The sequence below is a fragment of the Gopherus evgoodei genome, chromosome 2 (genome assembly GCF_007399415.2).
Source record: "Gopherus evgoodei ecotype Sinaloan lineage chromosome 2, rGopEvg1_v1.p, whole genome shotgun sequence".
In the NCBI taxonomy this organism is placed as follows: Eukaryota; Metazoa; Chordata; order Testudines; family Testudinidae; genus Gopherus; species Gopherus evgoodei.
In genome coordinates this window covers 115,769,404-116,013,196 of record NC_044323.1, presented here as the reverse complement: position 1 = coordinate 116,013,196, position 243,793 = coordinate 115,769,404, and the positions used below count along the sequence as shown (strand labels likewise).

The window sequence follows — 243,793 nt, the reverse complement described above, 5'->3', positions numbered from 1 at the left end:
CATTGATTAAACAGGTACAAACAGAAATGAATGACATACAGTCATTAAACCATATCGTGGTAGCAGTAGTTATGAAGTATGTTAAAGTGGTAACGCCAACTTAAAACCTAGTCAATTAAAAAAGTTAAAAATAGTTTCCAGGTATTACAGCTGCCCTTGTTTCCCTGGGCCAATTTCCTATTTAAATGTTACTGTTCCACCTGTTATGTGAAAGTTGCAAACAAATAATCTGTTTCACCCGATGTCAGTTAAAGTGTTGACAAATACAAAAAATTAACTGAAAAAAGAACTTTTTTCTCTATTGAAGTAGTATTAGAGATTACATGTAGTGACTAGATAAACAAATAGAATTCTTATATTGTTTCACTTTCTAAAGAGAGTTAATGTTTTTCTCAGCTTTTGCACAACAAAATGTCTTTCCCATAAATTTTGTAATTTAGGAACATAAAACAAATTCTTTACGTGTTTATAAACAGCTACCTGCATAAGTTCTACACAAGGTGGTCTTCGGCAAATACAGTGTACTTTAGTTAGCTTCTTTGCACTGATAAAGGCTAAAATTCTAAAAGACAACTATGAAAACTTGCCATATTTGATCTTAAAAAAACGTTAAGCTAGAGTAGGATTTTCAAAAGTTTTGTCTCTGTTCTCATGAAGTCAATGGTAAAACTCAGTGGTTGTTTCAATGTGAGCTGTTAGGTTGCCAGTAAGTGCTTTCAAAACTCTTACCCATAAATTTTTCCTGTTCATATTTTTTAGAGATTTAAGTAGTAAAAATTTTTGCATTACATATTAGAACCAGAGACCAGACAATTTACATTCTTTATGTTTTAAAAAAAGAATTAAAATTGAAAGAGAACAAATGCTGAAGACACATATATAAAAGTTTTTATGGTTAAGAAACAAAACAGAATTGAGATAAACATTTTTAATAATTACAAGATGGAGTAAAAAGGTCATTCTAGAAATTAAACAGTTTTGAAGTGTATCCAAGACTGGAGTTTGAAATAAAGCTTTTGAACAGGTGCACTGTAAACATTCTTGATATTTACAAATCAAGTTTTTGAAACAATACTAGATCACCTGAGTTTCTTAAACCAAATTGAGTCAATCTTTATACATGGAACAAAAAGTACGTGGGGTGTGGTGAAGAATGTGGTTTTCGGTGGTAACAAGGAACATATCATAGAGACTAGACAGTTGTGGAACAGTAACAGAATGTCAAAAGCAGTCTGCAAGTTTCTTTCTTTCTTCAAATTGTTTGTCCACTACAAGTGAAAGAGCCTGAAGAAACACTGCCATTGTAACGTTAGGACACTGGAAGCAAAAAAAAAAAAAATCTTTGTCAAATGTCTCAAAGAACAGTAGGTGGCATAATGCTCTACAGACAAATACACCTGAGAGGAGAAAAAAAATTAGCTCCACATTTATTAGCATTTTCCAAATGATGTACAACAGCTATGGAATTCTGCACCAGTTAGCACAGGGAAATCTAAGCCAACCTGAGCAAATTCTTGAGGTTTAATCAATATCATGACTGTAAATTCACCTCACCAAAATCCAACAAGCAACATTACTGTAAAAAAATGTGACAGACCGCATCAAAACGTACAGAACAACTAAAGGAAAATAAGTGACAAAGAAGCAAAAATGATGTTGTGTCATGATATAGGAGTTACTGGCCACATCAATCCTGCCTTCGTCATTGCAAAATATGCAAATATGTAGTTTCTCTTAACCTCTTTTTAAATAATGAGGTAGCACAAAATGGTTGCAGTCCAGCCAGGAGCAGACCCAATGCAATTCAAATTAAAGGTGGTTTCTTTTTTCAAGAAAAAAAAAAAAAGGTACACTCAGGAGCTTCCACCGAAGTGACTTCCCAACACACCTAAATAAAAAGCAGAATAAAATAAACTTACTTGAATATAAAGTGCATGTGCTAGAAAAGGAAGTTTCCTCAGGACACGGCCACTAAGTCCTTCACTTTTCCTACAATGAAGCAGAGATGTGTGTACTATTATTTTGCTAAATACTAGATCTCCCTTCCAGAAATTAAGAGATTTGCTTTCTGTGGTTCTGCCAAGAATCTCTCTACAGAGAAACTCACATTATTGCTAGTTAGCACTATGTAGCACTGGGAGAGAAAATACAAATATTTCATCCATTCTTTACCTGTTATGTCTAACAAACCTACAAAATATTTTACTTTCATGAGTATTACTTTTACAAATAAATAAATACACACACACACACACACACAGGGAGCTATTAAAAAATGCCCAATTGACATACACCAATAGGCTGTCATTTGTTAATGCTAATTTCAGTTACTGTGCCTATCATTTTATGGAATAACCCAGACAAGTCTACTGTGTTCTGAACACCATAGTTCACTGTTTGAAAGGGCACTATTAATTATATACTGGATATACTGTTGCCTTAAGGAAGACTTTTCTGACCCTTCTGCAAGAGTACAGTTTCAAATTCTTTTACTGCTCTGATATTTTGTTTGAGCTCTGTTAAGACCCCCACAAAAATTAGAAAAAAATTACTTAGTGAAAACACCAATAATCTGCTTTTTATTACTCCACAGATTTTCACATTGTGGTGAAATCTGTCCCATTAGTCCTCTTAGCAAAAAAACAAATAAAAATCAAACCAAAGTAAATGCAAAAAACTATTCATAATCCTCCTCTCCCACACCTCTGCCCATTTCTTAACTTGTGCTTCCAAAAGGTGACTTCCTAGTGAACTACTGAGATCTCTCAGCATCCTCAGATGGGATGAAGGCCAGAGCTGTTTACGCTGAACTGTGGCCACTACAGCCTTAGGCACCTCACTAGCCCAGGGACAGATTTGATGGGAACTTAAAAGAGCAAAGTAGGAGGTAGGGATGGCATAGGATCATGCAGATTTTTGATACATTTTGAGATCCAGGAGGATAGAAGCAGATGGTGCTCGCAAAAAAATTCCCATGTTCACTGGTGAACACTGAAAAATTTTACAATTGACCAAATTTGAGAATTTGCAACAATTAAGAAACTGGGAAGTTTCAGAACTCTAGCTGTTGCTAATATATCCAACTCCTTTAGAAATAGTTCCACAAATTACTTTTACACACATACATGAGCAGAGTTGCTCATTTTGTACATAAAATGGATGAATCAATAAATCTTAAAATCTTACCTTGCAATTTCTTTTAATACGAGACTCAGCCGTGACACATTATTTTCTACATAACCAATCATCTCTAACTCTCTGAGTGTCAGCAGCTGCTGTCGAGGATATATTATCTGACGCTAATAAAAAGAAAAATGATATTTGAAAGGACCAACTGCAGTTCTATTCTGAAATGAGACTATGAAAATGGCAACTTCTTAACTCAACAGTTCTGCTCTTTGTATGTTTTAAGAATAACTACTGACTCCAGTGACAAATACTGTGTGTTTTACACTGCTAAGAGAAGGACACATCAAACAACTTTCCCTAACTAATCCTAGCACAACCCTTAATTTTAAAAGCAGCAAAGAATCATGTGGCACCTTATAGACTAACAGATATTTTGGAGCATGAGCTTTCGTGGGTGAAAGCTTTCGTCAGATGCACGAAGTGGGTATTCACCCACAAAAGCTCATGCTCCAAAACGTCTGTTAGTCTATAAGGTGCCACAGGATTCTTTGCCGCTTTTACAGATCCAGACTAACCCGGCTACCCCTCTGACACTTGACGCTTTAATTTTAAATGATTTATGAACTGCTTACAGATTTCAGCAGTAACATAGAAGCAGAAAAGCAGAGTGTGTTACGGTTCATTTACCACACTTGCTGGCAGACACAGATTGAGGAACTATTATGGGGGCCAAGGGTGGCATTTATACCTGTGGTCAGTGCAATGGGTCTGTATGTGCCCCCTGGTCTATAAATACAGCTTTAAAAAGTTGTGTGGCTGTGTGGACTACAGAGTGGCTCAGAAGAGGCAGTTTCAAGAAGGAGAAATAGGATAACATTTGTGTACTATTATCGTTAGCATTTATGCAATTATTAAAATAGGACATCTATGTTAAGAATCTTACTTGCAAAATTTTACCTTCATCAGTTCTTCCAAGCACGAAAAATATATTCGGAATACTGCTGCAGCAGATGGAGGTCCAATATATTGCTTTATATCAGCCCTGTCTACAAAGGCCGTGTCAATTTTCTCTGTAATATTTGAAGTAGTCAAAATTACAACATTGGGATACCTTTAAAACACAGAAAAAAGAGACATCATTTCTATCACTTACACATAAGAATCATCCCTCAGGGCATGGCAAAGTGACTGTTTCTCTTCTATGTCATGACTGTAAATTTGGTCCAGATCAGAAGTGGCCAACTTGTTACTGTTGGATAGATGTTAAGTGAAATGATCTGGAGGTGTCAATTTACAATGAACATATTCCACACAAAAGCACTTTTGTCAGCAATTTTTCTACAGATCCCCTGAAGACTGAACTGTATGTTAGCCTGGAAAGGAACCTCTTTCAAAATAGCATTGAGGTATAATCAGGTGGGATGAAGTTTGGACTACTGCTGCCCATATTGTCTTGCGCTTGAGGGACAGGACTTTCGTTTCCAGTACTATTGAATCAAGCCGATTTTTATAAATATTAATTTCACTTGAAAACAAATCAAGTCTTTTTAATTTGCACTTTTTGTCTAGCATATATTCTGTTTTAGTCCAACGGTAATTACCCTATTTTGCCTCCACACTGAATAATGAACTTTAAAAATTTAGAATTATGTAATATTTTAGTTAAAAATTTTACCACAAAGAATTCCCACTTTCAGTGAATTTCTTAATAAAAATGTATTTAGACTTTTTTTTTTTTTGTTTTTAATTTGTTGGGTAAGAAAGACAGTTGCTTCCAAGCACCATGCTCCTTCCACAGCCCAGCCAGAACTGCTAAAGCACAGGTAGGCTGAGGAAATATGGACCAGATATCTCTACCTTTACACAATTCTCAGCGTATTAATCTAAAGCCCACTGACTAAATTATTTAAGTTAATAGTGAAATAAGAAAACTAGCTACTGCATATTTTGTCTTTCTTTCTCATGAATTAGTGCAGATACCCCCAAAAACACTTTGCATTTTTTAAGAATTTAAAGTAATTAATAATAATTTAAAGTAATTAAGCACCTCCTGAGCATGTTTTAAGGCGCCTTGCACATGTAAGACAGCGTAAGACAATAAGAAAAATGGATTATAATAGGCACTATATTATAATAATTAAAATTACTCAACTTCTCATGAATGCACACAAACGTAGAATTTGTGTTTTAAAATTTTGCATGTCTGTTTTTATTAAACCCAAGTAAAACATAATATTGAAGTACTTCACTTGGCTAACACACAATACAAACTCCCAAGATGTTCCGCATTTCCATTGATTTTTTCCTTCAAATTTATTTATAAGCCCAAGGAAACAACAAATCTAAATGGGTAAGGTCAGAATTATTTAAATTAATGACCCTACAAAAGGAAAGACTCTCCTTCCACTCAAGCCACTGTGAGAAAAATCCTGCAGGTATTGATAGGACTTGTTCCTTGACCTGAAGCTCAAAGTTGGACTGTGGTGGACCTAGGTAGAGGCCCCCCCGCAACTAAGATTCAGTAGCAAATCAATTTACCCTATTCCCAGATATACATCTAGGGACTGTCAGCATCCCAGGTTTTGAATCAGAGTGTGGATAAGAATCAAATCTCTACAACAGCAGAACCCAAACCATAAAGGAATGTGAACCAACCCTGAGAACTAACTGAAAGCCAGTGCAGTCGAAGAGTACTGGTGCAATATGCTCTAGATGGGACATGCTGCTAAATAAGCAGGCACTAGCAGACCTGCGAGTGGTCTCAAAAGCAATCTCAAAGAGACTGCATTGCAATAAACCAATCTATAGATGGCAAAGGCAAGGATAAGTGGGGCAAAGCCTACACCAATCAGAAAGGTCAACATCTCTTTGTCTTGCCAAAGAAATATTGAAAAAACATTATTGGCTATGGCTGTTTTTTAGATTTACAACCAGAAACGGCTATGGATCCCAAAATATGACCCAATGACTAAGTCTCAGAGCAAGAAAAAAAGTACTTTTCCTCAGTTAAAGCAGCAGTTGTCACCATCATCAAACAGAAGTTATTTCTCTTAACTTTAAAGTGTGGGTAGCTAGTTAACTCCCATGACTCACTTAGGTATGTCCATCACAACTCCTCTTCTCAGTAGGCATGGCTAGTTTAAAATTCAGCACAATTTAACCAGTCAAAGATTTCTGGATTAAGGTTCTAAATGAGAACTGCGTAAAGCCAGATATTGGAATCTGTAATCATTTATCTACATATGTTCAACATTTTTGAAATTAGACCCCAACTTGGTAATTCCTAGTGGTGTTTTGCTGTGGTAATACGGCTACTATGAATGTTACCTTTTAATTTGATCTATTTGTGTCAATACAGCATTCACCACACGGATAGCATCTGAAGGCTCTGTGCCTGCTCGGAAAGCACTACGAGCTGCTGTGAGACTTTCAACCTGCCCAAAAAACACCAACCAAACAAAAAAGTTTAGCGTTAGAGAGCTGGTATAATGCACTTTGGGGATAAGGTGGTGGTGAAATGATCCAGGCAATAAATTTTCAAATTGCTGGGAATCTACTCAGACATCAGGAGTAGTTTCTCTGAAATTTTCTTTGTGGATAGGAACTTGCGCAGAGGGAGGATGATTGCTGACAGGGAGGTCTGGGTAGAATGTGGGAAAGGAGGCTGCAGAGATCGCTGCTTTCAGGGAGTGTAGTGTAGTGTAGTGCTCGATGTACATCTATGAATATGACTGTCAATAAACCTATTAATTTTGAGATGCTTGCTGTACATTTATGATTATTACACTGTTTGTCACTGATCCTGTGAGTTGTGTCACATTGTACGGTAACAAGTAGGCGGGTGCTTTCTGAACTGTTGGGCACTCTGCAGTGTATGTTGTGAACTAATAGATGAATTATTTTCCAAATAAAATTTTGTTCAATCAAAACCAGTGCAAAGAAATAGTTGTGCAATTTAAAAACAAATATATTAAAAACTTAAGTTCTGTTCCATTTATATATTAAGGGGAAAGAACATTCACGCCCATTTTACCTAACATACAGCCAGGGCCGGCTCTAGGTTTTTGCCACCCCAAGCAAAAAACTTTTTGGCTGCCCCCCACCCCAGCCCTGGGTTCCCCCCTGCACTCCTCTGCTGCCCTAGCGCTGGACTCCCTCCTTTCCCCCTCACCAATGCCCTGCACTCCCCTGCGGCCCCAGTCCTGGCCTTTCCCCCGCAACCTGCATCCTCCTGCTGTCCCAGCCCTGGGTCACTGGTAACTCGCTCCCAGGGCGAGTGATTCAGCAGAAATTTTGGATGTGCACAGAACACAGACAGGATTGGTTCCCATATGGTTACAGAACTGCAGTAAAGTGGAACAATTTTCAGCTTGTGTGATTGGAGGATATCTGGATGCATATTATAAGACTGTCCTACATAACCGAGGAAAAGTTGAGATGCCTTTATTATTCTTTTGTTCCACTCTTTGTTTCTATGAGGAATTTGCCAATGCAATATCACTGTCTTGCTTTTAAACAGATAAAACTTAAAAAGGGCAATAGCTGTTGAAAATAGCAATTCCAGTCCTAAAAACCACTGGGAAGCATTTCTTGCTTCTTCATTTCTTATCCCACTTTTTCTACAGCAAGTTACAATGGATCAGTATATTTGATTTGGGAGAAATGAAGCAACAGCTGCCCAAATTGAGCTTGAGCACTCCTGAATTTTGAGGGTGTTCAAATCTGGAAGGCAGGTGCTAGATTCCCTTTCTGAATATTAGCTAAATCTGGAAAGGAAAAGTCAATTTCTGCTTCCATGGCTCAGAAGTGGAAATCCTCCTACATGCCTGGTACTGTATCTAAAGCTGCCGAAGTCCCCAGGCAGAGCCTCCCCTTCCTTACTTTTCATTTTAAATTCCAGTGGGATCCACGTACCTCCCTTGCTAGGCTTCAGATAGAGAGGTACACTGTTCATTTAGTCCACCCAATACCTTCTTTGTGGGCTGCAAGGTGAGGTCACACCAGTATCCCTAATGCAGTCTGGGGAAGTCTTCTAAAGGCGAAATCTGGGGCAAAGCCTTCTACTCCTTGGGCACACTTGTTTCCCATTCACAGTGCCACCTCTTTCAACTCGCAGCATGGCTCAGCTACCTCACTCCCTACCCCTCCCCCTTTCCTGTTGATAGCTGCCAAGGGATTGCTGGGAAATGTAGTTCTTTCCCTGCTCCAGGGCTGGCTCTATAGCCAGGGAGCAAGGCAAGGAACTACAGCTCCCAGGGTCTCATGGGTTCTCAGCTCCCATGCCGGATCCCCAGCTGCTCCATGGCTCTGCTTCTGCAGGGCTGTGAGAATGGAGGAAGTGAGTTTAAAAAAAAAAAAAAAAATAGGATGGCCAGAATGCTGCCCCCTAGAAATGTGCCGCCCCAAGCACCTGCTTGTTTTGCTGGTGCCTAGAGTCAGCCCTGCATACAGCAACTGTGGCTTTCACACATCAGTGTATGTGAAACTGTGGTTATCCTTAATGTCCCACAGCATGGAGTGGCAGAAGCAGGGATGAGGCCCCAGATACAACAAGAAATGTTGTTGTGTGTAGGGAGATGCTGTAATGTCGCTCTCTATGAACTACAAAGGGAGACGAGCCTGTAGGTCCACAAGAGTCTGCAGCATTTGTGTTCGCTGCTGGAGAAGCCCCATTATGCCCTGGTGTGTATCCCTCCTTTTCCTGTTGGGACTCTCTCGTTTGCTCTTTCCTTCTCCACACAGTCTGTAATAGTCATCCTCGAAGCCCTCTGTTCATGGTCTGATGCAGCAACAATGGCTTGCAGGATCTCACTGAACATGTCTCCCTAGTCTTCAGCTTTCTGTTCTTTATCTGTCTCAGGTGCCCTTAAGGCCACAAAGACAGCAAAAAACACAGATACCACTGCCAGTGTAGTCATAACAGAAAGCAAAAGTTAAGATTCAGAATTCCCTTGCCTTGCTCCCCTAAAGTTTTAAACAAGACCTGCTTATTGACACTTCTGCTTGGGAGTGATCAAGCACAGCGCCACTCACAGCCCCAGCCATGGTTAGTGTGGCCCACTAGGGGTGAGGGAAATGAGGAGGGAATTGCTTGGTTGCATGAAACTGAGTATAGGGCAATAGCAATGAATATTGGCACCACTTTCCACAAGCGGCAGTGATCTTAGCTGATATGTTACTCCTGACAAAGGCTCAGAGACGACAGCTACTGCAAGAGTACCAAAGCTGCCTATAGCATGCTAGCCTGTGTACTGGAATGGAGTCTGCTGAAGCTATCACCAACTGGCACAGGAAAGTGTCCTATTGCAGAGGAAGCAATAAGTCCGCTATCCCTAGAAGCCTCCATGAGAGGACAGCCAAATACCTCCATGAAAGTTTCATCGAGATCTCAGGAGGATTCAAGGCACATTCCTGTTTACATTAACGAATTGCTCCACATGGCTGTCCCACCTAACTCCACAGGGGAATGAAAAGCAGATCAAGCTCTCTCTCTTTGTTGTACTACTACCTCTCCTAGTAAAAGAAAATCCTACAACAGGCTTGCCCATGCTCAACTGCTGGGACTGACTAGACTGCAGTGGAGTCTCAAACAAATCCTATCTGGTGGCAGAGCTGGACCCCCTCTCCATCTCATATCCCTCCTCCTCCTCACTGTTCATGCCAGGGACCTATGACTCAGGCCCCTCACAGGTATCCCCAATAGTCTACAGGGTGGTAGCGAGGGTCTCAGGAAAAGGCATTTCAAGAATTCATGAGGTTTTAAGGGGGTGAGCTTCTGGTATACGTGGTTCTTTGGAAGTGGAGTTCATAATTGTGACCACAGTGGTCAGTGTCGGGCATGGTAGAACAGCTGCTGGAGGACTGTTAGGAACAACATAGGTAACAGTATCTATACTCACGCTACATCGACTCTGCTTGGAGAGGTGGTGTTGGCATAACAGAGAATTTATATCAGCATGAAACAAATTTAAGTGTGGACACATGCAAAGCAGCTTATACCTAACTCTGTAGTGTAGACCAGGCCTGAGACAGTCTTATCAGTTCCACAGAGAAAACTTTTTTTTTTTCTTTAGAAAGTGATGATTCTGAGTATCAGACTAATCAGTAAATTGAACAGATAAGCAAACATTCTTTAGGAATGCGACTTCAACAGTATAAAGTTCTAATAAGGTGCAAACTCTTAAGTCGCCCGTATAAGATGTCTATCAAAAGATCATCTAGGTAGTGAGCTAAATCTAATAGTGAAACCAGATTAAGAGACCACATTAAATCCACAATTTCTGAGCTCTATTACTAAATTCTTCTCTTACTGGTAAAACAAAACTAGGGCTCGAAGTCTAGAAAATGCTACAATATGTACACATAAAAGTGTGCAGGGAGGAAGCCAGGAAAAGCAGAGCCCTATACAGGAAGCTGAACTTTCCTTTCCATTCCTTCTGCAGCTGGAAATTTTTGTCTGAGAATTCAGACTACATTTCTCTCATTTTGCTGTAATGATGCAATTCAAATATCTTCTACCACTCTTACACAAACAGTTAAATATAATTAATTACTCACAGCAGAGGCACATAGGGCATGGCTACATTTGCAGATGTAGTGTGCCGGGAGTTAAACTACCCTTCGGAGACTGCAGCAGGGAAAACACTGCCATGTGTTTACACTGCGAGCTGAAAGCACAGTGGCATGGCCACATTAGCAGCTCTTGTAACGCAACAGAGAGCAGAGCATAATGGTAACTATCCCAGTGTGCAAGTGGCTGCAGCGTGCTTTTCCAAATGGGGGTAGGGGAGAGGAATGTGACAGGGAGTGTGTTGTGTGTATGTGGGGGGAGAGACAGTGTGTTTTGGGAAGCAGAGAGTGTGCCAGCATGCTGTTTCCTAAGTTCAGACACAAGCAGGGGGAAACCCTGACATCAGTCCCCAAACCCCTCCACACACCTGCCTCGGCAGCAGCAGTATTCCACAGTAAAGGTTTGCTTTGCTGGGAGCAGGTAAGCATGCTGGCTGTTAGAAATGGAGCTTTGAAAGGGGATATTCACATGTCTGCAGCCAAGTTCAAAACAATGACAAGAGTGGTCACTTGACTTCAAGGGATTATGGGACTTTTCCGGATCCCATCACAGCGCAGTAATACAACATGTCCTCCACACTGACACCTGGGCATTTCAGTCAGGGTGCAGCAAGCTCAATGCTTCTTGCGAAGGTGGATTACCACGAGCATGCCAGCTGCAGAGTCCAGGCGCTCTAAGTGCCTTGTCAGCATTAACACCTCAGGCATTAAAGCACCCAGGGCTGATTGAATGCGCTCTAACTTGCAAGTGTAGCCAAGGCCATAATATGCTTCTATATTTTCTCTAAAAATGTAAGTGATCATCTTTTATTCCAGTTTACTTTCCCATAAAGTAAAGGAATTGCACATCTTAATGTCATTGAAATCATACCTCATCAATCAGTACAAATACAAGAGCATCTTTATCATCAATTAACTCTTGAATCTTCTGGAACATCTTGGTTACAAGTTTGCCACTCTGAAAAGAAAATACAAATATATTAAGCTATTTTTACACAGTTTTCCCCAGAACTGATATACCTATTGTAGAGCATAGTAAATTTTGTTTATCTGTACCACAAAGCTAAAATTGTATAATGAGTTAGATAACACATACCTCAGAAAACCACTTAGAGAAAAGGCTATGACTGTTTATCTCAATTAACTGTCCATACCTGTACCTAAAATATGGGAGAAATCATCAGCAATTATATTGTAAAATTAATTCTACTGTTGATTGCAAAGGAATCAATAACTACAGCTTACATCCTCAATATTTAAAAAAATAATTTTGTGAACTTTGGCATCATAGCATAACAGTCAGAATTCTCACAACACTAGTGCTTTGTAATTACTAAAACAAGTATCTGAATATAAAATGTAACTATTGCAAACTAAATTTCAATCTCAGTTTTATGTCAGCATATGATTGCTCTTAATGTTCTCATTTTTTTTTTGTCAAAGAAATTTAAGATTTGACACTATTTAGGCACAATTCAGGTATAGACTACCATGCCAGGAACCTCATTCTTATTTTCTGGTAATTGCTTACAGTTCAAAGTAATACAAGTATCAAGCTAATTCTCATCAGTTCTTAAGATATTGCCAGGAATGCTAAATTATGTATGGCTGACTCTAGAATTAAATATGTTAATATTTCAGTGTAAGAGTATATAATCCACGTCTATTACACATTTATGTGAGAAAAACTACATTACTTGGAGTAATAATGATTTATAATTGAACAATATTTATAAAATAGTAAGTTACCTAGTTACTAAGATTTGCAGTGTTAAACTGAACGTTATTACTTGTCTGTCTGAATATAAAAGATGAGTAAGGGAGGATGTGTTGATCTATAAGACAAACAACACAAAACCAATATATGTCTGGCTCTAAAAGCTGTTTGTTTAATTATTAAAGATGTGGGCTATTTTGTATGCAAACAAAACAGTGGGCCTGATTCAGCCTGGCTCTTCACCTTCTGTAGTAGTTTACGAGTGTGCAAAGCAGGCATAATACACTATCATTCTAAATGTGTAGTGTCTTATATCCACTGGTGTAAGTAGCTGCTTACAATAAAAGGCATTGGTGAATCGGGCCCAGTGTCTTCAGTATAAGATGACAAATGTGAGCATTTGCCATTCAACAAGTCAAGGATGCTACATAAGGAACAACACTCAGCACCAAATCTATGCCTGAAAGAAAACCTGCCATACTTGGTGGCAGATTTTAGCCACTCTTAATGGGTACAGATGTTTAACAAAGTAAACTGTATTTTAAACCAAAATATTAACAAAAATTACCTGTATGAAAGTCTAATGGTCAACTTCTGAGCCAATGCTTTGCAGAGTGAAGTTTTACCAGTTCCTGGAGGACCTATATTCAAACCACATCCATATAATAATTTACATATGAACACATACTAGATAAAATGGCCTGACATCTCCTTAGCTACTGAATTCCAAAAACAGCACTAATTACATTTGACAGTATAAAATAACACTACACTACCATAGCTGCCAATTTGAACAGTTATACAGATTGTTCACTGTGTCCAAATCTTCATTAGTGCTAGAATTGCACCCTGTCTACACTGCATCTTTTAACGGAGATTGTAACCAGTTACTTGCACAGTTTCCTCTAACCATGGTCTGCACACAGACAGATGGTTAAACTCTCAGTAACCATGGCATCTAACAGAATTTCTCCCTGTGCACTAGCATTATTTTTGAAATCTATCAGAACTGCATTACCACTGATGCAGCTCCACTAACTGTAACAGTAGAAGTACTATTATATACTGGGAGTAGATGTTTTATTACTATGCCATCTAACCCTGCTTGGAGCACATCCAGACAACATGGTGATTAAAATGCCTGCACACTCCCTCGTACGCAAGCATTCCCACTAGTGAGACAGCCCAAGTGGTGTGGGGTTTTTTTTGGTAAATAATGTAGATTGTTAGCTTAAGACAGCATATTGTTGTCTTCCTGCACCTGATTCAGCATATTTGTTTTCTACTGTATAGACAGAAATGCTAAACATGCCTGCATTTGGCCAGTCCCTTCCTCCGTCCTTCCGCCAATCTGTACATTAAGACATCACAGGGCACCCTGCCCAATGTGCAACTGATGACACACTGTGGGTTTGCCCTTCGGGCACTCCACCCCCTCCAGGATAGCTGCCCAGATTTTCTAGGAATGGACCAATACAAACATGCTTAACTAGCCTGGGAAGTGTGAATATGCAAAGACTGTCAAAAAAGTTCATATGTGGACACGAACTTAACTGTGTTATTGGTAACCAGCTAAGATGACAGTGCTTCCAATGGGTCACAAAGTCAATGTTGTAGTTGTAATGTGGCTACATTAAAAACAAAACAAAACAAAAAACCTGCACCTTCAGATTCTGATATTCTTAGCTTTTTTCCTATTCTAACATATATATTTAAACAAATCCATTATGACAAGTATTCCAGCGATATAAAGGATCCAATTCTCCCTTCAAAATCATTGTGCATCTTTCAACTACGTTTTATATTTAGATCTATAAATAAACCAAGAGAAGAGAGCTCTCTGTTAATTTGCTCTATTTATTATAAAATCTCATGGTAGCTCTACTAAGGTTAAGTGAATGTCCACTAATTAGCATTTCCATTAAGAACATCTGTAGGTCACAGAAGCTCATTCTGGACTGCCACTTGATACATAATGGTTCAGTTGAAGTCATAATCCTGTTTATGGCATAATTCCTTCGAAAGCAACTGAGGCCATGTCTACATCTAAAATTTTGCAGCGCTGGTAGTTACAGCTGTATTAGTACAGCTGTATAGGGCCAGCGCTGCAGAGTGGCCACACTTACAGCAACCAGCGCTGCAAGTGGTGTTAGATGTGGCCACACTGCAGCGCTGTTGGGCGGCTTCAAGGGGGGTTCGGGAAACGCGAGAGCAAACCGGGGAAGGAGACCAGCTTCGCCGCGGTTTGCTCTCGCGTTCCCCGAACCCCCCTGCAAACCGCAGGGAAGGAGACCAGCTTGCTCGGGGTTCCGTGAACGAGAGAGCAAACCGGGAAAGGAGACCCGCTTCGCCGCGGTTTGCTCTCGCGTTCCCGAACCCCCTGCAAACCGCAGGGAAGGAGACCTGCTTGCTCGGGGAACGGGAGAGCAAACCGCGGCGAAGCTGGTCTCCTTTCCCGGTTTGCTCTCGCGTTCCCGGAGCCACCCAGCAAACCGCAGGGAAGGAGACCTGCTTGCTCGGGGTTCCGGGAACGAGAGAGCAAACCGGGAAAGGAGACCAGCTTCGCCGCGGTTTGCTCTCGCGTTCCCCGAACCCCCCTGCAAACCGCAGGGAAGGAGACCAGCTTGCTCGGGGTTCGGGGAACGAGAGAGCAAACCGGGAAAGGAGACCCGCTTCGCCGCGGTTTGCTCTCGCGTTCCCGAACCCCCTGCAAACCGCAGGGAAGGAGACCTGCTTGCTCGGGGAACGGGAGAGCAAACCGCGGCGAAGCTGGTCTCCTTTCCCGGTTTGCTCTCGCGTTCCCGGAGCCACCCAGCAAACCGCAGGGAAGGAGACCTGCTTGCTCGGGGCTCCGGGAACTAGAGAGCAAACCGGGAAAGGAGACCCGCTTCGCCGCGGTTTGCTCTCTCGTTCCCGGAGCCACCCTGCAAACCGCAGGGAAGGAGACCTGCTTGCTCGGGGTTCCGGGAACGAGAGAGCAAACCGCGGCGAAGCTGGTCTCCTTTCCCGGTTTGCTCTCTCGTTCCCCGAACCACCGAGCAAGCGGTTCTCCTTCCCTGCGGTTTGCAGGGTGGCTCCGGGAACGAGAGAGCAAACCGCGGCAAAGCTGGTCTCCTTTCCCGGTTTGCTCTCTCGTTCCCGGAACCCCGAGCAAGCAGGTATGGAGAACCGCTTGCTCGGCGGTTCGGGGAACGAGAGAGCAAACCGGGAAAGGAGACCAGCTTCGCCGCGGTTTGCTCTCTCGTTCCCGGAACCCCGAGCAAGCAGGTCTCCTTCCCTGCGGTTTGCAGGGTGGCTCCGGGAACGCGAGAGCAAACCGCGGCGAAGCGGGTCTCCTTTCCCGGTTTGCTCTCTAGTTCCCGGAGCCCCGAGCAAGCAGGTCTCCTTCCCTGCGGTTTGCAGGGTGGCTCCGGGAACGCGAGAGCAAACCGCGGCAAAGCTGGTCTCCTTTCCCGGTTTGCTCTCTCGTTCCCCGAACCGCCGAGCAAGCGGTTCTCCTTACCTGCTTGCTCGGGGTTCCGGGAACGAGAGAGCAAACCGGGAAAGGAGATCAGCTTGATTACCAGAGGCTTCCTCCTTCCACGGAGGTCAAGAAAAGCGCTGGTAAGTGTTTACATTGGATTACCAGCGCTGGATCACCAGCGCTGGATCCTCTACACCCGAGACAAAACGGGAGTACGGCCAGCGCTGCAAACAGGGAGTTGCAGCGCTGGTGATGCCCTGCAGATGTGTACACCTTCAAAGTTGCAGCGCTGTAACTCCCTCACCAGCGCTGCAACTTTCTGATGTAGACAAGCCCTGAGTGACAGTCCAAAAACCATCTTGTATGTTATACCAGAAACACCACAATAAGTATTCACTTAACAATTGAAAATATAATGGTTACCATTGTATCTGGGGGTAATTATACAGCTTAGTTTATTAAACAATCAATTTAATCTGTTTAATATTAGTTATCACTTGGTTATTGAAAGGTTTCTCTGCTCCCTCAAGTTCCACTGTATTCTTGCCAAAGACGACTAGATACAGCTCCTAGAGAAGCCCTGTCAATGCTGTTCCCTAATCATCCAAAGGGATCATTGTTCAATGACAAAGCATTTCCTGTCATTGGGGGATTGCTTCCATTATTGGTAATTTGGGGAGAGAACCAGTGGGAAAAGGAACCCACATTCTACCACACAGAAGTGCAGTACAGCTCAGTCAAGAGAATGGCTTCATTATCAATACATTTATTCTTTATTTAGAAGTTGTAATCTTTACCGTGCAGCAAGACAACTCTGTTCCAGGATATCAGGTTGCTGTCAACATTTTTGTCAGAAAACAGTAAAGTTGTCATCACATAGTCAAGTAGCTAGTTCAAGAAGAGGAAGGAAAGAACCGTTAACACACATACTATAACAGGATTACTAATGAGAGAACATAACACATCATCATCACTACTATGAAAGAAGTACATAGAGCAAGGCAAATGTTTAGGCCCCATCGAAGCTGCATTTTTGACCACCTCTACTTATCTTAGTACTATTTATTTTCCTTTTTTCTTCTTTTATATATTTTTTCTCTCTTTGATACCAACCATTGTTAAATGAGGTCTGAAAATATATTTTTAAATTAAATTCTGGTCTGCTTTTGTTTCTCAGACTGACATTTACTTTTAGTGCCTTTACTCTAGATATAATAAGCATAGTTCCCTCTGAAAATATTTTTACCAATATTATTGGAAATGGCATAGACTACAGATATAGGAAATGGATTCCCAATTAGCAAAAGGTCTCGTAAGATATGCAATTGAACCTGTGTTTAATTGGTGGTATTGTTCTATACTGTCAAATTTGATATAAACACTCTCTCTTTTTTAAAAAACTACTTGCATCATACACTCTGAAAATGGGTTGCTGTCCAATCTGTTTTAGATGAAAACTTGTCATGGCTCTTTTTGTATTTATGATTTAATTTTTGACATGGAAAACTGGATTTTGTTGCTGGTCTGGAATAATGACAGAGCTGCTTCAATCACATCCATATTATATTTACTTTCAGATGTTCTAGAAGACGTATATTTTTCTTAGTCATAATGCCTGATGCTATTTGACGTTTAACCATATGCTGTATCTTCTGATATATACTGATACCCCATCATATATAAATATTTCCAGTCAAATTTTCTTTACTTCCTATGGAACTGTTTATTTGCTACTGTAAGCAATTGGTAAATTGCTTTACCCAGGACAAATGTAAACAGTAGGAATTCTCCAGACAAAAGAATGTTTGCTTCCAAAAAGAATACTGTCCTCAGTTTTTAGTTTCCTGCCTGAAAGATAAGAAGCTTGACTCTATACTGACTTCATCTATAATTAGAATAGGAATACTCAATAGTATATTTTAATTTCTATTGATATATCTCAATTTTTTGTTTATGTTAAATTTCCACTGAGAAGTCAATGTAACATTCCTGCAATATTGCATGCCATAAGTCCTGTAGGTACAGTCATTATACAGAACAAAAAAAGTTTTATGATGTACCAAAACTGTTTTTAAAAAAAATCTATGAGAACTTGAAAATGTTCTTAACACATATTACATATTAATTCTTGAGATGTCTTTTCACTCTTGATTACATCCTCAATATTGTTAGGGTGACCAGATGTCCCAATTTTATAGAGAGAGTCCCGATTTTTGGATCTTTTTCTTATATAGGCTCCTATTATCTCCCATCCCCATCCCGATTTTTCACCCTTGCTGTCTGGTCACCCTAAATATTGTTATTCCACAACAGTTCTCTCAGAGACTCCTTTTCTAAAATTGGAATGCGTGTGGGGACAGGAATATCTTTATGAATTTCTGTAACTACACAGTAGTACTGTTCGTATTTTCCAGCTTTTCAAAGTGTTTTAGTTTTGCAATACTGAGAAGAAGTTTCAATTAATCTATCCATAGTTTAAATAGGCATGTAAAGGCAAAGAAATCTTTTTCTAGATGTTAAGTTCAGTTTGATGGTTATTTAGTTTCTCTCTTCTTACCAATAATAATGTAGTATTTATTTTTCAATGCAGTGTTTGGTCCATGTGCCTATTGTTATTTTCAGTATATCAGTTTACAGTTCACCTACTATGCAACAGGCAATTTTTAAAATAGATTAAAAGTATTGTCATTTCAGGAGTGAATAGCTGTCACCAACAGAAAGTGCATGCAGCAGAAAAAACCCCAGGAGGTGTAGCCTGAATTGGGTCAAGGAGAAACTATAAGATTTTGGAATTATTTTCACTCTGGATAAGGGGAACAATCAACTGATGACCCAATAGTAGAGAGAAGGGACATTACCGAGAGTGAAGAAGCCCCCAGAAGACAATTCTAAAAGACAAATACTTTTAATATGTTTATTGACGCTGTGTAGTTTCTAAATGAAACTGCATCAGGTCTTAAAAAAACATTTCCACTTTTGCTCAGGAACTAAGATAATTTGAAATGTTATTAACATGCTGTTTTGTTACCCATGGACTGGCTCACTTAATTGTGAAAATATTTAAGTTTTTCTTTTTGAAAAGTATTAATAATAAGCATTTTTTTAAAAAAGTGATTAACTTAGTGCCAATAATTCTATAGTTAAATATCTAATTGTTACCACTGTCCCGATGAGCATGCTCTGTAGCTCAAGATTTTGTTGTTTTACAAGCGTCTGAGGAAGCTCAGGACCTTCATCAAGGGGCAACTGCTTGTGTGTAGATCTGCTATTCTAAGCACCTCTCTCAGGTACGGGGAGGCCATCAAAAGATAGGGGTGTATTACCAAGGGACACATTTAGAATTATTTAGGTGAACACTAATGGTGTGACTTACTGGACAACCCCCTCACAGCAACCAGACGTTTGTTACACACAGCACCAGCCTCAATAATGGACGTTTACTGGAATTTTCAACTCCTCCCTAAAGCAGTTTTTTCATGAGATGAGATGAGGAACCAAGAGGTTGAAAACTGCACTCAAAGTCTCTTGTTACTAAGCCAGCCTATGAGTCTGTCAAATTTCCACTGTTTTTCCAGTTCACCCTCTAGAAAAACAGGAAAAATTAGTCACACATAAGATAAGTTGCAAACCTTTCAGTGGTCTAGAGGGCATTAATAGCTTTATATGAAATTAAATTTTCAACCCCTTTCTAACCCAGTCTTGCCCCACGTTGCTTTTCATTAGTATGGACTGCCCTGAACAGGGCAAGTAGAGGGAGAAGATTTAAAGTCCCCTGAAAAGTGGAGTTATGAGCTATGTTACCAAAGCAGCCCTCGCATCTGCTAAAATCACTATTTTGTTTGAGAGCAATGCAATAAGGAAAGTTCATCAGACGACTTGTTCTGAGCTGAGTTTATGGGAAAGCAGGGGTGGTGTTTTATTATAGGGGAAAGAGTTAAGAAGCAAGCAGACTAGGCAGTTAGGTATAATGCCCTATGGCTGACTTGGAGACACAGGCTCTCCTAATCTGGACTCATCAGTACAATGGCCAGCAGCCTTCCCTACCCTCTCACCCCAGCTGAAGATTTCTTCTAAATAGCATAGCTACTAGAGCTATCAAGTGATTAAATAAAAACCAATCGTGATTAAAAAAAAAAGATCGCATTGTTAAACAATAATAGAATACCATTTATTTAAATATTTTTGTATGTTTTCTACATTTTCAAATATATTGATTTCAATTACAACAGAACAAAGCGTACAGTGCTTTCTACTTTTAATAGAAGTATTTACACTGTAAAAAACAAAAGAAATAGTATTTTTCAATTCGCCTAATACAAGTATTGGAGTAGCAATCTCTATCATGAAAGTTGAACTTACAAATGGAGAATTATGTACAAAACAAAACGGATTCAAAAATAAAATGTAAAATTTTAAAGCCTGCAAGTCCACTCAGTCCTACTTCTTGTTCAGCCAATCACTCAGACAAACAAGTTTGTTTACAATTGCAGGAGATAATGCTGCCTGCTTCTTGCTTACAATGTCACCTGAAAGTGAGAACAGGAATTCACATGACACTGTGACAGCCGGGGTTGCAAGATATTTGTGTGCCAGATGAGCTAAAGATTCATATGTCCCTTCATGCTTCAACCAGCAATCCAGTGGACATGTGTCCATTCTCATGATGGGTTCTGCTTGATAACAATCCAAAGCAGTGTGGACCGATGCATGTTCATTTTCTGAGCTAGATGTCAGCAGCAAAAGGTTGATTTTCTTTTTCTTGATGATTTGGGTTCTGTAGTTTCCACATCAGAGTGTTGCTCTTTTAAGACTTCTGAAAGCATGCTCCACACCTCTTCCCTCTCATATTTTGGAAGGCACTTCAGATTCTAAAGCCTTGGGTCGAGTGCTGTATCTATCCTTAGAAATCTCACATTGGTACCTTCTTTGCATTTTGTCAAATGAACAACGTATGCCAATCATCATCCAAGATTGCTATAACATGAAATATATGGCAGAATGCTGGTAAAACAGAATAGGAGACATACAATTCTCCCCCAAGCAGTTCAGTTGCAAATTTAATTAACACATTCTTGTTTTAACAAGCGTCATCAACATGGAATCATGTCCTCTGCAATGGTGGCTGAAGCACGAAGGGGCATACAAATGTTTCGCATATCAGGCATGTAAGTATCTTGAAATGCCAGCTACAAAAGTGCCATGCAAATGTCTGTTCTCACTTTCTGGTGACACTATAAATAAGAAGTCATTATCTTCTGTAAATGTAAACAAGCTTGTTTGTCTTAGCAACTGGATGAACAAGAAGTAGGACTGAGTGGACTTGTGGCCTCTAAAGTTTTACATTCTTTTGGTTTTGAGTACAGATATGTAATAAAAAAAATCTATATTTTTAAGACATTGCACTACAATACTTGTATGAAGTAAACTGAAAAATACTATTTCTTTTGTTTATCATTTTTACAGTGCAAATCTTTGTAATCAAAAATAATACACACTTTGAATTCAATTACCACAACGAATAGAATATATATGAAAATGTAGAAAAACATCCAAAATATTTAATGTCAATTGGAACCTATTGTTTAACAGTGCGATTAAAACTGCGATTAAGTTTTTTTTTGAGTTAATCGCATGAGTTAACTAACATTAATCGATAGCCCTAACAGCTACTAACTCTGCTCTAAGAGCTTCTCCTTTATAAGATATTTTATTTCATTACTGGAGATGTTGCTGCTCCAGCTGACTTCAGTTCCTACAACAGACACTCACAGTCGGGGGACCATTAATGAAGAAATGCATTAGAGAATAGACACATAGATGTCTTAATCCTAGCCTACACTTAAAATTTAGGTCGCACTATTGATAGCCCTTGAGCGATGTCATTAATTTCACACCTTTTGCAACACTTAGGTTGACCTAACTCCCACTGTAAACACAATGGAAGAATTCAGAGTTTCTTGAGGCTGTGTTGTTTCAGCTAGAGGAGTTCACAAAATATGACTGTCAAACATTTTTTAAAAAGTCTGAGCTTTAAATAGTTAATATGACAGTGTATCATCATTATGAAATGTTATGGAAAATTCAGCTGAGCTATATAATTTCTGTAATATTTATATGATAATATCATTAAACTTTGCAGACTAAATTCAAATTACAAATGGTAAAATTAATGAGTTTTAATCTGCTTTCACCCAAGATATGAATACAATTCCAACAATGAAGCCAAACAATGGAGCTGTTACTACAGTCCACAATACAGCTTCCAAGAATATGCTAAGTCACAATACCTCAGGATCTCCTTTTATTCACATAAAATGTAAAAAAAAAAAGTTTTATTTTTTATGAAGTATTATGGCCAAAATTTGAGTTTGAGTATCTGGAAATAAAGTAATTTATGCTGGGTGCCTATTTTTCAGAAGTTTAGAGTACTGTACCTATCACTTTTGCAGAAGTCAATGCAAGATGAAAGTGCGCAGGGCTGCTAAAAAACAACTCTTATTTAGTTGCATCATTTAATATACCCATTTTGATCTATTTTTATCCAGAGATTACCAGAAAGTTTTGTTGAGTAAAATATAGTTAGAAAACTGAAAAAAAAATTTCTCATTTTGCAAAGTTCTGTCTTCATTTTAGCTGACTAGAAATATACTAACAAGGTAATTAAAAAGCATACTTTTCCTCAAACACAAAAATTTAATAAGGCTTATAAAATTCCATGTAAAATAAGTTTCATTTCTGAAGACTGAAGCTGCAGCACTTTCTACAGGCTACCTGTCAAGACCTCCTTGTCGACAGAGGGGTTATTCATTCAACTTACATGCGATTTTACTTCAATGTCATACACAAGGCTCTCCCAAAGACCATGGAATTCAACTGAAAAACAATATTATAGCCATTATGTATGATCCTATTTCATTAATAACTAAGAACTCTCACTTAAATGCAAAGATCTGTTATCTAAACAGTGCATTATAATACTGACAGATTTTCTGCAATAAGAAAAATGCTCAACCATAATTAAAGATATGGAACAAACAGCAGACAATTTTGAACAATAAAAATTAACCTAGGTTAATTTTGTTGCCCTGAAAGGAAAGTTCTTTACTCATTAGTGAATCAGAGAGTTTTACAACTTCTATGGCATACTACTATTTGGTCAACAACTGTAAGTATGGGTTAAATTATTTACTGGTTTCAACTTTCAGTAACATTTACCTATAGGTAGGAAAAAATTAATTGAATAGAATTTGTTCCCAATCATTTTATTTTCCATGCTAAAAATGTGAAAGTGAGATGCCAAGTTTGCTAAGAGTAAAATCTATTGAAAGCCAGGATGTTTATTAAAAAGGCCAGTTTTATAATTCAATTTTTTTTACAAGACTATTGTTGGCATGTAAGAAAGCAAGGCAGAAAAAACAAGGAGTTTTAGAAAATAAGTGAAAATCAACTGCTTGATTTTGGTTAGTATTTATGTGGTTTTTTTTAAATAGGAAAATTAAAATCTTATAAATAAGTTTCAGAGCTTTCAGAAAGGAAACTAAAAAGGTTTTAAAAGCAGGGTTTCCTCATAATCATAGCAGTAGCTTTCCATAGGTAGGAACTGAAAGCTGAGAAGGTGGCTGGGGAAGAACCACCCTAATATATTATCTCACATGTCAAAATTATGTCAAAATGAACAGCCACCTTCCTACCCATAACCCTTCCCAAGAAGTGGAGCTCAAACTATGTGGTGTACTCAGGTTTTCTATAGGATTGGTCAAAGGGAGAGAATGCCATGGAACTGCTGTTTCCCTCCCTTCCACCTAAGAGTGCCCAGTCTGGTTCCCCCGAAGACATGGTAGTAACAGAGAGGATCAGGCCCTATTTCAATACATCCGGGGCAAATCTTATTCCTATTTTGGGAACAAGGCCCCTACACTCCTCTCCTCCTCCCAGTTTTGTTTTTTTCTCTTTCTTAAATGAATGACTTGACAAGATGGGATAATGCCCATCTGATCCAATTACTGGCTCTGATCCTCACTTTTCCAGAGTTAGAATTCAATGCATTACTCATTTTCAGTCATTTGGATGCCTGTCAGAATTCTCCAACAGATCTTAACATATGCTATATTTTCATTAAGCCTCCCATCCTGAGAGCCCTTAATTACACCGCCATTTAATATTGCCTATGTCCACTATATACAGTGAGAGAAGAATGCACACACACAGGATATTAAGTGTATGAGCAAGAATAGGTGCCCAAAAGTTCATTAGAATGTACTACAAATACCATAGAAGACTTTTAGTCTGTGAAATGTTCTTGTAAAAATAAACATTTAGACCATGCATTTTCATTTCCATTCATTTACACTATGACTGCAAAAACACTTACTTCCTCCACCTCCTAGTCCTTCAGAATTGTGTGTCATATCCCAGAATCTTTTGCATTGCTTCAGTCAAAACAGAGATGACTAACAAATTTTTTTTTATCAATTCATTGCTTCCTCACACCTGTTGGGAACTAAGCTTCATCCCATATAGAGATTACCTTTAAGAAGCAGCCTTATAGCTACAGTCAAACAACAATGTCCCCTCCCATTCACAGATTTTCCTCTGGACCTCCCACTAACCACCCCAGCTGGCTACCAAAAGAAGAGTACCTGTAGGCAGCACCCAGTGGTTGGCTGCAACAATATTCTCATTCTCTTCCTCTAGATTTTCAGTGCTTGGTCCTTCGTCATTCAGATGAAAAATATGAATCGAGAGATTGCATTTGCTCAAGTTAATGGGCTACAATGGATAGAAAAAAGCCAGCTTTAATAAGTAAGTTGATAAGTCAGTCAAATAACTCTTTTTTGGTAGCTTGTAATTAGCTCTCTTTTTAGAAAAGGAAAAGAATTGGGTTAAAAAACAGAAGCAATCTGAGGTTTTTGGGTAAAGATCTGCATATTTTTAGAACCAGTGATTGAATTTTAGTCTCATTATTTCTCCCCCCTGCTCATCCCCAATAAACCATACTAAGAATGAGATGGTATTTACGCACTTTCTGTGCATCTTACATTATTTCAATTCATTCAGTGGTTTTGATTGTGGTAGATGGGAGACTGAACATTCCACATTTCTACTATTTATCAGAGTAACTAGAAACTACAGAGCTCTATGGAACAAAGATCTTAGAATGTCTATTGCTCACGAAATTCTTCTAAATATTCATTCAGCTCTTCAATGAAATCATCAAGAAGTGGCCTATCTGAAGAAAACAATTACTTTCAACCTGAATTCTGAAGTTTACTTTTGGGGGATTTATGTGGTTGGGCATTTTACTGGTCTAAAAATCACTGGCCAATTGACCAATCAAATGTTGATGAAATATGGTCAAAGTCAAAAATAGTCAAATATTTATCAAAGCGCTAATTTATTAGAACAATAGTAACAAAAAAAAGACAGGCAACAATGGGCTTACCCTTAGATAGATACTTACGCCCAATTACAAAAAAATTACTTGATTCAGTTATTTTAACTAAGAAAAATGTGAAAATTAATGAAGTTTGATAATGAAAAAATAATTACCTTTTTTATAAACGTTAGGTTAGCATTTAAATGTGAACTTTATTCAAGACTTAACTGTTAAAAGCAAAAAATGAAATTCAAAAGAAAAACTCAAAAAAGTTATTCTTAAACTTACGTTAGGTAGGCAGCATCTCGCTTTACATTATCTTTTTCTTTATCAGCTTCCACTGCTTAATCTATATCTTTGTCATCATCAAATTTATCAGTATCTTCCTCTTCCTCTTAATCTGACGAATACTGACTGAATTTTTCACCTGTAATTTTCTTCTCTAATCTTAGTGACAATCACTAGCTTCCCAGCAGTGGACGTCTTCAGTCTATTCCTGATTTTTGAATGGACCATTCCCCAAGCTGACCAATTTTATTTAGTGCACAGAAGTGATGTAAATGTTGCCATTGTAACTACAGTGCAAGGACACAACTCTTTTCATCATGATAAAGCAAGCAGTTTTGATTCAACAGCTGGTATTGTACTCTACATTGTTTTATGACTGAACATGTTGCTTCATGCTTTATGATTTGCTGCCTCTGTCAGATTTGTTCATTTGTATATCCTTTAAAATTTGCAATAGCCACTATGAGGTCACAAGCCGAATCAAATTAGTTATCAGAAGGGTCCAGGCTCAAGCACGTAGGCAGCATTGATGTGTGCAAGTGATCACTTGATTTTTTCCATGGTATTATTTTGTCCATTATCTTTCACTTCGGCTTTTGCAAATGGACTGTGCTCAGCCTTTTCACAAATGTTTTAGTATTTAGGAACTCATTCTTGGCATCAGACAATGCAGAACTATCACTTTCCACATTCTGAAAGGACTGAACTACAGTTTCAAGTAGTGAAATGAATTCTGCACCCAAAGACAGCCATCAAGAATATCAGGGAAGATTACTCAAGGGCAACACCCAACCACCGCTTCTTCAACAGCATCTGCTTGACAAGCCTTGTTGCATATCTGAAGATATTTGCATATCTTTAAAGATCTCTGAAGATATTTAATAGAAGATGCCCATCAAGTACAATGAGGCTTTCTCAGTGTGGATGAAACCGAGTGCTGTACCAAATGATGGTGGAAAATTGTTGCTGGGACTTTTCTTTGTTTTTGAAAAACTTGAGAATGCTTTTCATTTTTCACATGATGAGAAAGTTGTCAGGTCTCTGCCATCACCAATAAAAAGCTGCATTGTATGGGCAGCATATCCATATACAGACGGGGTGCCTATTTGTTCATCTGCAAAGACCAAGCAGCTTTCATATTAGCTGCACTGTTAGTCAACCAAAATAATCCTCCCAGGACCCAATTCATTGATTACATTTTTAAGCAGGCCAGCAAAATATTGGGCTTTGTGGTGATGCTAAATTGTGCATTGGAATAAGTAAAACACTAGTTGTAGAGTTGTTCCCATGACATTGATAACACCCTCATTATGAGTATTGCTCCATCCATCAGACAGTAGAGACACATAAGGAGTTTACAGAATAAAAACACCAACACACCAACTCTCTTTCATGGAATCTGCTTCAGCATTCAAAAGACTTCCTGCGAGTGGTTTCCTATTTAGCCCTTTGTAAATTGGCCAAGATTTATGAAAAACTTCTAGTATATATGGATTTTTAATTATATGAAATAATGTACTGCTAGCATAAATATTGCTAGTAAATGTATGGTCAAGTTTGTTTTTCTGACCATGATATTCTATCCTCTTTCATCTATTGAATTTGATTAACATCTGAAGACTTTCAGGAAGTAGGAGTTTGCAATGCTGATGCAGATGGAGTACCAAAATTGTTATTAGAAGGTGAAGAAATGTAATTAGTGAGATGAATGGCAGCAAAAGTAAAACTATCTTCATCAAAAGATTCCATGCTTCTTGATGATGTTGCTAAAGAAAGTAGAATTCAGGGAAAAAAATTTTTTTGAAGCAGACCAGTTTTCCCTTTCCTGCTGTTTGACTGCAATAATCTATCTTTGCCAGTAGCTGGACATCACATGCATTTCTCCATTTTATCTACATGTCACATACTCAAAAGAAAAGAATTTGCACTTAGCTTCAACAGTTTTTCCACATTCGTATATAGTAAAAAATTTCCAAAAAAGTGATTTTAGCTTTCCCCAACTCTGTATAATTTATTATGGTCCCTTTTATTAATGGATTACTACTTATGAAATGCTCTGTAGGTTATGAAGTATCTCTTGTATTTCAATCAACCAGTGGTCATTCAGTTCTATTTTTAACTGCTGCCGTTCAAGAAGATTCCAGCCAATCAAAATATTTTTGGACAGGCTGCCTTCTTCCTCCCAGGACCCATACAGACTCCCAAGGCTCACAGATGGGGAAGGGCTTTGGCAGGTAAACAAAATGGCCCAGCCCAACCCAGCCGCACCCAACCTTGACACAGCACAAGGGGTGGGGATCTGGAGGAAGCAGGTCTGGGTGCTGGGGGCTCCAGATGCAGGGTGGATTCTCTGCAGCTTGAGGTCTTCAAACCACAATTTGAAGACTTCAATAACTCGGACATAGGTTAGGGGTTTGTTATAGAAGTGGATGGGTAGGGTTCTGTGGCCTGCTTTGTGCAGGAGGTCAGACTAGAAGATCACATTCGTCCCTTCTGACCCTAAAGTCTATGGGTTGAGGTTCAATGGGGTGGGGTTCAGGTATGGAGGACTAGGGAGATTCTGGGTGTACGGGGTGAGACTTGGCGGGATGTCTGGGTATGGGAGGTCTGGATGCACGGGGGCTGGGCAGATGGGGGAGCAGCTCCCTGTACAGTGACCCCTCCCCTCCGCAGCTGAGGAGCAATAGGGCAGGAAGCAGGGGAGGAGGCTGAGGCTCCTAGAAGCAGGCCCTTGGTGGAGGGGTCAGGGGGCTCTGTGCAGGTGCTTTCTGCCCACAGGTGCCACCCCCACAGCTCCAATTAGCCACGGTTCCCGGCCAATGGGAGCTGCGGGGCCAGCACTGGGGGTGGGGGTAGCGCATGGCGCTTCCCTGATCGCCCCTGCTCCTAGGGGCCACAAGGACAAGCTGGTCGCTTCCAGGAGCTGCGCAGAACCGATTGGACTTTTAATAGCTAGGCAACACCAGCTTCCCCCCACAGAGGGACGAGCCGCCAATCGTGGCTCCAGCACCACAGGGGGACAAGGCTTAGGGCTTCTGGCTCACAGCACAGAGATTTGCCGTGGGCCGGATTACATGAAGCAGCAGACCAGATCGGGCCCAAGGGCTGTAGGGTCCCCACTCCTGACTTAAATATTAACTTTACACAGATGACATTTTAAAATGACTAAAAAGTGTTAAATAGAGGAGACTCCTTAAGCAGAGTGGTTGTCTCATATGCTCCAGCAGGATGGGTTAGATTCCTCGAAACATTTACACTACCTATTGAAATCATGAATAGTCTTGTTCATATACAGGTCTACTCTTTTGAATCCTCATCATATTTTAGCCTCAACAACATCCTATGACAATAAGTTATACAGGTTAAATATCTATTGCATAAAAAGTATTTCCATTTATCAGTTTTAAATTTGGCAGCCTTTTAATTGTTAGTGTTCCATTGTTCTAACGTTATGTGACAGGGTAAATATAGTTTTGCCTATTGAAATCAGACACATTTTGTGTGTCACCTGAAGAATCATACTACTTTTCTGGTCAATTCATGAAAGAATCAGACACACAGAATTAAATTTGGAAAACAGGTTGTGAGTACTACATTTTTTACTACACCATTATTTTTACTACACCATATTTTCCTCATCTTTTTGCTCTAACAAAACAGTATTACATAGCAAAAGGGATAAATTTGTTTAACTGAAAATATGACAGCTTGATACTGCATCACCAGAAGACGAACTAAAATTTGTTGTTTTCTGCTAGTATATCCCAATGCCTGTTTTTTGCCTTTTGATACACACCTCCTTTGTAAAAACTGCATACACACTTGTTTGCCTCATGGGGGAGAAGAAAATAAATAATTCTGGGAAATTTGTATCCATCTTTTGCGGTGCAGTGATTGCTGCTGTACTTGTTCCTGACTGAGATTTTACACATGCAAAACTACGATCATTTTGAAAGAAATAAAAATTAAACATACAATATCAGAAATAATTGACTCTGAGAATACAGGAGACTAAAGCTAAGAGCAATCTTAATTAAACGGATTACTATAATTTAATCTGATTTAATAGCAAGTTGATAACATTTTTCTATAAAAAGCGTATCCTTTTTATATTTACAAAAATGTGATTACCTGTCTTTCTTTCAGTTTTAGTTCCGTGTCCACAACAGACACAGACTGCACATTGTTGTTCAGAAAACTGTCATCAAACTCAGTCCATGTGTAATCACCAAAAACGATGTTATGTCTGTTTAGCAGCTTTAAGACACTCAGCCTGATATCTTCTTTCTTTGAGGTGCTAATAAGAGAGAAACAACATTATTTGTTAAACACCAGTGATATGCCTGGCAGCATGCAAGATTAATATACCTACAAAGAGCTTTTTAAAAAAGGTCTTTCCTCCAAAGGGCTTAGAAACAGAACATGGAAAATACTGACTTTTTCTAGAAGAAAAAGTGTTCTAATTAGGGCTGTCAATTAATCTCAGTTAACTCACAAAATTAATCGTGATTAATTGTACTGTTAAACAATAGAATGTCAATCGAAATTTATTAAATATTTTCAGATGTTTTTCTACCTTTTCCAAATGTATTGATTTCTATTACAACAGAGAATACCAAGTGTACACTCCTCACTCTATATTATTATTTTTATTACAAATATTTGCACTGTAAAAATGATAAAAGTAGTATTTTTCAGTTCACCTCATACAAATACTGTAGTGCAATCTCTTCATCATGAAAGTGCAACTTACAACTGTAGCTTTTTTCTGTTACATGACTGCTCTCAAAAACAAAACAATGTAAAACTTTAGAGCCTATAAGTCCATTCAGTCCTACTTCTTGTTCAGCCAATCACTAAAAAAAACAAGTTTGTTTACATTTATAGGAGATAATGTTGCCGGCTTCTTATTTACTACGTCACCTGAAAGTGAGAACAGGCATTCACATGGCATTTTTGTAGCCGGCATTGCAAGGTATTTACGTGCCAGATTGCTGAACATTCGTATGCCCCTTCATGCTTCGGCCACCATTCCAGAGGATATGCTTCCATGCTGAGGGCACTCATTAAAAAAAAAATGAATTAATTAAATTTGTGACTGAACTCCTTTGGGCAGAGCTGTATATCTTTGACTCTGTTTTATCCACATTCTGCTATAAATTTCATGTTATAGCAGTCTTGGATGATGACTCAGCACATTTGTTTAAGAACGCTTTCACAGCAGATTTGACAAAACACAAAAGATACCAATGTGAGATTTCTAAAAATAGTTACAACATTCGATTCAAGGTTTAAAAATCAGAAGTGCCTTCCTTCCAAAATCTGAGAGGGATGAGGTGTGGAGCATGCTTTCAGATGTCTTAAAAGAGCAACACTCCAATGCAGAAACTACGGAATCCGAACCACTAAAAAAGAAAATCAACCTTCTGCTGGTGGCATCGGATTCAGACAATGAAAATGAACATGTGTTGATTCACTCCGCTTTGGATCGTTATCGAGCAGAACCCATCTTCAGCATGGATGCATGTCTTCTGGAATGGCCGTTGATGATGAAGGGACACATGAATTTTTAGCATCTCTGGCACATAAATATCTTTCAATGCTGGCTACAATGGTGCCATGCAAACGCCTGTTCTCACTTTCAGGAGACATCATAAACAAGAAGCAGGCAGCATTATCTCCTGCAAATTGTAACCAAGTTTGTTTGTCTGAGTGGACTTGTAGGCTCTAAAATTTTACATTGTTTTATTTTTTAATGTAGTTTTTTTTGTATATAATTCTACATTTGTAACTTCAATTTTCATGATAAAGAGATTGCACTACAGTACTTGTATTAGGTGAATCGAAAAATACTATTTCTTTTGTTTTTTACAGGGCAAATATTTGTAATCCAAAATAAATATAAAGAGAGCACTGTACACTTTGTATTCTGTGTTGTAATTGAAATCAATATATTTGAAAATGTAGAAAACAGCCAAAAATGTTTAATTGAGCAATTAATCACACAATTTTTTTGTATCAATCAATTAATTTTTGTAATTGCTTGACAGCGCTAGTTCTAATACTTGCCAAAAATTAAGTTGTCAAAAAGTACTAGCAGAAGCTGCACTGTAACAGCTCGACATAAGAGTTACTCTTGGGGGAATTCTGTGCCAAAAAATTAAAAATTCTGCATATTTTGTCAAAATAACACTATATAATCATGCCAGTTTACATTATTTTGGCAATTTATTTCAAAATACCTTTCAGCAACTATGTTTGTAACAGTACAGACATAAAAAAAATTCCTCCAGGAGTAGAGAGCTAAGTAAACCCTTATGACAACCCAGTTCCTGTTTCTCTGCCCCCACCTCCCAGAACCCCAGCAGGAGGCCAGGCCCACACTCCCTCTCCCCAAAACCCAGCTGCAGGGCATCCCCAGCCCAGACACTCACCATTCCCTCCCCCAGCTGTGCCTCCCCAGACCCCAGCTGTGCCCCCCTGCCCAGACACTTGCCCTCCCCCCCCAGACTCCAGCTGTGCCCACCAGCCCAGACACTTGCCCTCCTCCTTACACCCAAGCTGTGCCCCCTCCACCCCAACCCAGACACTTGATATCCTCGTCCCCCATCCAGCCCTGGAATCCACAGGGAGCAACAGCCTGAAGTTGGGTCCTGGGCTTGTATGGAGATTCCTGCATGCCACCTACTTCCTTCAAGGTGTACTAAAATACTGCAGCTGCCAAGGACCCTCTAGCTCCCCTCTCCCCCCGGTCAGTGTCTTCTCTTTGCAAGCTGTGCTCTGCCGGGTCCAGTGGTCCCTTATCAGTACCCAATGGGGAACCTCATGAGTTCTCTGCTGCCTCCTGCTGCTTCACAATGGTATAAAGGCCAGAGCACGTGCCCTCCTCCCCACAGTTCCTTCTTACTAGACAGACTCCAATATAGAGGGGAAGGAGGGTGGGTCATGGAATGGTCATACACAACACAACACATCTCAAAAAACATCAGCTACAGGTTAGTAACCATGTTTTCTTCTTCCAGTGAGTGCACACATCCATTTCACTTCAGGTGAGTCATATGCAGTTTAGTCCAAAAGGTGGGATCACAGTTTACCCAAATAATGATGGAAGGACTACACACACATCAAAAACTGGCACTTTCTCTAGACTGTTAAAAAAAATTGCACCATGACATTCAAAAATATGTACTGATGACCAAGTATAAGTTCTACAAATGTCCACTATAGGTACTTTAGCTAGAAAAGCAGCAGAGGCTGCATGCGATCTTGTTGAATATCCTAGCTCCCTGCTTGTCAGAATTACACAGCCTACTGTAGCAAAAACACATACAGGAGGAAGTGCACAACAAAGTTCTTTAGGATGAGACTGGAAGGCCCTACATCCTGTGCACAGTTGCTACGAACAGTTGTGAAGATGACCTAAATGGGTTTAGTCTTATGCAAGTAAAATACAAATACTCCCCTAACATCTGTGTGGCATCTCTCTTCATCATTATAAGTAAGAGGGATAGGAAAGAAGTTGATAAATACATTGCCTGATTGATGTGGAAATGAGAAGCCACTTTGGATGAAGGTGTAAGTGTACCCTGTGCTTGTAAGAGGCTGTATATGATGGATCAGACACCAGGGGTCTCAATTCTCCTACTCTCCTTGCTAAGGTAATTGCCACCAAAAAGGTTACCCTTCCTGAAAGATGCAGCAAAAAAACAGATAGCCAGAGGTTCAAAGGATGGATCCATTAGCTTTGTTAATACCATATTTAAGTTTCTCTACTTGGGAATATAAACTTGGCCCAGACCTTTCAAAAACCTGAGTGAGGTAGGATTGGAGAAAAATGGACAAGTATCAAATGGAAGGTGGAAAGCAGAGTGAGTGGCCAGGTACACCCTGATAGACCAACTGGAACACTTTGTTGTTTCAGATATAACAAATAGCCCAGCACATGTTATACTGGAGCCTGGACCAGACAAATACTTTTTTGTTGAGACCACAAAGAAAATAAATTTCCACTTCACAGGTAAGTATATCTAGAAGAATGTTTTCTGCTATTCAAGAAAATATCCCTTGAACAGACCTCCTCCAAAAGTATTAATGATGGAGGATCTTCACTGTATGGCTAAAAGCACACTGGTTGTGATGAACGAGGGGCCCATTGTCTCATGAGATCAAGTCTGGTTCTGGAGCCCTGCCTGAGAGAATCAGCAGAGTGGAAAATCAATGGTGGTGAGGCCATGCCAGTGCTATGAGGATCATGCAAGCATGACCCTGTTTGCTTTTTAACAACACTCTGGGTAGGAGCAGAACCAGAGAGGATGCATACATGAGATTATCTTCCCAGGACAAAAGGAAAGCATCTGCCAGAGACCCTGACTATGACCTGCACACGAAAAATTGAGGACAATTCCTGTTGTGTCGAGTTGCAAACAGGTTTAGGTGGTGAACCCCACAGGCTTGAAAAATAAGTCATACATTAATTCTTCAACATTGAATAGAAAAATTCTTCAAAAACCAGTGCAAAGAGACTAAGATAATGTATTGCTTGTACATACAAACGACTGATTTCATGTCCTTTATAAACATACTAAGGTGATGTCTCCCTTGTAGACAGTACATTTTCACTGATTTAAAAAAAAAATTACAAAAATTCAGAACTATTACGGGAATACGGATGTCTGTTTCCAGAAATTATCTTGCCCAACACTTCTTACTCCTTTAACTTAATAATCTAATGACTCATTCAACCCATTTTATTTAAAATGAAAATAACCTTAATTTGCCTATTTAAGAAAAAATGAAAGTTGTAAAAATTGGAATACCAAAGCCCAAACACTTGGTTTCAAAAAACATTCAAAGTTATTAAGCAACAATGTTCTGTCACATAACTTTTAAGTCCAAAGAACTTAAAAGCTAGGAAACTAATAGTTATACACTGCATAAATCTTGTATGAACCATACATATTATTTGGCAACATAGTTCTATTTCAACATAATAAAACTAACTCTGACCCAAAATAAATAGACAATCATATCTAATCTAAAAAAATAAACAACCTTCTTCCAGAAAAAAGCCATCAAATTATATATGAACACTTTAAGACATTGAGCCTCATATGTAAGTTTACATATATGCAATTTTACCAATCTGACATCATGATTTTTGTTATTAGATATGTATATTATTCTGAAGAAAAAAGTTACATCCTTAATAGTTGATATTTAGCAGTTGATCGCAATAATGTCAATATTCAAATAGTAATATTAAGATAAAAATATATTAAAAAAATCCAAGGTCAAAGTTAAGTTTGTGGAATGCACATTTCTTGAAAAGAATAAGAAGTTTAGTATATGGGTAGTGCAAGTTCTTTTTTTTCTCTGTAGTGAATTAGTTTCCTTGGTGGTGGGATAGGTAAGCACATTTATTTAACCACCTTTACTAGTTTTTGAAATGAAGCTTGTGTTTTGGAAAACCTACTAAGTTCTTGTGACGTATGTTAGGCTTCATTCATATACCTCTGAAATGGTCACAATATAAAACAAACCTGTTTGATTTCTGATGAACTTCTACATGTATCTGCACAGAATCACAGACATTTGGAAGTGCCTGTTTTAAATCACCAGCTGCCTCATCCATTTTATTCATTCCTAAAAAGAAAATATACAATAGTGTTTACTAAAAAAGTGCCTCTAATGGCCTTGACTTTGAAGAGTTGTTAAAATATCAGAATGATAAAGCATTTGTCCCATTCTAATAATAATTAGGCCAAGTTAATATTTATAGAATGTTCGTGGGAATGTGGATCTGTGGCTATTATACTTTCTAGAGGAAAGGGCTGTTTATCATAAATTGAAAAAAAGTGATGGAAAGATTAAAATAACACAGAGGTTTGGTAACATAACAGTTCAAGCAGTTTTCAGAGGGGTAACAGTTCAAGCAGCAATACTCAAATACAAGCAAACATCTACAAACTTCTATACCACAGTCCACAACTCTACATGATTTACATTAGCTTTCAGCAATTTACATCTACAAACTGCTCTATAAACTCATTCTGCTGCATTAATTTAGATGAAATATATGGGTTAAAGATATTAGCACAACCCAGTCACTGTCCAACATTAAACAGTGTTAAACAGGGTTCAGGAAACAGACACCTCAGCCTGCTCAGTACCATGGCAAACACACCGTTAACATTCTTTTAACCTTTTATTAAAGAAAGAAAAAAACAGTTAAAGCATTTGAAATGTAAAATATTAAGTGAGGGTTTCATATTTAACAATATTTTTTTTCTCTTTCCCTTTATTTGGAGGGGAATTTTAGAAGGAAAACTACCATTGTTCGAGAGTCTTGTATGCTGGTATTAAAAAAAATGGTAACAACTGTCCTATTAGGGAAGAGAAAAGAAGTCAATTGAGATGGGCTGGAGCTTTTGTTAAAGTCTGATTGTGTTTCATCTCTGGTGGTGTTTGGGATTCAGTTGGAATCAGCACAGATTGACGTCATCTGGTTTCTCTCTTTGGCCCAGTCTAGCCAGGACATTTCTCAGGATTAGAATGAAGGTCTGGGGTCCCAGGAGATGGTGGGTATGCAGCCATAGACGCCAACTTCCCCTCTTTGCTGCCGCCCCATTCCCCCAGCTCTGGCTCTTCCCTGCCCCCATTCCAATCCCTTCCCCAAATCCCTGACCCAGCCCCACCTTCTCCCCTGAGCGTGCCACATTCCCACTCCTCTTCCTCCCTCCCATTGCATGCTAACACCGCCAAACAGCTGTTTGCCAGCTGCCGGGCAGGAAAGGCTGGGAGGTAGGTGGAGGAGCGGGGGTGCGGTGCACTCAGGGAAGGGGAAGGAGGTGGGAAAGGGGGGTGAGGGGAGCTTGGCTGCCGGTGGGTGCAGAGCACTCACTAATTTTTCCCCATGGGTGCTCCAGCCCTGGAGCACCCACGGAGTCGGCGCCTATGGATGCAGCCAAGATGGTGAAGCTTGCTAACGTAGCCTGTCTCTCCTCCCCCCGAAGTCTCTTTCTTTAAGGACCCAAAAAGAGAGTGGTGGGTGAAACAGTCCATCCTCTCATTATTTTGTCCACCAATTAGACCTAGTTCACCCAGCAGTTGTGGCTGAAGCATACAATGACTGTGCTTCTACTGAGAGAATCACAACATGTCCCTGCCTAGTCCAGCTATGGCATCTGGCAAGAGGACACCTGAGAACAGTACTGAGAATACATCTACACTGCTGTTTAAAACTCGCAGCAGTGAACGTCAGAGCCCAAGTCTACAGCCTGTAGACTTGTGCTCAGGCTAAAAACAGCAGTGTAGATATTCAGGCTCTGACCGGAGTTTGGCTTCCTTGGTCTATACCTGTAGATGTGCTGCGGAAGGTTTTAAAATGCAGTATAGACTCACCCAGTGAGACTGAATCAATGCAGGGGTCGACTCTTCTGTGCTTCACAAATGAGACACTAGGTCAGGGGTGGGCAAACTTTTTGGGCCAAGGGCCACATCTGGGTGCAGAAATTGTATGCAGGGCCGGGGCAGAGGGTTTGGGTGCAGGAGGGAGTGCGGGGTGTGGGAGGGGGTGCGGTGTGCAGGAAGGGGCGCAGGGCAAGGTATTGGGGCAGAGGAGGGATGCAGGGTGTATAAGGGGGCTTGGAAGGGGGTTGGGGTGCAGGAGGGGTGCAGAGTGCAGGAGGGAGCTTAGGGCAGGGGGTTGGGGTGCAGAAGGAGCGTGGGGTGTGGTAGGGGGCTGGTGTATACAGGGGTGTAGGGTGCAGCAGGGGGCTCAAAGCAGGGGGTTGGGGTTTACAAGGGGGCTCAAGGAAGGGATTCGGGGTGCAGGAGGGGTGCAAGGTGTAGGGAGGGGGCTCAGGACAGGGAGTTAAGGGGCAGAAGGGGTTTAGGCTCCAGCCCAGCACTGCTTACCTAAAGCGGCTCTGGAGTGGCAGTGGCACCTGCATGCTGGCCCTGTCCCCAGCCCTGCTCCAGGAAGCACTGTGGCCCCTGGGACCGGAGGGGGGGAAGGGAGCACTCCACATGTGCTGTCCTTGCCACACCTCCAGGTACCTCCCCTGAAGCTCCCATTGGCCTTGGGGCAGCATGGATGTGGTGCCAGCTGCTCCTGAGAGTGGCACGGGGGCCATGGTGCCACTGGGCCAGGGCCAGCATAACCACTAGGCGAACTAGGCAGCCATCTACAGCACTCTGAACCCCAGACTGGCAGAAGCCTCAGCGGCAGCCGGGACCCACAGCCTGCCATTAAAAAAAAAATCAGCACGCGTGCTGTAGGTTGAGGACCCCTGTTCTAGTGTATACTGTATGTTCTGTAGTTTATGGTCATTTTCACTATGTGATTTTCCTCTTACACACTGATCTTAGAACCTAACCCCAAGATGTAACTCCACTGTATTCATTTATGAAAGTTTATAATAAGCGATGCTCTGTGCCAGAGGATGGGGGAAAGGTGGAAGTTTCGTCTAGGGCACAAAATATCCTTGCACTGGCCCTGCACAGGGGGCAAGCCCGTGGGCTGGATCCAAATCCCTGAGGGGCTGGATCTGGCTCATGGGCCATAGTTTGCCCATCCCCTACTTTATAGCCCTAGACACAGTCATCTATTATTTAATCGCGTTAGCTTCTCTGTCGGACCTTCAGGCCAAGGCGGTTAGGCCCCTACCCGGCAGGGAACCTCGGGCTGACCCGACCGCGGGCACCACCGCGTGCGAACACGATGTTCTGTCTACACCCGGCCGCCCCAGGGCCTGCGCGGATGCGGCTCGGGTGCAGAGGGCACGGGCGGACCCCGGAGACACCGCACGGGCCGCTGCAGGGACGGGCCGGGCTGCGCTGCGCTGCCAGGGGGGCTCCGGGCCGCTCGGCTCCAGGGAGCCCGTCTGAGCCCCAGCGCGGATCGTGCCCCTCAGCCCATCCCGCGCCGCACGCTCCCCCAGTGTAGCGTGACGTAACGTACCGCTCCGCGCGCCGCGGGAAGGAGAGGGGGCTGGGCTGGGCTCGCGCACGGAAAGTAGCTCCCGTCGCTACTTTGGAAAAACGCGGGGAAAGGAACCCCGCCTCCTGCCCCGGAAGTTCATGCTCCAGGTCGACCCCTTACCCGGAAGTGCATCTCCCGACTCGCTCCCGGTGGGGCTCGAGGTGACGGCGGCTGTTTCCGGCCGCGGCGGGGCCGCCATGGGCAAGAAGCACAAGAAGCACAAGACGGAGAAGGCGGAATGGCGCTCGGCCGCCGCGCCCCCCACCTACAGCGGTGAGTGCCGGCGGTAGGGAGCGCGGGGCCCTTCGCTGCCTGCTCAGCCCACGGGCGGCGCCGCTCGCTCGGCGCATTCGGCCCCGGTTGTAGCTGCCAGCGGGGGACTCGCGGCGCCTGTTTTATAGCGGGGGGCGCTGAGACCCGGGGGGGCGCCCCCGCCTTGCTGCCCTCCCGGGAGCGCTGGTGTCGCTGCCGCGGGCTGAGCGGAGTGTGTTGCTGTCGCGCTCCCCGCGCTGCGCGGAGGCTGGGCCTGCTCGCCGGGCCGGTTCCCATCTGAAAATAGATGGGCAGGAATCGGCCAAATGAAGAGCAGCAACTAACGTGCGGGGCTGGAGACCCCAGTGCTAGTACCGAGCCCAGCTCACGCGTCAGGCTGCGGAGTGTCGCCTTGACCCCTAATACTGTATCTTCCCAGTGCGCTAGGGAGAGCCCCGCAAGGCCCTGTGGAGTCAGCGGGGCTCTGCTAGGGACCCTGGCAGAGCCTAGCACCACATTCACGCACTCCTTGGAGACGGGTTTCGGAGCGGGAGCCCTGTTAGTCTGTATGAGCAAGTGTCCCTGCCATCTCTCCTCACCTGCCATCTCTCCTCACCTGCCTTCTCTTTCTAACATCCTGGGTTCAGCACAAACGCTGCTAAGTGTCAAAGTTAGACTCAGGACTCAGTTTGTCAGACCACTCTGTTTTATTAACACAGCGCTCTGCTAATGACACCCGGATAATGTGAGCACCATGCAAGAGACAAACTATCTTATTTATACAGCTAAAAGGGCGAGCACGTAACAAGATAACAAAGGAAGCAGAATCTGAAAAGTTTACCTGGGCTAGGCATGCATATCTTATTTCCTTACTAACTATTACTGATCTTCTGTTAATGTTTCGCCATTAGCACCTTTGTTTATGCCTAATGTTTCTTTTCCTGGCACCTGTATTTCAACATTTCTTATTTCTGCTTAAAGGTACGTACAACATTTCTTTAATCCATTCTTATTTTTACAATATAATTCATTCTACTTTCACAGAAGTAAAGTCTTCGGGTATGGCTACATTTGGAATTTGGGCAGCGCTTTGAAGTGTGAGTGTAGTCAGAGCGGCAGCGCTGGGAGAGAGCTCTCCCAGCGCTGCATGTAAACCACATCCCTTACGGGTGTAGGGTGTAGCGTGCAGCGCTGGGAGCCGCGCTCCCAGCGCTGCTGCCCTGATTACACTGACGCTTTACAGTGCTGTATCTTGCAGCGCTCAGGGGGGTGTTTTTTCACACCCCAGTTGCAGCGCTGTAAAGTGTGAGTGTAGCCAAGGCCTGAGTGTATTCAGGTGCTATCACAGTTTCCTTCTATGTTCACTGCACATACGTAACTGTTCAGGGAGCTGATGAGTTAGGTGCATCTGTCAAAGAAAGTTTCCCATACAATATTTGAACCGTTGTATTTAAAAAAACAGATGCACTAATTGCTGATAGAGCCTGAAGAAAAAAAAAGAGAGCTTGATTTAAATCAGAGCAGTTTAAATCACCGATTTTGATCATAGTTTAAATCAGCAAGCAGGAAACCTTGGTTTACATCATCTGTCTTAACTGTGTTATTGCATTTTAACTTTAGTTGTTTTTCTGAAGAAATGTTGATTCTCATGGGTTGGTAATAATTAAAACGTTGATTTACAGCTAAAGATAGCTCTGTGCTAAAATTGGTACTTCATTTTGCTAGCCCAGACAGCATGCTACATCTGTACATATTTAAGCAATTATATAGGTTAACATACATTTAATCTGATTCTTATTTTTTTTCATTTTTTCAATTAAAAAATGATGAATTGCATTTATTTACTAAATTAATTTTGTACTTGTGATTTGTGATGAGCTGTACTGGGATGTATATTGGAATTAATTTTAAAATGCGCAAAAAAGCAGCATCTTATTTTTTTAATTTAAAAATTGTCTTCAGTGTGCTGATTGTTTCAGACTTTTTTTATTAAAGCATGTTTTGCATTTAAGACTGATTTATTAAACAAAGGAAGTAATTAGTAAATTGAGCTGATTGTGTCTGGTCACTGTGTTCTTCAAGATTTTAGAAGTAAGACCTGGTCTACAGTAAAAAATTAGGTCGGTTTGACTACATCAGTCCAAGGGTGTGAAAAATCTACATGTAGACAGAAAGTCTCCATGTAGACTGTGCTAGGGAATGCAATAATTCTTCTTTCAGAGTAGCAGCCATGTTAGTCTGTATCTGCAAAAAGAACAAGAGTACTTGTGGCACCTTAGAGACTAACAAATATTTCATGCTGAAATAAATTTGTTAGTCTCTAAGGTGCCACAAGTACTCCTCCTGTTCTTTTTGCGAATAATTCTTCTGTCAACCTAGCTACCTCCTCTTGGGGAGGTGGATTACCTACATTGATAGTAGAACCCTCCCATCTGCGTAGGTAGTGTCTATTTAAATGCTACAGTGGCACAGCAGCATTTTAAGTGTAGACCAGCCCTAGTAGTTCTTATCACACTGAGGACTTGTCTACGCTACCGCATTTTGTTGACAAAACTTACGTGGACACCTAAAAGTCAACAAAACAAAAATTTCCAAAGGGTGTTCACACTTGTTCCCTCTGTCGACAGATCATGTCCACATCGAGGACACCATCATCAACAGGGTGAGCAATGCACTGTGGGTATGTATCCCACAGTGCAGCGTTGTGGGAAGGAAGAGCTGATCACTGCGCATCTTGGGATTCTCTCCAAGTTCTCCCACAGCCCCCTCAGCTGCCAAGAGCAGTAGCATGAGTAGCTCTGTGAGCTCTCCATGTTAAGGAATGGCAAAGCAGCACAGCAGTCTGTCCCCCTCCTGCTGCAGCAGCATCTGCCTGCTGCTGTGTTCCTAGTGCAGGGCAGAACAGGATAATTCCCCAAGGGTTGAAAGGGAGGTGGGGAGGGAGATGCCTGCAGGGCAGCAGAGATCAAAACACTGAGCAGAGCAATCAGGGCGGGCATTGTGGGATACTGGCGGAAGCCAGTTCTGTTGACAAACAATCAGCAATATCTACACTGCCTCTTAGTCCACAATAAAAGGAAGGGAAAAGACAAAAGTCTCTCCTGGGGTGGTAGTTTTTTGTTGCCAAAACTGGGTGTTTTTCGTGACAGAATTCCCATTGTTGTGTGTACGCTCTTGCTGTTTTGTCACCAAAAGGCAATTTTTGGTGACAAAACTTGGTAGCTAGACAAGACCTTAGCTTTTTTTCATAGATTGGAGGAAGAAAACAAGCTTTCCTCCTTTTTCAGTTCCCAACTAGTTTCTCAAGTTTGAGTGAACTAGTCATTTAACTGAACTAGTTGAATAAACTGAAAGAAAAATATTCTCTTGGCACCTGCAAAAAAAGATATTTGCTGTCAAAAGCTGGTTTAGCACCTCAGCAAACTCTGGTTCTAGGTACTTAGCTAATCACTTTCAGCAGTTCAGGGTACGTCTACACTATAGTATAATTTCGAATTAACTTAAACCGGTTTTATAAAACAGATATTATAAGGTCAATTTTATGCGTCCACACTAGGCACATTAATTCGGCGGTGTGCGTCCATGGTCTAGGCTACCATCGATTTCCGGAACGTTGCACTGTGGGTAGCTATCCTGTAGCTATCCCATAGTTCCCGCAGTCTTCCGTGACCCTTGGAATTCTGGGTTACTACTCCAGTGCCTGATGGGGCAAAAATCATTGTCGCGGGTGGTTCCGGGTACAGCCTCACCCCTCCCTTCCTGAAAGCAGCAGACAGCCATTTTGCGCCTTTTTTACTGGGTGAACTGAGCAAACACCATAGCACAGCAAGCATGGACCCTGCTCAGCTCAGTAGCGCGATCGTGGACATTGTAAACACCTCACGCATTCTCGTGCTGTCTATGGTGAACCATGAACTGCAAACGCAGGAGAGGAGGAGGCAGCTATGGCAGCGCGGCAACGAGAGTGATGAGGACATGGACACTGATTTCTCCCTAACCGCTGGCCCCCGCGCTTTGGAGCTCCTGATGGTAATGGGGGAGGTTCTACCCATTGAACGCTGATTTTGGGCCCGGGAAACAAGCACAGACTGGTGGGACCGCATAGTTTTGCAGGTGTGGGATGATTTGCAGTGGCTGCGGAACTTTCGCATGTGTAAGAGCACTTTATTTGAACTTTGTGACTTGCTTCCCCCTGCCCTGAAACGCCATAATACCAGGATGAGAGCAGCCCTCACAGTGGAGAAGCGAGTGGCAATAGCCCTCTGGAAACTTGCAACGCCAGACAGCTACCAGTCAGTCGAGAATCAGTTTGGAGTGGGAAAATCTGCTGTAGGGACTGCTGTGTTGCAAGTAGCCAAAGCAATCATTAAGCTGCTGCTACGAAGGTTGTGACTCTGGGAAACGTGCAGGTCATAGTGGATGGCTTTGCTGCAATAGGATTCCCTAACTGGGGGGGGGCGATAGATGGAACCCATATCCCTATCTTGGCACCGGAGCACCAGGGCACCCAATACATAAACCGCAAGGGTTACTTTTCAATGGTGCTGCAAGCACTGGTGGATCACAAGGGACGTTTCACTCAACATCCACGTGGGATGGCCAGGAAGGGTTCATGACGCTCGCGTCTTCAGAAGCACTGCTCTGTTTAAACAGCTGCAGCAAGGTACTTACTTCCCAGACCAGAAAATAACAGTTGGGGATGTTGAAATGCCTGTAGTTATCCTGGGGGACCCAGCCTACCCCTTGATGCCATGGCTCATGAAGCCATACACAGGCAGCCTGGACAGTGGTCAGGAGCTGTTCAACTACAGGCTGAGCAAGTGCAGAATGGTGGTAGAATGTGCATTTGGCTGTTTAAAAGCCCGCTGGAGAACGTTACTCACTCGCTTAGACCTCAGCCAAACCAATGTCCCCTTTGTTATCGCTGCTTGCTGTGTGCTCCACAATCTCTGTGAAAGTAAGGGGGAGACCTTTATGGCGGGGTGGGAGGCTGAGGCAAATCACCTGGACGCTGATTACGCGCAGCCAGACACCAGGGCAATTAGAAGAGCTCAGCAGGAAGCGGTGCACATCAAAGAAGCCTTGAAAACGAGTTTCATCACGGGTCAGGGTACGGTGTGACTGTTGTGTTTGTTTCCCCTTCATGAACCTCCCCCCCTTTATTGACTCCTCCTGTGAGCAACCCACCCTCCCCCTTTGATTACAGCTTGCTTATGGAAATAAAGTTACTATCGTTTAAGAAGCATGTAATTATAAAAAGAGGCAGAGAATTAACAGGGTATCCCGGGTGTGGTTTGGGAGGAGGATAGGAGGGAAGAGGCCATTAAGGACATTTCAATGTAATGACAGCCCTTTGGTTGGACTGTCCACGGTGGTGGAGTGGGCAGGTGCAGAAAGCCTTCCCCCACACGTTCTTAAACGTCTGGGTGTGGAAGATATGGAACATGGTGAGTACTGAGGGTGGTTAAACATGGGCTGGAGCGGCACTCTGTGACCCCGCTGCTCTTCCTGAAGATCCACCAGACGTCGGAGGACGTCAGTTTGATCACGCAGCAGCTCCAGCGTTGCATCCCGTCACCGCTGATCTTCCTGCCGCCACCTCTCATCTCGAGCGTCTCTCCTATCCTCACGTTCGTCCCTCCTATCCTCACGTTGGTCCCTCCTGTCCTCACGTTCACTGGCATCTTTCCTGTACTTTGCTACCACGTCCTTCCACTCCCCCAGATGAGCTCTTTCGTTGCGGGTTACTGCCATGATTTCTGTGAACATTTCATCTCGTGTCCTCTTCTTCCTCTGCCTTATCTGAGCTAGCCTTCGGGATGGAGTAGAGAGGCTTGAAAAATTTGCAGCTGCATGAGTGGGGGAAAGTAGTGATAGAAGGATTATAAAAGATACATTTCACAGAACAATGGTTATACTCTTTCACAGTGAACAACACTATTCACTTTACATAGCACATGTGATTTCACTACAAGGTCGCATTTGGATTCTTTTAGTATTGAGTGCCTGCGGCTGTGGTGTAACAGATCAACACAGACGCAGGTCCGGGCATCACAATTCAGCTTGCATGCGGTCATGGTAAGGCATACAGCTTCTCCCTGTTCTGCTGCTTTTGCAGGAGCAGCAGACGCCAAACCCTAACCCTAACACTGGAATTGCTTTACCCCTCCCCCCACCGCATGGCTGGTATAATGGCAGATCACTGCTAATCACCTCCCCTTTCTCCTCCCTCCCTTCCCCCCACCACGTGGCTGGTAGCTGGGAAGATTCCTGCTGGCCAAACGCTAAAAAGCTCAGCGCCATTAACCCCCTTCCCCTCCCCCCGCTTGGCTACCTGCAAGGAAGGATTTCTTTTAAGCAACAGGCAAGCAGCCCAGTAGGAATGGCCAGCTCTGTCCCCTTAATAAAATTCCTTAATTTCAACCAGGTTACCATGAACGATACCACTCTGCTGAGGATAACAGAGCGAGATAAAGAACGGATGTTTCTTGAATGCCAGCAATCACCGGGACCATACGCAGCTAGGCTTTGTCATGCAGTGATACCAGATTACTTGCTACATGCATGGCGTGGTAAAGTGTCCTACCATGGTGGACGGAACAAGGCTGCCTTGCCCAGTAACCTTCTGCAAAGGCTTTTGGAGTACCTCCAGGAGCGCTTCATGGAGATGTCCCTGGAGGATTTCCGTTCCATCCCCAGACATGTTAACAAACTGTTCCAGTAACTTTAATGCCTGCTAATGCATGCCAAACACTAATGGCAAATCAATCATTAAAAAACGCTTGCTTTTAAACTATGTTTTATATTTACAAAGGTACACTCACCAGAGGTCGCTTCCATGGCTTCACTGTCTGGGCTAGTGGCTTGGGAGGGCAGGGACGGTAATTCCATCTGGGTCACAAAAAGCTCCTGGCTGTTGGGGAGAATGGAGTGCTGTGTGCTCTCTGCAAGTTCTTCCTCCTCGTCATCTTCCCCCTCCGCTGAATTCTCATCCATGGTTGAGATTATAACCCCCACCTCGGAATCCACGGACCGGGGGGGGTAGTGGAGGCGCAGCCCCCTAAAATTGTGTGCAGCTCAGCGTAGAAGCGGCATGTTTTTGGCCCTGATCCGGATCTGCCGTTTGCTGCTTTGGTTTTCTGGTAGGCTTGTCTGAGCTACTTCACTTTCACTCTGCACTGCACTGAGTCCCTGGTGTGGCCTCTCTCCCTCATGGTATTGGAAATTTTTTCAAAAGTTTTTTCATTTCATCTTTTGGACCGCAGTTCAGATAGCACTGAATGCTCTCCCCATATAGCAATAAGATCCAGTACCTCTCATGCGGTCCATGCGGGTGCTCTTTTTCTATTCTCAGGAGACTGCATTGTTACCTGTGCTGATGAGCTCTGCATGGTCACCTGTGCTGATGATAGCTCCACGCTGGCCAAACAGGAAATGCAATTCAAAAGTTCGCGGGGCTTTTCCTGTATACCTGGCCAGTGCATTAGAGTTCAGTTACCTGTCCAGAGCGGCCACTGGTGCACTGTGGGATACCCCCTGGAGGCCAATAACTTCGATTTGCAGCCATACTAACCCTTAATCGATATGCTAATATCGATTTTAGCGTTACTCTCGTTGGGGAGGAGTACAGAAATCGATTTTAAGAGCCCTTTAAATCGATTTAAAGTGCATTGTAGTGTGGACGGGTACAGCGTTAAATCGATTTAACGCTGTTAAAATCGATTTAACTGCGTAGTGTGGACCAGGCCTCAGTAGTTTGACTTTCTTTAAAACTTTGACAGCAAACATGTACTGCCTAATATTGTATTTAATTGTAAATTAATACAAGATAGTAAGTTTAGGCCCTAATATACATAATCATAGTTTCAAATTTAATTTTAAATAAGTTTATTTTAAAAACAAAAAAAGTTTTTTTATTTTTAAATCATTGATTTCAAGTAATTCAAAACAAAAAACTTCATAAATGTTAAAGTTATGATTATGTGCGATTCAAGAGAAGATGTACCATTGAACGCAGCCATAAAAACACTGCAGTGCACAAGCTAAGGATATATAAACTATTCTGATGCCAGTCTTCTTTATCCCGTTCTCTCTCGTGTTATTAACGGAATCATTTTCATTTCTGCTGTCCTGAGTCACTTTAAATAAGATGGCGAATTGAATTAATCTGACAAAGAATCAAATAACTTCAGTTTACAGTCTTGGTTCTTTAAAAATGTTTTCAATTCTTTTGGCCTGACCTGAACATAGTTTATTTGTTAGAAAGTTATAATCTATGGGACAGGCGTCACTAGCAGAAAAAGGAATAATGAAATGTTGGCTCCTTAATGGTTCAAGAGGAAATTACTTAAGCAAATAGTTGAAATGCTGATTTAAAAAAAAGTCTGTAAATAGTTGACACAATATTTGTTTTTAATATAAAGATTGATTTAATTTCTTGTCAGACAATCAATTGTTAAGATTCTTTCTTTAGAAACTTAAATTCCTGGATGCTGCAAACATTTATAACTATACTTTACCTTACTCGAGTGAGTAAAGCTAAGCATGTGTGAATATGTTTTCAGGATTGGTACCCAATTACACAATTTTTCTGATGTTTTCTAAAACATAGCAAATTATGATTTTTTATGAATCCTTATTATACAAGAAAATAAAGTTAAATGTAAGGAAACCAACATTTTTGTTTAGGACAGTTGTTTCCTACCTCAGATCTGTCAATTAAGGATTTTTTCTTTTAAAACTCCTTCATGTACATTTCACAGTAATTACACTATACGCTAGTTTGTAAATGGAATTTTTGGTAGAATGATACTGTCTGATAACTATTATTGTTTACTTCGTAACTTTTTTTGTGTTTATGATTTTTTTATTTTTTTTTTTACTGTGCTTTAATTTAGATTATGTGGATAAGCCCCTGGAAAAGCCCTTGAAGCTAGTGCTTAAAGTTGGAGGAAGTGAGGTCACTGAACTCTCAGGATCAGGGCACGATTCAAGTTATTACGATGACAGGTCAGACCATGAGCGAGAGCGACACAAAGAAAAGAAGAAGAAAAAGAAAAAAAAGTCTGAGAAAGAAAAAGAAAAGCATCTTGATGACGAAGAAAGAAGGAAGAGAAAGGTAAACAATGACTCGCAGGGGGACAAATTATTTTCACATTTGCTTGTCATATCTGAGAGGTGTCTCTTGCATGAAAGTGCACATTTCAGTTTAAGATGCAGTTGACTGAGAGGAATAACTAAAACATAACAGTTTTATTTCTTCCTTTCCACCATTTCTAATCCAATGAGGGTCCTTTTTGTATATTTTCATCTCACTCTTTAAAAAAAAAAAAATTCTGTTTTTGTCCAAATTTTCTGTCTTCTTAAAAAACAAAAGTGAGGGCTGTATTTCACCAAATTAATTACATTTAGAAGTTGGAGTAGGACTAAATTTTATAATCCCTCAATCTCTACTTACGCACGTCTTTTTAAACTTATTCCTATGAGTAGCCCCATTGAAGTCCTCTACAACTGGTTGTAACTATTTTTCGGTTTCTTCACTTGCCATAGTCATCTGTGCCTTTGTCACTCCATGTCGGATGAGTTAACATTTTGTATGTGGGACTATCTCTAAAGACCACTTCAGTTGGTGCACAGAAAGACAACCTTCTTGCTTAGCACAGTGTTGTGCAGGATTTGTGTTAAACCACTACTTCAGATACTGTATTGACTCTCTGTTAACATCTAAGGGCAGTTCAAGATGTTTACTGATCTACAAAGCCCTATACTTGGGCTTGGCAGAATTCAATATGTTTTATAGATTTGACAGATATCAATGTTAATTTTTTTCAGCATGTTTTCAATGTTTATCCATTTCAATGTTCACACTTATAGGAAATTATGGGAGGAGTCAGACAATAACTATTTAATGACAGTAGACACTGAGATTCAGAAAGTTAAAACTTGATAAACCGTTTAAACATAAGTAACAAGGAGTACTTGTGGCACCTTAGAGACTAACAAATTTATTTGGGCATAATTTTTTTTGGGCTAAAACCCAAGATGAAGTGGGTTTTAGCCCACGAAAGCTTATACCAAAATAAATTTGTTAGTCTCTGAGGTGCCACAAGTACTCTTCGTTCTTTTTGCTGATACAGACTAACACAGCTACCACTCTGAAACCTGCTAAAACATAAATTGTCAACATCACATGTCAAAATATACAAAGAAAATATCCTTATTAGAGTTTAAGTCCTCTCAGGCTGCTTATTTCTTTTTGTTTGCAAATTTCAGTTATTTTTATGGACTTTGTTGTTGTTGGTTTGTTTGTGTATGATGAAAGCAACATGTACAAATACTTACCAATTAAAAATCTCATCCTTCCAAGTCTACCTGTGTGGTTTGGGTCCTAGTCACTGCTGTTCTCTCTGTTCTCAGCCAAAATATGTAATGTGGTCAGCTAACAGTCCTTAGATTTAATTTCCCTTTCAGAGGCCCCCAGTATCTTAATGTTCCCTGAGACAACAGGAAGGGGTGTGCTCTTACAACTTGTGAAACATCTGTGTGCTCCTCACATATGTGGAAGGTATTCATACGATAATTTGCAGAACAATGTAATAAATTATTTTATTATAAATCTTTTACTGTATTACCCACTAATCAGTCTTCATGACAGCTTGTCTACAATTGAAAACGTTGCCTTTTTAAAATCTGATATGTTGCATCTCATTGGAGTTAAAAACAGGTGCTTTATTACATTGAGAAGAGGAGAGTCCCAGCTTCTGACTGAACCCAGCACGTGATTCTTGTCCTGGAAGTTCCTGACATGTCAGACTTCAAAACTAACATCATTAGGTATAGAAGATCTATTTCAGATTATGTTTAAAGGCTTCTGTGGCTCCCTTTGAGACCTGCACAGATACCCTTGATAACTAAGCTGCCTGGCTTTACCAAAAGGAGAGGGATTTAAAAAAAAAAAAAAAGTATAACATTTTGTAAAATGCCCTAAAGCATTCCTAAATAGCTGTTTTATAATATACATAAAGTCCATGTAAAAGCAGCAAAGAATCCTGTGACGCCTTATAGACTAACAGACATTTTGGAGCATGAGCTTTCGTGGGTGAATACCCACTTCGTCAGATGCATGTAGTGGAAATTTCCAGGGGCAGGTATATATATGCAGGCAAGCTAGAGATAATGAGGTAGTTCAATCAGGGAGGATGAGGCCCTGTTCTAGCAGTTGAGGTGTGAAAACCAAGGGAGGAGAAACTGGTTTTGTAATTGGCAAGCCATTCACAGTCTTTGTTTAATCCTGAGCTGATGGTGTCAGATTTGAGATGAACTGAAGCTCAGCAGTTTCTCTTTGAAGTCTGGTCCTGAAGTTTTTTTTGCTGCAGGATGGCCACCTTAAGGTCTGCTATAGTGTGACCAGGGAGGTTGAAGTGTTCTCCTACAGGTTTTTGTATATTGCCATTCCTAATCTCTGATTTGTGTCCGTTTATCCTTTTCCGTAGCGACTGTCCAGTTTGGCCAGTGTACATAGCAGAGGGGCATTGCTGGCATATAATGGCGTATATTACGTTGGTGGACGTGCAGGTGAATGAACCGGTGATGGTGTGGCTGATCTGGTTAGGTCCTGTGATGGTGTTGCTGGTGTAGATATGTGGGCAGAGTTGGCATCGAGGTTTGTTGCATGGATTGGTTCTTGAGCTAGAGTTACTATTGTGTGGTGTGCAGTTACTGGTGAGAATATGTTTCAGGTTGGCAGGTTGCCTGTGGGCGAGGACTGGCCTGCCACCCAAGGCCTGTGAAAGTGTGGGATCATTGTCCAGGATGGGTTGTAGATCCCTGATGATGCGTTGGAGGGGTTTTAGCTGGGGACTGTATGTGATGGCCAGTGGAGTCCTGTTGGTTTCTTTCTTGGGTTTGTCTTGCAGCAGGAGGCTTCTGGGTACACGTCTGGCTCTGTTGATCTGTTTCCTTATTTCCTCGTGCGGGTACTGTAGTTTTGAGAATGGTTGGTGGAGATTTTGTAGGTGTTGGTCTCTGTCTGAGGGGTTAGAGCAGATGCGGTTGTAAGGGGTTGCTCTAACCCCTCAGAATGGGAAGAAAAGTGTTTTGCTGTGTCCTGTGATGATTTTTATTTTACTTTTCTAAGTTACGATTTTCAAACCTTCATAATTAGCAGATGTGCAGTAGTCTAAAATTATAGAACCTTTTAACAGTAATATATTCAAATGTTGTAAATGACAGGGCAGCGGTGAGCATGCATCAGTAAGCACTGTAGTAAAAAATAGAGTGAGGCCGCCTAATTCAATGAAAGATTGTTCACATGCTATGGAGGCTTACAGGAGAAGGTCCGTCAGATATCTCCAATCTTGCAAAGCGTTTGTAGTTGCTCTACTGTGGAGTTTGAGTTTCAGTGTACTTACTCCACCCAGTGCAGACTGTCTTCTGTTTACTGCACCACTGTAAATGTGTAGTGAACAAAGTAAAGCTATGTGCTTCTTACTTCATTCATAGTAACTATAAGATGAAGCATCACAGCTGACCAGTCAAGACTTACAGAACTTTACAGTTAACTGTGCTCTTTCATTGTGCAATTATTTGTATACATTTTAATGCCATTTTTTCTAGCAACTGTCAACCAAAAAAAGTAGCTGAATAGATACAGAAATGGAAATGATTTGCAAACAGTTACTGTAAGTAACAGAAAGCATTTTAAAGAAAGTACGTATAAGGTTGTGCTTTAGATCATAATTGTCCATCTTACAGTTCAACACTAGGAGTCTGGCTTTTTTCCCCCAGGGATTTGATGAAAGTGTATATTTGTCTTTAAATTTCTTGACTTTCATTGGTATCACTTGGATACTAAAGTATTATTTTAATAAAAGGTTTTTGTATGAGAATATTTTATTGGAACCTGAACTGCCCTTTGTGAATATCTTCTTTTAACTATCTCCTATCCTTCCTATATTAGGAAGAAAAGAAGAGAAAGAGGGAGAAAGAACAGTGTGACACTGAGGGAGAAACAGATGACTTTGATCCTGGGAAAAAAGTGGAAGTTGAGCCACCTCCAGATCGCCCAGTCAGAGCTTGCAGAACTCAGCCAGGTAAGTGACCAAGACTAGGTGGGAAACCAGGAAAATTTAAATTTCCTAGTATGTTCTTTAAAATTTTTCATAGCTAAGTGTTAAAATAATACTTCTGATAATATACCAAGGTATTAAGCTTTCCAGCAGAATGTAGAGATTTCTGGTGAAATACCTGGATATCAGCAGACTTTTTCAGGTTGGAAAGATACTGCATAAAAAGCAGTTATTCCTCTTAGCAGCTTTGGGGCTTGATGGGGACAGAGAGCACCGGTGCCCGCAGCTCTGGAGTTCTCTGTCCCCGGCAGGTGCGGTGCCGCAGCTCCTCTTGAAGCCGGAGAGAAGCCGTGGCCTCACACCTGCTGGGAACAGATGACACCGGCGCCTGCAGCATCGGAGTTCTCTGTCCCCGGCAGGTGCGGGGCCGCGGCTTCTCTCCCCTGCTGGGCACTAGGCACTAGGTGGCGCAAATCAATGCACCGCATTCGGGACCACTGACTTAAACTGACTGGCTTGAAATCCCACTATACCGCGACCCCGCATTTATCGCGATGGAATTTTTTGGACCCCAAACATTGCGTTATAGCGGGGTTTCACTGTATAAAAAAGGATATTTAAGTATCATTCCAGTATTGCTGTTTGCAGTATGTGCACCAGAATAAGGTAAACTGCAGCTACATGTAATTATTTTGATTGAACATATAAAGGACACCTATGCATTTCTCTAACTTCCTGACATGACATTAAAATATAACCTACAATAATAAAATGCAGAAACAAGCAAAAGAGTCACAGATCCCACCCCAAAGCAGGGATTCAGCAGAAAACATAACAAAATCCCTGTCTGTAAGCTTTCCCCAAGTCCCTCTTCCACCTCTACACCATACCCTTCCCTCAGTGTCCTGTGCAAAAATTGGTCTTTGCAGTATGCCCTAATTGTCAGAAAATTCACACTATTTTGAACCAGTGCAAGAGCAAATCCACAGGCAAGGGAGAATGCCTCACCAGCAGCAAGCTTTCTTTTCTAATTTGTCAAGCTTCAGCTCAATCACCTACCTGATATTATTTGTGGAGTGCTCTCAGTTACACAGGTCCTGACTCATTGTTTTGTTAATTTTGGCTATAACACCGTAAAACCTTTTCAGGTGCCAATGGGCAGCTAGTGCATGTACCTATAATGTGAGTGTTTATCCCTTCTTACTATACAAATTCCATTAGATCCTGGAGCCAGTGCTCAATATTAAATTTAGGTAATTTTTATAAGCCATTTTTTTTTAATTCCTTCAGACTTCTAAATTCTTTGAAATCCTTTACTAACAAAAAATATTCAGAGCAAAGGAATCTCACTCCTGAGTGCCATGTTAACTTTGCTTAGGCCGCTTCCTTGAAAGATACGTCAGTAAATGTCTAACAGAAATCTGGACTTATATGAAAATTAGCAGGCTTCATTTCAATCTTCATAAGATTAGAACGTTGCTTGTTGACAGGGCAAATCAAAGACGGGAACTATACTTACCAACTGAGCAAATCAATCTTGAGGAATTTGCAGGTTATGGGTGCTCCCTAAATGGAGGGTGTGAGCCCACTGTCAGAATGGGCCATAATCCTACAGGTCATTCACAGCCTCTAAACACACTTTGGCATTGAAAACCTGGCAAATTTGAAATAGATGACTGTGAAATGTGTCCTGTAGGCTGCATTTCATAGATTCATCTGTGCAGTAATTAAAATATACTTGTCTTTCTAGCATCTGTGTTTGTTCTTTGTCTTTATTTTTAAAAAATTAACCCAAAATCTTAGGAAAACTAATGCAAACATTTTTGTAAATGGAACACTAAGGTTGCACTGATAAAATGAAGTCAGGAAATGCAGAAATCAGCACGTCTGCAGCAATACCTGCAGAGTCAGGTGTCACATATGCAGGGGCAGCTCCAGGTCCCAGGACACCAAGCGCATGCTTGGGGCGGCATGCAGCGAGGGGCGCTATGCCAGCCGCCGAGAAGGCGGCAGGCAGCTCTGGTGGACCTCCTGCAGGCATGCCTGAGGAGGGTCCGCTGATCCCGCAACTCCAGTAGACCTGCCGCAGGTGTGCCTGCAGGAGGTCCACCAAAGCCGCGGGTCCAGCGGACTGCAGGATCAGTGGATGCTCCGCAGGCACGCCTACGGGAGGTCCTCCGGAGCCGCCTGCCGCCCTCTCGGCGGGCTGGCATAGCGCCCCCTGTGGCATGCCGCCGTGCCTGGGGCAGCGAAATGTCTAGAGCCGCCCCTGCACATATGAAATCATTTTCTTGTTAAACAGATGCCTGAATATATTACTGCTTGTTAAATGCTTGCCATAAAATATGCAGGTTGTGTATCGTGGATGATTATGTTGCTGTAGACACCATAGCTTATGTATTTCTTTTACTTCTATGCTGCATGAACATTTCTCCTTTAATATAATTAAATAACTAACATATAAGGAAATAAAGCTTTATTGCATATCAGGAATAGGTTTATTGTATGTGCTTTTGCTGCCCTTGTAATACAAGGCTTATTGGCTTCTGGAGCGAGTTCGAGCCGCAGGGCTATCTATTAAAGACTCAGGTATAAAACATGAACTTTGTTCAGAAGTAAATACTGTCATTTGACTGAACTTTATAAATATTTTTCACTCTCTCAAATTGCAGCTGAAAATGAGAGCACACCCATCCAACAATTATTAGAGCATTTCCTTCGTCAGTTGCAAAGGTAGGTCTGCATATTATATAGACAGCTGTGTAGATGGTAACTGATGCTTATTAATATGCTGCTTTAGAACCTTCTAATTTGGTCTTCATTTTGGGATGAATCGTTTCAAACTGGTTTATAATTTGGTTTACCACCATTGCTACCTTATTGGACCCAGTAAGAGAAACTATTCAAGATTAATTGCATTTATAAAAGTAGGAATTAAAAGTTTCTGCTATCATTAGTAATTTTATTTTTGCTCTATGGGCCCTTTATGTACATTAATTACTTATTTTAGGGATTGGAAACCAGCTGCATACTTTTGTTCCATAAAATGGAATAATCTCTGGTAAAATCTTATGATTTATTCTCTATCTGTCTGATTCAAATAGAAGTTCATAATTAATTAGCTGTTAACTCACTGGTTGGGAGAGGTTTTTTCATTTTATAATTTTTTGTAAGATATCAGCTGCGTATAGTCCAAGTCTTTGAAAAATCACTAGTAGATTTCTCCCTTTGTAATAAAACTATAAATTTAATTTGAGACTATTAATCAGCTATTAATTCTAAAACTAGTTAATCAGGAGCACCACTCTTAATTAACTGCTTTAGTAAAAACGAAGAAAAACCCTAATCAAAAAGATGAAAACAAGAGTTAATCCTGCAAGATGTTCAGTGACCACAATGTCTACTGATCTTTTGTTGTTTAAGGGAAACTAATACAAGTATAAATGCAAAATGTATATCAGTAAATCAATAAATAAGTAAACAATAAACAAATAATTTCAAGCACTGTCTTATAAATAAAAATTAGGGCTGTCAAGCGATTTAAAAAATTAATTACAATTAACCACACTGTTAAACAATAATAGAATACCATTTATTTAAATAGTTTTGGATATTTTCTTCATTTTCAAATATATTGATTTCAGTTACAACACAGAATACAAAGTGTACTATGCTCACTTTATATTTTTGTTTACAAATATTTGCACTGTAAAAAAAAAAAATCAAATTTTTCAATTCACCTCATACAAGTACTATAGTGTATTCTCTTTATCATGAAAGTTGAACTTACAAATGTAGAATTATGGACAAAAAAACTATATTCAGAAGCAAAACAATGTAAAACTTTAGAGCCTACAAATCCACTTAGGCCTACTTCTTGTTCAGCCAACTGCTAAGAGAAACGAGTTTGTTTACATTAATGGGAGATAATGCTTCCTGCTTCTTATTTACAATGTCACCTGAAAGTGAGAACAGACATTCACATAGCACTACTGTAGCCGTCATTGCAAGATATTTATGGGCCAAATGCACTAAAGATTCATATGTCCCTTCATGCTTCAACCACCATTCCAGAGAACATGCATTCATGCTGATAACGTGTTCTACTCGATAACCATCCAAAGCAGTGTGGACCGACGCATGTTCATTTTCATCATCTCAGTCAGATGCCGACAGCAGAAAGGTTGATTTTAAATTTTGGTAGTTCGGGTTCTGTCATTTCTGCATTGGAGTGTTGCTCTTAAGATTTCTGAAAGCATGCTCCACATTCCAATCAGATTTTGGAAGGTACTTCAGATTCTAAAACCTTGGGTCAAGTGCTGTAGCTATCTTTAGAAATCTCACTTTGGTACCTTCTTTGTGTTTTGTCAAATATGCAGTTAAAAGCGTTCTTAAAACGAACAACATGTGCTGGGTCACCATCCAAGACGGCTATAACATGAAATGTATGGCAGAATGCAGGTAAAACAGAATAGGAGACATACAGTTCTCCCCCAAGGCGTTCAGTTACAAATTTAATTAATGCATTATTTTTTTTAATAAGCGTTTTCAGCATGGAAGCATGTCCTCTGGAGTGGTGGCTGAAGAATGAAGGAGCATATGAATGTTCAGCATAACTGGCAAATAAATACCTTGCAATGCCGGATACAAAAATGCCATGCGAACGCCTGTTCTCACTTTCAGGTGACATTGTAAATCAGAAGCGGGCATCATTATCTCCCGTAAATGTAAACAAGCTTGTTTCTCTTAGGCTAGATCTACACTGAGAGTGGAGGAGGTCAACCTAAGATACGCAACTTCAGCTATGCAAATAACGTAGCTGAAGTCAGCGTATCTTAGGTCAATTTACCTGGCTGTGAGGAGGGCAGCGAGTCAACCGTTGCTGCTCCTCCATCAACTCCGCTTCCACCTCTCGCTGCTATGGAGTTCCAGAGTTGACAGCAGAGTGATCAGGGATTGATTTTATCGCATCTACACTAGTCGCGATAAATCGATCCCCGATAGATCGATCACTACCCGCCAATCTGGCAGGTAGTGTAGACGTACCCTCAGTGGTTGGCTGAACAGGAAGTAGGACTGAGTGGAATTGTAGGCTTCAAAGTTCTGCAAGGCTTTGTTTTTGAGTGCGGTTATGTAACAAATAAAAATCTACATTTGTAAGTTTCACTTACACAATAAAGAGATTGCACTACAGTCCTTGTATGAGGTGAATTGAAAAATACTGTTTCTTTTGTTTGCCATTTTTACAGTGCAAATATGTGTAATCAAAAATAATATAAATATGTGTAATCAAAAATAATATAAAGTGAGCACTGTCAACTTTGTATACTGTGTTGTAATTCAAATCAATATATTTAAAAATGTAGAAAAACATCCAAAAATATTTAATACATTTCAATTGGTATTCTATTGTTTAACAGTGCGATTAAAACTGCGATTAATTGCTATACATTTTTTTAATTGTTAATATTTTTGAGTTATCGCTTGAGTTAACTGCAGTTAATCGACAGTCTTAATAAAAATATTCCCAAACAGGCTAAATAATCTTAAATTCTCTCTCCCATATCAGCAGATACTTTTTTTTTTGTTTGTTTTAAAGCAACAACTGGTGTTAATGACATAAAATGATATGTTATAAGGAGTAGTGATCATTTTGTTTCCTAGCATAATTATACATATTTTTTATTCCATTTTTAGGAAAGATCCTCATGGGTTTTTTGCTTTTCCAGTCACAGATGCCATTGCACCTGGATATTCCATGATAATAAAACATCCCATGGATTTTGGCACCATGAAGGACAAAATAGCAGCAAATGAGTACAAATCAGTCACCGAATTCAAGGTGAAGTGATAAGGATGTGGTTATTTCAAAACATTTTCAATAAAAAACTTTAATTTGAGTCAGATTTTTAGGTAAAATTAGTTCGTCAGTCAGGCTTCCAACATGTAACTCACTTATAAATAATTCATCACACTTTCACTTTCTGTTGGTAGGAGTGGGATTATACTCTGTATATATCTGTCCTGCTGTCCTAGGGCAACTGCTAAGATTATTGCAGACAAAGAATGTATACTACTGATAAACTTACTGTGGTATCAAGTATCAGTGGGGTAGCCGTGTTAGTCTAGATCTGTAAAAGCAGCAAAGAATCCTGTGGCCTCTTATAGACTAACAGATGTTTTGGAGCATGAGCTTTTGTGGGTGAATACCCACTTCGTTGGATGCATGCATCCGACGAAGTGGGTATTCACCCACGAAAGGTCATGCTCCAAAACATCTGTTAGTCTATAAGGTGCCACAGGATTCTTTGCTGCTTTTACTGTGGTATGCATTTCAGTGCTCCAAGGTGATAACAGTCAGAAAAACAGGCTGAGAAGAACTCGTTGTTTTAGAGAACTCTAGATGATTTGTTTAAATCTAGATTAGTTCATTAATGACCAAAAGGTGATGGTGCCCTTTGGAGGCTCTTTGACTTACGTTAAATGATCGTGATGTTCTATGACATAAATGAAATAATATGTGCCGTTTGTAGAAATTTCAGCTCTGCTTTAACTAGAGAGCTGCTATTAGCGTCTCCATAATTCTTTGGCAGATACTTTGTATTAGGGCAGGTCTACACTAGAAGCGCTACATCGGTGTAGCTTGCTGCTGTAGCATGTCTGGTGAAGACGCTCTGTGCCGACGGGAGAGCACTCTCCTGTTGGCATAATTACTCCACCCCTGCGAGAGGAGAAGCTATGCTGGGGGAAAGCAACTCCTGCCAACACAGCGCCAGTGTGGACAGTGCTTAGGGTGCTGTAACTTGTGTTGCTCAGGGGACTGACCTATTTTTTTTTTAAGCTAAATCGATTTAAGCAGTAGTGTAGACCTGCCCTCTGATAAAGAATAATTCTAATTTTAGTTTGTATTATCTTTTTGTACAGTTAGTGTTTCATTCTTTGATTATTGCCTTTTCCAATGATTTACAGTTTGAAATTGCCGGCTAGTATTGGACCAGCGTTTTGGCTATTGAAGACTTGTTTTAGGGGATTTGAGGAAATGGCCTGTTCCACTCCGATTGGGTGTATTTTGGTTCTAGTTACCAGGAACTACATTGGTGCTATTGCTTGCTCCATTGGTGATGGATGAAAACAAGATGTTCATAGTGATTCTTTTAGATCAGTTAGCTGCCTTGAATATCATTGTTCATAAGGTGATATTGATGCATCTTTAGAACTTAACAGAGGTTGGCAGTGTTGCTGTTGAGTGGTTCTGTTCCTTTCTTTGAGAGGTCCCACAGGGTGGTACTGGGCAAACAATTACTTGTCTCTCCCAAAGGTGCTCTCATTCGGGATTGTGCAATTATTGTCTCTTGTTCAGTGAAGTATGAGGCCATTATGCGAGTTGGTAAGAAAGGTCTGGGTTGCAGTGTCTTCAGTGTACTAACACTCAGCTTTTGTTTCTCTCTCTTCCAACTCCACTGCTTGATTGGAATGAGCTATTCAGCATCTTAACAGCAAGGCGTGGGTGAGAGTTGGAAGGCTGAGTTTCAACACAGGCAAGACTGAGATAGTGGTTGTAGGCAGAGGGGAGGCCACCCTAGAACTTACGACAATTATATCATCACCCCCTGTTAGCAGGGTTGTCTGTCATTTGTTTCCAAAGTCTTCACCTGGGTTTCTTTTTGTAGCTCCAGTTTCTACTTAATACTCTGGGAGTAGAGGTTGCCAAGTGTTTCATCTCCTGTACTCGACAAAGAGTTTGCATCCTTTTCTTTCAGATGTGGGTTTCATCATTGTGGTTCATACTTTGTCATCTCAGGTTGCTTGCTATATTTCTTATGGGCATAGTCTCACATGGAAATTGTAGCTGGTGCAAAATGTGATGGTTCCCTTATTAAGTGTCCAGAAAGCACATTACACCAGTATTCCATGATAAGCCCTGACTGGTACACTGCTGCCTCGATATAACACCACCTGATATAACACGGTGCTCCGGGGGGGGGGGGGCTGTGCACGCCGTGGATCAAAGCAAGTTCAATATAACGTGGTTTCACCTATAACGCAGTACGATTTTTTTTGGCTCCCAAGGACTGCGTTATATCGAGGTAGAGGTGTATTTGATTTTGAGATGAAGTTTAAGCTGTTGGGTTTTACCTATAAAGCCATAAATGTTCATTCTAGTTCTGTTTACAGGAGTGAACTCTTAACGGCGGCTACATCAGTAATGACTATCAGAGGTACTTGACCTGAATAAATATTTCCGTGTAAGAGAAGAGTCATTCAGAAACATACACATCAACTAAGGAAAGAGATTGAGTGAGGGGAGCTGCCAAGGAGTGGAGCTTATTCCAAGGCCAGTAGCTTAGGAAAAGACTCCGTACAGCTCTTCAGGAGTCACCTCACCTCACCTCACGTTCAGTCCCCCATTTCTGTCCCTCAAGTTGTCTCTTTAATCAGAGAGGCTAGAGGCAAATCACTTATCCTCAAGTAGTCACAGCAGCTGTTACTGTGCCCTTCTACTTCTTTAGCATTGTATTGATGGCTTCTGCCCTAGGTACCAGAGCAGCACTTTCCCAATCCCTGCTTTGAACCAGGAAATTTAAGAAAAAAAAGATTTATTCTAATTTAAAGAGTTTTTCTTCTGAGATCAGAATCTGGTTAGGAATTTAGGTCCAGATTTTCAAAGGTCTTTAGGTGCTTAAAGATGCAGTTAGGTACTTAATAGGGTTTTCAAAAGCACCTAAGTGCCTAACTCCAATGATAGGCACCTAGGAGCTTTTTAAAATCCCATAAGGCTCCAATCTGTGTTTTAAAATGCCTAAACACCTATGAAAATCTGGCCCTGAGTCTCTAAACTCCAAAGGCTTGTTTTTCAAAAAGGCACATAATTTCCTGCACAAAAATGCAACCACAGATAGGGTATGTTCATGCACAAATGACCAAGAAATTATGATTTGCATGAGTAGGTATCTGATTTGTGTGCAGAGAATCATTCAGATCAAGTTGTTTGAACAGCCACCTTTCAATATTTAAAGTGTTGGTGGGAGTTACAGCCACCTTTGGGAACTAGTGCTGTCAAGCTAGCACTAATTTAACATGCCCTAATCTAATTTAATGAGGGCCAAGGGACTTGAGTGTTTGCTTTGATTCTTGCTTTGCAATCTTCTGAAACTTTCATATCCATTTCAAGCCTACAGAAGAATTTTTTTAAATAGTTCATGGATATCATGTAAAACTGCTAATAATACTTTCCATTGGGTTATTGTGGGACAGTAATAATGAATAGTGTTCTTTTTTAATGTGCATGGAAAGGAGGTGCACACTTAAAAGGCTTATACAGTTTACATCAGAATATACCTCTGTTACTCATCCCTTTAGAGAAGTCCAGTCGTAAGAAGTAGCAGATTTTAAAAGTGACATGGAAAGCAAAAGAAGAAAAAATGTGTTTATACCTTTTCTACTTTTTTATGTTTAAAGGATGTCTGAAAGGTAGTTTCAAAAATGCTTTTACTTCAGAAATTCTGTTCTTTTGTACCCTGTTTCTCTTGAAAGACACTATAGAACTGGAATAGTAACATCAGAGATGTCATGTAATTAAACCAGATTAAGAGAACTGATTTTTATTCAGGCTGTTTTAAAATTCCTTCTCCTGTGCTTCTGTTTACGTTGTTTTAATTTAAATTGGAATAAATGATTGGGAGGGGGAAAATGTCTTTCCTAAAGATTCAGTGACCCAAAAACCTTCAGTTAAGGAGTGAGAGAGCTCTCAATACAGATCTGTGACTACTCCATCCCCCCTCCCCAGTGAGCCCTCCTAGAAAATCAAGGAAAACCTGACTTTATATTCCAGCTGCTTCTGAGTTTAAAAAACAAACAAGGAAAAAGTTGTGTGTGCATAAAATAAATAAAATTTAACCTTTCAGGACTTTATTGAACATCATAAGGAAGCAAAAAAGGTGCAATCCTTTGCAAGTCACTTTCACACTTTTGACTCCTATTCACTTAATGTCTTTGAACACTTTTTGGTGGTCTCTAAATGCCTTTGCACTTAATGTGGCTGTCTTCACAGGAGGTTATCTGGAGCTCTTTTTTATGTTCAGTTATTGAAGGAGATATGAAGTTTTAGCAACTTTTGTGTTTTGTATTTTTCAGGCAGATTTTAAACTGATGTGTGATAATGCAATGACGTACAACAGACCAGATACTGTGTACTACAAGCTAGCCAAGAAGATACTCCACACAGGCTTTAAGATGATGAGCAAAGTAAGAGATCTATTAAAAACAAAAAGCAGAAAAGATTTGTTAAACTGACAAGGACTATAATCAGTCATAGTGATAAACATTATTTCATCCATCTGTCATTAATTATAGCAGTGCCCACCCGTGCTGCTATATTTAATGGCTTGTCGGCATTTCCATTATAAACCCCCTTTCTCTTAGGTCTTGATTATGCACCATTGAAATCAGTGATAGCTTTGCCACTAACCTTAATGGGAGCAGAAACAGGGCCTAAATCTATATAACCCACCTACAAAAATTTGTTTCCGGAGTGAAACTTTGTGTCCAAAGTTTCAGTCTGAAACAAATTTAATGTACCCTATCGATTTTCAATGAGCTGAGCTCTTTTAAAAAGTTTTTTATGACTGTAAAAAGATTTGAGGGTTTTTTCCCATGTCTGTTTCTGTAAAATTAGTTGTTAATGTGGACTAGTGTTTATAGGCTGCCTTGCATGTGTGTTGCAGTTCAATTACGGTAAGTCTATATGTAAAATAAGCAGCTGTATCTACTTATATAGTTCTTACTTGTTTTTTGATAGTCAGGCTGCAGAATTTCTGGTGTCATGCTACCATGACCAAATCATGTTGCATCACCATTGGAAGTTAAACAATAGGAGCAAAATAAGGACATGGCCATTCCCATCCCATCCCATTATCATAGCATCTTGGCTATGAGGGAAAGGTAAAGTCCCTGCCGCTCTGTCCTTTCTGATTCTAGGAACGGCTGTTAGCTTTGAAGCGCAGCATGTCGTTTATGCAGGACATGGATTTTTCTCAGCAGGCAGCTCTTTTGGGTGATGAAGACACAGCTGTTGAGGAACCTGTTCCTGAAGTCGTTCCTGTACAAGTAGAGACTGCCAAGAAATCCAAAAAGCCGAGTAAAGAAGTTATTAGGTAAAGGTCTTATTGGAAATGCATACTGCTTTGTGGCAGCTATTGTACTCTCGATCAATGCAGCAGGCCAGGCTTGGGTAAGGAGTAGGGAGCAACTCTTTGCAGTTTTGTGTTTGATACTTTAAGTAATACAATGTTAACATGAAATTTGATCATGCAGTAGTCTCACAGGTTGATGATTCCAAATCTATAACCACGTTGCTTCTAAGGCTGAATATACCTCCCTCTACAAACTAACCTGACTTGACTGTTGATGAATAGATAAATATTTTCTCCTCTTTTATATGCTCTAAAATTAAGATCTGTCTTTATTTTAATGGTGGCTGAAAGCCTCTTTCACCTCCAAGTGTCTGTCACCTTTTCTCATCACATTTCCCAAAAGTTCTTGAAGTTACAGAAATAGTTCCTGTGAGTAATGTCAAGCCTACTGAGAAATTATGAACTTCAAGTTTTAAAGGGTGACTATTTTGACACCAAAGTTATGAAATAGATGTTGCCAAAAAAAAAGTTCAACATTAGTAAATAATACTGGGTTTTTTAAAAACTGATGGTTTGTGTATCAGGATGCAAATCCTTTAAACAAGTTTTATGAGTTTTTTTTCTTTTCCCCTCTTGTTGTTTATAAGGGTCTTTTTATCAAAGGAAACAGTAAAACTAGCAATTTTGTCAAATGAACAGAGTAAACACACTGGAAAAAATAGTAAACTTTTTTGCAAACATTTTTCAGTTAAGGTAATCTTACTTATTGTAATTAGTAACTATATTAGGTCCAAAATTTCTAGTCAATTATTGCTTTTTTCCACGCTTATGCTGTCCTTTTAAATATAAAAAAAATGTAGAATACAATCTGCCACTGAGCTTTTTGGAACAGCGCTGGTGATTGACAGCTCTGGTAATCATCTTTAGTGGCTAATGGAAGAAACAGGAGATTAGTTTAGCAGTTCTCTGTGTGTGTGTGTGTGTGTGTGTGTGTGTGTGTGTGTGTGTGTGTGTGTGTGTGTGTGTGTGTGTGTGTGTGTGTGAGAGAGAGAGAGACAGAGGTGTGGGGTTAAAAATAGAACTCTTCAAATGTTTGCGTGTTTGCATTGACTGGAATTATTATACAGTAGAACCTCAAAGTTATGAGCATCTGAGTTACGAACTGACCGGTCAACCACACACCTCTGTTGGAACCAGAAGTATGCAATCAGGCAGCAGCCAATACCAAAAAGAAGCAAATTTCAGTGCTGTAACAGTACTGTGTAAAATGTAAATGACTAAAAAATGAAGAAAAAGTTTTAAAAAAAGATTTGACACGGTAAGGAAACAGTTCTGTGCTTGTTTCATTTAAATTAAGGTGATTAAAAGCAGCATTTTTCTTCTGTATAGTAAAGTTTCAAAGCTGTATTAAGTCAATGTTCAGTTGTAAACTTCTAAAAGAACTACCATAACATTTTGTTCAGAATTATGAAAACTTCATAGTTACGAACAACCTCCATTCCTGAGGTGTTTGTAACTCTGAGGTTCTACTGTAGTGGAAGAGAGTTGTACAACAGTGTAAGTGCTAGTGCTTTCATTAATAAAACTGTGGTTTATTTTTCATGGGCTACTTGATGGAATTGAGGAGAGTAAACCGGAAGTAGGATTCTGTTAATGGGAATACAGACTCAACATCATTTACATACACAATAAGGAGGATCACCTTCATTTAGGTTTGTACAATGCCCAGCATAGTAGGGCCCCAATTCTGATTAATTCTTACAGCCCCCGTTACCATAGTAACTGAGGACCTCACAGTCTTTAATGTACTTATTCTCAAAACACAGATAGTCTGTGGCAGAGCAGGGCATTGAGTCTCCTGGGTCCCAGGCTAATACCTTGTCTACTGGACCATCCTTCCTCTTGGTGCTCTACCAAAGTATAAACTCAAATAACTGAATTACTGGTCTCCAATTCCATCCAAGAGATCAAATTCTGAAGTGATCTCAATGTGGTTTGCACCTTCTCCTGGCCCCCCTCAATGTTTATAGAAGTCCCTTGGGCTTCATTACTTAGATTCACACCCATTTAGCAACTTACATCTTGCACAATCTGAAGGGCTTGATTGTGTACAATTGTAGTCAGCAGGAGTTCTTTTGCAATGGGAGCACAACTAGAACATAAAGGTACATGTTTGTACATTAGATTCATGATAAAAAGGGGAAGAGGCTTTTTTCCAGTAGAATGCTGTGAAGTAAAATTTTCAAAAAAAATTTTTCCGTTTTTCAAACCTAATTTAAGCATTTAGAATCCTAAGTGCCCAAGTCACTTTTGAAAATGTCACCCCTGGTCTTTATAACTTACTGATCAAGTTTCCTGAACAGAAGTGTAGAAATTTGACTCTGTCCAATGTGGAGTGTATCAGAGAGACCTAAGCTTGTAATGTTTTTAAACTATTAGTTAATGGCATATAATATTATCATTAGGGCTATCAAGTGATTAAAAAGATCAATCATTCGATTAAGCAATAATAGAATAATATTTATATAAATATTTTTAGATGTTTTCCATTTTTTCAAATATATCGATTTCAATTACAACACAGAATACAAAGTGTACTGTGCTCACTTTATATTTATTTTTTATTAATATTTGCACTATAAAAGTAAAAAAGTGTTTTTCAGTTCGCTCAGTACAAGTACTGTCGTGCAATCTCTTCATCATGACATTTGAACCTACAAATGTAGAATTATGTACCAAAAAAACCTGCATTCAAAAATAAAACAATGTAAAACTATAGCGCCTTCAAATCCACTCAGTCCTCCTTCTCGTTCAGCCAACTGCTCAGACAAACAAGTTTGTTTATGTTTGCAGGGGATAATGCTGCCTGCTTCTTGTTTACAATGTCACCTGAAAGTGAGAACAGGCATTTGCATGGCACGGTTGTAGCCGGCATTGCAAGATATTTACGTGCCAGATGCGCTAAAGATTCATATGTCCCTTCATGCTTCAGTCACCATTCCAGAGGACATGCGTCTATGCTGATGATGGGTTCTGCTCGATAGCGATCCAAAGCAGTACAGACCAATCCATGTTCATTTTCATCATCTGAGTTAGATGCCACCAGCAGAAGGTTGATTTTTTTGGTGGTTTGGCTTCTGTGTTGGAGTGTTCCTCTTTTAAGACTTCTGAAAGCATGCTTCACACCCCGATGTAACTTGCATGCTGAGTGATTGGAAGGATCACAGAAGGGAAAAAAGATTGGTGTAAGTAGGCTGAAATGAATATTAGTGTAAGGAAATCTAACGGTGGATTTGATTTAAATCATTAGTCAGACTCGATTTAATCATGGATTTCTACATAAAAGTGCATTCTTGTTGGCTCTTTTAACCTTAATACATATTCTTCACAACTCAGAGATAGATGTAGGTTTCATTTTTAGAAAGTACATATTATACATATTTAAAATGATTTATTTTGAAAACTTTTCAGATTAGTTTTACAGATATATCAGAAAATGAATGATTGGTTATTTCATTTACTAAAAGTAATTGAAGGAGATACTTATGAAGTCATTGGGAGGTGAACTATCTCCAATTCAACAGTTTAATCATTAATATTTGGAGAATTTTCTTGCCATGCTGTATTAGGAGGAGAACATCACCAAACAGACATTTAAATTGTTTTATTTAACTAAAACAACGACGTTATGTATTCTGGATTTTTTTCTTCAAAAGCAAACATAATATTTTAACAAAACAAGCATGAGATTTTTTTGAATATAGTTAAACATTCAAGTTTTTTAAATTCAAACTTGTTTTTGTTAATTGTTAACTAAAATAGTTAAAAGAAATATTTGAAAAAAAATTTAAATCGACTGTCTGCCAGGTCAACATGAGAAATTTAAAATATTGGCTTCTGAAGCTAACTCAATTGTCTTCACCTTCATTTTCTTGTTTGTTCATAATCTGGAAAAGAAAAAGAAGCTTTCCTACTTTTTCACTTCGCAAACGATTTCTCAGTTGGGAATGGATTAGTCCAAAGGAAGAAAATATTCTTTCTACACCTGAAGTTTATTATAGTTGGACATCTAGCAATCATCCCTCCATAATGCCATGTCATAGCTAACTCCTCCTTTTCAGCAGTTAAGGTTTGACCCTGGTACCGAGTATTGAGAATATTTGCAAGAAAATGAGCTGGAGATGGTGCTTGTTCCATTTGGTTTTTTTAAAGCTTGTAATTTAACTCTGTTGTTGCATATTTCTCTTTTTAAGATCTCACTCAGTTCCTTCCAAATTTCAACAGTGTCATCAATAAAACAGCTATTTCCCTGCATTTTGTTCAGGCTACAGAAGTAGGCTTCAGGGTACTCAGCATGTGTTCAACATTTCTCTTAAGCCCAATGTTGGGAACTTTGGCTGTGACAGTGCCATCTATTTTTTCACGATTTTGTTCACAAACTGTCATCAGATTAGGCCAGTTCTTGCTATAGTACTCAAAACAGTGCACTGCTGAGTTCCATCGCGCGTCTTGTGGGAGAGTTCGCTTGGTTCCTCCCACTTTTTTCAGAGCAGCTGCTGCAAAGTGGTTGTTATGGAAGTATTTTGCAGTTTCAACATTAGCCTTTATTTCTGGAACACTGAAGTCTTCGGCTAGGAGGTGCATTAAATGAGCTCTGCAACCGTATGTTATTAGCTTGGGACTGTCTTCTAAATTCTTCTCATCTTGGATACATTTGCAGCATTGTCTATGACCAAGCTGCATACTAGACCTTTGAAAAAAAAAATTTTCCGGTTTGTTATAGCTTTTACTGCTACTTCTCATAAATATTGTGCTGTGTGTGCATTTCCTGATGTATCAGTTTTCTGTAAGGAAGACATTCCCTTCTGTTGTCACACAAGCACATACAATAGGATCACTGTGGACATTGCTCCACCCATCAAGACTCACATTAACAATTTTATCCTCTAGACCTTTTGCACACTGCTCAATTTCTCTTTCATACACTTTATCCAGCAATTTGCCTGCGACATCTGCTCTGTTGGGTGGACAGTATCCTGGTCTTAATGACTGAACCATGTTAATGAAGTGTGGACTCTGCCATATGGAAAGGAGAGTTTGTTGCATAAACAAAGCAGGCAATTTTTACGTCATTTACTACTTTTTGTAATCTGCTGGTTCTTATGATAAACTTATTGTTTCTGGATGATGGAGGTTTTTTTTCTTTTTGCTACACGTAATAGACTGTGGCTATGTGACACACATGATGTGACTGAAACACTATAATTGGCAGATAACTGAAACTATAGAAAATGGTGGTGATCTTGAAGGTGGATAGTCTTCAGAATCCTATATGTTGAGGATGGTTTCTCTAAAACAAAATAAGTCAATGCAGTTATTTAATTATTATTACCATACTGCTCATTTAGTATTACTCATTGCATTCGCTGACACTCAGTACTACACCTCTACCCTGCTATAATGCGACCTGATATAACACGGGTTTGCATGTAGCAGTGGGGGCTCCAGCAGCACTTTAAAAGGTCTGGGGCTCCGGCTGCTGGGAGGAGCCTAGGGCCCCTCAAATCACCACTGGAGCCCTGCCACTGCTACCCCGGGGCTGCGGCAGCGGGGCTTGCCAGCGATTTAAAGGGCCTGGGCTCCCCAAAGGGGCCAGAGCCCAGGACTCTTTAAATCACCACTGGAGCCCTGCTGCCCCTACATCAATATAACAGGGTTTCAGCTATAACGCAGTAGGGATTTTTGGCTCCCCACGACCACGTTATAGCGGTGTAAAGGTGTACTTTAAAGGTGAAATTGTAAAAGGAAGATCTGCCTATTTCAGCTATTTATTTTTTATCACAACTGCATCTAAAATGATAGTACTATAGAATAACTACTATTTTTTTTCTCAAACACGAGAATTCAAGAATAGTCCAGAAGGAAGACAGGCAGTCCTTAAGAAAGAAGTATGAAATCGAAGAGTTTACCAATCTGAAGATTCTGCCTGTTCAGTCATGTTCCTTTCGTCATCTTCAGCGCAGCTTCCTCCTAAGAAAGAACATGTCTCATGATGTTGTTTCATTTAGGCATACAGGCCTTGCATTTCTTTGTTACGCTGTTTTCGCTTTCCACACATGCCTGTCTTATCCAGAGGTAGAGGAACTTCATTAAAATATTCCCAAACTGGGTCTCTTTAACGGCCTGCTGCCACTATAGGTTTTCCTTTCTAGTGAGAGAATGGTATGGTAGATCTCAAATCAATGAAGGCTGCACTCAGAAAGACCTCAAGACTTCTGGAATATGCTGCTCAAACAGTTTCACTTTTGTTTCTACTGCTTGTCCCTCCCTTCTCACCTTTATCTCCAGACTTCTTCTTGTCCAGATCTATTCTGCCCCCAACAATCTTGTATTCATTCAGCTTTTTGAAACATTGCACTTTTAGAGAGAGGTAAGAGACTGACTGTGTGTACACAAATTTGCAGAGGGACAATAGAGTTGAGGGCTATTATTTCTCACCTCTATTTATTTATTTTATTTAAAAACATTAACAAGCATGTTATCTCTGGAGACACAAACCCACAGTGTGAGAACTGCAAAACTAAGCATCTCTGATGGTATCTTCCAGACTTAGCACTGAGTCCGATTGGGTAGACAGAAAGATTAACCTACATAATCTATACAGAAGCCCCTGGAACCCAATAAGATTGGGTCCCTAATCCATGAACTACTGGAACTAATTTACAAAACTTTTCTTAAACATTACATGAATATATTGTCTCATACTATAGAATTAGAATTTATAAGCCCTATTCCATGATGAGATATCTTTGCGCTATAATGTATGATAATTAAAACTATCTTTAGATAGGTTTTTTCCCTTGAAAAGCAGTTTATCAAAAAACTTATTTATTTATTTATTTATTTTTACTTACTGACTTTTATCCATCCTGAAATCTAATTTACACAGCATCTTACATACCACCTGAGAAATGGCTCATGGTACCGTAGTGACCTCATAATTCATAAGCCTCTTAGACCCAAAATTATTCTTTTAAAATTTATATAATACAGAGATGATGCATTCTGTCTGTTCTTCCACAACATTCCCTTTCTACACTTCGTTACATTTATATATGAAGTAGCTCAAACTGTGTCCTCTGTTCCATTAATGTATGGTTCGTGGTTCTTCCATTTGTATTTGGCTGTTGGTAGCTATTTTAGTTAAAAGGGTTCAACTGAAAAGTAAACTTTAAAATTCACACTTGCCTTCAGAAACAAGAATGTGTTGGATGTTGATTAATATGAAACAGATGTTTCACTTGTTTATAGTAATATAGAAATGACTAAAATCGTGAAGGAAGTTGTTTTTTTGTCTACTCAGTTGTTTCAGTACTTCAAAGTTATGATAGGACTTTTATCACATGCGAGATTTAAACATATAGACAAATTGACCCTATGAAGAAGACTGAATTTTTAAAAATGTTGGCACTACTTAGCTAGTAGTCACAAAACTCAGTTTGCTATTGTTTTTGAAAATGGGTTTGGTTCCATTTTTAATTGAACAATTTGTACTCTGTTTTAGTTGCATATTTGAACCTGAAGGAAATGCATGCAGTCTAACAGACAGCACTGCTGAAGAACATGTCCTGGCCTTGGTGGAGCATGCAGCAGATGAAGCTCGAGACAGGATCAACAGATATCTACCAAACAGCAAGGTCTACAACATGGTCAAGTCTACCATTTTACATAGTGTCTGACTTGTAAATATTTGTCACATCACAAGAAATAAGTTCTATGAATATTATTTACATTTCCGGAGTGTCATGAAGTCTGTGGCAGGTGAAATTCACCTTTTATGGAAGACCAGCAAAAGGATGTATCACTTACATCCCATTTAAGCCATTTAATTATGGTTTCAGTGGCTCTTACGTGGCATGTAGGTCTCATGTCAGTTCCCTGCGGAATTTCACCTGGAGAAAATAGATAGGTTAGCTGCTTTGGAGTCCTTACCCTTAGAGATGACTGTAACATAGTGGCAGGATTCTCTTCTTGTCTACCACATTAACAGGTAGCCGGAGGTAAATTAGTGTTAGTATGTATTTGAGGGTTATTAGGAATTCTTTTCCCCTTTGGAGTTCATCTTTACATTTTCCTAACTTCCTACTTTAGGTAGAGATCCCAGTGCCCCTCCCTCCCAAACTCTTTTTGGTTCTCTAGTTGCTGACTGCTGCTCACCACACGCAACACATTCTTGAGTGACGCTACATGAAGAACATACCCTGCCATCTGCACCTGGCTGTGTTGATGAGCCTGGGGTACTAACAGCAGGCTAAACTGTCTTGAACCTGGCTCCAGAGATTAGGGGGGTTCAATTATAACATAGATGGGCATATGTAGGTACGCTTACAGGCTGCATAGTTGTCAACTACATCATTTAGGGGGTCTTTTTCATTAGCTGCCACTAAGCCCAACATAAATGCTGAGCCTAGCTTTGTGACTTTGACAAGTTTGCCCAGCCATCGATGGTGGGGTAGGTGTGACAAGCTGTTTTTGTGGGGTAGGTGGGGCAGGGGGTGCTATTCAAGGTTGTACTGTGAGTTGTGTGGGTGCTGTAGGAAATAGCAACTTGGGAAATTTTGAAGACTGCGGGACTCTCTGCTTATATCAGAGTCCTGAGTAGCTCCAGTCCTCCATTGAGTCAGACATTGAGGTTTACAGCAACTGTTTAATTTTATCATGTGCAGACTTAACATTGTAGTGAAGCTTCAATTTCATTTTCCATTCCACACCCCCATCTCTCCTGTGTCATAGGATGACAGGAGTTCCTAGAGATGGCTTTAGTTGAAAAGGCCCAGGGTGCATGTGCATCCCCGTCCCAGTCTATCTTGCTTCTCTGCATTTGATGGTCGTTGCAAGGGAAAGGTTTGCTGCAGAACTTGGATGATAGGGATGAGGGCATAGTTGGTAACTTGAACTTTACTTACTTTCCTGCATCTTATCTCCCTGACTGTTAGGAGGAATTGCAGTAAGCAAAGTTATTCAGCAAGGGGGAAAGAGGAGAGAAGTTATAGTTTCCAACTGGACCGTCTGCTTCATTGTGTCATTAGAAGGGCATACTGGGAATTGAGGCTCTTTGGAAGCCTCCAGATAGACCTTTGAAAGCCACATGCAGCAGCAGTCCTGTGTGAAACAGCCAGTTGGTAAACTCTTTGAAGAGGGCTAGTTGAATGTAACCAGCTCACAAGAAGAGGGGATGAGCATGTGGAGAAGGAGTAAGTTGCTCCATATGTGCAGCTTTTAAGGCCCAGGCTTTAATACAGGCTAGTACAGACCCAGTGGCTGCAGCCAATGCTATCCCTCCCTCAAACCCTTTCTTGGTGTAGATTGCTGCTCTTTCGTGACATGGAGGTATCATTGTTGTTCATTCCCCCTTCCAAGTGTGCATCACCCATTTCATTATGTGTAATATAGAGTTTATTAAACTATTTAGAAATAATTTTCTTTGTGGCACTTCTTAGAGACGTTTCAAGTACTTTAAGAAAGAAAATCATGAGCTAGAAAGAGAGGGATATTTAATTGGAGATTTAAAGTAATAGCAGCAGGTAAGTTCCAAGTAGAAGAATGAAAGAGCACCCATCCCTCAGATATGGGCAAGAGGCAGCTTTTTGGCCTTTGGCTCAGATCAAGCATAGTAATATTTCTACTTTACTCTGTCATCAACATGTGATTGTGTCTCTGTAAATCCTGTTTATCAGTCCTCTTCCTGATCATAGCTTGTGTTTAGACAGTCAGACATATGTGCTCAAGTAGTCCTGATCCTCTGATTATAGTTTTTTCCCCTAAGGGCTTGATTCAGCACCAGTTGAAGTAATTGAAAGTGTGCTGTTTCCTTTAACCAGAGGAGAACTGAAGTCCTAAATTTACAGGGCGGGTAGACTTAGAGACAGAAAGATGAATTAGCTCATCTGATTCCTGTGATTCTGTAGCAGTTGGGTGTAGTGAGTGGCAAGGGAGCAGGAAGATATTATGTCCCAGACACAGGATGGAGCAAGTGTTGGAGAGATGTGAAAACAAGCAGTTCACACTGGATTTGGAAATGGATATGTTGGAGGATGGGCACGATGGTTGCATTTACTGGAACAAAGAGCAGTCTAGCCTTGGCAGCGTGGACACCTGTGGTGAAATCTTGGCTCCCATGGAGTCATTAGTGAAACGCCCATCAACTTCAGTGGGGCCAGGATTTCACTCTTACAAGTTTTAGGTCTGAGTTAAGAGTTAGTCAGATAAGGGACAAAGTATCATTTGTTCCAAAGGATGTCTTCAATCTTTGAAGGATTCATTAAAAGGAAGTTACAGTACAGCCAGGACTCTACATTCCTTTTTATGGAAAAAGGCTATTTAAGTGCAGTATAAGAGAGGCCAGGTTCAGCTAGGAAATTTTTTCAAAGAAGCCTGTGTAAACTAAAATCTCAGTGTTTCAAATTTGGATTGTTTTGAGCTATAACAATGAGTGTAAGGATACTCCTTTATCAATATACTTCTATTTACAGATGGGTTATCTGAAAAAGAACGGAGATGGATCTTTATTATTCAGTGTAGTTAATTCATCAGATCCGGAAGCAGAAGGTAAGTGTTTAGTTCTTTTAACGATGTATTTCTAATGGTAACTGTGGTGTAACAGGGTAACTGGCCCCTAAAATGAAACAGAGTCCAGCTCTCCTGTTTCAGTCTAGGTGCACCTTCATTTGGTGCAGTGAGAAGGACGGGGCTGCCTCTGGGAGTTATAAATGAGCTACAGCCCAAAGGCCGGGGACAGTTCAGAATCCAGGGTCCAGAAATGGGGAGAGAGCTCAGAAGAAGAGCAGAGCTGGGTTGAGAGCTTCAGGAAGGGGAAGCTCCAGAAGAAGGGAGCTTAAAGAGTTCGCTGGTGAGCAGTGGAGCCAGATCAGGCTGCTGGTGAAAGCAGGAGGCAGGAAGGCATTTGAGGGTTTGTCTGCTAACTTTCGCTAGACAGAGTGCTGTGGCCAGAGAGGGGTGAAGGCTGAGACCAACAGAGGGAGATCTAACAGTTGCTTATAGTAGTTTGGAGGGTTATAAAATCTAATATTGACAATATGTTTTTGTACATCTTTGTGACACTATCAAGGAGAATGCCATTGTCCAGCAGTGCTGGAAGGAAAGAAGACACTGAATGTGGTTTAATTAGGCTGCAGCTTTATTCCTAAATGTCTGGGAGTACCCAGCAGATAGAATTGTACAGTGCAGATAATTCCATCATCATTTACATATACCCAGGGGGCTGTTGGCAGGCCCCCCGACCCCCTTACTGATCCTGTTCCCCAGCCAACTCACGGTGCCCCTACTCCCCAAATAAGGGTTAAGAGAGGGCTGTAAAATAGGGGGTGCCCCTGCCATACCAGCCATAGGAGTCCTGAACTCCCTCCACCTCTTTTTCTACTCTTTTAAAGAATACCTCCTTTAAATCCTTTCCCACTCCATTCTATCTGATCACCATATTCATACCCTGTGTAGTACCTGCATTGGACATCTGCCCCAAGCTTACATAATAAGTTGTGACATCATCGCCTAACCTTTAGATTTTTGCCCACTAAGCCCCCAGCCTGCTATGGGAAAGGTGAAAAAAGCCACCTCACCTTGGCCAATCTGATGGTGAGGGAAAAATTCCTGCCCACCCCCACCCTCACCCCCCTTTGAAAAAGGAGCCACTAGCATAATGCCCACAGTGGATTATGATGAAACCTGGTATTTTAACTATGGAGGGCAGGAGGATGAGTGCTGCTCAGCCTGGTCCAAGTAAAAGAGAAGGCTTTTACTGCACAGATGTGGGTATGAATATCCACCCCCCAAGTAACTGGAAGAGATGGGAAGGTTATGGTACCCAGGCTGATGAGCTATGGAGCTGCTGTAGCTGGTAACTCTGGTAAATCTCTAGTCCTTAAAGGGACAGCTCATCTCTGGCAAGTTAGACAAATGGCCCAATCTCTTAATGGTAAGTGAGGTCATTGTAAGTATAATAATGTGTTTTTCATTAAGTATGGAAACAGTGCACATTCAGCATCTCTTGTGCTGACTATTTTAATGAAACAGTTTTTATGCAACTTTAGCATAAAGTCAAGTCCCTATAATCACAGTTACAATTTGTACATTAATTTAGGATTCTTATTTTTCGTTGTAGCCTTGTTCTCTATAAAAATATTACTGTTTACATGATTCATTTTACAGGTTCTGTTTTTTTTTTGGAAGCATACAAAACTTGAAGCATGATGTAATACCTTACTGTTACAGCTCTTGTGGCAAGAGGAAATGTTAAGGTTATACTGTGCACTTAAAAAAACAAATAAAACTAACCAAACTTGTGGTTGAAAGATTGAAATTTAGCTATATTGAATTGAATGTGTTTGAAAATTAGAACAAGAACTTTGATTATTGTGGCTGTACTTCATGCATGTCATTTAATATTATGTTTTACGTTTGTTCAGCTTTGTCTCATCTTCTATCATTGTGACAAGTATCGAAATACTTATGATGATTATTTAATCTTAATTCCATAAGTAGAAGTATATGAAATTTATACTAAGGTATTTTGAAAAGATCATTAAATGTATAATACAAATTTTTTATTTAATCAAATTTATTATAGAGGAAGAAACTCACCCAGTGGATCTAAGTTCTTTGTCAAGCAAATTATTACCTGGCTTCACTACACTGGGCTTTAAAGATGAACGAAGAAACAAAGGTAAATCTGTAGAAAGAAAATAGCTTAACTTTAGTGTAAGTGCTTGATCAAACTATAGAAAGCAAATAATTCCAGATTATTCTGTCTCCACATTTCTGGTACAGTTAGCTGTTTTTATAAATTATAGTATTTGTATTTGAACTGAATGCAAATGTTAATTATCAAAACAAAAAGCAAACTTAATGAAAATAACAGTATTAAAATGCTATGTTGATTTCATTATTGTTCAGTTGAATGTAACCTCTGCAATAGAAATTTTTTTCTAAAGCTGCATCCATTTGAATGTTTTCTTGGGAATAAAATACGTTTCCATCTTCAAGTAGTGTCCCTGTGAGTGCTCCACTGTAGGTGTGTCTGCTGATCGGAGAACTTTAGTGGCACAGTATATATCCCCACAATCATGTCATACCCCTTCACTATCGAGTGAGGGATCAGATAGTGATCCAGATGGGGTTTAACAGTACTCCTCCCGAGCTCCATATGAGACCCACGATCAACAGTGTCTGGAAATATACCAGCAGGCTTGGTATGGCCACCCATGGACACCTCCACCAGGCCATATGCCGCCATACTGGGACCCCTGGGTGGCACAGAAACAGCCTACCTTGCAAGCGTCAAGCATCGCCTAACAACCCTCCAGGCACGCTCCTTCATCCGCAGCATTTAGGGCCTCAGAGCCTCGAGAAACTAAGGAGCAAGAAGAGGACACAGAGGATGAGATAACACTTGAAGCCATATCTTCCTCTTCCCCAGATGAAGAGGTCATGCCTTCACCACCATCCATGGCAGATGATTTCTGCCTGTTTAAGAAGCAGGTGAAAAGAGGAGTGGATACCCTCCACATGCCATTGGAGGATCAGGTCAAAGACATGCACCACCAGCACATCTCCACTCTTAGTCCTACTTAAAAATTGCCCTCCCAATCAACGAAGTGATCTTAGACCCGGCTAAAACAATGTGGCAAATCCCAGCATCGGTAGTCCCAATGTGCAAGAGGGTAGACAAGAAATATTATGTCCCCACAAAGGAATCAGAGTTCCTTTTCTCCGACCCACCATCCAATTCCATCGTGGTGGATGCACTAAAGTCTCGTGGCTGATAACATAATTCCAGGGCAACACCCTATGACAGAGACTGGAAGTGCCTCAGTCTCTTTGATAGGAAGCTGTATTCCTCATCCACCTTACAATTTCATTGCCAGTTACCAGACAGGACAAAATATGACTACACGTATTACAGTAAGTTACATGACTTTATTGACAAGTTGTTGCAGAGTTCTCGGGAATCCTTTTAAGGCCATCATTCAGGAGGGACAGCGGGTGACAAAAACATTGTTGCAGTTGGCTCTTGACACCACCTGCACAGCTTCCAGGTCCATTTCCATGGCTGTGGTGATGAGACTGGTGTCATGGCTCCACCTGTCGGGATTCCCAAAGGAGGTGCGGACTATAGTGGAGGACATCCCCTTTGAGGGTGTGAAACTCTTCTCTGAGAAGACTGACTCCCTTCTTCACATCTTGAAGGATTCCAGGGCCACCCTCAGGTTACTGGGAATCTACACATCGGGGAAAAAGATGTTTTAGCCCCCAGTCCCAGCACAGGCCCATTTATCTCAATTCTCATCACAGCGCCACTATGAGCCCCAAGGGAAAAAGGGAAGACTTACTAAATGCGTAAACCTTCTCGTTCTCAATCTTCATCCCTCCCCCTGCCCCTAAACACCACTTTTGACAGGCAGATTGTGGTGCTGCCGCACCACTCCACACTACTGTCTGTGACCATGCACCCATTTGGCAACGTTCCACAGTGCCTGGGAGCATACAACATTGGACACATGGATCCTAGAGATTATCCTATCCAGATATTCCATCCACTTCACCTTTCCACCCCCCTCCACAATACCCTTCCCTGTCCCTCTTCAGGGACCCTTCTCACGAAAGTCTGCTCTGTCAGGAAATAGATTGACTCCTGCAGTTAATAGTTATATAACCAGTACCTCAATATCTAGGAGGCAAGGGGTTCTTCTCTTGTTACTTCCTAATACCCAAAAGGAAGGCAGGTTGGAGACCTATTCTGGAACTCAGAGCTCTCAACAAGTTTGTCAAGGCTCAGAAATTCAAGATTGTCACGTTATTGCCGATCATTCCATCACTGGAACAGAGAGACTGGTTTTTGGTCCTCGACCTACAGGACACCTGCTTTCATATGTCAATGCTACCGGCTCTCAGATGATTTCTCAGATTTACTCTAGAACATGACCATTACAGAGTCCTCCCCTTCAGACTTTCATCAACCCTAGAGTATTTTCCAAAGTTCTTTGTGTGGTAACTGCTTGTTAACACTCACAAGGAATAATGATCTACTCTTACCTGGGCAATTGTTTCCTCAGAGCCCGGTTGCTCCAGGAGGCTCATCGAGCCACTGATGCCACAATAAACTGGTTCACAGAACTGGGCCTTCAGATCAGCACCCAAAAGTCAATCCTCAAGGCCAGCCTAGACACACTACAAGCCAAAGCCTTCCTATCTCAAGACAGGTTCCTATCCCTGGTCTCACTAATAGCTCAATGCACTCCTCAAATACCATCCAGACTCTTGCCTACAACTCCTGTGACATATGGCGACAAGCATAGCTGTGATATCACACACCAGACTCCATATGCGATGCCCAAAACTATGGTTCAGTTTCTTTTATAGACCGAAAAGAGACAGTCTGGACAACCTCCTGTCACTACCTACCAGGATCAAAAAATTCCTCGACCTGCGAAGAGAGATCCCTACACATCCACCTCCTAGAGTTGAGAGCGGTCTGGAATGCCAGTGCCTATATCCTTCTACAGATAGCAAGATCACATACGAAAATCCTAACAGATAACATAGCCTATATGAACTACATCAACCGCCAGGGAGGGACCAGGTCGCCCTCTCTATGCACAGAAGCAATGGAACTGGTGCATCTCTCATAACGTCACCTTGTCCACAGCTTACCTCCTAGGTACGCAGAACTTGATACTGGACAAGCTTAGTTGCAAATTCCCACACAACCATGAGCGGGAGAGGCACCTGTCAGTACTTCATGACTTGTTCATATGGTGGGGAATACCATCCACAGACCTGTTAGCCATTTACAGAACAAGATGGGACAGCACTCTCTCTGGGCCATGCACTCCTTTTCCCCTGGGACCAGGACGTTTTTTTACACCTTTCCTCTGTTTCCTCTTCTGCTGAAGGTCCTTCTAAAGGTAAAGAGGGACAGAGCTCACATAATCCGGATTGCTCTTACTTGGCCAAGGCAGACCTGGTACCTTTACCTGATGCTGCTCGCAGTGTGCCCATTGATCTCCCTTCTGACCACTCCTCACCACCTCTCACAGGACAAAGGGCAAACCATACATCCCAACTTGGGGATTCTCTGCATCAAAACATGGCTCTCACATGGTTCCAACACCTAGAAAGCTCATGTTCAAGGGAAGTACAAGAAGTTCTATTACACAGCATTCTTCCCAGACAAGATTACACTCAGACTGCATCCGAAGTTCATTCTTAAGGTAATCTCCTCTTTTCATATGAATCAATCAATCTTCTACCTCAAGCCTCACCAAGACAAGAGGGAGGCCATGCTGCATACCCTAGGGATCTCCTAACATTTAATATTCTACTCGATAGGACAAGAGCCTTCAGGAAGTCCTCTAGACTATTCCTCTCTATGGCAGAAAGCACTAAGGGCTCAGAAATATTAGCCCAAAGACTCTCCAAGTGGGTCTCGAATTCAATTAGTGCTACCAAATTCATAACATGACCCCTCCAGACTTGATACGTACATGTTGCACAAGATCGATCTCATCTGTCACTGTCCTTGAGGATGTCCCTATCTGAGAGATCTGCAGAGCGGCAAAATGGCTGTCAGTCCACACCTTCGCCGAACGCTATGTGATCACTGGGGACTCTGCCTCTGATGCCATCTTCAGCTCCACAGTGCTGTCATCTGTAACTGACCCAACTTCAAAGTGCCAACCCTCCAGAAGTACTGCTTGGGAGTCACCTATGGTGGAGTATCCATAGGGACCCTACAAGAAGAAGTAGTAGTTACTCACTTTGTGCAGTTATGATGATTCTTTGAGTCATGTGTCCCTGTGAGTGCTCCACAATCTGCCTTTCTCCCCTCTATTTCTGAGTTCTTATTTATGACTCGGCAGTAGAGAAGGAACTGAGGATGGTTAGCCCGCACGCTGGCTAGCCTCGTGGCAAGGCACAAGGAGAGACAGTGCATGCACGAGCCCAGCAAACACTGATACCAAAGTTCTCTGATCAGCAGTGCAGGGATGCAGACACACCTACAGTGGAGCATCCATAGGAACACAAATCTCGAAGAATCATCATTACTGCACCAAGCGAATAACTTCTTTCTGATGATTTGGCAATTAGCATTGCTTGGATAAAACGTACTGATGCTGAAAAAATGTCTACTGGTCAGCCAAAGTGTTTAGCCCTAGCAGGTCATAGGAGATTGGATTTAACATTTAAGTGTCACTTTATTAAATCTGTAGTAAAGTGGGGGTGGTTCGTTGTTTGTTTAAGTTAATTTTGTAAAACTTGTCAGTAGTTTTCAGTCTGCCATGATTTGGCAACTAACACCTCATAATACTTTGTTTTCTTGCTGAAGTTTGGAATTGAAGTTGTGGTTGTCAAATAAAAATATTGGTTTCAGCTAAATCATATTGGAATTAAATTAGCAAAAGAAAACAAGGTGGTCAACAGAATGTGATTTTTAGGTGGTATATTTTGTGAATGGCCAGTTAAAAATATAAATGTTTTAGCCCTGTGGATAACAATAAATGTCTTGCTTTTTAGGGGCATAATCGTGATTTTTTTTTTTCCCCCAGTGATTCATAAAAACCAAACTTTAAAATAGTCTCACTGGTTCTGTGGTCTTGCAGTGTCCTTTTGGCATTTGTATAGGTCAGGACTTGATATAAAAGAACTAGACCTTGGACCAGTGTAGCATTCTATACCTTCTTCAGGAAGGAAACAGGATTTTCTTTCTTTCCAGATGAGCTTTTACACTCAAGATAACTTCCTATCTTTTTCTCCTTTTTTTCATTCTAGTCACATTTCTTACAAGTGCTAGTACAGCACTTTCAATGCAAAACAACTCTATCTTTCATGATCTGAAATCAGATGAAATGGAACTGCTATATTCAGCATATGGTGATGAAACTGGGATACAGTGTGCCTTAAGGTAAGCATTTCTTTAACAGGGAAATCTAAGCCTGTCTTATTTCCTTTGTGAAAAGAGATTTTTTCTTAGATTAGCCGAGATAATATTCCATAGTGCTTTTTCATAGCAAATTACAGAGAGGCAATGCAGACTAATGGGCCAAGCATAGATGAAGTAGGAGCCCAGAACTCCTGGATTTCTAATAACTGCTCCAAAACTGGCTTACCGTGCAACTTTGAGCAAACCTCTCTGCCTAAATTTTCCCAAGTTTAAAGTGGTGATATAATTTATTAACCTACATTACAAGGCTGTTACAAGGCCTGCTTACTTAAGGGTTGACCACACTTTGAAGTTGTAAAGTGATAAAGATTGTTAAAGTTTGCTAGTTTGGGTGCTGAAATAAAAGGCTTTACAGGGTCAAACTGGCATGTATTTCTGTGACAGAAATAATGGGGTCTAGAAATTATTTTTCAGTGAACAAATATTTAAAGTTCTAACAGCAGTTTGTACTAAAGTTTGGTAAATCCTGTGTAGCTGGGGAGAAGCATCTAACATCCAGAGATAAGGGCAAAATTTCCGAGCCCGGGGTGTGAATAATGCCTGGCATATTTCTTCTGTGGTAGTACATGTGATCTTGCAATGTAATGGTATAATTCATTATATAAATATCACTGTTCTTTCTTTCTTCTATTACTAGAAAAGTATATAGAAAAAAATATAGAAAATATGATCTGTGTCAGTTTTGCATATTTCTTTAATGAAGCCAAATGTAAAATATTTAGATCTTGCATGTTACTTTCAGACCTGTTCAGGTTTCTGATGCTGTTACAGCAAACTATAATTTTTTTATCTTTGATAAACTCTTATTTCAAGTTTGTACAGTCTGCGTGGGAAGCAGTGGCAAAGCCATCACTTTCTGGAGAGGAAAGCTGCTACTTTCCATTAAACTGTCAATCCTTTTAAAAGCCACAAGCTTCATCTTAGTAAATGCAACTGTTTTGAGTTTCTGATTAAATATTCCTTAACTTCATTTCCTCTAGCTTACAGGAATTTGTGAAAGATTCTGGAAGTTACAGTAAGAAAATAGTGGATGATCTTCTGGATCAGATTACTGGTGGTGATCATTCCAAAACCATTTATCAGCTAAAGCAGGTGGGTCCCAGTTATGCAGAAGTGAAATTAATCAAACAGTTTAATCAGCATAAGGATGGTCCTATTCTCATCCCTAAACATTCACTTCTAAGTATCATTAAAAGGTGTCTAATTTATCAGGAAATGTTTTAGCTGCTTTAAACACACAATATTTTGTGGAAAAATTAGTTGTTCATAATGTTAAAACAGTATGAGGAACTGTTTGGAAAACAAATTACCATGTTAATGCTGGGCTCTGTATTACCAGGGTTACTAACAATGTCCATTTTGAAGCAACCTGAAATGTCTAAAGAAATTGCAGCTGTCTTCCAAATGCACCATATTTGGAGATCACTTCTTCCTTTGTGTGCATACAGCATTAATAGGAAGTAACAGTCACAGAGCCATGAGAAAACAGTCTAACAAGGAATTGCAAAATGATTTCCTGTTATCTACACTCTGAAAACCACTCTGCTTTCAAGAATTGCCCATATGGATGCAGTGTTCTAAGAGAGACAAACCTTTAGTGTGCAAGCACAGATGTTTCCAGCAAGCAGCATTTACTGAAATCCTCCCCTCTCCTACTCCTAGCACAGGATCTGAGGTTATTAGCCAAACTAAGTGCTCACTTCTTTCTTAGTCTGTAAAGAGCTAACTTCTGAACACAGCATCTAATCAATTCCAGAATTTCACACGACGTTCTGGGTGTCAGTGGGCAGAACCCTGTTGATTTTGGTGAAAACCAGAACAGGGAAATGGGGGATCATACAGAGCCCCTGGCAAGGGGATAGAAAAAGGGGGGATCCTGGCATGGGGGGGCACACAGAGCCTCCTGGCATGAGAAGGAGTGTGTCTGTGTTGCAGGGAGACAGCATCCCTGAAATAGAGGGAGGTGGGAGGGTAGCACACAGGGAGCTTTTTGCATGGTGAGGCAGGGGGAATGGAGGAATGTAAGGAGCCCCTAGTATGGGCAATGAGTTTGACCTACAGAAGTAATAAAGTGTGAGACCCTCTACTAAAAAGGGTGTGTGGCTTTAAATACCCTTCAGTTCCTGCCTGGCCACAGAAAAACCAGTGCCGTGTTTTCAGTGCTTCCCTGGTCATTTCTCTCTCTCTCTCCCCACCTCCACCCCCTTTTGTGCTCATTTGGGCATTGTTTTTCTCTATAGTTTATATATTGTACTCCGGGGGGAATTCTGTGCCAAAAATTAAAAATTATGTGCACAGTATTTTAAAATTCTGCATATTTTTTTCTCAAAATAACACTAAATAATCCGATTAGTATCATTCAGAGTGCAGTAGTCAGGAAGACTCAATTTAATCATGGATTTCTACATAAAAGTGCATTTTTTTGGTTGTTATAACCAGGGCCGGCTTCAGGCACCAGCGCAGGAAGCAGGTGCTTGGGGCGGCCAATAGAAAGGGGCAGTATGTCCAGGTCTTGGGTGACAATTCAGCGGTGAGTTGCTCAGTCCCTCTCAGAGAGAAGGACCCACTGCCAAATTGCTGCCGAAGAATGAAGCTGTGCGGTAGAGCAGCCACTGAAGTGCCACCAATCGTGGCTCCCCCCCGGCCTCCCTTTTCACTGGTTGGGGCGCAAAAAAGCTGGAGCCGGCCCTGGTTATAATCTTAATACATATTCTTCACAACTCAGAGATAGATGTAGGTTTCATTTTTAGAAAGTACACACTATACATATTTAAAGTGATTTATTTTGAAAACTTTTCAGTTTAGTTTTACAGCTATACCAGAAAATGAATGACTGTTTGGTTATTTCATTTACCAAAGGTAGTTGAAGCAGATATTTATGAAGTCACTGGGAGGTGACCTACCTCCAGTTCAGCAAGTTAATCATTAATATTAATATGAGGTGGAGATGGACATAGGAGATGGAAGTGTTGAGAGTCTGTGGGTTAGGCTAAAAGGGGTAAAAAACACAGGTGATGTCGTGCTGGGAGTCTACTACAGGCCACCTAATCAGATAGAAGAGGTGGATGAGGCTTTTTTCAAACAAATAACAAAATAATCCAAAGCCCAAGATTTGGTGGTGATGGGGGACTTCAGCTATCCAGATATATGTTGGGGAAATAACACCGCGGGGCACAGACTATCCAATAAGTTCCTGGACTGCATTGCAGACAACTTTTTATTTCAGAAGGTTGAAAAAGCTACTAGGGGGGAAGCTGTTCTAGACTTGATTTTAACAAATAGGGAAGAACTCGTTGAGAATTTGAAAGTAGAAGGAAGCTTGGGTGAAAGTGATCATGAAATCATAGAGTTTGCAATTCTAAGGAAGGGTAGAAGGGAGTACAGCAAAATAGAGACAATGGATTTCAGGAAGGCAGATTTTGGTAAGCTCAGAGAGCTGATAGGTAAGGTCCCATGGGAATCAAGACTGAGGGGAAAAACAACTGAGGAGAGTTGGCAGTTTTTCAAAGGGATGCTATTAAGGGCCCAAAAGCAAGCTATTCCGATGGTTAGGAAAGATAGAAAATGTGGCAAAAGACCACCTTGGCATAACCACGAGATCTTGCGTGACCTACAAAATAAAAAGGCGTCATATAAAAAATGGAAACTAGGTCAGATTACAAAGGACGAATATAGGCAAATAACACAGGAATGCAGAGGCAAGATTAGAAAGGCAAGGGCACAAAATGAGCTCAAACTAGCTATGGGAATAAAGGGAAACAAGAAGACTTTTTATCAATACATTAGAAGCAAGAGGAAGACCAAGGACAGGGTAGGCCCACTGCTCAGTGAGGAGGGGGAAACAGTAACGGGAGATTTGGAAATGGCAGAGATGCTTAATGACTTCTTTGTTTCGGTCTTCACTGAGAAGTCAGAAGGAATGTCTAATATAGTGAATGCTTACGGGAAGAGAGTAGGTTTAGAAGAGAAAATTTAAAAAAGAGCAAGTAAAAAATCACTTAGAAAAGTTAGATGCCTGCAAGTCACCAGGGCCTGATGAAATGCATCCTAGAATACTCAAGGAGTTAATAGAGGAGGTATCTGAGCCTCTAGCTATTATCTTTGGGAAATCATGGGAGACGGGGGGAGATTCCAGAAGACTGGAAGGGGGCAAATATAGTGCCCATCTATAAAAAGGGAAATAAAAACAACCCAGGAAACTACAGACCAGTTACTTTAACTTCTGTGCCAGGGAAGATAATGGAGCAGATAATTAAAGAAATCATCTGCAAACACTTGGAAGGTAGTAAGGTGATAGGGAATAGCCAGCATGGATTTGTAAAGAACAAATCGTGTCAAACTAATCTGATAGCATTCTTTGATAGGATAACGAGCCTTGTGGATAAGGGAGAAGCGGTGGATGTGATATACCTAGACTTTAGTAAGGCATATGATACGGTCTCGAATGATATTCTTATAGATAAACTAGGAAAGTACAATTTAGATGGGGCTACTATAAGGTGGGTGCATAACTGGCTGGATAACCGTACTCAGAGAGTAGTTATTAATGGCTCCCAATCCTGCTGGAAAGGTATAACAAGTGGAGTTCCGCAGGGGTCTGTTTTGGGACCGGCTCTGTTCAATGTCTTCATCAACGATTTAGATGTTGGCATAGAAAGTACGCTTATTAAGTTTGCGGACGATACCAAACTGGGAGGGATTGCAACTGCTTTGGAGGACAGGGTCAAAATTCAAAATAATCTGGACAAATTGGAGAAATGGTCTGAGGTAAACAGGATGAAGTTCAATAAAGATAAATGCAAAGTGCTCCACTTAGGAAGGAACAATCAGTTTCACACATACAGAATGGGAAGAGACTGTCTAGGAAGGAGTCTAGCAGAAAGAGATCTAGGGGTCATAGTGGACCACAAGCTTAATATGAGTCAACAGTGTGATACTGTTGCAAAAAAAAAAGCAAACGTGATTCTGCATTAACAGGTGTGTTGTAAACAAGACACGAGAAGTCATTCTTCCGCTTTACTCTGCGCTGGTTAGGCCTCAACTGGAGTATTGTGTCCAGTTCTGGGCACCGCATTTCAAGAAAGATGTGGAGAAATTGGAGAGGGTCCAGAGAAGAGCAACAAGAATGATTAAAGGTCTTGAGAACATGACCTATGAAGGAAGGCTGAAGGAATTGGGTTTGTTTAGTTTGGAAAAGAGAAGACTGAGAGGGGACATGATAGCAGTTTTCAGGTATCTAAAAGGGTGTCATCAGGAGGAGGGAGAAAACTTGTTCACCTTAGCCTCCAATGATAGAACAAGAAGCAATGGGCTTAAACTGCAGCAAGGGAGATTTAGGTTGGACATTAGGAAAAAGTTCCTAACTGTCAGGGTAGTTAAACACTGGAATAGATTGCCTAGGGAAGTTGCGGAATCTCCATCTCTGGAGATATTTAAGAGTAGGTTAGATAAATGTCTATTAGGGATGGTCTAGACAGTATTTGGTCCTGCCATGAGGGCAGGGACTGGACTCGATGACCTCTTGAGGTCCCTTCCAGTCCTAGAGTCTATGAGCCTATGAATATTTGGAGGATTTTCTTGCCATGCTGTATTAGGAGGAGAACATCACCAAACAGACATTTAAATTGTTCTATTTAACTAAAACAACAACGTTAGGTATTCTGGATTTTTTTTCTTCAGTTGCAAACATATTTTAATAAAACAAGCATATGAATTTTTGAATTTAGTTAAACATTCAAGTTTTTTTAAAAGAAGGTTTGTTTTTGTTAAATTGTTTTTAACTAAAATAGTTAAAATGAAATATTAAAAAAAATCAACTGTGTGGGCCAGGTCAACATGAGAAATTTAAAATATTGGCTTCTGCAGCTACCTCAGTTGTCTTCCCTTTCATTTTCCTGTTTGTTTTAATCTTGAAAAGAAAAACAAGCTTTCCTGCTTTTTCGGGCCCCAAACTATTTCTCAATTTGGAATGAATTACTCCAAAGGAAGAAAATATTCTTTCTACACTGCAGAAGAAGCTACTGCTGTTAAAAGTGAGATTATCACTTAGTTTCTGAATCCAAGTGCTTAAGCGTCTTCCAGCAGTTCACTGGTGTGACTTTCTTTAAAACATCAGCAAACATATATTTCCTGAATGGTTCACCCTTAGCTCTGAAGTTTATTATAGTTGGTATTATGGAGGAATGATTGCTGGATGTCTGTGTCATAGCCAACTCCTCTTCTCTTCTTCAACAATTAAGGTTTGACCTTGGTACCAAGTATTGAGAATATTTGCAAGAAAATGAGCTGGAGATGGTGCTTGTCCCATTTGGTTTTTTAATGTTCATAATTTAACTCTGTCATTGCATATTTCTCTTTTTAATTTCTCTTTTTAAAATCTCACTAATTTCCTTCAAAATGTCAACAGCATCAGCAATAAAACAGCTATTTCCCTACATTTTGTTCAGGCTACAGAAATAGGCTTCAGGGTACTCAGCAGGTGTTCAACATTTCTCTTAAGCCCAATGTTGAGAACTTTGGCTGTGACAGTGCCATCTATTTTTTTACGATTTTGTTCACAAACTGTCATCAGATTAGGCCAGTTCTTGCTATAGTGCTCAAAACCGTGCACTACTGAATTTGCTTGTTTCCTCCCACTTTTTTCAGAGCAGCTGCTGCAAAGTGGTTGTTACAGAAGTATTTTGCAGTTTCAACAACATTAGCCTTTACTTCTGGAACACTGAAGGTTTTGGCTAGGGGGTGCATCAAATGAGCACTGCAACTGAATGAATGTTATTAGCTTGGAACTCTCTTCTAAATAATTTCTTCTCATCTTGGATTCATTTGCCGCATTGTCTGTGACCAAGCTGTGTACTAGACATTTGAATTTTTTTTCAGTTTGTTATAGCTTTATTGCTTCTTCTCGTAAGTATTCTGCTGTGTGTGCATTTCCTGATGTATCAGTTCTTTCTGTAAGAAAGACATTCCCTTCTTCTGTTGTCATACAAGCACATACAACAGAGTCATTGTGGACATTGTTTCTGCCATCAAGATGCTGGTTAACAATTTTACCCTTTAGACCTTTTGCACACAGCTCAATTTCTCTTTCATACACTTTATCCAGCAATTTGCCTGCGACGTCTGCTCTGTTGGGTGGACCATATCCTGGTCTTAATGACTGAACCATGTTAATGAAGTGGAGATTTTCAATCATACAGAAAGGAGAGAGTGTTGCATAAATAAACCGGGCAATTTTTTCATCAATTATCTCTTTTTGTAATCTGCTTCTTATCACAAACTTATCTATGGTTGTTTCTGGATGATGGAGTTTTGTTTTGTTTTTCTTTTTGCTACAGGTGATAGACTGTGGTTATGTTACATACATGATGTGACTGAAATACTATCATTGGCAGATAACTCTGAAATTGTAGACAATGATGTTGATCTTGAAGGTGGATAGTCTTCAGAATCCTATATGTTGAGGATGGATTCTCCAAAACAAAATAAGTCAATGCAGTTATTTAATTAGTATTACCATACTGCTCATTTAGTATTACGCATTGCATTCACTGACACTCAGTACTACTTTAAAGGTGAAATTGTTAAAGGAAGATCTGCCTATTTCAGCTATATATTTTTTTATCACAACTGCATCTAAAATGCATCTGCATCCATAGAGTAACTACACCTCTACCTCGATATAACGCTGTCCTCTGGAGCCAAATAATCTTGACCGTGTTATAGGTGAAACCGCGTTATATCAAACTCGCTTTGATCTGCCGAAGTGTGCAGCCCCCCCCCCATAGCACTTCTTTACTGCTTTATATCTGAATTCGCATTATATCGGGGTAGAGGTGTACTATATTTTTTGTTCAGACGTGAGAATTCAAGAATAGTCCAGAAGAAAGATGGGCAGTCCTTAAGAAAGAGGTATGTAATGAAAAAGTTTACCAACCTGCACATCCTGCATGTTCAGACAAGTTATTTTAAACATCTTCAACGCAGCTTCCTCCTGAGAAGGAACACGTCTCATGATGTTGTTTCATTTAGGCAAACAGGCCTTGCATTGTGTTGTTGCACTGTTTGCATTTTGCACGCATGCCTGTCTTATTATTCCCAAACTGGGTCTCTTTTACGGTCTGCTGCCATTATAGGTTTTCCCTTCTGGTGAGAGAATGGTATGGTAGATCTCAAATCAATGAAGGCTACATTCAGAAAGACCTCAAGACTTCTGGAATATGCTGCTCAAACAGTTTCACTTTTGTTTCTACTGCATGTCCCTCCCTTCTCACATTTATCTTCAGACTTCTTCTTGTCCAGATCTATTCCGACCCCAACTATCTTCTATTCATTGAACTTTTTGAAACTTTGCACTTTTAGAGAGAGGTAAGGGACTGACTCTGTGTACACAAAGTTGCAGAAGGACAATAGGGTTGAGATCTGTTATTTCTCACCTCTATATATTATGCATTTATTTAAAAACATTTTACTGTTAATAAGCATGTTATCTCTGGAGACACAAATCCACAGTCTGAGAACTGCAAAACTAAGCATCTCTGATGGTATCTTCTAGACGGAGCACTGAGTCCCATTGGGTAGATGGAAAGATTAACCTAAATAATCTATAGAGAAACTCCTGAAACTCCGTAAAATTGGGTCCTTAATCTATGAACTATTGAAACTCATTTAGAAAACTTTTCTTAAACATTACATGAATATATTGTCTCATACTATAGAATTAGAATTTATAAGCCCTATTCCATGATGAAATATCTTTGAGCTATAATGTATGTCAATTAAAACTATCTTTAGATATGTTTTTTCCTCAAAAAGCATTTTATCAAAAAAATCAGATTTTGTTTTTATTTTATTTTTTAAATCATTGATTTTTATCCATCCTGGCTTCAGTTATTTTGATAATTAATTTCAAAATGCCTGTCAGCAAGTATGTCTGTAACCATATAGACAACAAAAAAGTTTCCCCTAGGAGGAGAGAGTTAAAGAAACCCCTACGACAATTTTGTTGGGCCCTTCATCTGGGTGTATCATAGTATCATACGTACCAGCTGAGCACATCTGCGGGGGGGAGAGAAGGGGGGCGACTCTGCCCCTCCAGTCTCTCTCTCTCTCTCTCTCTCTCTCTCTCTCTCACACACACACACACACACACACACACACACACACACACACACACACACACACACACACACACACACACACACACACACACACACAGAGGATACAGAGAGATACAGCCAGATGTTGGATCCTGGGCTCCTTCCTTCAGGACATGCTCTGGATCCACATGGGTAATCCTCTCAAAGAACTATAATTACAAAAAAACAGAACTTTTGTTCTTGGGCTTTCTGCCAACGTATGACATAGGAATCTTTTTGTATATCTTAGTGTTGTTTATTCTAGAAAACTATTATAAAGAGTTAGTACACCGCTACCTCGATATAATGTCACCTGATATAACACGAATTTGGATATAACGCAGTAAAGCAGTGCTCGGGGAGAGGGGGGGCTGCGCACTCCGGTGGAGCAAAGCAAGTTCAATATAACATGGTTTCACCTATAACGCGGTACGATTTTTTGGCTCCCAAGGACAGCGTTATATCAAGGTAGAGGTGTATATGTATATACCATGATTTCCAGGAGGGAGAAAATACAAATATTTTTTAAAATTAGCTTCTGAAACAATCTTTTTAAAGCAAAGCCAACCAGAAATGTTTTCTCTACATATAAAAAGAAACTGTTCAATATACGCCTTTAAAAGTCCTTTTGAGCTATTAACTTGTACATCAAGTTGAAATCTTGTTGCAAATTAGAATGGCTTAAACCCTTATTCTTAATGGTCAGTTTACATTATAAATACAGTTCAACTATGTTGGTGCCAGTGGATTCAGCTTTAATACTACTAAATATCTTTAAAAATTGTAATATAATAGTCTGTTGTAGCTATTGTGCATTACAAAAGAAGGAAGTTTTTTCAGGTTTAGCACTAGAGAAGTCAGATGCTGATTTATTATTGGATAAAATGTAAATACATATGAAAGTGGTATATGGGGAGGAGAAGCGGTATAAAAAATTCAATCATAATTAAACTAAATGACAAATTGTTAAGCACCCAGATGATATGGCAAGTATGTGAAAAATGTTTGTTAAAACTACTTAATCCGCTTTTTGTGTAAAGGGTTTAGAAATACTTAATATTGTACACCAAAATCTCTGCTTGTGCTGAATATAATTTTTAACTTTGTTTGCAGAGGAGAAACATTCCAATGAAACCACCAGATGAAGTTAAAGTAAGTTATACTGAGATACAGGTAAAAAACGGTGTTCCCTCTACTTTTTCCCACACATGTGAGGAATGAATTGTATGTGCACCAATATGGAGGTGATGTGAGACACATGTCCTTCATAGTGGTGCACATAACAAAATTCATGTGGTATGGTATGGGTGGGGCGAGGGGTTCAAAGTGTGGGAGGGGGGCTCAGGGCTGGGACAAAGGATTGGGGTGCAGGGGTGTGAGGTCTCTGGTGTGAATGCAGGCTCGGGGGTGGGGGGCATAGGGCTGGGGCAGAGGGTTGGGGGGTGAGGGCTCTAAGGTGGGGCCAGGGATGAGGGGCTTAGGGCTGGAGCAGAGGGTTGGAGTGCAGGGGGTCCGGGCTCTGGGGTGGGGCTGGGGATGAGAAGTTTGGGGTGCAGGAGGGTGCTCCTGGGCTATGACGGGGAGAAAGGACTCCTCCAGGCTCTCTCTCCCCACAGTAGCATTTAGGCTGTGGGGACGAGGCGCCTCTCCCCGCCATGTCAGTTCCAGGGCTGGGGCCGCAGTATAGGCACCCTTTCCCTGGCCACGGCAGGCCAGGGGAGGGGCACTGGGGCAGATCCAGGCTGGGGCTGAGGTCGGGCCACCCCTCCACTGACCACCGCAGGTCCAAGGCTGAGTTGCGGCTGGGGGAAGGGCACCCCAGCTGCGGCAGGTCCGGACTGGATTGGGGCTTGTGGAGGGACACTCTCCTCTGGCTTTGGCAGGTCACAGGCAGGCAGGTACCCTGAGCGCCTGCACGACAATAAATAGGCTGCTGTGCAGCTTACAGGGAACTTAGCTAAAAAACATTTATTGGAAGAATATACAGTAGGGTCTTTAGAACAGTTATTTCCAACCTGTAATTTAGAAAAGTGCTTAGTGGAATATTCCACTGTCTTCCAAAATTCATTGTTTGATTTGTTCAGCTGTATATTTATTATACAGCAAGCTAGAAAGGTAAAGTGTGTTTTGTGAGGAGGAGCTATTGTGTGTGTGTGTGCGTCGCTTATTAGAGCAATGTTGAAGCATGTCGATTGTAAAAAATTGCACCTACCAAGGAAATCACAAAATGCTAGAATTTTATGTGGGGGCACAAGTCCAGACCCATGTGAAGTTGTTGACTATTTGATGGAATCCTCGAGAAGTAGAATGCTAAATTGTAACGTTTTAACAACTCGACTCTGATTTGCTGATTTAGGTTCTGCCAATTCTCATAAAGGAAGAACACAGATTGCGCAATACCTGCCCAGATTCCTCCAAACAGATTATGGTAAGATTACATTTCCCTTTTATAGATTTTATATGGGCAGAAGAGAGTGCGGCTGAGTACTCTATCTACTCCATGCCTCGCTTTGTGTGTGTGAGCGTGAATGTTTTTGTTTAGGGGATTTAAATGTATTATTTATATTATATTCTAGGTATTTACAAATAGAAAATCCAAACCCCTTCAATGCGGGAGAATTTTGATTGGTTTTACTTCAGTCATATCTTACAATTCCGCCTTTACTTTTTAATTCAGATTTATGGCATCTGAAATTGCTATAAAAATAATGCAATAAATAACATCCAAACTTACATCATGCTTATGTAATTTACATTCCATAAGCACAAATACTACATTAAATAAAGATAGGAATCTTTTTGAGTGAAAGATTATTGGTCTGCGCACTTAAATCTTGGCAGTCAGCCACTGATTAACGTTTGTTTCCATCCCTTTATAGCAATGAAAACATTTATATATTTTAGCTTTCACACTGTGAATCATGATTTTTTTAAAAAAATTCTTGTCGAAATACTGAATATGGTTGGTGGGTTAGAGAACATAGTCTTTACCAGATAAATGCAATATAAACATAAGCTCCAAATCTTGAATTTGATACACTATCTGCTGAAAAGTGTGCTGAACTTTTAATACATTAATTTGCATTGTGGGTTTTCTAAACTACATAGGAGGTTATATAGGATATCTCCAAAAATTTGCACAAAACCCTGTAATATCTTTTGGCACTTTTTGATTGATTGCACTATACATGGGAGAATCAGATGTGGACTTGTGTGTGTGTCTCTCTCAGATTATATGATTTTATATATAAAATTCCTATATCTTCTGTGACGTCCAGATGCTGAAACTGCTTTGGGCTCAGTACTCCCGTTGGCCTGAAGTCAGTGGAAGTTCTTCCCTGAGAGCAGCTTTAGAATCAAGCCTTGTACTTCTTAACTTCTTCTGACAATGTGGGTTGTGCATGGGCTGCAGTAAAATGGGAACTGAATTATTTTAGCTTTTGAAAACTTAGAACAGTCAAAAAGATCAATGGAACAGAAATTGCTCTAATGTATTAGTTTCTAATGGATTTATGTAATTCTTTGTGCTTTCCAAACACATGCCTAAGTGTATTTTCCTTTTTTAAAAAATCAACATTTGCAGCCCAACACACATGACCAGACACATGCTAGCTCTGCTTGAGCTAGCGTGCTTAAAAAATAGCAGTGTGGCTGCAGCAGCAGCCCAACCCCCTCGGTATGTACTCGGGGGCTAGTTCAAGCTGCTGCCTGTATGCCCACGACCACACAGCTATTTTTAGCATGCTAGGTTGAGCAGAGCTAGCACATGTCTGTCTGCACATTCTGGGAAACACGTTCCCAGCTGCATTGTAGACGTACCCATGCTGACAGCAAATAATATTACTATATTCCTTGGCAGTCAGCACTGAAGGACATTGCTAAGGATTTCATTTGAGGGTAATAGTTTCTGTAATCAATTTTAGAATGTACTTGTGATCACTCAGTATAATTCATGCAAGTGCTGCCTGTTCGTTAGATTTACAAAATTAATGTTGAAATGGCTGTCTTGAAACACTGTATGCCCGTGATTCCCATAGTAGGTGAAACATTACACCCTGAGAGCTTTCTGGATAGAAATGTTCATTGGGGCTCCACTCCTTTTCCTTTCATCTCCCTTGTGAGGATGCAGAAGGAACTCTCATGGCTGATCCACTGTATACAATGCCATAGAGATAAGGTGATGATGTGCTTAGAAGCCCAAGTTCTTATCAAAAGTGGTTTCTGTCAGTCCATCTGCCTACTTCTGTTTTTTACTAGGGTTCATTTGTTACCAGGGGAGTCTGATCTGCCTTCTGTGAATGTTAAAAAAATAGCTTTTAATTACTATTTGAACTGGACTAAGCCATTCTGTAGGACTCTTAGGCTGTTTATAGCACACAGGGGTAATACAAGGTGGAAAAAACTATCACCTTCAGTAGTAACTTCAGTTGTCTGGGATGATTGATTGCCTGGAAACCACATTCCCTGCCCTTCTTCCCCATTATTTTGTAATGGGAGGGACAAGGTGGTAGTTGAGGCTGAACCCTGGGGATATCCTCAGGTGAAGGAGTCATGGCAACACAAAGGGAGTGTGGCCAGACCGGACTGACAGTCCAGAAAGTGCTATGCTCATACATTAGTGCACACTTCTAGAGTGAGGATCCATGCAAGCAGTCACTTTGAAGAATCACACTTGCTGTGATAATTAGTCATTATCATCATCTACAGTTCATTTGAGGCTTTTTCTCCTCTTTCCTGTATTTTTAATCAGGTTGGAGAATCAATTGGAGACAGTAATACTTCTGTTTTGGATTTTTTGTCTGTGAAACCATATTCAGATGTGTCTCTTGATATTTCCATGTTAAGTTCACTAGGTAAGTGATCTAATAATGTTATTTAAGGGTTTTGTGGTGGTTTAGCTAACCATTTAGCTGGGGTAATGCCATGGTTTGTTGAAGTGTTTGAGAAATTTTAAAAATTTAGTCTACATAGACAAAGTCTTAGTCAAGCACAGGAGATTCATCCAGCCTTGATCTTTCTTTTGTTTGGACATTTCTTCACCCCACGTTGGTCCAGCTTCTTTTTTTATTGAACCTTATCAAACAACATATATATACACACGTTAGAAGGTTTTGGTTATTACATATTCATGCTGATTTGAGTTCAGGAATGAATCTAAAGGACTTCCACGTAGTATAAAAAATACTTCAGTCTCTTGTAGGAAAATTGCATAGGCTGTAGGGATATAGTTCCTTGTAAGAATGGCTCACAGCCATTCTTTTTTTAAATGCCCCAGAAATATAAAAATGAACATTACTGTTGACCACAAATGAAATATTTTGAAAGAATGACTGTAGAATCTCTTCCAACATATCATTGTCACTGAAACAAGTCCTTATAATTTTAAGTTTCTGTTAATTAAATATATGAGAAGAGTCCCTGTGTTCCATAACTGAAAATGGGAGCAAGGCTGCAGAAGGCCAGAAGAGTAGACTGAGTGCTTTCCTACAAACTTTTGCCGTTTTTTCTATAGAAGATGCAGCCTTTGGGAAAGCAGTGACAAGTTCCGATTGTAACTGCTCCACGGACGTAAATATTTTTCTAGCAGTTTAACAACATACACTCCTATTCTGACACAACTGTATTTCTTGCATAACTTAAACAAGTGAATTTTTTTTGGTGGTGGTGGTGGTTTTTTGGGGTCTCTTAAGGCGTCTGGATGTTTATCTTGCTGTCAAGTGCGGTAGTCCTAGAGTATCTACCAACTGTACAGAGATTTTGGTGTGTCACATTTCTCATTTATAGGGGAAGTTGTCAGTGTCTAATGTATCAGTGCACAGTTTTACTAGAAGTGAGTGAGTTCATTTTTTCCTATTTAATGTGTAACAGGAACCTCTCTGAAATCCTCAGATAAAAATAGAACACCCATTGCCTTATACTTTCAACAGGTTCAAAGTGTGACTTTCTTTAGCTTTATTGTAAAATGAGTTTCACTGGGAAATGGTTCTTTTCTTTAAAATTAACCTTTTTTTAACCATTCATTTGGGAATATGCTTAATCTGTACCTGTTGTTCATTTTGGTTGTTTGATGTTCCTAGGGAAAGTGAAGAAGGAGCTTGATCATGATGATAATCATTTACATTTGGATGAGACAACTAAACTATTGCAGGACCTTCATGAGGCTCAAACTGATAGAGTGGGATCCAGGCCTTCATCCAACCTCAGCTCCCTCTCCAACGCCTCTGAAAGAGATCAGCATCATCTAGGTAACATTAACTGTACCTCAACAGTTGCAAGATCACTATTCTAATTTAAATTTCCTAATTTTAGGACAAAAGAGAATCCCTTACAGAAAATGTATGTTCTACTTATGTAAATTGCTATTTAAAGATTACTTAGATAAGACACAGTGTGCAGACTTCAATAGCTGTTTAATCCCAAAATGTCTATATTTATCTGAATATTAAAAGACTTATTAGCCTATGGATTCTTTAGGGTTAAAAACAGTTTTTTAATTCTGCTTACTCAAGTTTCAGATTAAGCATGAATGGAATGACCTATATATCAAACTGATTGAATAACATTCACAGCACCCCCCTCAATTTTATGTCTTTGTGTAGACTTGTGTTGTTCACACAAACAGCATTTTGACTCGCTCACAAACTTAACTTTTTATGATAGCGTGCGTAGTATTAATATAGATATATGAGGTTTTCAATTAAAGGCATATAAGAAATGGACATTTTAGAATTGAAATGGAAGGGAATTATTATTAATTAGATACATTAACCAAATCACCCTCAGATAAAGCAAAATGGTTTTGTACGTAAAACAGAGAATCCGATTGTATGTAATGAAGTGAAATAATCAACCCTAATTAAATACACATCAGTTTGTAAAATCCTCTAAGAGTTTAAAAAAAAAAAATCAGACTTGACAAGGCACTAACATAATCATATAAAACTGGAGGGCACTAACTATTTAAATAACTTGGTTACATCAAGTGCGAAATAATCAGAGCTGATGTTGTTTACTTCCTCAATGAAGCAAGGATAATCTTAAATGTATTGCATCTCCACTGCACATCATCAGCATATTATATGTACCTTTTTAATTTTCTTCCTTTTTTTGATGTTTTATCAAACGTTCAAAATGTCATCTCTTATTGCCTCTGCTAGCAACAAAATAAGCATAAGCCAGATAAGCATTCCTTTCAGCAGCGTGTCCCTCCACTGAGTTAAGCATTAGTCCATAGGAAATCCACTTCTGCTGGGACCCTGTAATAACCTCCCCATTGTTCATTTTAAAGGTCAGGAGGGTAAAACAGAGCTTTATGCTGATACAGCATTTTAATACTTTTCTGCAGTTTTATTTAAAAGAGGATAAGTACCTTCCATGGATGATTTAATTACATCATTTTAGCAATTTAGAGTAATAAAACAGAGGCAGATTTTTCAAAAGCACCTACGTTTTGATTTCATAAGTTATTAAGGAGCCTCTAGTCCCATTGACTTTGATGTGACTTATGCTTTTAAGAGACTAAATCACTTTTAAAAATAGGACTTAGGTACTTTTGAAAATATTACCCTAGGACAAGGAAGGCCAAACTAAGGCCTGTGGGCTGGATCCAGCCCATGGGATTGCCAGCCCCACACCAGTCCTGGAAGCAGACGGTGCCACGTCCCTGTGGCCCCTGGGCAAGCAGGGGGGTGGAGGGGCAGAGAGGGCTCCATGCACTGCCCTTGCCTGCAGGCACCATCACCCCACAACTCCCATTGGCTGGGAATGGGGAGCCACAGCCAATGGGAGCTTTGAGGATGGTACCCGCAGGCAAAGGCAGCATGTGGCGGAATCGCCTGCCCCACCCCACACCCGGGAGCCACTGCTGGACATGCTGGCCACTTCCGGGAGCAAGGCAGGGCCAGGGCAGGCAAGGAGCTTGCCTTAGCCCTGTTGCGTGCTGTTGCCATCCCGGAGCCACTTGAGGTGAGTGGTGCCAGGCCGGAGCCCACACCCTGAACCCCTTCTGCACCTCAAACCCTTGCCCTGAGCCCCCTTCCACACTCTGAATCCCCTGCCTTAAGCACCCTCTTGCACCCCAGTTCCATTCATGGCCAAGCATACAATTTCTCCACCCAGATGTGGCCCTCAGGTCAAAAAGTTTGCCAGCCCCACCCTAGGACATGGAGGAATGGTGGAAAGAACATATTAAATACCAATGTACCAATGCAGTTTTATATCTTTAAGGCTCGCCTGCTAGATTTTTCTGTCTTTTATTAATTTTTTTTTTCTTCTACTACAGGAAGTCCTTCTCATCTGAGTATAGGAGAACAACAAGACATGGTTCATGACCCCTATGAATTTCTTCAATCTCCTGAACCTGCAAATGCCACCAGTAATTAACGTGTACAATATTTTTGTTGTTGTTGTTGTTTTAATTGTGTAACATTTTTACAAATTTTTTGTCAAATGGCAGAAACCTCAATTTTGTCCTCTTTTCTGTGAGGGCAGCTGTATAATAATACCATGCACATTTGTAAAATTTGCCTAGCCTAATGTATCATGTTGTCAGCACCACACTAAATATTGCCTTCAATTTTTTTTTAAATATAGTGGTCAATAAGAATCTCAATAGGAGAAAACACAAATTGTGTGTTATAGAACCACATTAGATAAGTAGGATGTGTGCAGTTCTTAATATATAGAACATCCTCAAGGAGGAATATTTATTTTTCAGCAATGGCACAACTTCCTGAATTGTGATCATTTTCACGTTCCCACTCCCCTTTCATCCTGTTCTGTAGAGAGGGGCTATGTTTCTCTGTGTCTTAAAATATAGTTTTTTAACACGCCAAAACCACTTAATTTGGAAACATAAAACTCTCTGTAGCTGTCATATCAAACAGCTCACTATAGGAGTTCTGCCCTGCAACTAAATGGAGATAAACGTATTGTGGTCCCTTTTATCCATGAACAGGATGGGGACCAAATACCTAGATTTTTTTTTGTAAAGGTAATGTATATATTTACTTGAATGAAAATATACTGGACAAAAGGGTATGCTTTTATGTAATTAAGTTTTTGTAATTCAACACTGACATGATGGATTTTTTAACATTGATATTATGTGTAATCTAGATGAATGTTATGCATTTACAATATTTTGTAAATATTAATAAAAGTCATACAAAAAATCAACTTTTTTGAAGTTTGCCGATGTCTTGTTATTGCCAAAATGTAAGTTGCTTGCTTGTTCTTGCTAAACCTAACATATCGTAAGTTGCTGGTCTGTATTACCTTATTGCTATAAAGGGCACATGACATTACATGACCGTATTGCAAAGCTTAGCTGCACACAGTGCTAGTTGGGAACATTTTGAAAACAGTCTAGAAGCTTGGCAGACATTTGGGATTAGGAAGCAAAGTCCTTGGGATTTCCCAGTTGTGAGCTATGCAAGTGTGGTCTTGACTTTTGAATCTCATGTTTATGGATATTTGTAACTAAATTTGCATTTGTACATTGTTCAAGATCAAATGTAATCAGTAACGTTGCTGGTGAGTATTTGCTTCAGGTTGGGAAGCTGTCTGTAAGCGAGGACTGGCAAATACTCAACCAGCAACTAAACACCACACAACAAAAACACTAACCCAGGAACCAATCCCTGCAACAAACCTCGTTGCCAACTCTGTCCTCATACCCATTCAAGGGTCACCATCATAGGGCCTAACCACATCAGCCACACCATGAGGAACTCGTTCACCTGCACATCTACCAATGTGATATATGACATCATGTACCAGCAGTGCCCCTCTGCCATGTACATTGGCCAAACCGGACAGTCTACGCAAAAGAATAAATGGACACAAATCAGACATCAAGAATTGTAACATTCAAAAACCAGTAGGAGAGCTCTTCAATCTCCCTGGACACTCAGTAACAGACTTAAAAGTGGCAATTCTTCGACAAAAAAACTTAACAGACTTCAACAAGAAACTGCAGAACTGGAATTAATTTGCAAACTGTACACCATTAAATTAGGCCTGAATAAAGACTGGGAGTGGATGGGTCACTACAAACGGTAATTTTCCCTCTCTTGATATTCACCCCTTCCTGTCAACTGTTGAGAATAGGCCACTTCCACCTTAATTTAATTGGCCTTGTTAGCACTGACCCCCCTCTCCCCCAGCTTGGCAAGGGCAACTCCCATCTTTTCATGTCCTGTGATAAATACTGCTACTTGTATTTTTCACTCCACGCATCTGATGAAGTGGGTTTTAGCCCATGAAAATTTAACGCCCAAATAAATTTTATTCTCTAAGGTGCCACAAGGAGACCTCGTTTTTGCAGTATCTCCATAGTTAGAATTGTAACTAGTTTAAAAGTTGCATTTGACTTACCTGACTTTTTTTTTTTTTTTTAACATTGAACCAGTCCACTTGAATTCTATGCTCCTCTTCAGGAGGGGAAAGTTTTAGAGATAGTTTGGTGGTAAAGAGAGGAGTTTGAAATATCAGAAGTATTTCACATTTTGAAAATTAACATTTTTTAACACTATCTCAAAAAATAGCTTGGCTTAGTGTCATAATATAATAAAATAATATATATATAACATTATCCTAAGCTACACTGTATCTTTGACCCCCTCATGCTCTCTCTCTGTGGGGTCCCCTCCAAGTGCTATGCCCAGCACCTGCATTTTTCAGAATGGAATTCTGCCATTCCAACCCCCTGTTAGACGGGACCTGAGTTACAGCACCCCTCTTTACTGACACTTTTCCCTCAGCACATCCAGCTGGGCTTGGTCCCTGTTATAGACTTCCCTTCAGGGACTGTAAACACAATGACACTGAACAGCTTCAGGGATGGGAACACAGCCATCAGAGAGAGAGGATTAAAATAACAAAGGCTATTGTCTTCATTGAAAGTTTAGGCATATTCCTCAAGGTTTAGGTAGGTCCCACGTATCCTGCTGCTTCATGGAACTGGAGTTCTGTCTGCTTTTTTGTAGATTCTGTGTGAGTTTGTTACTAAATTATTTGTTTTAAGGTCTCCCTGCTTGGATTCTCTACCCCGTCCCAAGTTATCAGCCAGATTTTTGGTCAGAGTGTGGCGTGGATAACCTTTCAAAGGAATTGATCCCTGTATTAAGTTAATCAGTGATTGGGTTATCTAAAGCATTGTCTGCCTTCCTACAGATGTGCAAAGCCACGCTGGACTGAGTTAACTCTGCATCCTTGTAGCAAACAGCATTACAGTAATCAAATAGGGATACACATCATATTCATAACAGATATCCCATGTTATTCAGACCTAGAAACCCTAAATGTGGCTTAATTTTGTCTTACAACCCACCCTTCCACTACTTCTAATGTAATAGATCTGTTTTTGTGAAAACTCGGGTTTCACGCACACTTTAAAAATTCATGAGGTCTCATATGAGTCTGTAGAAATTGAATGTCCATGTGTTCTGGGATGGTACAACAAAAGGGTGGATATGGGAAGGGCTCTGAGAGGAAGAGAGAGGAAAATAGCCATCAAAGAAATTAATCTGAGTTACTGAGAGAGGACCCCTGGCTCTTTCCTTGTCTACATATAATACAAAAAGAACTGATTAGTGGTGCACCAGACCAGTAATAACCATGTGGGGCTTTTAGAATGAAATAAAGCCATACAATACGTCCATGGACATCTGGCGTTATGGACTCATGTTGTAGGGTTTTAAGTTTATGAGGTCAAGTCATTAAAATTCACTTGTATGTTTCCAAAAATAAAACCCTCCATCACTAGAAGTATTAACCTCTGCCACCGTTAAAGGATTGGACTCTAGCCTTGGTGAATATGTAGTTCATTAAAGATTAACTTTCAAGCTACAGAAAAATGGATAAATGAGAATCTTAACTTTTCCTCCACTAGGTGAAATCCGTTATCAAGTAACAAAGAGGACTTTATTGTATAGAAAGTAAATTTTCACCATGTGTTTCTTCTTTCCTATTCCTTTCTCATTCCTGGTTTCTATACTTTGGTGTTTGTTTTTTAAACAATCTGCGGTTATCTCTAAGTGATCATTTACCATCCCATGAGCAGATATAAACTCCTTGCTGCTTTTTCTATATACATGTCATTTTATTTTGTGTGTGTATATTGATACATATCAATACAGGTTCATTGTTCTGAAAGATCAGAACAATTTAAAGTCTACAAAACAGCAGTCTTACAAGCAGGGAAAGAACCTAAGCTTTCCAGTAAGTGCACAAAATGCATAGCTATGACTTGTAATACCTGTTCTGGATGCTATCTAAGGCAGATTGAATTGACTGTGGTTGGAGTTTGTAACAAAACAATCTGAGGAGATATCACAGTATTTACTTCAGATACACCCACATGGACAAGCAAACAACTGTACTACTCTTTGTTTCTTGTTGAAAGGAATTAGTACATTTAGGCATGAAGTTACTTTTCTAAAAAAAGAAATACAAAGGTGCCATAACATTCAGCCCTGCCAGAAGGTTTTGTCTGGGATCTGAACCTGGAACTTTAAATTTTCACACGTCTACGTGTGGAATTAACTGCTATTCCTGAATAATTCTGTGTGTGTGTGATGTTGCACTCTATATGATTTTATTAAAGTATGCTGATGAGTGTGAATATAATGTAGCTAACATATGCTTCATGCAGAAGGTCTTTTGTAAGGTATCATTACAAAGCTTATAATCTATTCCTATTTATATAAATATATCACTCTTGTATCTGAAACTAGAAATATGAAATATAACTCTGTGGGCCATTAATGGTGGTCTGGAATCTTGATGGCTCCCATCAACCAGGACAATTGACTATAAATGGTTCTGTTTTACTTGTAAGTCTTCCTGTATATGTTGTGTGCTGGCAAGTGGGTAATGAAGTCTTACAGTGGCATGTGAGCATGTCACCTGAACTGGAATCCACCTTTAACCTGGTGCTTTTCCATTGAGAAGAAGGGGGTGGGAACCCAGAGCGGGACAAAGGATTCCCACCTTATGCAAAAGATATGTAAGTGGGTGGAACAGAACAAAGCGTGAGCCATCATGAGAGATCCCCTAGCTACCACCTGAGCTGGAACCAGGGCCGGCTCCAGGCCCCAGTGCACCAAGCGCATGCTTGGGGCGGCATGCCGCGGGGGGCACTCTTCCGGTTGCCAGGAGGGTGGCAGGCGGCTCCGGTGGACCTCCCGCAGGTGTCCCTGCAGAGAGTCCGCCGGTCCCGTGGCTCCGGTGGACCTCCCGCAGGCATCCCTGCAGAGGGTCCGCCGGTCCCGCAGCTCCAGTGGAGCATCCGCAGGCACGCCTGAGGGAGGTCCACCGGAGCCGCAGGACCGGCGAAGGGCAGAGCGCCCCCCGGGGCGTGCCGCCGTGCCACCGTGCTTGGGGCGGCGAAATGGCTAGAGCCGGCCCTGGCTGGAACAAAGGCTGTACCAGGGGAAAGGATTGTGCCCAGACTAGGAAGGCATCCAGTCTGTGACAGAAACTTATTGAAACATCTCTGAGGGTGAGATTTTATCTGTATTCATCTTTATTACTGTATAAGGCTTAGACAGGCATGTTTCATTTTATTTTACTTGGTAATTCACTTTGTTCTGTCCGTCACTACTTGGAAACACTTAAATCCTACTTTCTGTATTTAATAAAAATCACTTTTTACTTATTAATTAACCCAGAGTATGTATTAATATCTGAGGGGGGGGTCGAGCAAACAACTGTGCATATCTCTCTATCAGTGTTATAGAGCGCAAACATTTTAAGACTTTACCCAGTATAAGCTTTCTACAGGGTAAAATGGACTGATTTGTGGTTTGGAACCCATTGGGAGTTGGGCATCTGAGTGTTAAAGACAGGAACACTTCTGTTAGCTGCTTTCAGTTAAGTCTGCAGCTTTGGAGCATGTGGTTCAGACCCTGGGTTTGTGTTGGAGCGGACTGGTGTGTCTGGCTCAACAAGACAGGGTGTTGGAGTCCCAAGCTGGCAGATAAAGCAGGGGTAGAAGTAGTCTTGGCATCAGTTGGCAGTCCCAGGAGGGTTTCTGTGGCCCAACCCGTCACAGTGACGTAGTTGAGCAGGATCTGTGCACAGCTGATTGCTTTGAGATACTGGTAGTGATTTTAAGTCAGTTTTAAGTGTGGTGGCTGGAGAACAGACAAAGTGGTTACTGGTTTGTTATTTTCTGTTTGCTTATTTTGGGTAAGGGAAATAGGGTCAGAAAGGAAAGCAAAATACTGTAAGTAAGAGGGAAGATCAGAAAAAGCTAGTACTGCACAGGTTGCAAAGTACCCAAAAGTCTTAAGACTGGGAAAGTCTCTGCTAACTAAGAAGCCCCTGAGCTGAGTGCATCCCAGTTTCAGTGAACTGCAAAGGGTGTGTGGCCCAGCACAAGAAAGCAGGAAAATGACTACCAGTGAAGCAGCAACTAACCTCGAGCTGGCAGGGAAAGCAGGGGCAGAAGTAGTCTTGGCACATCAGTTGGCAGTTCCCAAGGGGGTTTTTGTGATCCAACCCGTCACAGTGTGAACATAGAATAGGAGAGCCTTGCTCATTTTTCATCTGAAACTTTTTAAAAATAGGAAAAGATAAACTGCAAAAACAGTAACTTTTTCTAATTTTTTAGTTACAGTAGTTTTAGGTAAATATTTTCAGGTGACTTTAAACTGATTAAGTCCTTTTAAAGAAAGGATGCCTTCACAGGCCCTGTCTACACTGGCAAGTTTCTGTGCAGTAAAGCAGGTTTCTGAATTGTAATTCCTGAGGTGTACACACTGCCAAGCCACTTAGTGCGCAGAAATGGCGCAGTTGCAGCGCTGTAAAAAAAAACACCCCAATGAGAGGTGTAGAGCTTTCTGCACCACGGGTACAGCGCTGTGGTGCCAGTGTAGACACTGTGGTATATTATAGCACTGTGATTGGCCTCTGGGAGGTATCCCACAACGCCTATTCTCACTTCTCTGATCATCGGTTTGAACTCTACTGCCCTGACCTCAGGTGACCAACCATCATCCCCACCCCATAAATTCCTTTGGAATTTTGAAAGTCCCCTTCCTGTTTGCTCGGTGATGTGTGCAGTGGTCTCAGCACATCTTCCCAGTAGCCATGTTCGCTTCACACACCAGGGGATCCCGTTTGGAGCAATGATGAGCTGTTGGACCTCATCAGCATTTGGGGAGAGAAGGCTGTCCAGTCCCAGCTGCGCTCCAGACATAGGAATTATGATACCTATGGACAGTCTTCACGATGCATGACAGAAAGGGGCCTTGACCGGGACACACTGCAGTTCAGGGTCAAAGTGAAGGAGCTGCGGAATGCCTACCACAAGCTGCGGGAGGCAAACTGCTGCTCCAGTGCTGCACTCACGAGCTGCTGGTTCTACAAAGAGCTGGATGTGACACTTGGTGGCGACCCCACCTCCACTGCAAAGACCACTGTGGATACTTTGGTGGCTTGCATGCCAGTCAAGAGTGGACCAAGCCAGTGGGAGGAAATCTTGGACAAGGAGAGGGATCCAGAGGCAAAGAATGACTTGGAGGTCAGAGATGCATGGAGTCAGGAGCTCTTTTCTACCCCATAGGAGGCTAACCAGTCACAGCTGTTGGACATTGGCAAAGTGCAAACAGGAGAAGAGGCCCCGGTAAGTGGATTTGATTTTGGGAATCGTTGAAGAGAGTTGTTGGGGGAAGAAGAGTTGCAGAAAACAGGCGTGCCTCCCATGATATGCCTAGTGTGAGCAGTGGTACAGGATGTTGATTGACTCCCTCAACAGTCATTCTGCACTTGCTCAGCCTATTGTTGAACCGCTCCTTGCTGCTGTCAAGTTGCCCCGTGTATGGCTTCATAAACCACGCCATTACGGGGTCTCCCAGGATCACAATAGGCATTTCAACTTCTCCTACGGTGATCTTCTAGTCTGGGAAGAAAGTCCCTGCTTGCAACTTCCTAAACAGGCCAGCGATCCAAAAGATGTGTATGTCATGCACCTTTCCAGACCAGCCTGCGTTAATGTCTGTGAAACACCCACGGTGATCCACAAGTGCCTGGGGAACCATTGAGAAATACCCCTTGTGATTATATCAGGGTGGATAAAAATCAATGATTTTTTATTTTAAAAAAATCAGATTTTTTTTATTTAAATAAGATTTTTTTGATAAAATGCTTTTTGAGGAAAAAACCTATCTAAAGATAGTTTTAATTGAGATACATTATAGCTCAAAGATATCTCATCATGGAATAGGGATTATAAATTCTAATTCTATAGTATGAGACAATATATTCATGTAATGTTTAAGAAAAGTTTTGTAAATGAGTTCCAATAGTTCATGGATTAGGGACCCAATCTTATGGGATTCCAGGGGCTTCTGTATAGATTATTTAAATTAATCTTTCTATCTACCCAGTGGGACTCAGTGCTCAGTCTAGAACAGAGATCTTAAACTAAAATCACCATGAGGACCATATGAGGACTAGTACATTGGCCCAAGGGCCACATCACGTTTCATGCAATGATACAAAAGTATAGTCAAAAATGAAAAAAATGAAGAGTAATATAGCATGCTATTAAAAGTCAATGTATTAACTTTTTTAAAACTGTAATGCGAAGAGAGGTTTTAATAAAATAAACATCTGTAACTATTCCTTATGTGGTCAGTAACACTGATGATCATGATCTACACTAACAGTGTATTAACATAGCTATAATGGCAGGAACTTTTTAAAGTAACAATTCACACAAAATACATTGCCACTTTTAACAAACATTCTTCCCAACTACTCTCAGCAAAGAATCATACATGCTAAACTTCATCCTCAAACTGCTCGTCTAGTCCATGAGGCCCCACCCCTACCCTGCCTCTTCCCACCCCTTCCCCACCCCCATTCCAAACCTTCCCCAAAGTCTCTGCCCCAACTCTGCCCCCATTCCAACCCCTTCCCCAAATCCCCGCCTTGGCTCCGGACCTCTTCTCTGCCTCCTCCCCTGAGTGCAGCACATCCCCACTCCTTCCCCCTCCCTCCTGGAAAGTCCTAAGTGCCACCAAATAGCTGTTTGGCAGCTGGAAGCGCTGGAAGGTAGGCGGAGGAGAGGGGACAAGGCGTGCTCGGGGGGGCGGAGGGAATCAGGCTGCCAGTGGAATCAGTACCTATGGCAGGCCACAGGAAATAACTCAGCCCTCAAGCCACATGTTTGAGACCTCTGATCTAGAAGATACCATCAGAGATGCTTAGTTTTGCAGTCCTTAAACTGTGGCTTTGCATCTCCAGAGATAACATGCTTGTTAACAGCAAAAATGTTTTTAAATAAATAAATAATATATAGAGGTGAGAAATAATAGGCCTCAACCCTATTGTCCCTCTGCAAATTTGTGTACACAGAGTCAATCCTTTACCTCTCTCTAAAAATGCAAAGTTTCAAAAAGTTGAATGAATACAAGATTGTTGGGGGCGGAATAGATCTGGACAACGAGAAGAAGTCTGCAGATAAATGTAAGGGAGGGACAGGCAGTAGAAACAAAAGTGAAACTGTTTGAGCAGCATATTCCAGAAGTCTTGAGGTCTTTCTGAGTGTAGCTTTCATTGATTTGAGATTTACCATACCATTCTCTCACTAGAAGGGAAAACCTATAATGGCAGCAGGCTGTAAAAGAGACCCAGTTTGGGAATATTTTAATGAAGTTCCTCTACCTGTGGATAAGACAGGCATGCGTGCAAAATGCAAATAGTGCAACAAAGAAATGCACTAAATGTTTGCCTAAATGAAACAACATCATGAGACATGTTTCTTCCCAGGAGGGAAGATGCCTTGAAGATGATGAAAGGAACATGACTGAACATGCAGGATCTTCAGGTTGGTAAACTTTTTTATTTCATACTTCTTTCTTAAGGACTGCCTGTCTTCCTTCTGGACTATTCTTGAATTCTCATGATTGAGCAAAAAATATAGTTGTTACTCTATAGTACTATCACTTTAGATGCAGTTGTGATTAAAAATATATGGCTGAAATAGGCAGATCTTCCTTTTACAATTTCACCTTTAAAAAGTAGTACTGAGTGTCAGTGAATGCAATGAGTAATACTAAATGAGTAGTATGGTAATAATGATTAAATAACTGCATTGACTTATTTTGTTTAGGAGACTCCATCCTCAACATACAGGATTCTGAAGATTATCCACCTTCAAGATCACCGTAATTGTCTATAGTTTCAGAGTTATCTGCTAATGATAGTGTTTCAGAAACATCATGTATGTCATATAGCCAGTCTATCACCTGTAGCAAAAAAGAAAAAAAAAATCTCCATCATCCAGAAACAACCATAGATAAGTTTGTGATAAGAAGCAGATTACAAAAAGAGGTAATTGATGAAAAAAATTGCCCAGTTTGTTTATGCAACAAGCTCTCCTTTCCGTATAATTGAGAATCCCCACATCATTAACACGGTTCAGTCATTAAGACCAGGATATAGTCCACCCAACAGAGCAGATGTTGCAAGCAAATTGCTGGATAGTGTATGAAAGAGAAATTGAGTAGTGTGTAAAAAGGTCTAGAGGATGAAATTGTTAACGTGAATCTTGATGGGTGGAGCAATGTCTACAATGATCCTGTTGTATGTGCTTGTGTGACAACAGAAGGGAATGTCTTTCTAACAGAAACAACTGATACATCAGGAAATGCACACGCAGCAGAATACTTACAAGAAGTAGCAGTAAAAGCTATAACAAAGTTTGAAAAAAAATTCAAATGTCTAGTACACAGCTTGGTCACAGACCATGTGGCAAATGTATCCAAGATGAGAACAAATTATTTAGAAGAGAGCAAAGAGAGGCCCAAACTAATAATATGTGGTTGCAGCCAAAGACTTCAGTGTTCCCGAAATAAAGGCTAATGTTGTTGAAACTGCAAAATACTTACCTAGCAACCACTTTGCAGTAGCTGCTCTAAAAGAAGTGGGAGGAACCAAGCTAACTCTCCACAAGACATGTGATAGAACTCAGAGGTGGACTGTTTTGAGCACTATATCAAGAACTGGTCTAATCTGATGACAGTGTTGAACAAAATCGTGAAAAAATAGATGGCACTGTCACAGCCAAAGTTCTCAACATTGGCCTTAAGAGAAATGTTGAACACATGCTGAGTACCCTGAAGCCTATTTCTGTAGCCTTGAACAAAATGCAGGGAAATAGCTGTTTTATTGATGACACTGTAGAAATTTGGAAGGAACTGAGTGAGATCCTAAAAAGAGAAATATAAATCATAGTTTAAATCAATTTGATTTAAATCAAATCCACCTTGTGATTAATGTGCTTGGTGGCTAGCTTGTCTGGTGCCAGAATTGGAATATGCGTGCCAAGTATTGCCCCTCCGCAGTTAGGGAAGCCCATTTGTGCAAAGGCATCCACAATGTCATGAACGTTGCCCAGAGTCAGGGCCTTTCGTAGTAGGATGTGATTAATGGTCCTGCACACTTCTGTCAACATGAGTCCAACAGTCAACTTTCCCATTCTGAAGTGGCCAGCAACTGATCAGTAGCAGTCTGGAGTGGCCAGCTTCCACAGTGCAATCACCACGCGCATCTCCAACAGCAGGGCAGCTCTCATTCTCGTGTTCTTGCGCCGCAGGGCTGGGGCAAGTTCATGACACAGTCCTATGAATGTGGCTTTCCTCATCCGAAAGTTCTGCAGCCACTGCTTGTCATCCCGGATATGTATGATGATGTGATCCCACCACTCAGTGCTTGTTTCCCGAGCCCAAAAGCGGCGTTTCACTGATGGTCAGCACCTCCGTGAATGCCACAAGTAATCTCCTGTTGTAGCTAGTATGTGTAGCGAGATCAATGTCGCACACCTCTTGCCTTTGTAGTTTAAGGAATAACTCCACTGCCACTCGTGGTGTGTTGGTCAGAGAAAGCAGCATACTGGTCAGCAGTTTGGGATCCATTCCTGCAGATTGAAGAGGCAGAGCATGCAGTACACAAACTGTTGAAAGATGGCACCAAATGCAGATGAAAGCACAGGGATTGCTGGGATGCGAAGCAAAGCATCACAGGTCATTAGGACAGGATCCAGGATGCCCTGCGCCGCCCTCTGTCTTCCCAAAACTCTTAGCAGCAGAAGAGGAAGAGGTGCTCTGTGGGATAGCTGCCCAGAGTGCACTACTCCGAATATTGCTGCAAGTGCTGCACGCTATTGTGCAGGCAGCTGACAGTGTGAACACACAACAGTGGTTTCCCTTCAGCGCTCTCTGAGTGGTGCTGTAACTCCCGGCGCTGTAAGTCTGCCAGTGTAGACATGCCCATAATTATTAGTGCTGCTGCCAGCGTGCTTAGCATTGAACAAAGCATGGTTCTTATCCAAAGTAGCCTACATCCTAATAAAGAGACAATACACTTAAAACTCATATTAGAAGATACACCTATCTCAAAACAGAATAGATAATCCTTTATTAAATTATGGTATTGATGAAATGTAAATATTTTTCAATCGTAGTCTCTACCATTTACTTATAAATGTTGAAGTGCAGAAATACAGCAAAAACTTGCATACTATTAAAATAATTGAAGTTATGCTATAAAAAAAACCCTTTACTAGTTTATAAGACTATATGGGAAAGTCAAGATTGCATCTGCAACATAGAAATTTCATTTTGGTTTTAAAAAGACTTTAAAGATTTTGCCATATGGTCCAAATATGCAATACGCCGGGGTTCTCAACCTTTTTCTTGCTGTGACCCCCCCTCAACATGCTATAAAAACTCCAGGGCCCAGCAAGGGAAGTGGGGGGCAACTCGGGGCTCCGGGCCAGGAGGGGAACCCTTAGGCATAGGCATAGTATTACTTCTATTTGGCGGGCGGCAAAGGCTGGCAGGGCTCAAGCCAGCTCCGCACAGCGAGGTCCAGGGAGTTAGTGCCACCTCCACCCCGTGACTCACTCAGGAGGCCACACAGCCTGTCTGGGCTGTGGGAGGATGCAACCAAAAAATATAACTCAAAGTGGGGACTCAATTCAAAAAGTTTGAAAACTGCTCAGGATGCAGAGAGGGAATAGCTAGGGGCTGTGTGCAGGCAGGCAGGGGGGCTCCCAGTGCAGCTCCCAGCTTCAGTGGGGGGGGCTTTGGGGATCCTGGTTTCAGCCCCCCACTCCTCTTGGCTTGTGGGGGAGAAGGTTTGCCAGCTTCAGCCCTGTGCCACTCCTAGATTCAGGGGTGTGTGTGTGGCTTCAGCCCCATGCTACTCCTTGCTTTGGGGGCTGTAGGGGGAGGCTGCTTCCAGCCCTGCACTGCTCCCAGCTTCATGTGGGTGCCACCTTCAGCCCCGTGCCACTCCCAGCTTCAGCACTGGAGCTTGAGGTACTGGATTTCAGTTGTGGGGCCCATTGCCCCCCTGAAAGGGCTCATGGACTCCCAGGGGGCTTCAGACCCCTGGTTGAGAACCACTGCAATATGCTGCAGTCCATTCAAACTAAAAAGATTTTAAATAAAGGTGGACTATGGAGACTATTATTGCATCTGGATTAGGTTTAAGATATGTTTCCAGGCTGATTAAGGTTACTAGTGAACTTGCAATTTAAATTAAGAGGGACTAATTCACATAGTGTAATAGCATTTTAATACCCAGTTTGTAAATCAAGTCAGTCAGTAATCCAGCCATATTAAAAATTAATAATTTCTCCACCATCTGACCTGCTTTTCAGAGGCTTAAATTGTTCTCTGAAGTAGCTGCATTTGCTCATTCTATTTATTACCTTAAATAAGACAGATTTAGAATCTGAGCCATGTCTTTTTTTCCTCTATTTAGTAATAGCTAAACGTTCTATATCACATAGAAGTTTGAGTCCCAGAAGTCTGATAATTATAACTCTAATTGTTAGACTTGAATAACCACATTTTCAAAAAGGAAGGCTCACAATCCATATGTAATTTGCATACTTACAAAAAGAACTACTGGCTGCATACACAAACTGGGTGAGTAGGTGTTAAGATATTTGTACACACTTGTAAAATGTAGAAGCAAATGTAAGTGCTTTTAAAATATATATTTTTTAAGATTGCTATAACAATTTGGATAAAATACATCTGTACATACATTATAGTCCAACATTCCTCACTGATATTATTAGTATTATATAGAAAGCAGAAAGGCAATCACTTTTATACATTAACTCTCAAAGCACAGAATGCACAAATCAAAGCAGGTACTTGTAGCTCTGTCACCTTGTGCTGTGATCCTGTCAGATCTCACAAGCTAAGCAACATCATGCCAGGTCAAACCACCATGGAAGACTTGGTAGCAGCAGGAATTAGTGTTGGTAATTCAGCAGATGGCATTCTTTTCCAGTCAACACTGAAGTCAATGGGCTTCTGCAGATAGAATGCTGCAGAACTGGACCTTTCACAAACAAGACGAAGCATGGGGGAAAGGGATGGAGTACACAAACAAAACGATCTGAGTGATGGCAAGTACACAGTGTCAGTTCCAGCAGTTTTATGAATACTGAGTTTAACTATTCTTGCCTGTTTGTTGACAGTGTTTGCGCTGCATTTTTAAAGACATCATAAACTTCTGGCAGGAGAAATCTTAGGTCTGATATACACAAGAGAATTGCACTAGCTTAACTAAAGATGTGATTTTTCAAACCAATTTAGCTGAACTGGTTCAAATCCCTGTGTGGACACTCTTATTTTGGGTTGTTTTAAATCAACTAGGAATCAGCTTAAGCTAAACCCAACTAAGTGTGTTTACACAGGTTTGCACCACTTTAACTAAACTGGCTTGAATATCACACATTTAGTTAAAACAGTGCAATTTTTTTGTGTAGACAAGGCCTTCTTTACATGTTCTAGTCCTTCCTTACACTGGAGGTCTGAATCCTGCCTAGCTTGTAAGAGGTGAAAAAATACACATACCTAAATTTTAATGGTTTCAGAGGGGTAGCCGTGTTAGTCTGTATCAGCAAAAACAAGGAGGAGTCTGTAACAGCTTAGAGACTAACAAATGTATTTGGGCATAAGCTTTCCTGGGCTAGAACCGACTTCATCAGATCAACTTTCATCAGATTAAATTTTATGGCATTTTTCTATCCTTGATCTGCTGCAAGTTCAAGTTGCTATCAAGAATTAATCCCATAATAATATGCTAAAAGGGAGGAATGCATGTTTAACAGATTCCTGGATCACATTAATAGAGTGGTGCTATGTGCGAGGAAGCAGATCCCATCAGCTTGAATTAGGAAGAGGAAATAAAGATAGCTGATATGAAAATTCTTTATCTCTTCGCTGTTTGGATTCTCAGAGGGCTGGAGCTAGGAAACAAAAGCAGAGGTCCCCAGGGTCAACCTGGCTTAGCCCTAAAAGACATTCAGTGTTGACAGATTACTACAGCGCTGCCACCTTTTGAAACCATAAACTGTAACTCATATGTTGCCTGCTTTAACCTGCAAATAACTCTCTCATTTATTCTTCCTAGTTAATAAAACCTTAATTTACTAAAAGACTACACCATTTGTCAGACAGTCTGGAGTGGTTCACGACCAGGAATGCCAAACTCACGGCAGACTGTCAAAAAGCAGGGCAAACACCCCATAATGATAGTATGATCTATAATTAGATTTCACCAACCCAGTAACAAATGTGAACCCCTGAGAAGCTATGACAGTCTGATCATAGAGTCAGTCCCTTTTGGCCCTCCAGTCTATCTTGCCACCCAGCCAAGCTGGAGTCTGCTTTACTCCAAAAAATCACTCCTCCTGCCTGGGTTCAAAAGTTCAGAGCAGGCATTTTTACAGTTGTAAAGCAAAACTGACATATTACCGGATAGTGTGGGATACAGACATTACAAGCAAGATTAATGCACACAGCAACTTACAAGTATTTTACAGTGTCTAAACACTACAAACATCCTTACAAGTCTAAAACCTATCTTGAACAATACTAACATACAGGTGAGTTGGTCTGGTTTCCAGCTATGAATTTGTCAGTGCTCAGCTGATACCTGCAGTATTGGCAAGAGCTGGCTTCTGGTTTACCAGTGTTACAGGTAGTATAGATTCAGAAATCCCAAACTTATGTTAAGAGGATAACAGAAAACAAAAAATAAATAGAAAAAAATACTGTCAGCAAAACTAATAGCTTAACTGGACTGCAACATGTTACACAGAAAGGCGTTTGGCCCAGGGAATGGGTGATGGGCAGCTTCCTCAGTATTTTTAGAAAAAGGTATGTCTCAGCTATTTTCTAATACATTTGAAATACAGGCTACTGACCCTTTCAGCCAGCCATGAGGGGCTGGATGGAGCTGAAAAACAGATGCAGTGCAACTTATTTTATAACAAATATAATCATTAATAGCATCCTGCCACTTTCCTTTTAGCTTAGACTTCATTAGAACAGAACCACATCCTGTTTCTCTTCCTCAGCTTATACCTTCCCTTTGGGTTTCTATACCTGCCAGTGAGGTTCCTTAGCCTGTGGAGGGCTAAGGATCATCTTTTTACCCACTCACGCTGGTGAGCAGAGCTGTTTGCTGTTTTAACCTCATTCTGGCCATAGCTTGTATGGCACCCTTCACACAGTGGCTTGTTGAGGGCTATCAACAATATGTAATACCAACAGATCCTAATCAATGGCAGGCGGAATCGAATTGGGGACCTCTAAAGCTTAGTGCATGAGCCTCTACTGCATGTGCTAAAAGCCAACAGCCTGTTAGCTAAGGCTGTAGAGCAGACCCATTTTCTCTCTCTCTTTAAGTGGTCTCGGTGTCACTAGATGGGCCAGACACCACACCCAGGAGGTGTGTGGGTTACAAATACATGACGATTCTTCAAAATTGTGCCCCTAGACTGCTTTAGACCATTTCAAATGTTGAGCAGGAGGGAGAGTAACAACAATTTTTCCTTTGGGGCAGCTAGGGCACTGCCTCATTGACAAATATTAGAACATAAAATCCAGATAAGATGTCCCTTGCCCCAATTATAATTCCCTTTCAGGTTGCTACTTTAGAGACATAGGCCCAGATCCTCAGACGTATTTATGCACCTAATTCCTGCCAATTTGAGGATTTGGGGGACAGCGTGCCCATCTTCCAGCTAAAGTATCCACAGTAGGGCAGTGGCTCTAGGGCCCCACACTGTACAAGGTAAAGGCCTCTATATAACTCCTTTGGGGTTTAGATAGCATGGCCCCTTTAAATCTTTTTCGTAGGGGGAGAGGGAGAGAGAGGCAGTAGCCAGCAGGCACTTGCAAAAGAAACAGCGGAGAACCTGCCTGAAGCCTGGGAAGGACAGAGTGGCTGATTGGAAGTACCCCAGGACAGGAGCCAGGAGGAGCACTGTGCCAGGGAGGAATTGCCCGAGGACAGGCCAGAGCTGGACCCAGTATCACGGCTGCCCAGAGCTGCATGGGGTTGTGAGTACTGGGGCGTGTGACTCTGCATTGGGAACAAGGAGGGAGGCAGCGAGCTAGTTAAGTGGGGAGGCTTTGCAGAGAGCTGCAGAAGAGGTCACCGGAGGGGTTTGTTGGGGGAAAGTTCACTGGTGCCAAAGATGACCAGGAGCACCCAAGACTCACCACTGGACTGGAACTTTGCTCAGGACTCCTGAACTCTGTGTGCAGGCACATTGCTCAGTTTCTGCCCTTCCAAACTGTGCTACCCCTGGGCCCTTGGCTTGGATGCAGTCCTGTTTTACTGCTCCCCCTATATTTCCCCTCGTTGTTTTTCTCCTCTCATCCCTCTGTAAATAAATATTTCCCTTTCTTATATCCATTGTACTTTCCCTGTGGGTGGGTTGGAAACAGGTGCCCCTGGGGTGGAAGGGATTTTTCCTGCTGCATTCCTGTGCGTGCCTTCTCTTGGCCAGAGCTGCCTGCAGAGCAGACTCCATCTTGGCCACGACGGCACTAAAGTTACATCTATAACTAGGATGACCAGATATCCTGATTTTATAGGGACAGTCCCAGTATTCAGGCTTTGTCTTTTATAGGCACCTATTATCCCCCACCCCAACATGGTTTTTCACACTTGCTATCTAGTCACCTTATGTAATACTGTGGCAGCAGGATGTGAATTTGCTCAGTGAACAGTCCAGCAGGGCTGGCTTTAGGAACCAAGGGAGCTGATTTGAATACCCGGCAGCGGTCTGGGTCTTCGGCGGCGGGGAGTCCTTCGCTTGCTCCGGGTCTTCCACAGCACTGAAGGACCCCCTGCTGCCGAAGACCTAGAGCAAGTGAAGGACCCCCCGCTGCTGAAGACCCAGACCACCGCCGGGTGAGTAAAAAAAATTTAAAAGCTGCCTAAGGTGTGGGGTCCTCTTAGGCATAGGTTGAATCGGAGGAATCAGCCTAAAGCAGGCCCTGCAGTCCAGCACCCTTAAGAGTGCAGTTCAGGTTCATGTGCGTCACTTAGAAGCTGGCTCTAACGCCCATTAGCAGAGGGCATGTTGCCCTGCCATTAACATACAGGTATGGCAGGCCAGCTGACTCACAGGTTTCTATCCTAGAATCCTGGGCCTGGGTGCACCCCCGCCTTCCTCTCCCTCTTGTGGGGTTTGCTCTGCAGACTGGTGTCCAGCATGTATAGGCGGCACATGCTCACCTGGCACGAAGGTGACCAGATGATAGGGACAGCCCCGATTTTGGGGTCTTTTTCATATATAGGCTCCTATTACCCCCTCCTCTGTCCCAATTTTTCACACTTGCTGTCTGGTCACCCTACCGGACACCCAAGAGGTGCCCCTGTCCAGGAGAGGGAGTCGTCCCACAACCAGCCCCGCACCGGATCAGCTTTAGGACCCAGGAGACGCTCCGGCCTGGCCGGGCAGAGAAGTTGAAGCGGTTTCCATAGCTGCAAAGGCAGCTGCTGGCTTAAGGGAAACTAACTTGACTTGCCCCGAAGTTGGCCCGGCCACCGGCTCCGGCCATGGCTCTGCAGCGGGAGCGGCTCCCCTGAGGCGGGCGGCAGCGGGCATGACCCCCGCGACCTGCGCGGTGTGTCTCCGGCAGGTGGGACTCGGGCGGCGGCAGGGACCCGCCTGGGTGGGAGGAGGAGGCGGCGGCGGGCGCTGTGCGGGGTGAGGCGGCAGGCGCGGGGAAGGGGCGTGCGGCCAGGGCGCCAGCAGCTCTCCCGGGAGCTGTGAGGCTGCACGGGCGGGTCGTCGCATAGCCCCCGGGGAAACGGCTTGTGCGAGGGCAGAGCCTCGCCAGGGGCTGGCCTGGTCAGCCAGCTGCGGGGTGGGGGACTAGCTGGTGCTGGGGTCACCTGCGCGTGTTGGGGGCTTCAGGGAGACAAGGGGGGTGAGGTCAGAGCTTTTATTGGCCTCACTGCTGGCGGTGAGCGAGACGAGCTTTGGAGCCATCCAAGGCTCTGCTTCCGGTGGGGGCTTTCGCAGGCAGAGAAGAATTTGCCTTTGCAATAACTGTGGGGTCAGGAAAGTCAATTGAAACCCAACGTTTGTGGTCCCCACTGGCTGGCACTGCAACTGCAAATTGGAACAACTCTGCGGGCTTCTAGGAGATCGTGGGGCAGCCCGGTTCAGAGTTTGCCTCCTTTTTCTTGCAGGAGTTGGACCTAATTCTGTAAACACTTATAGATGGCAGGAAAGGGCTGTGGTTCAGGAGCTGGCTGCACAGGTGCTGTCTAGTGGGGAATGGATTGATAGAAATATGCTTGTTGCCGCTGTTTGCAGTGGGATTTTTTTGTTTTGTTTTTACTTAAATGTGAACAAACTATGTCAGTGCTGAAAGGAGTGATCGGAACATTTGCTATTCTCATGCAGAAAGTCCACTAAGAACAATTTATTAATGAGAAAATCTGAACCGATACACAACTGTTCTTTGCAATCCTCTCATTAAAGGCCAATTTCTCCATGCAGTTCTTGAAACATTTCCCATGACCTTCCTTCAGTCAACTTTTTGAGGCATTTCCAATCTAGCTCTGTGTTTTTTTTTGTTTTCTTGTGGAAACAATTCAGTTCATGGCTCAATTGTCATGCAGGAGGGGTTAGTTTTAATGTCCATTGCCTACGGTTCATGGCCATTATATCTTACACTTCTGGGTTAAAGTCTTTAGATGTGAAAGTGAGGAAATAATAACATCAATGCCAGTTGCCCTCTTCTTTCCAGCAGTTCTATAAACTATTCCAGTGTTGGGCTAATTAGACTGTAACACAGAATTACTGTGGGGAAAAATCTGCTCTCATGACTAAACTGAAACCACTCAATTTGACAACCTTGTAATCTTGACCTGATGGAAAATCTTATTTCTCTAGAGGAAATAGGCTTGTGTGTTAGAGTAATAGGAAACTTTATTTTCATTAAGTGAAACTTCTAAAAGCTCTGAGAGAAGCTGCTTAATCTGACTCAGATTATGGTATTCTGTGCTTTTTGCTGAGACACTATACTTAAACTACCCAGCAATTGATACATTTGAGTGATGTTTCTAATTTGCCATGATGCTTCTCTGCTCAACTATTATAAAATGTCTCCAAACTTTGACAAGAATATGTGTCTGTGTTTACAGGTAGAATGTATTTGAATTTAAACATACTGTGGAGAATCGAGAAGCAGATCACAGAATCTCAAGTTTGTATCCAAATTTTTGCACATGGGTGCATTCACAAAACAAATCTCTTGAGGCCATGTCTGTACCACACTAGAATAATCTTCCCAAAAATTTGGTCCAGTTTTAAAATTGGTTGGAGCTACAGCATGGGCAAGAGGTGCTCTTTTAACTATTTCAGTTAAACTTCCTGAAAAAACTTTAACCAAATTTGTTATTAAAATGGTTCTGGCTATTTTTCTATACTGCTCCCCTAACCAATTTGAGATGTTTTTTGTCTGGTATTTTTAGAGGAGAAATATCCATAGTTAAGATCAGTGTTTTGTTTTTGTTTTTAAAGACAGTGTTGGTACTTTTTTTATTTTGACACGACCAGCATGTGTTGGACAGTGAAATCCAGCTCCTTTGGGGCTAGCTGAAATTTATGTTGCCCAGTACATACAAAATTAAATTTGAGCTAAAGAGGAGGAGCAACAGTCTGAACTGCTGTACATGCATGAAACTTCTAGTTTTCTTTCAAAAGTTCTCAAAATACTAAAAGTCCTTGTAGAGACATAACAACAGAGATAATAAACTAACAATATAATATTGCTACTACTAGCCCTAATTAATACAATAGACTTTGGGAATAAAATTAATCATTCTTCTTTATGTTTGCTTTTTAATCTGAGCAGTGTGGGTCAAGATGTCTCACTTTAAAAAAAAATCTCTACTATCTCAAAGAATGATATGCCAATGAGAGATTTATTTGAAGCAGTTCTTTAGTAACTGAGGAATTTTCAGTGATTAATACTTACTAGCAACAAGAGCACAGTTACATATTAATAGCAGTAATATCGTATTTAATAGCATCAATCCAGTATTCTAAGCAACAACAGGAAGGCTTTCAAGTTCATTCTCTAAGAACTGACTGCCAGTAAACTGGATCCATTATAAAATTTCACTATAGCTTGTTGCCACTGATCTGCCAGTTACAGGCACAGGGAAGGACATGATCATAAGCTATTATATATATATATATATATATATATATATATATATATATATATATATATATATATATATATATATATATGCTGTTGTTTTGACTTGCTAAAGAACAAAATATTTTTTTCTTATAATAATTTATTCTGGTTATCATAAAGAGGCCCTGTGCAGATCAACAGCATACCATGACTGTACACTGCTCAAGACTTGCCCAGGATCACACCGGAAGTCACTTAACAGTGTTGTGGGTTGCAGTCCAATGCTTTAACCAGCAGACCATCCTTCCTCTCCGTCTTCAGTATTTATGCCTCTAAAGGCTTGAACCAGAGGACAGGGCATGTTTTTGTTTCTTTTACCCAGTCAAAATATTGGGGGGGGGGATAGAAACACAAATAATTTTTTTTTTTAATTAGAACAATCTAGAAACTATACATTCAGAGCATGATTTAAAGAAAAAAATTGGGGTGCCATTTCTTTCACACTTGTTCTGATAGTTAGACAAGCTAACTTTTTTTTTAAACTGTACAAAGGCAACATTTTGAGGAAGATGATTGAAAGAACTTGAGATTTTGTTTAAATTCAGTTAATATTGTCCTGTAATGTTGTTGGACACAGCTTTTTTTTTTATGGCAGTCCTCAACCCCTCAAGTTTCATGAGATCAAATCTAATTATTGTAGAACTTTTGATGGCTAATGCACACAGCAGATCCCTAGTGTATTTTTCTTTAGATGCTGTTTATTAATACTGAATAAGCAAGTCACCTAAATGTAGATCAGGGATCAGCAACCTTTGGCACGCAGCTCGCCAGGGTAAGCACCCTGAGGCCGAGGGATGTGCTGTCTGCTGCTTCCTGCAGTCCCCATTGGCCTGGAGCGGCGAACTGTGGCCAGTGGGAGCCGCGATCGGCCAAACCTGCGGATGCGGCAGGTAAACAAACTGCCTCGCCCCGCCAGGGTGCTTACCCTGATGGGCCACGTGCCAAAAGTTGCTGGTCCCTGATGTAGATACTCTACAGTTCAAAGTTCACCCAAGTACTATCATAAAAATTAAGGGGGATGACTTTGTTAGTCAGCTCATTAACTACCTTTATTTTGAATTAGGTTATGTATACATCGTCTTTAGAAGTTTTGTATCTTGACTTCATTGCAAATGTGTTGTGATTTTTGAAAAACAATTATTTTTTTTCATTCCATCTGCCACCGTCTCCCCTCCCACTGCCCTTTATTTTCTATGTAAAACACTTAGTGATACTTTCTTTTTCACTGATGGAGACTTGAAGGCAGCTGTCAAACAACATTATAAGGGAGCATTGCACAGCTTTAAATGAGAATGTTCTCTAATTGATCAGAAACATAACAACATTAACTGGGACAACGTTAAGTGAGGAGTTACTGTACATGTTTTCAGTTTCACAATATGCCCCTTGCAGAATTTAGTTTGGACTAAACTCTCATCATAATGAATCATAAAACTGTACTTGCACCACCTGCCTTATCAAGAGTTATTCTACTAGCGTTGTGCAAAACGACAATTCTGCTCAAAAAGAGGAGCTTAGACGTTCTAGCTGAGATCACTAGAGAAGCAAATATGCAATGTGGACACTAGCAACATTTAATGAAAGATTTCAAGGGGGTTAGAAAACTGATGCTGTTCCGAAATAGATCGCACATATGGTACCACTCTGAAAAGTAACTCTGTAAAAATGGCAGCCTTGAGTTTCCTTAATATTGTCTCAATAAGTTCTAGATTTATTTTGCGCAGAATTTAAACGTTACTTTCTCTTTACCAGTCCTAGTCCTGCAGACACAGACTGAAGGTCAAGTCTTTTCATTGGAACCGCAGTCCAGCCTGGCTAGGAACCTTGTCTTCTAGTTATCTGGCTTCTTACAAAGAATGGTTGGACCTGCCTTACTTAAATAAAATATCTTGTATGCAATATTGTTGTAGCTTTGTTGATCCCAGGATATTAGACAAGGTGGGTGAGGTAATATTTTTATTGCTTTTATTGCTTATTACAGCAATCTATAACCCACTATCCCCCGCAGCCTCCACCATCACCACTTTTCCCCCCTATGGCTGGAGGGGTGTTAACTGGCCACTTGACCTTGAATGGTCCTCTTTGAAATATGTGTTAACTACTTATTCTAAACAATCTGTTCCACCTTGTATTTAACTATGAAACTGAGTACATTTCCTAGACCTGAAGAGCTCTGTCTAAGCTTGTCTCTCTCTCCAACACAACTTGGCCCAATAAAAGATATTAAATCACCCGCTTTCTTTAGAAAATATCTTGAGCATTAATTAAGCATTGAAACACTGTAGTGGGCTTTCCTGTATGCAGGATCATGATGGTTTTAACTAGTCTCAAATCTTTTGTCTAGTGTTTGCTTGTTGGTTCCCCATAAACATTCATCTAAATCCTAGGGGTAGTATTAGGATTGCCAACCATCTGGGTTTTACCCAGACAGTCAATTTTTTGGCTTCTGTGTCCGGGTATCATTTAGGGTTGCCAGGTGCCTGGTTTTTGACCAAAAAGTCCAGTAAAAAAGGGGATCTGGCAACCCTAAATGGCACCCGAACCAAAAGTCCGGTTACCGAGGGCAGGGCAAGGCACCGGATCATTAACCCACACCAGCCTCTGCTCAGCCAGAGCTGCCTCCTACCTGCAGACCGGCTTCTTGAGAGAATCCAGCAAGTGAGGGGGGTGAGAGGAGGGAAGAGTGCGCAAAGTAAGCGGGGTCTGGGGGCAGTGGGGGGTGGGGTTGGTTATCTGCAATTAGAAAGGTGGCAGCCCTAGGTAGTACAAAGTTAACAGTGGAGGGTAATGTGGAAGAAGTGAATATAGAAGTGAGTTTGAATTAGAAGGATGAGGAGCCTGGTTCTAATCACGGTTTGGTGTGGCTAGTTGAAGTTATGACTGCACAACTACTTTGTGGTCTGGCAGCAAACACTTTCCCAACATTTCCTGTCTGAGCAATGTTAAGTTGGTGGCTGAGCAGTTATAAATGAAGATTGTCACAAAGACTTAAAATAAACTCATGCCTACTAAATATAGTTGGTTTTTGTTCTCTATAGCATCCTATCTGTATCCAATTGGTTTAACGTATAAATTCAGATTGATCTCAGTTCCACCTTCCATATCCTCATTCATAATTTTGACCAGGGCCCTGATCCTGCACATGGATCTATGCAGGCGGACCCCTAGTGTTTCTGGACTGTCCAACTGGAGACTCCTTAAAGGGGCCTGATTTTGAGAAACTACTGAACATCTACACTTTGAATATCAAGTCCTTTTAAAGGGATCTCCACTTAGACACCCAAAAATCGAGACACTCAAAATCACTAGTCACTTCTGAAAATCTTGGTCACACTTTTAAAGAGTTGCTTCATGCTTGCTATATTGTAAAAGATTTTTAAAGTTCTAAAATATAAGGACTTCATAAAGGTGGTTGTATTTCTTGCCCTGTCATGTGATTTTTATTTATTTATTTATTTATTTTTTGGCAGTGCATGAGGCTGAGGTTTAAAAAATGGGGGAAGTTCCAGTGTGGATTTTTAGCAGTGTAAATACTCCTTTGCTATGAATACGGCCTGTTACTAGGTTACAGGTGAGCTGTTTGAAACTTACTTGGGGGTTGCTGAGAATTTGGAGATACTGGAAGCTAATAGAAATATTTGATTGATTTAAAATTGATCAAGTTTGATATACAACTTAATTAGTTTGTAATTTACAGTTATGTTAACTTCTTTAATTTTGGTAGAAACTAGTGCTTGGAAATGTACCAATAAATAATATGCATAATTTATCCTTAGGCCAAATATAGTGCAACAGTGGTTACAGAAGAAAGCAAGGCTTCTTCCCAGTGTTTTGCATTGCATTCTAGGGAATTGGAGAGGTGTTTCTGCCCCCCTTCCACTGACAGTGAAGTAAGAACAGTTAAATATAATGCCTAAAATATAAACTTTGTTTTCTTTATGAAAAAAATGTATTACCCACCAAAAGAGATGAGGTAGGTCAAATCATTTATTTGCATTAACTTTGTTAAGATAGCTACTCTTGATCTAAATTATTTTCTTTTGAAAATTAAAGAACTGTGACAAATGCATTCCAAGGCATTAAAGAATTAAAATAATGTGCCTTGAACTGATGTAAAATTTACGTCTTCTAGTCTGTTTCAACTAGTCTTGGAGACAGGTGCTACGTAACTGCCAAATTCTGTACTAAGTGAGGAGATTTATTGTGTTGGAGCTATACTAAATACAGTTATAAAAAGCGGTATGGTCCAGTAAAAGATCAGAATGCTAGGCATGTAATGTTTTTAATTTCTCTAACTCATATCAACTGTAAGGGACTACATGTAGAATAAAACCCACTGCCTTGAGAGCAGTGTTGTAGCTGATAAACAGCTGCTTGCTTGTTGCTAATTTCATTAGGTATGAACGAACCCTTTAAGAGGTATATCCAGGGGTGGCAGGTTCGTATAATTTTTGGTGGTGCCTAGAACAGTTCCAAATCCTCCCCCCACCCCACCTGCCTTGTAAGCCAATATACAGTAACTCCTCACTTAAAGTTGTCCTGGTTAACGTTGTTTTGTTGTTATGTTGCTGATCAATTAGAGCAGTGGCTCTCAAACTTTTTTTTCCACGGAGCACTTGAAAATTGCTGAGGGTCTTGGCGGACCGCTTAATGATCTTTTCAAATGTTGTATGTACCGTTAGCTAACTATTGTAAAGCACTTTGGATAAAAGTGCTATATAAAAAAAACCCCTAACTAATAATAAACTTTTTTTTCCTACACGTAAAAGCACACAACTCATATTTTAATATCAGTAGTCTTAACCTTTCTAATGCAATGGATGTGCCCTCTCTCCCCTGCCACAGCAGCCCCCAAGCTGGGACTGGGAAGAGGTGGGGGGGTCCTTTCCCTCTCTCCCCACCGCAGCGGCCCCTGAGCTCTGGCTGGAAAGGAGGAGGGTCTCTCCCCTGCCACAGCAGCCACAGAGCTGAAACTGGGAAGGAAGGGGGTCTCTCCCCAGCAGCCACATCCCTGAGCCTCTTTCTCTGGCCACTGTGGCCCCGCATGTCCCAAATTCTCCCCACCCCCTCTTCTCACACTACTGCTCCCTTCTACCTATTCTCCCCAAGGCCACCACCTCACCTTACATGTGCATTTTCTCCAGGGTCCAGGCACCTAATTAGAACAGCCTCGTCTGCATGGCTCCACTAATTAGGTGGGTGGCCCTTCATTCTCTCGTGTGGCCGCCCAGGAGTGCATCTTAGAGAGAACTATCCACGGACCACCTGAATGGAGCTCGTGGACCATTGGTGGTCTATAGATCACAGTTTGAGAACCTCTGAATTAGACAATGTGCTCGTCTAAAGTTGCTCAGTGCTCCCTTATAGTGTTGTTTGGCAGCCGCCTGCTTTGCTCAATCTGCAAGCTGTGGACAGCCTGTTGGAGCTAGCTAGTGGGGGCTTGGAACCAGGGTGGCCCAACAGCCCTCCATCAGCTCCCCTAAATTCCCTGTGAGGCTGTCGCCCAGCAGGCTATCAATTGCTGGGCAGTTCAGGTGTCCTTCCCACACACTGCCCTGTGCTGTTCCTGCTCTCTGCCTTGGAGCTGCTCCAGGAGCCACTTCCTTGCTGTGCAGGTAGGGTGACCAGATGTCCCAATTTTGTAGGGACAGTCCTGATTTTGGGGTCTTTTTTCATATATAGGCTCCTCTTACCCCCCACCCTCGCCCTGATTTTTCACACTTGCTGTCTGCACCCTATGTGCTGGGGGTGGAGGGGAGAGGAGTGCTGTTGTCAGGGTGTCTCCCTCCCTGTTTCTGCCCCCACATCTCCACAGAGCGGGCGAGGGGGAGGACATGACAGGGCTCAGAATGGAGGGAGCTTGCTGGCAGCAGCTGCTGTCTCAAAGTCTCTCTCTCTCACATAGGGTGTATGTCTCTGTCTATCTCTCTGCCATGCTGTCTTCCTCCCTCCCCCCTTCATTCCTGCTGCCTTGTAGAGTGTGAGGCTACATTAACAACAATGCATTAACCCTTGAGGGCTCAGCCGATTGTTTGTTCATCATTTAGCAGTAAGGGATTCCCTGGGAAATATCCCATCCTCTGACTCCACCACCTCAACCAGGCTTCACAATCATCATTGCTGTGTACAGTATTAAATTGTTTGTTTAAAATGCATACTGTGTGTGTGTATATGTATATGTATATGTGTATACATATACCCCCATTTGCATTAATTCTTATGGGGAAATTGGAGTCACTTAAGGGCCAGACAGGAGGATTCCCCGCAGCCCTCTCCTCGCAGGCAGTAGCAAGCTCTGGGGGAGGTCCCCCCACTTACCACCTGCACCACACTCACCTCGCACCACTTTCACTGCATGTGCTCCTGGAGCCCCTCTCAGATACAGGAAGCCCCCTTCTCTCCCCTGTGGTGGATGCCGGGGGGGGGGCTGCCAACACATATGTGCCTCCTCCCCTGCTCCTGCCCCTCACTGTAGCCTCACTAGGGGTGGGGCTGCCCCTTGTCCAGCATGGGGCAGGAGCAGGGGCTGAGGGGCGCTCCCTTTGCTGGTGGAGGGTCCCATTGGAAAATGAAACAGTCTGAGGAGGAAGGGCAGGCTCAAGGTCAGTCTGCCCTGGCAGTAGTGGTTGGGGGCACTAGGACTCTGTGGGGGCAGTTGATGCAGGGAGTCAGCGTGGAGCTGCAGGGGAGAGATGGGGACCACTCTGCTCCAGGGACCTGGGAAGGCGAGCGGGGGAAGTAAGTGGGGGCTGAGGGACACTTGGGGGGAGGCACGTGGGGGCAGCAGGCAGGGCCAGGGGAAAGACCAAGCCCCAAACATTGGTGGAGCCAAGCCCCCAGGCCCTGAATATTGCTGGAGCCTGGGCACCATGAGCCCATACAACTTGCTTCCTATGGGAATATCCTGTAATATGGAGGCATAAAAGCAGATCCTTCTCCTATAACCCTGTCATGGTATAATTCCACACTCTGAACCTTAGTGTCCAAAAGATGGGGTACCAGCATGAATTCCTCTAAGCTCAATTACCAGCTTAGTACTTGTAGCGCTGCCACCAACCAGGAATTCCAGTGCCTGGTACACTCTGGTCCCCCCCAAAACCTTGCCTGGGGACCCCCAAGACCCAGTCCCTCTGGATCTTAACACAAGGAAAGTAAACCCTTTCCCTCACCGTTGCTTCTCCCAGACTTCCCCTCCCTGGGTTACCGTGGAAGATCACTGTGATTCAAACTCCTTGAATCTTAAAACAGAGAGGAAAATTCACCTTCCCCCCCTCCTTCTCTCTCCCCCTCCCAGACTCTCCCTGAGAGAGAAAGTGATCCTAACACAGAGAGAAAATTAACCTCTCTCTCCCCCTTCCCTCCTTTCTCCCCACCAATTCCCTGGTGGATCCAGACCCAGTCCCCTGGGATCTCACCAGAATAAAAAAACAATCAGGTTCTTAAACAAGAAAAGGTTTTAATTAAAGAAACATTTTACTGTTTTTCTTTCTTTGTAAATTTAAGATGGAATATGTTACAGGGTCTTTCAGCTATAAACACTGGGAATAGCCTCCCAGCCTAAGTATACAAGTACAAATTAAAATCCTTCCAGCCAAATACACATTTGAACTCCTTCCAGCCAAATACACATTTGCAAATAAAGAAAACAAACATAAGCCTAACTCGCCTTATCTACCTAGTACTCACTATTCTGGACATATAAGAGACTGTATCAAAGAGATTGAAGAGAAACCTGGTTGCATGTCTGGTCCCTCTGAGCCCCGACAGTGAACAGCAACCAAACACTAACAGCACACACAAAAACTTCCCTCCCTCAAGATTTGAAAGTATCCTGTCCCCTGATTGGTCCTCTGGTCAGGTGACAGCCAGGCTCAATGAACTTGTTAACCCTTTACAGTCAAGAGAGACATGAAGTACTCCTGTTCTATTAACCCTTAACTATCTGTTTATGACACGCCCCCCAAATCGCTGACAGTGTGGAACCTCACTGGCAGTGATTTCTCTCTAGAATAAACAGATCAATAAACACATGCACCCTTACATATGCTACTAATTATGTACAACTACAAGATTGTTCACATTGAGTGCATCAACTTCTTGACTTGTTGCCGCTGCAGACATTCCCGGGTTGTGGAGTGGTTCACCTCTTTCACACCACCGTTACTTTTCCCTTTGTAGTAGACACCGTCAGGCCCCTTAGCGTCATCTCCTCCCTGGGCTGTAAACTGACAAACCTGTAAGTTTCTGGAATAAAAGGGTTTGAGAGAATTAACGTGGTACACTTTGAGCTTTAGGGAGGAATTGGGAAATGCTATGAGGTAGTTAACAGCTCCCAGGCGCTCTTGGACCATGAATGGCCCTTCCCATGATGCTTCCATCTTATGGGCCTGTTGCGCCTTCAAGACCATAACCTGGTCTCCTACCTTGAAGGAACGCTTTCTGGTATGTCTATCATACCAGGCTTTTTGCTCTTTTTGAGCATCCTTTAGGTTTTCTTTAGCGAGGGCTAAAGAGTGTCGGAGGGTGTTTTGTAGGTTGCTTACAAAGTCCAAAATGTTAGTTCCTGGAGACGGTGTAAACCCCTCCCATTGCTGCTTCACTAGCTGTAATGGTCCTTTAACCTCATGGCCATACACAAGCTCAAACAGTGAAAACCCTAAACTAGGATGTGGTACAGCCCTGTAGGCAAAGAGCAACTGCTGCAACAGTAGGTCCCAGTCATTGGAGTGTTCATTTACGAATTTACGTATCATGGCCCCCAAAGTTTCATTAAACCTTTCCCCCTGGCCATTGGTTTGATGGTGGTACGGGGTGGCAACCAAGTGATTCACCCCATGAGTTTCCCACAGTTTTTTTCATGGTCCCGGCCAGGAAATTAATCCCTGAATCCGTAAGGATGTCGGAGGGCCAACCTACCCTGGCAAAAATGTCTGTTTAGGGCCTGGCACACAGTTTTAGCCCTGGTGTTGCCTAGAGCTACTGCTTCTGGCCATCGGGTAGCAAAGTCCACGAAAGTCAGTATGTACTGCTTTCCTCTGGGTGTCTTTTTTGGGAAAGGACCCAGAATATCCACAGCTACTCGCTGAAATGGGACCTCAATTATGGGGAGTGGCTGGAGAGAGGCCTTGACCTGGTCTTTGGGCTTTCCCACTTTTTGGCACACCTCACAAGACCAGACATACTTGGCAACATCCTTGCCCATCCCCTCCCAGTGGAAGGACTTCCCCAACCGGTCTTTGGTTCTGTTCACCACAGCATGGCCACTGGGATGATCATGGGCTAAGCTTAAGAGCTTCCCTCGGTATTTAGTTGGAACCACCAACTGTTTTTGTGGATGCCAGTCTTCCCGGTGTCCACCTGAAAGAGTCTCCTTATATAAAAGCCCTTGTTCTATAACAAACCGTGATCGGTTAGAAGAGCTGAGAGGCGGTGGGGTGCTCCGTGCCACCGCCCAAGCTTTCTGAAGGCTGTCATCTGCTTCCTGCTCAGTCTGGAACTGTTTCCTGGAGGCTGGAGACACCAGTTCTTTCTTGGACTGTGGACTTGGGCTTGGTCCCTCTGGAAGCAATGTAGGTGATGGGGTTTTTTTTGTGGCTGGTGAACCGCTCTACTCTGGTGCACCAGGTGGTATTTCAGGCTCTGGCTGAGCCTCTTGGGTATGGTTGTCCGCTGCTTCTGCCAGTTCAGGTTCTCTGGCACCCTCTGGCGTTGGGGTTGAAGATGCGGTTGGAAGCGCTGGCGTCAGTGCTGGCAATGGTTCTGGTGCTGGTTGCATTTCCAGGTCCAGGTTTGGGACTGGAGGTACTGTGGCTGTTGCAGTCTTAGGCAGGGGATCCGGATCCACTACCTCGGTCTGGGTCTCTGCTAACACAGACGGGGCCCTGTGGATGGCTCAGGAACAGGGATGGGTCTGGAAGCTTGCCTGGCTTGGCTGCATGTAACCATTCCCACCCTCCTGGCCCACTTTACCTGGTTGGCCAAGTCTTCCCCCAGTAGCATGGGGATGTGATAATTGTTATAGACTGCAAAAGTCCACATTCCTGACCAGCCTTTCTATTGGACAGGTAATTTAGCTGTAGGCAAGTTTACAGCTTGTGCCGTGAAGGGGTAAATTATCACTTGGGCCTTTGGGTTGATGAATTTGGGGTCCACTAAGGATTGGTGGATAGCTGACACTTGTGCCTCCATGTCTCTCCACGCGATAACCTTCTTTCCGCCCACTCTCAAAATTTCCCTTCGCTCCGAGGGTATTTGAGAGGCATCTGGGCCTGGGGATCTTTGGAGTGATGGAGATATAGTGAACTGCACTCGGCTGGGGTTCTTGGTGCAGTTGGCCTTTATATGTCCCAGTTCATTACACTTGAAGCATCTTCCATCTGACTGGTCAGTGGGACGAGGTGGGTTACTGGAGATTGGTGAGGTGAGAGAATAGGGAGTTGGCAGCCTATCTTGGATTGTAGGTGGGGTCTTGAGTTGTCCTCAGGTATAGGGTTTATTGTCGGTGTGACCCCTGTGATATTCGCTCCCCTTGATAGTAGTTTTTTTCTTTTCTGCCACTTCCACCCATCTGGCTCCAATCTCCCCTGCCTCAGTTACAGTTTTGGGCTTCCCATCTAGGATGTACCTTTCTATTTCCTCAGGAACACCCTCTAAGAACTGTTCCAAATTTAGTAGGAGGTGCATGTCGTCCAGAGATTTAACATTGGCTCCTGATATCCAGGCATTATAATTCTTTCCAATGTGGTAGGTGTGTCGGGTGAATGACACATCTGGTTTCCACCTTAGGGCTCTGAACCTCTGACGGGCATGCTCAGGTGTTAGCCCCATTCTGATTCTGGCCTTGGTTTGAAAAAGTTTATAATCGTTCATGTGTTCCTTAGGCATTTCAGCTGCCACCTCTGCTAAGGGTCCACTGAGCAGTGGCCTCAGCTCTATCATGTACTGGTCTTCAGAGATGCTGTACCCATGGCAGGTCCTTTCAAAATTTTCTAGGAAGGCCTCAGTGTCATCACCTGCCTTGTAGGTGGGAAATTTCTTGGGATGTGGAGCAATAACTGGAGAAGGATTGTTAGGATTGGCTGTGTTATTCTGTTTAGCCCGTGCTAATTCCAGTTCATGCTTTCTCTTTTTCCCTCTCTTCCCTCTCTCTTTCTTTTATCTCCAGCTCTCTCCTATGGGCAGCCTCTCTTTCTCTCAGCTCCATCTCTTTTTGTTTTATTTCTAGTTCTTGTTGTTTCTTTTCCATGTCTCACCTGTGGTCTGCGTCTTTGATTTGTGCCTCTGCATCCAGTCTTGCCCATTCCTGTTTCAGGGTGCCCTTGGTAGTCATGGTTTCTGCTTTCTTGTGTTGGAGTGCCCTCTGCTGTTTACTGCCTGAAATGCTGCTTCTCTGTTGCCTCCTTAGGGTTGCTTAGCAACAGAGTCTTTTTTAAACTCCTTCTACCTAGCTATTCCTGACAGAGTTAGAAAGAAAAAAAAACCCATTCATTTGCAAATGTGTTTTGCTGGTGTATGGTGACTCACAACTGGAGTTTCCTTGTTTAACAAAGATCCTTGTTAAACCCTAATGCCTTTGCCTTCGCCTTCAGAGTACTCAGAAGGGAGAGACCAAAAAACTTGCAGACCTTTGCTTTTAAAAACAATCTCCTCTAGCCTGCCTTACACACAGCTAGCAGGAAAGAGAAAGAAAAAATCCTATTGGCTTTTGCTTCTAAATCCAAACCTCAGTCTGCCTGCAGATAGCTAGCAGGGAGAGAAATAAAAACCTCACTGGCTTTTGGACTCTATCTTATCTATCTATCCCACACGCTGCACACCAATGTCATGGTATAATTCCCCACTCTGAATCTTAGCGTCCAAAAGATGGGGTACCAGCATGAATTCCTCTAAGCTCAATTACCAGCTTAGTACTTGTAGCGCTGCTACCAACCAGGAATTCCAGTGCCTGGTACACTCTGGTCCCCCCCAAAACCTTGCCCAGGGACCCCCAAGACCAGTCCCTCTGGATCTTAACATAAGGAAAGTAAACCCTTTCCCTCACCGTTGCCTCTCCCAGACTTCCCCTCCCGGGGTTACCCTGGAAGATCACTGTGATTCAAACTCCTTGAATCTTAAAACAGAGAGGAAAATGCACCTTCCCCCCCTCCTTCTCTCTTCCCCTCCCAGACTCTCCCAGAGAGAGAAAGTAATCCTAACACAGAGAGAAAATTTACCTTTCTCTCCCCCTTCCCTCCTTTCACCCCACCAATTCCCTGGTGGATCCAGACCCAGTCCCCTGGGATCTCACCAGAATAAGAAAACAATCAGGTTCTTAAACAAGAAAAGCTTTTAATTAAAGAAAGAAAAACAGTAAAATTTATCTTTGTAAATTTAAGATGGAATATGTTACAGGGTCTTTCAGCTATAGACACTGGGAATACCCTCCCAGCCTTAGTATACAAGTACAAATTAAAATCCTTCCAGCCAAATACACATTTGAACTCCTTCCAGCCAAATACACATTTGCAAATAAAGAAAACAAACATAAGCCTAACTCGCCTTATCTACCTAGTACTCACTATTCTGGACATATAAGAGACTGTATCAAAGAGATTGGAGAGAAACCTGGTTGCATGTCTGGTCCCTCTGAGCCCCGAGAGTGAACAACAACCAAACACTAACAGCACACACAAAAACTTCCCTCCCTCAAGATTTGAAAGTATCCTGTCCCCTGATTGGTCCTCTGGTCAGGTGACAGCCAGGCTCACTGAACTTGTTAACCCTTTACAGTCAAAAGAGACATGAAGTACTCCTGTTCTATTAACCCTTAACTATCTGTTTATGACAAACCCTCTTCTCATCCCCTGATGCAAAGTCCTACTAGACAAACTTGATACAAAGGAGTCTTACAGAGGTGTGATACATTGTGTAATTGGGGGCAGTGTAGCTATTCCATGGCTGCTGTTGCTACTTCTGCGCTGCAGTGGCATCTGCAACATTTCACGATTATTCTGTGGATGTGGAGAATGGCTGATAGTTTTGCAAGGTGGCAGAAATGCCTAGGTAGCCTCTGATGCAGTGAGCCCCGTTTAGAGCAGAGCTTTGCAGAATCCAGGGAATGGGGTCCTTACGTGTAGATTCCTTCAGTACTGCCCTTTCCCTATATCTTCCCTGCTGTCCCAGTTCCACCATTAAACCTGCGTGACAGTTGTAGTAGGTTGTGATAGGTGTTGGAGCCTATAGCAGTTGCCACTTCTGCAGCCCTGAGGGAGTTGAAAGGGTTAACTCATCAGCAAGTATTGGAGCTGTTGCCTGAAATCAAGAAGAGGATGGTGTTGGGAGTGGGAGGAATCTATATTTTCCATATTCTCTGACTTTTAAAAAAAAATCAATTAAAATAAATCCATATTGGGTAAAACTTGCGTTATAAGCACTTCAAATTCTTTCTCACAAGACTCACTGGTGAAGCTTTCAAGACCCTATACTCAGCTCAGTAATATTTCTCCGTGTGGACGCAATGTGCTAATTTTTTGAACATTGCATCCCATCAATGCCAAAACTTCAGCAAATGTTCTAGGCATCAGCAGCAGAATCCTGTTGATTTTGGGGGAAATTGGAAAACCAGAAGAGGAAAATGAGGCCACGTCCAGACTAGGAATTAAAATCGATTTTAGATACGCAACTTCAGCTACGAGAATAACGTAGCTGAAGTCGAATTTCTAAAATCGAGGTACTCACCAGTCTGGATGGCGCCGCATCGATGTCCGCGGCTCTCCGTGTCGATTCCGGAACTCCGTTCGGATTGATGGAGTTCCGGAATCGATGTAAGCGCGCTCGGGGATCGATACACCGCGTCCAGACTAGACGCGATATATCGATCCCCGAGCAATCGATTCTAACCCGCCGATGCCGCGGGTTAGTCTGGACGAGGGCTGAGAGAGACAGCCAGCAGCTTCAGCCACTTCTGTAAATTTTGTAGCTCCAAGAACCAGTGGATGGCAGCCATTGACACTTTCCAGTGTAATAATATCCCACTGGCATGGCCCAACAGAGTTTAACATGTTAACACCCTGAATGACAAAAAGGAAGGAAATAAGAATGGGGATTGGGAGGACTAGGGAGGCATAATGGGGAATAGGGTGTGCACAATGCCTGACAGAGAGGGAGAATGGAGTCCCTAGTATGGGGAGATGGGGGCAGGTGGGCACAGAGCACCTAGCAATGCATGGGAAAAGGAGTAAATAGAACCTCTAGATGGGGAGACAGTGAGGATCCCTGGTATGGTAAGAGGAATGAGAGGCACACAGAGCCCCTGGTGTGAGAAGAGGATTTAGAGGGGAGGTTTCAGGAGTTGCTGAAATACAGAGAGGAAGGTGGCTCCCAGGAATCTTGTAAAGTGGAATGTAAGGATGCAAGTTGTCCCTGGTGTGTATAATGCACTCAGCTATAGAAGCAACGAAGTGTGCAACTCTCTCATTGATTTTGCTGTGTGTGGGGGAAGAGAAACTAAAGCAATGTGTGTGCAGTCCAGTATTAGAGATGGAATCTTATTTTTTATTTTTTTTATTTTCTCCTGAAAATGCTAACCTTTTACTCAGATGTGACCATCCTGACCAACCGTTTGCACTTCCTCCTTATGGTTTCCTCTTTCTTCAACTCAAAAGCTCAGAACATGAGTTTCTCTTTTAAAACGGAGCAGAGAAAGACAGGAGTTACTATTCAACTTAGTTGAAAGTGTTCTTGGTGCTTTGAAAAGCCTTTAATCTGACATAATTGAGGGCTGAAATCTTGCATGAATCTAGTCAAAAGTCAGAGACTTCATGAAAACGGAGAAGGATTGTTTTCCTTTCATTTTTTCGTTGTTAAAGAAGACGTGTGACATGAGTTCAACTACTTGCTGCATTTCTAATGTTTGCAATCCACAAAGGTCTAGACTCTCAAAAGAATATCAAAGCATCCTGTTATATCATTACAAACCTTTGGGATTTGTTGATCATTATTGTCAATGCTGCTGCATATTTTGGTACTGGGTAAGTTGCATATTTGTTGTTGTATTTTGTTGTAATGTATACCCAGATTTGTTTCAGTTGGACTTGGAAACCTTTTCCCTTGCCCCTCACCTCCTCAAAATCTTTAGTAATTTAATAAAAATGAAATAAAAAAAATTAAATCAAATTTGAGTAGAATTTAGAACATAGCAATTAGGCAGGGGGACCAGATTAAGTTTCTAGTGCTTTGCAACTCCAGGCTGAGCATGAATATTACTCATTATTTTAAAAGCGTGTACACATTTCTGAAGACTACACATAGATATTTCATATGTACTCCTACTGTTCTCTCTTTAAATCTGGAAATCCTTTTTCTTATTTCTACACATTAACATCAGTCCGTAGTTAGCAAGGTGTGCTGTTGGAGCCTGGAGCTCTTTCACCAATTGGCCATTTCTGTGAGGATGACCTGCATTTCCATTAGCATGGTGTATCCAAACTGGCAACAGAATAAACTTTGGGATCAGACTGGTTGCAAAAGTGCCATGTCAGAAATAGTTTTTAAACATTTGGACTTTCATTCTATTTCACTATAAATGGAATTTCACTGTATCATTTCATTATAAATGTGTATTATATGGCAAGGGAGTACATTTGCCTTGCTTGATTACTTTCAGGATCTCATTTTGAATACTCTCAAGTCCATGCCAAAGCAAATAAGAAAAAAAAAATCACAAAGCAAAAAAACTGGTGCTTTAAAATCCAGTTATATAAGTATGTGTGCCTAGCTTGTATCTTTTTACACTGCAAAACTATTGAAGATGTTTTAAAATCCTAGTGAAGAAAAAAGCCTCTTTCTTTACATGAAAATCAAAATAATGATCCACGTCTAGAGCTCCTTGTGCTCTGGATTTCCCAAAAAACTTTGCTGTGATACACACTACCCTGTTTCACAAGTGACTTGTGACTGGTGACCACAAATCACTCGTGACCATCAATGACTGGTTTGGGGGGACATTGAACATTTTATGCATGGCCCTGCTGATGCTGCGTCATTGACCTACAAGTAAGATGATATTATTTACATAGAAGTAAAGAAAACAAGAAGTCTGACCAAAATGGAAAAAGGAGGGCAGTGTTACTGTATGCTTGAGAGGGGCCATTTCCTTAGGGGTTACTTATGGCTGTGTTTGTCTGTTTCTGTCAGAATTTCTCCTGGGTCCACTAGTCTGGCATCAACTAAGTTCAAAGTATGCCCATGATTGTGGTGTGTGTTGAATACTGCACAGGGAGTGCCAGTTTGCCATACTACTTTTGCTATTACTATTTGATTTAGAAGAATTCTTGAAGAGGTGGTATGATGATCACCAGGTAAGGGATAAAACAGCTACAATAACTTGTTAAGGCTAACAAGCGTTGGTTTCCTACCTCATTTATAGGTGCGGCAGCATTTTATAGACTAAAACTTCTCGAGAGGTCTACTGATAGCATGACCTATGAAAATTCATAGCCCTCCTCATTCCAAGAAAAGAGGATGGGTGCATATTTGTTGCAGTTCATACTTTTTGTCCATTTAAGTGAGGTGGTAGCAGTGCATCCTCAAAGAACTGAAATTGATTCTGTTTCATGTTTGGCCAAACAAAATTAAAGGCAAATTAAAAAATGAGAAAATAATGTGAAGATGTGCATAAACCCTTTGCTTTAACTTGTAGTCATAATAATGAGGCATTGAACCTGTGGAGAAGCAATAAAATGACCTTTTTCAGATGCCCTAAGTTAACTGTTAAATAGATTGCTGGGAAACTTCATAAGGAAACAGAGCTTTTGAGGTAAGGCTACTGCTTAAAAGAAACAAAAGAGAACTGCTAGTATAAACTGTAGTTTTAACTGAACAGAAGGATCGTTTGCTTCTGGGTTGGAGGGAATTACTAAAGAGATGAAACCACTAAAGAATAATCCCTATGAGACTAAGGCTATTGGTTAGGGTTTCTCTTTGGGAGCCTATGTGACAGCATGCACAGTGCTTAGAAAAGTAGATATAAAATAACAAAGAGGCTTTTACATGCATATTCCCTTACCTAAGCTTAGCATCTCTATCCATAGCTCAGGCAGGTCTGGTATATTCCCTGTCTGTGAGTTTGGAGAACCAATTGACAGTGCTTACATTGCTGCCTAATCTTTTTGTCTCTGTCTGTCAGCCTTTTCATTGATACATCCTTGGCCAGCCTCTCTGAGCTCATCCCAAAAGCCCCTTCCTATCTGGCAGAGGTACCTTTTTAACTGGTAAAGGCCTTTTGATTTGAGGCTTTACCCGGGTAAAAGTAAAATATCCTAGCCTGGATGGAGCCAGGGAGGTAAATTCTCCCATCACTTGTTATTCTAGCCATTGTTACCCAGCTTCAAAAGAGTCTCTTTCCTTTACCTGTCTTGCTAAGTTCTGTAATATCCTATTTAGAGCTTTCATTGATTCAGACAGGCTGCAATACAAAATTGAGCAGAGAAACTGAGTCACACATAATATTCATAAAAATAATAGACATTTTCCCAGTTCGTCACAGATGAGACTGGTGAATATCTCATACCTGAAGATCAGCTGTGGCCTTTCTTCAGTATAGTGCTTGATGCCTCTGGTCAAAAGATTACTTTTTTACAACCTTAAACACAAGTTAACACCAGAACAGCCATGAGTAGGAGGGCTACATGAGAACCTATATATTGTCCATAAGTTGAGACTCCACGTTCCCTCCAACTGCTACACTACCCTGCTCTGCTGCCTGAGTCTACAGCTGCTGGAGGAGGTCCCCTGGATCCTATCTCCTCACTCTCCACCAGACACCAAAACAGGAGTTTGATTTTTAAAAGAGCTGCTGGGACTCCACTGATCAGCAGACATGACCTCTAGAGCCTGTAGACTTCTCCCTTTTGTCATCACCACACAACTTCACTCCCATCCCCTGAGTTCTCATATGATTCACTTGCCTCATTTAGATAACAGGCTGACTTACCACTTCCTTGCATTGCTTGGTTTCTGTACTGTGTTCTTCTGCCTTTTAACTGCCTGTTTGATTTCTTACTCCTCCATCTCACCTGCTCCCTTGTCTCTGGTGACCTTCTTTCTTCCCTCTCCCCTGCCCTTTTGTCCCTGCCTTCATTACTTTTCACTACTGATCCCCTTTCTGCTGCCTTCTTTCTTCATTTCTTCCTTCCTTCCGCCATTCTAGGGTGACCAGATTTTTATAGGGACAGTCCCTATATTTGGGGCTTTGTCTTATATAGATACTGTTAACCCCCACCCACCCACGTCCCAATTTTTCACACTTGCTATCTGGTTACCCTACACCTTCCATGGCCAGACCTCCCTCCTTTTCATCTCTGTGGTCTTTGAAATATTTAGTCTATCAGCAAAAAATAGTAGAAAGGTCAGATTTTTATCTTCTACCCCAGGTTTCCCAAACTTGGGATGCCGCTTGTGTAGGGAAAACCCCTGGCAGGCCAGGCCAGTTTGTTTACCTGCTGCGTCCACAGGTCTGGCCAATCGTGGCTCCCACTGGCCCCGGTTCGCCACTCCAGGCCAATGGGAGCTGCTGGAAGCGGCGGCCAGTACGTCCCTTGGCCCGCGTCCCTTCCAGCAGCTCCCATTGGCCTGGAGCAGTGAACCGCAGCCAGTGGGAGCTGCGATTGGCCAGACCTGCGGACACGGCAGGTAAACAAACTGGCCCGGCCTGCCAGGGGTTTTTCCCTACACAAGTGGCTTCCCAAGTTTGGGAAACACTGTTCTACCATCTCCTTCTTCTTTCACTGCTTATTGTTTTGTTTAAATGTGCTAGATGCTTTCTGCACACACAGGGAGCTGTGGTTCATGTCCCAATTTGCCTCTTCTTCCAGTCCCCACCTTCACTCTGTGGGATTACAGCCTTTATGCTAACCCTTCTGATCTCCTTGTTCAGCTTTCTGCACTACATCAAATTCCCTGCTTATTGCAACGTGCAGACAAAGATAAACAAGCAATTGCATGGTGTTAACCATAATCTTTGCTATTCCTCCATGCTTCCACCTTTTCTTTACTAGTTATAACTTTTAATATTATAAATGTACATTTGGAATGGAAGCTCTCTGGGGCAGGGTTCATGCCTTACTATGTTCTGTAAAGCGTCTAGCATACTTCAGGCTAGATCAAAGTAATGCCTGGGTTGGATGGGTTTTGATTTAGGGTATGTCTATACAGCAACTAAACCCACGCCTGGCCCTTGCCAGCTGACTTGCGTTCACGGGCTCAGGCTGTGGGGCTGTTTCCTTGCTGTATAGACTTCTGGGCTTGGGCTGGAGCCCAAGCTCTAGGACCCTACCACTTTGCAGGATCCTAGAGCCTGGGCTGCAGCCTGAGCCCAGAAATCTACACAGCAATGAAACAAGCCTGCAGCCCAAGTCCTGTGAACCCGAGTTGTCTGCATGGGCCAGCCAGAGGTATCTAGTTGCCATGTAGACATACCCTGAGTTTATAAAAAAAAAATGCTGAGAAAATCAATCAGTTGTAATGCCTGTAGTTCTCTGCAATTCACCACTGTACCCTGTCCCACATGATTTCACCTGCCTCTTCTACTTCCCCAAACACAAGATCTCAGGAGGGGTTCCAGTGGGGCCGTCCTTACCCATACACAAAGTATGCAGCTGCATAGTGCACCAAGAAATTTCCTGGTGCCCTGCACAGCTGCATACTCTTCCCCAGGGCCCCTGCTCCTGCTCCTGCTCCGCCCCAGCCCCGCCTCTTCCCTGCCCCGTCCCAGCCCTGCCCCCACTGAGGACTCCAGCAATCAGGCCTGCACTCACTAGTAAGTGGAGTGACCTGGCCCCAGCCTGCTCTGCTCTCCTGGCTCCAAGCCACACTGCCGGCGAGTGCTGGAGGGGCGGTTCCATCCGCCCTCAAGCTGGGAAGCCGAGCAGGCTGGGTTTGGGTCACTCTACTTCCTGCTGGAAGGGGCCAGCCCCCTCCTCCCCATCCTCAACGGAGGCCTGGGGCCAGCCTCCCCTCTCCCCCTGCAGAGGCCTGGGGCAGGACCCCAGACAGCCCCCCCCTCAGGGGGGCTGCATAGAGCACCAGAATAGCTAGGGACAGCCCTGGGTTCCAGTCTAGGTAGGTTGAATAACAGGGTGAGGTTCTATTGTTTTAGTGGTCCCCAAGAATGAAGCTTCTATGATTAAGGTAAGAGCTCCCTCTTTCTTCCCCCGTATAAGTGAGAAATTTTGCATAGGACTCTTTCCTTGCGAAGTTCCTTCTCTCCACATCACACATTTTACTTACCCATACGCTTGCGAAACTGTGATGGGTGTCTCTCTTTAGTTTTCTGTCTGGCTAGCCACTTTCTCTTCTTGCCAGGATAGGACTTCTATGAGGACAAGCTGCCTGCTTAATTGGGAATGGGGGATGGTTTTTGTAGGGTATAACTCTTTGCATGCTGATAAAGATTTGAACCACAATGAGTCCTGCAGCAGAGGGACTCTGTCATCAAGTGATGGAGGTAAGTAGGACTCCAAATGTGAAGGCTCCAAAAATGACAACAGATTTGATGCTGAAGGAGAACAGTTGATGCATACTCGGGCCACAGAGCCAAAGTCCTCTCCCATGACTTTCTGCGTTTTTGGAAACTGAGACTCAGCTCCTGGTAGGTGGAGCCTGTGTTGAGACCACTAACTGAACACTTGCAGGCAGGCTGTTTAAGTAATAAAATAAAACACGTGGGTTGTTTGGTTTTTTTTAATGAAAAATCCGTGAGTTGTCCATCCCAGAGCAGATCCCATCTACTCTCTCTTATGATTCTACATGTGACTCTCTTGGCATTGTCATGGTGGGTTGCCCAGGCAGTTGTGGATACTAGTAATGTAGAGCGCCATATGAAATTCATGGCCATGAAAAGCACATCACGGACCATGAAATTGGGTCTTCTCCCGTGAAATCTGATATTTTGTGTGCTTTTACCCTATACTATACAGGTTTCACGGGACGTGATCGGTGTTTTTGAAATGGGGGGGGGTCCTGACCCAAAAGGGAGTTGCAGGGGGATTGCAAGGCTATTTTTATGGGGATCACAGTATAATACCCTTACTTCTGTGCTGTCTTCAGAGCTGTGTGGATGGCCAAAAGCTGCCGCTGTCTGCCGGACACCCAGATCTGAAGGCAGCGCCCCACCAGCAGCAGTGTCGAAGTAAGCGTGGCAATACCATACCATGCCATCCTTACTTGTGCTGCCTTCAGAGATGGACAGCTGGAGAGTGGCAGCTGCTGAGCAAGGGCCCAGCTCTGAAGGCAGCAGCACAGAAGTAACAGTGGCCATACCATGCCATGCCAGTGTTGCTTCTGCCCTGCTGCTGGTGGCAGCTCTGCCTTCAGAGCTGGGCTCCCAGCCAGCAGCCACTACTCTCCGACCGCCCTGCTCTGAAGGCAGCGCCGCTGCCAGCAACAGGGCAGATATAAGGGTAGCAGTAGTGCAACCCCCTCTACAATAACCTTGTCCACCCCCACACCCTGCAACTCCTTTTTTGGTCAGGACCCCTACAGTTACAACACTGTGAAATTTCAGATTTTAATATCTGAAATCATGAAATTTATGATTTTTAAAATCCTATGACTGTGAAATGGATCCAAATGGACTGTGAATTTGGTAGGGCCCAACTAATGTATGTTAATGATGTTAAACCTCTTCAGTTATTACCTTATGAATGCCTGGTTTTGATACTGGTGAGCAGGACTAAAGGGCCATGCATGAATAGCCAGGGCAGTCTCATTACTGGCTTTATTTAACTCCATTCTGTTGAGCCTGTATAATCTGCTCTACTTGCTTATATCAGCTATATATCAGACTATAACAAGTAGGATTAAGGGAGTTTCATATACTTCTTTTTCTAAGTTTGGCTGGCAGGCAGCTATTGCCTCAAATGGACATCCACAAATTCACAGGAAGCTGCTACATATTTTAATTCAGTATAATCCATATACCACATTTTTTCATTCTTGCTGAAATATCTTCCACAGACAATATAATAGTCAAAGTTCATATTTATTAGGTTTGGTGTCTTTTGAGAGGCACTTTTGTTCTGTCATAGTCTCTGTTGTTTCCTGTACTGGGCAGTATCTTGAACATAGTAGAACCTTGGAGTTACAAACACCAGATTTGTGAACTGATCAGTCAACCACATACCTCATTTGGAACTGGAAGTACGCAATCAAGCAGCAGGAGAAACAAACAAAAAAAAAAAGGCAAATACAGTACAGTATTGTGTAAAAACAAAAACTATTAAAAAACCTTTCCCTTTATTTTTCTAAAAATATTGAGAAGGTAAGAAAACTATTTTGTTTAATTAAAATTAAGATGGTTCAAAGCAGCATTTTTCTTCTACATAGTAAAGTTTCAAAGCTGTATTAAGTCAATGTTCAGCTTTAAATTTTATACAACCATAACATTTTGTTCTGAGTTATCAACATTTCATAGTTCCAAACAACCTCCATTCCTGAGGTGTTTATAACTCTGAGATTCTACTGTATGTAGTATCCTTTTTCCAGCAAAGTATACAAGGATAGTATGCCCTTGTGGCAGGGTTCATTTTATTTCATCATTACTGATAAGTTTAACTAATTATACTAGCTAATGCTGGCACAAGGGTAGAGTTGGAATTGTGCAGAAAACATTTGGGAGTTTGTGGTTTGGTGACTGCTCAAAGTAGAGTGTGTTTGTGTGTTTTTTGCTATGCTGAAGTGATCTCTTAAGAAGTGATGTTAAAAGGTTTCTGCAGTTTCCACTTTACAAAATGATGTATGAAGAATCATGGTGTCCAGTCACATTTCTCACACTGTTTGAATGAAGAGCACCCACATGTGAGTGGTTTGTATGTGGCACCCTCAATTTTCACATTCCTTGCACTTGGAAGGAAAAGCTACTCTAACTCATATGTTGTAGAAGGAAAGGTATTAAGGTTAAATTTCAAGTCAATGTATAGTACCTGGAGTAAACTTTGCTCTTGTTGTCTCTGTTCTGTCTTAGTGCTGGTTTTGTTTCACAACCTGTTCCTGTTTTCTGTTACACTTGGAGGAAAAAAAAAAGATTTTGGTTGCTGTTGTTGCTCACTTTACCCTAATTTTAATACAGGTTCTATAGTTTTTGTTTCCAATATAGGGTACATATTACTGAGAATTTATTAGTTACTGAATTCAGTCATGTCTTCCTATTTAATTACCAGCTTCATTGAACATGTCTACATTGCGCTAGAATCTATAGTACAAACTAAATTTACAAAATCCTGTCTCGACATACAATGTGGCTAGTTTAAATTGTGGATGGAATCTTTGGGAGCTGGCCTTTTGTCAGTTGCTTCTGAGTGAAGTTCAGCAATCTGGAGAGGGTCAACATAAAACAGGTAACTTATAAAAAGTGGTGATCCTTGTCTTACATCATGGCCACCTTCCTATTGACTTCCTTCTGTTACTTGATCTAAAAACACCAAGAGAGGAGCCAGGGAAAGAGTAAAGCCTACTTTCTAATTAGCTTAATTGGTTGCTGCTGGGCCACACAATGTGTTCTTTTCCACCTTTTGTTGCTCCCGGAACAGAGAAGACTAGCCAGATTTTCTGCACAGGTATACAGATTGCTGTATGGGTTACCAGAAAGGCTTCTCAAAGTCATTTTGAGTGCTTTTGAACTTGAGGCAGGTTGTTGTGCAAGATCCAATGAAAGAAACATGATAAAAGTGTGGCAAAAAGGAGGCGGACAGACCAGTGTATGGTTTGATCTCACTGGCTTTTAGGAATATGTTTTATAAGGTTGAGGCAGACTCTGAAGTTAGTGAAAGAGAGCAAGAATGACTGGAGGGAAGATATGTTTCTGAGATCACATTTGAGACCACCTTAAGAAGCTAAGCAAGTATTGTCATGAAATCTACCATAAGAATGCGAGGGGAAGGAGGGAGGTAGTCAAACAGTTTCTCTGTAACATGAAAATTGGAGTTCAGAATCCAGATCTGTAAATGCAAGTGTTTATGATAAAGAGAAGTTGAAAATGTCATGTTCCGCTTTTTAGATATTTCTTCATAGTGAGAGAGCTTAATTATGACTATCTCTGAGTAAACAGGATATTTAGGTATTGCAGAATAAGTATGAATGATTGCCCTGTATGCCTATGGCTACATGAATAATAAACCCTGTGGGAAACAAAATTAACACTTAAAATTACTACTTTGCATTATATGAATATAATCAGTTTTCTGTTTCTATTTCTGCACCTTAACAAAGTGTCTAAAAGGGCTAAGAGTCCAGTGTAGCTCAAATTGTGAATGTGTCAAAATAATCACACTCTCTCAGTAGATCTGAATAAAATGAATAATGATTATTAATTTATATTTTCTGCCCTAATGTATATTCTTGGGTTGCAACCTTTAAAAGATATCACTGAAAGTCCTGTAGTTAGGACATCGACATGAGGGCAGGGCAGGTGGGTTAGACTGCATGACAAGAGGGGCAGTTATGTTTGCCTTTTAGAAGTTCATGCAGTTAGTGAAAAACAGTCTCAGCCAGAAGCCCCTTTAAAAAAATTTATGGTTGTGAAATCAGGAAAAATAAGTTACATATTTGTGATTGTTCAGTATAACCTATTCAAGCATTCAAAACATTAAAGATTCAGAAATATTAAAGTATAGATCTTAAGATGAAATTGCTGTGTTTTATGTAAAGATTATTCATAAAAACTTTAAGTTGACTTGGATAATGGCATCTGAATTCTTCTTCAAAAATATCTAGGTTCAGTTTTGAAGTCACTCTTGTATGATAGGAGAATTAGTTCTCTCTTACTTTCATGGGTCATGCTCATCCTTTGGAGAGGTAAAATTATTTTCAAATAAGAAAAGGAAATCTCACAAGCTGCAGTTAATGCTCCAAACAAGACCGCAATTGACATTTCAGACACACATTGGAAAGACTCTCTTTTCTATGGCAACATTTAGAACAGTGGTGGGCAATCTGTGGCCCATGGGCCACACATGGCCCATCAGGGTAATCCACTAGCAGGCTGCAAGACAGTATGTTTACATTGACTGTTCGCAGGCACGGCCACCCGCAGCTTCCAGTGTCTGCGGTTTGCCTTTCCTGGCCAATGGGAGCTGTGGGAAGCAGTGGCCAAAACGTTCCTGCAGGTTGCCAACCGCTGATTTAGAATGTCTTCAAATTCTTTTGAATTTCTGTTACTTATCAGTGGTTTAAATACGTCTTTTTAACTTTCATCTTCTCAATATCCAATCCAAGTAGGTCAATCAAAGCATACAGTGATTACAATTTCAAGAAGCCTGGTGAGGTGGCAGAATAGATTGCTGACAAGCTTTTGTATAACTTGGAGTTCTTCTCCGAAAATCACCTTTGGAATTCACCCTGGTTTGATCAATCAATTTATGATAAATCTTGGACCACTAATGCTCATTAACATTTTGGCATCCTGTAAGTGGTCAGTGACTATGGATTCTTGAAAATTTGGGGGCAATACTTTGGCTCTTTCCGTGGCACATGTTAATGTTGATGCTTTGTCACATGGATCTTTCAAAACAATGTCCTTGGATGAAATCTGAGGAAAAAAAACTAAAAAAAAAAAAAGATATTTGAAGTTCAATTCTACTCCTTTTAGCAAGGTGCATTCATTGCTTTTGAAGGTAATTGTTCATAGGGGCAAAACATTTCAAAACTGTTGTTATAATCTCAGCTAAGGAAAGTTGGCAAATCATCCAAATTCTTTTCAACAGCCCTCAAGCTTCAATGGACAGATTGCCATATCCATTCACAAAGTTTGACAAATACTCTGAATCTCTTCCAAATTATTGAGGATTATTTCTAAGATTTTCAGATAACCAGTCCATCTCATGTCTATGAGTCTTTGTAGGTGCTGGTCTTCATACAGCAAGCTCACTTCATGCCTATGGAAAACTATGCATAGAGACTTACTTACAATTTGAGAACACATTTGCTGTTTACGTCTACCTAATTATGTTAGTGTACACACTGTAGCCTTGCTCCCGCCAATGTAAGTGCCCAACTACGCCGACATAATAACTCCAGCTCCAGGAATGTTGGTGTAGTTAGGGCGACATAGCATCTGTGTAGACGCTGCATTACTTACATCAGCTGTTGGCTGTCATTTCAGCCAGGCTGCACCCGGCTCCCAGAGCGGCTGCCTGGGCTCCTCTTTTCGAGCTCGGCTGTGCCTGTTCAGGTGCCCACTGCCAACCAGGTTGCGGCCTGGAGGCTCGTCCTGGGAAGCCTGGCTGCCCCACTTCTTCTCTCCCCCCTGCCCTTGGCTTCCCGATGCAGTCGAACAAGTCAAGAACCTGAGATGTAGCTACATGAAGGGTGTGCAATGAAGAAGTTGTAGTAGAACTCACTTGGTCTTGGCAATGGAATTGCCATAACTAAGGGTTGGCTACACTGAGACTTATTGCATGGCAAACTGAGGATATGCCACATGCTAATTGGCCATGGGGACCCCACTACTGTGCACTAAAACTTAGTGTGTGGCACGTGCTGGTGTGACATAAATTCACATACCTTCTCTATATAGACCAGGGTCAGCAACCTTTCAGAAGTGGTGTGCCGAGTCTTCATTTATTCACTCTAATTTAAGGTTGCGTGTGCCGGTAATACATTTTAACGTTTTTAGGAGGTCTCTTTCTATAAGTCTATAATATATAACTAAACTATTGTTGTATGTAAAGTAAATAAGGTTTTTAAAATGTTTAAGAAGCTTCATTTTAAAATGCAGATCTCCCCGGACCAATGGCCAGACCCCGGGCAGTGTGAGTGCCACTGAAAATCAACTCGCGTGCCGCCTTTGGCATGTATGCCATAGGTTGCCTACCCCTGCAGTAGTGCGTGTGCAAAACAGGCCCATGCAGATCTCTGATTGGGGCTGAAAATCAGGCCCTCTATGTGCATTAAAAGTATACTGCAACATATTGAAATATCTGGAACGATGATTGTCCATTCCTTCAAAAATGAACCTCCCTCCATATTTTCTTATTTTGTAAACATTAACCCTAAACCATTCTCTTGATTCTTTTCAGTTACAAACTATTGGGGATAGGATGGGTTAATGCAGTGCCTGGGTGAATGAAGCAATGCCTATTCATTTATTTTAGAATGTTGAACGGCACAAAGTCTAACAAGAAACCATCTTAGTTTCAGCTAAAATTTCTCTCAGATAGTGAACTCTTCCAGGAAAGCTTGAAGCTAACTAGCATGAATTACTCAGAGCTCTGCACAGCAGTTATCTACAGAGCTGCAGTTTTAGTACCTAGTTTATCAATGTGTGATTCTTCTGTGGCCTCTGAACAGATCATTTGGTTTTCAGTCATTCTCCATTAGAACTATTTGCTATATTACAGTAATAAAAAAAATATTCTCAGACAGTAAAAACTATTTTTATTGTTTCTTTTTTAACAATTTAGGCTAAGGAACTATCAAGCAGGACTTTACATAGATCTTTGTGTCATTTGTAAATTGCATAAAAAAGAGATGCACTAAATGTGAAATTGAAATACAAACACTACTTTGTACTTGCAAATACAGTTCTCTTTCTGAAACTGCATTTAAACTACTTCTATAAACTGTTTTCACATTGCACTAATTTCCATGTTAGTCTGTATGTGAAGACATTCTCTTTAAATTAAGGGCTTGTTTATACAGGGAAAATAGCCTGGAATATCTATTCCACACTAGCTACCCATATGGACACTTGGCCATTTAGTTTATTCCACTTTGGAAATGACTTGGGGGGCTGAAAAAGAGTCCACACAGGAAGCAGTTGTTGTATAGCTAATGCACTTTCAGTTCACACCCTAGTGATAGTTTGCAGTAACTTCCCTATGTAGACAAGCATGTATTTCATCCTTCTTTACCTCAAGTTAATCCTGATCTCTTTAGTCTTTAGTGTGACACTAAATGAAGCAATCTTACAGCATATGTCTTTTCTATGCCCTTAAGAATTTTGGCTACCCCATAACAACTCCTCCTAATTTATCAAAAAATACAGATTGTGTCTTGTTTTTGAAAAGAAGAACCAAAAGAAAAGCGTCATCCCTCCTTTCGATACCCTCTGTTTAAAAAAAAACAACACCCTCTACTACTAACTTTTTCTTGATTAGTATTTATATAGTATGAGCACCTTTTGTGGTCATATTCTAATACTCTTTGCCATAGACACATTGTTTAAATTCTTCTGCATTAAATTGCGTCCAACTAATGTGACAAATGAATTTGGTGTGATGCTCGTTATCCAGTCCATTTTGGTGCTTTCTCTGGCTGTTTTTGCTAAAACTATTGGTGAAATATTTGCTAATGTTGATGCTTAAATGGCCATCAGATTAATTTTAGGTGAATCCCAGATTACACCCCTGAGGTGTGAAAAAAATTTTTTCTTTGCATGCTTGTCTGGGCAGTTAGGTGTGATACAGAAAAATCACTTGTTTCTGCTTTAGTAAAAGCCTTTTAGATTATTTTTATAAACGAGCCTGATTTTTATTTTTGTCATGCCTTTCTTTTCAATAGGAGACACATATGTAAGCCAATCTCATCTGTTTTTATAGATTTGAATGAGCCTAGCTCTTTATATTGAGTAGCCGCTCATTAAAAATGTTTACTGGATAAAGTCTTTTATATTAATATATAATATTATATGAAATCATATAGAGTGCGTCACACTGTGCACTCTATATGATTTTATGAAAATATGCTAATGAGTGTGAATATGATGTAACTGGCATACGCTTCATGCCAAAGGTCTCTTGTAAGGTATCATTACAAAGCTTATAATCTACTGAGTGTGGTTGCCAGTTTGTATAAATGTATCATTCTTGTATCTGAAACTAGAAATATGAAATATAACTCTGAGGTCCTATTGTAATTATGCAAAGTGTGGGCCATTAATGGTGACAATTGTTTGTAAATGGTTCTGTTTACTTGAAAGTCTTCCTATATACCTATGTGCTGGCAGGTGGGCAATGAAGTTTTACAGTGACATGTGATCATGTCACCTGAACTGGAATCCATCTTTAACCGGGTGCTTTTCCATTTAGATGGAGGGGTGGGAACCCAGAGAGGGACAAAGGATTCCTGCCTTGTGCAAAAGATATATAAGGGGGTGAAACAGAGCAAAAGGGGCTGATGTCATGAGAAATCCCGTAGCTACCACCTGAGCTGAAACAGGGACTGTACCAGGGAAAAGGATTGGGCCCAGACTAGAAAGGAGTCTAGTCTGTGAAAAAAGCTTATTGGAACATTTCTGAGGATGAGGTTTATCTGTAATCTGTTTCTTACTGTAATAGGCTTAGACTTGCATGTTTTTGTTTTATTCGCTTGGTAATTTACTTTGTTCTGTTTGTTATTACTTGGAACCACTTAGATCCTACTTTTTATACTTAATAAAATCATTTTTGCTTATTAATTGACCCAGAGTAATTAATTAATTCCTGGGGGAGCAAACAGCTGTGCATATGTCTCTATCAGTGTTATATAGGGTGAACAATTCATGAGTTTACCCTTTATAAGCTTTATACAGAGTAAAACTGATTTATTTGGGGTTTAGATCCCATTAGGAACTGAGCGTCTGGGTGCTAGAGACAGGAACTCTTTCTAAGCCGTTTTCAGTTAGCCTGCAGTTTTTGAGGGACGTGGTTCAGACTTGGGTCTGTGTTTGCAGCAGGCTAGTGTGTCTGGCTCGACAAGACAGGATACTGAAGTCCCAAGCTGCCAGGGACAACAGGCTCAGAGGCACATCAGGTGGCAGTCCCAAAGGATTTCTGTGACCCAGCCTATCGCAGACAGAATTAAGGTTGCCTGTGAAACCTTAGTTCAGCCCCCTTTGTGTACACATTGTGATACAATCTCTAATTACATGATCTGATACTATTTTGTCCACAGGGCCCTGCATCATTTAGTGCACGTTAACAGGCACCTACTGAATATTTTGTTTCATCGTCATTGTTCAGTGTGTGGCCTGGGGCCTTATTTATTCTGCACTATTTGAACCATGCTCTGAAAACATAATTATTAATTTCCTCATGGGCTTTTCTATGGTGCTTATCACTGTAGTAGGAGGAATTAGCAAACAATTTATTTTCACAACACTTCTGTTGGAGATGAGGGGGTGGGTATTGTCCCCGTTTACAGGCTAAGAATGAAGGCAGCAAAAATAATCCATTAATAGAGTTGGGTGAAATTTTTCATGCAAACAGTTTATTCACTGAAAAGATAACTCTTGGGTTGACCAGAAACTAGTTGTAAATTTGACCTCATAGCTTGTTTCGCGGAAAAGTTTTTTGTTTTGTTTTTAGGGCCAGCAAATTATGTCTGTCTGTCCCCCTTCATAAACTTAACCACTGGGCTAAAGGTTGATTCCCCATTCTGGAGCAAGGACTTTAACTCAGGTCCCTCCCCAATTCAGGGGAGAGGTTTGAATACACATTTCCTATCTCCCAGGTGAATGTCTTAATCACCAGGCTATTGAGTCATATTCTCTCTCTCTCTCTCTCTCTCTCTCTCTCTCTCTCTCTCTCTCCTCTCTCTGGCACAATGAATATTTACATATTTATAGGAAGTGTTTTCGCCTCTGGTGGTCATTTAAACATACACCTCTACCTTGATATAAAGCTGTCCTTGGGAGCCAAAAATTTTTACCACGTTATAGGTGAAACCGTGTTATATTGAACTTGCTTTGATCCACTGGAATGTGCAGCCACCCTGGAGCACTGCTTTACTGCATTATATCCGAATTCGTGTTATATCGAGTGGCGTTATATTGAGGTAGCGGTGTACTTGTGTTAAACTAGTGACTTGATTGTCAACATGTATGAACCATCTAGCAGAAGCAGAGATATATTCAAATTCCCCAAGGTAGCAGTCAACTGCCTTAACCATGAAATCATGTGTATTAGCATCTTAATTCAGGCATTTCCTAACTTTTGAATGTTTGACTTTGCAACCTGATTAAAGTTTTTGTATCAGTTTTTTGTATTTTCCTGGTTTTTTGAAACTGAAAAGACGGAAGTTCCATCATGTGGCATAACTGACACCAACATGGGTCATTAGCGTGGTTGGAACGTTTAGCTTAACCATTCCGACATCTGCCCTGTAAAATAAAAGTGTATCTGACAGCAGTAGTAGATTAGAGATATGAGGTGGATGAGGTAATACCTTTTATTTCACCAACTTCTGTTGGTGAGAGACACAAGCTTTTGAGCTACACAGATCTGTTCTGGCTGGGCAAGGAGTAGTCTCCCATCCCAGGCCCAGTCTTCTCCACTCCTGTTTGTCCCTTTGCCACCTGGCTCTTTGCTCCAGTCTCTTTGCCCAGCCAATCCCAGTTCTCCCCCTGCATCCTGGCACCTTGTCAAGATGTCTCCCTCCTCCCGGGCTCCTTCTCCCAGTATATTCCCCCACCCCACCTGTTCCCAGGTCTGACTTTTGTCCCCTCTGCATTTGAATTGGGCAGTTTCCTCCTCCATGTTGCGAGAGTACAGAAGGGAGGCATTGAAAGCCCAAAAAAATCAGCCTGAGGCAGGCACCTGGCATGGAAAATTTCAGCCCAAATAGTTAAAGTTTGGCAAAGTTGTAAGTAACTGCAAACAAGGTTTTGTAATGGGAAGTGTCAGGCAACCTTAACAATAGGTGGCACTACCAGCCCTGCATATAATGTTTAAATCTATGAAGAATCAGAGTCACACTTAAGTAAACGTGTGTGAAATTTGCCTGTAGTACAGGGGCAGTGTTTTCTCCCTCTCTGTCTCTTTGACTTGCAGATCAGAAAATGAATGTGCCATTAGAGAGTATATTGAAAATCAATAATAAACCACATGTGCAAGCTCGTGCACACATTTGTTTATTACTGTGAATAGTTTGCATGGATAGAATAGTGCAACATATTTATATTTCAGTAACATCTACTGACCCAACTGAAATCAGGGCCCCATTGTGCTAGGTATTGTACTAACCTGGGGTGGGCAAACTTTTTGGCCTGAGGGCTGTATTGGGTTTCTGATGCCCCCCTCCCCCGGCACCCCTGCCCCATCCACCCTCCTGCTCTCTGTCCCTTGCCTGACCCCGGACACCCTGCCCAACCCAGCCCCCCTTTCTGACTGCCCTCCCGGAACCCCTGTCCATCCAACCACCCCTTCTCCCTGACCAACCCCGGACACCTTGCCCCTAACTGCCCCCTGCCGCCCCATCCAGCCCCTCCTCTACTTCCTGACTGCCCCACACACAGGACACCCGCTCCCATTCAACCCCCCGTTCTCTGCCCTCTGACTACTCTGACTCCTGTCCACACCCCCAGCTCCTGACCACCCCCTGAACTCCCCTGCCCTCTAACCAACCCCCCACCCCCACTCCCTGCCCTCTTACTGTGCTGCCTGGAGCACCAGTGGTTGGCAGCACGGCTGCACCAGGACAGGCAGCCGCACCACACAGCACAGAGCACCAGGTCAGGGCCTGGCTCCTCAGCTGTGCTGCCCCAGGACCTTGCTGCTCCCACGCCGAGAGCATTTCACCAGCGTGGCAGTAAGCTGAGGCTGCAGCAGAGGAGGAGCAGCAGGGGAGGGGCCAGGGGCTAGTCTCCCAGAACAGGAGCTCAAGGGCCGGACAGGATGGTCCTGTGGGCCGGATGTGGCCCGCGGGCTGTAGTTTGCCCACCTCTGTACTAACCCATAGCAAGAGACAGTTCCTGCCCCAGAGAGCTTGGAGTCTAAATGGGCAAAAGGTGGGAGAGGAAACAAGAGATATGAAGTGATTTGCCCAGGTTCACACAGCAGGTCAGTGGAACAGCTTAAAATGAAACACATTTCTTTGTTCCCAGTCCAGAGCCCTGTCCAGTAGACCACACTGGCTCTCACATGAACCTTGTGTGGACCTTCACAAAGACTTGAAAAAACAACCACCCTAAATCCAAAACTAAATGGTCCCATCCTTGAGGTGCTTACAATCTACATCAAACAACTTTAGACAATGAAGATGATAAATAAAGGAAGGGAAAGGTGGGAAGAGTTAAATATCTTGTTACTGATGTTTCCCAGCTCAGGAGTGTAAGTTGGTGATGGAAATCAAAATAAAAAATTGGTTTTGAGGAGCAATTTGAGGACAATGAGGGAGGATACCGAGGGCACTGGAAGGAGGGATATCATTTGGTTAGGTGGAAGGAAGATCGATTTGCATGGGGAAGTTATGTGAAAGACATCTTCAAATCACTGGCCTTGTTCCCCTCTTCATTGCTCTTAGAATAATTCTCCATGGAAGGAGATGGAGATGGTTCTGTTCTGAGACAGACCTATACAGCCTGTCTAGATCAAGTCCTCTAAATCAGAGTATCTCAACACATGGGTTGAGACCCAAAATTGAATAATGAGAATATGTCAAAAGAGGCCTGGGTGTGTATGTTGGGTGTATGTCCCCTGGAGGGGAATAGGCCCTGCGAGGTGCAAGATTGCAGATCCCACCCTGCACTCACTCCACAGCAGTGGCTCTGCTGGGTTGGCTGAGCTCAGCCTGACGCTCTGGGCATTGCATCCTGGTGCACAGTCAGAGTGCCTCCATAATCACAATGGGGAGAGGGAGAAGTCAGCAGAATTAGAATGAGTGGTTGTAAGAGTGTGGATTCATCCCTGCGGCGCCACCTGCTGGTTGTCCATGGGAATTAGCTCTTCCAGCATCCTGGAGCGCCCTCTGTAGGCTGGTGATTTGCTTTACCGCTGGCCTCTGTGTCCCTCTCAGGACCCCTGGTGCCCCTTTCTCTGGGTTGCTTCCCCCCTGGCAGTACCCCCACACTCTGGGTCTCCCCACCCAGGGGAACCCCCACCCACTAACTCCACCTCCCCTCAGTGTAAGGCTACTGCCAGTCACCATCTAGCCCCACTCCCTGGGGCAGACTGTAGGATATGCCACTCATCACAAGCAAGGTTGGGTTGGGCCTGCTGCCTCTCTCTATAGCTGGGCTGCCCCTCTGCAGCCCCGGTACTGGTTTTAGGCCCTTAACTAGGCCCACAGCCTGGGGCTTTCCTAGGCCAGAGCTCCCTAGCTCCTGTAGCCTTCCCCCAGCCCTGCTCCACTCCCAGTGCCCTGCTCAACTCCCTAGCAGCCAGGCCCCTCTCTCTCTCTGCTTGTAGAGAGAGAGTCCTAAGCTTCTGGCTGCTCTGGCCTTCTTATAAGGCCCGGTTAGTCTGTTTGGGGCATGGCCCCAGCTGCAGCCACTTTCCCCAGTCAGCCGGGGCTTTGCTTCCTTCCCCAGACCCAGCCCTCTCCTAGGCTGTTTCAAGCCCCGCAGGGCCAGAGCAGGTAACCACCCCCCTACAGTGGTGCAGTGACCCCCATATACCTGGCCACAACACAACTCTCACAAATCAGCCTACTGGGCCAATGCTGTGTGGTGCTGCCACCTCTGAGGTTGCAGCACCACAACCACGGTGGGGAGCCAAGCCACACCAGCCCTGCAGGGCAGAAGCAGTAACTATGGTACGCACAGTGTACTAACTTAGTACTTATTACATTATTGTGTATTATATAGTGTGGGTAAGAAATATTTAGTAAACCAGACATTTTCTTGCATTGACGCTATTTACTGGGTCGCAACAGGGCTTCAAAGTTTACAAATGGGTCATGAGCCTAAAAATGCTGAGAAGCACTACTCTAGATTCTTCCTAAAGGAACTTTTGGCTGGGTATGGGAAATTTCCATGTTAATAAGGTGAGCACTCTGAGCCCCGTCTGTTCCGTGATACTTGCACCACCTGCCTTGTAGGAATCCCACCATTGCATGCAATACTGGCAGGTGATCTGGCCCTTTCTCTGGAACACACAAGGCTATGGATTTTGAAGCATTACGAGCCTTGGAATGATACTCTGAGCATCACCATTTTGGGACCTCTCTATGCTTCTCATGATAGAAATTGAAGGCAGCTGAAAAATTTTAGCTGAGCTGTTGCCATTCATGCAGCTGGCCACCAGAGGCCTCTGTCCATCTAGCTGAGCAGGCAGCACTCTGGGGAAAGTGTCTCCTTTTCCTGCACTGTGCCAAGGCAGCATTTGTTCGATTTTTTTTTTTTGCAGGCTGGAACCCATACCTGCCTAGCCTCGGGTCCTGTCCATTTAGACAGATTGGAGACTGTTCCTACTGCAGCCTGGGAATAGCGGTGGAAGGATGTAAATACAAATTTGGAAAAATATTTATTTTGTGTCAGTTCTTCAAATGGCCGAGAGAAACCTTTTGTGTAGTGCTGATGGGATCATCCAGGAGGAGAAGCCTATGCTTTTCTCCTGCCTGTCATCTGCAGATAGGTGGAGTCTGCCTCGAGAGAGGATAGCACTAGGCTGGAATTTCCCCTGGATGAAGGGGAGCATGCTGATGTTGGAGGGATGGTAAGGATGTAGAGGGTCAATTACCGAAAGGATATTATGCCAGTGATTAGAGTGAATGAAGTCCTTCTCTGGAGGAAGTGGCCACCAGCCCCATTTTTGTGAGCATTGTCTGATTGTTTCAGGTTAAAGTTTTACCCTGGTACCTGTTGCACAGAAATGGGGAGAGGGATGTTAGGAGGACTTTTCCATTGCGTATTCAGAAGTCAGAAGTCCTGCCCAAAGAACACAGAATATATATTGCTTTAAATTGCATTTGTGGGGGAGAAGTCCCATGATGTTTGAGCTCTGGGGATTAGCAATCCTGAGCCCAGCTACCCTTGTTATCCCCTTCTGCCTCATTCTCCATATATTTACACTTAAAACACTACAATGCCATAGCTGCACTGCAGTAGTGCTTCTGTGTAGACATTATCGTGCTAGGAGGGGTTCTCCCATTGCTGTAGTTAATTTACCTCCCTGCAAGGTCAACAGGGAGGTAGACAAGTCAATAGGAGAATTCTTCCCTTGACCTAGCGCTGTCGACTCCAGGGTTAGGTCAGCAGAGCTACATCTCTTGGGGTTTGGATGTTTCACACCTCTGCGAGATGTAGCTATGCCAAAGTAAGTTTTCAGTGTAGACAAGCCCCTGTTTTCTAAGTGACAGGTTTCAGTGGTAGCCATATTAGTCTGATGTATGAAGTAAAAAATATAGGAGCAGGTATAAATACATGAAAGGATGGAGGTTGCTGTACCAAGTGTTAAGTCAGTCTAATGAGATAAATCAATTAACAGCAGGATACCAAGAGAGGAGAAATAATTTTTGAAGTGGTAAGAGAATGGCCCATTACAGACAGTTGACAAGAAGGTGTGAGTAACAGTAGGGAGAAATTAGTATTGGGGAAATTAAGTTTACGTTTTGTAATGACCCTACCACTCCCAGTCTTTGATGGAGTTAAGCTTTACCAAGGTGCTGGATGGGATGAAATATAAACATTTTGACCTGCCTTTTTCATCAAAATTTTGAATTTTTCTCAACCAGCTCTGATTTCATCTGATTACTCTTGTCTCTTTCTTATTCCTTTGTACCACTTTGTTCTTTCTGTCAGTCTTCACTTTTGTCTTGTACAAAGTTGAGTGCTTTGTGGTAGTAAATGACAATAAACAGTTGGGGAGGGACTCTTCACTTTTTCCTTTTTTCTGTTAGGAAGGAGGGTTTATAAATTATAATGGTTTATTAATCTTTTGGATGCCTCTATTTTTGTGCAGTCTAGATCTTGCTTGTAAATGTCTTTCATATGAGCTGCTGACAAGTAGATTTGTGCTGCACTTGAAACCCCCCCCCACCCCAGCTTCTGGAAGGAAGAATAGATTATTTTTCTCACTTCTCCTTCTGCTTTTCACCCAAATTACATTTTCCCCACAGAACTTCATTGCTGCTGTGACTGGGAGGTGAGAAGAAAAGATCTCTGATACTTTCAGTCCTACAGCCTTTGCATTTAGGGGAATTTCTCCCCTGTAAATAACTCCAGTACCTACATCTGGTGCTTCTACTCATAGTTCCTTTTTTCCCCGCCAGATGCAGCAGAAATTTGAAACTGACGTGATTTTTTTGACACAGTCACTTCTTCCCACGTTTCTGAATAACAGCAAAAAATCACTGCTTATATTTACCATAAATATTAAGTGTTCTGATCTGCTCCTGTTTGGCAAAGCTCTGACCTGCGGCAGAGGATTTGCAAGGGTTTTTATGCAGACTCAAGAAGACAGCAGTGCATAAGTTTACACTTCACATTTGTAAGATTTTTAAATGACAGCTTAAATTGTACAGAAAATGATGGGTTAGGCCCCTGTGCTTACTGGGGAAAGTTCCCAGTTTACCAGTGGGAGTAGCCAGGTGGGTTTTCAAGCCCTGCTTATTATTTTACATGGCACCAACTGCAGTCTAGGTTCTATACAGACAAGTATGAAAAGTACTTGCTCCATAAAATTTGCAGTCCTCTGATTTGCCAGACATGATCAAAAGTGTGTTTAGTTCTGTCCAATCTAGGCAGCAAAATTGAAACAACCATTCCTGGGTAGCAATGCAGATAGGGTTGCCAGGTGTCCAGTTTTCAGCTGGAATGCCAGGTTGAAAAGGGACCCTGGCAGCTCCAGTAAGCATCACTGACCAGGTTGTTAAAAGTCTGGTTGGCAGTGCAGCAGGGCTAAGGCAGGCTCTCTACCTGCCATGGCTTCACGTGGCTCCCAGAAGCAGTGGCATGTTCCCCCCTCTGGCTCCTAGGTGGAGGTCTGGCCAGGTGACTCTGCACTCTGCCCCATCCGCAGGCGCCATCCCCGCAGTTCCCATTGGCTGAGAGCGGCCAATGGGAGTTGCGGGGGCAGCGCGTAGGAGCTGGAGGGGGGACATGCTGCTGCTTCTGGGAGTTGCTTGAAGTAAGCATCGCACGGAGCCTGCGCTCCTGACTCCCTCCCATGCCCCAGCCCCCTGCCCCAGCCCTAAGCTCCCCCAGCCCCACCCCAGAGTCTGCACCCCCCAGCCAGAGCCCTCACACCCCTCCCATGCCCCAGCCCTGATCCCCCTCCCACCTTCTGAAGCCCTCGATACCAACTCAGACCCCCCTCCTGCACCTCAAGCCCCTCATCCCCAGCCCCACCCCAGAATCTGCACCCCAGCCAGAGCCCTCACCCCGCCTCAGCCCTTCCCCATCCCAGAGCCCCCTCCCACACTCCAAACCTCCCTCTGGAGCCCCTTTCTGCACTTCAAATCCATCATCCCTGACCTCACACCAAAGCCCAGCTGGACCCCACACCCTCACCCCCCCAGCCCCCTGCCACAGACTGGAGCCCCCTTCCACACCCTGAACCCCTCATTTCTTCCCCCACCCAGAACCTGCACCCCCAGGCCAGAGCCCCCCACCAAACTCACTGTCTCAGCCTTGAGCCCCCTCCCATACTACGATCTCCTGGCTCCACTCCCCAGCCTAGAGCCCCCTCCTGCACCCCAAACCCCTCATCCCTGGCCCCACCCGAGAGACTGCACCCCCAGCTCTGGAGCTCTCACTGCATCTCAACCCACTGCCTCAGCCCAGATCCTTCCACACCCTGAACTCCTCATTTCTGGCCCCACCCTAGAGCCCACATTCCTAGCCAGCGCCCAAACCCTCTCCTGCACCTGAACTCCCTGAGCCAGCCCAGTGAAAAAGAGCAAGTGCGTGAGGGTGGGGAGAGCGAGTGACAGAGTGAGGGGGAATGGAGTGAGGGGGCAGGGCAAGGTTGTTCGGTTTTGTGGAGTTGAAAGTTGGCAGAATGTAACCAGTTATAATTATATACAACAGATATGTAACGTGATGTGTACTTTCGATAAATTCATATTTGTGTGTGTGTATGCTATGGTTAAATAAAAGCCTTCCTGGCCTTTAGTACGGTGCATTTTAAATTATGTAAGCTAAAAACTGTAAACACAGTATTTCAATTGTAAGTTTGGATGTGATCACCTGGGAGTAGGTCTCTAACTACCAGAAGCCCTTAGGAAAGGGGTTTTTCAAAAGTGTTTAGTGGTGCCATAACTTGCATGGAAATGTATGGTAATACATCCACTGAAGTCAGATTTGTTAAGCCAAAATTTAGCACTTTCTAGACTCACACCCTAAAGTTTTATTATGTGGCTAAAACTCCACACAAAAAAAAGAATAGGAAGTAAACATTCCTCCGGATGTGTGTGGTAGTTTCAGTTTGTTTTACTAAGGTTTCTCTGAAATTACACAATCCTGGAATAAAATACTTTGGTTTGTGTTTTGGCTTTTTATCTTAGATTTCAAACAGAATTTCAGCAGGTATTTATACAAGCTGTAAAGACTGCTTGGGGCAGGCAGGCAGATAAGTATTGAAAATGTTGGGTATTTGTTGTATGACCACTGCACTGAGAAGCTTTGTGCCTGGAGGAGGTTCTTTTATTAATAATTCAAAGAATTTGGTACTTGAGCTATGTCAGTTCTGCTGAGCATTACATAACTGCAGGTTTTGAATGTGCCGGACTATCCTTCGACAGACATTTGCTAGCAGTCTCCAGGACAAGACTGCTTTTAAGACCCCCTTTAGCTTCAGGGAAGAAATTTGATTTTTCCTGTATGCTGCAATACCCTAACATAAATGGAGACCAGTGGTTTGAAATCTATGTGCAAAATACACTAATGTACATCAATGAGCAGCAGCAGAATGCTGTAAGACAAACTTTGTTTCCATCATTGAGAAATCCTGATGCTGTTTGAAAGGGTTTGATTCTTTCTTTGCAAAGAAAGGTTTCAGCCTTCAGCAAGAAAAGCTTCAGATGTAAAGATAAGGAAAAATGGTTGAAGTGAGTACTCTGTATATGTTAGTTACATTTGTTTTGTATTAATATATTTATACTGGTTTGTTAAGTGTTTTTTACGGCTTGAAAAGAATCTGTTACTATCTCTCCCTCAGTCACCTTGGATGTTAGTAGTAGTGAATTTGTATCTGTTTAATCAAATCAAAACTCTTGTCAGCATAGAGATCATTCTTGGTTATTACTATTAAAGAAAAACAAATGTGCCTATCTTTCACTAGTGGCTTATGTTTTAATATATGTATTTAACTTTTTAATAGCATGTGAATATTTTAAATTGATAATGTATATGTGTGTTTTAAGAATCTAGGGACACTTGATTGCAGACATTTTTATAGTAATATTTTTAGCTTGGTACCTTATTCTGTGTTTTTGTTTTGTTTTTCAATTAAAATCAAACAGCCTCCTAACCACATACTCTAGGACAGGGGTTGGCAACGTATGGCACGCATGCCAAAGACGGCACGCGAGCCGATTTTTAATGGCACGCTGCTGCCTGCCGGGGTCCTGCTCAGCTCGCTGCCGAACCCCAGCAGCAGGCTGAGCCAGACCCTGGCAGCTGCCTGACCCAGCCCGCTCTTCTCCGCCCCACACCTACCGCTCTCTCTGGCGGGGGCAGGGGGCAGAAGCAAGCGTGGTCCTGCTGGCTGCTGCTGTATGGCAGGCTCTGCCAGCAGCCCAGCTTCCCCTTCCCCTGCCTCTTCCCTCAGCATGCTGTGTCGAGTCCCGCCTCTTCTCCCTCCCTGCCACTGATGGCCCTTGCAAGGGAGGGGAGAAGAGCAGCCCCAGCGCCCTTGCTGCTCAGACCAGTAATGAGGTGGTGAAGGGAGGCAGGAGCAGGGCCTTGGGGAAGGAGAGTAGGAGCAGGGCATATCTCTTCAGTCCCCTGCCATGAGCTGCTCAGGGCAGGGGGCTGGGAGCACCCCCCTGAACCCATCCCACTCATCCCACCCCCAGCAGCCAGAACCCCAGACTAGCAGCGGGCTGAGCAGGGCCGGCAGCCGGGATCCTGGCTGGCAGGAGGCAGCGGACAGAACCCCAGACAGACAGCACACTGAGCAGCTCGGTCCGCTGCCGGTCTGGGGTCCCGGCCGCCAGCCTGCTGCCGGTCTGGGGTCCCGGCCGCCGGCCCCACTCAGCCCGCTGCCAACCTGGGGTTCCGGCCGCAGGCCCTGCTCAGCCTGCTGCCGGCCTAGGTGAACGGAACCCCAGGCCAGGAGCGGGCTGAGCAGGCCGGTGGCTTATGATCAGCATTTTAATTTAATTTTAAATAAAGCTTCTTAAACATTGAAAACCTTGTTTACTTTACCTACAACAATAGTTTAGTTACAGAGAGAAACCTAAAAAACATTTAAAATGTATTACTGGCACACAAAACCTTTAAAGTGAATAAATGAAGACTCGGCACACCATTTCTGAAAGGTTGCCGACCCCTGCTCTAGGATAAGCATCCTTTCAGTCTACATTAGATACATATCATAGAAGCATCATGTCTTTCTTTTGTGACATTTCATTTAATAACTGTCTTAACGTATAAAAATGTAGGCTTGTTTTACTCACTAGGACTTTACCTTACTTTTTTCTTAACCCATTCTACATAGGTGGCAACACATGTCAGCAGGCCATGCATGGTATCCTATGTGTGGCTGCATGTTTCCCATAGTGCAATGTAATATAAAGGAACGCCCTCACACCTCCCAGAAGAGCTTTCTTAAATGGGACCTGCACACTGGGTTGAGAGATCCATCTGCCTTAGAGTGCTCCAGAGAGACTATGAAAGGGATATTGAACACACTTGTAATGCTTGTGGATTTTTATTTATTCTATTTGTGGATTGCTTATATGTTGCAATGCTGAAGAAATAAGCAGGTGAAAAAGAGGGTAGGGAAATCATCACTGGAACAGAACTAAGTAAAATATAAATACAGTATTGGTGTCAATGAGGATTGGAGTTGTCTGATAGTTGTAGAGTCTTGCCTGTATAGCCAAGATACCTACCATCAATACCATGCTATAGCTTAGCTGCTTTGCTTATCAAAGGTTATGATTAAATTGTTGAGTGAACTGTCTTCCCTCACAAGAGACTTGTATTATACAGCTCATTGTAAACAAGGGGATCAGTGCGATGTAATTTGCATATTGGGTCTGGTTTGAGACTGGATGGAAGATAAACTCAGTGTGCTCATTTGTACAAGAACAGAATGAACAAGAAAATGTTGCAGCAAAACAGAGAAATGTGGAGAGAATGCTACAGCATTTTTGTCTGCATCTCTTACCCTTTATGTTGTAGCATTTATTTTGTTACTCTGAAAAGCACAGAAGATATTTTGAACAGGGAATATAAAAAGTTCTCTTTGCTTTCTTGCAGATGAACTGCTATGGCAGGAGGTTAAGGCGGACAGGACCTGAACAGCTGAACAGTAGAAATGACTTGGTTTCTCCACCCCAGCATTCCAGGGTGAACGGCTGGTCTTTACCACTCCATACCTTTCAGATTGTTGCTCTGCTGTTTTACACGTACCTGGCCATTGTAGGGTTTGGCATCTACATACCTTTGCTTCCACATGGATGGAAGTATGCTGCCTATGCTGTATCCTTTTTTTTTTTTTTAAATTTCCTCCCCTTCCAAGACATGCTCTGCATAGGTTTTGGGTTAAAATTGCATATACACTGCTTATGCTATAAATAAGGGTTAGTGCATTAGAGAAGTGAATTACGTTTCCCCAATTGTATATTTAACCACACTTAGTGAGGGTGGTTTTGTTATAGTTGTTTTTATATAAAAAATTCACTTCCTGCAAAAGACCATATTTAAACAAAAATAAACTGTCTTTGCCAACTAATATTGGATATGACCCAAAGTCAGTGTGAGTCTATCCATTGGCTTCAGTGAGCTTTGGATCAGGCCATTGGTGTGAGCCTTGTTCTAAACTATGAGCTGCTCAGCAGTTAGGTGCAGGGGGGTGGGGTATAGATTCTCCATGGCTTTGAAGGACTCTTTGGTGTATTGATAAACATTCCCAATCATACATCTCACTTCAGCCCAGAGTTACCTACCTTCCACAGAAATTTGGTGTTCCGTCACTTTTTTTTTTTTATTTTTGGAAAATTATTTACATTGGACATAAAGCACCATAAAACTGTTTTACCACAAATGAATAATTGGCTAATGTGATACTTGGCTGTATAAAGAGGTGAGTACGGAATAGGAATAGGGAGCTAATTTTACCTCCATGGACAGCATTGGTGAGACAGATGCATGCCTCCCAACATTCCAGTGGCTTAAGGGGATGGATCTTGCCCCAAGGAGGATGGGATAGGAGGCCCAAGGGGAAGAGTTGGAGAGCAAGTCCACTCCATGAGTCGTCGGGCATTTGATTGACTTTTAAACTGAAGTGTTTTGAATCAGACCAGTCACTATGGGGAGGCGGCACTAGGGGTGCCACCTCTCACTCCCTCTTCTGCAGCCCTAGGATCTACACAGGTTAGAGATGGGTGAGTATCTGATAGTTTTTGGTTCACTGGCAATTCCAAACTTTTTTTTTTTTTTAAAAGTTAGTTTTGGGTTGGCCCCAAATCAAAATACTTTAAAAAAAAAAAAGATTCAGCAATCAAAAAGCTGAAAGATTTGTTGTGTGTCAAACAAACATTTAGTTGGAAACAAGACATTTTGTTTTTATATCGGGCATTTTTTAACTTTAAAGGAAATTTCTAAACAAAATGTTGCTTAGAGACAAAAAGTCAAAGTTTCATTATAAACATATCAAAAAGAAACACTCTGAATTTTGGGGGGAGAGAAGGGCATTTTTTCGGGGGCTTTATTGACCACCGTGACTGTACCCTGACTGTACATTTTTATCATGACTTCTCTGTGAATTTTGCCTAATTTTACTGTGACACAAGTGTATCCATCATCATAGGTGAGGAAGGGGAGGGGAGTTCTGGCTGTTCCCTTCCAGGATAGTGGGAGCCCTACCAAGAGCAGAATAAGTGCTTGACTTAGGGTATGTCTACACTATGAAATTAGGTCAAATTTATAGAAATTGTTTTTTTAGAAATCATTTTTATGCAGTTGATTGTGTGTGTCCCCACACAAAATACTCTAAGTTCACTAAGTCGATGGACTGAGTCCACAGTACCGAGGTTAGCGTCGACTTCCGGAGTGTTTCGCTGTGGGTTGCTATCCCACAGTTCCCGCAGTCTCCGCTGCGCATTGGAATTCTGGGTTGAGATCGCAATGCCTGATGGGGCAAAAACAGTGTCGCAAGTGGTTCTGGGTACGTATTGTCAGGTCCCCTTCTCCCTCCGTGAAAGCAATGGCAGACAATCATTTTGCGCCTTTTTTTCCTGGGTTACCTGAGCAGATGCCATACCACAGCAAGCGTGGAGCCTGCTCAGCTCACCGTCACCGTACGTCTCCTGGGTGCTGGCAGACGTGGGACTGCATTGCCACACAGCAGCAGCTCATTGCCTGTTGGTAGCAGACAGTGCATTATGATTGGTAGCCATCGTCGTCGTACTCCTGGGTGCTCTTTTAGCCGACCTCGGTGAGGTTGGTCGGGGCGCCTGGGCAGACTTGGGAGTGACTCAGCCAGGTCATTCCCATCTTTTGCTGAGCATCCAGGAGATGACGATGGCTTGCAGTCGTACTGTACCATCTGCTGCCAGCCTAAGATGTAAAAGATAGATGGAGTGGATCAAAACAAGAAATTGACCTGGCATTGTGCACATCATGCTGATGAGCTCTGCATAGTCACCTCTGCTCGCCACGCTGTCCAAACAGGAAATGAAATTCAAAAATTCACAGGCCTTTTCCTGTCTACCTGGCCAATGCATCTGGGTAAAGAGCGCTGTCCAGAGCGGTCACAATGGAGCACTCTGGGATAGCTCCTGGCGGCCAATACCGTCGAATTGCGTCCACACTACCCCAAATTAGATCCGGCAGGCCATTTTCAGCGCTAATCCCCTCGTCGGAGGTGGAGTAAAGAAATCTATTTAAAGAGCCTATTAAGTCGAAAAAAAAGGCTTCATCGTGTGGATGGGTCCAGGCTTAAATCGAGGTAACGCTGCTAAATTTGACCTAAAGTCGTAGTGTAGACCAGGCCTGACTCTGCCTGAGCCTGGGGAAGTGCCTAGCTAAGTCCTTCCCTGGCCCAGCCACCCAGGAACGCTCAAGGTAAAGGGAAAAAAAGAAGCTGAAAAACAGCAACTAGTTACTGCACCCTGACTTTGTCCCACAGCAGACTAAAGCACCCTGAGATGCCAAGGTATCACATGCTAGCAGAGTAAGCAGTGTGCTCCATCCCTTCTCCTTTCCCTTATGACCCTGGGATGCCCTCTGTGCTAGGGGCTGGAGGGAGAGAGAGGTGTAGGAGCACACTACACTGTTTCTGCACCTGCTGAGAAATCCCCAGCCAGGGACTTAAGGGTAGTTTCCACTCCCTTTCGAGCAGCTTAAGGCTATGTGCACACTACAGCTTAAGTCAGTCCAAGTGATGTCGCTGAGGGGTGTGAGTAAGCCACCCCCAGAGCGATGTAAGTTACACCGTCCTAAGCATCAGTGTGGACAGCACCATGTCGGCATAGGAGCTTCTTCCGCCGACATAGCTACTGCCGCTCACAGGGGCCAAAGTAATTAAGTCGATTGGGGGAGCTCTCTCCCATTGGCTTACAACATCTGCGCTTGCAGTCACAGCACTCTAAGCTCTGAAGTGTAGCCAGGGCCTGAGTGTTCCAGAAAGAGTGGAACAGGGAAGTAAATCTGCTCCCAAGTACAAACTGTAGCCCCCTTGATCTTTGAGAAATCTTATGTTTGAGCCTCAGGCTGAAAAGACTGACCCCCCCACACCTTCGTCTAATGCAAAAGAGACTTGGGGCACAACTGTGTGGTGTACTGTTCACTTGCAGTGCTCCTTGACTGAAGGGCATCCTGCACATTGCAGAATCAAAACTCAACTCAGCAGTAACTGCTCAGAGTGAACAGCAAACTTACAAAATGCTAGCATTTTTATAGTGAGCTTTTGAGTAACATGTAGCAGCTTCTAATCGGATGACTTTACACGGTGCTTGCTCTTCATTAAATCGTGAGTCAGGGTCTTGAGTTCTATGGTACCTTCAAACAGGGACATTTGAAACTGGTTTGAAATTCCTGTGACTGAGATGGGGGTGTGAGGGAGGAGTTAACAATGTTATGAAAGGGAAAGCATCAATACACCAGTAATTTATGTACTATTTATATACTAAACATAGATTGTTGCTAGGAAGTGATATGATGTCATTACAGTTTTCTTATAACAGCATAACTCTTATAGTAAGGGATAAAATATGTGTGTAGTCAAATGTTGTGTTTATAATGGAAAACAGTGCATTAGTGGTGCCGTTTATCTCCTCTACTAGTCAAAATCAGATTTTACACTGGAAACGCAATGTAATCTTACAACAAAGATTTTTTTTGTTTTTTCCTACTTCATAGGAAATAAGAATTCCTACTTTTTAAAAAAAGCTGTTAAATTCAATTTGCATACCATGTTCACATGTTTGAAAAGAATAAGAGCCTGGCTGAAGTCCACTCTGCCGAGGTCCTTACTGGTTCCTGCTAGTGCTGTCATTGCCGGGGGGAGGGTCCTTGGAACAGAGCAAGTGAGGGGTTTTTTTGGTGGTGGTGGTTTGTTGTAAGGAAATTGATATTCTTGCATGTTAGAGAATGGATTTTAAGGCTTGTTTGGGGAAAAGGGAGGGTTACTACCCTGAGGTTCAGGTGGGTGTTTCCTGAAAGATCTGAAAAATAAGTGACTAATGGGGGAGTCTGAGAATCCTTGGAATTTTTATTTCTCATATAGAGAAAGTTCCCCTTGCCTTTTAATAAGTGTGAGAGAAGTGTATTTCTGCCTTCCTTTCTCCTCTGCCTTCCCTTTACTTTGATAAATTGCAGCTTTTTTTAAATCCTGATTTGACTAGAATTGGGAGTCATTTCCTCTCTGAAAGACTTCCCAAGGTAAGGCACTTTCATGGTAATATAGGACTAAGGAAGGAGTTGTTTGCTAAGTCCCAATGACATGGGCAGAAGTGAGAGAGACTGTCTGAAGGTGTTTTTCCCCCTCTAAAGATGAGTCTTTCTCTTGTGCAGATGATCTACTGGCTGGATTTAGTTCGTCTAGATCTTATGAGGAAGGGGTTACACTAAGCACACGGACATCACATTTTCAATGTGTTTTGATCAAATTATGCTTATTTCAGATAGTAATAACTACAAAATTTACAGCATATCTGTAGAACAAACTGAGAGAGATCATACAGAACTCTTTAAAGACCACAATAAAATTAAAACCAATATGCAGATTTTTAAAGGACCCTTTCCAGTACAATAGTTTAAGATAATGTTGCTATGCATCAGTTTGGAGGCTTTGCATAATAAATCCAGCACTGCCACCTTTGGCTTTTATACTTTTAAGGAGGAGCTGATCAAGATAATCCTCTTATGGCTCTGTCAATATCATTAACAGCTTTAAATGTGAAAGTTGAACCTTCTTAACCATAGAAAAAGCTTCTGGTTTCCCAATATATAGAAATTTTAGAGGGGCATGTAGATGGAGTGGCTTCTTAGAACTTTAATTTTTTGCAATCTAATAAGAACTAATAAGGATCTAAACTTGTGTTTTAGAAACAAGTTCAAAACTAAAAGAAGGCTGATTTTAAGTGTCATCTTGTTGTTACGTTTCCTGATGAGGTCCAGGAAATGCAAACTAGGACATAAAGATTTCAGACTTCTAATGGAAGAACTGCCAAATATTGGTGCCAAATTTTGGGAAATAATGGAAGATAAAATTTATATTTTTAGTTTTTGACAATGAAGTAAGAAATGTTTTTGCTTCAAACTGAATTGGTTTATTTGCACTTGTGGAAGAAAGTGGTACGTCAGATGAGGAGTTCAAACTTATTAAAATAACCTTTTTGCCCTCCTTTATGTTCAAATAAAAAATAATCTTATAGAGATTAAGAATTTGGGACAGATCCACAGCTGGTGTAAATCAGCGTATCTCCTTGATTTAAGTATACCTGCAATGACTTACCCCAGCTGAGAATCTGACCCTTTATTCATCATTGGAAGTTTTATTGCTATGACTGCCCTGGTAGGTCATGGTTTTGGGGGGAGGAGGGGTATCTTTTTGATGTGTCAGGCTATACTGCGTAGTGTAATGTAGCTTATGGTTATCTAAATGAAAAGTTTTGGATACTCTATGTACCATTCTGAGAAGAATTTTGCATGCAATGAGTGGGATAGCTGGAAAGCCTGTGTTATGTAACATGCAGGGAAATCTGTGTGTATGTATATAATATAGCTGTGTGAGTGTGAAGTATATATGTATGCTTTATATATATATGAACATGTCACTTTTTATATGAAAAATACACATCTATATAATAAAGTACTGCAATTACATAAAAACATAGGTGAGGAAAACTAATATTTTAGTCTTCAATAGAAGTAATCTTAAGGTAATGGCACATTATTAAATGCTTATTCTGCATATCTAAGATATAAAAAGTGTGACTATACAAAGCATACTTCATGGATCTCAGATACACACACATATTTTGGCAGGCTTTTTGTTTTAAGGCAGGCTACAGGTCATTCTCATCAATTGTTCCTGCAGCCTTCCCAGCTGCTCCCTTCTGGTTAACAAGAAACTGTGTTAGGGAGTGGATCCAGAGTTCAAACTGTGCCTTACAAAGGGTTTGTGTATTGAGGGGGTGAGAGGTGTGTGGCATGCTCTGCATGTGGGGTTAAAAAAAACAAAAAAAGAGTATATTGTGTATATATTTCTTGGCCCATGCACTCAGAGTTCAATCTCTCTGCTTTTTGAAGAATGCTTAGATGATATCTATCACCAGTTGGATGTAGAAGAGCTACTTCCTCTTGAACCTGGGAAACACATCATTAATAACATTATTATTTAAAGAACTGCTAGGTGAAAAATTGATCAAGTTATGCGTACATACACAAGGGTTTTTCGTTTATCTCCTTCTTGAGGCCAGAAGACTTACAGGCGAGGTATACTTTAGAATTCTGCTGGTTGTTTTAAGTCTGTGACTGTATATCATTTTCAAAATAACTTTAAAAAAGTCATGTAATATATCCTGATGTTGCCTATGAGACTTCATCTCAGAGACTAAGATTTAAATCTTTGAAAGAAGATTTAACCAAAACTGGTGCTCTGTTAGAAATATTGTATCCAGCAATTTTTTGTTATTGTGTATCACACCAAAAATGTTTCTGTATTATGCTGAGTTTCCTTATCTTCTGTTCTCAAAGTTTAAACTGTAGTACAGATTTGTGAGGAGGCAAAGTTTTGTAACTTCTATTTTAGCTCCCTGGGCTTTGTTTACTCTTGAATCAGATCTAGCACGGTGATACCGTGCTTGTTCTGTGTCTAATAGGGAATAATTCTACTTTAAACAATGTAGGAAATTATTGCTTTGGGGCACACAATGAGACTTCCTGCTCTGGTTAAGAAAACACACCTTCCTATTGTCCTTCTCTGTCATGTCACAGTGTTCATTCTCTTCAAAAGTATTGGTAATTGCTACCATGGTAACAAAACAAAAACACGATATGGCAGCTATTCTCAGTGCTTCATAAATGAATTCTGCTCATTTACTAAACTACAGCAGTTTGATGACTCTCTCTCTATGACTTAAGCCTAGCACAAAATAATCTGTTTGCTGTGTGGTACTCAAGGGTGGATGTCTGACTTTTTTTGGAGTGTGTGTGTATGGTGTGTGTGAGGGGGGGTAATCATCACTAAAATCAGCCAGTGCAAAAAGATAATCCATTTGCCTCTCGCTATTGTGTGCTTAGTGATTGCACAACTAAGTTCTGTAGCAAGAGGTGAATTCTGTGGAATACTTGGAGATCTGGTTATAGCTGAACTACTTATGTTGCAAAGCAGCTAGACAAAGTGTTTAGCTAGTTCAGGTGAAACTGAATATTCATGCTCTGTATTTGGAATTTTAGGGGTTGTGCCATGTGATTTAGGGCTGACAAGTTCGCCAGGTGAGAGTGTAGGGAGATGTGAAAAAGACAGTGCGCAGAAAATGAGACATAGATCAATCAAGGCTTAGAGAGGGAGTTGCTTTGCCAGGCAATAGTTTGACTTGGTTTTTTTGCAAGTGAGCTTCTTGGAACTGTTTGCTTTATCCCAGGTAAACATGACTTGTGTGAACATTTGTAAATAAATAAATGAGAATAAGAAATACCCTGAATCTTTGTCACTAACTTCATTTCTAACAAGTAACTGGCACATTCCAAAGCCCAGGATCACTGCCTCTCGGGAAAGGGGGAACAGTAAGTTCCTGACTGCCAGTTCATGTCCCATGGTCCTTGCTTGTGGCTCCCAACCCATTCTCCAAAAGTCTTACATAATCAACTGGCTCCAGGAGCTGAGGCTTTAAGGAAAAAAACAAAAATTACGAGACTAGTGATCAAATAGAAAGTTGGCAACCCTGGAGTGTGGGTAAAATATTATTCCTATCAAGGCAATGTACTGAAATCCTCTTGGTGTTTTCTCCCAAGAATTCCTCCGTGGCTTTTATCTTAGAAGGGGGTGAATTGAGTCTAAAAAGGTTTCAAGAGTAGCTTGAATAGAACCTTGCTAGTTTGTTCTCTGTTAAGTCTACAGGACTTCTTCATGTTGAAGTCTGAAGGAATGCCTATTTGTAAATATTAGGCAGTAATTACAGGCATCTGTCACAACTCATAGGTAAGGAATAGAAATGGTAAGAGCCAAAATTATACTGAACTGGGGGAAGGGGAATCTGAAAATGAGCTGTATTCAGCTATAGAATGGTTTCTCAAAAGAAGTAATGGTGGGCCCCATTGCCTGGCGACTTACAAAAATAGCCTGGACAAAACACCCAAAAAATGTGCTGCCAAGAACAATCCTGTATTGTCAGGGAGGTGTGTGTGTGTGTGTCAAGGGAGGGGGAGGTAGTTGTCTCTTCTGTTAAGATAAAGTAAAACTGAAATGCATTTTACTTATTTGTAATATTGAAAATGTCTACAGGCAACTGGGAGGTGAGGGAGAGAAGGAACATGGGCCATGGAAGTTAGACCTACATTTCTTCCATTTTACAAGTCATAGTGCAGTTTATCCTTCCTTTGTCTTACAAGCACTGAATAAGGGCAGCAGGGTGGGGGACTCTTTAAAATGGTACAGGGGCATGTGTTGGGCAAAAGCTATTGAAAGGGGTATATCCTTTATCTTCATCTCTGTGAGTTTTCTTTATCCGAAACACTTATTTTCTCCTTAACTAACAATAACACAGGTGATCGGTGTCCTTTTTGCGCATCACTTAGTTGCTCACCTCGTTGCCATCACCATTGACCCAGCAGATCAAAATGTGCTGGCCAAGAAAAACTACAGCAGCCCCATGCCAGTCTTTGACAGAGGCAAGCAAAAGCACGTCATTCAGAACCAGCACTGTTATCTCTGTGAAGTTGATGTGTAAGTTATGCAGTAAAAACATATCAAAAAGATCAGGATTGTTTTTCTTTAAATCCAGAGACATTTTATATTTTTCTTTACTGTTGTGAAGTCATTTTCCTGCTGGCCAGGTTAGAGAGAAACTGACCTGTTAGTAAGAAATTTTGTGGCTTTGAATTAGCACCATTTCTAGTTGAGGTTGCCTGGCAATTCCCTTATAAGATCCTATTTTCAATTGCTTTTAACTTTCAGAGACTTCACCTTTCAGGCTGAAATTTTCCATACCAGAGGTTAGCTCCAGGGAGATATTAGTGTTTCAGCTAACATGATTCGGCTGTTTCTGAGAACAGGGGGAAATATATTGTGCTGTCCATGTTTATTAGAGGAAAAAAAATTCTCAAAAACCTTTTTGCTGAGGGTCTGTCCTTTCAGAGCAGGGACTTGAAATTTGGCAGGAGAGTTGCCCTGGGATGTACTTTTTGCCATCCCTGTGAAAATGAGCCCAAATCCGGCCAAGTTACATACTTCTGAATAATCTCTGTTTGCAAACAGTTAGTGGAGACTTGTAAGAGTGTGGCAGCTAAATTCCCAAAGAGTCTGTCTGCCCTGAGCATGCTCCATCCACTCACAGCTCCAACCTGTTCTAGACTACATCCTCACTGTGACCTCGTGCTCTATCCAAGTTCTGCAGAGAATTAGGGCCTGGCTACACTAGAGAGTTTACTGTAAGCTCTAGTGTAGCCGCTTTAAACTGACCAGAGAAACTCTCCAGCCAACATAACACTGTCTACACCAATGCTTAAATTAGTGTAACTTATGTTGCTCAGGGAAGGGGGGGGGAATGATTTCTTCACTCCTCATGAGTGACATCAATTATGCCAACATAAGCTGTAGTGTAGACATAGCCTTAGAGGGACTTTACCTGCAGTTGCTCTTCCCACCTGCCAAGGGATCCTGGGATATCAGACACAAACTGAGAGCAGAGAGACTGTCTCTCCTGTGCTCCTTGCTGGTGGCATGGCCGTATAGGAGGACAGTGAGAGGAATCCTGATTAGAATGCAGAGGGGTGAGGAATTGTAGGGGGATGGGAAAGGCTATGTGTCTTGGACTGCTTGTGATTTCTTTGTTTTTGGGGGGTAATATAGAAACCTGTTATAAGACATCTGTCTGTCAGAGACTGCCAGTGTCTCCATAAGTGTGGCCTGTTTTGCTGACTAATTCTCATTCCATTTTATTTATATCTTTTTGTTTTTAGAGGGCCAAAAGCCAAACACTGTAGTGCCTGTAATAAGTGCATTGCGGACTTCGATCACCACTGTAAGTGGCTCAATAACTGTGTGGGAGGCAGAAATTACTGGTAAGCCAATATGAGCTAGCTTTGATAATATTGATTTGTCATGGAGAAATCAATGGGCACTAAGTGTACTTCACAATGAACTAGATGATTCCCCACCCCCGCCACCCCTTTTGAGGACATTTAACTGCTTGGTAGGGATTGGCTGATTTGGAGGGAACATTCTTATGTCAGCAGCCTTTTATTCAATGGTGGAAAGGTGAGGTCAAGTTAATGACTCCTCCCTGGGAAATCAGTTTTAAATATATCCCTTTCCTCCCCCATATGGCCCAGAAACATCCAGTTTTCACTATGTTTGCAGTTCATTTCTAATAAGTCCACTGTACCAATCTATGTGCTAGCCAGGAAGTTCATCGACCGCTATATCGAGTCACAATAGTTATGGCAGATATATGTTCACTGTCCAATCTGAGAGTTAATTCTTATCTTGCAAGATTTGATCTTTGAATTAAATAAGTGTCTTTAGTTGGTATAGTCTGATCTGTACTAAGCGTATTGTTGCTATTCTGTAATTAATAAAACTTGTGCTTTAAAAAATATCTTTTGTTGTACCGTAGGCATTTCCCCAACCTCCCCGCACTCACCAATGGTGAGAAGTGGAGCAGCCTGGCCTCAGCCCACTCTACTCCGCCAGCTGCAGCGCTCTGCTTCCTGCCACCGGTGAGTGCAGCGGGCGTCTTTTGCCAACCTCCCTGCACTTACCGGCAGCGGGAAGTGGAGCGCCGCGGCTGGGAGCTGACGACGTGTAGCGGGCGGGGCCACATTGGTCCGTTTCCCGCCGCTGTCAGTGAGTGCGTCAGGGGGTGGGGGTTATGGATAGGGGTTGGAGCAGTCGGGGGCAGAGTGCAAGGGGGGTGATTAGGGACAGGGGTCTCTGGAGGGGGCGGTCAGGGAACAAGAAACCGGGGGGGGGGCAAAGCAAGTTCGATATAACGCGGTCTCATCTATAACATGGTGAGATATTTTTGTCTCCCAAGGACTATATTATATCGGGGTAGAGGTGTAATATTATTATTACCTTCCTATAAGGAAGGTAAAATAGACTGAAGCAAACCCAAGTGATATTTGTTTTACCAAATCCCCCTTGTTTTTGAATTCTGCATGCCAGTCTTCAGTTTGTAAAGTAGCCAACTACTGGTCATGAGGAAAGACGCTTTAAAGTGAGAGCCTGCTACCTACTCTATGGATATATAAAGATATATATGTGAGCGCTTACAAAAAGAGTAGGACAAAATGTGAGCTGCTTCAGCCCCTGAATAGGGTTTGTGGTGAAGATTGTGTAAATTCTTCTTCACATTTAAAATGCCACAAGCTGAATGGAAAAGAAAAAGCTGAATTGTTTGAACAGAAGAGTAACAAAGGGAGTGTGAGTGAAAAATGACAGGAGTCTATATTTCGTAGTGAAGCCAGAGTAACTCAAGTGGTTCTTTGTTGTGCCACACTTTAAAACAGACTCTAGAAAATGAGAAGTAGGTGAGGTTCTTTACTCTATGTTAGAGAGATTAATAGGGGCTATGTTTAGAGGGATTTAATTTGGTCGGTGGGTGGAACAATCTTTTGACCTTGTTCCATTACCCTGGCTAGTAGCAGATGGCTCTGGGGTATAAGCTTTCAATCCCATGGTGTAACAGGTATGTAGTAGATGGCTTGGGAGTCGTTGGGTGGAAAAAAGTCTTGTTGCCATTATAAAATACTCTGGGGTCATATACACTATTGAGACAGATTAGGGTTTATTGGGCAGCAGTGGATGGGTAAGGGATTTGGAGTGTAGCTGTGCTCAAGTACCACAACCGTGTTTTGGAGCCAGAGGCTTATTTTTCTAGGTGATTCCAGTGCAAATTTGGATGATACTTCAGGAGTGACCTTAGATGTCATATTGTACATAGCATTCATGGGGCTCTCCCTAATGGGTTTTGGCACTCAATTTAAAGCTAACTTGCTTTGGATTTGATCTCTGATTTGGAGGGGCTGCGGATGATAAATGTTCTCATTTTAGTTTGGCGTCAGGGCTTACCCATTGCTCTCTCTGATGCGGTGGAACCATTTTATTTGCTTAACCACAAAGACAGGTGGCCCAGTAGGGTTTCAAAACTCTTTAAGGGAGAATATTCAATGTCAATGCATGTGGACTACTCTTCCAGTGGTCCGGTTAGACACGGATTTATTTGTCCTCTACTCTCAGCAGGGTTGTTCTAATTCCCCCAGCTTTGCATCCTCCCCACAGGGTCAACCTTTTCTTCAGGCAGCCTGTGATAGAGGTAATGGAAAGAGAAGAGCAGAAGGCTGAGTGCTGGCGACAGAAACCAACCTCTAAATCTGATTGATCATATCCTATCACTTTTGAAGTTTTATGCAATGACTGTAATGGAAACAAAAAGGAAGTTTTCTTCTCTTCCATTACAGCCACTGAAGTTACAATTGACAGCACTGGTGAACCTGGGTTCCCTTGTCACGGCACAACCCAGATTGTCTGTCTTCATCTATGGAAGTCCTATGTTGTTTGGTTCCTTCTTGGCTAATTTACAAATTTGCCTCTTCTATTCCATTGGCTTAAGTCATTTGAGAAACACAAGCTATCAGGTTTAAACATCTTGGGGCTGGAGACAGGCTGTGTTTGGTGAGCAGCCAAAGATGCTGAAATTCATACCATTGGACCGACAGAGCCCAATTATTTGTTTGACCTTCAGTGGATGCCTAAGGCATATGGTTTCATAGGCTTTTTCTTGAGGCAGTGGCCTGTGGGGAGTGGAAGGAGTTAAGTGTTCATTTGTTTGTGGGTGTTTGAGGATGTGAATGAAGTATTTTAACTGAGAATGATGTAGTTTCATACTTGTATTTTTTACTTGAAAGGTATTTTATAAATAAATAAATATTTATCTTTTAAATCCGTGGAAGTTCATGAAGCTTCATATCTGTGAAGGTGCATCTCTGGTCATCCTCTGAGTATAGTGTTTTCTTTCTCTTATGTACATAGGTTTTTCTTCAATGCTGTTGCCTCTGCTGTTCTTGGTGTCTTCCTCCTGATACTGGTGATCCTTTATGTCTTCATCCAATACTTTGTGAATCCAGCAGAACTACGCACAGCACCTCAGTTTGAAAGTATTTTTCCACTGACTTAAAATATACTGTGTACTTTTTATGTAGTTTGTCTAATAGTACTGCTCCCAGAGATCCAGTTATGTATTAACTTCATTGAAAGAAGATGTCAGTAGGATTTCTTGGTCAGAAGGTTGTAGGTTGACACTAGTGCAGTGCTGGGAGGATGCTATATTGTTAAAGATGTCATTCTTTAGATGAGAAATTAAAGTGAATTCTTCCTGTCTCTTCTGCTTTTCTTGCTGAAAGTTAAAGATTTCATATCTTTTCCCAAGATTAGGGAATATAACCCCTGTGTACAGACCACCATATTCCTGACCTGGTAATAAAACAAGTCCCTGTATATGATGGACTTCTGAGTCCAACAATGGCTGCTGTGTTTTGCCTATCTAGCCAACTAATTTACTGTGTAAAGCATATGAATTTAAACTGTCTTCACATTCAACTAGAGGAGTTTTACTGCATACATATGACTTAGGAGTGCACACAGATATGTAGAAAAAGTATGTCAAGTTAAAGTGCTTTTAAATACCCATAAATTACTGAGATATTCTACTGGCCCTAATCTAAATTTTGTTTCTAGCTGTATGAGAAATACTCTTAAGTATGTAATATCTAAAAAAGATATTTATATCAATTTTTCCGTCTTCCATAACACTGGACATGGAGATTTAAACTCAAGGCTATTTTAAATGATTTAGAGAGATGTACATTTTCTAGACTTCCAGAAATTAGTTGGGGAGATGGGGGAGAAGTATAGGTCAATCTGGCACTCATTCAAGAGAGGCATTGCTGGAGCCAGATGTGTGTGATGCAAACCTTCCCCATGTAACTCTTCTAATTACACCTTAATCCTGACCTGTAATACCTTCCTACCATTCCATTTCTGAGATTCTCTTTGAGCAGAAGGTAATTGTGCCATGGTTAGCCAGAGCTTTGTGAGGTGGGTCTGGCTTAGACCGCTAGATCTGTGACCTGAATCAAGATGTGAATCCAGATCTCCCGAAATGCTGGGACAGTGCTTTAGGGTAAAATTTTCAAAAGCACTTCTAAGTACCATTTTTCAAAAGTGGTGAAGTACTTAGCCTCCTACGTCCCATTGACTGTCAATGAGACTTAGGCTCCTAATTCACTTACTTGCTTTGGAAAATTTTACCCCCAGCTTGTTACACTCCCGCACTCTTCAGTTTTTGAGGATCCATGAGTAGTCCAAGTATTAAACAGAGCTAGGAAGTCTTATTTATCCTTCTGGTTCTGTTTTAGAATTTTTTTTTAGATCAAAACAAATAAGAGGTGAATAGCCTTGTGCAAAGAACAGTCAAAAAGCCCAGTTGTTAAGAGAGAGTTACTTGAGCTGTAGGAGAGACTGTGGGTAGCTTGTTTTTTCCTATTTCCATTACCAGAAGGATGAAGTGTTTTATTTTCCCCCTTTACTTTGCCCTGGTAGGAGTCATTGAAAACAACACGTGGTTGGCCTTTCTCCCTGTTGCTCCTGCGGAGACTACAGCAGCTGGAATCCTGGCTATAGCGGTGATCACTGTGCTCCTGGGAATGGCATCGCTTCTGCTGCTGGGACACTTGTTGATATTTCATCTTTACCTCTGTATGTAATATTTCTCTATAAGCAGATGGGCAGTGATTGTTTCAGGAAAATCCTTCTCGTCTGTTGCGATCAATGACTACAAAAGTTCCATCTTTTTATTTTGTTTTAAGTATCTATAAACCCAAGTCTGGAGAACTTCAGCCTCAATGGCTGAAGCACGTTAGTTATAAGCAGCTGAGAACAGAGAGTTATAACAGAAAGTGTTAGGTAACTCTATCCCCAATAATGCATTATGTTTTGCATGCACAAATGCAGTTTGGCCAGAAAATTTACCAATGACAGAAAAAGACAAAGACTTGATTATTTGAATTAGCTTAATTACCAAAGAGTGAACATCACCCTGGGGAAGATTCTGCATACAAAGTGAAATGTATACTCTTCCTATAAAGCGGAAAGAAATAATTCTGCTTCCTTTTAAAGGGTTTACTTTTAAGAGAGTCTAAAGAGGGATCAAAGATGCACTTCATTTGGCATTTTAAAATCAAGTTGTATGTCTTCCTAAAGATATGATAGTTCAATGAGAAGTTTCTGGGCTTGATGCATGAATTATGGGATGAAATTCTATGGTTTTTGACTAGATAATCATAATCCCTGCTGGCCTTAAAATCTATTAATCTACAAATACATACTTTCATGTGGTTAACTATCTTTCAGTATCTTCCTTGGTCAATATTGGACCAATATTTGTAATCTTGTGTCCCTTCAACTTTTCGGTTTTCCAAAGAAAAGAACTTGATTCTTATTTGCATATTGTTTGACATGCAGACATTCGGAAGTGCTGGAAGACTATTTTCTTTAGTATTTGTTTATTTTATTTTTAATTTTCCACTGCTTTGGTGGATATACATAACAGTTCATTAACACTAAAATGCAAATGCATCCAATGTATGTTTTTAGGTACAGTGAAGTTGAAAGTTTCTCTGTGCCACTTGAGTGGGGGAGAACATCTAGAGTATATTCAGTGTCAATGCATCGCTTAAAGCATCTTCTTGCAATTACAGACTAAATATATTTTAAGTACCATTTAAAATATTTATACTTTTTTTCCCCCAAATTTGTTTACCTAACTGGTTTTCAAAATAATATGAAGTACATGTAATTTCAAAGCTTCTGAATGGAACCTTCCCTCTTTCCACCCCTCTCTTGATCATCACCTCTTCCTGCCTCACTTCCACAAATGCACTTCTGTTGAAGTGATATAAGATGTAATAGCATTTTAACTGATCATATAGCCAATTGATCTTGCCAGTTGTGCTTTCTGTTTGTGCAAGAATGTGGGGTGAGAAGAACCAGCTTTTTTCAAATATCTGAGATGGAAAAGGATTCTAGATATTGGTATGTCAAGAAGTGCACTAAGCATTGAAAGGTTCTCTTGTACAGCGTGCTTTGCAAAACTGCATTCCATACTTTAATTGTAGTGTTTTTTCTCTGTGTAGATATTTTGACCTAAGCTTTTTTAAAAAAAAATTGGGAGCTTTTGAGTGTTTCTCATTTTCAAGAAGGAAACTGATTAATTACCAGTGACGTGGGTGCATCTTTATTGAAATCCACAGCATTCTATGCTTTTTCTAGTGACTCTCTTACCTTCTTACTGTATTTGATCAGATTAAAGGTTCCAGAGTACTTCACTGGTAGCCTAGCTTTCTTCATGTTTTTCTTTTTGAAGTCCAGAGTATGGGGTAGTACTAAAATAATTATTACCAAGATGTTTGACCTTTTCAGATGTGCTTCTTGATAATGTTTTGCCATAGTCACGTGACTACTCAAGAATCAGACTTTGACTTTTTTATAATTTTTTTTAATCATCCTTTGATTGCTTTGACAAAACATGATATATTTAAAAATTATCCATACCTGTCGAAATAGATATTCACATACCTCTTGAAAATTAACTGTTTGGGCTGTGTAGGTAGGTTGTAAGATATAATTAAATATCCATGATATTCACACCATTGCAAATATTCTTTGAACTTAATAGCCACAAAACTTCTATTCCCAGAAAACTTGTAATTTAGTAAAAGTGGTAAATAGAGATTTATTTATTTATTTATTTAAATATAAAGGTTTTAGAACATCTGAATTCCAAACAAACATTTGAAAATTAGGAAATGTATAGTATCTTTCCACAATCACCCTTTGAAATCACTTGCTATAAATGCAAACATAATGCTATGCTTCATTTTTTTATGTCAGTTCTCCTTTGTAGAAGAGATGGAAGTGACTTATTGTGTCATCAGATGGAACTCTCCGGCAGTACAGGATTTGTCACTGTAGTCATAGGCGGCGGGTTATATGGGCTCAAGGTGCCCGGGCTCCAGGAATATTCAGGGCCGGGTGCCCTGCTCCAGCAATATTTGGAGCTGGGTCTCTCCCCTGGCCCTGCCTGGATCAGGCCCTGGCCCCAGCCGGGCCCCGGCCCCCACGGGTCTCCCCCCACCGCCCCACCCCACTGCGTCCCTGCCTGGAGCGGGTCCCAGCCTCCGCCTTCCACCCCCCTCCCCTGCAGCCCTCCTCCAACGAGTCCCGGCCTGCTCGCCCGCTGCCAGAGATGGCTTCGGCAGAACGGCTGTCTGCTGCCCCGGGTCCTAGTGCCTGCATCCAAAAATGGCTAAGGCAGGCTGCCCTTATCCTGCCTAGCACTGAGCCTCTCCAGCGCCTGAAACCCTCATCCTCAGCCCCAACCCTCATCCCCCTGCACCCTGATCCTCTGCCCCAGCCAGAGCCCTCATCCCCCCGCACCCTGAGCCTCTGCCCCAGCTCTGAGCCCCCCGCATCATGAACCCCTCATACTCAGCCCCAACCCTCATTCCCCTGCAGCCTTATCCTCTGGCCCCAGCGTGCACCACCTCCCCTCCTTACCTACAGTAACCACCATCCCCAGCTGAAGCCTGGACAAAACTCCGTCCCAACGCCTGGCACCCATCATCCCCTCCTGCACACCCACCCCCTGCCCCAGCCAGAGCCTGCACCCAGCACCCAACCTCCCTCCCAGAGCCTTGCAGCCCTCACCCCTTCCTACATCCCCACCACCAGCCCACGAGCCTGCACCCAAACTCCATCCCAAAGCCTGCAGCCCTCACCCCCTCCTGCCACACCCACCCTGTGTCCCCAGCCTGGAGCCTGCACCCAGCACCCAAACTCCTTCCCAAAGCCTGCACCCCTCCTGCACCCTAATCCCTAGCCCAGGTACCTGCACCCCAGACCTCCCCCCTGAAACCCCGCCCAGAGCCCTTAGGCAGGTGGAGGCAGAGTTGCAGAGTTTGAGGGGGCAGAGTTGGGGCAGAGTTGAGGGGGCGGGTTCTGGGCACCACCAAAATTTCTACAAACTTGCCTCCCATGACTGTAGTTTATGATCTAGTCATAAATGTCTATCCATCGTATAAAAGTTGCGAAGGATGCTGAAACTATGCATGGTTCTTGATAGAAGTTATCATTCCGTGAGAATTTCTGAAGCACTTGGAATGTTTTTCCCTACAGTGCACACAGTATTCAGTTAACCTTCCAGCAAAGTTTTTAATAGAACCTGGTTTGCTAACTCTCCTTAAGGATTAGTTAAAGCAACACTTGGGCATTCATAGGCTAATGTTGTTGTTGTTTTTATTTGTTTACTGTGAAAGGCCAGTAAGTTAAACTTTTTGCAAAATGAAATACTAGTAATGTTTGGAGGTTTCAGATCTTAAATGGCCAGTGTATATTCCAACTCTAGCTTTAGAATACATGTTCTTCTCTGGCAGATATCAAACATACAAAATCAAGTGGAGAAAGACATTTTTTGATGGATGTTAAAGGGCAAATGGTATAAAATTTAGCTTTATGAAAAAGTCTTAACCCTTACTATGGAATTTGCTACTGAGACTCATAATTCCACTCTAATGTTTTGAAGCACTGAAGTATGTGCACTTTATTGTTGCAATGCACTCAAAAAGGATAAACTAGTATATGTAAAAGGCTTTGACAAAGAAAAAAACAGTTATATTTTAGTGCAACTTAATATTACACTGTTGTATACTTGCATTTATAGCTACTTTTCTCAGCCAGGCTATGATTAGAGAGAAGTTTGCTGATTCTTGGTCAATCAGTGCAGATGTTTGGGAATAGTACCTCCCAGCCAGCAGGTGGAGGTAATACAATGAACACTTTTGGTGGTGTCATCCCTCTATATGAGGGGCTTGCTTGTTCACCACAGGTCTAGTTCTCTCCCAGGCAGGTAGAGAAAGCTACACAGTGCCCTGAAAAAAAGAAAAGTGGACCTGGAGTCACTCATAGGAGAAGACTCCTGTAGCTGACTGGCTACCCCTGGGCAGGGTATTGATAGGGTTATGGCTCTAACTCCTGCTTTTGTGGGCAGCATGCTTCCAAGCCAGGGAGCCCCTTCTGAGTCACCTGAACCTCATGCCCCCCAGAGAGGCCCTTTTCCTTGCTGCAGGGCAGCCTCTTCTGTGCTTTCAAACATCCCAGAACTGGCCACATGTTTAAACTCTGCCACAGCTCCTCTTTCTCTGCTCCCAGAGTTAGGGGACAAATCTGGGCTGACTGCTTCAGCTGTTCCCCCGCACATGTCCCTCCTCCCGGGACCCCCGCATGGAGCCAGGGAGAGCTGCACTGTATTCATAGCTCGGACTTGAGGGCAGCTGTGTTGGCTGTGAGGTGCTCAAAAAAAACAACAGAGTGAGAACAGGGAACGGTGAAAATGGCCTCAGGAATTCCGCAAGTGCAGGAAAAAGGAAAATACTCTGGCTTAAAAACCCCCAAACACCTGCCAGAATTACCCAGTAATCTCCTATCAACTCTTGCAGATCTTCGCAAGCACTTCCAGTTCATCCATGAGTCAGGCACGGGGATTGTCCGGGGATGGAACTACCAAACAGGCTAACCAAGTCAGTTGTACTTGTTTTCCCAGAATGAATGCAAAGGTACTTGCTGAAAATCCTTGTGTAGAAATGTTCCCATTTTAAGGATAATGAGGGTCGCCTAGACCTGACACAAACAGAACCTTGGCGCAGGGGACAAAAAGGGGGTTCATGATGTCTGGTCCCATGCTCCAGGTGCCCATGCAGTGGGGTCTGCAATCGCATATACCTCTGGTAGCAGCGAGGAGAAGCAGCACTAGCTGACCCACTACCCATTCAGGTTTGGCCCCACCAAACCTTGGCCCCACAAACCTCGTCATGAAAAGAGGGTAACGGGACCAAAATTGAGTGAATGGTGTTGTGCATGGGGGTGTGGGCCACAATGCCACTCAATTCTGGTCTCACAGCCCCTCTGTCGTGATGGAGGAGGCATGGTCATAGTGGGCAGTGGGGCAGCCAGTGTTGCTCCTCCTCATCAGGACTTCCCCCCACCCCCGCCAGGGGCCTGCCCATCCTCGCCCCACTTCCAACAGCCTGCATCCTCTCTCAAGGTGGGAAGGAACACTGCAGCTGGGTGGGCCTAGAAGGTAAGGGCTGATGATGGTGCTGACCAGGCAGGCAAGGTGCTGGGGCCATCAGCTGCAGTGGGGATGGCTCCACAGGGTTTGACAGTGTGTACACAGGGAAAAATTTTGAGGGGTGCCTCTGTGTCTGTGTACACAGCCTATTTCTCTAGAGCAGTGCCTCAGCCTGCACAGAAACTGCTATGGGAAATGGTGAAAAAACTTGTTTAAGAAGGTATCAGGATTTTTTCCCTCATGTCTTCAGGCTACTTGGCCTGTTGTTGCTGTTGATTAGGAACGGGGGAGAAAGGAATTTGTGGCTTGGTTTTCTTCCAAATCTGCTAGAACTACTGGTACAGCAAGCAGATCTAAAAAGTTAAATCACTTGTTTTTCCTTCAATATGTTCATTTCAAAATGTATTGATCAGAGACAATGGATGAGAAAAAGCAATCAGATTCCTGCTCCCTTACATTTTCCTTGTTCTTGGGGAAATATACCAGTATCTGGTTACTGTGTGAGATTGGATGGTAGAAACTGACAAAAGAAAGTTTACTGAAATGTAAACCACAGGAATCTCATCTGGTTTCATGTTTCATCACCATCTTGAAATACCAATCATATATGTAGACAGAGTTGCTAAGATTAACAATCAATTGGGGTAAATTTTTTAGCTTGTATCAAAATTGCACAGACTTTTGGCCTGCTTTCAGTGTTGAAAGTTGGCCATTTTGAGTGCATTTTATTTAAGAACACAAGAATGGCCATGCTGGGTTAGAGCAATGGTCCATTTAGCCCAGCATCCTATCTTCCAATGGGGGCCAATGCAAGATGCTTCAGAGGAAATGAACAGATCAGGGCAATTATTGAGTGAGCCATTCCCTGTCATCCCAGGAACTGGCAGTAAGAGACTTAGGGACACCCAGAGCATGGAGTATCATCCCTGACTATCTTGGCTGATAGCCAGTGATGAATCTTTCCTCCATCAACTTATCTTATTCTTCTTTTAACCCAGTTATACTTTGGTCTTCACAACATCCCCTGGCAATGAGTTCCACAGATTGGCCATGCTTTGTGTGGAGAAGTACTCAGTGATATTGGGTTCTTTCTAAAAGGAAATTACAAAGTGAAACTTCAAAGTTTCCATCAGCATGGATTGAAATTGAAGAGAACTTTCACACAGAGACACAGCCAGAATGAAATAGCTCAGTTTGAACAGCTCTACTTGCTATTCAAAGCTTAGATGGAAGCTTCTTAACTCTATCTTCTCTTTTTGAAAGAAATATTAGGTGTTCACAGTCTTTTCAGGACTTTCTGTGCTCTGAAGATGGTATAGTGCAGCCTCTTGAAAACCTGTCTGTCATTCTGCCAGTAACAACTGGTTGCAGCTGCATCACACTGTACAACATTGCAGGGACACTTTTCCACTGTTACATCATTATAAGTGTGTTGATTTACAGTTTCTAATTCCAAATCCCACATGATGATGATTGATGAAGCTGAAGTTCATTACAACAGAATATCCATAAGGAAATACAATTCTACCAAGTGCTACGATGACTAGATGCTATTGATGATAGAGATGAAACAAAATGGCCACTTCATGGCCTTTCAAGTGTGCTAAATATAAATTCAGAAACAAAGAAATACACATTGTGGATCCTTGATTCAGGGTGGTGTAGGGAGGTTGGATAATCTATTTAAAATGTGGTGCTATGGGGTTGGTGTGTGTGTGTGTGCTGTATATTGCTTAGCTACATGGGATAGTTTAAATTAATTGTAGTATTATTCTTTGTTGTAAACAGTGGGCAAGAAGCTGAGTACTTTTGAGTATATGACAGAGCAGCGACGCACGCAGAATACCAGGGACCCAGAAAGTGATGTGGAAATCACAGAAAATACATCTGTTAGAATGGATCCCCTACAGGTAGGATCTTGTTCCCCTCCTGCATCCAGAAATCCATCTTCTTTTTGGTGCCTGTGAGTTCTGCAAAGTTAGTGTTGGAAATTGATATGGTGGGCCAGAAATCTAGGAATTCCATCACCTGAGAAGGAAGGATTCTTTGATAACTAACAGATGAGCTCAGGAAAAGTTTACACCAAATCAGCAAAAATGCTGATAAGGGATTTTTTTTTCCCAGCGAATTGTCTTACTATAGGTAGCTTGGTAAATGCTTGGTAAGTGCTATCTCATGATGAAGGATGGACCTTAAACCATAAACCCCCCTGCAAAAACCAATTTGCATCCAGCATAAGTTTAATTAAAAAAACAAGCTGATGGTGTACCGGACTGTTGCCTTCACCACCCATTTATATGGATGTGCATTCTGGCATGTTGGTTTTTTTCACTATGTCCACCTGAAAAGTTTCCACCAGCTAAGTGGCAGTGCAAAATCACCAATGTTGAGGTGCTGAAGCACAGAAGGACCATGAACAGTGAGGTCATACGATTAGAATTCAGCTTTGTGTCCACATTTAAAAATTGTTACTAGTTAGCAGCTGAAAAGCTACAGAATGCCAGCATTCTGAGCTGAAGCTAGAGAAGCAAACAAGGCAAACATTATAAATAAAAAAATGAGGACTGTCTGCAGTTTAACCTAAAACTCTATCTCATCGGTATTGCCACCTCTTAGCATTCAGAAGTTTTGATTCATGCTCCCCAAAATGTATGAGAGTGGCTTAAAAATTCTGAGCATTCCGTTTTGTTTTTAAGGTGGAGTTCTTTTTATTTGCTTTCCAGTTTTTGAGCTCTTCAGGTTTGTTTTCAAGCTTTCCTTCCCAATTATGAGGGCTATAAATTTCCTACCTTTTTTTATTCCTTAAATGAAAGCTGACTTGTTCAATCACTTGAGTCTAAGAGGTGGAGGTTTAAGAAAAGCACCAGATATCATGACTTTTGATTAAAATCATAAATGGCAACATTGTATCATCAACAACACCAGAAGACAAAAATCTTGCAGCTGACTGTGAATCGTCTAATAATGTATTCATGTGGGAATGAGTGCCTCTTCTCTTGGTCTTAAAAATGGCAGATGCTATTGTCCATCATAATAACTTCTTTCTTTAGTAGTCATCTTTATATTCAAAGAGCTACTAGATGTCGTGTGGTCTGACTTTCAGGTACAAGTATTGCTTTGAACATTTGATACTATCTACATTTAATATGAAACCTCAACATCTACACTCTTAAGAAGAATGCATAACCTACTGTAAAAATGTTGCCACCCATTCCTCCTGCTTTTCTCTAATCTTCCCATTTCTTGTTTTCTTCTGTGTAATGTGGTTTCTGACCTGTAGATTGAAAGCCTTTTGCGGCACAGACTCTGTGTGTGTGAGTGAGAGAGATACCTGTGATAGAGATACCTAGCATATTGTTGAGTGCTGGATAAATAAGATCAATTATTATATTAAAACAGGAGATTTTGCCCACCCACAGAATGAGGCTTATTCAGTAACAAGTAGAGTTTGTTTATTTGTTTAATAGATTAGCATACCATTTTAAAAATGTATTTAAATTGCATTATACAAATATTTGTTTTGCCTCATTTGCTCAAAGCAATATAAAACTTCCCAAAACTATTGTCTAGAGACTGTCTAGAGGTACAAAATTCTAACACGTGGTGGGGGTTTTGTTTGTTTTTTGGATTTTTTTAGGATTTGTCTTTAGCAAGTCAACAAAAGGAGTGTGAGGTTTCAGTTTCATCTCAATCTGGGTGAGTTAAATATAAGATTAAATAGAATGTATCCATGTTTAAAGCCTCCCTTAGCTGTGCATAACTGCAGTGAATAATTTTTGTCTGAAGATTTAAAAATTGGTGTTCGATTCAAATCAGTGTGTGATGTCTGGCGCAGGGATCATGTGTGGTGCAATGCCACGTTCGTTATTAGTATTTAGCAACAATGACCTTGTATCATATAAAGACAAATCGTGGTGGTGGCAGCTTCACAGTAAAGGTAATATTGTGATTTGTAGGAAATTCGGGGGTAAAATCCCTCTTTTAAATACCTTAAAGATTAGATTGTTTCACCAAACTTAGCATATTAATTTCTTAGAGGACAATTGAATTTTCTATGACGTTTTCAGACAATCATCTTGCAAGATTTGAGAAGGAAGCATTGAAAAGTGGCCCCTGTATAAGTTTGGTCCTGGGAGCCTAACGCTTTTGTCTCTTCAGATCTAACAGACTAGAGTCCATACCAACTCCAGACTTTACACACACCTTTGGTAACATCTCAAGCATGGCTGCATTTAAAAAAAAAATCTAAGTATTCCTTTTTTCTCATAATTTACTTCTCCACAATGGGAACTTAGTGGAAATGGTGGTCTCCATTCTTGGAATGCTGTCAGCTTGCTTTCCTGGCTGCAGCTGTGCTCAGCACAAACAGCCTGCTAGGATAGGCTGGTCAGAAGACAGGCAATGAGAGAGGGATTTCTGAGGCAGAAGAGATAGAAGAAGGGTAGCTGTCCAGGATGATAAGCCTAGTAGAGTGTACTCCTCCATAAAGCGCTGTGCTGGAGGGCTTAAAATCTGTCTTCCTTTCCCTTTCTCTCCCAAATGAGAAACCAATTTGTTATCCTAGCACTCAACATGATTGACATCTTAATGCTCTCTGCACTCTGCTGTTGGCCTTATCTCCCAGTCCCTTACACCATATAGCGAAATCTTGGTTCTATTGAAATCTATATCAAAACTCCCATTGACTTCACTGGGGCCAGGATTTCAACCCAAGGCTCCTCTCTCCTGCCTGACCTCTCTGATATAATCAGCTCCCCATTAGTGGTTCTCAGTTTAAAGGAGGAATTTGGTACAAGCAGTGAGGAGGCAGATCACACTGGGAGCACAGGTTAGAGTAAATGACTTCTTGCAATAGAGGCAGCAAGTTGAGACTGGCTTCTTCCATGATTCCTGATTTATCTTGCTTGCCTGAAGCTAGAAACCTTCCATCTTTTTATTAAGGCAACTGTACAATAAAACATTTACATGCTACATTGTACATATTCAGGATCAGATTAATATTCAAACAACCTGGTTGAAGATTCTGGTTTGCTAGTGGGGGATCCTCCCTCCTTTGAGTACACTAGAAAGGGCGACCACATTTCTAAATGCCTATCCTTTTTTTAGTGCTTTTCTTGTGTATATGCTTGTCATGAAAACTTCTCCATTACAAGGACAGTCCATATTTTACTATACCATTATTCCATAGAAGGAGAAATCACATTTTCCAGTAATGTGCAATACAAAGTCTAGCTGCTAACAATTAAAAAACATGAATTTGTTGTTCTGTTTAAAATGTAGATACTTTACTGGAGCATTAAGTAAGCAGATCAGGGGATCTCTAGAAAGCCAGGTTTTTCTCATAACATGAATCTCTTCTAATAATTCCTTCCCAAACCACCTTTTTCCTGGACGTAAACACAATTTGTGTTCCCACATACATAAGAACGGCCGTACTGGGTCAGACCAAAGGTCCATCTAGCCCAGTATCCTGTCTACTGACAGTGGCCAATGCCAGGTGCCCCGGAGGGAGTGAACCTAACAGGCAATGATCAAGTGATCGCTCTCCTGCCATCCATCTCCGTCCTCTGACTAAAATAATTGGAGATATACCAATCTCCTAGAACTGGAAGGGAACTCGAAAGGTCATTGAGCCCAGCCCCCTGCCTTCACTAGCAGGACCAAGTACTGATTTTTATCCCAGATCCCTAAGCGGCCCCCTCAGGGATTGAATTCACAACCCTGGGTTTACCAGGCCAATGCTCAAACCACTGAGCTATCCCTCCTCCTCACATATTTTCTCCTTTCTCTACAACTCCTCCAGCAAAGCACCTCCTTAAAAGCAAAAATATGATGACTCTTAACTGGAATCAAATGTCATCTATACAGCAATTTATAAACATTTTCTTTGAGTTACACAAATTGAAGATGTATATTCCCTTAACGATATACTCTCTCCAGATCAATTTCTTTGTCCAAATCCCTCTCCCACCTATTTTATCAACATCTTTTTCAATCAAAATTGTATATATCTTAGAAATTAAACTTTTTGTTTCAGCTTGCTCTTGGGTTAACTCCTCCAATATGGAGCCACCTTCTATCCAGATTTCACAATAAAATGTTTGACTTGTAAATATAAAGATCCCATATTTCAATGTTTACATTATTACATACCTCTTGGTATGATTTCAAATCAAAACAAATCAATCTTAGCTCTTACTCAATGAATAATCACTCTGCTAATAAGGAATTTATTCCAAAGAAATATTAATTAAAGTAGCTAAGGGACAAGCCCTTGGCAACAAGAAATTTAAAAAAAAAATGTCCAAATCTGCTACTGTCAGCTGCATGAATGGGTGATTTTTAAATTTTTATTTTAGTGACCTAAATTTCTTTTTAACCCAACAGTTACTATGAATAGCTATATTTGAGCTCCGATCTTCAAGTTTCACCCAGTATTTGGAAGGTCTATTATTAATCCAGTTGATCACATCTTTTAATTGTGATGCTGCATAATAATAATAATAATAATAATAAGCCAAATTAGGGAAAGCTAGTCCACCCCATTTTGTAAGCTTATACACAACTTTATACAGAACCACCCTTTTTTCTTTTTTTTTGCATATGGATTTTAATAGCGCATCCTACCATGTTTTGGATGTCCTGTCAGGGATACAGACAGGAATAGACTGAAACAAAAATAACTTTGAGAGGACATTCATCTTTATCGAGGTCACCCTAACCAAGAAATCTCAGATTTGTTCCATTCCACCAAGTGTTCTATTCCATATTGGAGGGTAATTTGCCTTAAAAATATTTTGTATATTTCTCCATAGTATTTATGCCTAAATATTTTAAAGATTTCTTTATCCATTTAAAGTTATGTCGCTGAATGCAGGGTTTTTTGTACCTTTTTAGAAATATGAATTATTGACATTTCAGATTTATTGTAGTTTATTCTGAATCCTCAACCAGTCCAGATTCTAAAGTCAGTTGTTTTGTCATTTTTAATGCAAGTTTCTGGATCCCTGCAACTATAACAAGACATCATTAGCATACAAAGCTATTTTGTGTTCTAATCCAGAAGGTGTTTTGGTGCCCTTTACTGGGTCTGTTTCTCACATTCACTGCTAATGGCTCCATTTGCCAAAGCAATCAGGGTTTCTTGTTACCCCTCCATCTTGTACCCTCTTCAAATTAAACAGAGGGGATTGATGACCATTAACCAAAATAAGCACTTGAGGATGATTATATAAGGCCAATGTACCCCTGTAAAACTGATTTCCAAACCTAAACCTTATCAAAATCTGCCTGAAGTACTCCCACTCCAGCTGGTCAAAGGCTTTCTCAGCACCCAAAGAGATTTGTGCACATTAGAACTGGTAGAATTAACATTATAGATCAAATTCAGTGTTCTTCTGATATTATCAGATAGATGCCAGCCACCAACAGACCCAAATTGCTTGAAGTGAACATATTTGATGAAACTCCATCTGTTTGCTAGTACCTTGGCATACATTTTAGCATCCACATGAATTAAAGAAATAGGTCAGTGTGATGTACAATTGGTAAGATCATTTCCTTCTTTAGGAATGACAGACTTTGCCCCTTTCCATGGATCTGCTATCTCGTTCCCCTGCAATATGTCATTAAACAACACTTAGAACTGTCTAATACTCCCCAGAAATCCAATCAAACCTGGAGTTTTATTGGATTTTTAATTTTTAATTACAACTTCAACTTCTTCTGCAACAATTTGCCCACCAAGAGCTGCCACATCATCCCCAAGAGCTGAAGTAGTTTCACAATTCTCAAGAATCTGTTTATAAGTGCAGGATTTGGATGTTCTGAAACATACAAAGTGTGGACAATGTTTCAGAAATTTGTTTTTATGCCAGTTACTAAATCTCTCTTTTTATTTCTAATCAGAGGGATGGCTGATTTATCCCGTTTCTTTTCTAACTTTCTGGCTAAAAGCATGAGAGTTTTATTGTCCTTTTCATAATATTTTTGTTTAATGTTTTTAAGTGTTTGCTCATCCTTACCTGTTTGTAGCCGGTTAGTCTTCCCTCGTACTGGAATTATTTTCTTATACTCTCTTTTAGATCCTGTAGACTTACGTTTACCTTCGAAAACAGAAAGTTCTTTAACCAAGCTCTCTTCTTCAAGAGTTCTCTGAGGTCTGATGCTTTATTTATAAGGATCTCCTTTATTATTACCTTTCAGCATCCCCGAGAACATCTTATTGATCCCCTTCATTGTCATTTTCTTCTATATATTTCTGGAAATATTCTAGCTTTTTAATTCTAAGATGGGGTCATAGAACAAAGCTCTATTCAGTCACCAGGCCTTTTTGTTTTTCTTCCTGCATGCCCTGTGTGTATATTTAATTGATCCAAAGTGGGACTAAACACCTTGTTAAAACCCCCTCTAGAATAATAGCCCTTTCCCAAAAATTGATTTATAAAGAAAGAAAGAAGCTTGTCCGTGATAGGGAGCATGTACATTGCATAAGTTGAGAAGTTTTACCATTCAAGGACCCCTTAATTAAAATACATCTGTTCTCTGTATCTATGAGCTGTGCTGAAACAATAAAAGGGAAGTGTTTATCAAAAAGCATTGCCACCCCTCTTCTATTAGATTGCCCCACCGAAACCTGTGGTATCTGTGTCCAAGAAGTATTCAGATATTTATAATCCCTTTGTTTCCTGTAAATAGATTGTACTAGAAATATCTTTTTTCAGTGATCAGAATCCCCTTTTCCTTTGATTGTTCATTCACCTAATGTTCTCATTACATTAATAAACTCACCCATGAGTGCCAAGTCTGCTCTCACTCAATATATTACCCTTTGTTAAAAGCAGTGAGACACCTCTGGCAGCCAGATGCCATGTCTCCATTATATTTGCGCCTCTTCTTTTAAATAACATTTTAGATAGAATTCCCATCGTACACACAGTGATTTTAAAACTCCCACATATATTGCTTTTTCCTTTAACATCTGTATTATTGTATCCTGAGTTTGATTTACCATAAATTATAAATTCTGAGCCCTAACATTTGTATTAATATCTTTTTTATTAAAACATATACAACAATACTTAACATCTGTCTGTTCTCTTGTTCTCTCTTTTTTAATAATATTCTTGTAAAAGAACTTAATTTAACACTGTGAATGTAATAATGTTTCCAGACTCTCCTGCCTTTATCACGCTTTCAAATGCAGAGCTGAAATCATTGGATCTTCTCCTTGAAGTAGAATGGGAGCTCTTATTAACTGTGTTTGCAGTCTCATAAATTCCTATCTCTCTGTATAGTTTAGAGTGACCAGATGTCCGGATTTTATAGGGACAGTCCCGATTTTTGGGTCTTTTTCTTACATTGGCTCCTATTACGCCCCACCCCCATCCTGATTTTTCACATTTGCTGTCTGGTCACCCTAGTACAGTTGTAAGGTGCTGCCAAATGGATAAGGAGTCCTGGCCCTGAAACGCTTATATTCTAAATGTAGCATGGACCAGTTGATATAGCACTGGACTGTATGCTGGGAGACATAGGTTTTACTCCAAGCTCTTTCATGAACTTGCTATGTGACTTTGGGCAAGTCACTTAACCTCTCTGCTCTTAAGTTTCCTCATCTGTAAAATGGAGATGATGATAATGGGATAATAATGCTTATCTGTGCTTTGTGGATGTTTTCACATCTATGGATGACACAAACTGAATGGCTGGATATTGATTTTAGTGGTGCAATAATAGATAGAGAGGGAAGAAAGAAATAACAGGGGTGGGTTTTTTTGTGTGTAATTGTTTAATGCTTTTATATAGTAAACATTTGATTTAAAGTTCTACAAATTATGGCATTTTCCCTTTTGATAGCTGATTCTCTCTGTGCTTAGAGAAGAACTGAAACTTGTTTTTAATTTAAAAAACAGAAAAAATATGGAAAAATTCTAGAATCAAAGTTTTGATTTCATTTATTTGTGCCACTTTAATTTCCACTGGTCCTGACTCTTGCAGTGCAATGCTACTGGGAGTGCATGGGTCGTTACACAAAGTAAAACTATTTCCCCATGTTTATTTCCCCCCATACTGTTCCTGTCACCTTCTTGTCAACTGCTGCTGCAAGTGGACCATTTTGATTACCACTACAAAAAAAGTTTTTTTTTCTCTCTTCCTGGTAATAGCTCACCTTAACTGATCACTCTCATTATAGCGTGAATGGTAATACCCATTGTTTCATGTTCTTTGTGTATATATATATCTTCCTACTGTATTTTCCACTGCGTGCATCCAATGAAGTGAGCTATAGCCCACGAAAGCTTATGCTCACATACATTTGTTAGTCTCTAAGATGCCACAAGTACTCTTGTTCTTTTTGCGGATACAGACTAACACGTCTGCTACTCTGAAACCTGAAATATAACTCCTTTAGGCTTGATTTAACTCTCCGATGATAAGATACAACAAAACCTGAAGCAGCATACTTAGGGGATGAAATAACACTGGTATTTTGAAGAATTATTGTTTCAGCTGCTTGTAAAAATTAAAACTAATTGGCCATTAACAACGTGAATTATATAACAGCCTGGTGTTCAGCGGTGTGTGCGCAAACATGCTCTGTAATTAGGCATATGTAACCTCTGCGTCACTGATTTCAATATCAAAATTAACTGCTATTGTAAAGTTGTTGGGTTTTTTAAGGCATTTTCTTTGTCTTGAGGCTTGGAAAGTATTCATGACAATCCAAATATTTTGTATTGGCTGCCTTTGAACTGTTAATTGACTCAAGCTATAGCTCAGCAATAGAGAATAACACTAAAGGAAGACTGCGGTTTTATAATGTTAACTCTGATGTAATGTTCTCCTGCAGCAAAAGTACATGTAAGAGCAGAATGCTGTGAAACCAGGTATTTTCATGGCACGTTCTGTGTCACGGGATTTAAACTAACCTTGAACTTCTCCACTAAACTAAATTGGTTCACAGCACACGGAAAGATGGGAGCTGCCCTACCAAGTGGGGAGTCAATGCTAATTAAGGCAACTCCCATCTTTTCATGTACTGTGTTTTTATACCTGGCTACTGTATTTTCCACTCCATGCATCTGATGAAGTGGGTTCTAGCCCACAAAAGATTACACCCAAATAAATTTGTTAGTCTCTAAAGTGCCACAAGTACTCCTCATTGTTTTAGCTGATACAGACTAACACGGCTATCACCATAATTGCCAACTTTCTTCAGTGCCAGTGGGTGCCCATGCCCCCGCCCCTGGCCCCCCCCGACTCCACCCTTTCCCCATCCCCATTCCAACCCCATCCCCAAAGTCCCTGTCCCCTCCCTGCCCCATTGGATCCCTTCCCCAAACCCCCGCCCTGGCCCTGCCTCTTCCCCCCGTGCGCAGCATTCCCACTTCTCTACCCTCTGTCCCTGCCCTGAGAATCGGCTGTATTGCAGCACTGGGAGGGAGGGGGGAGAAGCAGGATGCGGCAGTGCACTTGCAGAAGAGGTGGAGGCAGGGCCGGCTTCAGGCCCCAGCCCGCCAAGCGCGAGCTTGGGATGGCATGCCGTGAGGGGGCGCTCTGCCATTGCCGGGAGGGCGGCAGGCGGCTCTGGTGGACCTCCCGGAGACATGCCTGCGGAGGGTCCTCTGGTCCCGTGGCTCCGGTGGAGCATCCGCAGGCACACCTGAGGGAGGTCCACCAGAGCCGCGGGACCAGTGAGCGGCAGAGCGCTCCCCGTGGCGTGCCGCTGTGCTTGGGGCGGTGAAATGGCTAGAGCCAGCCCTGGGTGGAGGTGGAGGTAAGCTGGAGCAGGGGAGGCAGGGCGGGGAGCTGCCGGTGGGTGATAAGCACCCACAAATTTTTTTCTGTGGGTGCTCCAGCCCCAGAGCACCCACAGAGTTGGTGCCTATGGCTACCACTCTGAAACCTGTCTTCTAGAAGAGAGGCATATGGGTAATGGATACCCCTAACAAAACCACTTGTTTAAAGAAATGTTACTTCCTGTATTGTATCCCACAATCAAGGAAGTAAAGATACCATACTTTTAACTGTACTTATAAAATTACATTATATGAAATTATCTCTGATCAGGGAAGTGTCTTTGCAGTGGGAGAACTGCAAAGATTTTTACTGATAGTATTAAGATGTGGTACCACAGAGATCTTCTCACAATCCACTGTTCTGCCTGATTCTGTTCTGCATCACTACTTCCAGTAAGATAGGAATTGGAGCTTTCTGCTAAATTGCTGGCAGCATATCTCTATGGTGAGGCCAGCAGAGGATACTATATGTGTTGTGGTACTCTGTGCCTGTTGATCAATTTGTAAAGTGGCTGTAATGCCTCCATAAGGTGTTAGGAAACGTAATGACTGTAGGCAAAGCACTTCAGGATCACTTGAGGAAAGATGCTATCTAAGTGCGAAGCAGCCAGATTTTTCAAACTGAATTGCCTAAATTATCCAGGTACATAAGTGTCCTGATTTTCAGAGTTAAACATTCACAAGTCTTGCTGACTTTAAGCAGAAATATTTGTATTTAGCACCTCTGAAAATCGAACATCTTACCGGAGACCATAAATATGGATTTAAGTGCTTAAATTTAAGCACCCAGTTCTAGAAATATTGGCTAGTATTTTGCATAATATTAGAATTTCCTCTCTTTCCCTTTGTGTATCTAGCGTGCAGTGGCCCTAGAAATGATCATTTTAATTAGTGGCCTCTTGTGCTGCTCTGCTATTAGCCCATCTTGTTCTTTCACATTTATAGCAAATGGTCAATTTCCACATGAAACTTCTTCCCTTTTTTGGACCATTGAATCATATTGCCAGACAATGAAAATGAGGAAAATCAAGTGATTCATTTTGCCATGACAAAGACCTTCCAAATCAGCCATTTCAGAAATTAAAGTCTAGTAAAAAATATTTTGTAATTTTGGGTTTAAAAGATTAAGTTGACTTTCTCTCAACTTAGTTTTATACGTCTAATGATGAGTTAGAAGTAAAGGAAGGTTCCTTTTAAATTGTGTTTTAAAAGGAATTTGTTCTTACAGACTTGTTACATATTATGCAGCCTTGGGATACCAATGAAATTTTACTGTAGGCACTGAGAACCTTTTAGCTACAAAGTAATAAATACCCAGATGCTTGCACATAAGCCACTTTTCACAAATAAGGGTTCAGTCTTGTCCTGCACAGAAAGTAAATAGAAGTGTTGCTTGAGTATAGAGACTGTAAAATCAGGGTGAAATTCAATTCTTAGCTGACATTTCTTTTTATTTCCTCTTGCTTTTTTTCTAGTGCTCTACAGTATCAGGAAACTGGACAGCTCTCCATTAAACAGCCAAGCATCATCTGTACTGAAGCATCTGATATTGCTTCCTTTACCAATTTGTCCCCTGGTCCAGAGGTAATGATGATACATTTATTACTTACAAGCAAAAATATTCTATTTTAATTTATCAGCAATGAATCTTATCATCAGAATTCAGACCATCTTAAAAAGATGAAGCAGATGCAAGCCGTGCAGAGATAAAAGAGCAGGTGCGCACTGTACTAATTTTTAGCACAGTCAGGACTATAAATGTAGCTCTGAATCCAGTGCCCCAGCCTCCACTTTCAAAATGTTTACAGCTGAACACAAGACTTTTAATTAGAGAGATGAAAATCAGTTAATAAAATTACTGGAGTCTCCTTATGAAATCCTTAATGTCATTATCCTCTCTTACAATTGCATCAGAAGGCTTTTGGAGAAATTGGCAGTCATAGTAATTCAGCAAAAAAAACATCCTAATAAGCAGAGATGAACTTTAAATTATCCATAAATAGCTTGATTAGCCAGTAAACAATCTTACCCAACCAGAGCAAGGTGGGTAATTAGATGCTCTGATTACATTCAAATAATATTGTTAAGGTTACCTGTTACTGTCCTCCGTGCATTATCCTTTTTGTAAACCTTCTAATTAAACTGCAGAATTTTCTTTCAGTAATATTTTTATTTATAGCTAAATGTTTTAGATCGAGGGACCCTAATTTAAAACTTGTCACCTAATTGATCCCTCTATCATTTGGATTAGCATATGCCTTTTATCTAACTCAGGGGTTCTCAACCTTTTTCTCTTTGAGGCCCCCCTTGACATGCTATAAAAACTCCAGTGCCCAGCAAGGGTGGGGGTGGAGGGACTCGGGGCTCCGGGATGGTAAGGGGGATCCTTGGGCGTAGGCATAGTTTGACTTCTATTTGGGGTTGGGGAAGGGACGGCAGGGCTGCACCACACAATGTGGTCCAGGAAGGGAGTGCCACCTCCACTCCCTGACTCACCTCAGCAGGCCACCCAGGGGTGATGCAACCAAAAAATATAACTCAAAGGGGAGACTCAGTTCAAAAAGTTTGAAAACCACTCAGGATGCAGGGAGGGGATAACTAGGGGCTGGGTGTGGGCAGAGGGTAGCTCAGGATGCAGGGAGGGTGTAGGTAGGGGCTGTGTGCTGGGAAGGCTCCTCCTGCGGTGGCTGCTTCCCAAAGGCTCTGCCTCCCTGTAGCCGGGTCCCCCCACCCAGGCAGCTCTTACTGGCTGCATGAGCAGTCAAAGATGTCTGGGAGCTGAGGAGCAGCCACAACCCTGGGCACCAGCAGCAGATGGGGGAATGCCACAACTGCCTGCTCCATGGCACCACCAGCCAGAGGAGCAGCTGCCCTGCACTGCCTGGCTCTGACTTCTGACCTATGACCTGGCCAGAGTATGGGGCCTGAAAGGGACTGGGGAAGAGGAGATGGGGGGAGATGCCCCTGGGACTACCCCACTCTGGGTAAGGACTACCCCACTCTGGGTAAGTTTGTGGGGGCAACACCAGGGCTCGGGGCTTCAGCCCTGTGCTGCTCACAGCTTCAGCCTGAGAGGTGCACTCTGAGGGGGGACGTCGGGGCTCCCCCGCTGCTCCCAGCTTCGGCAGGGGGCACCACTGCCGGCTTCAGCCCTGGGTTGGGGGACATGCCAGGGCTCCTCTGCTGCTCCCGGCTTCAGCCCTGGGGGGGAAGTGCCAGGGCTTCCAGCTTCTGCTCTGCGCCACTGCCAGGTCTTGGGGCACCAGGTTTAAGCCAGGGGGTTCTGCGCCTCCCCTGAAAAGTCTTGCGGACCCCCAGGGTGCCACGGACCTCCAGCTGAGAACCGCTGAGCTCACTGATTTACCTGGGAAGCTTGGTGTGGGTGTGTGTATACACGCATGTGCATAATGAGCTTTCTTTCTGTTGAAGTATTAGTGTAATAGTAAGGATGAGGAGAATAGTCTTCTAGAGGCTTAAACTGATCTATATTTTCCTGTGGATTATTTAAAGAAGATAAAGACTTATCTGAAGCCCAGGGGGCAGCGCTGTGAGTATTTTAGTTCAGGCATTACGTACAAGAGAGCATACATTACTTGGCTGCTGAATACCTAAGGTGTATGGCAGAGTGTCTCCATCTGCCCAGAAGTGCACCAGAAGAGAAATAATGACCATCCTATGCATCTGTGTTCTAAGGTGTGCCTTAAAGGTGTGCAACAGGCAGGAGCATTATGTATAGTTCATTTTGAAAATACAGATGTGTAAGATGTTGCCTGTGCTCTTTCTATACCATAAATTCTCTCAGTGGCATCTTTTTGGAGCACAGGTGGCTGTCTCTCCATTGGTAGGTAACAAGTAAGTAACCAGAGTGTCATTTCACTTGCTTTTGTCTCTCAGGAAGGAGGACAGGGACCATGATCTGGCAGGGACGTCAGCAGAACCTATACTTCTTCAAAATATTGAGACGTAGAAGAGGCATGAGAAGTAGTGTGAAATCTTATTCTAGATGGGATGAGCTGCAGGAGAGGAGACTCCTGGACCCAGCTATGTGAGGGGACAAAGAGGAGGCAGGTGTTGGATAAGAAAGTGTTTAAAGCAGAAGCAAAGAGAAAGGTTGGCACAAGTCCATGTAGGGTTTTAGTAAACAGGGATGGGTATTTTGAACTGGAGCCTGAAATGAATGAGGAGACAGTGGAACTATTTGAGGAAAGTGAGGAGATAAAGTGGTGCTGCTCTGTACATGAAGAATAGGAAAGCATCAGCCGTCTCTGGACTGGAATCGGGAGAGCTGGGACTTGGGTAGGCCATGGCTAATGGAGTTGCAGTAGTTATGGCGATGACATGGATGAGGGTTTCAGCAGAGGTGGAGTAGAGACAGTAACATCATGGGCATTGTTGTGGAGGTAGTGATTTGTTTCCTGATCAAGATAAGTCAGTCATGCCTTCAAGTAAATGCAGATTACTTCAACTGGAGTAAGAAACAACAGTTGTAACAAAGTGAACTAAGTTAGCACAGCATTAGGGCCCTTATTCTATACTGCAGCAAGTCCACTCCATCCCTGTGTTCATTCTCCAACTCCAACTGCAGATAACAAGACTTTTAAGATCTGGCACAATGTTAAAGGGGTGAGTAACTGGATAGTAAGTCACCACAGTGATAAGGCAGATTTTCAGGAGAAGAAGGGAGTTCGGAGTCTGTGATGATTCCAGAATTATGGACAACAAAGGTACATGGGAGGCATGAGTTGAGCAGGACAGGAAAGGAGATGGAACAGTGGTTGAGGACACCCTTCTTGCCACAGAGAAGAGCTGCTGTCTTTGAGCTGGTTAGCTTATAGAATTAGAGTCTGGACATACTACACGCTGGTTGGTACAGCCTTTAGAAAATTCGGATATAAGGCACACTGCACATAGAGGCTATTCTTCAGGGTTTGCCCTGGACCTCTAATCCTCACCCAACAGAAAACGCTTGACAGCACCAGGAAATGATGAAACATTTAAACTATGGAAAAATTACTGACTGGACACCTTCATTGGGGTACTTGTTGCACAAGAAAAAATTCATGACATAAAAATAACCGTGATCTGATGAGAACACAGAAGTTTCAGTAGCAAACGGCTGTCAGTGTCCTGGCCACAATAAAACACTCCAAGCAGTATCAGAGTGGATAGTAAGGTGGAAAAAACACAGAACTCTCCTCTGCTCTCTTGCCTTGCTTTTCTTTGGTCTTCATTGAATAATGGGGAATTGTACGGCTCCTGCCTACAGAGGGTAAATTTACGAATTTAAGTGCCTGGGACCAGTATTTCCTTGGGGTCTGCAAACTGTCCTTATGTTCAGATTAACATTTGAGAAGATTTGCTGATCTTCACCTAACATTATTTCAGATTATGGTTTGTGTCCAAAGGGTGCCTAGACACTTTCCAGACCCGAGAAGAAGACACAATCGCTCCCCTGAAAAGTTTACAATCTGGTGTGTTAGTTTATACATAGTTCCTAATTTTCATCCTTATCAGATGTTAATATTGTTGAAGAGTAATGGAAAGGGGGGAGGATAAGTAAACAGTCTGTTCATTGTCATAGGAAACTTATTGTAGATAGTCCCTTTCCCAACAGTTAGGCAAACCATAAAGTGTTCCAGACCTTAGCATAAAAGAGCCATTCATTGTTCACTAATTTATTCACAGCTATTTATTTTTGCAGCCACATGTTTTTCTGATGATTGTTGAGATAAGGAAAGGTAGAAGTCTGTAGACAGCTCTTTATTGGAATATGTGAAGACTTTAAAAAAAAAAAAAAAAAAAAGAAAAGCATTACAGTAAAAGTGGTAATCATCCAAGTAATACTATCACTTAATTCTTTGTGTGCCAGATCTGATCTTTCTGAAAACTTCACAAAAATAAATTCCCCATATATTGATAGGGCTTGAAAAATCCACTCATTCCCTTGCCAGGCCTTTCTCCAGAACTTGATTTTCATAACCATAAGGACCTTTTAGAAAATGAAAATAATTTTCCAAATATCATCTGAATACAACAGATGCAATGCTATCCACTAGCAGCCCCAGTGTATCTACTGTATCAGAAGGGTAGCCGTGTTAGTCTGGATCTGTAAAAAGCGACAAAGAGTCCTGTGACACCTTATAGACTAACAGAAGTATTGGAGCATAAGCTTTCATGGGTGATGAAGTGGCTTATGCTTCAATACTTCTGTTAGTCTATAAGGTGCCACAGGACACAGTATATATACTGGCTCTTAGCTCTGTAAGCAGCAGCTGCACAAAGATGAGAAGGCACTGATCAGTTTCACTTCTGCTATTTAGATTCTTTTGGGGAAATTTGTCAGAACTGTCATGAATCACGTTGACTTCCCACTGCTTCTGGGAACAACCCTGATAAGTTGCGATGGCGGACACTGGTGATCATGGGCGGCGAGTATCAAAGACGGGGGAAGGCTAAGCGTACCCAAACTGCCTGCATAGCCCCGCCCACACTCCATTCCCAGACCCCCTCCTGGTTCCCCCCGTGCTCTGCTGTGGCTCTTGCTTCCCATGTGGCTGAGGCCCTGGGCCAGTGGCACTGGAAGCAAGTGGGCGGGGTCAGGGGTTCATAGCCCTCCCACATTTTGAAAGTGGATGGGTCTGGCCTGGCCCGGCCACTTTTCACCTCCCCAAGGCTCCACCCCAGGCTAAGGCAGCTATGGGGAGCCACAGCCAGTGATTTCCCTATGCTCCCCCTGAATTTTCCCAACACCACCCCCCTGAGTTTTGTGAACTAGTTACATGCCAATTTAGTAACTGTTTGGAAATTTGAATTGAGATTGAAACATTAATACATACTTTTAAAGTGTATGATAAAATAAGTATCTGAAAAAGTATAATAGATTTGAAAAGTATGAACATAGACTAGCTTCCTTATTGGTCCTGCTTTGAGCATGGGGTTGGACTAGATGACTTGCTGAGGTCCCTTCCAACCCTGACATTCTATACAGCGGTTGTTTTTTATGACAATGTCAGTGCATTCATTTCAGTGATGTTGGCCAACCTAATAATTTCAAATTATGATTTGTAAGCAAAGTCTAAATGAGCTTTCCCTGACAGCTAGTGATGAGCTGGGGGAAAATGCTTCAGAACCAGATTGTATTTGCATTCACACCTAATCTACCTAGGTGTCCAGCAAACAGAGCTGTGTTGCCCAAGTGATAGATTTTGGCTGGGGTTGGGTTACAAATCACTTGAATGTGGGGGGTCGGGGGGTGGGTAATGAAATGTTGTTGTTCTTATTGTATGGGTAAAGGGCAGTAGAACTGTACTTAGCCTGTGCTGATTGAAGGCGTCAAGAGAGAGGGTGGGGACAGGTGTTTGGCTTGATGGTCTGTCTGAGTCACAAGTACTATTTGACCTGCCCTTCTCCACTGTTTAAAGACAAAGCTGATTAGGCTCCATAGATAGTCTTGTTAAATGACCACTACAGCTGAAATGACTGATAATCAGGTCTAAATGCTTAGACCTGCTGTGGGAGGGTGTTTCTGTGGAAGAGACAGCCCAGAGTGCACTAGCAGTGAAGTTTCCCCTACTGAGAGCTTAGCTGAAATCACTGAGAGCTGGGTGGAACCTCAAGAGACCAACTAGCAGAGGTCACAGTGGTAGGTGGCAGCAGAAGGTGACGGCGCAGGGCCATTGGCAACAAAGCGATGGAGTGAACGGTGGCACAACGAACAACAGTGGCCAGGGCGAACAGTGAGCAGCTGGAGGAAAAAAGCAAGGTGCCTTCTTGTCCCCCACCTGGGAAGTGAACTCACGTGAAAGCACCTCTGAACTCTGAGTCTCCACTAACCAAGGACAGCACTGGTGAGTGGGGTGCGGTGGAGGGGAAAGTGAGGGGCATGTTAAATATCATTTGTTTGTTGGACTATATTTTAGTGACTTTGCTCCAGAATGCTAGATTTGTGACTGGGAATGGAAACTTATATAAATATAAATATGGCCAAGATTTTTAAAATACATTATTTGCCAAGGTTGTTATCTCACATCGTTGCTATCTTGAGAGGTCAATATGTTGGGGACTTTCTGTACTAAGCTTTATTATTATTATAATTAATTTTTACATAAGAATGGCCACACTGGGTCAGACCAATGGTCCATATAGCCCGGTATCCTGTCTTCTGACAGTGGTCAAGGCCAGGTGCTTCAGAGGGAATGAACAGAACAGGTAATCATCAGTGATCCATCCCCTGTTGCCCATTCCCAGCTTCTGGCAAACAGGCTAGGGACACTCGGAGCATGGTGTTGCATCCCTCCCCATCCTGGCTAATAGCCACTGATGGACCTATTCTCCAGGAATTTATCTAGTTCTTTTTTTAATCCTGTTATAGTTTTGGTCTTCACAGCATCCCCTGGCAAAGAGTTCACGGGTTGAGTTTATGTTGTGTGAAGAAGTACTTTCTTTTGGTTGTTTTAAAACCTGCTGCCTATTAATTTCATTGGGTGACTGCTAGTTCTTGTGTTCTGTGAAGGATTAAATAACATTTCCTTATTCATTTTTTTTCACACCAGTCAAGAGTTGATAGACCTCTATCATATCCCCCCTTAGTCATCGTCGCTTTTCTAAGCTGAAAATTCCAAGTCATTTTAATCTTTCCTCCTGTTTCATACCCCTAATCATTTTAGTTGCACATCTCTGTACCTTTTCCAATTCCAATATATCTTTTTTGGGGATGGGGTGACCAGATCTGTACACAGTATTCAAGGTGTGCACATACCATGGATTTATATAGAGCAGGAGTAGGCAATCTATGGCACACGTGCTACTGGCCCGGGGCGCTGTGTATTTTAATTTAATTTTAAAGGAAGCTGCTTAAATGTTTTAAAAGCCTTATTTACTTTACATACAACAATAGTTTAGTTATATATTATAGACTTATGAAAAGAGATCTTCTAAAAACGTTAAAATGTATGACTGGTACACAAAACCTTAAATCAGATTGACTAAATGAAGACTTGGCACACCACTTCTGAAAGGTTGCTGATCCCTAATAGAGGCAATATGATATTTCCTGTCTTATTATCTGTCCCTTTCTTAATGACTCCCAACATTCTGTTTGCTTTGCTGACTGCTGCAGCACATTGAGTGGATATTTTCAGAGAACGATCCACAATGACTCCAAGATCTTTCTTGAGTGTTAACAGCTAATTTAGATCCCATCATTTTGTATGTATAGTTGAGATTGTTTTCCAATGTGAATTACTTTTCATTTATCAACATTGAATGTCATCTGCCATTTTGTTGCCCAGTCACCCAGTTTTGTGAGATCCCTTTGTAACTCTTCGCAGTCTGCTTTGGACTTAACTATCTTGAATAGTTTTGTATCATCTGCAAATTTTGCCACCTCACTGTTTACCCATTTTTCCAGGTCATTTATGAATATGTTGAACAGTAATGGTCCCAGTACTGACCCCTCAGGGATACCACTAGTTATCTCTCTCCATTCTGAAAATTGATAATTTATTCCTACCCTTTGTTACCCATCTTTTAACCAGTTACTGATCCATGAGAGGACTTCCCTCTTATCCCATGATGGCTTACTTTTCAAAAGCCAATTTAAATTAAATACATTTCTTTTTTAAAAAATGACGTTTTTTTTAGAAATCTAGACCTGTTATGTGTTTTGGTGGATTTTGCATTATCCTTATGTTAAATTTGCATTATCCTAACAAAACATTTACTTTATTCATATCTCTTTTATATGTTGCAGGTCAAAGTGAAAATGAAAAGACAAAAAACAATACAATAATTTTGCCACTCAAAGGCCTCAAAAACTAACCAAGGTGAAGAACACATCAGGAACCAAGAATATATCAACATGTCATCTGATGGTTCAAGTGGTGTATCTACATCCAACAGCCCGAAGCACAAATACAGCTACCTACTGAAGAAACAGTGTCTCCAAAACCTAAAGGCAGTTCCCAATGTTTGTCGGTCAAAGTGTTCCTGTAGGCTGGCGGACTCACCCCAGCGGCGCCTCCTGCTGGTGACTCTTGAGAATTAGCTCATTGCAGCTCCAGAGCGCCCTCTGCAGGCCGGTGATCTGCCTGTCCTCTGGCCCCCGTGTCCCTCCCTGGACCCTGTGCCCTTTTACATGGGGTGCTGCCCCCTGGCAGTAACCCCTTTCTCTCAGGGTCCCCCATCCCCGGGGAACCTCCACCTCGCCTTAATATATGGCTACTGCCAGTCATTGTCTAGTCCCTGCGCCCTGGGATAGACTGCAGTATCAGCCTGCTCATCACTGGCAAGGTTGGGTTTGGACCTGCTGCCTTGGCCTACCCCTGGGCTGCCCTTTGCAACCCCCAATACCCCTTGGCCTTCTGCTAGACCGCAGCCTGGGGCTTTCCAGTCTGGAGCTCCACAGCTCCTCTGCCTTTCCCCAGCCCTGCTTCACTCAGGTACCCTGTCTCTAGCCCCCTGCAGCCAGGTCCATCTCCCTCTACAAACAGAGAGAGACTCCTGTCTGCCCTTGGCTTCTCTGCCTTTTTAGGGCCAGCTGAGTCTGTTTGGGGCATGGCCCCCGCTGTAGCCACTTCTCCCAATCAGCCCAGCCTAAAAGCTGCTTTCTCCAGCCACAGCCCCCTCCCAGGGCTGTTTTTACCCCTTCAGGGCAGGAGCGGGGGTCCACCCCGCTACAGTTCCCATTTACTGAAGTTACAAAAGATGGCTACTGGTGCACCTCTTGCGAAGAAAGAAAGCTTTCCAATGCTATGATTGGTAAAAGTGGAGGAGCTTGGTTTGTCAGACCAATCAGCAAAGCCAATGCTGACAAACTATGTGAAAAGGCAGCAGAACACCCAGCCTCTGTAGTGCATCAACATGCAGAAAGCCTTATAAGCCCACTTTCAAAGCCAATTTTAGAAGTACTTAATGAGGCTATTAAGAATGCTGGAGACACAACACAGTTCATGCAAACAAACATGGCTGTGGCATCATACTTTCTATTTAAGCAAGAGATACCACACACTACAAATTGGAAGTCAGTGTTAAGTGCTTTGTCACTTGTTCATCCTGAAGTTGAACACTGGTTCTGAACAAGACCAGCAAATGCTCGCTATCTTTCTGCAAGAAACTCAACTGACTGGCTAGGAGCATGTGGTGCAACAGTGAAAGACTCAGCTGTTTGAAAAAGTGATGAACTCTTTCACCACATTCAAAAAATTTGCATACATGGCTGATGAATGCACCAATGCAAATGGGCATCAAGTATTAAGTCATTGTGTACGTTATCTTGATGTCAGGGGTAGGCCAGTAGATGCATTTCTAGATGTTCAAGTTATAGAAGACACATTGGCTGCATCTGTGACAACCCACATCTTAGAGAAGAGTTAAATGCTTGTCAGTTGGACCCCAAACAGATGGCTGCGTGTGCATTTGATGGAGCTGCAAACTTCTCTGGAAGACCTGGTAGAGTACAAGCTTTGCTCAGAGAAAAGTGTAACCCTAATCTCTCCTATACACACTGCAGAGGCCATCTACTCCAACTAGCACTAGTACAAGCTGCAGAATCTTCAAAAGACATTTAAAAAGCTATAAATGTAATGTCTTCGTTATATTCTTTTGTCAGCAAGAGTCCAAAAAGACTGAATATCTTGGAAAAGCTAGAAAATATACTGAGACTGAAATTCAAATTAGTCCAACCTGGGAAAACCTACTGGCTTTCTCATGAGCGATCCTTGGCTGTTGTCTTAAAATTACTCCAGCCATTGTTATTGGCTTTGGAAAGTATCTACCAAGATGGGATGGATCTAAGTAGTGAGGCTGGTGGATTACTTTTGCTACTACGTTCAGAGATGACTATTGCTGTTCTCTCTCTCTCTCTCATAAGTGTACTGTTGAAACCACTTGAGTCATTAAACAATGCCATCCAGGCATCTGCTACAACAGTAGTAGATCTTTGTCCAGAATAGAAGCTACATTTGGATCAATCAGAGAGCCATTCATTGAAAAAGTACTGGAAGAAGCAAAGACTTCAGTCCAGAAGTTGACTAATGAAGGCATTTATATTGAATCCTTAAGTGAAGACAAGAAGTGTTTGTTAAGACAACTGAAAAAGTACACAGACTTGATTCTTAAAAATCTACAACAGTGACTTTTAGATTCTACTCAGCCTCTACTTAGCTTTTACAGATGCCTGTCCTATAAAATACCGACCGTTGAGTGGAGTGAGGCATTACCAGCAATGGGGCTGCCATGTGATCAGGACAGAATAGAGAATTTGAACATGGAGTGGAATATCATATGACGAATGAATGAAGATTTGACTTCAACTTCTCTTTTTATCATCACTAGTGCCTCAACCTGATCTTTGTGGTATGTTTCCTGGGATGAAAGAAGTAAGAATTCATCTCTTGTTACTCCCAGTCACAACAGCTACAGTTGAGCGTTCTTTTTCATCATTGAATGGAATTGAATAGAAGCTACCAAAGATGAACATATTGCATTCAAGAAGTTCATTAACAGACTTGTGCAAAATTGTAACAAGAAACCAAGAAGGACGTAGATGTCATGCTTCATAGAAGGCTTGAGTAGCCAACTTTAATTTGTGTGATGATTTTAAAACATGAGTTAAAATCTAATAAAATGGTCATGAAACATTTTTCAGTTTTTACTATGGTGCCATACATCCCACCTTCACCCTCACAGTCTCACCCCTCATCGGCCCTGACACACACACCCTGCAAATTCAAACACCCCCCCTAATTTCAGTTCCTGGGGAAACCACTGGCTGCAGCAGACCCTCCACCTTCTTGAGGTGAGGGGGAGCTGAGAGCAGCCCTTGGCCTGTGTCCCCATCTCCCAGGCTCCACAGCTAGTCGGGGCAGGAGGAGGGTCCGCGACTTCACACAAACTGCCCGTGCGGCTCTCCCTGACCCATCTCGGGCCGGGGGGCCTCAGAGCCGCAGCCCGGCATGGGGAGAGCCTTGTGGGGAGCTGGGGTTCCTCCACCTGCCCTGGGCGGGGGCCTGGGACATAAGCAGGGAGCTGTTTTTACCTCCACCTTGGGTGGGGGCCCCTGGCCCCTCCACTTTTGGGAGGCCTCCAGTGCCCTTGCCCCGGGCTGGGGCTACTGGGAGCCAATCTGTAGCCAGGAACTCTGAGCAGCGGGAGCTGGTCCTTGTGCCGCCTGCCCACCCGGCATTCCAGGGCTGGGGGCTGCGCTGCCTGTCCACCTGCTGAGTGCTCCGGGGCTGGTGGGGTTGCTTGGGCAGCCTGGGGCTGTCAGGGAAGGGGGGCTCTGGGCTCTGGCAGGGGAAGGGGAATGGGCAGGCTGACCCGGAGCTAGCCTCCCCAAGCCTGCGATTCACCCACTGCCCATGCTGGTGATATTCTTGGGAGGTGAAAGCAGCAGAGTCCTGTGGCACCTTATAGACTAACAGATGTTTTGGAGCATGAGCTTTCGTGGGTGAATACCCACTTCCTCAGATGCATGTAGTGGAAATTTCCAGGGGCGGGTATATATATGCAGGCAAGCTAGAGATAATGAGGTAGTTCAGTCAGGGAGGATGAGGCCCTGTTCTAGCAGTTGAGGTGTGAAAACCAAGGGAGGAGAAACTGGTTCTGTAATTGGCAAGCCATTCTTATAAGGCTTATTCACAGTCTTTGTTTAATCCTGAGCTGATGGTGTCAAATTTGCAGATGAACTGAAGCTCAGCAGTTTCTCTTTGAAGTCTGGTCCTGAAGTTTTTTTGCTGCAGGATGGCCACCTTAAGGTCTGCTATAGTGTGGCCAGGGAGGCTGAAGTGTTTATAATTCTGAATAGATAAGGGACTGTAGCAGGGAGATTGGCAGAAACCTGGTTGCACCCAACCAGTGGTCCTGTGCTCCTATTTACCTACTGTGCTCTAATTTACGGAGATCACCACCATCATGCTAAAAAGTAGTGATAGTGGGCATACTGGGTAAAAGCTCAATGTACAATTTAAGTCAAGGTGACTTTTGGTTTTGCATACTCAGAGAGTATCTTGGAAAAACTTCTGAGAGGCTGTTAGAGGAGAGGCCTTCATCATTCTGAAAAGCCGCAGTGGCATGCTATATCAGCATTAGACTCTGCCCAAGTGCATAGGCACCGAATCCATAGGTAATCTGGGGCTGGAGCACCCATGGTGAAAAATTGATGGGTGCTCAGCACCCACCGGCAGCTCCCCGTGGCCCCGCTCCACCCCCCTGCTCCAGCGCACTGCTGTGTCCTGCTTCTCCCCCCTCCCTCCCAGCACTTGCGTCACAAAACAGCTGATTTGTGGGGCAGGGAGGGAGGGGGAAGGAGGAGGAACTTGGCATGCTGGGGAAAGAGGTGAGGCCGGGCCGGGGATTTGGGGAAGGGATACAATAGGGGCAGGGAAGGGGTGGAATTAGGGCGGGGACCTTGGGGATGAGGTTGGAATAGGAGCAGGGCCAGGGGTGGGGATGGGGTAGAATGGGGATAGGGAAAAGGGTGGAGGGGTGCGGGCACCCACCGGTGCTGGAAAAAGTTGGTGCCTATGCCCAACTGACCTGGCAATCTATAGCTGGAATTTAATTTACAGATCTGATTTGGTTTTTGTAGACTGTGCCAAAACGTACAAAAGAAACTCTGTGTGAGAATATTCAGCAGAACGAGGACATAAGGGATACTAAAATGGCAGACTTTGGAGGTAAGACCTTTTTATAACACTTGATTTTAATTACAGAAGAATTACTGTGCAGTTCCACCCTCCCACCCCAACCTCCCCCCAGGTCTAAATATTCATTTAGCCCAATCTTAACCGGGACATATGCTGACAACATAACTGATGTATGTATATACATACTGTATCCTTATACTGTATCCTGATCACCACAGTGAATACTGTACTGTAACTGCCATGATATTTGCTATGGGATACCACCTTTCTTATAAGGCTTAGCCAAGAAGTATTTTTTCTTTATAGAAAATCCATTATTGTAAGAATCTCAAAGTAAAGTGGATAGTTTTTAATGCATTTTTCATTCTTCTAACTTTAAATGGGCTTAGCTAATGTGGAGTAATCACTTTGGGTATTTTCAGGAGAAATTTGGAGGCCCATATTCAACCATATTGTCACTGGGTACAACTCTGTTGACTTCAGTGGAGTGGCATAAATTTCACCAGGGCTGAACTTATCATAAACATGCATACTAAGATAACTTTTTAAAAAGTAATTCCTATGCATGCATGATTAGTTCATTTTTTTTCTTAAATCAATTTTTAGTGCAAACTTGATATTGTTGACTAAAGTCAGTGTTTTCCAACAGATAAGTTACTGAAGCTATTTCCTATTTTAAATATAAGAAATATTTTTAGGTTTATCACATAACACAGAGAGGTTAGAGTTGGTAAATAGATTTTCAGTGACAATCACTGTATAATGCATTCATTTCTAATACCTATTTATTGAAACTTTCTCTGTTGCAACTGTAACAGTGAGATTTATGAGTGTGTAAAAAAACTAATCCAAAAATTTGCGTTTTAACATTCTTTATAAAAATAATTCCACAGTGGTGTACTTTGTCACAAATAATTTTTTTGGGTTCTGAACATTAAAACTTTGTTTTACCATAAATCTTGAAAATCTATAAACTATCACAACTTAGTTTCACCATTATTGCATTACTCTGATGTATTGTATGTACATAAACATTACATTAGAGACACAGACTTTAAGGCCAGAAGAGAACATCATGATCATCTAGTCTGACTTCTTTCACATTGCAGGCCACAGAACCCCACCCACCCGCTCCTGTAATAGACCTATAACCTCTGGCTGAGTTACTGAAGTCTTCAAATCATGATTTAATGGCTTCAAGTTTCAGAGGATCCACCATTTACTCTAGTTCAAACCTGCAAGTGACCCATGCACCATTCTGTAGAGAAAGGTGAAAACCCCCCAGAGTCTCTGCCAATCTGACTTGAGGGAAAATTGCTTCTCGACCCCAAATATGGCAATCAGTTAGACCCTGAGCTTGTCATCACCAGCCAGACACTTGGGAAAGAATTCACTGTATAGTATTAACTCCGAGCTCTCTCCATCGAAGGCCGCATCTCCAACCAATGGAGATATTTGCTGCTAGCAGTTGCAGATGGGCCACATACCATTGTCTGCAACCTCCTCATACCATCCCCTCTATAAACTTTTTAAGCTCAGTATTGAAACCTATTAGAGTTTGTTTTGCCCCCACTTCTCTCCTTGGAAGGCTGTTCCTGAACTTCACTCCTTTTGATGGTTGGAAACCTTCATCTAATTTCAAGTCTAAACTTGTTGATGGCCAGTTTATTTGCATTTTCTCTTGTGCCAAAATGGACCCTTAACTTAAAAAACTCCCTGCTATTGATCCCTCTGATGTATTTATAGAGAGCAATCATCTCTCCTCTCATCCTTCATTTGGGTAAGGTAAACAAGACAAGCTCCTTGAGTCTTCTCTTGTAAGATAGGTTTTCCATTCCTCTGCTGTCCTTGTAACCCTTCTCTGCACCTGTTTGTTTGAATTCATCTTTCTTAAACATGGGAGACCAGAACTGCACACAGTATTCCAGATGAGATATCACCAGTTCCTCAAATCTTATCAAAATAATGGTACTAACACTTCTCTGTCTCTACTGGAAATACTTCATCTGATGCATCCTACAATTGCATTAGCCTTTTTCATGGCTGCATCACACTGGTGGCACATCGTCATCCTGTGATTGCCCAATACACCCAGGTCTTTCCCGTCTTCTGTCACTTCCAACTGATAAATCTCCAACTTAAAATTCTTGTTGTTAGTCCCTAAATGCATGACCTTGCACTTTGAACTATTTAATTTCATCCCATTTCTATTACTCCAGTTTTCAAGGTTGTCCAGGTCTTTTTTACATACTCCAGTCCTCCTCCTTGTTGGCATTACCTCCCAACTTTGTTATCTGCAGATTTTATTAGCACTCTCTCACTTTTTGTGCCAAGGTCAGTAATAAAACTGTTAAATAAGATTGGTCCCAAAACCGATCCCTAAGGGACTCCAACAGTAACCTCCCTCCAGCCTGACACTTCACCTTTCAGTCTGACCTGTTGTTGTGTTCCCTTTAACCAGTTGCTTATCCACCTTTCAATTCTCATATTCATCCCCATCTTCTCCAATTTAAATAACAATTTCCCATGTGGAACTGTATCAAATGCTTTCCTGAAATCCAGGTAGATTAGATCTACTGCGTTTCCTTTGTCTAAAAAATTAGTTATCTTTTCAAAGAAAGAGATCAGGTTGATCTGATACAATCCACCTTTTGTAAAACCTTTTTGTATTTTATCCCAATTACCATTTACCTCTATGTTCTTAACTACTTTCTCTTTCAAAATTTGTTCTAAGACCTTGCATACAATTGAGGTTAAACTAACAGGCTTGTAGTTTCCTGGATCACTTCCCCCTCCCTCCCTTCTTAAAAATAGGTACTATATTAGCAATTCTCCAGCCATTGGGTACAACCCCTGAGTTTACAAATTCATTAAAAATCCTTGCTATTGAGCTTGCAACTTCATGAGCCAGTTCCTTTAGTATTCTTGGATGGAGATAATCTGCCTTTTTACTTCTCCCCCATCCCTGATTGCTCCCATTAAGCTGTTTGAGAATGACTTCAACTTTAGATGTGATAGTAATTTCTACTTCCACATCCTCATTTCCATTAGCCACTACCCCATAGCGCTTCATTACCCTTATTAAAAACTGAGGCAAAGTATTCATTTAGGTGTAGGGTCATGCCTAGATAATCTTTAATCTCCATCCGGTCCTCAGCGCTTAGTGGTCCCACTTCTTTCCCTATTTTCTTTTTATTTATATGGCTAAAGAACCTTTTACTATTGGTTTTAATTTCAGTTGCAAGATCCAACTCTGCTTGGCTTTTGGCAGTTCTCACTTTAACCCTACACTTTATGACCTTCGAGAGAGAGCTTTCCTTACTGATCCATCCCATCTTCCATTCCTTGCAGGCTTTCTGATTCCTCTTAATCACCTGTTTGAGATGCTTGTTCATCCTGTTTGGTCTGCAACCTTTCCTGTGAATGTTTTTCCCTTTGCTTGGGATGCAGACTTCAAATAACTTCTGCAACTTTGACTTAAAGTAATTCCAAGCCTCCTCCACATTCAGATCCTGTCCATTTCCCTTATTACTTTGCTTATTTTTTTGAAGTTTGACCTTTTGAAATCAAGGACCCTACTTGCTGACCAATTTTTGTTTCTTTTCATTTAGTTTAAACCTAATGACTCATGATCACTTGAACCAGGATTGTCCTGTACAACCAGTTCTTCTATGAGGACCTTGCAATTTACTTATATTAAATCTAAAATGTTGATTTGGTGAAGAAATCTGTAAGCTATCAAATCCAGGAATATCCGGGCCCTACCATTATTAGTAGTACTCATTCTTCAGTCTATATCTGGGAAGTTAAAGTCATCCATAATCACACAATTCCCTGTAATATTTATTTCATTAAAGATATCAAAGGTCACTATTCATATCCCAGATTGGATCCTGGGGATCTGTAGCATACTCCAAACACTGTCACAGTGAAGCCTGTGTTAGCTTTCTTTCCCAAAGTGATTTTGACCCAAACAGATACCACTTGATCCATTCCATCACTTTTAATTTCTTTACAGTCTATCTTGTCATTAATGTACAATGCTGCTGCTCCACCATTACTTTTATTTCTGCCTTTTCTGAACAGCACCTTCCCATCCATGACTGTACTCCAGTCATGACTACAATTCCACCGTGTTTCTGTTATTCCTATAATATCTGGTTTTACTGCACTAGAAGTTCTAGTTCCTCCATTTTGTTACCCAGGATCCTTGTATTGGTGTACTGATATCGTCATTGTTTGTACTTGGCTTCACCCAAATTCCTCACCCAGTTAGATACAGTCATTCTACTGCCAGTATTGCATGCCTGACAGTGCCAATACCACTGACAGTAACAATCTTTTCCTCTTGATGTCCATTTTCTGACCCTCTGTAGTTCCTTTCTACATTGCTGGGCCTTTTCTATAATTTTCCTCCCACTCAATGTTAGAATCAGGCATGGAGATAACATGAGCATCTCCTACCAGTCTCCCAATTTAAAGCTCTTTTAATCAGTTGTGCAAACCTCCATCACATCAGTCTATATCCCTGCCTACTTAGGTGGAGTCCATCCCATGAAAACTGTCCTCTGTCCAGGAATGCCTCCCAGTGGTTGAACATCCCAAAGCTCTTCTTATAGCCCCACTTCCTTGAGCCATCTGTTAATCATCATAATCGTGTCTTTCCTTGATTCTCCTCCTCTACGGTCAGGTAGAATCCCACTGAAGATCACCTGAGCCTCCATTTTTTTAAGTGTCTTCCCCAGCTTGGCATAGTCTCTACTGATGCATTCCAGTGAGAATCTGGCTGTGTCATTTGTCCCCTTGTAAAGATAATCAGTGGATTCTTTCCTGCTCCAATTCGGAGCCTTTTCAGCCTCATGTCCACATCCCATATATTAACTCCCAGTAGCCAGCACACCCTTCTGTTCTTCAGATCAGCTCTGGTGATAGGCCTGTCTTTTCTTCTTGGTAGGGAGTCCCCAGTCATGTAGACCTGCCTCTTCCTAGTGCAGCGCTCTGGCCTTCCTCTTTCTGTTCTTTCTGGCTGCAAGCCCTCTTTTCTTTTGTTCTCACATACAATCTTCTGCAACTCATCGTCTGTCCTTCTGGGGCTCTGAACTCTGGCTGTCTCCATTGACTCTTCCTCTCTTCTTTTAGGACTAGCTGCTTTTTTCTTCTTCCTTGCCCTCCCACCTTCTGTTACTGCCTGCTACACCCCTTCTTAATTTTCCAACTCAGTAAACCTATCCCTGAGCTCTGTTTCTCCTTCACTATCCTGTCTTTTTTCCTCTGCCTGATACTTTTATCACATGCTTCTACTGCCCACTTCCCTCATCCTGCAATCCACCCTCAAAGTTCCCCCGTCCAGGTTGTATCTGCAAGCTTTGAGGTTTCCTGTTCAACCTCCACTTGCCTCCCCTCCATCATCTGCTCAAGTTCCCTTCAAAACTCAACCATAGTTTCTGCCTGGATCTCCAACCCTCCAGTCTTCTCTTCCATCTGATCAGGCAGCATTTTACACCAAACAAAGCACCTTTCAGGTACCCGCTCCAGAATAATGTACATCCCACAGCTTCCACATCTAGTCATCCACATTGCCTCTTCCATTCTTTGGCTCACTACCCCTCCTGCTTCTGTAGCCTGTCATAACCTTCCCACCTAAGCTCAGCGACAGAGAGAGAAACACACACACATTCCCCTGACCCCCAACTCCTCCTACAAATTCCCACTCAAACTCCCCTGTTTCCAGCTCTGTTTCCTGGCTCGTTGCATATGATTAGACCAGTGATACTCAGACCAAAGTGGTTCAGAAGCCAAATTAGCAATCAGCTTTACCCAAAAGAGCCACAGTAGCATGAATTCATTGTTTCATATACTAGAGTACTATTCATATTTAAACAGTATGACAGGGGAAATACTTAGAGTGTGTGTGTGTGTGTGTGTATAATATTCTTACAGCAAATATGATGTTAACTTACTGCAAATTGATAATTTAATTGATTAATAACATAGTAAAAGCATCCTGATTGGTTAATAACTTTGGTTAATAACTAAGTCACACAGTGTTTTAATGTCATGTGTTGCAACGAGCTGCATTATAGAGCCAGTTGCAGCTCATGAACTGCAGTCGGAGTATCACTGGATTGAACTACATTGAAATGCTGTTACATTTTTCTTTGAACACTTCAACTAAAACAAAACGAAAATATTCACCTGTGACTGTCTATTTTCTTCTGCTTTTAAAGTAAAACGTAAAAAGTAAATCACTGCGATCTCATGTTCAGGGACTGAATCTCACTTTTGAAAGCTAGCCTGCAAAGCATTTTCAAGATTCATTTTCACTTTGCTTCCGAGCAGGCTTACAGTCTAATTGCAACCAGTCATTAGAGGAATCTCACTGGGGAAGTCTTGGCTCCATGAATCAGATCCCATCTTTGCAAAATCTCCATGAGGGGTCCACAAGCAACAGCACTTTTCTGGTGTGTTCTATGAATGCAAACAGTTTGGCCATCTCTGATCAGGTACTGAGTCCCCCTGAAAATGGAAGACCAGATGCTTCTATAGCAGAATCTGCCAATCATTTCAAAAGGACAGCACTGGCAAAAGAAGGCATTGAAATGGCACAAAGTGGAACTGCCACTTTTTCTTCACCAAAACAAAATGACTCCTCAGAGCCAGTTTCAACACAAAGTTCCCTTGCAGTTTGATGCATCACATCTTCCGCTCTGAAAAACAGCAGTGCTATGATATACTGAAGGCAGACTGCTCAAAGAACAATTCAAAATACTAATATAAAGACTTGAGCAACTGGAACCTTTTTCATACTGGGAAGTAGCCAGAAGTACAGATCTAGAAAGGCAGATGAGATGGCCTTTAGGAAAGCAGATATCCTAGTTACAATTGGCTTGAGATGAACAATTTTGATACACAATGTCTTCTGGGGAATGGCTGAATTCCTGATTTTATGCGAGCCGTTTAAGGGGTATTATAAGAGGCAGAAGGGGGTGTAGCCACTTTGAGGGCCAAGGTGGAATAACTATGATAACTTTTATCCAGACCTGCCTCCCCCTGTTCAGAGTCACCCTGTCTTCCTGCCTGCACTCTTCACGTGAGTAGTCATCACCTACTGCCTGGCCCTACCCCGTCGTCCACCCCGTCATGACAGCAGATGGGTGGCCATAGAGACTTAGGGAGGACTTCTGGCATGGAGATCATAGCAGCTCTTGCTGAAGAGGTAGCCAATGGGCAATAGCAGCTGGGCAGTGAGAATGAGGCTGTTCACCTGCTGAGGAGAGGCTTGTTGAAGGGGCAAGAACCATTTTGAAGAAGATGTGAGAGAGGGCACTAGACCAAAGAGGGGGATGGGTTTGGGGGGATCAGATGGTCAAGGCAGCCAGGATGAATAATCCATCCTTTGGGTAACGTGACAGGTCTCCGAGATATCACAAGTCTGTTTTCCATATGCACATTTCAAACTGCTTTAAAGAAAATAACTTGTTTCTCAAAATTACTGCTACAAATTGTCAAAATTCCAGTTAGAGACGTTTGCCTTAGGGTAGCCTCTTTTCCCAAATCCACTTTTTGGAAGAAAATGAGTGAAGTTCTCTGTATTTATATTTTGAACTATTTCTCATTTTCTCAAATGGCTTGTTTTATTTATACAAAAAGTGATTTTTTTCTAATTTGTTTTTGATATTGAAACATTTTAATGAACTCTCAATTAGTGTGGTGGTCTCTAAATTACAGTTTTCCTTTTTAAGATCAATCTTCATTTTGAAAATGTACATCTACCTATAGTTTTCACAGGGAAAGGGGCGTATTTGAAATTCACTATATATGGACAAAATATATTTTATTTATACAGAGGAGTTTTGCTGATTTATTTAATTTTTATTTTTTGTATGAGTTGAAGTGAATTCTTCTAAAGGAATATGGTCATCTAATAAATTAAGGTTTTTTTATATGAATTGTAAAAATGTTCTAAAAGTTCAAACTTTATTTTATTAAACAATGTTCTTGTTGCACACATGGGGGCAATAACATCTTTAAATGTTGGTAATATCTAAAATACTAGATAAATCTGCCACAAGCACACTGGTTGCAATCCAGCTGTAAGCAAACTGTTCCCTGACTGTTCTACATCCATTTGACTTAGTGGAAAGAGCAAAGGCCTAGGATTCAGGAGACCTGGGTTCTACTTCCGATTATGCCAGTGGACTACTTGGTGACCTTGGGTAAGTCATCCCCCCCGTGCCTCAGTTTCCCGCTCTGTCAAATGGGGATAATGGTGCTGGCCTTTGTAGTAAAGTGCTCTGAGATCTACTGCTGAAATGTGCCCTTATAAGAACTAGCCCAGAGGTCCCCAATGCGGTGCCCATGGGTGCCATGGTACCTGCCAAGGCATCTATGTGCACCCACCTACTGGCCGCCGAACAGGCAGCCGCCAAAATGCCACCAAGAAGTGGCAACATCAAGAGGTGTTGCCGCCGAAATGCTGCTGATTTTCAGCGGCGACGCCTCTTGATGACGCTGCTTCTCGGCTGCATTTCGGCGGCTGCTTGTCCAGTGGCCACGCTCCTCAGTGGCTAGTCGTCCAGTGCCTGCCACACGGAAAGGTTGGGGACCACTGAGCTAGGTATTGTTCTTAGGTATGCTTTGAGGACACTTTTTTCTTTAAGACACACACAGAGCGAACAACTAATGAAGCTGTAGAGTCACGGATGGGTTAATTTCATTCTAAAGTTTTTCTCTGTTTTCTCATTTAATATTTTATTTTGTACTTTTGGGAATATTTCCGCTCATCCAGTATAGTTCAGTGCAAACAGGAATGGACAACTTCTAAGTCGGGAATAAGGCACTGCCAAGGGGATTAGCCATTCCAGAGGGATTCTCTATACCAGGGGTGGGCAAACTTTTTGGCTCAAGGGCCACATCTAGGTATGGAAATTGTATGGTGGGTCATGAATACTCACAAAATTGGGGGCTGGGAGGGGGTGAGGACTCCAGCTGGGGGTGTGGGCTCTGGTGTGAAGCCAGAAATGAGGAGTTCAGGGTGCAGGAGGGGGCTCTGGGCTGAGGCAGGGGGTTGGGGTGTGGAGGGAAGGCTGCGGCTCCAGCTGGGGGTGTGGGCTCTGGGGTGGGGCTGGGGATGAGGGGTTGGGGGTGCAGGAAGGTGCTCCGGGCTGGGACTGTGAGGGGTTCAGAGGGTGGGAGGGAGATAGGGCTGGGGCAGGGGGTTGGGACACAGGAGGGGATCAAGCTCTGGGTAGTGGTTACCTCAAGCAGCTCCCAGAAACAGTAGCATGTCTCCCCTCCGACTCCAATGTGGAGGCATGGCCAGGCAGCTCTCTTTGGCTGCATTTCCTGGCCAATGGGAGCTGTAGAGGTGGTGCTTGCAGCAGGGCCAGCATGTGGAGCCTTCCCTGGCGTCCCCCCTCCAGCTTCTACATGCAGGGGCAATGCCACTGCTTCCAGGAGCCATGCAGAGCCAGGCAAGCCCCCAACCCCACTCCCTGGCTGAAGTGTTGGAGCAAGGCAAGCCCTGGACCCTGCTGCCTGGTGGGAGCTCGAGCACTGGATTAAAACATCTGAAGGGCCAGATGCGGCCCCCGGGGCATAGTTTTCCCACCCCTACTCTATACAGAGCTATGGTGAATATTCAGTCTTTAGGGTCCTTTTAAGAATCGGCTGCATTAGATGGTGGGGAAAGTCTTCTACAACTTCTAAACAGATATTGAATAGAAATTGAGTGCTTTTCTGAATGCTGAGCAACCCAACCTCCATTTTGGTCAATCAAAAACATTATTTTGAATGACTGTTGCCTTGTTACAGATGGAACAGAAGCTGAATTTGATTCCATCTTCTGTACCTGGCCTATGGAACATGGAAAAGAAATAATCTAAATTCTCAATTTTTTTTCCTACAAAAAGAGAGTGCACAGCAAGTAAACTTGCCTCTCCCCAGGCTCAAACAGTTTCAAGATAATGTTTCCTTATGTAACCCTTCTGCCCCTCTGAGTTGGCAGCAACAAGGGCTGGGTTCAGTATCCAGGGGTTCCGTTTCAGTAACACAATGCATAACCGGCTCGAGCCCCCACCTAGTGACCTGGGACACTCACATACCACACCCCCTGGGCGCCTCTAGGAGGCAGTACTTCCCCTCTCGCAAGCACGGAGTCTGAGTGTAGCAAAATCTTTTTAATAAAGGAAGGAATTAATGCGGCATCCCATTGGAGAAACACCACAAATAGGGTTATAACACAAACCATAAACAAAAAACCCACCTCCAAGTACGTTTGGCACTGTCCTTTTTCCCCTTAGGGCTTTAAGTCCAATCACCCCAAAGTCAAACAACCCAAAAGTCTCTGGTCAATGCCACCCCAGAGTTCGAGCGTTTATCTGTAGAGGTCCCTCCCCCCCAGCCTGGATAGAAAGGGGCACCTTACGTGGTCCAGGGCCAACTGCCCTGCCTCTCCGTGGGTTCTGCTTCCGCCTTCTCCACGAACTGCTCCGCTTTACCAGCCGCTCCACGCTGCTCCTCCAGCCGTCCTCAGAAACTGCTCTGCTCCAGTTCTCTCTGCAAACTGCTCGGCTCCGCTCGCTCTGTGGGCCGCTCCACCCGTCCCACAGCTTCTCCGCTCTGCTGCCACCAGCTGTCCCGTGATCCGCTCCAGCCGCCCCCACAACTGCTCCACTCCGCCAGCTGCTCTGTTCCACAGCATATCTTCAGGCTCCCCCACTAGTTAGCACAGTACTCAGTGCTCTCAGCTCAGTTATTTCAGCTCTTTAGTGATTTCAACTGTTAGTGATCTCAGCTCTTAGTGGGGGAGGCCCAGTGCGAGTGCACCATTAGTCCAAAGTGATTTCAGCTCAGTAACCTGTATTTAAATTCTTAAGGGAATAAAAAAATCAACTCTGACATTCCACAGTGGAGAGAGGAGGGGGTGCAACTGGTGCTTCTGGCTCCACCAGGAGACTGCACCACCAGGCACAAATACCTGTCCCCAGCCTCTCTCAATTCTCTGGGTTTTGGAACCCATGTCCCATGTCTAGCCAGTACCATCCAACTGAGGGTAAGCAATTTGTCACCAAGCAGTCCCACAGCTTGGGAGTCTGGGATAGGGTAGGCGTGCCTATGCAAATACACTCTCTGAAATTCTTTCCACCAGATGTCAGTGTAGAGCTTATCCTGACTCTGCTTACACTTACATTGAAGAATCAAGACTTTGGAAAATACTTCTGCTTTGTAAATCTTCCCCCTCTCTCTCCATACATTTTTTAATCTTTTGAGTGTTGTCACAGTGGTTTGTTTCTGTGCCTAGGGACTTAACCCTCCCCTCTCCATCTCAGAAGACTCAGGGCTGGTCCACACTAGGAGGGGGAAATCGATCTTAGATACGCAACTTCAGCAGCTACGTGAATAACGTAGCTGAAGTCGAATATCTAAGATCGGATTACTCACCCGTCCACACCGCGCGGGATCGATGTTCGCGGCTCTCCATGTCAATTCTGGAACTCTGTTGCGGTTGATGGAGTTCCGGAATCGATATAAGCGCGCTCGGGGATCGATATATCGCGTCTAGATTAGATGCGATATATCGATCCCCGAGCAATTGATTTTAACCCGCCGATACGGCGGGTAGTCTGGACGTGGCCCAAGACTCAGCACCGGTATCTAAGTTATACCTGTTCTCTGACCTCCAGGCTGGCTGAAACGAGTTTCCTGGGCTAAATAGGGAAAATTGGCAAACTGATGTCCCTAATGCTTTGCTGCCCTAGTTGTAGTAAATTGTCTCATTCTTCTTACACATTCATATCTGATATTTAATTTTTTGGCTGGGATGTATTTTTATGTACTTCTGACTTTGTTTTTGTTTGTGCTTTTTCTTGTTATCATGGCTCTGTCTAAATTCCCTCTAAGAAGCTTGTCTGCGTGGCCATGCAGGGGGCCACGCACTTAATTCCCCCAGCCCCGGGCTGCGACACGGCAAGAACACATGCTTCTCCCCCGCCCCCAGCTCCAAGGCTGCGATGGGGAGAGACACCTCTCCCTCTCAGCTCCAGGGCTGTGGTGGGGTGAGGTGCCTCGTCCCCATCCCCAGCCCTGCTGCAGCAGCAAGAGATGCTCTCCCCCAGCCCAGGTGCTGCTGCGGGAAGAGAAGGCTGAGGGGAGTTCTCGCTCCCTGCTGCAGCCCCAGGGTAGCTTGCACCCTGAACCAACACCAGAGCCCACACCCCTAGCTGGAGCCCTCACCCCCCTCAGTCCTCTGCCATGACCCCACCCCAGAGCCTGCACCCCAACCCTCTGTCCAAGCCCTGAGCCTAATCGCCCTGCCCTCACTCCCTGAGCTGTACCCCAACCGTCTGCCTCAGCCCCGAGCCCCTTCCCAGACTCCAAACCCCTTGGCCCTGCCCCTGCCACACCTCCATATTAGTACACATAGCAAAACTCATTCCGCACATGGATGGGGAAAAAATAGAGGGAATGTTGGTCTCTGTCTTTTCATATTTTGAACTTCTCCTGAGCTTATCGTTTGACCCTATTCAGAGGTAATTGTGTAACTGATGTTTGTGTGATTCATTGTTCATGTGATTGGAGGCTTACTTAGGGGCTTATTTACAAAATAAAATAAAATAATAAATGAATACTTTATTTCAGTATTTAGAAACAATTACCCCACTGCCATATATGAAATTTGCTCAGCTATTTCTCTAGCTGTTTCCTAACCTGAGTAAAGGCAAAAGCTGGGGTAAGGTCAGATACCTACTCTGTGGTACCTGTATAAATGTTGAGTTTTTAACTGACTATTGTAAGGAAATTATTCTCTAACAAGGAAAGCCATTTTTTTAATATAGGGAATTTGCAAGTAGAGTACCAAATCTTCTCCCCTACACACCCAAGAAGTTGGTGCCTTCCTATGAGTGTAGATGTTTTTAAAATAGGCTGGACTACATTTTTTGTGCTAGTACTTTCACAACTTTTATCATGAGTCAGGGACTGATGGTAAGATTAGCTGCTGCTGCTTCACCAATGAAACCAGAGACCGTATTTCCACCTCTGTTGGGATACGTATTAGATTTTTCCACACTTATTTATTAAAAAATTCTTTCAGCTGCTGGAATGATCATACCAGTCATTTCCCGAGTTTCTCATTGTTTGATATTCTTCAGATTGTGGCTGCATTGCTCTTTTGTTGGCTTAGTAGGAGTTGATAGGGGAAAGTTGCTACCCATTAAATTAAAGGAGAAAGGCATATTTTCTAAAACTCTGATCTAAAAACAATGTAGAAAACCACCTTGTCACACCTTGCTGATGAAATCCGAGCTGGACTCTTTCAAATGTGAAGCTGCAAGTTTTAAAGCATTTTACTTCAAGCACATAATCAACGGATACTGAAACTCTTTGTTGATTGTATTACTGTAGGGCTTAGGAACCCTAATCATGGACCGTTCTTCCGAGTGGTGCTGTACAACCATAGAACAATATTTCTGCCCCAAAGAGTTTACAGTATATGAAACTTAACTCCTAATCCCTGAAGCATCAGCAGACAGGGCTGTACTTCCAAATGTCTCTCTCTCAGTCACACAAGTTGCCCTGCTATGAGAATGTTCATCTAGATTTTAATCCTCCAAGTTAATATTAAGGGTTTGGTTTGCAGCCAGCCTCTCACCAAATGAAGAGCAGTGTTTGCACAGTGGTACTGCCAGTTAAATGAAGCCCAGGTCATTGGTGATCAGAAGTCACTGTCCTCTTATTACAGAGACAAGGTGGGTGAGGTAATATCTTTTATTGGACCAACTTCTGTTGGTGAGAGAGATAAGCTTTCGAGCCACACAGATCTCTTCCTCCGGTCTGGGAAAGATACCCAGAGTGCAACAGCTAAATGCAAGATTGAACAGATATTTCAGCATAAGAGACCATTCGAGGTGAAGTGGCTCATTAACTCCCTTGTGGTCAGAGGACAAAAAGAGGGGTTAGGGGTTACAGATTGCTGTAATAAGCCATAAATCCAGTGTCTGTACAGCCAAGTGTACATGTACAGTGCTGTAGCTATACTGATACCGCTGTGCTGCTGCAGCGGACACGGTGAAGATGCTCTATGCTGGTGGGAGAGAGCTCTCCTGTCGGTATAATAAAACCACCTCTGCAAGCAGCAGAAGCTATGTCAGTGGGAGTCATAGCACTGGGCATGCAAGTGCGTATGCTGGTGTGACTTATGTCAATCAGAGGGGTGGTTTATTCACACCCAGGAGTGACATAGGCAATGTCTACACTACAGCCTAAGACAAGGATTTTTAGCATCTACAAAGTTAAGAATTTTGAAATGTCCTCTTATGGCGTTTCAACTGCCCATGTGAAATGAGTTGGTGGTAGTCAAGTTCCTAATGGTTTTGTGAGGCAGCTCTTGTCTCCCACCATAGCTAACATGAACTGGCATCTTAACTGGAGCTGGGTGAATAATCTATGTGAATAGTGTATTCAGTGTTTACCTTACTCTGGTTGCAGATTGGCCATGACTGGCTCAAGGCTTTCTCTTTTTATTCTGTATTTGAAATTATTCACTGCTGGTCAAAATTCCTGTAGTGGCTGCTCTTCCTGAGTGAAATTCACCTAGGCCATGTCTACATCTAAAATTTTGCAGCGCTGGTTGTTACAGCTGTATTAGTACAGCTGTATAGGGCCAGCGCTGCAGAGTGGCCACACTTACAGCAACCAGCGCTGCAAGTGGTGTTAGATGTGGCCACACTGCAGCGCTGTTGGGCGGCTTCAAGGGGGGTTCGGGGAACGCGAGAGCAAACCGGGAAAGGAGACCAGCTTCGCTGCGGTTTGCTCTCGCGTTCCCCGAACCACCCTGCAAACCGCAGGGAAGGAGACCTGCTTGCTCGGAGGTTCGGGGAATGAGAGAGCAAACCGGGAAAGGAGACCAGCTTCGCTGCGGTTTGCTCTCGCGTTCCCCGAACCACCCTGCAAACCGCAGGGAAGGAGACCTGCTTGCTCGGGGGTTCGGGGAACGCGAGAGCAAACCGGGAAAGGAGACCAGCTTCGCCGCGGTTTGCTCTCGCGTTCCCCGAACCACCCTGCAAACCGCAGGGAAGGAGACCTGCTTGCTCAGGGGTTCGGGGAACGAGAGAGCAAACCGGGAAAGGAGACCAGCTTCGCTGCGGTTTGCTCTCGCGTTCCCCGAACCACCCTGCAAACCGCAGGGAAGGAGACCTGCTTGCTCGGGGGTTCGGGGAACGCGAGAGCAAACCGGGAAAGGAGACCAGCTTCGCCGCGGTTTGCTCTCGCGTTCCCCGAACCACCCTGCAAACCGCAGGGAAGGAGACCTGCTTGCTCGGGGGTTCCGGGAACGAGAGAGCAAACCGGGAAAGGAGACCAGCTTCGCCGCGGTTTGCTCTCGCGTTTCCCGAACCACCCTGCAAACCGCAGGGAAGGAGACCTGCTTGCTCGGGGGTTCGGGGAACGCGAGAGCAAGCCGGGGAAGGAGACCAGCTTGATTACCAGAGGCTTCCTCAGGTATGCTGGGATACCTGCTTATTCCACGGAGGTCAAGAAAAGCGCTGGTAAGTGTCTATATTTGATCACCAGCGCTGGATCCTCTACACCCGAGACAAAACGGGAGTACGGCCAGCGCTGCAAACAGGGAGTTGCAGTGCTGGTGGTGCCCTGCAGATGTGTACACCTCCTAAGTTGCAGCGCTGTAACTCCCTCACCAGCGCTGCAACTTTCTGCTGTAGACAAGCCCCTAGTCTTAAGGTCTATGCACCAATTAAATTGGATTTAAGTCCAATTCTGAGGGCATAAGTGGTACATAGGCCTCTTGCAGATCCTCTGCACTGGATAAATTTCACCCTCAATACTGTCTGTGAATGATTCTTGATCTGTACCTTGTCTGTGAGCAGTTAGCTCTGAGCATTCAAAATTCAAGTTGCTTTTCCCTGAGTGGGTACATTTAACCTTTAAAATCAGGTTACAAATTTGAAATGTACTTTGAGTGACTATTCTGCAATAAAGGCTTAAAATCCCCTCTTCTGACAAGCATTCCTGCCAGGATGCTAATTAGTTGGAATAGTCATAGAAACTGTACACACAAAAAAGCCAAACAAATTGAATTATCTTGTTTAAATATGTGAGTGAATATTTGCTGTAATGATTTGCAGCTCTTGCCTAGCTCATACTTACTGACATTTTCAGTGAGGTGGAGGCTAAATGCCATCACAGCCCTACCCACTGTCCTGCCTGATCAAGAATGACACACAGGGGAGGGACAGAGTTCACTTAAGGCATTCCTGCTCATGCTATAACTTGGGTGGCAGATGGACACAGCAGACAAGTGCAGCCAACAGGTCTCAGTTATGCATTTGACCATTAAAGCACCTTAAACACCTGCCTCAGAGAGACTGTGACATACCCAGTCCTGGATCTTCCCCCCAAAATGTATGTCCTGTACTGCCCAGCGCGCTCCTGGACAGTACAAATATTTTAAGTCCATTGTTCTTTTCAGGGAATATATCATTTTATCTTAAATAGTTACCCAGGCACTTCAACTTAAACACACTGGATTAGATGATACTATAAAACAAGTTAATTAATGATAAAAGAGAGACTTTGAGTACAGGTATAGGTACTGAGGCGTAGGTCAGAAATGATTACAAGAAAAATAAAAATAAAACACTAGTGCCCAATTTAAACTACATTAAAGTCAAGCTGAATGTCTCAGCACATGCTTCCAGCAAGGTTTCTGGCCATATTCTTCAGGTCAGGACCAGCCCCCCACCAGAGAGTCTGTTTACTACTTAAATGCAAAGTAAGGCAAACATACACTCCTTTGTTCAAGACAGACCTATCTTCTGCCTAGACAGGAATGTGGAGCTTGGAACATGCATTGGTAGCATCATGCAGAGAACTCTTAACTTCACATACAATGTTTACCACACATTTTGTCAGGACAATACGGACCAGCAAATTGAGTTTTCAAATACCTTACATGGCAAACCTTGTACAAAGATGATTATAGTAGTGTGTAGGGTGCGAATACAGCAATGTATTTGGTCACAGGGACTTAAAGGTGAGTTTCAGTACTTTCCCAAATTGGGATACTCTTTTGAATTAGGCATCCATTTGCTTAGGTTCAGTTCTGCAGACAGGTAAACACATGAGTATCTTCACACAGCTGAAAAATCCCACTGAGTTTAATGGGACGACTGTCATGCATAAAATGACTAATGAGTGTGTTTGTAAGAGAGGCCTTAATTATTTGTATTTTTAAAAGGTGAATTCTTTCAACAGTTAGAAACTGAGGAGATAAATCCATAATCCTGTTTGAGGGTTAAGCCTTTCGAGTTGCAGCCTAACCTCTAAACTTCTTCCCTGATGCATGCCCTGACTCAGACCTTTTAGAAAGCAGTTAAATAAAACAATAAAAGAGAAACTGGGCTAGCCACTTGAAGCAATGTTTGGCAACATCTCAGGTAAATACATCATGCAGCCATCTGCTCGAAATATTTGGGTTTGTAGCGTACACACCTTTGAAAGCACACAAAATAATTCTGTGGTCCTTTTCCACTCTTTTGCAGTGCCATGTCCATCAAAGATTGGTTACCCATTTTAGGTACTTCTCAAAACTCTTGACAAAGAGACAAACATCTCACTATACATATTCTTCAGTGGTCCAGTACATGTGCAAAGTAAAAGCAGAGCTGCCTATGTACTGAACCCGCAAAGATACCGAAATGTAGGGTTGATTGCTGTGAGAGGGGCAGGATAAAGGGATGGAGAAGAAAACTGCAGGTTATGTTCAACAGCTAAAGGAGTGCTTGAATGTTTGTTCAGAAATTTGAAGATAGATTGTAAAAGGGTTCTCTACAATGGAAACCATTAAAAATTCAACCTTTGCCAACAATTAACACTGCTATCTCCTCCTATAGGGAAAGACAGCAGGATTTCAGATTCCAGTATGTGGTAACTGCTGGAAAGTAATGAGCTTTAATGATTACTGTAGGTGACATGTGAGATTGATTAGTTTTCTTTAAGGTTTCAGCCAATTAACAAGAAAATTCCAAGAACAGGGGCATAATCTTTCACTCTGACTTGATGACAAGAGATATCAGCCACCCACATGGCTTGGTGGCAGCACATTGATACATGGTTCACGTGGCTTTGAGACTGTCACAGCAGGACCATGGCACTAAACAGCATTGCACAACAGTGATGACTTCTCCAGGCACCTTTTTACTGATTTCCAGATTCTTACTGGCATGATTTGTAAAAGAAACCACTTGCTCACCTGCCTCCTGGGATATCGTGATATTGGCCATGAAGACATAACCTAGTAGTGAGAGGAACTGATCATTAAAATCTGAAGAGGAAATAATGAGCTGGGGAATACAAGGTGAGGAATCCTAGAAATGTTTGAAGAACTGACTGATGAGAAAGGGAGCGGTGTGAGGGGTGAGGACAGAATTGCTTTTCTACATGAATGGCGACTATTGTTAAAATCTGGGTTGTGATCTAATTAGATCTTAGTGTTTTCCTAAGTGATTTGTCTTTCTCCCAGGCACTCTGTGGGAGATTTCACATACACAGTCCTATCAGCACATCTTACTTTATATGGTGAGAGACTATTTGTAAGGCCTTCAGCCCCAGTGGTATTTGGGAATAGATGTGATATGGTGTATACATGAGATTTATAAATCTCTCTGCCATGATAAAATCTGTAGCTAACTTGATCCTTTAGCCTTCCCCAGTCTTGTGTTTTCCCCAACAAAAGCAATGACGTTTTTTGTTTTAAAGCCATTCTGATAGCATCAGCCTCCCCTCCCCCCAAATGCTCCACTCCTCAGTTATTCAATTGTTTGGGTTATGTTTACTAGTCATTATTGACCTCTTTGTTAACATAGCTACTGTTGACATCATTCCTTATCCAAAGGAGATAAGGCCCTGTGTTCTCTGACATCTGCACAGGGCAACACTCCAAGACCAAATTACCCATCTATATCTGAAATGTTTGTTTAATGAGCTTTCTAATGAGACTTGTTTACACTGGGGAAAAAAATCCCTGTAAATGTGTGCAGTATTCTCTGTGTTAAAAACAAATCAATAATTCAATGAAACGATGAAAGAATGTGCTCTCCAGCTGCTGTTTGTAGATTTCAGTTGCTAGGGTATTGGTGTCACAGTGTCCCATGGTTACGCTCTGCATATCCTTACTGTTCTTGACAACGAGGTTAAAGACTATACCTCCATCAGCTCTCTGATTAGAACTGGTTTGGAAAATGAATGCAAGGAGAAAATCCTGTGCAGCCCCTGTGGCCATTTTACAGCTTCTCATTTAATCTAGGCAGGATGTTGATTCCATTACTGAACAGGGCTACACAGTTGGCTTGTAAACATCTTATTTTCATTAAGTAAAAAACATCCCTGCCCTGCCTGCATTCATTCAGTTGACCCCATCGAGGGAACATTTGTCCTAGCACATGGTTTCTCCAGACTTGCTGCTGATGGCATTATGTCACTTACAATATGAAAGAGCAGTTTCTGCAGAATAAATTAAAAAAAAGTTTTTCTTGATTGATTGATTGATTTAACAATGTAATCCCTTAACTGCCCAAAGTAAAACCATAGCCCCACCTGTGTCCTGAAAATGAAATTTGGGTTCACAAATGGCAGCTTCCCCAGACCCTAAACATCCCCTGTTTTTAATACACTTCAGCATATTCTTGAAGTCACCCAAAATATATTTCTGGCCACCCAGAAGTGTGCTAGGAGCTTCACAAACAAACAAGGGAGGCGTGCTGTTGTCCTGAAAATTTCCACAAACTTAGAAGAGACGACGAGACTAAGCAAGTGAGTAACAAACACATGCATGTGTTTGGGGAGGGACAGAGCGCTACGTAGAAGGAGGACAAAGGTTACCATAATGTTGTTAAATTGCCAAGACACACACGTTTTTGTTTCCACTCTTCCTGCTGATACCATCCCATGTTTCCTCTCCAAGCCTTGTTCGTTCATTCGTGACCTAATTCCAAGTCTTCCCTCCCACTCACTAATTTAAGGATATGTTCAGTCCCTGTCCAGTAGCTAGTCACCTACTTAGTTACCCTTTTATTCCTACTACCAACCATCAATCACAGACCAATTTACAAAGCCTGGAACTCAGATGGAATTGTGATCGTCAGTATGTTAAGGTATAAATAATAAATCATCATTTTGTTACTAGTCCCTCATTGCTCTGGACTCCCAGATGACTCGGTGTATCCGACCTCTAAGGGCCATGGCTGGTGCTGTTAGAAAGTTGAGACATGTACAGCTCTAACTGATAGGTAAAAGTTGGAGAAGATACAGTCCAGTTTAGGTAAATACTTCAAGCAGCTAGATGCTTCTTCAAACCATCTAAGTCTCTGGATGGTGTGAAAGTGGGGTTAAAATTATTGTGCAGTGTAAACTGCAGCCTCTTGTCAGATTTCCAATCCTTCCCACTTCTGGTCAGGCTGGAGATATTGTGAGAACAGCCCTTCTTGCAGCACTGGGCCCAGCCGGAATACAGAAGTGCAGTTAGATTATTATCTCTATGTAAATGTTTTGAACCTCAAAAATGATTCTGTCTGAGTTTCAGGCAATAGTTCAGGCTGGTTCTTATTTTCTCTATGCCACTAAATATTGTTGCCTAATGAATAGGACATTAGAATGGGACTCAGAGACCTATGTACAATTCTCAGCCGTAGGCCAGTCTGCTGGGTGATCTAGGGAAAGTCACTTTCCCTCCCCGGGTCATAGTTTTCCCCTGTAAAATGGGGATAACAAGCCTGTCTTCCCCTGTAAAGCGCATTGAGATGTACAGCTGAACAGTGATATATAAGATCTGTGTTTTTTATTAAGAAAGTTTCATTATTGAACTGCATAAAGAGAGATGTATTTCTATTGCCAAAAATATTTGTGGCTGCAAAACACTAACTTAAAAGTGAAGGGCCAAATTGAGCAGTCTGGCTGAGCTGGGCATTCAGCTGCCTCTGTGGCTCCCGTATCCTGGGCCAGTGCATGTGGGCCTAAACTTCCTGGCACATGGTAGAATAATCTCAGGACTACCCTTACACCTGCTGTCTGTGACCCTAAGGGGCTATTGCAGCCACTCGGAATCAGTTGGATACAGCGGCTCCCTGGCCATGCTCTCCTTTCCCAAGCCAGGAAGGAGAGATTGGCACAGGGCCAGCCAACCTGATCCTCTGTCACCTGCTGATCTCCCCTACCATGGTGATTCAACTGGTTGGGTTTGCTTGATGCTGTAAAAGGCAGAATCTGGCTTTAGAACTAATTACTGCATGAAAAAGTTCAGTTGGAATGTTGCCAACTCTAATGATTTCAGCCAGGGCAGGAGCCCATCTAGTGATGGCATGAAATGCTCCAGCCTTTGTGCAAAAATCAGCTCTGCCTGGAGAAAACCGCTTCAGATTGGCTGCTTTTTGCACTGCCCTGACACCATGGAAGAGTAGCCAATCAGAGTTGCTGCAGGAAGCAGGCAAAACTCTCCCCTCAGGGGCCTGATCCATTCTAAGTGCTGGGTTTACAAGGGCACCAGTGGTGCCATGGAGCTGAGCCCATGCTCAGAAGAGGCCCCGGCCTGCTCTGCTTGCACTGCACCCTGAGGTTCCGCTAGCCTGCTGGCTCCCTCCTCCACCCCACCCCACCCCACCCACCACTTGCTCCTCTTGGCCTGCCCAGCCCAGGGCGCCTCTCTGTCCCCTGGCCCCACCTGCTATCTTCTCTCTGCCTCCTGCCCGGATGAGACCCCAGTACACCTCTGGCTCTGGGCAGTCTCTGCTTCCTGCCACCTGTGGGGCCCTACCTGTCTCCCTGGAGCTGAGCCGCGTGGGACTGATGCAGAAGCCTGGCCAGTCTCAGCCAGTTGGGAGGGGATAGTGTGGGGGGCTTGGCTGGGCCGCTCCAGGCAAGTGGGTCCTGAGGGAGCCTGGTGGGGGCAGGCCCTGGCCTGGCTGATTGCGCCACTCCCGAGGGGCCAGAGCGATTCCCCACCCCGGGACCAGCGCTGGCTGCGCTGCCATCTCAGCTCAGCAGACACAGTCACCTCCCAGCAGAGCAGGTGAGTGTGGCTGGGAGGCAGGGCATGGGGGAGTGAGTCTCTGGAGGGCCTGTGGGGGTGCTGTTGGGCTGCGAGGGGGCGGGAAAGACCTCTGTGTGTTGGGGCATTAGGGAGTGGGGGTTCCGTGTGGGGTGCTGGGCAGTTGTGGTGGGGCTGTGGGTAGGGAGGGACTGGGCAGGTGTGGTGATATGCAGAGTGCTGTGCATTTGTGGCAGGGTCTGGGGTGGGAGGTGCTGGCCATAGGGAATCAGGGGGGTTCTAGTGTTGGGGGGGGCTGTGTGGCATGGCATGGCATGGCATGGCATGGGTCCACCCCCGAGGGAAAGGGGCATGCTGGCAGCACAGGGGCGGGAGGCCATTGTGTGCCTGTCAACTGCTGGTTTGTAAATCGTGCCCTTGCACTGGTCTGGGCGAAGCAGGGCCACCCCTGCCTTGCCATGCCCCTGTCCAGCCCCTTGCTCCAAGGACTAACCCCTCTCTCCCCCGCACCATGCTCCATTTCCCCAATGGGGGCCCACAAAAGGTTAATCTGTTCCTCTAATGGGAGGGGAGCAGGGAAGAGGGAACAGAAAGAGCCCAGCAGCTCAAGGCAGTTCCACCAATTCTCCCCTCCTGTGAGATATGGCGTTTCCTACCATCTGCACAGCTAAACTCTCCTCCAGGCTCTCCTCATCTCACATCTCAGCTACTGCCACATCCTCTCTCCCCTTAATGAATGCAGTCCTGCCTTTCTCAGATCCTTTAAGAATGCTGCTGCAAAGATCATTTTCTAGCCCATCGCTTGGACCACTCTTGGAATCCATCCACTGTCTCCCTCACATCAAACATAAGCTGCTTGTCTTCGCTTCATGACCTAGCCTCGCCCTACTTATCTCTTATTGCTATCAAAAGGTCGACTCTGACCTCTGATGGGCCCATCATTTCTGCCTCTGTCACCCACTTCTTACATTGTCAAGTAAACACCTTTGCGCTTTCTCCCTTGCTGCACCTTATGCTTGGGAGCAGCTCCCTGTAAACATTCCCAAAGCTTCCTCATCCATCTTCTAATCTTCTTCAAGCTCTCCTTTGCTGTAATGCCTACAAAAACACTTGACAGTGGTTAGGCTGCTGGTGCTGAGACCACTGCCTGTCATGCTGACCAACACTGTCTTGTTGTTTCCCTGTACTGCCCCATCAGTCTGTCTGTATCCATGTGTTGTCTCGTGTCTTATACTTTGTAAGCTCGTTGAGACAGGAACTGTCTTTTTGATCGGTGCAGGTACAGTGCCTGGCACAATGGCATGCTTGTCTGATGTTCAATTCAGATCAGTGAGAGGTTATGTCACCGCCTGTCCTGTAACTCGAGTGTCTTAAAATGCTTTGCTGTTTTAGCTCTGTCTGGATGCTCCTATTGAGCCTATAGGCAGGCACTGAGTATCTGTGTGTTTGAGCAGCCCTGATTCAGCAGCTTGCTTGTTACACAACAGTCACACTCTAGTTTCCACCAGCTTTGGTTGTTACAAGTCTGAATTTCCCCCAAACCATCTGCTCTGAAATGTCCTGCCCTCCTGTGGAACAGTGAGGAGTAATAAGGTCCATTGCTCTTTTAAGGAGACAAAAGCAGAGCAGCTTGTTGCTTTAACTGGCATTCACAATCACTTCAGGTCAAACACAGCATTGGGCGGATTTAGAATAAAAGTAAAACAAGTTTATTTTATCAAAGAGAGATTTAAAGTGAATTCAAATATAAGGGATAAAGACATAATTTATAAGCAAATACAAGTAAAATATGCTTTCCAGTGGCTAAGACTTTACACAACAAGCCAAAGCATTGTGTAGCACCTGCATCCACCTGGTTACGTCCTTTAGCACTAATCTGCTTACGTGTTTTGATGGACAGACCTGGGTTCTTCTGGATCCTGCCATCCATTCAGCAGGATGTAACTTTTTCTTCCCATATAAATTTATTTGCTGGTTCCTCCACCCTATTGCTCCGTCCTGACAGGGTCACCAGGGAAGCTTGGGAGGAAAATTCTAATCACAGGGTAACCCCCCTTACTTGCCAAATAGTTGGAGACTGCCAAGAGATTTTTACAACAGTGTGTTGGATGTAATGAGTATGTCAGGCCTTACAAAAGCTGCTGACAGAGTAATGAACTACCAATGGGCCTCTGAATCACACCTGGTCCATGATTAGGACTCATAAGCATAACAATCCTCTTCACCTGGAACCTCACAGCCCGCCAGTGCGGATCCTGGAACCCTGGCTAAACATGTTTGCAGTTTCATAAACCACTTCAGTTTCAGGATAATGTTAAGGTGTAGCCCCAAGTGCAATGCGGTATCTAATTTTGAGATGACAAAGGAACTCGTAACAGCCACAAGGTCCACTTTCAAAAGGAGGCAATCTCCTGGCCATTCATAAATGATAAAAAGCTGACCTAGCCATGTGACCATTTCTGTTTTCCTTAGTAATCAGACTTTCTCAGCTCCAGTGTTTGCTTGTTTAACAAGATCAGTGATTACATTTAGTTGTTTGGATAACATCTGGATGGCTACCATAAAAGTTTGAAATAATAAATATTAAGCTGAACAGTTCTAGCTTCTTTTTCCAGCTCCTGTGCTGTATTTGTTCCTGATGTCATTCTTCATTGCATCAGTTTCCAGCGTTAGCTGAGCAATGGTAGCACTATGTCTCTTTTTCCTAGGACAAATTCATGGTCTGATGGATTGCATGTGAAAAGGAGAGCTACGTGCACCCTCCAATTTTAGAGGCAAAATAACATCATCTTTTGATAGACCTTAAAGGAATTCACATTGTGTGTGGCTAGTGATATTCTGGGGGAAACTTTAAGCAAATGGGTTTTTTTAGGGCTGTCAATTTAATCAGTTAACTCACATGATTAATCGCAATTAATTTTTTTCAGTTAATCAGTTTTAATCACACTGTTAAACAATAGAATACCAACTGACATTTATTAAATATTTTGGATGTTTTTCTACATTTTCACATATATTGTATTGTGTTGTAATTGAAATCAAATTGTATATTATTTTTATTATGAATATTTACACTATAAAAATGATAAACAAAAGAAATAGTATTTTTCAGTTTACCTCAGACAAGTACTGTAGTGCAATCTCTTTGTTGTGAAAGTGCAATTTACAAATGTAGATTTTTTTTGTAACATAACTGCACTCAAAAACAAAAGAATGTAAAACTTCAGAGCCTACAAGTCCACTCAGTCCTATTTCTTATTCAGCCAATCGCTAAGACAAACAAGTTTGTTTGCATTTACAGGAGATAATGCTGCCCTCTTTTATTTTCAGTGTCACCTGAAAGTGAGAGCAGGCATTTATATGGCACTTTTGTAGCTGGCATTGCAAGGTATTTACGTGCCAGATATGCTAAACATTCATATGCTCCCTCATGCTTCGGCCACCATTCCAGAGGACATGCTTCCATGCTGGTGATGCTCATTAAAAAAATGTGTTAATTAAATTTGTGACTGAAGTCCTTGGGGAAGAACCGTATGTCCCCTGATCTGTTTTATTGGCTTTCTGCTGTATATTTCATGTTATAGCAGTCTCGGATGATGACCCAGCACGTGTTGTTCATTTTAAGGACGCTTTCATTGCAGACTTCACAAAATGGGAAGGAGGTACCAATGTGAGATTTGTAAAGATAGCTACAGCACTGGACCCAAAGTTTAAGAATCTGAAGTGCCTTCCAAAATCTGAGAGGGACAAGGTGTGAAGCATGCTTTCAGAAGTCTTAAAAGAACAACACTCCAGTGTGGAAACTACAGAACCCAAACCACCAAAAAAGAAAATCAACTTTCTGCTGGTGGCATCTGACTTAGATAATGAAAACGAGCATGTGTCGGTCCGCACTGCTTTGGATGGTGGTTGAGCAGAACCTGCCATGAGTGTGGACACATGTCCACTAGAATGGTGGTTGAAGTATGAAGGGACATATGAATCTTTAGTGCATCTGGCACCTAAATATCTTGCGAAGTCTGTTCTCACTTTTAGGTGACATTGTAAACAAGAGGCGGGCATCATTATCTCCTGCAAATGTAAACAAACTTGTTTGTCTGAGCAATTGGCTGAACAAGAAATAGGACTGAGTGGACTTGCACGCTCTAAAATTTTACATTGTTTTATTTTTGGAATAAAGTTTTTTTGTATATAATTCTACATTTGTAAGTTCAACTCTCATGATAATTAGATTGCATTACAGTATTTGTATTAGGTGAATTGAGCACTGTACACTTTGTATTATGTGTTGTAACTGAAATCAATATATTTGAAAATGTAGAAAACATCCAAAATATTTAATTAAATGGTATTCTATTATTGTTTAACAGCGTGATTAATCACCACTAATTTTTTAAATCATTTGACAGCTCTGGTTTTTTTGCAAAATTATTTGATCAAGTGAAGAAAAATGGTTCATGTTTGTAAAATACGTGTCAGAGACGCCTCATTCATCATTCAGTTTCCTGCCATTCATTGTCTTCTACCAAGTTGTCCAGCTTACTCCCTGTTCTGTCTTTGTGAGCTTAAGTGATGGCAGCAGTGGCATATCTTTCACAAACCTTAGACTCAGTTCATATGCCTATTAAATTCAAAGCCAACTTATCTGGCTCTTTTTACAGAAACCAAGCCAGTGCTCATTGGAACAAAGGCATTGCCATACTGAATCAGACAGTGGTCTACACGGTCTGGTATCCCATCGCTGACAGCGGCCAGTGAAAAACGGAGCAGAGCCAAGTGTGAAACTTTCATAATGGACAATTATGAAATAAACAGCTGCTTGAGGTAGTGTCTTCCTAATCTCCATCATTGGTGCTTGGTTTTTGCCCTGAAGCATGAGGGTTTATACCTTTGACACTGTGAGTATTCTAATTACCCAAGAAAATGTCTAAGAGCCTTATGAAACTCTTGGACTAAATGGGGATTTCTGGCAGTGGGTTCCTATGATTAGGCATTATGTGGGTAGGGCGTTTCCTTTCGAATTTAAACATGTCACTTTTCAATTTCACTGGCTGTCCCCTTGTTCTCCTTAAATGAGAGAGGGTAAACAGGAATCCACCATTAACTTGCTGTATGCCGTTCATTATTTAGTGCACTGGTTCGCAACTGGGGGTCCAGAGGTTTCAGGGGGTCTGCCAAGGACTGGGCAGCAGGGTTCAGGGAGGAAGCACCACCTCCATGCCCTGACTCACCTCAGCAGGCCACCCAACCTGTCTTGGTTGGGGGGGGGGGTACAACCAAAATTTGCAGTGTCACTGCAGAAGAGAGATCTCCCCCTGCCATACAAGGTGTTGCCTTACAGCCACTGACTCCACAAGCAGGCAGCAGTTAGCCAAGGAGAAACACCACTGCTCTGCTGTGCTATATCAGCACTTCAGGGAGCAGGGCCAAATGGAAGGCAGAAATCAGGGATGGGGGCACATGACCCCCACATGCTCCCCTCCCACATAGTGCCTCGGGTTGGGGGTCTGCAGGTTTGTCTATTTAAGTTTCTGAGTCCTTGGGTAGAAACAGTTGAGAACCACTGATTTTGTGTACCTCTATCATGTCCTCTTCTGTTTTATATGCTCTCTTAAACAGGCCTAGGGATTTAAAATCTCTCTTCATATGAAAGTCTCTCTGTGATTCCATTTGTTTTGTTGTCCAGCTCAGATTCCATTCTATTTCTGTGATATGTTTGAGGCAGGGTGATCAGAACTATCCCCACTATTCCATGCAAAGACTCACCAATGAGATCGATAATGCAGTTATAGACTCATACTCATAGACTCTAGGACTGGAAGGGACCTCGAGAGGTCATCGAGTCCAGTCCCCTGCCCTCATGGCAGGACAAAATACTGTCTAGACCATCCCTAATAGACATTTATCTAACCTACTCTTAAATATCTCCAGAGATGGAGATTCCACAACTTCCCTAGGCAATCTATTCCAGTGTTTAACTACCCTGACAGTTAGGAACTTTTTCCTAATGTCCAACCTAAATCTCCCTTGCTGCAGTTTAAGCCCATTGCTTCTTGTTCTATCATTGGAGGCTAAGGTGAACAAGTTTTCTCCCTCCTCCTGATGACACCCTTTTAGATACCTGAAAACTGCTATCATGTCCCCTCTCAGTCTTCTCTTTTCCAAACTAAACAAACCCAATTCCTTCAGCCTTCCTTCATAGGTCATGTTCTCAAGACCTTTAATCATTCTTGTTGCTCTTCTCTGGACCCTCTCCAATTTCTCCACATCTTTCTTGAAATGCGGTGCCCAGAACTGGACACAATACTCCAGTTGAGGCCTAACCAGCGCAGAGTAAAGCGGAAGAATGACTTCTCGTGTCTTGTTTACAACACACCTGTTAATGCATCCCAGAATCACATTTGCTTTTTTTGCAACAGTATCACACTGTTGACTCATATTAAGCTTGTGGTCTATTATGACCCCTAGATCTCTTTCTGCCATACTCCTTCCTGGACAGTCTTTTCCCATTCTGTATGTGTGAAACTGATTGTTCCTTCCTAAGTGGAGCACTTTGCATTTATCTTTATTGAACTTCATCCTGTTTACCTCAGACCATTTCTCCAATTTGTCCAGATTATTTTGAATTTTGACCCTGTCCTCCAAAGCAGTTGCAATCCCTCCCAGTTTGGTATCGTCCGCAAACTTACTAAGCGTACTTTCTATGCCAACATCTAAATCGTTGATGAAGATATTGAACAGAGCCGGTCCCAAAACAGACCCCTGCGGAACCCCACTTGTTATACCTTTCCAGCAGGATTGAGAGCCATTAATAACTACTCTCTGAGTACGGTTATCCAGCCAGTTATGCACCCACCTTATAGTAGCCCCATCTAAATTGTACTTTCCTAGTTTATCTATAAGAATATCATGCGAGACCGTATCAAATGTTTCCATTATTTCTTACTGCCTCAGTCTGTCTACATCATAACATCATTTTGCTTTTTGACTACTATTGAGCAGGCATATTCATTAGAATGGTGCCCAGGTGTGTTTGTCTCTTTCCAGTCCTGCTGCAATTAATTCAGAACCCAGCAATATGGATGGGTAGTTCAAATTCTTTCTTCCAGAGCAGTACTTGCATTTGCCAACAGTAAACGCTATCTGATGTCTTGCTACCTGATCATCTAGCTTTGTAGCCCTCTGGACATACAGACTCACACAATCCTGACAGACTGCAGTGGTATGCTTTCCCTTTCTGAAGCTGTGCTGGTTCCCCTATATCATATATATTAGGTGACATCCTGGTCCCATTGAAGTCAATGGCAAACCTCTCTTTAAGTTCAATGAGACCAGGATTTCACTGATGGTCGTCTATGTGTGTGTTATAATTATCTTGAATTATTTTGTTTAACAATCCACCTGCTACCAAAATAAGACTCTTGCTGGCTTGTAATTTCCAGGACTACTCCAGAGCCTCTTGTAAAGACATGCACATCATTTGCTGCCATCCAGTCCTCTGGCATGGTAGCTGATTTTAAGGGGAGAGTGCTGAATTTTTAGTAGTTCTGGCCACTTCATTCTTAACTGCCAACAGAACTCTTAAATGTATACAATATCTGGTCCTGATGGCTGGTTGCTCTTTATCAGTTTGTTCCTGCATGATGTCTGATAGTGCCGCTTCTTACCTGGAAAGAGTAGGGGATGGCATCTCTTCAACATCTTATGGGGTCCAGAAAGATGCACAGAAAATATTAGCTTTGCTGCAGGGTGTTTATTGCCAACCCTGTTCTTTGGTATTCCAGCAGACTCACTGATTCATTCAGCACTGGGGCAGCAGGAGAGTGTAGTAGTTAGAGACCACCTTATAAAAGACCACTTGGAGCAAGGTTAAAAGTATGCTTGAGTCTCTGAATCAGAGATCTGGGCATAGATGTGTCAGTCAGTGGTGAATCTTGTAGAATATGTCTACACTACCCACTGGATCGGCAGGCACTGATCGATCCAGCGGGGGCAATTTATCGCATCTAGTCTAGACGTGATAAATCAACCCCCGCGTGGTCTCCTGTCTCCTGTTGACTCCTGTACTGCAGCTCGGCGAGAGGTGCAGGCAGAGTCGATGGGGGAGTGGCAGCAGTCGACCTACCGCAGTGAATACTCCTTGGTAAGTAGAGCTAAGTACGTCAGCTTCAGCTACGTTATTCATGTAGTTGAAGTTGCATAACTACGATCGATTTTCCCCCACCCCAATGTAGAGCAGACCATAGAATGCTTACTCTCTGGCAATTGTAGCGCACTGTGTCAATTGTCCTCACTCCAAGGTTTTCTCTCTGTCATTTCTTTCCCCGTTTAATCTGATTCTATCAACAATGGATCCTAATATACAAATACATGATAAGAGGATGAAATTTCCATACTTATCAGGCTGAAAATAAATCTTGTGGGTTTATTTTACTCTTGCTTTTAGTTTTGGAATTCTTGGGTTTGAAAATCCCACCATTTCCCAACCCTAGAGAGTCGTTTCAGCCACACGTTTGGCTACTCTAGGCTATCTTGTCGGTAGGCTGACAGCCATATAACATTTGTTGACTGATGCATCCAGACTATTTTGCTCTGTGTATCTTATTGACCTCACAGGAACTTTATACATGTGTGGAAATAAACTGAGCCCTAAAACTATATGAGTGAATGAAACACCATTGTAAGACAACAGAGCCAGGGTTTCTTTCTGACTCCTTTAAACCCTGCTTAAGAAGGCATGAGATCCTCAATTTTTTTTTTTAAATTTACATCTGTCATATCAGGGGCTTTGAAGTTCCCACAGTGACGCAAGCACATGAGTACCCACCCCCAGGCAGACTCTTTAGAAACCAGGACACAAATCCCAAACTGGCTGTGAATTCTAAACTTAGATTTCACCATCCAACTGCACCCAGTGAAAACTCCTCAGGCATTTTAACAACCTTAACACACAGTCACAGATAGGCCCTTGGATACTCAGGCATCTGTCTTGCCAGCTAGGTAAGCATATCTCTACAGATGGCCGTTTGCACCCAGAATCACAGCAGTATTCAGGTTACTCCAGATCCCAATGGACCATTTACTCCAGCTAACCTGTGCTTTAGCTCTCACATCAAAGAAAACACGTGCAGCCAATCCTATAATAAACTATGTGAAGATTCCTTAAATAGGAAAAGGAACTTGAGTGCGCTTGCTTTAACCTTGTAAATAAAATACAGATATGTGAATGAGTTCCTGTTTAATTCTGAAAGGTCATATGGACTTCTATAATCAGCAAGCTCTATTTGCCTTTTAGAGCTAAATCAACCAGGCTAAGCAGCTGGGGATGTCTTACTTACTGCCTAAGAACCCCTTACTCCCTCCTGCCCCCTGAGTCCAAGCAGCATAGAGATAACTAGTTGTAAGATCCACCCATTGCCTCTGGTATTGATGCTCTTTTGGGAGGGGTATAACAATTTCTGTAGAGGAGCAGCTCATGATGCTTTGTCCCTCTCTCCTGTGTAGTGATTCAGACAGTCACAGAGACTCACAATATGCCCACTCAAATGTTATATTAAAATGTGTGATGGGGTCCCTGAGTGCAGCCTGGACTTTGGGATGGCTGAGCCATCTGTTCCACCAACCTGGGGTATCCCTCTCACATTGTGATGCTGTTGTCAAGTTACAATCCTCTGATAGGCACTGCACTTACACAGACATCCTCAGGCACAACTGAATTACATGGATGATCGCCTACCCACTCATGAACCATCTATGGGGAGGCTCCAGCCAGTCCCCAGCCTTGAATGCCAGTACTGTCCTGTATTGTACTGGTCAGAAGTCTGTCCAGTGTAAGTTCATTGCTCAGTCCGCCCCTTCCCTGATGTGGAATGGACATCCACTAGCCTTTGTAAACTGAGCTGAGATTTCCCAAGCATTTCAACCAAAACACACTATTTTAGGGAAAATATAAAACAGATTTATTAACTACGAAAAGATAGAGATTAAAGTTGGTAACCTAAGAAATATAAATAAATGCTCAGTCTGAGTTCTATAAACGAAACAGGATTTGAATCAGTGTGTCACCCTCTCAGATGGTACAAACAAGTCACAGATCCTCAATACACTGGCAGGAATGGCCTTCCAGCCTGGGACCCCCCACCCCCATTCAAAATCTTTGTCCTCCAGATGTGTTTCCATGTGTTGAGTTGTGGGGAAAGTGAGGCCAAGTGATAACTCATAGGCAGCAGGTGGACTCCCCTTTCAGGGAGGCTAGCCCCTGGCCCCACCACTTCCAACTGAGGCCTCTTTGGCTGGAGCCCCAAGACCCCACCCCAGCCGGAGCCCTGGGCCATCCTGAACTCTGAGCCCTCCCCATCCCCATGGCTGAAGGATCCACGGGCTGGCCCAACCTGCCCCAGCTGTGCTGATCCTCCCATCGCGAGGCTGCAAGCTGCTCAGTGGGAAAAGCTCTTTGTCTCTTCCCGAAGAATCTGAGCTTTTTATATGTGCCATGCAGGTTCCAGGGCAGCTGAAGAGGTGTGGTATCTGCTACTCAGCTTCTTGGATTCATCAGTAATCTCTAGCTGAATAGGAGATACTGCCTCCTCAGCCACCCCAGAACCTGCATGGCACACAATAAGCAAAAACTTCCTCTGTGTAAACTGCCCAAACCTGCAATTGCTGCCTATGATGTCACTTCTTTTATACTTTCTTCTAGCATGCTGGGAAGATCTTCGCTGTGAGGTGAGTTAGTCTACCCCCCGTGGCGTGTGTGCCTCCTCTGAGAAACCTCTGGGATAGTGGATTCTTTTCTTTATTGGTGCTGATGAGCCATTAATGCTGTCTGGCTACTCCACTGTTGTACCTGAAAGGCTGGTTGTGGGTGTTCTCAACCTCACAACATATTTCAATAACATATATAGCAATACTTCATAACTTCACATATAACGATAGCACATACAATCCAATGGGATATTAATGTTCAACGGGTCAAGACCGTTAAAATGATACCTCACAAGGCATATTTTGGACAAAACATATAATAATAATAATATCACCATGGTGAATAAGGGGGTTCCAGGGTGCTGTTTTGAGGTACAAAGTGTCACAATATGGAACACCGATATTACAAGTATAATTAATCCATGTAGCAACTCACAAATAGTCAACAGTCTAAACACTAAAAGCTTTCTTATAATTCTAATACCTATTTTATCAATACTAATTTGCAACTGTGCCAGATAGATTTCAGCAATGCACCTACCGGTCAGTGTCCAGGTGAGACATGGGGCCTATGGCATGAGCTGGCATGTGGCCTGCCTGTATCACAGGGGCACAGCAGAGAGCCAGTAATCATACCGCTGGGTCATGATTTTGTTGCAAAACATTTTACTTCTTTTAAAGCAAAACCTTGCTGAGAAGCCAGGCTGATCAGTCCCTTGCCTCACCAGTCACTTTTTCAGTTTGCCTCAGAGTACTTCTGTGTATACCTATGGCACAACAACAGAAATTGCTCCCTCATGGGTTCAGAGAGAAACTGCTTTATGGACACTATATAATATCAACTCATTCAGGTCACTAGGCTTCTTCCCTTTATAGCTGCAGAAGCCAGTGCTCTTACAGGACTCACTCTTTTCTTTCCCTACTTCTTGTGGCTTCATGGTGTCCTTTTGTCTAGGACCCTGATCTACATATCTACCTGAGCAGATCAGCAGTGACTACAGGGCTGTGGGTGTGAGGGTGAAGGAGTAGGGGCACAGGTTTTGTTCTTGTCCATCCTCCAAGTTCAGGATAAGGCCCCACGCAGGGACACGCACATCCTGGCGATGAATGCTTGGCAGTGTGGATGGTGTTGATGAGAGGGTTTCAGCTTCCTTACCCAGGGGATGCTATTTTGGGAAGAGATGGGCTCCACCTGACCAAGAAGGGGAAGAGCATCTTTGTGCACTGACTCACCAACCTTGGTTCAAAGGGGGAAGGTGACAAAAAGCCACAGGCAACCATAGAAGAAGGTGACCTGAACAAAGGGCTAGATGTTGGTGGTGTCATGGAAAATTACCATATGGTCATAGGAGCAACAAGAGAGAAATCAGTGAAGAAATCTGCTCAATAGGGATGTGCTGGCTGCTGCTTCCTGCAGCTCCCATTAGCTGGGAACGGTGAACTGCAGCCACTGGGAGCTGTAGTGGGGCATGCCTGTGGATTGTCAACATCAGAAAAATGTCTTGCGGCTTGCAATCACATTACCCTAATGGCCCGCATGCGGCCTGCGGGCCACAGGTTGCCCACTGCTGATCTAAACACAAATGCAAGGCATTTTGAGGAATAAGCAGGAAGAATTGGAAGTATTAAGTCATAATTTAATTTATATACTAACTGCCATCACAACAACTTGGTGGGATAAATCTCATGACTGGAATTTTGGTGTAGAGGGGTACAGCTTGTTTGGGAAGGGCAAGCAGGATAAAAAGAGAGGAGGTGTTGCATTGTACATCAAGAATACATACACCTGTAAGAAGAAAGTGAGAGGCAGATCAGTTGAATGTCTCTAGGTATAGATAAAAGGGGTAAAAAATAGGGGTAATGTCATGGTAGGGATCTACTACAGACCACTAAATCAGGAAGGGGAGGTGGATGAGGCATTTGTAGAACAAACAACAGAAATATCCAACACACAAAACCTGGTCATAATAGGGGACTTGAACTACCCAGAGAGCTGTTGGAAAAGAAAGATGGTAAAACACAAATTTTCCAATGCATTCTTGGAATGTATTGGGGACAACTTTTTGTTTCAGAAAGTGAGGCTGTTCCCCTGGTTACTTCCTCCATTTTAGATTTGATTCTTACTATCAGGGAGGAATTGGTAGCAAATCTGAAGCTGGAAGGCAATTTGGGTGAAAGAGACATGAAATGAGAGAGTTCATGATTC

At 42.3% G+C, this 243,793-nt stretch overlaps 3 protein-coding genes across 12 annotated transcripts; 2 read left to right on the top strand and 1 right to left on the bottom strand.

Moving 5' to 3' along the window:
- Positions 1-913: 913 nt before the first annotated feature.
- Positions 914-38,608, bottom strand: TRIP13 (thyroid hormone receptor interactor 13). The gene is made up of 14 exons (XM_030551562.1): positions 38,504-38,608; positions 35,082-35,184; positions 29,674-29,839; positions 24,518-24,647; positions 22,696-22,751; positions 16,676-16,766; positions 12,984-13,056; positions 11,795-11,858; positions 11,570-11,656; positions 6,457-6,563; positions 4,087-4,240; positions 3,187-3,299; positions 1,920-1,989; positions 914-1,317 (listed from the first exon to the last, which is right to left on the bottom strand). The coding sequence occupies exons 2-14, from the start codon at positions 35,180-35,182 to the stop codon at positions 1,222-1,224; spliced, it is 1,308 nt and encodes a 435-aa protein (XP_030407422.1). The 5' UTR covers positions 35,183-35,184; positions 38,504-38,608; the 3' UTR covers positions 914-1,221.
- A 41-nt stretch (positions 38,609-38,649) lies between these two features.
- BRD9 (bromodomain containing 9) lies at positions 38,650-99,302 on the top strand. Of its 6 annotated transcripts, none has more exons than XM_030551561.1 (17): positions 38,650-38,797; positions 47,674-47,894; positions 51,735-51,867; positions 54,516-54,576; positions 57,541-57,685; positions 61,978-62,088; positions 62,884-62,996; positions 70,540-70,672; positions 73,508-73,583; positions 75,619-75,714; positions 80,820-80,952; positions 81,972-82,083; positions 91,239-91,277; positions 92,482-92,553; positions 94,876-94,978; positions 96,203-96,370; positions 98,407-99,302. In XM_030551561.1, exons 1-17 carry the CDS (start codon positions 38,722-38,724, stop codon positions 98,505-98,507), a joined length of 1,893 nt encoding a protein of 630 aa, XP_030407421.1. In that variant the 5' UTR covers positions 38,650-38,721; the 3' UTR covers positions 98,508-99,302. The 6 variants fall into 6 exon arrangements, with proteins under 6 accessions (XP_030407421.1, XP_030407419.1, XP_030407420.1 ...); XM_030551559.1 differs by having other exon boundaries at positions 70,540-70,684; XM_030551560.1 differs by having other exon boundaries at positions 62,881-62,996.
- Positions 99,303-116,988: 17,686 nt separating this feature from the next.
- On the top strand, positions 116,989-216,729 carry LOC115646078 (probable palmitoyltransferase ZDHHC11). 5 transcript variants are annotated; one of them, XM_030551554.1, is made up of 12 exons: positions 123,192-123,257; positions 123,463-123,576; positions 161,784-162,005; positions 170,741-170,919; positions 172,155-172,256; positions 175,228-175,352; positions 176,797-176,952; positions 184,169-184,290; positions 186,018-186,076; positions 195,657-195,765; positions 208,769-208,856; positions 215,166-216,729. In XM_030551554.1, exons 3-12 carry the CDS (start codon positions 161,784-161,786, stop codon positions 215,513-215,515), a joined length of 1,512 nt encoding a protein of 503 aa, XP_030407414.1. In that variant the 5' UTR covers positions 123,192-123,257; positions 123,463-123,576; the 3' UTR covers positions 215,516-216,729. The 5 variants fall into 5 exon arrangements, with proteins under 5 accessions (XP_030407412.1, XP_030407411.1, XP_030407414.1 ...); XM_030551552.1 differs by lacking the exons at positions 123,192-123,257; positions 123,463-123,576 and adding an exon at positions 116,989-117,091; XM_030551551.1 differs by lacking the exons at positions 123,192-123,257; positions 123,463-123,576 and adding an exon at positions 116,989-117,106.
- The last annotated feature ends 27,064 nt before the right edge of the window (positions 216,730-243,793 follow it).

What these genes read in the sequence shown, in the direction of transcription:
- BRD9 (XM_030551555.1), top strand. Translation starts at nt 38,722, where the DNA reads ATGGGCAAGAAGCACAAGAAGCACAAGACGGAGAAGGCGGAATGGCGC. An exon ending in AATCAGTCACCGAATTCAAG is followed by an intron (nt 57,686 to 61,977) that starts GTGAAGTGATAA and finishes TGTATTTTTCAG; the next exon opens with GCAGATTTTAAACTGATGTG. An exon ending in GGGATACAGTGTGCCTTAAG is followed by an intron (nt 80,953 to 81,971) that starts GTAAGCATTTCT and finishes CATTTCCTCTAG; the next exon opens with CTTACAGGAATTTGTGAAAG.
- LOC115646078 (XM_030551550.1), top strand. Translation starts at nt 134,485, where the DNA reads ATGAAAACGGAGAAGGATTGTTTTCCTTTCATTTTTTCGTTGTTAAAG. An exon ending in CACAGCACCTCAGTTTGAAA is followed by an intron (nt 175,353 to 176,796) that starts GTATTTTTCCAC and finishes TTGCCCTGGTAG; the next exon opens with GAGTCATTGAAAACAACACG. An exon ending in TTAGAATGGATCCCCTACAG is followed by an intron (nt 184,291 to 186,017) that starts GTAGGATCTTGT and finishes GGATTTTTTTAG; the next exon opens with GATTTGTCTTTAGCAAGTCA.
- TRIP13 (XM_030551562.1), bottom strand. Translation starts at nt 35,182, where the DNA reads ATGAATAAAATGGATGAGGCAGCTGGTGATTTAAAACAGGCACTTCCA. An exon ending in GTTCATCAGAAATCAAACAG is followed by an intron (nt 29,840 to 35,081) that starts GTTTGTTTTATA and finishes CTCTCTTATTAG; the next exon opens with CACCTCAAAGAAAGAAGATA. An exon ending in GCTTGGAAGAACTGATGAAG is followed by an intron (nt 3,300 to 4,086) that starts GTAAAATTTTGC and finishes TCTTTTTATTAG; the next exon opens with CGTCAGATAATATATCCTCG.